Source organism: Melitaea cinxia, chromosome 2 (genome assembly GCF_905220565.1).
Source record: "Melitaea cinxia chromosome 2, ilMelCinx1.1, whole genome shotgun sequence".
NCBI lineage: Eukaryota > Metazoa > Arthropoda > Insecta > Lepidoptera > Nymphalidae > Melitaea > Melitaea cinxia.
In genome coordinates this window covers 15,085,304-15,301,348 of record NC_059395.1, presented here as the reverse complement: position 1 = coordinate 15,301,348, position 216,045 = coordinate 15,085,304, and the positions used below count along the sequence as shown (strand labels likewise).

Here is a 216,045-nt window from a genome sequence, read left to right as displayed (position 1 = left end):
AAATAAATTTAAATGGGACCAATTGACACACACCACCTTTCGATTAAAAAAAATTGTCGAAATCAGTCCACCCGGTCAAAAGTTCTGATGTAACATACATTTAAAAAAAATACAGTCGAATTGAGAACCTCCTCCTTTTTTGGAAGTCGGTTAAAAATATACAAATGTCGATATTAACACCTTCATATTTTATCCTTGGTTAACACGGCACGTAGAAAAGAGAAACCATACATAAAAGTTAACCGAATTGGAAAGAATAAGTAAGGCCTGAGATGATATCACGTGGAAAAATAGGCTTAATGTTTATTTTAACCGAGGTCGTAGATGTAATCCTAACAACAGGCAAGAGAACGAAAAAAGAGGTTGAAATATCATTCCAGCAAAGGATCATTCATCGTAACTAGACATATCATTTCTTTAAAAAAAAAACGAATTTTAACCAAAATTCGCTACACTACACTTATGACCTCTATGATCAAAGATGGGTCGAGGACACGATAAAATTAAATGTATTGACGAATTTTCAAGTTTTAAAATTGTTTAGAAACTCATCCGCCCATTTAGTAGAAAAACGAAAACATTAATAATTTACAAAATTATCTTGGTAGAAATTCGGAGACATAACTGACATTCCCAAATAGTGAAATTGAAAATAAACAGGCTATAATTGTGTATTTATTTATACAGTACAAATACAATACTGAATATTTTTACGAACTAACGATATATATCGTGTCAATAATTATAAAAATAAATATTCTTCTGCGGAATGCTTGAATAGCAACTTGCATTATTAATAAATATTTCATGACCATCACGCTACTCTGCTGCGGGTAAGCTGATGTGATAATGTCATAAATGGATGACTCAGAATTATTTACCACACAATATTTCCTTTCACTGCTGACCATGAGTATAATTTAAAACTAGAAGTTTATCCATCAACCCGCAAAGGCGCAGAGTGGCGCATAAAACTTCCACCCTTTCCTTTTTCCCTAAAGGAAAAGGAGCTGACATCCAGCTGTGGGATAGACACGATAAAAAAATAGCAATTTTGGAGGGTTTAATGGTCATGTAAATACACATTTTGATTGAAAAACAATCTACTGTTCGATCACAAAAAAGGTTTTATATTTATTTGAAATTGTTCAAAGATCAAATAATTTGTATCTTAGGTACCTATTATAAAATTTATAAGTTATTTCATCCCAAACAATGCGCTTGTCTTGCACAAATAAAATGCATGTCGTTTGTTTTGCGCTTACGTAAATCGCCCCAAATAACTCGCGTATGCAATCATATATTTAAATAGAAAACGATCAGCAAACATTTTATCAAAAATCATAACTATAGCCACTTACCACATTTATCTAACCAGCCTTCAGCGCGGCAAGGGTAGGAGATCACAACAGATATTTCATCACTCATCTTGAACACAATCACAACTCAAAAAAAAAAACATTTGCCAAAAACGCGCTCAGCGCTAACACATATCGCTAATTCTCCACTACATTTCACTATACTAGTTACTACAGCACTAGTCAGTAGTTACTGGCTATAACTAATCAGACGGCCAGTGGAATATACAAAGTGACTCTTCAAACGCCGCACCTCACTTTCACCGGCGACCGATAAAAAGACAACCACTTTGATCAATGGAAATTGATTGAATTAACTCAAATAATCACTGTAAATTTTTATTCAATATAAGTTTATTTACAAAAACTTGATTTGAAAAGAGGTACCTATATATTCTTTTTTGTAATAATCTCCGTGTTCCCAACTTCATAAATATTTAATTCAAAGGTTAGAAATAGAATTTAGGCAATAATCCATATTAAACAATCTATGATTCTATGCACGAAAGAGTATAAGTTTTAGTATTATTTTAGATATAATTTTTTTTCAGCATACTAATTTTTAATTAGAGTCAACACCGAGTATTTACTAAATTTAATTGTTTTAATTCAAAGTGAAAAAATATTTTACTGTTTTATTTTTACATAAATCCAGTTATTTTGAAACTTAAGTGTAGGCAGTGTAGAAATTACAAGACTAACGCAACATACACTTTTTTATATATATCGCACAATTTACGTACACGTGATTACAGTATTTAAAAATCTCGCGCGACATCCATCACTTACGCAAGCATATAAAAAACTAAATCGGCAAACAGGCGAAATAGCGAATACACTTCAACAATCGTATGATGGAATAAAATAGCAATATATTGTTTCTCCCTCTTCTGATATTGACCCAACTGTTGACTGTGCGCGCACGAAATATTGTTTTTTTTTTTAAATACGCTTTAATATAATATTAAACCTAAATAAATTGGGAAAACGATTTATTTTACTTATTAGATAAATATCCCGTTGCATAATATCACAAAACTATTTAATGAATTCTAAATTTTGCCAAAGACAAGATATTTTTTCTAAGTATGGATATATTAATATTGATATTCATTTACAAATTTTTGAAGTTATCAAATAAACGACCGACACAAGTTAACTATTCAATATGCTAATATAATGAAACTGAAATGATTTGATAAAATGATCTGATTTAAGCCTATCACAGTCCAACTCATGTGTTTTGCCCATAGTCACCACGCTTAGTAGGCGGGTTGGTGACCGCAGGGCTGGCTTTATAGCACCGAAGAGACTGCTGCCCGTCTTCGGCCTGAGTATTTCAAAGTCAGTACTTGGATATTTATTCCGCTATCTGTCGACTTTTTAAGTTCCAAGGTGGTAATGGAACTGTGTTATCCCTTAGTCGCCTCTTACGACACCCACGGGAAAAGAGGGAGTGGCTATATTCTTTACTGCCGTAACCACACAGCGTAAGAAAAAGAATACGTTAGAAACCTTGTCGTCAATTTACTTGTTAGACACTGAAGCGTTTTAATTTGCCGTTTATATCTTGGTCACTTGTCTACTAATTTATTAACTAAACAACTAAATTCCTTTGAATATTTTCCACCTTTTTTATACATATATCCTGCTGTGCCTTACCTCTCTTAACATTGGCAAAATTAGCTACGCTAATAACGCACTAATTTTAAAGAGCCATCAAGCTTGAAAGAAATTAGAAAAAATTATTGATTGATTGATTGATTAGTTCAATGGCTTTCAGTTGCGCCAGTGGGGCACGGTTGATTCCGCCAATGTCACTTAGAGTGGAGAACGTGTGGAGAACCAGAAGACACGCACGAAGGAGATTGGTTATAAAAAGTTGTACTCGCGAATCATCATCACATTTTCCATATTGGCAATGCAAAACTGTCAAGTGATTTTTCTCATCTTATAATACTTGTTCAATGTCAAAATACGACTCTATAATTTTTCACCATATTAGTTAGTCTATGGAACAAGATGGCACTAAAAGCACTTGTCGGTCAAAGTAAGTAAAAAAAATGTTAATTAAATACATTTAAAATGGTAGTTACTAGCTCCTAGATCCTAAATTTGTGTTTACTGTTATAAATCTGTAAATTATTTAACAATCGATCTTATTTGGAACTAATGACAAAACTAGTGGTACGAATAATTGTAATCTATTCAATGACTAATGTTTTTAAGTATTGACTTAGTACTGTTTTGTAAGCGCTCTGAGAAAATATAATAATTTTGAAATATACAAATAAAAGGTATCTTCGTTTAGATCTAAGGCTTTTTGTTCTGTGAAAATGTTTCGCAGTTGTAAAAATATTTATTGTAAACTATATTCTATAAACCATCTTATTACTAGGTTTATAGACTACAAATCGTTAATAAAACTGTCAGCTCTATTAAATAAGTGTTAATTCTTTGTTATAATAGCAAAAATTAGTTAGGTGTTTATTATTGATTTTCCTATGTCACTTGTGGGGTGGGGAGTTGTGAGCGAGTAGGCGATGTACGTCATACGATGCGGTCCAAATACTCCCCTTTTTACGAAATACATAATGAAAAAAGAAAAAGTAAATAAAACATTTTCAAGTAATGTATGTCCCTTCTCAAATCTTCTTTTCAGCCCTAAAACCTTTCGGTAAAATAAATTTAGGTTTAATACAACTTAATTTCTTCTAGATATAGAATTATAAAAACGTAAGAACAATATTATAAAATAATATAAATATAATATATGGAAGATCACTGTATATTAAAACTACACTACTCTTATTGAACAAATAAAACAATTTATTACAAATTTATATGTTTTGTAATTTGTAAACTGGAAATTCAGTTGCATCATACATTTTATGAAATATTGATGTAAGAATTTAAATCTATAGAATCTATTTTAAATACTATAAAAGCAATGATATTAAAAATTGTTTATAAAATTTATAGAGATTATGAATGAGGTGATCCGCTATCGCGGACCCAAAGGCAAGGAGTCACAGCGTATAGAATGGCGTATCCTCATAGTGGACCAGCTGTCCATGCGCATGGTCTCTGCATGCTGCAAAATGCACGACATTTCTGCAGAAGGCATAACATGTAAGTATGTTGATTAGATAAATAAACACCTTACACCCAATGGCCCCAAGTAGGAATTTCTCCTGGGGTTTGAAAACACAATACACAAGTAAAATGCCAAGACCGAGGTAAATATCTGTATGGCAAACATATGTTTTCTATGTGTAGGGATTAAAAACGTGACTGCTTACATAACAACCAGTGACATGTCTTATGACCGGTGTACCAACAGATGTATTTCATGATTTCAATTATTTCAGCCTCTTAAATACATAGAGTATGCTGGATTTCTTGATGTTCATGGTTATTTTTTTTTTAATAGATAATGGATATACATAGTATTATAACAAGTAATAATAAATCAAGAAACTTCTCATTGAACTTGTGTACTTCTCATGCAATGACATTTGAGCCGGGCCATGCCCACCTGTGCTATTTCCACTTGGTTAATATTAATTTTATGTTTAATACTATAAGTATTCATTCATTCATTACTTTGATATAATGGCTTTCAATAGTTCCAAGACAGCACAAATCAATGTTATTACAATTATAACACAGCATAAAATACATATTCTTTTTAACTGCCATGACTAGTCATTTTTTTCATGTATCAGACTCAGTGGCGTAGCTAGGGGGACAAGGGCCCTGGTGCATAGGGAAAGAATCGGGCCCTCCTCCCCTCTTTCCGCGTTGTTTGAACTTGTATTGGCCTTTAAAATTATTGATAGGAATAAGAATAGGAAGCAGTGAGTTGAACTTATCCCTAGTAGGCTAAATCCATACCCCGTCTCTATTAGAATATCCATGTGTTTAATAGAAGAAAAAGGGAATAAATAAACAACGACGCACATGACAATATAGAATATTTATTATACAGATGAGATTAAAATTAAAAAAATCTTGACTCGAGGCTCGAGCCTGCTCACAAGATTTTTTAAAAAAATCTTGACTCGAGGCTCGAGCCTGCTCATAAGATTTTTTTTTTAATTTATTTTATTTTATTATTTTTTTTTTTTCAAAGCTGAGGTTAGAGGGCCCCCTGAGCTCCGGGGCCCTGGTGCACTGCACCACCTGGCCCTATGATAGCTACGCCACTGATCAGACTGGCATTGTCAACAAAAATAAATAAGCTTAGTATGAATCATCTCTCATCTAAAAAATTAGAGTAATTATTGTATAAATGTGATATCAACTATACAATATTAAACATGTGCACTTTTGATTCTGCGGGACTTGCAACGATTAATTATCACTTTATAACTCCCATTATTTGACAATATAAATGACAAAATTCAGCTGATGTAGTACACAGCAGAAAATTTCCTTCTCAAAATATGGAACAGCATTACTGGGGTAGTATCTAGGCCTTACAGAAGTTCACACCTAAATAATACTGTTTTAAAGCAGTGTTGTGTTCCTGTTGGTGAGTAAGGTGACCAGAGCTCTTGGAGTGGAATTGTGAATGGGGTCAGCACTTGCAATGCTTCTGGTGTTGCAGACGTCTATAGGCTGTGGTAATCGATTACCATCCGTGTGAGCTGTACGCTTGTTTGCCGACCTAGTTATATAAAAAAAAACATAGAAATTAAAAGTGTTCATAGTTACAATAAAAGCTTAAAAACTTATAATAAACATGAAAATAATATTTTATTTTTAAGTGGTAGAAGACATCCACAAGAAACGTGAGCCGCTGTACACCATGGATGGCATTTACTTAATCACACCATCAGAGAAATCAGTTCATGCTTTGATCAATGATTTCTCTGTTGGTAACCGCATCATGTATAAAGCTGCACATGTGTTCTTTACTGAAGGTAAGAAAAATGACAATATATAATGTAATATATTTGTGGAAAACCATGATTGTATATTAAGTGGATTCCTTACATCCAAAGCTTAATCTAAAACATATTTACTAAAATTAAGGATAAAGATTATTTATTATTAACTATTGTATGTTCTTCTTTTAGTTAATAACCTTTCTAGTCTATGTTTTATTTTTGCTATCTATATGTATAAAAATGGATGTTTGTCTGTATGTTCTTTGTAGAATCACAAACTATGTAATTGATCATATCTTCAGCAAAGTGTTGTGAACAGGTACACAAAGGTTTCTGAGTTGGTACGACCAAAAAAAAAATTTATAAAAAGCGTAGCAACGCGCGCAGGGTACAGCTAGTTAATTATTCTTCCTTGTTATTATTAAACTTTGATATAATATGGCCATAGATATAAATCATGATTAGACCATAATTAATGAGCAAAATCATTAAAGTGTTAAAATTTGCAAAACTACAGCTTGTATAGCTAGCTGCAAATACATTACTTTTTTTTCTTCTTATTACACTTTTTTTTTTTTCATTTTATGCTTTGATATTTAGTTGCATTTATTTTTATTTTAAATTACAGCTTGTCCCGATGTACTCTTTGATGAATTATCACGTAGTCCCGTAGCTAAATATATTAAAACATTAAAGGAGATCAACATAGCTTTCATACCATACGAACAACAGGTTTGTCCTTTTGTGTAATACCTCTGTATAAGAAGAGACACTTATGTGGCTCTGTTTAAAAAAAAATTGTTAAGATGTAACATTACTTTGCACGCTGCTATAATAAGTGTGCCCTGAGGAATTATTCAATGAGCTCTGCAAATCTTCAGCTGCTAGAAAAATCAAAACTTTGAAGGAAATCAACATTGCCTTCTTGCCTTATGAGAGTCAGGTAATATACTTTCAGTAAGCTTACACAAGTCTGTCTAATTTACTATAGAATTATATGATAAAATTGCAAATAAATAATAAAGCATAATCATAACGTAGTGTCAACCGTTCTGTTTTGGTGGTGCTTGTAGTTGCCTAATAACTGGAGAATGTGGGTTTGATTCCTGGTTAGTTTGAGGTAGATGTTGTATTTATATAAGAATATTTTTTTCTGGTCTGTTTATGAATTTAGTTAAAATCAACAACACACTCAGCTTAACATACCTAACACAAAACGCTTACATGTTAAAAGCTCCTATATACAATGTCTCGCTATAGTTCAAGGTCAAGAGTTAGAGTGAATAGGCATTTTCTAGGCACGCTCACTGCAACTATTATAGGTCTTTTCTTTCCATCAAACAAGATTGTGAATAATGTTGAGCCGATTATGTATAAAATAATTTCCCTAGCAGACAGTAAGAACATGATCAGAATGAATGACATTATATAGACAAATTATAAGTTTTTTTTAAAATAAAGTTTAACTGATATATATCTTATTTATTGTAATATATAATTTTAGGTATTTTCTTTGGATTCGCCGGATACCTTCCAATGCATGTACAACCCGGCTCTCACGCAGACACGCAACGCCAATATGGAGCGCATTGCAGAGCAAATCGCAACTCTTTGCGCTACTCTTGGAGAGTACCCATCCGTTCGTTATCGCAGGTAATTCATATATATATATACATACATTATACACTAACTTGTAATAGCAAAATGTATGTGTGCTCATTTTACAAAAGTAAAAATTTCTTTCAAAACATTTATTTTAACAATATATAAATACTGTAACAAATAAAGACTAACAAGCTTTCACATTCACTATTAAGACCTTCATTAACGTTGCAATATTACTGGCGAAAAGCACTATTTATTTATTTTTTAATAATTCTTGCAGTGACTGGGAGCGCAATGTTGAACTGGCTCAGCTTATTCAGCAGAAACTAGATGCATATAAGGTACCGTTATGGTATTGTATTATCATTTGAAATTATTTTATAAATAATTATGATCTCGCAAATGAAAAAAATACCGACTTCGATTACATCGACAAGTAATACGACGCCGACGTAGGTAGGTAAAATAGTCAAATAAATACGCATTCTTAAAGATAACTCAAAAATTACTCGCCAGATCTCGTACAAATTTAAATGGGACTTCATGACAAACACCAGATTTAATTAAAAAAAGAATCATCTAAATTAGTCCACTTAGTTAAAAGTTATGAGGTAACATAAGAAAATACAGTCAAATTGAGAAACTCCGACGTTTTTTGTAGTCGGTTAAAAAGAAGTATGGCCAAACTGTCTTATTTTTCTGGATATAGGTACTACCACTTACTGTGTATTTGAAATAGCACCCATTGTGAATAACATAAGCAATTTGACCTATTTGTATTAGTTAAGTTCATAATTATCTAAACTAGGTTTGCAGAAACGAATATTTACGAAAAACAAATAAGCAAAGTAGTAGCCTCAAAAAAATTCAAATCATCAGTTTACTAAACACTATTTTTTCTAATTCTGTTAAGTATTTCGCTAAGAACTTTATTTACTGATATGCACATCAAAATCAAAAACAACTTTATTTAAATAGGCCCCATGAGCACTTTCGAATCATCATTTTACAAGTTAAAACTTTAAAAATGATTATTATTTTTTGTAAAAGAAAAGCTACCACAGATTTGGAATGTAAATTCTGCAGAGAAGAATCGGCAAGAAACTTCGCAGTTAGCATAATTTGATTGTAAACTGATTAACTTAATTTATTTGAGTGATACTTTCTGCTTATTAGCGATTGAGGAAACTGTATATTCTATTTTTAGAGCATATTATGGTCAGTCAGGTTGTTGGGCTTATGGTATCATATTTGATTTAAACTACACAATAAAATGTGTTCTACCTACTAATACTATATCTACATACTGCAGTAGAATTTAATTACTCGCACACCCAAAAATTAATGATAAATAACTAACTGAAACTAAGGAAAACCCTATAAAGATAGTTCTAACGATAGCTATATAAAAACACAGTGTTTTTTAAAGTGTAACTGCGAAGTTTCCTACCCATTCTTCTGTGAAGAATCTACATTCCGAATCGGTGGTAGGTTCACTTTTAACTAAACATAATTTTAAAAAATGTAAAATGCCGATTCGAAGGTCCTTTTGAAGCCTATTTGAATAAAAGTTTAATTTTCTGTAGGCCGACGAGCCAACTATGGGCGAGGGTCCTGAAAAAGCGCGCTCTCAGCTACTAGTATTAGACCGTGGATTCGACTGCGTGTCTCCTCTACTGCACGAGCTAACTCTGCAAGCCATGGCCTATGACTTACTCCCCATCGAAAATGACGTCTACAGGTAAATGGAAATGGTTACCTCTTTTTAGATTAGTATGGCTGGCTGGAACATTAACTTTTGAAACCTAAGACATTTGGATAGATTTGGGGTTTTTTTAAGAGCTTGCGCAAATATTATTACTCTTTCAACTTGGTTTTAAACATATTAAACATATTATAAACAATGTTTTTAGTACTGTAGACACATGCGACAAACTTGTGTGTGTGCTTTCTCCTCCGCGGGTTGTGATTTCGATTCCCGCCTGAGTCTGAGTGTAGTATTTGTATTTATAAATGTATTATTTTCGTGTATATTAAAAAAAATGTTTAGCCATATCAGCCAACTTATTACCTATAACACAAGCATTAAGCTGCTTATCTTAGGAACAGATGACTGTGTGTGAATATTATAAGATAATTATTTATTTATTTATACGAAATAGAAAACATAAAAAAACATACATAACCATCAATGAAAATAAGAGAATAGGTCCTCCATTAAAGAAATATTGCAACGCTTCTGTCTTTCACATGAAGTGAAATTTTGTGAGATAGAAATGCTGTCTGACTGATTACATGTTACGATTACATAAAATGACTTTTAAAAGTTTTTGTGTTGCTTACTGTTTTTAGTAATATCATTCTCTGATTTTCAGATATGAAGCATCGCAAGGACATATGAAGGAGGTACTTTTGGATGAAAATGATGAACTGTGGGTGGAGCTGCGACACCAGCACATCGCTGTCGTCTCTACTTCTGTAACCAAGAATCTCAAGAAGTTCACTGAATCAAAACGCATGGGAGGAGGTACGAAAAAAAAACATAAACTCAATTCTATTTCAAAGCAGTAGTTAACTATGAAAGGATTTATATTTGCTTTTTGAATGTAGAAATTTTTGCATCTATCATTCTAATTTTATCTTACAAAAGATACACATATGAGAGAAAGGAAATATGTTACATGGATTTGGTAGCAACTAACGAACCATATTCAACATTTCATATTATCTCTTTATCATATATTCTTGTGTCTAAAAATACATGTTTGAGTTCTTAAAGTAAGAGTTGAAGAAATAAATGTTTGCTTCTGTCTTTTAATCAGGTGATAAACAGTCCATGCGCGACTTATCGCAAATGATCAAAAAAATGCCACAGTACCAGAAGGAACTGTCAAAGTATGCCACACACCTGCGTCTCGCTGAGGACTGCATGAAGGCTTACCAGGGCTATGTAGACAAGCTTTGCAAAGTTGAACAGGTGAAAATATATAATTTTTCCTATATTGCTACTCTACTTAGTTTCTGACCGACATAAAAACAACAACCTTACTTGTGGCAACCTTAATTACATCTCTAGTACAAAGCTAGTTTGATACTAGAATAAGATGCTTATAAGTTTATGCCCCTTGTAGTTCTGTTTTAATAGTTTTGTAGTTAATGGGAAGTTATTATATGTGTCATAAGTACAACTGTCACAGCACTGGTTTGTGGCCGTGGCACTGGTAGTTGTGGATTCGATATCCGCACATGACAAACATTTGTATTTGCCATACGTATGTTTGCTGTGGTTTGGGTGTTTGTGCAGTCCTTGTGGGTCTACCCACATTGCCTCGGAGAGCATGTTTAGCCGTCGTTCCCGGTTGTTATCATGTACACCTGATAGCAATCGTTCGAAGCAGCATTCTGGATTAAGTTCTGATCCTTCTCCTACGTGGGGAAAGAGGCCTATGCCCAACAGTGGGATATTAAGGGCTGAAACGATCATAGTACATACATAATATAATTTCTATATGAAAAGTTTTCATAATGTAAATAATAATAATTATAAGTTCTGAAAACTAATGTTCATTTATGAATTAAACTAAATTTTATTTTCATTTTAGGATCTGGCTATGGGTACTGATGCTGAAGGCGAAAAAATCAAGGATCACATGAGAAGCATTGTTCCTGTGTTACTTGATCAGGTAAAATTAAGGTTTATTATTTTGCATTTTAAAATACATCTTATAATGATGATGATCTTTTGGTTTTAATACCGTATTTATTGTTTTAATTTTATGTTAAGTATATGTTGATAAAAATAATGTAAATCTATAAAATATTATAAAGCTGAAAAGTTTTGTTTGTTTGAATGCACTAATCTCAGGAACTAATGGTGTGAATTGAAAAATTCTTTTTGTGTTGGATAGCCCATTTACCCAGGAAGGCAAGAGGCTAAATAATATTGTAGCACGTTTTTTGTGTTAGTTATGTATATTTAGATACTTTCTGTTTAATTTTAACCCAGATGTACCATTTTTAACAAAAGGATCAACATTATTTACTGAAAATTGTGTGATAGTAATCATATTAGTATTTATGCTTGTAGTTTTACAGTTTATGCCTTTTTATTCCAGTCAATTAAAAACTACGACAAGATGCGTATAATAGCCTTGTACATAATGTCTAAGAACGGCATATCGGAGGAGAACCTCAACAAGCTGGTTACTCATGCTCAACTAGAGCCGTCCGACAAGCAGGCGCTGCTCAACCTCGCAAACCTCGGTCTCAACGTTGTCGTCGACGTTAGTATTACTTGTTATCTATTAATAAATAAATAAATTCCTCACACTTCATGGCTTCACGTATGATTTGTGTGGTCTGTAGAAAAGTTTGTCATGAGCGCGGATGGAACTGACGACTTACAGATAAACAGCCAGTGCTATGATTGTTATGCAAACACGTTGAATATTAAGTCTATGCACTACTTAGTCACATATTACTAGAAGTTCGCGTGGTTGCATCCGCTTTACAATTTGTTTATGATCACTGCTCCACTCTTCATCCCGAAACATATTTCCAATACCGCCATTTTTAAATACACGTCAGTTATCTGTTGGTCTGTTATATTGACAATTATGCTATTACTATGTTATGTTATAACTTTTAACAAAATCGGTTATTTTACAAGACTTGTGTACTCAAATAGTATTTGCATGCCCATTATATTTTAAAACCGATTTTCATTTAAAACTGAGTTAAGCAATATACAGACTGGAAAGTAGTAACAAAGAAATGTAATTAACATTTATTTTTACTTATAAATAAACTTCAATTATACAACTCATAATAAAATTGGTTTAACATTATCTCTTAATCTTCTTCATATTGTACAGGGTAACCGAAAAAAACAATACCAAGTACCACGGAAAGAAAGAATCACTGAACAGACTTATCAGATGTCCCGTTGGACACCAGTGATCAAGGTAACTTTTTTTAACAATATTAAATTTTTTCATCATCGTCATCATCATCATCATCATTTCATTAAATTTGATAAACAACTTTAATTAAAAATTTTGTAATCGTGCTCAACAAATAGGTTCTCCATGGGATTTTACCCTACAAAAGCCTATTTTAAAATGAATGAAATGAAATCAAATGAAAATGAATGAGCCTATTATTTTTTTTTTTTGAACTCCTAATTACATTATTATAATTTATGTATATATTGATATCAATTGATATTCAAGGACATAATTGAAGACTCAATTGATGACAAATTGGATCAACGTCACTTTCCCTTCCTCGCTGGACGTGCACAGACTTCTGGATATCAAGCTCCAACTAGGTACAAAAATTATTCTTTATCTATTGTTTTTACCTTATTTTACCTTTATCTTATCGGGATTTACCGCGATTACGATACCCGTGGATATCACAAACTATTATTATGAGTTTTAATTTGACTGTATTTATTTATTTGTAATTTGTTCTATTTTAGTGTACGATACGGTCATTGGCATAAAGATAAGGCGCAACAAACTATTAAAAATGTTCCGCGTCTGATTGTCTTTGTGGTTGGCGGTAAGTTATAAGTTCTTTAAATATAAAAAAAAAAGTTTTTATAATATTTTAATGTTCGTGAAATTTAGGAAACAAATAATTCTCTCGAGTATAGAAAGTCACAAAAGCACTTTGAAATAGTGATTTTATGAATAATGATTATAATCAATTAATTATGCTTAATATGAAGCTACTATCACTTCTGAATGTAAAATTCTGTTGAAAATCAACAAAAAATTCAGTTATTGCTCTTTACAGTCCAGTTCGATATTATGTCTTCTAATAATTTTTTTAGTAAGTCTTGATGTGTTAATTTTTTTTTTTGTCATATACTACTTACAAAAATTCAGTCAAAAACATGATTGGTATAATGGTATGTTTAATTTTTAATTATTTATATTTATTTTTTAGGCGTCTGCTTCTCCGAAATCCGTTGCGCCTACGAAGTGACGGCAGCTCTCAAGAACTGGGAAGTGATCATCGGCTCATCTCACATTCTCACTCCTGACAACTTCCTCTCCGACCTCAGCTCTCTCACCGCTTAAACAACATCGAACATGTCTTGATAATATAATAGTACTGATGTGTATTGCTATGATTTTTTTAGAAGTATTTTTTAGAAGTCACATGTCATTGTTGACGCAAAAAAGTCAGATCCCTCACTCCAAGAACCCAGTTGTTGAGTTTTCTAAATAGGCAACGCTAAGTCACATATTATTAAAACAATACTTGTAGCTAGATTGGATCCTAAAATTCCTAGCGACCCTCGTGAATAGTGACTCGGCATTTTTATGTGCTTTCGTCATAGGTTAGTACATGCTTCTAATTAAATACATTGCATTAAACTTCGAATTAAATTTTTAACAATTAAGGCTTTATATGGCATATATAAATTAATTTGACACGTTGCGGTTTTATGGAGAGCAATATGTTCACTTTAAAAGTTAAAATATATGCTTGAAGCATATTGTAACAGTTAGTTGTTGAGACGAATTTTTAACAAAATAAATCACATTTTGCTTTTAAAAATATTTAAATTAACTACTTAGTGTAATTGTGATATTGTTTGCAATGAATTGTGTTAACAATTCAATGTTTTGTTTATAGTTTTAGGTTACTATTTTGATCAAAATATTTATATTGTTGATGTTTTACAAGTTTTAATAATATAACATCTAATTATTAATGTTAACGTGGATTAAGTTATTATAATAGATTAGTATTAATTCCTTAACCCATTCTTAATGTAGCAGATATTGTAACAAGTTATCTCTGATGATAAACTGTAAAGTAACTACTATTATAGACTAAACTTTGGAAAGGAAGTAAAAGAGAATAGGGCCTTATTTATAAAGATAAGTTTATATGTGTTATTCGTTTATTATAAATAATAAGATTAGTCTCTTGTGGGAATACAATTTAATGCCAAAAGACATAATACATGTGGAGAAAGTAAAACACGAAATGTTCTTTATTACTTTTATTGTCTTTCAGGAACTATCGCGTTAATTGAAAATATATACAGTAGTAATACTAGATACGTTAGATGTTCTGAATATCGTCTCTGTAATCTTGTTAGTAATTTTCGCATATACATACGTGTGTTAGAAGTCGATGTTTTAGTTATCTCAACATTCCAATAATAAACATACAATTATTAGTATTAAAATAATATCATAGCATGACTGTCTAAATTATTAATTACAAATAAATCCGTACATAGTAGTTAATATATTTTGAGCTTTTGGTTCAGATGATAACAAAAGAACATGACTGCATAATGGTATCTAATATAAAATAGTCATTTACATATCGTAAAGATGTGGGTTTGGGATTGTTAGAATATTACATATAATGTTTTAATTTTTAATTCTTAGTTGATAGTCTATGCCCATGTTTGTGCAATTATGTAGGATATATGCATTTCATTTTACCTGTGTTAACTGTCAGTATTCAAGTGTTACATACAAATAAAATATTAATCATCCTATAAGCGCACTTTTAATATTTCCTACCAATAATGTGAAACCGTACAATTGATAGCAGTCCTCGTGCTGTGAAAAAAAATGTTATATTCGATCGGACTTGATAGGTACTGTGTTTGGCAGATCTACTTCGAATAGACTGTGTGTGATAACTCGGGACAGCAGATTTAGTTCGCGTTGTACAAGTGTATATTAAACCTACAGCATAAACTTGATATGGTTTGAATTGACATGTTCTTTAATGTTTTGGCTATGGACTACATAAAAAAATAATTGTGTTTGCTCACAAACGAAAAAAAAACCGACTTCAATTTCATCGACGAGTAATAAACGTAGATCGACGAAAAAATAGTCAAGTAACTACGCGTTATCAGAGATTACTCAAAAATTAGTTACCAGATCTCGATAAAATTTATATGTGACCACATGATAAACATCAGCTTTTGATTAAATTAAAAATTATCAAAATCAGTACACCCAGTAAAAAGTTATTGCAGATTTTCGAGAGTTTCCCTCGATTTCTCTGGGATCCCATCATCAGATCCTGGAAGGAATTATCATGGTCAAAATCGGTACATCCAATAGAAAGTTATGCGGTATAATACAACGTAGGTCGACGAAAAAAGCGTCAAGTAAAAACGCATTATTAGATATAACTCGAAAAGTAGTTGTTAGATCTCAAATAAATTTAAATGGGACCAATTGACACACACAACCTTTCGATTAAAAAAAAATTGTCGAAATCGGTCCACCCGGTCAAAAGTTCTGATGTAACATACATAAAAAAAATACAGTCGAATTGAGAACCTCCTCCTTTTTTGGAAGTCGGTTAAAAACCTTTGAAACCGTAGTAAACAAGTTTGTGGCAACAACTCCAGTAAAATAGCGTAGTGAATAACTTGTGTATGTACCTGTGAAAATTACAACCCGTTACATCATAGCACAACTTAGATTTTAATAGCTTCTTCACTTTGCTTTCATTATTAGTTTTAATTTTTCAGTAACAATATCTTTGCGTATCACGATAAATTCCATTCTATGTTTTTAAACAAAAGTAAACTAAATATAGCAGCAATCGTTATACGATTATCTAAATGTTAATTGACCCGTAAGGTTATCTAGAGAATATGTAATGAAGCAATATCATATATTCTTCAGTTTTAACTATACTCTTAATCTAGTTCATCGTGTTACTTGGCAAGATGGCAAAAGATCTTATTATTTTAGCGTATTCTGGTGGGCTAGATACCAGCTGCATTTTAAAATGGTAGGAACTTTGATACAATATTCTTTTCGTTATAATTATATGTTTTAATGTTGGAATATTAATTGTAAGTTTCAGTAGCTACCACATAAAATTAAGAATTATACACCCTTAAGTTTTACCATAAAAACATTTTCGTTTAAGGTTGATTCAAAAAAATTACGATGTTGTATGTTATATTGCTGATATTGGGCAAAATGAAGATTTTGATAGAGCAAGGGAAAAGGCAAAGCTTGTAGGTGCTAAAGATGTAGGTATTTTTAATTAGTATTGTTAATATTATTCTTTCTACTTATTGTTTTTTTTTTGCATGCTTACAGAAATAAAAATTCCTTCTGAATAACTTACCAACAAATATTTTTTTCTTTACGGTTTAGGTGATAGTTGAAGATTTACGCAAAGAATTTGTTACAAATTACATGCTACCGGGGATTCAAATGGGATTAGTTTACGAGAGCCGATATTATTTAGGCACCTCCCTAGCGCGCCCTTGCATCTCTGTTGGAATCGTTAACACTGCCAAAAGATTAGGCGCTAAGTAAGTTTCATTATAAAATATTAGAAGAAGAAAATAGTACATGTAAATTATAAAAATACGTACATATGTGTGGCCGTTAGAAATGTCAATGGAAATTTAAAAAAAAAAACGCGCATGAGATATTACGATATTGTTTTTTTTTTTTTATATATAACTAGGTCGGCAAACAAGCGTACGGCTCACGGTAATGGTAAGCGATTACCGTAGCTTATAGACAGACGTCTGCAACACCATAAGCATCGCAACGCGTTGCCGATCCTATCCCCAAATCCCGCAGAAGCTCTTCGAGCTAACTGTGTTATGTTCCTTTTATACTGATATTTGTTCTACATTGCAATACGGCTCTGTATTGAAAACTCGTATTACAATTTCATACTAAAAAGCTTATAAGACTATTGACCATGATACATTACGTTATCTTTAACAGTCAGTTACCAATGAATTTGCCTTCTTCTTCTTCTTCTTTTACTTTGACTCCCTGAAGGATTTGCTGAATTTGCCTTCTCTCTTTAGTTTAGTCTTTAGACGTCAATTTTTATTTAATTTGAGCAAGAAATTCTTTTGATGCTCCTATATTTTAATAAGTTATATTTAAAATATAATATATGTAATTTAATTTTATACACGCAGTCAAATTACTTTTCGATTAACTAAAAGAACAAAAAATATCGTAATAGTTTTATTTATCGTTTTTAATGTTATGTTATGAGTACGACAAGCTTTTTAATAATATAACGCACGCTTGACTTGGGGAGTAAACTGGTGGATGCGTGACGAGAGCGTTACGAATAGTGTGTTCGGGCGAGGCGAACGGAAGTTGAGAGGGAGATATAAATTAGTGAAGATAGACAGAGAGAGTTACTGCTGTCGTGTGGTCTAAAGCACACTCGTTTTATGTATTGGAGGCTTCTCAATTGAAGTTGGAGTGTGCACATCGATTATTTATCATAATTTTTTGTTCATCATTATCATCATTACAGCCTATACAGTCCACTGCTGGACATAGGCCTCCACAAGTTTACGCCAAAAATAACGTGAACTCATGTGTTTTGCCCATAGTCACCACGCTGGGCAGGCGAGTTGGTGATCGCAGTACTGGCTTTGTCGCACCGAAGACGCTGCTGCCCGTTTTCGGCCTGTGTATTTCAAAGCCAGCAGTTGGATGGTTATCCCGCCACCGGTCGGCTTTTTAAGTTCCAAGGTGGTAGTGAAACTGTGATAACCCTTAGTCGCCTCTTACGACACCCACGGGAAGAGAGGGGGTGCCTAAATTCTTTAGTACCGTAGCCACACAGTACACAATTTTTTGTTACTTATTTTTAATCAGGTCTTTGTATAGTTTCTACTCTTAATTTTTAGTTTTACCAAATTCTATAGACAGCTTAAATTTAGCGTGCGTCAACAACCTTCATATTTAATTATAAAATTCGTTCGTTTGTACGAACAATTACTTGTGTTTTTAAAATAAAATAATAATAAAGGTGTTTGCTTTTTTTACTTAAGATATATTTCACACGGAGCTACCGGCAAGGGAAATGATCAAGTCCGCTTTGAGCTCAATGTTTATTCATTATGGCCAGAGGGAAAGGTAAAAATAGGTATATCTTTATTCTAATGTATTAAAAATGAAATTACATTTAACGTAATATTACGCTTCAAAGGTGATAGCTCCATGGCGTCTGCCGGAGTTTTTTAACAGATTCCAAGGACGCAGCGATCTCATTGAATTTGCAAAACAACATCATATACCTGTTGCAGCAACACCTAAATCTCCATGGTCCACAGATGAAAATTTAATGCATATAAGGTACACTAACAAACCCATATTTTATGTACTTCAAATAAACGGTGTACTTAATCTAATTTTTTTAAATACTTTATGCATATATTTAGTTACGAATCGGGTGTGTTGGAAGATCCAGCTGTCGTACCTCCAAGCGGAATATATAAAATGACGCGTGACCTTACCGAAACGGACGATTACCCTTCCACAATTGATGTTTCTTTTGAAAAAGGTTTAGTATCAGAAAAACTAATTCCTAACATTATTAACTCTAACAAAATTAAAAGTGTAGGTATATTATTTGACTCGTTAAATAATGTGGATATAAAGATAGTCCAAATTTTTTTTTTTGTAGTTTGATATTTTTTCTGTATCACGATTCAGCCTGTAACATCCCACTGCTGGGCATAGGCCTCTTTCTCCATGTAGGAGAAGGATTCGAGCTTAATCCACCGCGCTGTTCCACTGCGGGCTGGTGGATTTTTCTGCATGCCAGTGAAAAAAGGATAAAATAAAAAAAGTCAAATTCGTTTCCAATTACCTCCTTTATATAGGTATATATATAAAGTTAGCTGTACCTTGCGGTTCTAGGGAATTAATGATCTTACCCAAATGTCCAGTAGATATAATAATAGCCTATGTTATTATTCTGATGATCTAATGTAACAATTTTTGTGTGTAAAAAAACAACCATTCAAACATTCACATTTAAAACATTAGTATGATAAAATAAATTTCAGGTGTACCAATTTCCATCAAAATTCCAAGTGGCCAAGATAAGGCTCTAGTTATTTCCGACCCGCTAGCTATGGTGCAGACGCTGAATAAAATTGGCGGTCAACACGGCGTCGGTCGCATTGATATAGTAGAAAATCGTTTTCTCGGCCTCAAGGTAAGTAAAACTTAAAAAATTTACTACACACTTCACTGAGGACTACTTCTAGTGACTACTACTTTTTATGAAGAAATCACAGCCGTGAACAAATCTTGTAACTAAGTTATGATGAATTCCTTTTAATGCATAATCAGGCCTAAAGGCTCATGTCTAAACAGACCGGTTTTGTATTATTTCTGGATCTGAACGCTTCAGGTCTGACCATGCATGAACAAGCATGGGCATACGCATGATCATATTTGACATCAGACTTGATCAGGTCTAATTTTAGGCCTGATCCATACATGGACAGGCATGGTCTGATCATTTTTTTTGATTTATTTTTTCTTCAGTCTCGAGGACTCTATGAAACTCCAGCAGGAACCATACTGCATGTTACTCATTTGGATTTAGAAGCTTATGCTCTCGACAAAGAGGTTTTAAGGTATGATAAATCTTCTAATATTTCGCCCAACTAATATTGATAACCATTATGTATATATTTTTTGAAATTAAGTAATTAAAGAAACAGGTAATTCATCTAAAGGTTTCTGATCAAAAATACATATTCTAAAAACAGGGTGCTTTGTTATTTTTGTAAATGTTACAGACTGAAAAAATATCTCCAAGATAAAATGGCCGATTTTGTGTACAATGGCTTTTGGTTTTCGCCTGAAGCTGCCTATACGAGAAAGTGCTTGGAATTGTCCGAGGAATCAGTTACTGGCATGGTAACTGTACAAATTTTCAAAGGAAATGGTAATATATCCACATATACTTATTATAAACATTATACAGAATTACAGAACAGTAAATAAATAAATAATAAATTATTTTATAATTTCTTAACCCGCCAAACTACGTGACAGTTTATCGGGCGGAATCAACATATATTTTATATATTTTACAATAGTATTTTTTGGTTTACTATAGATATATTATAAAATTTTATTTAGCATAATTATTATTTATTTTAAATAATTAAACAATTTTTGAAAGGAAAACTCAATTAAACTTACGAACTTAAAAATCAATACTTTTGGTGAACTTGGTAGGTAAGTAATTCAGCTACCAATTTAATTTTTTATAGTCGACTTGGCTGTCTATAGTGAGTTCTTTACAGAAACCCGTAACTATTCAATGTTTTATATTACAATGAAAATCTTTGATAGAAAACGACACCACGGTGCCACGGTTCCACGGTTCGCTTAAACCGAATATAAAATCATCATATCAAAAATTTCGATCTAACGGGTACATCGTTCCATAGCTTAATTGACTAGAGCACCGACACGGTCAGTTGGAGATGCAGGTTCGAACCCCGCTAGAACGGTCGATTTTTGATATGATAATAAAAAATGTTTAGAATTTCCTAACGTGTGGGTAACACAAAGATAAAATCGTACAAATTAAGTTATTGTTCAGTTCGCAGAGTTATAAAATAAATAAATTTCTAAAATAAAAGTAGCCTAAGTTACTCCTTACTACATCAGCTATCTGCTAGTGAAAGTCAAGCTAAAATCGGTCAAGCCATTTCAGAGATTAGCCGGAACAAATAGACAGACAACAAAAATTGTAAAAAATGTTATTTTAGTATATGAACCGTGTGTACATCCATACGCATTTAGTAAAAAGCGGTTATTTTAATATTACAAACAGACACTCCAATTTTATATATCTGTAAAGATTTGCGAGATTTTCCGTCTCATAAAAAAATTTAAATAGTGTAAGTATTATCATTAAAGTTAAAAAAATGCTATCCGTTTAAATTATTGATCTTTTGTTTCAGTTACTGTTTTGGCAAGAACAAGTAACAGAAGCTTGTATAATAAGGACTTAGTTTCAATGGAAATTGCGGGAGGATTTTCACCAGAAGACAGCACTGGTTTTATAAATATCAATGCAGTTAGACTTAAAGAATATGCACGATTCTCCGCTGCTACAAAATTTTAAAGTCTGCTTAGTATAAAAAATACATAGTTTAAGAGTTCTTCTTTATTTACCAAGGAATATAGATTTTTACAGCATTCTTTTTCAAACGTCGTTTCATTTGATAATAAATTGTTTCTAGATTTTTTCCTAAATTAGTATGGAGTGTAGATGAAAGGAGCACCGTGTTATATGAGGATTCAGCTAAAAAAGTATATTCTGATAAAGAATTAACGAAAATTTATTGTTCAAAATTCGACAGAAATGGCGCTAATGTCACCAAAAGTATGATGTGAAGTGCGCAATTACAAGAAACGTGAAATATGCTGAGTTCGAAAAAAATTTGGTATATATATGTTACTGTAAATGCACGAATTATGGTAAATCCTAAGATTTAAGAGTAAAACCTAAGATTTATCAAATCTTAATGGTAAAAGCCCGAACGATTTTGCGTTGCGCACTTTTACCACCATTCACTTGGTAAGTCTTAGGATTTACATTAAAGGCACAGTAAATGCTACATACAAACGCAACTCAAGAATATCCAATAACGAAAAAAATAGAAGCTGTGCAGGCAATAAGAACCAAAGCAAAATTTAATTTGGAACACCAAGCTGAAAAAATTAAAGCCGTATCGGCTGACAAATATCCAAATGCGAAAGTTGGCCAAAATCTAAAACTGAAAATACCTAACATTGACAGAGTTAAAACTGACCCTAAAAGCATTATTGCAGTAGATGTAAAAGACAGTGAGTTTTACCAATTGGGTACCAAAATTGCAGTAATAAAGAAGCTTTAAACACGGAGACAGTTTATCTCACGCTCTGAAGATTTTATAAAAATAGAAGAAGTTGTTAAAGAAAAGAGTCTTCGAGAAGTTGTTGGGAAATTGTAGTTGACTGGAGGACAATGATTCAAAAAATGTAACTGTCTCAAAAAATGCTCGTCGAAGAAATGCACTTACAAGTCATCAGGATTACTTTGTAATTCTAAATGCAACACTCCAATAGCACTCCGTGTCGTAACAAGTAAAATGTTTTTTTTTTAACCTAGCTATTAATTAATAATAATTATCTTTTGTTTTTTTTTCAATTTATTTGTTAAGTTACAAACTAATTTGCTTGTAACAAGTATATTTTACTACCTCTTAATAAATGCCAATAATATATAAAATAATAAACAATACTGATTCTGTTATGTTTGTGAGAAGGTTTTACTTGTTTTAATTTTAACTATTTAGGAAATAATTTAAAATGAGTGTTCCTTAAAAAAATCCAAATAAAAATAATAAAAGTTTTTGACTGAAATAAATTAAAAAATTATGTGGTGTCATGGGACACCAGGTAGGAACGAAAATCCCTTCGGATAGTATAGAAGCAACACAATTGAAAAAAAATGTTGAATTTTATAATTATATATTTTCTAGTTCTTGATTTTTTTTAATTTTATTGATTGGTTTTTATTAAGTACATAAACGTATTTAGAAAATTTAGTATTTTAGAAAATAACAAATACCGTAAAATAAAATAAATCAAACAAAATAATAATAATAATAATAATTCAAACTATTAAGTGAAATAAAAAAAAAATGTGTCTATTTATTTTTGTCGACAGTATAAAGTTACATAAGTAATTAAAAAAAAGTTTACTAGTAATATTTTAGTTTTACATACGTCATATTATATAGTCGTGTAACTGATATTAGGTCACTTCCATTATATATTTTTCTTACGGTTTTAGTCGCACATTTTTCTCAGTTCGGTCACCCAGCCAAATGTCAAGCGTGCCGTAAGGAACTTCGTTCCAATAAGAATTAATCCTTGTTTTATTCCCAAAACCAACTTTTACTAGCTGTCAGTGGTAAAACCTAGCATGTACTAAATTCTAATAGTAAAAGCCCGAAAAAAATGTTTCATTTTCAAAAATCCTTACATTTCCCAACTTATGTCGGTAAATCCTAAGACTTATAAACCATCCTCAACACCACACCAAAACGACTACTAAGTGTATTCAGAAATAAACAAAATTTCTAACCCACAATTGGGACGACGACGGAGACCTCTTCAAAATTACCCGATCGTCGTCACCGATCCTTTTTATATTACATATAATAATAAAAAAACACACTGAATCAGACTTCAACCCTAATAATATAAATAAGCGAACAAACACTAGTGTTGTTAGGAAAATCCAGACACACACAAGATTTGCTCAATCCCAATTTCAATATCTTGCATCCCACTTGTATAATAAATGTAACAATATCCTACAAATATACCCTTTAAATCTGCGCGAATGTAAGCAAAAAGTAACTGCGTGGCTTAAAACTCTAAGTTATGAAGATACAGAAGTTTTATTTGAGCATATTTTGTAAATAGGTTTGGATATCTAAATACTTAGTCTTTATACAAAAAAAACACACAAACACACACACACACACACACACACACAGGTTATTACTAACAATTTTCTTTTTTCTTTTATTTATTTGTATTATTTGTAAAGCTTAGTTTGCTTCGTCTTATAACTTTCTATTAAGTATGAGTGTGTTAAGGAAGAGTGACTCCTTCTGGCACGGGAGCTTATTGCACTCAAAAGAAGAATTCAACCTTTGTGTTATTATTGTAATGTGTTGGTTATTGATGAAATAAACATTTATTATTATTATTATTAATGGACGAATAACCCACCCGGGGTTTCGCATGCGGCGAAAGCCGTGACTAATTTTCTTTCAGACATCTGTAATCAAAGTAAAATGTTTTAAATATCTACATGTGATTTGAAACGTAATATACAATGTCTACGATTTTATTTTTGTGTTACCCACACATTAGGAATTCTAAGCATTTTTGACCGACACGGTCAGTCGGAGACGCGGGTTCGAACCCCGCTAGAAAGGTCAATTTTTGATATGCTATTCAAAAATGTAACATACAATGGCCTAATAATAATATATGGCAATATACGATGGCCACCCTTCGGCTTCATCATGATGACCTCGAAAACCATCGGTTTTCGAAACCACGATCAGAATCATCAGATCCGAAAACCACGATCAGAGTGCTCGTAAAGACAAATCGAACGAGCCTATGCTCGTTGGGTGACAAGGGTTTGACACATGATGCCAATGACCACCCTTCGGCTTCATCATGACGACTTTGAACACCAGTTAGTACCAAAAGTTGTAGCATATATTTTTAATAGCACAGTTATGCATTAGCGTTGCTATTTACTTTTTCTAGGCGACTGATTTAATTCTTTGGAATACCCTCGTATTGTATTACGTCGCGGTTCACCTTAGGGGGTAGTTGTGTCTCGACGCGCGGGTTTTGCTGTATATAAGCCTCAGGGCGAGTGTTTGCGGTCTTTTTGGGTTGGATTCTCTCGCCGTCTTAAGATCTGGGTGCAATTTATTGTGGGTGAGTCATTGTAGTTTCTTATGGTATAAGCTTTGCTTTAGTGTAAGTTGGTTTTGTGAGTTTTTGAAAAAGAAGATTAAGATTCTGTAGGATTATTTTTTACTCTCTCTCTCGTAGTCTCGTGTTGGGAATTGTGGGTGACTCTCTAACCCAACGAACAATTTTCTAACACGTAGCAAAGTATATACAGATAAACACTTATGAAGAAATGTTACACAGTAAAAAAAATATCATGTCGCGAACTTTACTTGTTGGGGTTGAATTCGCATCAACGGTAAACGTCGTGGTTTATAAGAAAACGTTAACCGGTTATTTTGAAACTTACACACGCATGAACAAATTTGAATATGTGTAAGTAAAAAAACGGCCATTTCTCATTTATTAAGAAAACCAAAATATTTACCGAATATATTTCCATAACAGTAACTAATACGTAATCTGAAATGATTTTACTTTTCAAAAATTACTTTTTTTTAATTAAGGTTTCAAGAAAAAAACAAAATATTGCACGTTAAAAATCTTGTAATAATAGAAGATCCGAACTTAAGTAAATCGATCTTCACCGAGCTGATAATATCATAATATAATGAAACGTACTAGATTTAATATATTAGATAATATTTTAACGATGGGTTGCCTAAAGAAATCCTGCACTGACAATTTTTAATTATTTTTTTAAAAATTATATTTAATTAGAAATTACTACATCAAGATAATAAGAATCTTAATCTGACTTGATAGTATGAAACGTATAGAATGTTCAGCCGTTGTATAGTATCCATATATCTAATATCTGATATTTTTGTTGGTTCTTGTGTGGAGGGAGTATAATTTGTAATTGGACTATAATTTTAAAGGATTTAATTTTAAATTTTTAAGGAAAATTCTTTTATGATGTTGTTATGTGCAGTTTTCCAACGTTTATAGGACGGGAAGATTTGGATAAAACTGTTTTCTTGTAAGATTTTTGTGGAGAATAAGAAGTTGGAGTATTAACATTTTGGAATGATAATTTTCTTTGAATAGGGTAAGGTGGAGTACAGTGTTTTTATTTATTTATTTATTCTTAATGTACACCAAAATACAGACACATACAAAGAAAGACACAACACAATATGTACAAAGGCGATCTTATCGCCAAACAGCGATTTCTTCCAGATAACCTTTGGGTACTGGACACGATACAGTAGCAGTGGTTAGAAGTGTGCACAAATTAAGGAGGAAAAATCAATAACAAATAGATAAAAACTACGATATGATAGACTTACATATATAGTATACTATATAATATACATATACACACACATAAACATACATACACACATACATACATATATAAAAATATATACATATACACACACACACACATAAATATATACATATATGTACACATAAAGTAAACTACAAATCCCGACAGTTATGACTTAATGAGCGACATATAATGCTTTTTAAGGCGTTGCTTGAAGCAAGCTTGTGTTGGAGCTTGTTTTATTGAAAGCGGAAGAGAGTTCCACAGACGGGCAGCATTAACAGTAAATGAATTTTAGTAGAAGGAGGTAGAATGGGGAGGAATTTTCAGAAGCAAATTGGATTCAGATCTAAGGGAGCGCTCATGGGAATCGCAAAGAAACGTAAACCGTTCTTTAACGTAATGAGGGGCATTAGGATTAAAAAGAACACAGCAGAGTAGAGTAAGTACATGGGTATTCCTGCGAAGGCGAATTGGGAGCCACTTGAGTTTACTGCAAAAATCGGAGACGTGGTCAACTTTCGAAGACCAAATATCAAACTTAAACAGAGATTTTGAAGGCGCTCAAGCTTATTTAGTTGCTCCTCTTTGAGATCCAGAAAACACGTATCTGCATAGTCAAAGGATTGGTAAAAGTAGTGATTGTGCCAGCGCAATTTTGGTAGGCAAGGGAAGAAAGTACTGGAGTCGACGAAGTGAACCGACGGCTGCAAACAATTTCCGGCTTAGCTCAGTTAATTAAGGTGACCAAGAGAGATGACGATCGAAAGTTATTCCTAGATTTTTCACTTTATCACTGACGTTCAAAACTACCTTGTTGAAGAGTACAGGAGGTAAAAGTAACCAATCAATGCTACTGACTAGTTTTGGACTACCCACGATAATCACTTGAGACTTAGCAGGATTAACTTTTAACCCGTACGCGTTACTCCATTTAAAAATAAGGTCCAAGTCATTATTTAGTTGGTGGATACTCGTGGGTAGATCAGCCAGCTTAGAGTGAGTGTATATTTGAAGATCATCTGCATACAGGTGATAGAGAGAAGATAAGTTGGTAGTCACTGAATTTATAAATAAAGAAAAAAGAAGAGGAGACAACACGCCACCTTGCGGTACGCCAGCAAATACGTTGGCCCAGTCAGAGAAAGTATCTTGAACTTGCAAACGCTGCCGACGCCCATACAAGTAACTTTGAAACCAGTCAATTACTGGTGGAGATATGTTAAAGGAACCTAACACACTGTTACACTGGGTACAGTGTTACAATGCACATATCTCCGTCCCTGTCCTTTACTTTTATGATGCTGGTATATACGTTTGTCAAGCTCACGAGCAGCCATCTTTAAACAATTGTCATCACGGCAGTTTGTACCGTATTTAAAAAATAATAAACAAAAAAGGTTTTTATGTGATAAAACGACGAAAAAATAATTTCAAAGTTTTTAATTTCTTTCCGGGGGTATTGTATTTAGGTAAGTGATAGTAATTTTCTTTTATTTAATGTATGTTTAGCTAAAAATTACTTGTAAGTAGTTTGTTGTAAACATAACCTAAAATACGCTACGAATTTTTTTATTTGGTTTACCTCTCTTGGGCACAGTTACGGGGCACTGCGTGACACTGCAACAATTAACATTTTTATACTATTTCAAGGTATTAAAAGAAAATGGTGCGAAATCGTAAGAGGAAGGCGGATTACGGTCTTCATAGTGAAAAAGATATCGCAGAAGCGATTATAATGGTTGAAAGTGGCGTGAGTCTTCGAAAAGCAGCAAATGCAAAGCATGTCAGACAGATTTCTATAAGTTCCCAAAGGATATTTTAAAGAAATTTAATATTTGTTACAACTTTTTCTTTTATTGTTAGTTTTTCTATTACTTTTTTAAATGTTGTAACATTGAGCCCCTGACGCTGTAACAGAATACCCCAGATACGGGGCTAAGTGTTACAATCGACTGATTTAAATAATGTGCAATTTAAATTAAGTAGTTGCTAATAATGTTAATGTTTGAGTTATTTTAATTAAATAGAGATTGTTAAAGGTTATTTCCTTGCCAAAAATATGCTGATTATTACAATATTTTTGACACTATCTTCTAGTTTATTTTTTTTGTAACACTGTACCCCACCTTACCCTACTGGACAAGACTTCAGCAAATGATTTATGAAGTGTAGGAAAAATTTTACTTGCTTTTTGATAAGAAAACTATTTTTGTAACATATACTCAAAATTAAAATCAAAAACAATTTTATTCAAATAGGCCCATGACATTTTACAAATTAAAACTTTAAAAATGATTATTATTTTTGTAAAAGTAAAGCTACCACCGATTCGGAATGTAGATTCTGCAGAGAAGAATCGGCAAGAAACTCCGCAGTTACTCTTTTAAAAATAATATATAAACTGTGTTTTAGTATAAAATTAGTAATATCTTGCATGAAATACAGCGTCTCTAAGTCCACACATCCTTATCAACAATGTAATCCTGCACTTTGCTTTTGCTTTTGCAAAAACTTTACATTTATGTTGAGACAATTCCAAAATTGTTTGTGGGATTTTATTATACATGCGAATACCATAAGAGCCCGGCCTTATGTCCACGGCACGGTGCCGTCGCCGTAACACGGCACAGCGCCGCCGCGTTTTACGGCGACGGCGTCGTGCCGTAACATTTTACGTCGTCGTAACGTAGCACGGTGCCGTGGACGGTGCGCAGCGCGCAACTTGACAGTTGATATTTCACAGTTTGTGTACAAAACAAAATAACAAGAACCGTGAAATGCTGTGGATATTTAACGAAATAATTTTCAGCCCTCTACATACCTAAATTCAAATTCCATCAACCCGTTGTAACAGAATTCAAATCCGAAATAATATTCAAAAATACTCTACAAATCTATACAAATAAATAAAATTAGACTCTGTTTGTAATATTAAAATAACCGCTTTTTATTATTATGGATATGGATGTATACACGATACATAATTATACCAAAATAACTTTTATACAATTTTTTACAATTTTTATCTGTCTGTCTGTTGGTCTGTTTGTTCCGGCTAATCTCTGAAACGGCTGGACCGATTTTGACGGGACTTTCACTGGCTGATGATGATGGTTGAACTGATGTAAAAAGGAGACATTTTACAATAATTATATTCAAAAAATTCAAATCTCTATCAGGCAAAACCCCAAATCATTTTGGTCATACATTAAATCTAACCACAATACCTCGAACTACCCCAAGGCAATGACTCTTAATGACAAGAAATATGAAGACGGTCAATCTATATGTGATGCATTCAACATACTTTTCCATAGTGTCTTCGGTGATCCACTCGTTGATTTTGTGGCTTCTTCGAAGGGTATCTCTACCCTGGATTCGGTCTCACCTGTGGGTGTCGAAAAGCACTGTTGAAAAATTACTTACACGACTAGACATTAATAAAGGGGCCGGTAGTGACGGGATACCACCACTATTTTGGCGTAACTGTGCTAAGTACTTGTCGAGTCCAATCACTTTAATTTTTAATATGTCTCTTAAAGAAGGAGTATTTCCTACTATATGGAAAAAAGCACATATAGTACCTACTCATAAAAATAATTCTAAAACTAAAATCGAAAATTATAGAGGTATATCTATTCTTAACACCCCTGGTAAAATACTGGAAAAATGCGTCTACGACGCAATTTATGTGTACGCTGTTATTATCAAGAGTTTACCAAATGAACAACACGGATTCCTTAAAAATCGCTCTACAATCACTAACCTCGCATACTTTTCCGACATATATTATCTAATATGGAGCATAGTGGTAAAGTTGATGTTATATACACAGACTTCGAGAAGGCTTTCGACCGAGTCGACCACTTAATACTCTTAAGTAAACTTCAACAATTGGGAATATACGGAGATCTGTTGATGATCTGATGGATAAAATCTCATTTAACAAATAGGTCCCAAGCAGTAGTCGTAGGTGGCTATAGATCTAACTACGTGAGCGTACCAACAGGCGTCCCACAGGGCTCCCACTTGGAGCCACTTCTCTACAATTCGTACTTATATGACATCAAAACCTGTTTCAAGCATGTTAATCACGTAATATATGCGGACGATAAAAAAGTATACTTAAAAATAAAAAACCTTGAAGACTTTAACTTGTTGCAGTCAGACCTTAACTCCCTTTATGCGTTCTATGCTCGAAACAAAAGAAATGTCAACGTTAAAAAATGTCAATGTATAACATTCACACGTAGGAGACATCCCATTAAGTTTTCTTATGAATGTGATGGTAATACGATAGCAAGGGTCAACATCGTTCGGGACCTTGGTGTATATTTTAATAACAAAATGACATTTTCCAATGTCAATACTTCGCGTACGTTCGCAGTGTTCTCGAATATGTAAGTCCTATCTGGTCACCAATGTATAATATTTATAAGGACCGACTTGAAGAGGTCCAAAAAAAGTTTTTAAATCGCTTTATCGCAGTCAACAGTTCTCCAAATCTTACATTGAAGATTGCCACCGAAATAACATATTATCTCTTGAGGAACGCCGCAATGTCTTAGATATGTGTTTTTTGTATGATATAGCTAATGGACACGTGGATTGCCCGGAGCTAGTAAGTACACTGCCATATTGTGCACCTAAACGTCGTACACGTCATACGCCTCTGTTGTCTGTTCCTTGTAGTAGCAGAAAATACTCTGCCAATTCTGCACTGACTAGATTACCACGTATCTTTAATAGATCATTCAACGATATAGATTTATTTGCATTCTCTAAAGCTAATTTTAGAAATAAACTAATCTTAAAAGTAAAAACTAAAAGTAAATAAATGTGCGCGACTTTCGCAAAATATTTTTGAATCTTTAGCTATCGAGATAATAAAAATTACTGCAAGCTAACGCTCCCTACTGGACATGTACTGATCCCAAGATATTGACATCGTAGGCCTAGGGCGTCAACTCCTAATCCACACAACACACTGTGTGATGACACACATAATATGTCTGCCTAATACCTATTTAATTAACTAATGATTATAATAAATATAATGATATTAAGATAACTTTTTATTAAATGATAAAAAACATTATTATATATTATACATATTGAAACATCGACAAACACGCTGTACTTTATATATAATACTCGTTGAATAATAAAAAAATCCATTTTGATCCATAGCTGTGACTATTGTAAGCGCGCCATCCCATCGGTCCAAATGCAACAATGTACTAATATACTAATAATACTTATAAATAATACTTATAAATATTATAAAGAAAACCTGTCATTGGCCTAATTTTTTTGTACTTTTGTGTTAAAGAAATACTCAACTTGCATTTATAATTGCTCAAGTATAATTAAAACTATAAATAAGTTAAACTATTTATATTTATTTAAAAATTAAGGAAAGTGGATCTGTTCCAAACTATACTTGAGCAATTATAAAAGCAACTTTAGCAGTTTTTTAACACTTTGAACAATTTAAAATATTGTATACATCAAAAGATATAGGAGTTTGAAAATATTGATAAATGAATTATTTTCAACGACTTTATTGATTTTTAATTAAATAGTTTAAGGTGAGCAATTTAAAAGGACAACGTAGTTGAATTGAGCCATTGAAAATCTATCGATAAGTATTTTTTTTTTTTAATTACGAATGTCATTATTTTATTTGTTCGAACTATTTATATTAATTTAAAAATGAAGGAAAGTGGAGCTGTTCCAAACTGTACTTGAGCAATTATAAAGGCAGCTTGAGCAGTTCTTTAACAGTTTAAGCAATTAAAAATATTGTATACATCAAAAGATATAGGATAAATGAATATTTGTCAACGAGTTTTTTGATTTATAATTACGTAATTAAAGGTGAGCAATTTAAAATGACAACGTAGTTGAATTGAGCTATTGAAAATTTATCGATTAGCCTCTTTTTTACTAAGAATATCCGCAATTTTTTTGCTTCGCATCAGTGTCTATGCTCATGCACAGCGCTCACCTGTCTTATGATATAAACGTTAAATTTGTTCAAACTATTTATATTTATTTAAAAATTAAGGAAACTGGATCTGTTTCAAACTATACTTGAGCAATTATAAATGCAACTTGAGCAGTTTTTAAACACTTTGAGCAATTTAAAATATTGTATACATCAAAAGATATCAGGAGTTTGAAAATATTCATAAATGATTTTTTTTAACAACTTTATTGATTTTTAATTAAATAGTTTAAGGTGAGCAATTTAAAAGGACAACAGCTATTGAAAATCTATCGATTAATATTTTTTTTTTTTAATTACAAACATCATTATTTTGCAGGCTGGGGTGGGGTAGGTCATTTTTAGTCCGTGGATGTAAATTTTTTAAATAAAAAAAATCCTGATATATATATATACAGCTTTATCTATTTTCCTGTTAAATAATAATTTGAAATTATAAATCTATATTCTACTTATCCTATCATATTAATACTACTAGACTGATCCTTTTCCAATTCCTTGAGTAATGTCCTTTTAAATCGTGATAAACGTTTCCCTGCTTTTGTCAGTGGCATATGCGCAAACGGCGTGATGCCAAATATCTAAAAAAAAAAAGGAAAAATAAAATAGATTATAGAATATTGGAAAAAAAGCGCGGGAACTTTGAAGTGAAAAGGCGGTCTTTTTTTTTTCAAAAATATTTTATTTATTTTATAATTCATTCACTGGAGTTTTTTATAAATAAATACTTATAAATTAATCAAGAGATGGGGAGAAGTAAGAAAAGGAAAAAGAAGGAGGAAGATAACGCTGAGGACGACTCGTTGAGCTCCGACTCCGAGTCCATAAAATCTGTTGAGCTAACAGACGCCGAAAGGTATGCCCCGTTTCGGGTAGCCGATTACGTGCGGCACTACCCTGAGAACGGGGGTAATTTTGACTATATTGTATTCCTGGAGAGTACAGAGGCTGACAAGCCAATCGGAACAAGAGACATGATGACACTCGCTAATAGCATAAAAAAATATAATAAAGGCGTGAAACAACTAAAACGCATTAATAAAAGTAAAGTTGGAGTTATCTTTGATAGACCTGCTTTTGCTAACGCGGTCTTAGGCAACAAAAAATATCTTGATGGGTACAAACTTAAAGCTTCCCTTCCGGCTGCCGCTACAGAGGTCACTGGGGTAATTTCTCATGTGCCTATAGAATTATCCAATAAAGAAATATATTCAGCTCTAACTAGCACGAAAAATATTATATCTATACGTAGATTTATGCGACGTGTAAGAGAAAATGGAGAAATAAAATTAATCCCCACAAAAACAATTTCTATAACCTTTTCCTGTCCCAATTTACCAGATAGTGTGGACCTCAACAGCTGGCGGTTCGAAGTACGGCAGTACATCCCGCCAGTAAAGCAGTGTCTAAAGTGTTTAAGATATGGTCATATTGCAAAATTCTGTAAAAATTCACAAAGATGCAGCATTTGTGGCGAAGGTCACAATTTTAAAGATTGTCAGACTCCTTATACTGCAGCCAGTTGCTGTCACTGCTCTGGCAATCACATTGCCATATCCCCTGCATGCCCTGTTAAAAAAGAAAAAATCCAGCTTAACAGAGATAAATTTCAGAAAAAAAGCTTTGTTGATGTTTTAAACAGCTCTCACTTTCCATCATTAAACAAAACTGATCAGTTCTTATCTCTTTTAAATTCCGAAATAATACTCAAATCTATTACAGAAGCTTTAGTAAAACTTATAACACTAAACAAAAATAATGAAATACCTATCTCTTCCCAAAATATTAAAAATGTCCTGCAAGATACATTAAAAAAGGTTACTAATAAATAATTTGTACTTTATGGATACTTTAAATATTGTGCAATGGAATGCTCAGAGTATTCTACACAATCAACATATTTTTAATTATTTCCTTTTGGACAAAAATATTCACATTGCGTTAATTTGTGAGACTTGGTTAAAGCCTTGTCAAAAATTTAAGATACGTCATTACAATGTAATTCGTCTTGATTCAGGAAACACCCACAATGGCGTAGCCATATTAATACATAGCTCTATTTCTTATTCTAAAATTGATACTTTTTATGATGACTCCATTCAAAATGTTGTTGTTCGTATAAAATACTCTAGCAACAAAGAACTTACTATCATAAGCTTTTACAGTCCAACTAATTGCAATCCTGCTTTTTCTAAATCTAAACTAGACAGGTTAATTAAAAGTTTACCAGAACCAATCTTCCTAGCAGGAGATTTTAATGGCCTAAACTCAGCCTGGGGCTGTTCTACTTCTAATTGTCGAGGCAAAGACATTTTAGAGTCTATCAATAACAATAATTTGGTTATACTTAATGACGGAAGTATGACCACTGTTGGTTCGCACATATGGAGACAGAATGCTCTTGACTTAACCATAGTATCACCTTCATTGGCTCTAGAGTGTGACTGGTCAGTACATGACGATCCCTTAGGCAGCTACCACTTTCCTGTAATCACAAAAATTTTACTTAATAACAATCATTACAATGCCACTCCTATTCCCAATAGTAGCTCACTACCCTGCTTCCCTAACCTGAACAACGTTGATTGGAACATTTATAATTTAAATGTCCAACTATTGCTCACTGAATTTTCTCTTGATACACAAGACCCCCTTCATAACTACACAAAATTTACAGATATTTTACACTCAGCACTGTGGAAATCATCTTCTATTTCTAAGCACTCTTTGGTTAATACAGCTTTATCTTCATGCTCTCCTTCTAACTTAAATAAAAAAAAAAAACTTCTTCCTTGGTGGAATTTCAATTGCACCAAAGCCGTATTAAATAGCAAAAACGCTTATTTGACTTTTAAATCTGATCCCACTGAGGCTAATTACATTAATTTTAAAAGACTACAAGCCACCAAAAAATATATTATCAGAAATGAGAGAAGAAACAGTTGGATAAAACTTTGTGAACAATTTAACAGATCGACTCCTATATCAGTCATTTGGACGTATATGCGAAAATTTAACAAAAGCTATTCTCCACCTTCCCATAACAACTCTGACTATTCTTGGATCTTTGATTTTCTCAAAAAATATACTCCAGATACTGTAGAGCCAGCCTTTAATCTTAATTCTTTCTGCCATATTCTTCCTAATCAAAATTTTATTATAAAATCTTTTACCATTGTCGAATTAAATTCTGCTATTTCATCCAGAAAAGACTCTACACCTGGCCTTGACTACATTTCATATAAAATGCTTAAACACCTGTCTTCTCAATCTAAACTAATTTTATTAAATATCCTGAATCTTCTTTGGGAGCATAATCTTATTCCTATGGATTGGAAGGTTGATTGTTTAGTACCTATCTTAAAACCCAACAAGGACAAGTTTAACTTTGATTCATATAGACCTATAGCATTGACTTCTTGCATGGGAAAAATATTTGAACAACTTTTAAAACAAAGATTGGAACATTTCATAGAGTCTAATCATATTTTACCTTCTAATCAGTTTGGTTTTAGAAGAGGCAGGTCTTCAAGGGAGAGCATTGCTCACTTACATCTTGATATTTATAATGCTATACAATCAAAGCAAGCTCTCGCTGGAGTTTTCTTCGATGTAGTTGGAGCCTTTAATAATGTTAACCATCATATTCTATCCACGGAATTAGCTGCGATTGGTTTACCTGTAAAAGTTATACAATGGATTTTTAATTTTTTGCACAGTAGGAAGGTATTTGTTAAGTATAATAATAGACTTATTGGTCCAAGGCTTTCTCATAAAGGTACATGTCAAGGTAGCATTTTGAGTCCATTGATTTTCACACTTTATATACATAGATTAAACTTAATTCTAGGCTCTCATATATACAATTTACAGTTTGCTGATGATTTGGTAGTCTATTGTTCTAGTAATAATATAACTACCCTAAATCTTAAGTTAAACGAAGCTTTAGTTAAATTAAATTCTTATTTTAATTATCTTGCATTGGACATTAGCTTTGAAAAGTCTAAAGTCATAGTTTTTAATAAAGTAGGGTCTGAAAGAATTAAAATAAACTATAATAATATATCTCTTCTTATCACAAATGAAGTTAAATTTTTAGGTGTTATATTCATGAATAACTTATCATGGAACAAATATGTAGACCACATAGTTGATAGAGCTCTTAAGGCTCTTAATATTTTAAAGTCTCTTGCAAAAACATATTGGGGTTCTGATCCAAAAATCCTTCTTACCCTATATAAATCTCTTGTACGCAGTCATTTTGAATATGGATTTCTATGTTTTTCTGCTAATGACAAGTTGGTTAACAAATTAAATATTATTCAAAATCACAGCCTGAGACTTATCACTGGCGCCATGAAAACAACCCCAATTAATTCGTTACAGGTCGAGTGCAACATTTCCCCTTTACACCTTAGATTTAAATATTTGAAATACTGTTTTTTGCTAAAACTGTTTTCCATTAGTAATCATCCTCTAATTAAAAAGCTTAATTACTTACATAGTGAATATCCTGTAAATGCTCCATTAACTTCTAATAACCCATTTATTCTCTTCGAATATTCATTCATGTTAAATCTAAATAACCAACACAAAATACACAGTTCTAGCAATTGGATGTGTTACGAAAAGGAGTTTGACTGTCTTATTAATCAAATCGATATTATTATTGACCATAAGCTAAAAGAGCGCCAGGAAGTTTACAACCTCATAGCACAATACTCTGATAAGTTCAAACAAGTTTACACAGATGGATCAAAAAATGATATAAATGTTTCCATGGCCTATTATGTACCTCATCTGAAGTTTGGCCAAGGCGTCAGATTGAAAAAGGAGATATCAATATTTACAGCTGAAGCTCTAGCAATTACTGCTGCCCTAGAATTCATTAAAAAACAAACTAATCAATATTGGCTGATCATTACTGACAGTATGAGCGTTCTAAAGGCTTTAGATAATTATCAATTCAGTGCTAATACAAACTTCATCATTTTAGAAATAAGACATCTCCTTTATCAACTATCCAGAAGAAACTACAACATCAAATTATTGTGGACACCTTCACATATAGGAGTAAGGGGAAATGAACATGTGGACTTTCTGGCACGTTCAATTGTTGACAGTGACAGCGGCAGCCCTGTTGATGAGAATGTTGCCGTACCATACGAGCAATTCTCAAAATAATGCTGAAAAATTTTTATTTTGACTTTAAAAAACAAAATGACAGTACCCTACTTATTAATGTTTCCAATTAATAAAGACATATTCAAATTTTATTATTTTTTATAAAGCTACCTTATTTATTTAATATTTCTTGGAAAAAAATATAAGTTTTTAAGACGATGGTCTAAAAATGTTCTTATTACGTTACCGAATAAAATTCGTTAAAAATGAAAACACGTAAAAGATTGCAAACCTTTTTAATACATTTTAAATATTTTAAATGAAAACACAGACAGATAACAAAAAACTTTAATTATCAGATCAATACTTTAGAAGAAATAGACAACATTTTGTCCATTTCGTTACCTTTGGAACACCTGCTTGGAAAATATTTTAAATTATTAAGTTCACAGGCAGAATCTCAGTCATTTTTTAATTAAAATTACAAAATAAATCAACAATCTATGCTCTAACATTCTTAATTATTATAAAAAATTGTTAAATTTTAAATAATAATAGCAAAATCAGTCATCTCTATCAGGACAATAACAAAGTAGGAACTTTGGTAACACAACAAGAACTTATAAGGCTGAGTATATACAATACACTTCAAAACAATGTTTTTATTTAACATAATTCGAACTTAAGATTGAGAATGATGTTAATCAGCTATATTAGAAATCACAAATTTTGTCCGAGCATAGTATTTTAAAAGAACTGTCGTTGAATACTGTACTATCAATCACATTTTACGTGAAAATTAATTATACTTATTCTAAAGTAAATAAATCAAAAATCCTTATAGGTAAGTATGTCTAAATCACAAATGGGATATCAAATAAACTTAAGTATTATTTACTTATGCTATTATATTAGCTATGAAATTATTATAAAAATTACGCATTGCAAATCTCACACTCGTCTGGAGTGTAATGATCATATAAGAAAAAATCACAATTAGGGCACCAAACATATATATCATCCAATAAACTCTTTATGGCTTCAGTATTCATTGATGATACAAAGTGAATTTGCATGATGATAAATGGTTTTGTCTGCCAATTACAATTAACACAGCTTGGCGATTTTATATAGTGTGTTTCGCTCCAAGGCCAAGGCAACTTGTTTCTTAGAAGAAAGCGGAAGTCAGACTTAGACAAAAACTTGTCAATGTTTATTAATACTCCCATTTCTAAAAACGGGGGACTGTACCTGAAACCAATAAATATGTTTAATATATCTGTTTCTTTATAAAATCTATCTGTATTTTATTTATAATACCTACCCACTAAAAGCTGTTCAAAATGAATTAAAACATGAGGCACAAATTATGAAGTCCGTATCTGTCTCTCCACCAATGCAACGCCGACAATAATATCTGTTACACGTCATACATCTTACTAGTTCATACATGCTCATACCCATCTTGCATCGTGTACAAGGAACTAGACGTCTTACTACGGTTCGTAAAGATTTTGTTTGCGAAAATATTGATTTGTCAGTTATTTGTAAAGTTGAAGGATTTGGCCCTCCTAAATTAAGCTGCACATTATGTAATTGTTTTTTGTCATTGTGTGTAATGTCTGATATATCTACAATATTTGTAATGAAATTTTGTTCAGTGTCTTGTTTTATACCTAATACTTGACTGTTAATATTTTCCTTAATCGATTCAATATCTTCATTACAAACAGTTATTTCTGTGGTTGCATTAGGTTCGGCATTATACTCTATGTCTAAAACTTGATCGTTAATATTTTCGTTAGTAAGTACGCTGACAATCTCTTCATTAACAACAGTTATTTTTGTGGCTAAACTATTTTCAGTATGTTGTTCCATATCTATAACTTGAGATACGCACTCAATTTCTTCATTTAAAGCTACATTTTCATCTAATAATAAATCCGTAACAGAAAACAAGTCATCGCAACATGAAATATCGGTGTTAGCAGGCGTTGAAGGATCCGTTGGCTTCTCAGTAAAAACTGTTTCGAATTGGTGCATTTTCATATCAAAACAATTGCAGATAAAACCGTTACAAAAACAAGTTAATGGACGATGATAAATTAATTTATCATTACTTTTCATGGCTATAACCTCATGGATACTCATAGTACCTGGAACAGCTTTCAGAGAAGTTGGTATTAATTTGCGAACTTCATCAATTTCTTTTTCACTGATGTAAATACATTTTATTGACGGTACAGCCTGTTCTAAAGACGAGTAGACGTCGGAGGCATTTTGAATATCTTTACCGTAGGATACTTCACGGTCTAAGGCTCTTTTGACAACACCGCCTATGGCATCAGCCACGCCTTTTCCGTGACCGCTTTCAAAAAAGGACCATGATATATCAATATTGTATAAAACGGCAAAATGTTTGATTAGGTAAAAGTTCTTTTTTTGCTTATATTGAGAACTTGGTCCATCAGATAAAATATATAATTTTTTAAGGTTAGGTATCAGTGTTTTGGTTACTTCGAGTATTGGTATTAAATGAGCCCATATAGCTTCTGGTTGATGAACATTGCTTGGTGAAATTGTACAAAATGATTGCTTTGTCTCTTTGCAATATATGACACCCGTATGCAATGTTACTTGTATTTTGGAGGCGCCAAAATGCATTGATTGTACTTCAGTACCCATCTTGCACACGTAGTTTTCCGAAAAGTCGCAATGTATGGCAGCTTCATTTTCATCTAAATGTTCTTTGCAATTTTTATATTCATCATTTTGATGCAAAAAATTAAAAACATGTGTTTTAAATTTAGAAATATCTGCTTCCAAAGCGTCAACTAAAAGTTGAACAGTTCCAGTTTTATTCCTTTTAGTAGTTTTTTTCGTTAACATAGATATATTTTTGTCTTTAGCTGTCTTCTTTTTGTAAGTATGCTGAACTGTCTCCCACATTTTCCATTCTATTGTCATCTCTGGGTCTTCTATATTATAATTAATTTTTTTACATTTGCACTGTAAACATTTGCCATACATGCAGTTATAATTTTTTATGTTGCATACATTGTCCTTTATCAGTTCGTAGGAATTGGGATATAAAATGATGTTGCGCCGTCTGAGTGCTACACATTTGAAATCAAAATTGCTGTGTGATTTACACAAACACGTTTCTCTTTTCTTTATTGATGGAGAAAGTATATAAAAAGGTTTAAATCTACAGAAAGTAGCAAAAGAAACGGATCCACCTTCCTTTTTAAAAATCTCATATATATTTTTTAAAGTATTATTTAGATATCTAATTTGTTTTTTGCATTTATTTTTGGTTACGCATTCTCTTTTCCCTGCTGTAGCTCTTGTAATATCATCTCTCAAAAAAAACTTCTCGACTTCTCTTTTTATTTTCACTATCTTCTTCTCCTTTTCTTTCTTCTTTTTGATACCTCCCTTAACGCCTAACATATTCAGCATATAAGTCTTTGCCTTTATTTGAGTCGTAGATTTCTGCACAGCAATCCTTTTAAGTACATTCCTTTCGTTGTTATGCTTACAGCTTTTATACGTATCTTTTAAAGCTTTTTCTAGAAATTCGTTCCTAGCCCGTAGTTTTAGTATATCTAAAATTTGTAGTGTGTCTATTGTTTCCCTTTGTTTCTTCTGGATGCGATACAGTTTTTTTCTCAAAGCTTCATTTTGGCGAAGTAAAGTAATAATGCGATTTTGAGATGCATTATATTTCTTTCGGTACATATTTCTAGATCTTTGAATACTTTTGACATTTGACATTGCAGTGATGTCGCTAGCAGTACTTGTTATTTCAGAACTGGTAGGTGTAACTGTTTCTATAGTGCTGTTCTCTTTTTTCTTCTGTCGCTTTTGTTCCCGCCATTTTCTTCTCACCTCCGATTTTTCTCTATCATTTAATTCACTAACTTTTTTATATTTATATTTAGATTTAATTCTCTCTAAATTTTTTTTTCTGTAGTATTCAAATTTTTCTGGATCTTGTTTAAGGCGCTCTTTATAGCGTCTCTGCTTTTCTGCATTTGTTAATGGCATTCTTGAATTTACTGCAAATAATTATTTTTACATTTAAAGCTAGCTAATAACGATGATTTTTAGTAATTACCTAACTACGTTTAAGTCGAAAAAATAAAGAAACAAAATCTCATCCTAAACGCATATACCTGCTTCATTCCGCCATGTGTAAAAACAGATTAATTAACAACATTAGTAAAATAATTTGCATATTTATTGAAAGGAACTACTGAATTATATATGAATAGACAGCTATATCTTGACAGACGTTGTCTTGTCCACCCTATTGGAAGCGCCTGGTACAATCTCAACCATTATAATTCAAACTTTCTTTAATATCATGAAGATTCCTAGGCAATCAGGTCAACTTAAAACAAAAATCTATTGTGACCTCAAAAACACAGCTCAGCTGAGAAGGAACTTAGCGAGGGTTTTTTATCAGGGGAATTCAGGAAACCACACTCAAAACCACAACAAAAAATCGTAAAATAGACTGTAACCCTAGAACCCGATTGAAGTGCCAAACCTACTTACTGGGTCTAATTGTTAATCTAAGCCACCTACAACCCACTTAAACACAAAAAAAAATCATTGGAAATCCGACAAAAGCTTATACTTTGAATAAATGTGCTACCCAATGGTGAAAACCCCATCCAAATAGCATCAGTAGTTTTTGAGAAAATCGCGGACAAGCATATATACGTACATACATACAAACATACAGGTCAAACTGAGAACCTCGAACTCGAGAAAAGAACTAAATAGTTATAGACATAAAGGCAAAAATAACCCTCCCTTATATTGTGCTATAGTTGGGTAAAAATGCAATGTAGACTCTGCCTTACGTTTTCCTATTTTGTTACTTCATATTCTTCTTATACATAACCAAACAAAAGTAACCAAAGAGGAAGTAACGAACACAGACCATAACTTTTATTTCATCTATTTCTACAATAAAATCTGATAAAATCGACTGTAGGTGATAAGATATCAAAAATGTAATAAACAATTATCAATTCTTAACACTATAAACATTAAAAATTATAAACTTACCCTTGTTAATACAGTTACAAAACAAGAAGAAAATTTTGAATCCGGCGAGGACCACACAATGAAACGATATTTTCAAATGAATCCGCCTAGTGAAGGCAATGCTAATTTTAGGTTTTCGTTCTTCTTAAATGTTGCCATTTCACAGAAAACCATAATCTACTAACTTGTTTTTATATATTTTCCATAAACCACGTAACAAAATAAGAAAACGCAAAAGGAACTTTTTAAAGACATGTTATAAAATATATTTATTTTTAAAATATGCAATGTTTTTCGCAAAATTGTATATTCGAGTGATAAATTGATAGTAACAGCGTAAAATAGCATCATAAAATTAAATGCCAGCCTATAATATTAAAAAAAAAACCTATAGAAAGTCATACACTGCTAAATGGGACACATCACTCTCCATACATTTGCACACTCAATAGTTTATCTTTTTTTGTTTTTTTTTCATAAATTATCAATTTGTCATAAGAATGAAAGCAAGAATGTAAACAGTAATTCAGTGATTTTATTTATTTAATTATTATCTTGAACATAATATTTTTCTACCATTTAAAAAAATTAAGTCAATTTATGGGACAGCAATACAATAATCATTCAGCATTATTTTGAGAATTGCTCATACACTGATCTATTAGTTGCTATTAAATCAAAAATCCTATCTGATTGGCGTGATCTTTGGCGACAAACCTTGTTAAGAAAAGGATCTTGGTATGCTCAGATAAATCAAGATATTGGAAAAAGTCCTTGGTTTACTAAATCGCATCAACATAGAAGCAGAAAATATTATACAATACTATGCCGCTTGAGATTTGGACATTGCAGATTTAATGCACATTTGAATCGTATGCGTATCATCTCATCGCCCGTTTGCCCACATTGCACCAACAACTCTACACAGTCTTTAGATCACATATTTTTTGAATGCTCCGCTTTTAATCTGGAACGCCTCTTATTTATAGCCAACTTGTTATCAACTTCTGGACCAAAAAATGTCCCGCGCAATACACAAGATTTATTGAGTAATTTGGATAACTATACTAGTATATTTGAATTTATTTGCAATACTATCAATGATATTTGAAACAGGATCAGGACCTTCATTCATCGGATGTGAAATTTTATTTTGATATTTCAGGCTTCGGCCTATTACAGACTTGGTTTCGACCTCGCCTATCACTTATAGACAAAGAAGAGTAGACGAAAATATGAAATTTCAGACTTGGTTTCGGCCTTACTCTACCAGTCATCGAATCAGAAGAACAATAAAGTTACTTCAGACTTGGCTCCGGCCTTTTGATATATCAGAACGAAACTTACAAATTCAGACTAGGCTGTATGGATTATAGTCCTTTGCCTTTCCCTATTGGGGATAAATTTTAAAACAACATTATAGAATATTGTTTTTGTTATTGTCTTGAGTTCTTGATTGTTTTAAGACACAGACATAAAAAAAGTTATTTATTGTTACAACAATTAAAGATAAACTTGAAATAATTTTTCTACACAACTGTGATTGGATTTTTGTTTAAATTGGACGTAACATTTTCTACTGTATAAGGCAACAGTGGTCAATAAATTTTTGAATAGGCACCAATTTTACATTTACGGCTCTTTAATTTACTATTAAGATGCATCGAAATTTACCACAGAACAAAGAGGCATTACTAAAATCTTACACGACGAGGCTTAAAGAAGACGTTAAAAGTATGCTAGAAAATTTTGAAGGTAAGTGATGCAAAAAGTTGATTATAACCTTAGTTGTAAGTCTTAAAGAAAACGTTAATTGGTTTATTTATTCTTGTATATTTTTTGTAACTTATTATAATCACTGTTTATATGAGGTGTATTTGTACCTTTAGATTTTGCTCATCTTTTCAACAGAATTCCATCATTCTGGATAATAAAAAAAAAATTGATTTTATTTACCACCAATAGTAAAACTCTTGAAAGTCGTATCACATAAATAATCTTACAGTTGTTAGATTTTTTTTTTTTTTTTATTTATTTATTCTTAATGTACACCGAAATACAGACACATATAAAGAAAGACACAATAGAAGATGTACAAAGGCGATCTTATCGCCAAATAGCGATCTCTTCCAGATAACCTTTGGGTACAGGACACGATACAATAGCAGCGGTTAAGGTGTGCACAAATTAAGGAGTAAAGATCAATTATAAATAGGTAAAAACTACGATATGATAAACTTACATAAGTATTAAAAAAAAGGAAAAAAAAAACATGTAAATAAGTAAATATTTTATTATATAATGTAAAACACATATATACATACATACATACATACATATAACATACACATACATAATTACACTGAGGCATACATATATTTACATAATAATATGCATAAAAAAATAATTAGATACATAAGATATACATTAACAATAATTATTTACAAATAATAATATATAAATATCATATAAATAAATGTTATTAACGATATGTAGATAGAAAATGTTTTTTAACACGTCGTTTAAAAATATCAATTGACTCTGCTTGGCGAATGTCTCGCGGGATTCCACAGTTTTACGGCCTTAACACAAAAAGATTTGCTGTAACATTGACTGTGCGATATAGGATGTTTAAGTCTGTTGTCACCCTGAGAACGAAGGCCCAACGTACTGGGCACGTCCGAGCCTAGAAAAGTAAAACATTTTTTTAGGTATGGGGGAGTAGTGGGATGGAAAAGGATAGAGTAGAGAAAAGATAGAAGATGTAAGTTGCGGCGTTCTCTTATTTTAAGCCAGTTAAGCTGTGCTCGATAATCTGAGATATGATCGTACTTTCTTAAACCAAATATGAATTTGATGATCATGTTTTGAAGGCGTTCAAGTTTATTAAGGAGAGTTTCGGACAGGTCAGACATCAGCGTAATCAAGAATAGGGAAAAGAAGTGTGTGGGCAAGTGATATCTTAGTTTTGATAGGCAAGAAATTTTTCCACTTTCTCAATGTGCCGATTGCAGCATATATTTTGCGACTGATCTCAGCAACTTGAGGTCTCCAAGAAAGTGTGCTGTCTAGAATAAGGCCTAGATTTTTGATAATATCATGAAATTCTAATTTCGAGCCACCAAAACAGACAGGAGGAAGATAGGAAACATCTACTTTGGATATCTGTATAGAATTACCTATTATGGAAATTTGCGACTTATTAGGATTTATCGACAGTCCATACGATTTACACCAAGAACATATAACTGCAAGTTCCTGGTTAACACGACCAATTGCTGTAGCCATATCGTCAACAGGAGTTGTCAGATAGATCTGCAAGTCATCAGCATATAAATGAAAAGGAAGAGAAAGAATATAAGTTAAAAAATTAATAAATATGGAGAACAGAAGAGGGAAAGAACACCACCCTGAGATACTCCAGCTCTGAGACGGCTGCATGAAGAGAGCTTGTCAATGGTTCGAATTCTTTGTGCGCGATCATAAAGATAGGAACGGAACCAATTAACAGCATCTGGTGAGAAATTTAAGTTTTCGAAAATTGCGAGGAGAATGTCATGGTCAACAGTGTTAAATGCGTTCGAAAAGTCTAATAGAACAATAATTGTGATCTGCTTATCAATCCCAAGCCTCATGTCGTCACATATTTTAGCAAGAGCCGAAACAGTGCTGTGCCCAGGGCGGAAACCAGACTGGAAAGGACTGAGGATATTATTGTCATGTAAGTAGTGCGTTAGTTGCTTATGAACGATTCTTTCAAGAACCTTGGACAAGAATGGTAGCACGGAAATCGGTCTATAATTAGTGTGTGAGGAGGGGTTGGAAAGCTTAGGAATAGGAATGACATGAGCAAGACGCCATAATTCAGGAAAAGTATTAGATGAAAGAGAATGATTGAAAATATTGCAAATGATAGGAAGAACTGTGTTTATAAATAGAGTGATCATTCGTCGGCTCACTCCATCACAACCAATGGCATCCGATTTAATAGCCTGGACATGCTTGTAGACATCCTCTATATCGACAGAATGAAAACGGAATGGAGTATTATTTATTTTTGACTGAAGAGAAATTTCAGCAATAGTATTGTCTCTAATACTAGAAGTCAAAACATCAACAGTGGTGAAATAGTTGTTGAGTGTGTCAAGATCAGTTGATTTACAAATATTATCACGTTGCCTCCCAATCCCTAATGTGTTCAGAAACTTCCAAACATCAGAAGTACTTTTGTTGTTTATGGAATTATTTATAAAATTGCATTGTGCATCTCTACAGAGTCTATTGCATCGGTTCCGTAGCTTTTTGTATTTAGTGAGATTATCTTCAGTAGGGTTAAGCTTAAATTTCGACTTGGATGTGTTGCGTTTAACCATAAGTGCCTTAATATCTTCGGTTAACCATGGTGCAGGGAGATGTTTAAGTTTGACTGGACGTAAAGGAGCATGAATATCAAATAATTGAGTATCAAATAGTTGTTAGATTTATAACATCAAACGAAATAAAATTAACTTGCATGTAACTGATTCAATGGTTCAAACTTGGGGGGGCCTATTTCCAGCAGTGGACTGCGATAGGCCGAAGTAAAAACCAATTCATGATAAATTAAACTGTTTAACAATTGAGAATTGTAAATTGTGACAAAAACTAAATTAACCTCTTCTCTTGTAAATCTTTACATATAATAAAATGGTAGGAAAGTCAAAACTGTACATTGAATATTTTTTTAAAAGAATACTTGGGGTGTGATCTACAATCGTTACCGAAGCCAAAAATATGGTTTTTAGAATTTTTGTCTGTTTGTCTGTATGTATGTCCGGGATAAACTCGAAAAGTACCGCATGGATTTACTTCAAATTTGGCACGAATATTATTAAGAAGTTAGGTCAACATATAGGCTACATATTATTACGCTACCACCTACAGGGAACGAGCAGAGAACCTTTATTTTTTCAAGGCATTCTGTAACAACGTGTAATCTAACGACGCATATTTGAATGTTGTTGTTATTATGTTAGTAACCATACTATATAAGCTAACTTCACACTATAAAAATCACGCAATATAAGTAACTAAGCCGATAAACATGATTAAATGAATATAAGTAGACAAGACAATCTTAAAGCAGCACCATCTATGAGATTTTTCTGTAGATATGAAATGTAAAGAAGAAACGGGTAAATGAATGTTATTTTAAAAGGTATAATCGTAGGTGTTTTTTGGTGCTGTATAGCATTCACGCAGACGATGTCACGGGCAGCACCTAGTGATTAAATTAATACATTTAACATTCACACAACGTCATCTGTTTCTAAGGTAGTAGTCATCTTAATGCCTGTGTTTTAGAATGGCTGATATATCTAGTTTTTTTTTTTTTTTTTTTTGTTAAAACTGCCAATACAATGACAATACTAATATGTAAAGGTCATTTCCAGAAATCATAAAGTTGGCTAAAGGTGAAAATGAATCCCAGCTGAATAGAATGACTCAAATTGAACAAGATACATTTGAAATGCAAGTTAGAGCAGCAAATATTGGTAAAATCTTCACATAGTGATCTATAATAATATATATATTGAAGTAATAATCAAATAAACAATCTTTCTTTCAGTTAGAGCAGGGGAGTCACTGATGAAGTTAGTTTCTGATATAAAACAGTATTTAATTTTGAACGATTTCCCATCAGTGAATGAAGCTATAACACAAAATTCCAAGTTATTCCGCACAAAACAGCAAGAGTGTGATCAAAAACTTATGTCACTTCGTGACGACATAGCTGCAGACCTTTATGATTTAGAAGATGAATATTTTACAAGTATTTATAAATAACTGTAAGTCATCAGACCACTAAAAGTATGTCTTAGCAATAATATCAATGCTTTTACATGAAGTACTTTATACATTTGCGAATATTTGAAATAATAAAATGTTATAACTTTATCTAGTTTTATTGCTTTTGTAATACTAAGTTCCTGGATACAATAAAATAATCGACAAAGAATAGATAGATACAATAAATATTAATTTTACAATTTAAAGGGTAAAAAGCATACTTAAATATATTTAGAAATAATTTCAAATTTATTGATAACATTTTATTTTTTAATTAATATTTAAAAACACTACATTGACAATCTTCCTCATTTTCCTACTTTTCGCTGAACAAGTAGTGGGGGCCATCACGTGGATATTGTTTAGCAGTGACTGGTCTGCCAATCTTATAGTCTTCCAAAAAGAAGTATAATAAGAAACAGCCTCCGACAGTTCCCAAAAACCAAGTCAGTTGTTCCCACACAGGAATTCTTGGCCTCATGCTTATATCATAACGATCTTCACCAATGATTTCTGCTTTGACATGAAACTAAAAATTATAAAAATAACCTCTTATAGTTGTGTTAATTTTGTATTGACTTTATTTAATATAAAAAACTGAACCTGTGTAAAATATGGAACATTAACTAACTTAACAACACAGGACACACCCACAGGTTTAAAAACTAAACAATAGTTTTTTCTTAGAAGTTTAAACCATAATTAACAAGAGTTCTATTTGCATTTAACTAAAAGATATGCAGTTCAGTTTGAAAGGTTCAAGGTTGATTATTGAAATTAACCCATATAAAAATTATTATATTTTGAATAATGATATTAGACAATACTCTTGATAATATCTTATATTTTTATTTTACATTATTAGTCTAAAATATCAAAGTGGGTAAATCCTAGTTAATGCAACGTTAATATACCAGTCTAATATTTACTCTAATTTGTGGCACTTTATTTGGATAATTTCTGTCACAGTTTTTAGCAATATTTATAAGTATCTTACTGGTTCGTTGAAATTTCGTTTCAAGTCTGGTATGTCGTATGGATAATGCGGATCTTTAGAATCGGTACCAATATCAGGCAGTTTTGGATAATCCCCATAACCCATATCTTCAGGATAAGGTTGATATTCTTCTACAAGTAACCCATATTTCTTTGCAGCAGCTGCTCGCTCTTCTTCAGTTCTAGGATATGGACCAGGTTTGTATTGATAGTTCCAATCTAGAAGTTTTATGACGTAACGAGCACATTAAAAAAGTGTATTTATTGAATAAAAAATCTTTCGTATCTTAAACTTACGGTTTCTTGAAACATTATAAAATATCCCTACAGTTTTACGCAAGGAATTGGGATTAGATAAAACGGCTTTTTTAATTAAAGCCAAAGCCATTTTTCCACCAATAATACAGGTAACTGGCAATTTGACATTGACACTTTTTTTCTTACAAGACAGACTAGGACCGCGTTCCACTAAGAACCGTCTTGTCTATCACTCAGATATTTTAAAGTTTAGAATACTTCAATTTTATTTTAAATAATTCCGTAGATTTACGGTAGTTCTTCTCTTCCTGTAACGTCCCCTAGTACGAATATTATAATTATTTAGCGCAGGGGTGAGCAACCTTTTTACTAGGAGGCCGCAAAATTTTGAAAAATTGATATTCAGGCCAAAAGCACAGAATGATGGAAAATAACAAGACTTGACTTGGTACAAGTATTGAATTTTGGTGTGCCTTATTATAATAAAATTGACAGTTTTGAAAATTTTAAACCTCTGGCGGGTCGCCCAAAATCTCTATTCGGGCCGCGAGTTGCTCACCCTTGATGTAGCGTGTTGACCAGGGTTGCCAAGATGTTCGGTATTCTGGGGTGCCAATTGTCGGTGACCTCCTCATGGTGCACTGTGGGCAACGGGACGGGCAGCAGTATCACAGACCGACTCGTGGGAATGCACTCTGGCGCTCTGATTATACCTAAGTTGTCCCGTGAGCGCATACAAGGGGGAAAACTCCCCCAGTGTACTGCGCGCCTTGTCACCACGGGGGATGGAGGGGTCCAGCTTGCGATCACCCTGCGCTTGGCCAGAGCGGGCAGGAATCCTCAGGTCGCTTATCGTCCTTTTCACATAATCCTGTTTCGTGCAGATGTCGTAAGTCATGTCTTGCGGCCACGTACGGGACCGAAGGTCTTGCCTTAAACGACCGGACTTACTAAGGTAGCACTGGCTGACGCCCGAGTCGGGTCACAACAGGCTTACCCTGGCACAGGAGGCACTGCTTCGGGTTCGATGGAGATTGTAGAGGGTCGCTAGGCGATAGGCCTGGATATAAGTGACGTCCGCACCGTCGACGTCCTGGGCGCACAGGTTGCGAAGGAGGTCGACCTTATCCTAAGCGTGACGACGAAGTCTTCAAATCTTAAGGCGACCTTCGTTAAGGCCCTGAAGGATGCGGTGGCTTCAATAACACCGGTTGTTGATGCGCTTAAGGAGCGCACCTCCTCCAGGACCAGGAGGAAAAAGAGGAGGAAGGCTGGGCTTCGGTACTGGCGTTGGTCAGACACATGCTTGATGCCCGCCTTGCTGGCATGGAAGTGAGGCTGCTGCCAGTAAAGACAGTTTGTCCACCGCAGGCAGCTGAGAAGCCCAAAACGGCCCCACGAAGGGCACTGGCTCCGAACATAACCGTGGAATCGGTGACCATCGCTGAGGTCGAGATAGCACCCGCTCCATCGCACGGTGACTGAAGACTGGTGAAGACCAAAGTGAAGAAGTGCGCGAAAGCTCCTCCATCGGATGCTGCCACAGCTGCGCCAGTAGTCTCTGGCAGAGGCCGGCAGACTCCTTGTCGGCTGGAGCTCCGTCAGAGTCAAACTGCAGCAGCGCCCACTCGCCCGACCTGTCGCTTGACGATAGACAGGAGTGGACTATGTTACCGGTGCGGTAAGGAGGGGCACATTGCCCGCAACTGCATTGAGGCTCCTTGCTATGCTGTGTGCACTAGCCCTGGAAAACCAGCGTCACACACAATTGGGCGAGATTGCCGTTTCCCAAATTTCTGGTGGACGATGGCGTGCATTCCCAGCAGTCGTAAAGCTGCGGAGTAGACTACGGTGATGTCACCGTAGCCTCCTTCCCAACTTCCCGATATTATAGAGCGCTCTCGGTGCTCGTGGGTGCTCTAGAAGCATAAGCAGCCGCACAGCACTTGTGGCCATCCGTCGGGGCGTCGCAGTTGTATGCTAACGTGACCCCGTGACTTCCTACTACGACTTCTGATATTTAGTGGGTTCTGTCCTGATTGCGCCGGAAGCCCCACACTCCCGTCGCCTAAGGGCGGTGGAGCTAGTGCGTAAAAGCATTTTCCAGCGTAAAAAAAAGGTGTTTGGTATTTTGAGTTTGGGTACGACCCCCACGGTCAAAACCAACAGAGAAAGGTGCGCTCAGGGTATTGTACCTTTGAGTGCACTGAAGTGCCGAGGCCTGTGGGTCGCGCCCCAGGGGTAGGCGCGAAAGCGCGTAAAAGTACCGAGGCCATTGGGTTACGCTCCACGGGTGTGTGGGTCTCTAGGCTGGCCCTGAACTGCTGGAGGGCAGGTCTGGTAAGCTCATCTCGTCGCGAATGAGTCGGTTTGGGGGAAGTAAGGCTGCGCTCCGGGTACTTCTCTGTTTTCAGAGTGGACTTGTGAGCGCACTGGAGAGACGGGGTGGGTGGGTTTACTCGCTGACCCTTTGGCACGAAGGCACGTGACGGCCGGGTCGCGCTGGGATCTTTGCTCGGTTCCTCGATGCGTTCCAGCGGCCGAGGACAGGCTCGACCTGACGGTCGCCTGACCTCAGACCGTGGAATGCTCCTGGACCTCGTCTTCCTTAAGGATTGACTTGACTTGGTAAAGGGTCCCTTCCAACGGGGCCGAAAGGCCATCGCCAGAGGGCGTCGTGGTAGAAGACAAAAGCGATCCAATGGCGTCCCCACTAAGGTGCCGGTGGAAAACAGATGGTGGTTTAAGTGGATAGTGTGTGGCAGTTTGGTGGGAGCTCCACACTTCCGTCACCATATATTACAAAAAAGGTGGCCGGTATTCTACCGAACCGTTCGGTATTTTAGCACCGTGTTCGGTGTTCGGTTTGACAAAAATATTGAAGTATGGGAGGTTCGGTAATTTTTTCTGATTAATTTTTCTTTCTAATAAACGAATCGTCTGTCAAATTTTACGTAATCGGCAATCGATGTTGCATAGTATACCTACTTAATTTATACGATGTTTCCGCTTCTTGCATGCGCTCACTGTTTTCATTCATTTCGCAAATTGCGAATCATGCATGACCTTTCCGTCTCTTTATTATGCGCGTATTGAGCGCTGCGCGACTGTAGGCCAGTAGCAGGGCTGCCAGGTGCACAAAAAGAGTGATCGTACGCCAACTACAAAAATAATCGTATTCCAAGGAAATTTTGAAATAAAAAGATCGTACAGCCCTTTAAGACTAAGTACTAATTTTTTATTATAAATTATCAAAATTCGTTTAGTTTTAGAAAATAAATGTAATAAAACTATTTGTTACACTCATACAAAATTTTCTGTGGTCATATTTTTTAATAAGAGAATCTGTTGGGTTAAACTTCGTAAAATTTTCGTTTCTTCTTAATTAATTGCTTAGCTAATAATTTGCCCTTACGTGTATTATTAGATAAACTGTTTCTAAGTTTTGATTAAATAAACTTCGCTGAATGCTCGTTCACAATCTGCACTGTAATGGGGAAAACATAACAAATTTAAAGCAAATTGAGCCAGTGTTTTATAATTTTCAAATTGCTTTTTATTTCAAAATGTGTTTTTTCTTTCAAGTCGCAATTATTACCGAAAGAGAAAATATCTATATTATATATGTAGTCTTTCGACTGAATAGGAAGCTTCTTTTCTATATTTGCAGGGCGCGGGCGTAGGTTATACTCGCACTCTTTACAATACTATGTAGGTAGTACTTAAAATGATTATAACAAAATTGTAATGCGATCCGATCCAATCTATCGTGTGGCATAGGGAGTAACTCAGAGCAGTGCCTAGGACTTGCGACCCAGGTGTAGGTTTAAGGAGATCTCCTTTGAGATACGTATCAACGCTCACCTTCACTGCTCGAGTTATTCGCCATAATATGTAACAATTAATTCGTATGCACAAATTAATTATCGAATGAGTCTAGGTTAAGCTACTAGCAGGATACAACAAATGTATCGTGCCAAGCCAGAGCCAAGACTGCCTTAGCGGCGGTTGCACTATTCGTTTTATACACGTCAGAATAACTCGAGTAATATAATAAATGAGGGTAGATGACTATCGAACGATGTGCTAGGTGGCGCGATCGTTGCATCTGTTGTTTATAAATTCCTTTCTAATTGCGTACGACAGTGCTATTGCTGACACGGCCAATCCTGACAATCGCACGACCTCGTGCGTCCATGTCGTGCATCCGCCAACTCGGCGTTACTACTCCCGACCTATACAACAGTAACGGGTAACATTAATAACTGTTCGGCTATTCCTGACCAAAACGCTGAGACCGTAATTCACTAGCGGGTCGGGCGTACTGGCTCCCTTCATCCCTTCCTAACATAGCGTGGCCCGGGCGTACGTGGCCCCTTCAACCAGCTTTCTAACTGTGGGTCGGGCGTACTAGGCCCCTTCATCCCTTCCTAACATAGCGTACCCCAGGCGTACATGGCCCCTTTAACGAGCTTACTAACCGATAAGAATACAACAGAACGACCGAAAAGAACTAAAATACCAATGTATCCACTAATAAAAGAAAATAAAACGATGATCGATGTACCCACTAATTACCACCAAATATTGCAACTAACTTGCACACTAGCTAAAAACAGATGTATCGTCAGGAGGTGGGCCTATAACTTCAGCTATTTTCTGAAATAGCTTCCATACCGGAAGCGAAGAGAGACATTTCTTCGTTCAATGTAACTAACTGAATTAGTTAAATTTTGAAAGTGGGGGTGGATCTTATCCCGCTTCTGATGTAGTCTTTCGACTGAATGGAAGCTTGTTTTCTATATTTGCAGGGCGCGGGCGTAGGTTATACTCGCACTCTTTACAATACTATGTAGGTAGTACTTAAAATGATTATAACAAAATTGTAATGCGATCCGATCCAATCTATCGTGTGGCATAGGGAGTAACTCAGAGCAGTGCCTAGGACTTGCGACCCAGGTGTAGGTTTAAGGAGATCTCCTTTGAGATACGTATCAACGCTCACCTTCACTGCTCGAGTTATTCGCCATAATATGTAACAATTAATTCGTATGCACAAATTAATTATCGAATGAGTCTAGGTTAAGCTACTAGCAGGATACAACAAATGTATCGTGCCAAGCCAGAGCCAAGACTGCCTTAGCGGCGGTTGCACTATTCGTTTTATACACGTCAGAATAACTCGAGTAATATAATAAATGAGGGTAGATGACTATCGAACGATGTGCTAGGTGGCGCGATCGTTGCATCTGTTGTTTATAAATTCCTTTCTAATTGCGTACGACAGTGCTATTGCTGACATATATATTAGTTTTGTTAGAAAGCAAACAAATACAGCTCTTATATGATTATTCAAAGAGACTTCATTCAAGTAAAAGATCTAGGCACGCGTTAGGTAGTTGGGGTAGTTCTCCTAAATTCATGCTTGCCGGTGGATGACGTTTTTTTAATTATGAAATGCTTCCAGGTAATAGGAACATAAAAATTGTACATTTTGTGTACGATCTTGATCTAGCGATCGTACATGAGTAAAATGCAAAAAAATCGTATGAGTACGATTAAAATCGTACATCTGGCAGGGCCAGTAGACTGTTACCTAGGCATTGTAAGTCATTCGTACTCTTAGTAGTGTTGTACTCGAACTCTCGAAGAGTAATTACAGTCGTTCATGATCGTTCAACGTGACTCCACAGCCACGCTGCACGCCAAGCGCATCAAATTTAATAATTACCTACATATAAAACAAGTGTTTCCTACAAGTTAAAATTATTTTTATTTTAGAATCTATTATCGGAATTTACTGTACTCTATGTGTTAGCAGTGTGTAACTGTGTTCTGAAGTAGTGAAAGTGAATATATAGTAATAATCGCATTGTAAACACGAAAAAGAATAACAAAATTTGTAACTCCAAATTTCCGACTGCGCAAAGTAAACGTCTCCTTTCTGGGTTATGGTATTCGCATGTATAATAAAATCCCACAACAATTTTGGAATTGTCTCAACTTAAATTTAAAGTTTTTATTAAAATAAAAATAATAGATAAAGCTTATTATTCGGTGCAGGATTACATAGTTGATAAAGATGTGTGGACTTAGTGACGCTGTATTTTATGCAACGTGTTACTAATTTTGTACTAAAACACAGTTTATATATTATTTTTCAAAAGAGTAACTGCGGAGTTTCTTGCCGATTCTTCTCTGCAGAATCTACATTCTGAATCTGTGGTAACCTTACTTTTACAAAAATAATAATTTATTTTTAAAGTTTTAATTTGTAAAATGACAATCTAAAGTGCTCTTGGGGTCTATTTGAATAAAGTTGTTTTTGATTTTGAAATAATATATTTTGTTTCATATGTATCTAACTAGGTACGAAAAGTATAACAGTGTTTTAATTGTTTCAGATTTTTGAAGTTCAGTACAGTCAACTTATATAGAAATATGGACTCTCCTCCAAGAAAAACGAAGCATCTTCACGGTACTTATATTTTTAAGAAAAAAATTGCTTAGTGGTGCAAGATTCTCTAGCTGGATCAGTCCATCAGATGATAAATGCCAGGCCAAGTGTAAGATTTGTTTGTCTACATTTCGTGTAAAGAATAATGGGGGAAAAGCTCTCATTTAAAACAGTAATGACAAAAAAAGATAAAAAAATTGGTGCAATCCAAAAATACAACGAGCATTATTGGTTACTTTCTTATACCACCAACTCAAAAATTTAAATAAAAAATGGCCGCTATAAACTTACTAAAACTTATCGCGCAGTCAAACATGGACATATTTACAATGCTCCCGACTTTGCACTTAACTAGATTCTTTAATTAACATTTTTTAATATCATATCAAAAATCGATCGTTTCAGTGGGGATCGAATCTGCATCTCCGACTCACCGTGTCGGTGCTCTAGCCAATTAAACTATATATCGCTTATTTATAGACGTGGCGCCTCGTACAACTACCATTTCCCCTCCTATTTACCTCTTGACTGCAATGAAGAACAAGAAAAAAAGTAAGGTCAAACAGCGGCTGCACCTCCTCTCTCTCAAAGTACACCTCACCAACATACAAGGATTGCACTCAAATCTCGTTGCAGTCCGCCATCACCTGGAGACTAAGAAGCCGCATTCACTTTTTCTTACGGAGACGCAAATCGGTAGTCCAGCAGACGTAGCGTACCTGCAGTTCCCTGGGTATTCGCTCGAGCATAACTTTAAATCTCACGCCAGCGTCTGTATGTATGCTCGTAATGATGTCTGCTGCCAGCGTCTGCGTAATTTGGAGATACCTAACCTTTCCATCATGTGGTGTTTATTGGACACGGGCATGGAGCAGATTGTGTATGCCTGTACCTATCGGTCGCACAGTGGTGATCGGGAGACAACTCGAATGTTTGACTATCTCAGTGAGACGGCTGATGTGGTCCAACGTCGGTATCCAGCTGCCCAAATGGTATTTCTGGGGGATTTTAACGCTCACCACCAGGACTGGCTATTCCCATACCAGAATACCGACCATGCCGGGAAAGAGGCGCTCAAATTTGCCCTGTCGCTAGATCTCACCCAGCTGGTCCAAGAAGCAACACGAGTACGCGACGTTGACGACCACGCACCTAATTGTTTTGACCTTCTGATGACAACTAACTGGATGTCAGTCCTACCGGAACCAGACGTGTGTGGCGATATAAGTCAGCAGATTGGGATGAGATGCGACACTTTTAAGTATCTTACCCTTGGCGGAGTACTTGCTTTTCTTCGTGTGATCTGTCGAGTTGCGAACAAGCAATATCGGGAGTGATACGACAGGCAATGGAGTACTTCATTCCATTTGCTGACGTATCATTTGATGTCAAGGTCCCTAGGTGGTACAATGTAGAATGTGCTGAAGTTCCCGTTGCAGCGCGTAAGGACTCAGCGCTTGCAGCATGGGCTGAAGCCTGTACTCTAAATCTCCGGACATCACTACGAAGAAAAAAGCTGTCAACTCTGCAGCTAAGTCCTACAAAAAGGTTCTCAAAAGGGCTCGTTTCAACCGCATTGGAGCCAAATTAGCTTCCTATTCGTGTGATAGTAAAGCTTTTTGGTCAATGTCTAAGTCGGTGGAAATGAACTTTTGCCGTCCCTCGCTGCCTCCTCTGCTGAAGCCAGATGGGTCGCTGGCCATTACTGCGACAGACGAGGCTAAACTTTTGGCGAACCTGTTTGCGGAAAATTCGCTCCTTGGTGCTTCTTGGTAGCGCCTCACCTCCTAGACGCATGCATTCACTAAACTGTAGTTTTGAGAGTACTCGACTACAATTTGGATACGAATAAGGCCAGTGGCCCTGACGGGATACCAGCTAAAGTTCTTAAAACATGTGCTCCTGAGGTATCTCCGGTTCTAACGCGCTTGTACCGCCTCTCTCTAAAATCAGCTCAAGTTCCTAAAGCTTGGAAGATTACCAAAGTACAACCTTTACCTAAAAAGGGTAGTCGTGCCGACCCGACCAACTATACCATCCTATCGCTATCACCTCCATACTGTGTAAAAGTTTGGAGCGTATACTGAACTATAAGCTCCTGGCATACCTCGAATTGAATGACTTCCTGTCGGACCAGCAATACGGTTTCCGCCGTAACAGGTCCACGGGGGATCTTTTAGTGTATGCCTTGCACATCTGGGGCGAAGCCTTGGATAAGCACGGAGAGGCGCTAGCCGTCTCACTTGATATCTCGAAGGCATTTGACCGGGTCTGGTATGAGAGCCTATTGAGTAAGGTTTTAGCTTACGGAATACCTAGCCTGTGTGGCTGGATATCAGATTTTCTGAGTGGGCGATCATTTCGGGTGGTCTTGGATGGCTCCTCGTCTGATTTGATGGCGGTTAATGCCGGTGTCCCTCAGGGATCAGTTCTCTCTGCAACCCTCTTCTTGCTATACATTAATGACCTCCTCAAGCCCGGTATCTTTGGATACACGGACGACACCACTGTTACGGAGAGATACATGTCCAGTCCCCGAGCTGGTGGGACTGAAACTCTTAAGCATAGAGAGGCTCTGGTTGGACGCATAAATTTGGCTTTGAAAGAGGTATCCGTTTGGAGTAACGCCAACCTAGTCAAATTTAATGCTCTCAAAACGCAAGCGTGTCTTTTCACCGCTAAACGGAGTCCATTCCCTTTAGCTCCGACTTTCCGGGGTGTATCTGTACCGATCACCGATACTATTGATCTTTTAGGCATAAATATTTCTTCTAATATGAACTTCGGACAATGCATAGAATCCAAGACAAAAATTGCTGGTTAGAAACTTGGTATCCTCAATAAAGTCAGGCAGTACTTCACACCGGAACAGCTTCTTACTCTGTACCAAGCACAAGTTCGATCGTGTATGGAGTACTGCAGTCACTTATGGGATGTCTCTGCCAAGTACCAGCTTGCTGCTTTGGATTCTGTGGATCAACGCGCCAGAATACTCATCGGTGACGAACCACTGGTTAACTCTAGACTACAAAGTCTTGAACATCGGCGAAAGGTTGCCTGTCTGTCTGTATTTTACAGAATATATTTCGGAGAGTGTGCTCAAGAGCTGCACAATTTGGTTCCACTATCACCATTCTTCCACCGAACAGCAAGACATCGCTTAAGTGTGAACCGCTACGTGGTTAAAATCCCACGATCTTGCACTAAGCGTTTTGGTTCCTCTTTCTTAATACGCACCCCAAAAATTTGGAATGCCTTTCCAGCCTCGGTTTTTCCAAATAATTATAACTTGGGTATCTTCAAATCAAGAGTGAATAGGCATCTTCTAGGCAAGCGCGCACTATCTTAGGCTGCATCTTCACTTACCATCAGGTGAGATCGCGGTCATGCGCTAGTCTATATATTTAAAAAAAAACTAAACGATTTTGAAAAAATTTAAAGATTAAAGCAGCAAGTTTTCTATTTCTATTGACGCATTCAACAAAGGTAACAGAAAAAATTTCCCCTCGTTGTAACCTTTTTTGATGACCAAGACAGTGTAGTCTACTACCTATTAGATTTTTATGAAGAACTTGATGAGACATCGCAGTCTATAATGAAGTCCTTGATCAAAGCCCTAGAAAACTTGAAACAGGAGATAACTGATATAGTTTTTTATATTACTGACAATGCATCAGTTAATTATGGCCGCATTTGTTCGGTTTTCCAAAAACTACAAAAGTTGAATCCAAAAATCGTCTAAACAAACTGCAAGTGTCATGTCCTGCATAAGGCTTTAAAACGTTGTACAAATTTATTATCCTACGACGTTGAAAACCTTGTGGTTAACGTTTTTGATGAATTTTCAATAAGTGCCAAAAGGGTGGAGGTGCTAAAAGAATGTTTTGTTTTTGTTAACCAAGACTATCGTGCTGTACTTCGCCATATAACAAGTTCGCGAGGCAACTTTGTTTTCAGCTGTGAAAAGGCTGTTGTTTGATTTGATTGCAATAAAAAGATATTTTCGTGAAGAGAGTGAAAATGAGTGCAATTAGGCTATTTACTCCTTCTTGGCTAATAAAAACGGTGGATTGCCAGAGTGCTACATTTATTTTGCGCACCATCTTTTAAATTTATTCATGAAATGTATTAAGATTCTTGAATCAGAGTAGGTACATCACTCCGCCAGAGTTTATGATATTATAGCATCAATTAAAGACGGTATAAAATCACGGAGGAATGATTGCTTTTTTGAAGAAATCAATAAAAAACCAAGCTTCTACATCCTATGTTTCGTGGAAGACTTTTCTAAAGGCAGTACCTACTTGAAAAAGATAATTAAAACGATAATGGCAGTACCGTGTAGTAATGCTTATGTGGAAATTAGAATTTAGCCATATGAACCATTTGTGATAGGACAGCCGTTATAAATTAAGTGTGGATATGGTGAAGCCTGAATTATGTATAAGATGTAATTCCAGCACATTACTTCCATTTCAGTCTGCAATGTCACGAAATGCATGGGGCACTTATAATAAGCCATTGCTTGAAGCATGCATCAGTGTGAAAAATATAATTTTTATAAGTTATTTTGTACTACGCCATATACTTTGTATTTTAAGTTAATAATATAAATAAATTATTAAAACTTTTTTTTTTTTGCTTACTGTTCGGTATTTTTCCCGGCAACCCTGGTGTTGACTGTTGAGTTGTTATGTGTCAAAATATTGATAGAATGTTGATACCAAGTTGATAGAGATAGTAAAATGTGAAATAGTGACAACTGACAACTTCTCCACTATTAAAAAATAAAAATTACGCATATAATTTTGTAATAAACTACTCATTTACATAAAATATAGATATTTAAATAAATTATTTACATTTTTCGCTTTAAGCTATTATATTAACATTTGTTAGAATGGATGTTAAAACATGTGTGTAATAAACTAAGAAGAAATGATATAGAATATTAACATAATTATCATATTTACATAATGGGAAACGATACTTCTCATTTAAACGGCTTAGAAATAGAAGAGAAGGCAATAGAAGTAACTGACTTCTGGTCACATTACCAGGCTACTATAAAAGACAGTTGTAGGTACTTTAGTTTGAAGAGTGATGGGTCAGTTTCCGTTTTTAAAGGAGAAATAGTATTAGGTCCATTATGGACAGTATCAACACCTTTAGAAAAATTTTCAAACGTGAGTATACTTCCCGTTCCTTAACTAAAATGTGGTTTCAATTACATATTATTGATATATTTTCAGAATCTTTTAAAATATCGGCATCCATGCATAGTGAGATATTTATCAAGTTGGCAACAAAGATCCACATTCCACTTGGCAACAGAATATGTCCAGCCTTTAGCACACATCTTGAATTCACAAACACCTCTTCAAATTTGTATAGGACTTAATAATATTTTGCAAGCTTTAGTTTTTCTTCATGAACAGGTGAATATTTTATAAATTATTTATGAAAAAAATTAAAAATGTATATCTAATGAGCATCAATTACTTATTTTGATTTGTTTTAATATGTGTATTTTTAGGCAGGAATGTCACACAATAATGTTGGTGTATCGTCTGTTTATGTATCTGGGGATGGACAATGGAAACTAGCCGGCTTACAATATTTGTGTACATTTAACGAGTTGAATGTTGCTTATTTAAAACATGCTAGAATACACAGGTATTTAACATCTTACTTTAAAGTTTAATTTGTTTTATTACACTTTACCTATATTTTGGATCTGTTCTTATCAAATTCTTATTTGGAACATACGTATGTATGGTATATTTAATTTACAAAAAAATTTGCATATAATACGTACTTACATTATTTATTTATTTATTGTTTAATATTGAACACCACATAAAAGTATAATTTCAATAAAACATAACAATAACAAGATAGAAAGTGATGATAATGGTCTTATTGCATTAAATAATTCTTACATTGTGCCTAGACAAATTATAAATTACAGTGCCTAGAAAAATAATAAATTTCATTGTTTATGTAATTTCAGGTATGACAAAGCTATAGACCCAAATGAAGATTCACAAGAAATAAGTTCAAAAGTAGATCAGTATGCCTTTGCAGTATTAGTCGAAGATGTCTTTAAAGGTCACAGTGATGGTAACTATATTACAAACTGTTAAAAACATTGAATTGTATATTAAGTAACAATTTTATTTTACTGCATACATTTTTTTTTTTCCAGATGAAGTACCTCACTTAAAAGAATTTAAAGCATACTGTAGAAGTTGTTTGCAAAATCCAAATCCTGAGAAAAGACCTAACTTATCAGAAGTATTAAAAGATAATTTTTTTAATCATGAATTTATTACCATTTATAAGTTTCTTAATTTCCTACCTTTAAAGAGTGAGGAAGAGAGAAATGAATTCTTCTCAAACATTTTGAGCCATCTCAAGGTTTATGACGAAGAAACTGTTGCAAAGCAACTTGGCGGGTTATTACTATCAAGACTTACTCTACTAGATCAAACAGCACGAAAAGATGTGCTACCATTCATTTTAAAACCTAAAAATGGTACATACATAGATAACATTATTTTTTCTATGATTATAGTAATTGTTATACAATAGTTATATTAATGTAATGTAATTATATTCTTACAGACAGATTACAATTTGGTGAATCCACTGGATTCTTTAGTCTTAGTATATTTAAAGAGCATCTAAAACCAAGACTACTCCAGTTGTTTAGTGTCAGAGATAGTCAAATTCGCATGCTTTTACTGTCTCATTTTACCAAATTTGTTCATGTATTTACACATGAAGAACTATCTCAGCAAATCTTACCAGAGGTACAATATTATTAAACATAAAATGATTTTTTTATTTGTCTCGTGTCTTATTACCATTATTCTATTTACCGTTTTCAGTTGCTTCTGGGTATAAAAGATACAGATGACAATCTAGTTGCATCTACCTTAATTTGCCTCAGTGAATTGGTACCAATACTAGGAGCTGACACAGTTGTTGGAGGGAAAAGATCAAAGCTATTTACAGATGGTAGACCAAAGGGGAATTTAACAAAATCTAACACAAAAATTGATCCTGATTTTTATTTAGCTAACAAAGTATTAAGAGATTTTCACTCTCCTCAAACAATATTCCCGGATGATGGAAGTACATCTACATTTGGATTTGAGCAAACTATAACACTTAATGAAAGACCTTCTCCTGTTGGGGGTGAAGCTATAGAAAATGATGTTATAACATCAGATACTCAGAGGAACTTTGCATTGCATTCAGAGGATGACTGGGATGATTGGGATAACTCTAACAAACAATTAGTGACTATAGATGACAAACCAATTATTAAAAATACTACAGATACAGTATTAATGGAGGAAAATTCACAGGACACCAAGTCGTTATCTAAACTTTTAACAACAGATAAAGAAACAGTGTCAACAAAAGCCACTTTACTGCAGAAAGCTGCTTTTGAAGCGAAAAAGAATATGGTAGATATATCTGAGCTAGACATCAAGAATCAAAAGATTGATATGAACAATAAAAAGGACGATTTTGACTTTTTTGCTGATATGATGCCAGTTATAGAAAAACAAAAAGTTGTTACGATTATTGAGAAGCCTGATAATTTTACTAAGTTGAATTTTATACCTGGTGATGAAGCAGATGAAAATGAAGGTTGGGGAGAAAATTGGAATGATTAAATTTCATTTGGGGCTGTAACCTGTTCTATCATACTTACAAACTGAAAATGTGTAAAAGTTAGACATTGTCACATTTATGCATAAAGGAATAATTGACTGAAAATGTCTAAATTGTACTCTCTGCCTTTCTTCTGGAGTATCGTAACTAATAATTCTAAAACTTATTAGTAAAATACACAACCCTAACTATAACTGCGAAAGAAATAAAATTATATTTGTCACAATCTTGATGGAAAGCCATATGTATCAAATAAAAAAATCATAAAATAATCTTTGTATCTTAACTATAGTCAAGGTTGTGTTATTAAATTAAATATTTATGTAATATAATCAGAAATTATACCATTAATAAATAAGACAATGTAAATATGCACAACCATGGGGAATAGCATTTTTCATAATATTTAATAATTTCGTATCATAAGGCTTTGTCATTTTTGATGCCCTATATCTGGCAAGTGTGTCTATATATAAGCAACTTCAAGATTAGTATAATTCCTGTTTCTTAGTAGTACCAGAATTTGTTTTTGATGTATTACTTATGCCACAAAAAAATAGTATGTTAAGGTATATTGTTGGCATAGCCAAATAAACATGACATTTTTGTGTTTAAATTTGTTTTTATTTAAGTTGCATTGAGTAATCAAAGGAATAATAATGAAATTACAATTCATTTTTTTATTAAATAATATACAACAATAACTTAGATTGTTATTTTTCTACATGACTAGCTTTTTTAAATAAATGCATAGATATATAAACAAATTTCATGATTATATATGGAAATAGAATATAACAAATATAAATATATATATAAGGTAGGTATCATTCTGACTAGAAATTAATAGACTAAATGTATTTTTAATGCAAACTTAACAATTTTAATATCTTTGGCAAAAATTCACACCTAGATTATATATTTTTTTGTATATGATATGGAGCAAATTATACTTTTATATACCTATTCTAGGTGTCGAATTAAGATTTCCTAGATAGCTATTTTCTTTTGTTTTACTAGATCCTTGGAACTTTCATTGAATACTTCAATCATCTGTTCACGAGCCATATCAGAAAGAGATTCCAAATCGTTTCTTGTCATTCCTTTTGTAGGTATAGGGGGCAAAGTAGTAATAACAACTTTTCCTGAAATAAGCATAAATTATAGTATACATAATTTTTATTAATTATTATACAAAAATTTGACCATGTAGTTTTTTTTTTCACCTGGTTCAAATGTTTTTGTTTCATTGTCAAGAAAATAGTACTGGCTAAACACAACAGGCATTATTGGTATTTGGGCATCAATTGCTAGATAAAATGCTCCTTTCTTGAAAGGCTGTATACTGCCTTTATTAAATCGCGCTCCCTCAGGAAAGATCCAAAGCTTGGTCTAAAAAATAATATTTTATGATTGATTCATTTTTTGATTTAATTATTTTTTAAAATTGAATGTATCTTTTTTTACCTTGTCCTGTATTACTCTTTTAGTAGCCTCTTTCATTAGTTGCCGAGCTTTTTCAGTTTTAAGACGGTCTATAAAAACTAAACCTGAAAGCCAAGCCCCAAAGCCAAATGCACCAGCAAACATTAAAGGTCTTTTCGCGACAACAGTACATCGTTTCATGCGAGGCCACATTTCAAACATACCTGTAAATTGTAAATACTTTTTATTATCGACATATTATTTCTAAAATAATGTTTTTAAATAAAAAAATACCTAAAATATCTAACGAGCTTTGATGATTAGAAATTACGATGTAGCATTGTTCATTATCCCAGTGTTCCATTCCCTTTAATTCCCACTCTATCCCAACGATATGAGAAGCATACCGGCAGAACCGAGATGCTACGCTGTAAAATATAAATTCAATTATATATTTTCAGTTTAAAAAGATAGCATAAAATAATCAATATCTTACATTAGATTTGTAACGTCGCGCGGATATAATAACACTACAGGCAGTAATATTGTACATGTTATTAGCACATAAACATAGTAAAGAAAAAACTTTAAATAATATCGAAAAACATTGCTTTTTTCGTATAAAAATGGCAAGGTAAATATAAAACCCGCCAAAAATAACTCAGGATATGAATAGGAGGAAGCCATAACGAACCATAGACAAAAAGAAAAAAGTGAAGCAAGCAGTGTTACTATACAATAACTATCCTGCCTTTAATAGTTTACATTTATATAATATAAGTAGGGTTTTTTAAACTCAAAAATAAAAAAAAGTACAACAAGTTATCATTTTTACAAATTAATGTAAATTTTGAAATTTAGATAATAAACTATCTCTCTCATGTATACGTTTCTTTTAAAAATATGGCATGTTTATATTATAAATTAGACATTACTACCTAACTTTCAAAATCTAAATACTGTATTTAAATATATTTTTAAATGAAAATAATCAAGTAAGGCACTTTGTAAATTAGGTACTTAACTATTTAATTTTGAATATCAATAAAAATAGCGAAATTGATTTAGTGGCAACATCATTTAGTATATTCTGTTCACTGTTGAGCTACTGTGTTAATTACTCTATGGTGATTTTAAAAAAGGTCCTTTCCTTTTCGTAGGTTACCGTCCGCGAAGTAACCCATTCCTGGATTGTTATTAAAATATTAAAATGGTGAGCCCAGTGTTTTAAATATTACCGAAAGTGCATTTTGTGTCAAAAATGTTTCTTACGTTATTAATGATTTTTAAGTTTTATGTTGAGATTGATGCTATAGATTTGGATAACACTGCTATGTCGTGTCTTCGGATAAACCTGTAGTTGTATTTTGTATATTTTAACGTATTGGTTTTATGTCTAATATCAACAAATTAACATTACATTAAAATAATCTAATGACTATGGAAAAAGATAAATATAAATACAATTAAAAGAGGAATAGATTTTCTTATAACCTACAAATTAAATGATGAGAAACTGACACATGCGCGTCATCTGATATTGCCGATGAGCATATTTGATAAGTTATACCATGTTTTATGCGTGTAACTATATTAGTGTGTTTTCAGGAGCAATAATTATGATTATAAAGTGTCTCTGATATATCTTCTTTTAATATTGACGTGAAGATTGCTTGTACAATTTTTTATAGTAAATTATTTTTTTATTAGGGCTTCGTGAAAGTCGTGAAAAATAAACAATACTTTAAGCGTTACCAAGTCAAGTTCAAGAGGCGCCGTGAAGGTAAAACTGACTATTATGCACGAAAACGCCTTGTCGTCCAGGTATGTAAGAATTTGCAAAGGTATTGTTGAATTATTTTGAGATAACTGACCAGCTTTCTCACATTTAAATGAACCTTTCAGGACAAGAATAAATACAATACACCCAAATATCGTCTTATAGTCCGTCTCTCAAACAAGGATGTGACATGCCAAGTTGCATACTCGCGGATTGAAGGGGACCACATTGTTTGTGCAGCTTACTCACATGAATTACCTCAGTATGGTATCAAAGTAAGTGACTTTGTTACTAATAATATAAAACTTTCAAATATTAAGACATTCTTCACATGATGATTTTGAACGGGCGGTCTGAAGCACTGTACAAATGCAATCTCCATGTTGTTATATGTTCAATACTGATAATCTACATTAAATAATATTAAAGTATTGGTTATTTGAACTTTTTTCTTACTGAATAAGACTTTTCTTTCAAGGTGGGCTTAACCAACTATGCAGCGGCATATTGCACTGGTCTCCTTCTTGCCAGGCGCTTGTTACAAAGACTAGGTCTGGACACCTTATATGCAGGAGCCACTGAAGTCACTGGCGATGAATTTAATGTGGAACCCGTAGACAATGGACCTGGTGCATTCAGGTAAAATCTGTTGTCAATAATTTTTATGAATGAGTAAAATTGCTCCAGCTTTGGTGTAGTCTTGTGTGTAGTCTCCTAAAACACCAATGTTTTATGGGTTAGATACAAATTAGATATTTGCATTTGTAAAATTATTTGTTTCTGGTTTAGATGTCAGTCCTTGTGAGTCTCCCCACTGTACCTTGGATAGCACATAAAGCAGTTGGTTGTTATTGGTCCCAGTTGTTATCATGTACTTTAGATAGCGATTGTTACTCATAGCATAGGGAATATATCTGCCAACCTGCATTGTAGCAGTTTGGTGGATTAAGCTCAGAAGCCTATACCCAGTAGTGGGATATTACAGGCTGAAGTGAAATATTTTTTTATCATCATTTCAGCCTATCGCAGTCCACTGCTGGACAAAAGCCTCTACAAGTTCGCGCCGAAAGTGGCGTGAACTCGTGTGTTGCCCATAGTCACCACGTTGGGTAGGCGGGTTAGTGACCACAGGGCTAGCTTTGTTGCACCAAAGACGCTGCTGTCCGTTTTTAGTCTGAGTATTTCAAAGCCAGCAGCAGTTGGATGGCTATCCCGCTGTTGGTTGGCTTTTTAAATTCCAAGGTGGTAGTGGAACTGTGTTATCCCTTAGTCGCCTCTACACACACGCGAAGGGACAGGGTGGCTATATTCTTTACTGCTGTAAACACACAGCATATTATAAAATTATATATCATCATATTATATACATATTTAAAATTTGGCATTAAATTACATATTTTAAATAAATCATATTGGACAATGAGAATTTTGCTTACTGCTTAGTGATTTTCTTAATTATTCATTTTTTTTTTTTTTTCATACTAGCAATACAATTTCATACTTTATCTGGTCTAAAACTTTGTATGTGAGAATAATAATTTTGTAGGTGAGAATGACTTGGTTATAATAATAATTAAACTCAGATTTTTGTAAAGTTGACTCACATTAAAGTTAAAAGAAAAGCAAATTAAATTAACTGTATGTTTAAATATGGCAGATAGAGAATGGCCTATTTTGTTTATACTTTATGATGATATATTACGGGCGGACAGATGGCACACCATAAGGGACAGTGCAGAATGTTGCAGTGTAATTTTCTGAAAATATTTAACTATAAGGTTATAATTATTGCACTGAAAAAAGTTTAACCTGAGTTGTTAATTTTTTAGATGTTACTTAGATGTTGGTCTGGCTCGCACAACAACTGGTGCCAGAGTGTTTGGAGCTATGAAGGGTGCTGTGGATGGTGGCCTCAATGTCCCTCATTCCATCAAGAGATTCCCTGGTTATGATGCAGAGGCAAAGAAATTCAATGCTGAAGTACACAGGTACCAATATATTTATATTTTCTCAAAAATTAAGCTCCATTCATCCTTCGGTAAATAGCATGTCTATTAATCGAACAGCCATAAAGGAGCAAAAATGTAATAGTAAAACTTTTGGTTGTCAAAAAAAAATTGCTTACACAATTTTTTTGAACCCGTATTTCTAACATTTGCATAAAAACAATGCATAAAAATTTTATCTTTAGTTTGTAAATATACATTTTTATCCTCATATAGGTATTAAATGTTAGTGCCTATGAACTAACCTAAAATCTTGATAAACACACAGCTTAAAACAAACATTGCTTAATTTTTACAAAATTTCAAATATCTCTACAGGGCTCACATCTTTGGTCTTCATGTAGCAGAGTACATGCGTAATCTAGAACAAGAGGATGAAGATTCTTTCAAGAGACAGTTCGGCAAATATATCAAACTTGGTGTTACTGCTGATTCTGTAAGTATACTTAATATTTCTTTAACGTCCAAACAAATTACTGCATGATATCTATATTAAAGCAGTGTCGAAGTTGGACAAAAATAATGCAAAACTGTTACAGTTCTTTAAAGTATATAATACTTTAAAGATATAAAACATTTAGCTACAAAAATAAAAATCTAGTAACAAAACTATTATGAGTATATATAATTGATTATTAAATGTTACCAATTTATTATTAATAAAAAAATATAATTAATATTCATATAAATTTAAAACTTTTATCTTGTTTTAAATCAATATTTATTTATTATGCTCATTATTTGCAATACATAATAAATTTATAGTATTGTTTTTTTTAGATTGAAGGTCTATACAAAAAAGCCCATGAAGCAATCCGTGCTGACCCATCCCACAAGAAGAAGGAAGCCAAGAAGGATCCAGCTAAACAGAAACGTTGGAACAAACGTAAGCTTACCCTGGCTGAGAGGAAGAACAGGATTAAGCAGAAAAAGGAGTCTTTCATCAAAAGATTACAAGCAGAAGCTTAAAGGCTTTCAAAAATAAAAGCCATTTATTTAAATAATAAGACTATTATTTAACCTAAATACATTATTTTACACTCATTTTTTATTTCTTCTATGTTTGATTAACTCTTCCATTTTGTCCATTTTCATAAAAGAAATTTTCCTACACAATATTAAAATCATCATAGCTTATTTGCAATAGGAAATTATTAGGTTACCACATATGACATCCAACGCGTACTGTCGCGAGAGCGAAATGTATGTATGAAGTATGCATGAAGTTTTGTGAGCGAGATGTATAATTGTTTGTATTTTTCTTTTTCAATTTTGTTTTTTTTTTTTTCTTTTTTGATTGCTATGTTTATGTTTTGTGTTTCTCTTAGTAATTAATGTAACTAGTGTAAACCGTTTTAATTATTATAATAAATAAATAATAAAAATATGAACATTAGTGACAACACAATTACTATTGTGAGATATTAGTACGATAGTGTCGTAACTATTCGTTCGCGTTAACGCCGCTGTACGTCACCGTTATCGATGGGTGCTAGTATGGAGCATAAAGAAAGTTAGTCGGGCTTCAAAGCGTATATAAGGTTAGGTTTTGATTCTTCCTTTAGCAAAACTGAATTGAAAAATGTTTTATGTCTCAGACTCTGCCCCTGTATATATTTACCCATATATTAGTGTATTATCTATGTATATATTACTCATTTATTTATTATCAGCTTAGTGATAATAGTTTGACAATATACCTAAAAATAATAAACATTATTTTACAGTCTGGCAATATCCATTTGAATGGAAATTTCAACTTATTATCCCTATATTAAAACAAGGATCCAATCCTCCTTCCATCCTCATATCGCCCCATAGCTCTTTCATCAGTCCTTTAAAAATAATTATACATTTAGTCAAAAATCGCCTTGAGTGGTTCGTAGAAAGTAACTCTTCTTTCTTCGTCCCAGTTTGGTTTTCGGCGAAATAAAAGCACGTACGACAATATAGGTATATATACTTTGGATATAAGATTAGCTTTTTCTGTAAATAAATTTGTGCTTTCAGCTTTCCTAGATCTGTCGAATGCCTATGATAATGTCATTGTATCAATACTAAGACAAAAATTATTGAGTCTTAAAATTCCCAGCAAAATTATTTCATCTATACATATAATAAAATGGTAGGAAAGTCAAAACTGTACATTGAATATTTTTTTTAAAGAATACTTGGGGTGTGATCTACAATCGATACCGAAGCCAAAAATATAGTTTTTAGAATTTTTGTCTGTATGTATGTCCGGGATAAACTCAAAAAGTACTGCATGGATTTACTTCAAATTTGGCACGAATATTATTAAGAAGACAGGTCAACATATAGGCTACATATTATCATGCTATCACCTACCGGGAACGAGCAGTGAACCTTTATTTCCTCAACGCATTCTGTAACAGCGTGTTATCCAAAGAGTAAAGTAACTTGCTTATACAAGTGTAATCTAACGACACTTAATTGAATGTTGTTGTTATTATGTTAATAACCATGCTATATAAGCTAGCTTCACACTATATAAATCACGCAATATAAGTAACTAAGCCGATAAACATAATTAAATGAATATAAGTAGACAAGACAATTTTAAAGCAGCGCCATCTATGAGATTTTCTGTAGATATGAAATGTAAAGAAGAAACGGGTAAATGAATGTTATTTTAAAGGGTATAATCGTAGGTATTTTTGGTGCTGTATAGCGTTCACGCAGACGACGTCGCGGCCAGCAGCTAGTTTATAATATATATGCTTACTGATAGATCAATTATTTTTTACAATAATAACAAAAAATATTTAAGAATCTTCACCAAAGGTTTACCTCAAGGGTCAGTTTTAAGCTCCTTGCTGTTCAATTTGTATACCTATGATTTAGATTTAGTAATTGACAAGAATGTTGATGTTTTGCAATATGCGGTTGACTTACTTTTATACATAAAAGGAAATAATATTGATGTTGAGTCTGCAAAATTAACAGAATCTCTGTATTATCTTAAACGGTGGTTAGATAATCATGGTCTCGATTTATCACCATCAAAAAGCTACGTCGTCCTTTTTCATCGAATGCGTAGAGTTCCATTACTTCATGTGACTTATGATAATAGTATTATACCGCAAAAAAACCACCATAAATTTTGAGGTATTATTTTAGACGAAAAACTTTCAGGATCTCCTCACTTTGATTTTATTATAAACAGATGTGAAAGAAACTTAAATATTATGAGATGCCTTGCAGGTGTATGGTGGGGTGCCCATCCTTTTTACCTAAAATTGATATATAATGATTTAATACGTAGCATATTAGAATATGGCACCTTTTTGCTAGAACCTGGGTCTATGTCGGGATTTAAAGCATTGCAAAATTCAAAGTAAATGTCTTATGATCATCTGTGGGGCCGTGAAAACTAGTCCTTTTAATGCTTTACAGGTTGAATGCTGTGACCCTCCTTTGCATTTACGTCGTCAATATTTGGCAGGCAAATACCTCTTTCGCTGCCTTCAACTCACTGATCATCCAATTATTGCAAAGCTTCAGCAACTTGTTTACTTTGTTTCTAATAGTTCGTATTGGACAAATAAACCAAACCCGTGTTTAGTTACAAGTTATTTTAAATTTAAATCTCTTTCAGCTCCAATTCAAAGCTCTTGCAATTTACCAATCTTGTTCATACAATGCCCTTACTTCTATTCTTAATGTTGTAAGCATTCACATAGAAAAAACAAATTCTTTTAGGGCTGATGAAAAATTTAAAAGAATAATTGAAACAATTTAGCGATTATCATTATATTTTCACAGATGCGTTAAAACATTTTGCCAATAGTAACGTCGGAGTAGGAGTTTTTATATAATATTTATTTAATATAATATTGTTCAAAAAATCAACCTCCCTCCTGAATGTACAGTATTCTCTGGGAAATGCTTAGGTATTTTTAAAGCTTTAGAATATATCACGTTAGCTAAACTTCAACAATCCATAGTTTTCACAGATTCATTAAGTTATATTCAAGCTCTTGTGAAGAATCCTTTTAAAATTAAACAACAGCATCCGTATATATTTGGTATTAGACAATTATTAACTGAGTGCACTGTGAAAGGTCTCTTAATAATGCTTGCTTAGATCCCTAGCCATTGTGGAATAGAGGGGAATGTCAGAGTAGATACTCTGGCTAGAGAAGCTACAATAAGTGGTAACCTTTTTCCATATAAAATTTCCTACCCAGATTTATTTACTTTGCCCAAACTTTATTTGGATAAGTCTTGGCAAGTTTCCTATGATCATAGAAGAAGGCAAAAAGGAACGTATTATTTTAGTATACAATTTGAAATTTTGGTAAAACCATGGTCTTATAATATGGATTTTAATAGAAAAGGCTGTAGCATTATATCGAGACTAAGGCTTGGTCACACTTGTTCTCCACACCATCTGGCTAAATTTAAAATTATTTCCAGTTCGTCCTGTTTTTGTGGTTATGAAATTGGGGATATTATCCTCTTTTATTCTCTTGTGCACTTTTCAACCGCTCCCGTTTCCTGGAGTCACTGATTGAGTATAAAATTCCTTTTCCTACATCTATAAATTGTTTATTGTCTTCTAGAAAGTATGATATATATAAAATTGTATTGGATTTGTATATTTCTTAATAATATAGACATTTAATATGTTATATATGTTTTTTATTTATTTTTTATTTTCTTTTTCATCATAAAATATATAACTTTATTTCTTCCTATCCTGTTCTGAATCTTGTCATAAATTCCTCTTGTCAGCTATCCACAATTTTTGAACATTTTCCTTAATTCCTGTTCGTCATTGGCAATGCATTAGCGTGCAGTCCATAAAATAAAAATCACTGGATTGTTAGTGATAAGTAACTCGTCATTTTAATTTGAGTATGAGGAAGCCCCTATTTTAGCTTTGAGGCGACTTGAGGTGAGGTATCGTACGAGGACAGCCGAACTCATCCGATTGTCGGAGAAAGCGGCAAGCGTGAGTCACGTATGCCTCACGAGTAGCTAACTTATAAACGATACACTACTTTTATTTTTTATAATTATCACTTTGCGTTTAATTCATAGAACGACGCGTTTTGATGATTAAACGTTACATATTATTTAACACTAAACCAAATATTTATTCATAAATAATGTTTTGTTTTAAATGATTTTTCAAATTGGAGTACCTGGGTTACCGAGCCTAGCTCGGTATTTTTAGTAAATCGTGTTTTCTTCGAAATCATATTTAAATAGGAATTACGTATTGATAAAAAATGAATAATATTTTTCAATTTTACCGACATAGTCATTATTTCATTGGGTACATAATATCAAAATCATAATGTGTGTACCTGTGTTTTCAAAATTTCGACTTCTCACCTTACTCATTCTCTAACTCGCAGTTCAATTCTGAAATAAGTACTTCCACCTCATCCTCAAAGAATCGTCCTCATTGAGGTGAGAATTAATCTTCCTCGTCGATTCCTCGTGAGTCGCGTCACTAATGTCAATGTGAGGACGCGTAAACGAGTGAGGTGGTTCAATATTGAAATTCGAGTAACTCTTTCAATTTGTGATCACGAGTACCTCAAATGAGGCACCTCATGAGTGAGAAACCCATCTCTAATGTTTGTTTATCTTCCATTTGTATTTTGTAATTTGTATGCGCATGTATTAATTCGAAATGAATTAAATTTATTTATAGGAATTGATTATAAAAATTGTCTTTTATAAAATTTTCCCGCTGTAGAAAGGAACCACCATGGACCTACTGAAGAAGAAATTTCATATTCAAATGGATGTTTTTAATTATTTATCGAAAAACGAAATCATAAATATATGTCGTATATGTTTAAAAAAAGCACATCATGTAAAAAATTTATTCTCTGAACAAGAAGAGTCGAAAAGTATATTAATCAAGATTCACACATGTTTCCAAATAATTTTAAACTTTGAAAAGTATTTTCCTTCAGTAATTTGTGAGAAGTGCTTAGATGAATTAAATATCGCATACGATTTTCGACAAAAGTGTGTAACCTTTGAAAAACGATTTTCTAATTTTTATAAACAATTATCTGGGAAATATAATGATAATAATGATAGTAATGAGGTTGAAGAAATTAAAACTGAGAAAGTTATTGAGGAGACATTGCCATCAGTGTCCGATAAACAAACAGATGTACCAGTAGCCAATCTTATACAAAATAAGTCTAGCGGTAACTATTTTTCTATCTAATAAGTACGATTTTATTTTTGTGTTACATTAGGAATTCTAAACATTTAATGAAACAACTTTTTTCGGATTTTATCGCGGTTTATTATTATCTTTTGATTCCCGACGTTTCAGATACTTTACAGCAACCATGGTCACGGGGGGACTCCCCCCGTGACCATGGTTGCTTCATTAAATGAGTAAAATTCGCGTAAACATTAGAAAACAATTCTAAACATTTTTGAATATCATATCAGATATCATATCAGAGCGCCGACACGGTCAGTCGGAGACGCGGGTTCGAATCCCGCTGGAGCAGTCAATTTTTGATATGATATTCAAAAATGTTTATTTTTCTATCTATTTAGTGCTTTTCTGCCTCTTAACAAGGTTTCATAAATCAAATTGTGTTATTTTAAATGGTATTTATTTCTGGCCCATAAAATGAGAAATAACATTTACACATATTATCCAATTAAATCATCTTTGTAAATACAGTGATCACTAAAATCTTTTATACCAATAGTTGTAGGTTTGATCACAAGGTAAACAAGCAAATATTTGTGAGTAATGTGGATGTTTGCCCTAATCTAATTGTTTGTGTTTTGTATTTTTTTTTATCCTTATTGCATTTTATAATTGTTTATATAATTAATTGCCTGTTTTAGAAAAAGCTAACCAAGATTCTAAAGTAAACATGGCTATTAACAAGCAAAAGCCATATATATGTACAATTTGCAACAAGGTACTAAAAACTCAGACATCATTAATAAAGCATAAATATTCTATGCATATAAGAAGAAAACACCTCGGTAAAGTAACAGGGTTTGGGGCAGATAGACGGTATCATTGTCCCAAGTGCTTGTATAGCACTCCTCACAGTCAAACTCTAGTAAATCATATGAGAAGGCATAATGGAGATCGTCCTTATCACTGTGAATGTGGTAAAAGTTTTACACAATCATCAAGTTTAACAGCACATCGTAAAACACATAGTGATACTACGAATTATACTTGTGCAATGTGTGGAAAACAATTTAAACATGCCTTTTCATTAAAAAAACATTTAGATGTTCATGGAACTGGAAAATATTCATGTGATCTCTGCCATAAACAGTTAAAATCTAGACAATCTTTACAAGACCATATGTATCGCCATTACAACATAAGAAATTATAATTGTGAAGATTGTGGTGATACATTTGTTACTTGTTCAGAACTAATAAATCATAAAAAAAAGCACAGCAATATAAAAAAGGTTGAATGTCATCTGTGTGGTTATAAAACACACACTAAAAAGAATCTAATTATTCACCTCAAAAGGTAAAGGATCTGTTTTTTAAATCCTTTGCTTATCCTATATTTATAATTATTGAAATTTTAATATGCTAAAGCATACTTTTGTAGTATATACGTGTGCCTGGAACTCATTAATATTGTAAAGATCTTCCTAATAAACAGGAATGTGAATTAAAATAGCGTTTCATGCTCAATATTTTCATTATTATAATGGTTCAATTTTGTTTCAGACATGCTGGTGATAAATCTTGTAAATGTGATAATTGTCACATGTCTTTCTTCACAAATGGTGATCTACAACGCCATAAACGTGTTCACACTAGGGAGAAGCCTTTTCCTTGCCCCACATGTGCCCAAAGGTTTACACACAGCACAAGTCTCAACAAGCACATGAAATCTGTACATGGTATAAATAGTAAGTGGGCAGATATTAAGTTCAAAGTACGAAAATAAAGACTGACTCTTTGAAATTGATGTCATTATATAAATATGTGAAGTTTTAATAAAAGAAATATATAGATATTAATTACTTTATTTACCAGATGTGTCTCCTCTACAGCTACATGATTCATTGGATGTCTATAGTTAAAAGATTGTTTACATAAATATCCCAATATTTTTTTTTCATTTATTTTGTATTTTTATGAATAGTGAAAACAGAATACTTAAACTTACATTCTAAATTACAATTATACATTAAAATTACAGTCGAATCAGATTTAAAGTCATCAGTTGCAGAGCAGCAGTCTGGTGAAGTTTCTAATAAAATTAATATTTGCATTAATTTGGATAACCTTAATGCGAAAATCTCCTAAATAAATGTTGCTGTTTACATAATCATTAACTTAAATAAGTAACCAGAAAAAAAGATATCGTTGCTATTTTGACAAAATTCTGTCTTATTTTTAACAATTATTTTAGCTATGTGCTAATTTCTAATAGGTCTAACAAAAAATTCTACAATGAAATATATATAAACATATAAGTATATAATTAATAGATGAATATTTATCTGGAAATATAGAAACTGATTCAACAGTTTTATTTGTAGTTCTTTATATGCTTAACAAGGGCTTATCTTCACTGTACGAGTACGAGCCATATCTAATCTTCTTCATAATCTTCATCGTCAGAGATATATTTCCGCTTGTTTCGTTTCCTCAACGGTGTGCTCTTACTTTTGTTTTTTAATTTGATCTTCATCTTCATAGAACGATTTGACTCTCCATCTGAATCTTCTTCATCTGTAAAAAAATTCTATATAAATAAAAATGCATCACCAAAATGTACTAACTAATCCATGGGCATAACTTCCGAACTTATACCAAATTGGATAATATTTTAATAAGGTTTCTGTAGAAGAAAATTGAAAAAAAATTGTTGACTGAATGCCAATTATTTATTTTCAAAAAAAATTTTGTATTTATTTTCAAACATTAATTAAGATTGAGTTAGAAAAGTAATGAAAATTGAGTCCCCTTTCTAAGATTCCATTAATTTTGGTTTTTTTTTTAATCAATATTGTTTTACCTTTATCAATGTCATCCGAATCATCTGAATTTTGTCCACTCTCGTAGCGACGTCTTATTTCGATAAAAACATTACGAAGGCGAACCGAATCTGCGTAAATTAAGGATGATTCCTCATTGTAGGTTTGAGCATTTGCACATAATGTGAAGAAATCACGTTCCAAATCAGAAATATCATTATACTGGAAAAGAATAAAATAGATTATTTAACGTTTTTTAACTAACAAAAGTTTTTAATATTATTATTTTATTTTAGGACAAAGGCGATGCCATTGTTTCCTAACCACAATATATGTGGTTATGTGCATTTATTTAGTAATAAGGTAAAAACATTTTAGAGTATGTCCTTTACCTTTCCATCTTCAATCCGGTTCATTATTTTCTTGATATCTAACGGTTTTTTGATAACATCGTAATAGTCCGGAAGTTCTCGCCGTGAAGGTAGTTTCATAAAAGGCTCTGATAACACTCTGCCATTTCTATAAAATGATATTTTTTTTTTATAATACTAAAACTTAGGAATATTAGGAGACATATCAGTTGCACTTTGAAAATAGTGTTAATTATTACTTTAAAAATGTATATTTTTAAGTTTTCTAATCAATACAATAAATTAAACATTAATATTTTGTGTCAAAATATTTAATAACTCAAAAAGAAAGTAGTTCTTTATTTTGACTAGGCTGTTGGCGCAGTTTGTAGTGACCCCGCTTTGTACTCCGGGGTTTGTAGGTTAAGGAACAGACGACCATGTGTGTTATAGATATTTATTATTATTCGTTTATTTAATCTTAAAATAATTAGTCAGTCTTAGTAGTAAAATATTACACATACTCATCTGAATAGTCGATAACTTTTTTCATAATATTTTTTAATCTTTTTTTAAGTTGGTTTATTTCTGTCTTGCTCTTCTTTTTTGAAGAACTTGGGATTTCCTCTTCATCAGAATCATCCTGATTACGACTAAAATTAAAATTAAAACAATATTTATTACTTATATATTGTTATGGTATACTTAACAATGAACTTAGATAATTATTTAATTATAAATTGTAGTATTTACACAAGTAAGATACTTGAAATTTTGCAAAGATTTTTAAGAATGAGCTAGTTGAAAGATAATTTCTATTAAATTTAGTAATTTTTTAAGCAAAACTATGTATAGTAGTAGTATAACTATGTACTGATAACATTGAATTTTAATCAGCGTTAGGTGTGAATACAGTAAGGAGGTTGTAGTGTGGTAGTACCGTCGCTTGCGGCCCCTCTTCCGCTTCTTGTCGAGCACCTCGTCGTCGTCGTCCTCCTCCTCGTCTTCCTCGAACTCCTCGTCGATGGCCTTCAGCCACTCCTTTTCCGTCAGCGAGTCCGTGTAGTCTACTTCTTTACGTTGACGGGAGCCACGCCCTAGTGTCTCATCTTCATCTAGGTAGTTCCAACCTTGACCCTGTTGTTTGTTATTATGTAATTATTACCTACTCACCCAGTGGTCGAAATTCGAGCATAATTCATTTTTATAAGTTTAAACATTATTAAGGTTCTCTTGTCAAAGACTTTACTTTTCTAATAATAAACAAAAGAGTATATGCGTGTGATTGTCAAATACATATTAGGGTGTGTAATGTTTTTTTTTATTGATTTAATGTACATGTAATACATAATTTTAAATAAATATTAGCATTCTGAACTCCTCTATATAAACTATCAGTGTGCGAAATTCCATACTCCATATACTTTCATACAGAGTTTTTGCATCACATTAATATATAAGAAGATACTATATTTCGACGGGTGCAAAGTAAAAAAAGTTAACTACAATTTTGAGTTTTTTTTTTTTATTGCAGTAACTAACTAAAAACTTTATATTTTACAACATGGCAAAATAAAAAATACAAATATCACCTCATTTCTTGTACTTTTGTCAAGTAAAAGAAGACAACTACTGCTGTTTTGTAAAATTACACGACGTACATGCGTTCAACTACCACCTGGCCGCTTTTACGCAGTCCGCACGGGGGGCGCACGTTCATTCCTATTGTGTCATCAGTCAGATGTCATATGCTTCGCCGGCCGGCAACAATGTTTGTTTGTTTTGGTTTTTTACGTATTAAGGTTTGTGTGAAAGTGTTATCATAATAATAAACCATTTGAATAGATCACAATAGACATGGAAAGACGTTTTTGGAAATTTTTGGAATTGGAAAAGTCATACTTATAAATATATGAAACATCTTTATTAAACCCAGATTTATTAATTCCTATGCAGAAACGACCAAGTGGTAGTTAACTCAGTTGTCATATTTTTAAGCACAATGTAGAGGCAGACAACTGCAATATCTCGTAAATTAAACATAATTAGATGAAATGAAATATACAATTGTTTGTCTTTCTAAAAAATATAGCAGTGATGAAAATTTCAACAAATTTGGTTTGAAATTGACAAAATGGGAGCACTTTTTCCTATTTTGCGAATTCCTGAAAAGTTGCTGTTTTGTATATAACTCTTTTTACTTTGCACCCGTCGATTTGTTAAATATGTCAAAAATAGTTAATTATCTAGGACAATAGAAAACAGCTAACGGAGGTTTACAACTCGCTTAATGTCACATAGTCACCACGTCGCAACCGCCGTCGTTCATTTCATCGTTGGATACTAATTGCAATAAAGCATCTATACAAATAATTAAAAAAAAAAACAAAAAACCCGCCTGCGTGAAGAACAACTAATAGAAAATCAACTGAAAAAGCTGGAACAAGATAAAAATTCAATATGCACACAAAGTCAGCGAAATAAATAGAAACAGTATCAAACATTTTGTGCTGTACATTTAAAATATATTAATACGGTAGTCCTTCGGAACTTTATGCAACGTCGTACATAACATGCAGTCGGAGACATGCACAAAGAGAGAATGATTTGACTTATCCTTCAATTTCATGCCTCCGACTGCATATTATCTATGACGTTGCATAAAGTTTCGAAGGACTACCTTATTAATATATTTTAAATGTACAGCAAAAAATGTTTGATACTGTTTCTATTTATTTCGCTGACTTTGTGTGCATATTGAATTTTTATCTTGTTCCAGCTTTTTCAGTTGATTTTCTATTAGTTGTTCTTCACGCAGGCGGGTTTTTTGTTTTTTTTTAAATTATTATTTTATTTATGTCTTTTTAGTCAGACAAATTACGCAATCGGTTCAATTAATTAAAACAGTTTACATCATGTGGTTGATTAAGTAAATTTTTAGGGTCAAGAGAACTGATAGCAAGCCCGGAGAAAGATCTCACTCTGCTCAAAGCAACGTAAGCCTGACCTTTAGCAAATAGGTGACTGCTTAAATCAACAACTATTAGTTTTAATATAATGAAATTATTATTAAAATTATTTGTTTGTATTTGGTATTATGTATTTGTTATTAATTTTATTAATGTAATTGTAAATTGGTGTGACATTTATTAATTTTTATTTGTAATTTTAATTGTATGTTTTTTTTAACCATTGTATTTTATTTGAAAGGCTACACCCCGAAGTTGATCGTCGCCTAGGAGGCGAGTTTGACATGGCATAGGCGTGCGAAAGAGCAAAGTCCACATTTTTTAAACTTTAATATTGTATTTCTGTCTTAGTATTACGGTAATAATAATCATGATATACCTTTTTAAAATCCTTGTATTGTGCCCTTCAATTTGATACCCATATTGTAGTATTCGAGAAAAAAAATTTTTTTTTCATTAAATACAATGGCTTCGCACAGCCGCCATGTTTGATTTTTTTTAATGTCACCTATCTAAGAACACTTGGGCAGCAAAGACGAACCTAACGATACCTCGGTTATGTAAATCCGTTTAGTGGTTCTGGAAATATGAGGTAGTAAAGAATATTACATACATACATACATACAAGATACGCGCGAAAAACATAACCCTTCCTTGGCAGTCGGGTAATAAATACAATTGGAGTGTCCTTTTGTAATATTAAAATAACAGTTTTTTACTAAATGCATATGGATGTATACACGTTACGTATACCAAAATAACATTTTTTACAATTTTTGTCTGTCTGTCTGTTTGTTCCGGCTAATGTCCGAAACGACTAGACCGATTTTGACGGACTTTTACTGGCAGCTAACTAATGTAATAAGGAGTAACTTAGGCTCTTATTTTAGAAATATTTATATTATACATGCGAATTGAACTATAACTTTTTTGTTAAATTCCACGCGGACGAAGTTGGGGGCACAGCTAGTAGATACACATAATACAGATAATATATAACAATATTTAATGTGCGAAACTATTCTTGGTAGCTTTCCAGCTTCTTATATGATATAAAACTTCTTATAGGCATTGTAATTTTTAAAATAGAAAATTTTTAAAATGATTTTTAAGAAATTTATGTTACACTAGCTTTGCCCCGTAGTTTATAACCCACGTTCATTTGAGAAAATAGGAACTATAATATTACATAGAAAAATTTTCAATTCGCTCTAGTAATTCCCGAGATTAGCGTGTTCAAACAAAGAATCAAGATCTTCAGCTTTATAGTATTAGTAAAGATATTAGATACAAATCCACCTACAACAACTTTTGACATAAAACTCGTTCGTAATAGCCTATTTTAAAAATAAGAATGTCATTAAAGTTGGTTTGAAAAGAATCAAATTTAGAGTTATTTGAAAAAATCTAACCACTTGAAAACGACCTCTTAATATCAAGCCAAGGATAAAAAGTTTCAACTGACTGACTCATTTTAAGTTAAGAGTGCTAAGGGCTCACCTTGTTGCAGACAACCTCGTCATCGTTCTTGACGAGCCAGTCGGGCAGCTCGGACTCGTCAATGAGGCGCGATTGCGTCTCGGTCTTCTTGCGCTCGAGGTCGATCTGCTTGAAGATCTCCAGCTCCTCCTCCGAACGGGCGATCATCTCGTTGATGAGGTCGTCGTCTGGTACCTCGTTCTCCTCCTAGTAACAAACATTTATAAAATATATACTGTGGCGCAAAAAAAAATTATTAAAAATAATAATTATTAATTGAATATACACAAAGTTGTCTGTTCCTTTGGTAGGAAAATTGATATTTGTGCTTAAGTAACGATGTATGGTAAAAATTTTTATCCTCTATAAATATTACATATCTCAGATTTTGAATACTTTAGATCTACATATGAAAATTTTTAAACAAATACACATAAAATTCATATTAACATATTTTACACTTTTCTATACTCAAGGCCATCTATACTATTGACATCTCGAGTATTGTGGCTTATATAAATTTAATTTGTTGATAGCTTTGAAAAATTGTGAATGATAGTTGTTAAAATGTATGCTTTGGCACCCGTAAAGTGTACTAAATTAAATATAATATTACCTCTTCATCATCTCCATCTTGATGTAAAATGCTTTGCAAAAACTGTTGCCGCTCAGAGCCCGTTGATTTTTGGTCGAACATACCAGCCTGAATAACTTTTTCGTCCATGTTAAGTTTATATCTGGATAGACAAATATTGACAAATTATTATATTATATCGTGCTGTGTGGTTGCGGCATTAAATAATATAGCCACCCCCTCTCTTCCCGTGAGTGTCTTAAGAGGCGATTAAGGGATTAACACAGTTCAACTACCACCTTGGAATTTAAAAAGCCGACAGATGGCGGAATAACTATCCAACTGCTGGCTTTGAAATACGGTGTGACAAAGCCAGCCCTGCGGTCACCAACCCACCTGCCCAGTGTGGTGACTTTGGGGAAAAAACATGACTTCATGCCATTTTTGGCGCGAACTTGTGGAGGCCTATGTCCAGCAGTTGACTACGATAGGCTGAAGTGAAGTGATTATATAGTTTATTTAATCTGAATAGGTAAACATTACTTATTGAGGACTATTAAATCATGAGTAACTATACTCATGATTTAATAGTATGGCTAAATTATTCAATTATATTTCAATCTGAAGCTTTGGAAAATACCAAACAATTGTAAGTTGTAAGAACATTTTTTGAGTATAGAATTTAGAAATTAATGTTGAGATTAAGTACAACAATTACTCAGACAAAAAAAAAAACTAATCTCTGTACAAAATTATATTTAATAACATTTTACTAGACGCTAGGAACGTTATACCCGTTTTTCTAGCAAGCTTCTTTAACAAAGTGTTTATTTCTATTAATGAGTTTCAGTTAATGACTATGAGTATTTTAATATTTTGCTGCAATTCACCTAGCGGCAGCTAAAATTCGTTCTTCAACTGAATTCACAGTCATCAGACGCAACACGCGTACTTCATTTCGTTGTCCGATACGATGCGCACGATCTTGAGCTTGCAGATCCTAAAAATACGACATAATATAAACAATTTATATATAACTAGCTGTGCCCGCGGCTTCGCCCGCGTTGAAATCAGTGTGTCACAAAGTTTTCCCGGCAAAGTTCCATTGAAACTCTCATCAAAATCGGCTTAGCCGTTGTTCCGTAAACCTTCCTCTTGAAGCCCTCTCTCTATTGGTGAAATCCGTTCAGTAGAGTTTGAGGGAATCGATCACATACACTTTTGCGGACTTTGGTTTATAAAACACTAACTGTTGCCCGCGACTACGTCCGCGTGAAGCACGCGTCGCGTCGAACAAAATGGTTCGTTGAATTCGTCGGAATTGTGATACGAAATAATGTAGTAATAATATAGTATTGTAGTGTAAATATGTTTAAAACATACTGCATGCAATTTAGTTTTTAATATGGTTCTACGTAACTATATGCCACGGAATAGCGTAACGCACGCTCCTCCGTAACTCCGTGACGACAGGGGTAAATAAAAGGTATTCTAGTAACGTAAAGGTTAGATATTGTAAAAAATATTTTTTTTTGTACTACTTATTGATCAATATAAATGTTTCTTGAACACATAGGGTTGCAACGCGGTTACTTTGCTTTAAATCGAACTTGCTGTATATGTTTCATACAAACTATCAACCCCTATTAAACCTCCTTAGCGGTGGAATATCGCAAAAATCCGTTCTTAGCGGACGTCTACTAATTATAATCTACCTCCCTGCCAAATTTCATCTTTGTCCATCCTCGATGAATGGACCATCCAGCAGTTCTCTATAGAGCATACATTTTAAATTTCAAGTCTCTTACTTCAAAAACATAAGACTTTCATAGAAACTTCCAACCCCCGTTTTATCCCCTTAGGTATCGAGTATCGTAAAATGCGTTCTCAGCGGATGTCTACACTCTATAAGAAACCTACCTGCCAAATTTCAAGTTTATAGCTGTTATAGTTTCGGAGATTTCGTGATGAGTGAGTCAACGTACCATCCCTCCGTTTTAACTCCAAAAGGGAGTTGATTTCTAAAGATACATTATTTGGTGACCTTCTCATCATCTATAGAGCATACATTTTAAATTTCAAGTCTCTTACTTCAAAAACATAGGGCTTTCATACAAACTTGCAACCCCCGTTTTACCCCCTTAGGGGTCGAGTTTCGTAAAATCCGTTCTTAGCGGATGCCTACGTCCTATAAGGAGCCTTCCTGCCAAATTTCAAGTTTGTAGGTGTTATAGTTTCGGAGATTTCGTGATGAGTGACCTTTCGCGTTTATATATATTATAGATTACAGATAACAACGTAAATATTTTGTGTGTGTGTGTGCGCGTGTGTGTGTGTGTGTGTGCGTGTGTGTGTGTGTGTGTGTGCGTGTGCGTGTGTGTGTGCGTGTGTGTGTTTGTGTGCGTGTGCGTGCGTGTGTGTGCGTGTGTGTGCGTGCGTATGCGTGTGTGTAAGTAGTGCGGCACCTGGTGCGGGTTCCAGTCGGAGTCGAATATGATGACGGTGTCCGCGCTCTGCAGGTTGAGGCCGAGCCCACCTGCGCGGGTCGACAGCAAGAAGATGAAGTAGTCCGAGTCCACGTCGTTGAACTTCTTCAGGAGCTCGCCGCGGTCTTCCGCCTTCGTCATACCGTCCAATCTATACACATGATATTTACCGATTATTTGTATACTTTAATGGCATATTTTTATGATCTTAACTAGCTGACTAAGATAAGATAAATTACGCGTCACGTTGTTTGTTCGCGATGGACTCCTAAACTACTTAACCGATTGTAATCAAATTTGCACACCGTCTGCAGTTTGATCCATTTTGAAAGGTAGGCTATATTTTATTTTGATATAATAATTATTATATTCACAAAAATAATAATAATAATAATGCGGTACAAGGTTCGTCAGACGAGGTAGTATTTTATAATATCTTTTATACTTTAGTGTTATTTTAGAAACAGTGCACTGTTCAACTGTTGATTGTTTTTACTGCACTGATTATCACATAAATGGTATTTTTGTTTCTGTAAATGAAATAAATAAATGATAGGAAAAACATACAATGAAAGTATATTAAAAAAACTTTGTTTTTTTTCAATAGCTCTATATTTCAATAACTTGATAGCGCTGTGGAGCGCGGCGTGGGTGGTGAAATATGCGTAAGTGTGCTTACCCGAATTAATAAGTTCTTTGCAGAGAAATACTGCACATAGCTCATTAAATTGTTTATACTTATGTGTCGTATTTGTTAAATAATTAGCCAAAGACACTTTTCCACGCGGACGAAGTCGCGTGCGCAGCTAGTAGCTTATAAATATTAATAATTAGATAACTACATTTTATAGTTTATAGTCGTAATGCATTGCAAATTTGCAAAGGAGTATATTTCGGATATTATAAAATTATTAAGAATAAAAAAAAACACTTGCCTCAAATACTGGAAAGCCCTCCATGAAAGGTAGTCTTCAATGATGGTCATACACTGTGTCATCTGACAAAACACGAGCACTCTATGGCCAGTTCTCTTCAGTTTGGGCAAGATGCGGTCCAGAAGCTCAAATTTACCAGACACTCGATACAAATCAGGCCTGTATGGAAAGAATTATTAAATTATTAGGGCGGATTTCGATAATATATTTGCGGTACTTACGCTTTCTTACGCAATTTGCAAGGAATTTATAAACAACAGATGCACCAAGCACGCCACCTAGCACATCGTTCGATATAATCACCTACCCTCACTCATTATATTACTAGTTATTCTAACGTGTATAAAACAATCGATGCAACCGCGGCTAAGGCAGTCTTGGCTCTGGCTTGGCTCGATGCACTTGTTGTATCCTGCTAATTAGCTTAACCTAGACTCATTCAATAATTAATTTGTGCAAACGAATTAATTTTACATATCGATCTATAATTTGGCTAGGCAGTGCGGACAACTCAGCAGCAGTGAGGGTGAGCGTTGATGTACATCTCAAAGGGGATCTCCTTAAACCTACACCTAGGTTGTAAGTCCTAGGCACTGCTCTGAGTTACTCCCTCTGCCACACGAAGGACTCGGCACCCGCATGGTGAATCCATCGAATGCTAAGAAGTTAGTCTCCGTCCCGTTAACTAATAACTATCTCGCGTTCCGTGCTGTGCACCTTTCTACTAAAATAACTACCTTTCTGCTAAGTCATTCCTGTGTTATAAGAAATTGGTGATATCATAAATTGTTCTCTTGTGTCAACATTGACCACTGAAGCCCACAGTAGTCAGAGTACTATGAGACGATGAGCGAGAGAAATCTACTTCATGTCTTCATCTGACATATTTATAACCAAAGATGATAGATAACACCTAATCCAATATATCTGTTATTTTCAAGTTTGAGTGATTGTGTGTTGCGTTACCTATAACACAAGCATTAACTTACTTTACTTTAGGAACCATCAACCCTGTGTGTGTTATAGATCTTTAAAAAAAATGATATTACAACTACTTTAGTAGTGGTAATTATATAGTGTTACCCCAAAAAAGCTCAAACATAGCTGCATTAAGTTTTGACCCTCTTCTTTATAACTATGAAGAGGGTCAAAGTTTAATAGAGATGTTTGCCCCAACCGTGGGAGGTATGAAGGCAGTACCGACCCAGTGACCACACCGCCGCCGGTGCCGATGTGGTCGCAGAACTTCTCCTCGATGTGCTGGAACATGAAGGGGTGGTTGCAGAGCTTGCGCAGCTGCACGATGGTGTTCATAAGCGCTTTCGCGCCGCCCTTGCCCTTGTTGCCCTTCTCCGAGCCATCCGTCAGCAGCACGCCCTTCGACTGCATGTGTCTGGATACAAGTTAAATTCGGTTTTATTACTTTTATAGTTATACCTAAACGGCACCCACTAGATCTCGGTTCGACAGATCCAACTTTTACGAGCTCCAATATACGAAATATATAAATTTTTAGCATAAGTTTAATCAATGATAACAAACAGGACCAACAGCTTAACGCGCTCTATAAGGCGGGGTGAGTGGGAGCGTTTAACTACAAACACCGCGACACGAAAATTTTATATATAATCAATACGCATTTTAAACAAATTTATCAGCTTCATCCTATGATTACACCTGCTTAGGCTCAATCTCGTGATAAATTTTAGTAAAAAGTATTTGTTACCTCAATTGTTATCAACTATCCAAATAAAAAAATTTAACAAAAAGGGTTATTAAACAATTTTAGCACGAAAGAGCAAAAATTACCTAATCTTCACAAGTTTTTCCAAGAATATAGAAAGCATAACATACTTGTATAGCACGCGTTGCAGGCCACTCATGTCGCACTTGATGATGTACTCCACTTTGTCAGGCAACTGGCTCTCCACCTCCTTCTTGAGTCGCCGCAGTAAGAATGGACGCAGGACTTTGTGCAGACGACGGATGATAAGGATCGTTTCTTCCTCGTTCAGTTCCACCTTAACGAAACATTACAATTATTTAAATTAAATTAATTATGTGCAGATCTAGGCGCCATGCATTTATTACGATGACTTAAGAAGGGGAGCAAGGTAGATATGGTCTTTTTCTTACAGCGATTGAGGAAATACTATATATAATTATATAATTTAGTAAGATCACAATAGTGCGCACAGTTGAGATTATATTTTTGAATCAAACACGGTGAAGAGATATTTTAGAAATAAATACGAAATAGGCACCACCCTATGAGAGCTCGGCAAAGTAGGAAATCGAGTACAAAAAATGTTCAGAATAGTTCAGTAGGGTACGGAGTACGTACCTTCTCGCCGGTGGTGGCGAAGGGCGCGTTGAACCACTGCTCGAAGGTGGAGCAGCTCTTGAAGATGGAGGGCAGCAGGAAGTTGAGCAGCGCCCACAGCTCGGGCAGCTTGTTCTGCAGCGGCGTGCCCGTGAGCAGCAGGCGGTGCGGCGCCACGTAGTGCGTGTTCAGCACCTGCGTCAGCTTGCAGTGGTGGTTCTTCATGCGGTGCCCCTCGTCGATAATCATGTACTTCCACTGCACCTGGGGGGGGGGGGTAGTTTATTACACTTACCTAAGTAGCTGAGTCTGGCTGAGCTAAGCCAACGTTTTTGAATAATAGATATAATAGTCATTTGATTAGTAGGTTTATTTGGTGGCTTAGCTTTACAGAAAATTTGATATATATTTGTTGCTCACGATTATATATTATTTTGATAGTGATTATAATGGGAACTTTATGCTTTTTTTTTAAATTTGCTGTACACCAACAGAATAAATATTTCAGTAAGTCTGATGTTTACAGCTAACCTACAAAAAGAGGTACACTAATGTAAAAAATATCAAAAACCGGAACTGAAGTCTAAAATACTAATCCCATAACAAAATAATCATCTTTCATTAAGGTTAAATACAAAATAACCAACATGTAGAAAGTTGCCTATGTCCACTAATGAGATGTTATAAGGCAATAAGGCAAGTCAATATAGATAGAGTACCTTGGCCAGCACGCCCTTGTCCTTGATGACGTACTCGTAGGTGGTGAGCAGCACGTTAAACTTGGTGGAACGCATCTGAGTCTGCACGAGGCGGCGCGACTGTGGCGAGCCCTTGTACGAAACCACTTGCACGGTGGGCGCCCACTTCTCGAACTCCAGGACCCAATTTGATAGGGTACTTGACAGGAATAAATTAAAGATTAGTAAAAACATTTTCCTCAAATATTATAGCCATTTAAATTATTTTTATTGAAATAAGTTTGATCATAAAGAGGTTACGAGGAGACATTAGTATCTTCGATATTCCTTGCACTCGGGTAAAGAAAACCTTGTATTACATAATCGCCTAAAATCTTATATTTATCATAATGCGTATCAATACATTATAAAGCTCAAAATGGTTCTAATAGTTTATACATGATACAATTAAGGATTTCGCATTCATAATATTATTAGAATAAACAAAACATCTACCTGAGAGGTACAATAATTAAGAATGGTCCATTAACTTTCTTTTTCTCCATCAGATAAGTAACTAATGCTATGGTTTGGATAGTCTTGCCGAGACCCATCTCGTCTGCCAAAATCCCATTGAGATTATTGTTGAACAGTGATACCAGCCACTCCAAACCCTTTAAAAAAAATAGTGAATATAAAATGCGGATCTGAAAAAAAATTCTTAGACAAGAAACAAGATGCAGAAGCTATGATTCATATGAGTAATTTGGTAAATATATAATGCAGGTGTACCAATACAGATGGTTGAGTATGTAAATAAAAATAATGAAATAACACAAACCTTAATTTGGTACTCTTTCAGTTTTCCATTAACCAGGATACTTGCTTGTTCAGTGACAGATTCGTGAACAGTGTGCGCAATACTAAGAAATAAAAATATATTTTTATGTTATATTTCTTAATATTATTTTTGTTTTGTTGTTATATTTATTGATAGTTTAAATATAAATTAATATATATTACTTATTATTTTTATATACATTGTTACGAGTTGTATTTAGAATTTGATGTCACTAAGACCGAGATCATAATTTATAGAATTTTAATAAAATGTAGAACAATTAATAAAAACTTTTTAACAAAAATTTAAACCGCCGAAAAAACTGAAAAGCAAAAAATAATAAACCTTTTTTATTTAACCTTAATAACTAACTTCTTAAAGTAATGACCAACTTCAGGGTATACTCTTTCCAATAAAAAAAGAATTATCAAAATCAGACTACTCTATAAAAAGTTATGTGTGGTCATACCTTACAGTCAGTGAGCGAACAATCAATCATCCCGTGTTTCCCTACCCTTAGGGTTGGATTTTCATTTTCAAATTTTAATGGTACCAACTTCGGAGTATACTCTTTCCAATAAAAAAAGAATTATCAAAATCGGACTACTCTGTAAAAAGTTATGCGTGGTCATACAAAAAAAATATATATGCGTGGACTCGAGAACCTCCTTCAATTTTTTTGTTGGTTAATTATATAGTTTTACACACAAACAGAACAAAGTATTAAATACATAAAATACAGTAAAATTATAATCGTATCTATAAATGAAATATTATTACCTATAGTAAGTCTGTTCCTCAGTCTTATACTCATCATCCTCGACCTTAGCTTTCTTGATCATGTCACGAGCTTTCTCTTCGTCTGTCTTTTCTTTGTCACTCTTCTCATGATGGTGCCTCTCCCTACGTTCTCTCTTTTCTGTAGAAGAAGTTTCTGAGTTAATATTTCCAAATTAATTTTATTAAATATTTTGGAGATACACTTGCATTACAGTTTTTATTTACTTTGAAATATTTATTACAGTAATATTTACTTTATTTAATCTTTAATACAGATGAAAAGTAATCAATAAGTTTTTTGGTTAATCATAGGAACAGCACAAGGTAATCTATACTTTATATACTACTAGCTTTTACCCGCGGCTTCATTCGAATTGTTTTTTTTTTTTAATTAAAAAGTATCCTTTTTTTTTTTTTTTTTTTATGTCACTAGGTCAACAAACAAGCGTACGGCTCACCTGATGGTAAGCGATTACCGTAGCTTATAGACGCCTGCAACACCAGAAGCGTCGCAAGCGCGTTGCCGACCCAATCCCCAATCCCCCCAGGAGCTCTGGTCACCTTACTCACCAACAGGAACACAATACTGCTTGAAAACAGTATTATTTTGCTGTGATCTTCTGTAAGGTCGAGGTACTACCCCAGTCGGGCTGCTCCATATTTTGAGCAGGAAATTCCTGCTGTGCCCTACCTCAGTTAGATCCTATGTTACTTCTAATACCTCCAAGAATATGTGTACAGTTTCATGATGAGCGGTTAAGTAGTTTTCGCGTGAAAGCGTAACAAACAAACTTACATTCACATTTATAATATTAGTAGGGATTAGTTGATTGATTAGGGGATATTGTGTAAAATATATACTATTTATTGAGAAATAATTTTTATCATTTCAACGTTATTTAAACAATAGCACTAACTACTACTAAAAATAGTAGTAACTAAAAGCTACTAAAAGCTGTGTGGTTACGGCAGTAAAGAACATGTCACCCCATATATGGGTGTCGTAACAGGCGACTAAGGGATAACACAGTTCCACTACCACCTTGGAACTTAAAAAACCGATCGATGGCGGGATAACCATCCAACTGCTGGCTTTGAAATACACAGGCTGATGACGGGCAGTAGCGTCTTCGGGGCGACAAAGTCAGCCCTGCGGTTACTAACTCGCCTGCCCAGCGTGGTGACTATGGGAAACACACATGAGTTCACGCCATTTTTCGCGCGAACTTGTGGAGGCTTATGTCCAGCAGTGGGCGGCTACACTGGACTGCAATAGGCTAAAGTAAGCGTGTGACTACTAAAACAATAAGTTATTACCGTCATCTTGGCTGTCATCACCGGAGTCGTCAGAGTCAGACAAAACCTCCCAACCAGGATGAGTATCCATCCAGTCCTTCAATTGAGACAACAAGGGGGCTTCTTCGCCTTTCAGTATCTATACAAAAGTTTCAAACAAATTATATTGCAATCAATGAAGTATGTTAAATCAAAAAACTGCTCGAAAATATAATAACAAAGATTTAAATGAACTTTTTACCTCGCCAGTCTTTGGGTCCATAACACTAACGCGAGAATCTGATGTTTGTGAACTATCATCAGTTGCATCGATTTCACCGCCCTCCAGGACCTTCTTCTTTCGGGATTTCTAAAAACCAAAAATATAACTTTTACTAAAAGCATCTTAGCGCTCAGCAAAGCTTCTGTTAGAATTATGTAAATACGAACAGAAAAATTAAATTATATAATTTAGGTTAGAAACCACTAATGCTCTGTAGTGATTCTACTACACTTAAAACAACTGATGAATTACTGTGCAACTAATTTTACATAATGAACATACATATTCCGAACAGACCATGTCTGTCTTTGTCTCTCCTAGACCAAGAAACTTTTTTTCCAAGGGTACCTAAATGTTGAATCTTAATATACAGAATAAAGAAGATCCAGTGCAAGTTAGAACACATTACAAATATTTCAGAATTTCTTCCCAAATATACAATTTCTTTACGATATCTACCTTAACCGCCAAATACAAATTAAGTTTTAAAGTCAAATTTAGCTATTAAAAATTGTCAAATTCTAACCAAACTCAAACACGCCCGTTTGGTGTTAACTGTCATGTTAAAAATATTGTGGCTGTTAGCAATATTGTGGTGAGAAAATAAATAAATCTTATTATTAAATAAATCTTATTACTGTCATGTTAAAAAACTTAAATCAACTATCCAATCCTACTATAATAATATTACAAATGCGAAAGTTTGTGAGGATGTATGTCTGTTTGTTACTCTTTTACGCAAAAACTATTGGATCGATTTTAATGAAACTTGGTATGTAGATAGCTGGAGATCCAGAATAACACATAGGCTACTTTTTACCCCAACATTCCCACGGGATCAAAAAGTACGCGGGTGAAACCGCGCGACGCAAATAGTATTACAATATTCGCCAATACTTAATCCTAAGGCACGGTGGAAAACTGCACTCCAATTTTTTTCATTAATCGCAGAAAAAGCGCAAGATCAACAGTAGGACATTATTTTTTTATACAACTATGTTGGCAAACAAGCCTACCTGCCACCAAGCCACCTGAGGTTAAGTGGTTACCATAGCCTATTGACCCCTGGAACATCAACCTTTCCAAAAGTTCTCGCCACCTTACACACCACAGGAACACACACACACATTACCTAAAAGCAGTTTTAACCATATCAATGTGACTGACCCTCTTCCGGCGTTCCTCTTCTTGTTGTTTCTTGCGCTGCTCTTGCTTGTGTTGTTTGACCATCTCCGTGAGGCTCGCGATGTACTCGTCGGTCTGGGACAGAAGGAACGCCAGACGCTTGTCTTTCTTCTGATCAATGAGCTTCCTGTACCCCTCTTCGTCTTCCGCCATCAAACTATCAAAATTTAATTGTTTACATTTTTATGTTCACATCTGAATGTATTTATCTTATCTTATATATAAAATTCTCATGTCACAATGTTAGTTATCATACTCCTCCGAAACGGCTGAACCGTTTTTATGAAATTCTGTGTGCATATCAGATAGGTCTGAGTTTCAATTCAATGATGAATGATGAATGTTAGTTATCATACACCTCCGAAACGGCTGAACCTATTTATATGAAATTTTGTGCGCATATCGAGTAGGTCTGAGAATCGGACAACATCTATTTTTCATACCCCTAAGTTATCAGGGGGGGGATTATGGGGGTTAGTATCATATATATATGGCAAAACAACGTTTACGGGATAAGCTAAGTATGTGTATAAAAATGAATCTCTATTTCACTTTTGTCTTGCCATAACTTGAGAACGACTTTACAGATTTCCTTCATTTTTTTATCAAAAAGTTTTCTAATACTTTGTTTTTACGAAATAAAAACTTAGAAAATTCACATAAAAATGGAAAATTACAAGAAAAGTTAACGAATATTTAAACTTCGCGCTTATTATAACAGTTCTTGTGGTTGACAATTTAAATACCTATTAATAGTTCAGACCAGACCGTTGTCTGGTCTTAGCTGTCAAGTCAGCTACTAATTAATAAAAAAAGTTAGGCAGACTCAGTAGTTCCAAATATAATGTTTTATAAATGTTAATTAACAATAGTTTAACTACCTACCGTCTCATACGCTCTTTTTCAATGCGCTCTTGTTCCTTCTTCTGCTCTCGCTCAGCATTGGCGTGGTAATTCATGATCGCTTTGTTCATGCGCGATAGCTTAGCGATATTATTGCGATGATACTCTTTGAAGTCTTTAGCTGTTTAAAGAATTATTTGGAACATTATATACATTTACCACAGAGTTGGAAACTATTTTTTTTTTTAAATAAAACTAGGTCGGCAATCAAGCGCTCTGGTCACCTTACTCACCAACAGGGACACAACACTGCTTGAAAACAGGATTATTTTGCTGTGATCTTCTGTAAGGTCCGAGGCTGCTGGAGCAAAATATGGATATTTTGAGCAGGAAATTTCCTGCTGTGCCCTACCTCATTTTAATTTAATAAAATTCATTTCATAATTTTAATCCAATTAAAATATTCATTGCATGACTTTTAGTTCTCATTATGATTCTATATGTACTAAAAACAGCTATTTAATAATGTGATTCCCGTCAGTATCGTTTCATATTCAAATTTAAATTTTTTTGTACAAGTATTTGCAATCAAAAATTCATGTAGGTACATTTCACGCGAAGTTGACACGGACTTCAATTTTACTTAATTATGTTAAGGATAAAAAAGAATGGAATACATTTTTTTATTTAAAATACGTACCATGTTGCAACACAGTTTGAAGGAATTCTTGGTGTTTCTGCCTGCGTTTTCTTTCAGCTTCGAGCTTTTGTTGTTTTTCAAGCTTCTCAGTAGCACGTGCTTCGCGTAGACCTTGCCTCTTCGTGCGCTTGTACGCTTTGATATTTACAGCCGTTTCTAGAGTAGTGTCGCGGCGAACTTGGCCAAGAATCTAATAAATAGGTATCGAAAACTATTATTTATTTGATACTAACTTATCTTTCTATTTTGTGATCCTTTCTCTCCAATGAATAGACACCAAGAAGATAATTTTGTCACATGTTCTGTCAGTACATATTAAAACAAGGATTGTACCTGTTGCGCTGGCGATTGCGTGTTCGATCCCCGCACATGACAAACATTTGTATTGGCCATACAGATGTTTGCCGTGGTCTGGGTGTTTGTGCAGACCTTGTGGGTCTCCCCACCGTGCCTCGGAGAGCACGTTAAGCTGTCGGTCCCGGTTGTTATCATGTACACCTGATAGCGAACGTTACTCACAGTAGGGAATGTATCCGCCAACCCGCATTGGAGCAGCGTGGTCGATTCAGCTCTGATCCTTCTCCTACGTGGGGAAAGAGGCCTATGCCCAGTAGTGGGATATTACAGGCTGAAGCGAAGGAACAATAACTAAATTTAAACTTTTTACTTGTATATGATATGTTTAAATAAAAAGTGTAACTTACTTCAGAACGTAGTTGCTTTTGGAAATTAAGGACACGGAGAGCACGCAGTTCTATTTGTGCTTGCAAACGGAGATCATCTGATATGTTGGCAGGCAAGTTTGATAGGATTTCCATGCGATGTGCGATTCTTGCTGCAATTCTACAAAAAAAAAAATTACAATATGCCCTTACTCACTGAAACATTACGCAATATTTCATTAATAATCCTGAAAATGTACCTATTTTCCCTCTCGTTAAGGATCTGTAAAGGATCAATCCCAACCGGTTTTGGTATAGAGGTGATACGATTTTGCTTTGCACCTGGAGTTGGGACACCCGGCTGGAAGAACACAATTTGCCATTGAATTATAACTCTATTGGAACTGTTCAACCAGTTTCTTTAGCTTCTCGGTTTTTTTTCGTTCTTAGTTCAGCAGATTAATCGTAAGACAATATTCTTCCCATTAAAAAATTTGTCCAATACTATTGATTTGCCATTTGTTAAAATATAATGCGTGAAATTGAATTTTACTAATTTGAGATATATGAATGTATGTTCGTGTATATGTAGATATTGTTTGAATGTATGTAGCAGAAAGACATAATTATGGATACAATGGAGAACTACTTTTTCTAAAAGTTGGTTGAAAAGTAACACAGCGGTTTTTGTTACATATAAAATTGGAGTGTCTGTTTGTAATATTAAAATACCGCTTTTTACTAAATGCATAATATGTATGTATACACGGTACATATACCAAATTTTTTTACAATTTTTTGTCTGTCTGTTTGTTCCGACTATTCTCTGAAACGGCTGGACCGATTTTGACGGGACTTTCACTGGCAGATAGCTGATGTACTAAAGAGTAACTTAGGCTAATTTTATTTTAGAAATTTATTTATTTTGTAACTCTGCGAATTGAACAATATTTTTTTTTAATTCCACACGGGCGAAGTCACGGGCACAGATAATAGTAATATAATATAATACCTGTTGAGTGGGGGGCCCTGTGGGAGGGCCCGGCCCGGGGCCTCGTGGTGGCGCAGGGCCTCGCAGTGCAGGTGCACCACCGACCATCGGCTGCAATTATATGCATCAACTTAGGAAAAACTATGACTTGTAAGAATAAACGATTGGCTTAATTGTATCACTGACATTAATAACCATTATTTCGATTGTCAATTTTTTTTTCAATAACTTTAGTAGGCCAATCGTAGACTTTTTTATAAAATATATTGTATATATATATATATATATATATATATATATATATATATACGTATATATATATATATATATATATATATATATATATATATATATATATATATATATACGTATATAATTTTTAAAATTAGAAAAAAATAGATCAAAAGACCTTTTATTCAAGCGCCAACCAAGTATGTAGTAGTCTATGGCAAAAATAAAATAGTTCGCACACGAAACTAATCGTAAACCCATATTAATAAAAAACGACCAACGTATTAATTTCTATAGACCAAAAAAGTATCGTCTAGATTTTTTTAAATATTAAAACATGTAGTAAAATGATAGATCGTACGGGATTGACCAATGGCGGAGTCGGTTGCGTAGGCGGAGCCATTTGCCCCGTCATAGGCAGCGGAGTGGGCGGCGCCCCGCCCCCGCCGCGCGCCGCGTCCACGCCGGTGGCGCCCTTGCCTCCCGACACCACTGCGCTCTGTCCACCTGCTTGGGATTGACTAGGGAAAAAAGAAAATCATATTTAAGCTTTTTTTAATTTTTTGGCTTGTCCGCAAGTAACAGTCTCTATAAATATTGCTATAACTTTTACAAAAACAGATATTACACATATTACTACAATAGTTACAAAAACAAATGATGCTAAGCTTAGATTCTTTTCTTTCGTTAAACAAAGTTTCGCGTTGCGGTTAGCGGTGCAAAGGGCATCGCGAGACCATGAGTTGAGTTTGTTAGGTCGGGCGATCGTGGTGGCCATAAAATAGGTCCCAAGCAAGCATGTTAAGTTGTCAGTTACGGTTGTTATCATAAACACCTATACCAAGAGTTACTCATCGTAACGAATGTTGCTACTTATCTACAGTGAAGCAGCTTAGTAGATTAAGTTCAACAAATGATTTTGTAGAAAAATACCCTTGACTGTAAGGCGAGGGCGGCTGCGCGGGCGGCGTCGGACACTCGGGCGGTGTGTCACCGGTGCGCTTGCCCGCAGCCATCATTGCAATTTGCTGTGTTATTGGCTGATTTCTTGCCAGGTTGCGATATGCAGCTATTTGAGCTCTACAAATAAAACAAATATTATATATAACTTGGATAAGCTAGATTAAAAAGAAAAGAGCAAGCTTGTTCACAAAAACAAGTAATATTTGGATTAAAATGAAACTCACTTCAATTGACTTAGTTGGTTGTTAGAAAAAAGTCCTTTGTTCGGATCTTGAGAATTTGTCCGTGCTCGAATCGCCAATAACTGTGAATATCGCGGGTCCTCTTGGAGACCCTTCTCTTCCATAGAATCGATAGCTCGCTGAAGAGCATTGAGATTGTCCGGTCCAGAAGCAGCAAGCGAGCTTTGCATCGGGGAAGAAGACGGCGCTCCATTTGCGGCGGATGTAGATGGCGGTGGAGCCGATCCATGGGGTGGAGTTTGTGCAGCGGGTGGTTGCTGAGGGGCTCCGGAAGGTGGTTGATTCGGAGGAGGAGCGCCGGGCGGAGTCGGCGCACCACCGGGAGATGGAACCGCGTGAGCGTAACCTCCTTGTGTCGACATCATACTGTGGTGTGGCGGCATAGGAGGCATGCCTTGCGCGTGGACGCCGTGCGGCGGGGGACCACCGAGAGGAAGTGGCCCTCCTGGGGGACCTGGAGGACCTTGAGGGCCGTTACCGGGAGGTGGACCGCCAGTCATTGCCATGGGGCCCTACAAAAAAAAATCAAATAAATCAAATCACATAACACAATAAATTTTTATCATGTTATGTGATTATTGATGTGAACGATATGCTTTGTATCAAAATGTATAAAGAAAAATTATAAAATAAAAACTTTTTTTTCAGAGCAACACATAATTTAATTTTTCGGTTCCAATTCTGAGTATTCTACAAGTGTCTTAATATATGTTTATATAAAAACTATTAATAAAAGTTAATATTAATATTTGTTATTGCATCATGACCAAATTGATATTTTAATAAATGTGTAAATGACAAATATGATGATAAAAATATTTTCAGTCTTTCTTTTAATATTTAATATTATGTTAACATCTTTACATTCCCTTAAAAACTATACACCATATGAAATAACAGCCTTTAATATGCATGAAAGAAATTTTCTTTATCACTTACATATTAAAAACCCAAAAATAATTTTTATGAATGGTGTGACAAATGAAGCAGCTATACCTATGGATGTGATAGTAAGAACTGATGAAGCGCTAATTTTTGAAGAAAAACTTCATTCATTTGACATACAATTTATACGAGTTTCACAAATTTCAAAGTAAGCCAATTAAAATTTGCATTCCGCTTTTGAAATAAAAATAATCATTACATGAAATTTTACAGAGAATCAATGATTAGTAAAAAAATATTATCTTCAGATTACCTTTCTAGTGCATTTTATGATTGGGAAAATATTTTAAGCTGGATAGATACTTATTCGAAAAAAACAAGTACATTTAAAAAAACTGTTATTGCAAAGACATTTGAAAAAAGAGATATTTTCATACTTAATTTATCGAAAGGTAAAAAGAAGCCTATTGTTTTTATTGTGGGAGGTGAAGATGGCAAGGATTGGATGTCCTCAGCGCTTGTTTTAAATTTGTTCACGAAACTTTTAGATCGCAAAAGTAATCTTAGCATGCTTTTAACAAATTTTGACTTCTATCTTTTACCAATATTAAATCCAGATGGATTTGCATTCAGTAAAAAAAAGGTTAGAAGTTAATACATATAGAAAATAAAATAATTATTTTGAAATGTTGTAACTGTTGTGTAGTTATAATTATATGATGTACTAGCGACCCGCCCCGGCTTCGCACGGGTGCAATGCTGATACTAAATATACAACAGAATGTCTTTATAGTGTGAAGCTAGCTTATGGTAGCTTAGCTAGCATGGTTATTAACATCATAACAACAACATTCAAATATTTGTTGTTAGATTACACATTGTTACAGAATGCGTTGAAGAAATAAAGGTTCACTGCTTGTTCCCCGTAGGTGATAGCGTGATAATTTGTAGCCTATATGTTGACCTGACTTCTTAATAATATTTGTGCCAAATTTGAAGTAAATCCGTGCAGTACTTTTTGAGTTTATCCCAGACATACTTACAGACAAACAGACAATATACAATGTACAGTTTTAACCTTCCTACCATTTTATTATATGTATAGATATGAATGAGGCTTAAAGTAACTGCTATATTTAATTAATATTTTAACTTATATTAACTTTATTGTAACTAAACATATTTATAGAGATTTAGGCAGATCTAATAAAATATAACACAAAAATTTCGTCTTTAGGATAGATTATGGTCCAAAAATAGAAGAGTCTCTAGTGCTCAGAGAAAATGCCAGGAAGGTCATTTAGCCGTTGGTGTTGACATTGCTAGAAATTGGTTTCTTCAAAAATCTTTAAAGAGTATGTGTTATAGTATTATGGAAATAAAATTAAAAACTAGTTTGCTCTACCACAATAATGTTTGAGAATAAAATTCATAGAAATAAATTTCAAGATTTCATTACATTATAAATATCACAAATAATGTTACAGTGATTGATGACGAGTGTAATTCGTTGTATATGGGACACAGTTCTCTTTCAGAGGAAGAAAGTCAAGCATTATCCTATGTTCTAAATAGTCTCGCAGTAAACATGATTGCTTTTATAAATGTTAAGGGATTCGGACAGTATATAACAATACCATATGGAAATGACGATATAAGCAATAACCATGACATTGTTGTAAGTATATTTTTAATTGACTGTATAAAGTGTAATTGTAATTTACTAAAAACTATTATAAGCAATTTATTGTTATTGTTAGATGGATATACTAAGATCGACACGTGCCAAAATTCTTGAAAAACATAATATATCATACTATATTGGTACAACTGCAAATTATTTATGTAAGTGCTTATTTAAACGATTATTTTTATTATTCATGGCATTTCATCGCAATATATTTATAACAATATTATGTATATTCACAAGAATATTCGTTGTTTTGAAATAAATAGTAATAATCGCAATGTAAACACGAGAAGGAATTACAAAATTGTAACTCCCAATTTCCAGCGGGGCAAAGTAAATGTCTCCTTTTTGGGTTATAATATTTGCATGTATAATAAAATCCTACGAACAATTTCGGAATTGACTAAACACAAATTTAAAATTTTTATTAAATAAAATTAATAGATAAAGTGTATTATTCGGTGCAAGATTACGTAGTTGATAAGTGATATTTCATGCAAGATATTTCTAATTTTGTACTAAAACACAGTTTATATATTATTTTCACAAGAGTAACTGCGGAGCTTCTTGCCGATTCTTCTCTGCAGAATCTACATTTTGAATCAGTGGCTGCTTTACTTTTACAAAAATAATAATCATTATTAAAGTTTTTGATTGAGTATTCAAGTCATATCCAAATTTAGATTTTTTGAACAAAAATTTTCCAATGCTTTTACTGAGTAATGAAACCAACCAAACAAGTCTTACATTTTTTCATATTTACTCAACATAATTTTCCATTACGTAAATGTAAAAAAATTTGTCCTTAATTTTAAAATAGACTGTATCACAAAAAAAAAAATATCTTTAATGTTGTCATATGTGAAATTGTAGTAAAATGGAGATAATTAGTCTATATAAGTAGAAATGAATCGTAGAACTCAACAATGGCTGCACCAATTTAGCTAATTTTTTCCTTGAAAATTTTAATAGTTCTTATAGCATCACAGCGGTCAGCGGTTCTTATAGCATGAAAAGTTGCAGAAATTAAACAATCAATTGGATTTTTTTTAAACTGATTTAATAGTTCATATGGCAGCACAAAAACTGTTGAATCGCTTTTTCTCAACATTTACACTAAATAAAAAAAGTTCATAACTCAGAAATAGTTATTAAAACAGATTCTTTATATTTTTTAGACAACTTTTCTGGTAACATGGCTGACTGGGTGAAAATAAAGTTAAACACACCTATTGTATACACTGCTTATGTAGAAGACGAACATACCATTTTACCACATTCAGCACAAATCCAAAACCTTACAACCCAGTTAATTATCATCTTAAATGAATCCTTGCTTCTATCACAGGATATATATGGACCTCTATTTAACTCTCAAGAAAACATGTTTCTGTGTTATATTAAAAAAATTTACATTGTAATTTTATTTATAATGATGTAGAAAATGAGTCTAAAGAAAAATATAAAACTTTATTTGGTTTTATTACTGATTACAAATAAGATTTCCTATATACTTCTTATTGCTTCGATTCAGCCTGTAATATCCCACGGCTGGGCATAGGTCTCTTTCCCCTTGTAGAAGGATCAGAGCTTAATCCATCACGCTGCTCCAATGCAGGTTGGAGGATATATTCCCTACTGTGAGTTACGATCACTATCAGGTGTACATGATAACAACCGGGACCAATGGCTTAACATGCTCTCCGAGGCACGGTGGGAAGATCCACAAGTACTGCACAAACCATGCCAAATATCTGTATGGCCAATACGAATGTTTGTCGTGTGCGGGTATCAAACCCACAACCACCAGGGCAACAGCCACAAACCAGTGCTGTGACCGTTACGCCAACGCGATGTCAACTCAATATACTCCATATAGTAAATATACTCCTTATTTGTGCTATTTACAATATTACAGTACAGATTTAATTAACCTAATTGTTGTATTTAGGTATTCGGGTAATTGAATAAAAAATAATGAAGAAAAGTTATGTACACATTATAGCACGAAATATCTTAGGTAATATTAGGAAAATAATAAAAAAAATCTCAACGTTTAATAAAAAATTACTAAGTTTCTTAAATAACTATAATACTGCACCCTTCATCAAATAATATATTTATGTACATACTAATTTAAATTGTTTAAAATAACCTCCGACAAGTCCTACTGAGAGCTGGCTAATAAAGTTTCTACAATATTAATTTTAAATATAAACTAAAATAGACTTAGTAGCCTTGTTACTTACTTGATTAGGAATATGTCCAATTTGATGTTGCATATATCCATGAGGTGGTCCTTGTCCTGGCATATTGGAATGCTGAGGGTTGTTAGGCATATTGCTGTGACCATTCGGGCCAGGTGGATGTGACCCAGAAGCACCCATTGGATGTCCAGGTGGACCAGGCATGTGAGGTCCAACCATATGAGGCGGAATTTGGTGACCGCTAGGTGGCATTCCAGGATGTTGCTGAGGCACTCCTGGTGGCCCATTCGTATTCGTAATCGCGTGAGGTGGGCCCGATGGGGGCATATGATTTTGCATTGGTGGTTGTCCAGAACCGGAAGGATGAGATGACGGTGGTCCATTCACGTGCTGTTGGTTATAAGGGCTGTGAGGCGATTGTGGCGGAGCTGGACTTTGCGTCGGTGGCCCCATTGGACTAGGCGCTTGTGGTGGAGGCATAGGGCTACTTTGTGGAGACGGACTGGCCATTTTTGATTGAGATAATTTATTTTACAACATATCAAAAACACGTATACATTAACATAGTACACAATCACAATTGCTTCATGGCGGAACGCAATCCGTATTATCGGTATTTCAAGATCATAAATGTAACAATTTCCTAGTTTCACTACTTTGCGAAAATCGTAAATAAAAATTTTAAAAACCACATCTGTAATACAGTGAAACTAAAGTATTTTTAAAACAGAAGACTATTAAAGTATGTATTTTAAACGCCGCAACAATTAGTACCTATTTAGTTCTCTCTAGACTAGACCATAGACAAAGAGTATATAAGTAAAGAGGTGTCACTCCATAGACACGGTCGAGCTCCGGGTTCAAGGTTTTGCTATACTTCAAGTACCAACTTTGTGGTTGAGCTCTATTTTTTTCGTTAAATTGGTAATAATGAAGCATAGTGTTGTTACTGTTATCCTACCGGAAATCGATAATAGTGCGGAAAAAGGTCGATAAATTAGTCGATAAAATTATCGATGCTTTTTGAGCACAGGGTTCATAATTTTATAAATTTTATTTAAAATAAAAGGTTTTTTTGTATATATATAATGTATATTTAAAACTTCTTGGTATATACTACACTACTACTAAATTTCTTGGTACTACTACACTTAACCAGCGAAAAAAAATCTACATTTTAAACAAAAATGAAGGTAAAGGCCGGCGCCCATTGCCGGCACGGCACGGTGCGTCATAGCAAAGGATTTTAACACTAATTAAGTTATTTTGAACCTTATTTCAATGAGTTTAGAATTTATGTTACTTTATTTTGGTACCACGATGCCGCAACGTGCCGCAGGATGCTGCGGCATGACACGACACGCCACAGAATGCGGCGGCATGACGTGTCTTGCTTTTTCATTCCACGGGATGACGCGGCGCGCCATTGCATCCCGCGAGACGTGTGGGTCACTTTGGGGTCGAGGAATTATGATTGCTAGATAGTTGAAATAAGGTTGAAACTTGTGCAGCATTTCGGTGGGGCGCAGTCCGGTCTGTGCGCGGGGGCAAGGGAGGGAGAAAACACACTGGCGCGCGCCATTTTATGTCTGTCTCTCACAACACTGACTGCGCATGAAAAGTGATTAGCACGTGCGTACGCGATATAATAATATTACTTTCACGTAAAATACGGAAAAATGGATGAAGAAAAGCTTATTAATCTGGTTCGTTCGCATGAGTGTATCTACAATGTGTCCTCCCGTTTCTACATGGATCAACATATGAAAAGGAACGCATGGCTGAAAATTGCAGAAGAAATGAATAAAACCCGTAAGTTATTTTTTACTTATTTATTGTCAAAAATAGAAGCTAACATCTATTAACAATTTTATTTTGCCAGTACACGTTACCAACATTAGAAAAATATTCCGTGAAACAATCTCTTACAACCATCCCTTCGAGATTGTTGAACACTGTATCATTGGTTCTATCGATTGCATTATTAGTATTAGAGCTAAGCGCCTCCATAGAATGACCATCAATGATAAAGTTATGCAAACACGTGCTTGCTAGTATGATGTTGTTAATGTACTTTGGTTGAACTTTTATACCTTTTTGAAATAATTCAAATCTTTCTTGTAACATCCCAAAAGCATTTTCTACAATACGCCGTGCTCTACTTAAGCGATAATTGAATATCCTTTTTTTTCATCATTTAAAAGATGTGAGGGGTATGGTCTCATAATATTTTCTGTTAGTGGAAAGGCTTCATCGGCGACAAATACGTGGGGTAATTTTTGAGTTGAATGTGGTAAAGCCTTTTCCGGTGGTATGCATAAAAACCCATTACGTAGTTTCGAACCAAATTTAGAGCTTTGGAGTATACCGCCATCGCTATTTCGACCATATGCTCCGACATCTACAATCACAAATTTGTATTTTGCATCCACGACAGCTAATAAAACGATGCTAAAAAAACTTCTTGTAGTTGATATACATACTTCCACTGTTATTAGGAGCTCTAATCTTGAAATGCTTACCATCTATTGCCCCAATGCAGTTAGGAAAATTCCAAAATTTATCAAAGTCGGTTGCAATTGACTGCCATTGTTGGCTCGTGGGTTTCGGCAATGCAGTCGACCTTAATACAGTAAATATTGCTTTACAGGTTTCGTGGACTATATTACGCACGGTAGTGAATCCCATACGATAGCTAAAAGCTAAAGACTTAAAAGAAGCTCCTGTAATTAAATACCTGTAACAAAACAAAAAAAAATCATTAAGCCGGGTCTAGACATGTATTATTTGCACGATCCGATCACCGTATCCGCGTATCATGATCGCATATGTGGACGGGTAAACGCGTCATTACCCGTCCACATATGCGATCATGATCATGATCATTACATACATACATATGCGATCATGATACGCATCGAGGATACGAATACGGTGATCGGATCGTGCAAATGATACATGTCTGGACCCGGCTTTAGTAAACGACTTAAAAGCGTGTGTTATTTGAAATACTTCATTCTTGTTACAGATGAAGAATGCCAGAAGGCGTGGAGCTGCCTTCGTAACAATTATAGAAAAGCCTTAAAAAACAGGGTGTACAAAAGCGGTGACGCTGCCAAAAAGAGACGACCAATTAAATTTGAAAAGGAACTTGAATTTCTGCAAAAGTTTTTTCAAGATAGACCTCAGCTCTCAAATTTAGACTCTTCTTCCGAAGATACACAGCTTTCCGAAGATACGCAGCATATTGAAAATACACAACCTCCCGAAACAGCATCAACTGTTCCTTTTCCTGGAGCACAATCACCTATATCTCCAATGTCGTTTTTATCACAGGCATCAGATTCTAGACCAGTTAGACATGATCGTCAGCGATCATACATGTCATCGGAAGCACAGCATACGGAAACAACAGCAGAAATATTAAAAAAATACATTGAAAACCAAAAAAAGGAACAACATCCTATGGAGATATTTTTTCAGGCAATGGCGGCAACAGCGAAGACTTTGTCACCAAAATTACAAGCTGAAATAAAACGCGATGTTTTACATATTGTTACTGATGCAGAAATAAAGCATTTGGAAAATGTGGAGTTAACTTCAGTTGTGCAGCCAAGTCGTCCTTCAACATCAAGTTCAGGATTCGATATTTCAAATGAATTACATTCATCTCAGCAATACGTACCAACTTCTGTTGCCAGAACCCATAATACAATAATCGAAAGATCAAATCCTTTACACAATTTTTGTTCATTTAGTAAGGCCGAACAACAATATAACACCGAACCAAACTATGGTGCTACACATATAGAATACATACCTACTGCTATATCCAGACGTCATAATAATAATGATATACATGACAATAACTCCAATAGTGAATTGGCGGACTATGAAAATTCATAAAATTTTATAATACTTTCATTTTTGTCATAATGTACTGTAGGTACACAACTGGATTGATGGTCAAGTGCCACCATGTAGCAGTTGTGGTAGATAGCTGATTATAAAAATAAATAATTACTAAATATATCAAGACTTTTAATTTAATATTAGTAAATGCTCCGTGGTGTCACCTGCCGCTCATGAGCGCATGTCTTGCTTCCATGAGCGCGAACACAGAATACCCTTATACAATTACCTTAATGACAAACAGCTATCCACATACCATAACTTAGATTGTAATATATAATAGCTAGAACAAGTTAGCTGGGAAGCTGTATGTATTACGCGTTGGTATATGAATCATTGTAATGTAATATATACTTACCTTAAACATACAGACAATCTCTCGGTAACAGGTATAGGCGATCGAAAATTAGTTTTGTTTTTCTTTATATGCGATTTTAGCAAATGACTTAACTTTTCAAATTTTTCATAGTCCATTCTGTAATAATCATAGAATTTTCGCATGTCGTATCTCAAATCATTAAACAAGTTGCTGAATTCACCATTTGTAGATCTTGTTCTCCATAAATTATGCACCCAGAATTGTCTTTTCGTCAAATTAGCACTTCTTATTTGTCTCTCTTCATCTTCAGCTAGAAGTGCTATTAAAACTAAATCCCAGTCAACCATAACGACACAACCAAAATCGAACACGCGCGGAGCAAAACTGATGGATGCCAGAGTGACTGGGCTTTCAGAAGGATGCCACGGCATGCCACGGAACGCCACGGGATGCCGCAGCACGCCGCGGGATGTTACAGCACGCCGCGGGTTGCCTCTGCACAACCTGCCGTGCCATGCCGTGCCACGCCGTCAGTGGGCGCCGGCCTTAATTGTTACAATTAAACATTACAAACATAATTATTATTTTGCCCTGATCACTAGTGTCTCGGTAGACATCACCTATCTATTATGTCATCGGCTTTATAAAATAAATATCACAACAAATTATTTAACCTAATGTTCCTAGTGTAGGCCGAGAGGAAAAAAAGCCGGACAAAACTCTCGGTAGTCTTTTCAAATTTAAAGTTGTTATACAAAAAAGTTACATTATTGAAGGCATGTCGATCACAACAGCTAACAAACAAATTTTATATTTTCGTAAACATACTGCGATACATCCCACAGCTCTCAGCACATTCTAGGCCTCTTTATTCAAGTAGGAGAAGGATCGGAGCTTAATCCACCATTACAAAACAAATTAAATAGTAATTATCAAACAATAACAAACACTTTTACAAAACAAATTAAATAATAACAACTATTAATTATCAAACAATAACAAACAAAATGATTTAAAACATAAAAACATGTTAACAAAACAAATTCTTAATTATTAAGATATTAATTAATATTTAATTATAACATAGATGATTTACAAACATAACATAAACTTCTTTATAAAACAAATTAAAATCAATAAATATAATATCTTATAACATAGATGATTTACAAGCATAAACTTATTTACAAAACAAATTAAAATAAATAAATATAATATCTTATAACATAGATGATTTACAAGCATAACATAAACTTATTTATAAAACAAATTAAAATCAATAAATATAATATCTTATAACATAGATGATTTACAAGCAAAAACTTATTTACAAAACAAATTAAAATAAATAAATATAATATCTTATAACATAGATGATTTACAAGCATAACATAAACTTATTTATAAAACAAATTAAAATCAATAAATATAATATCTTATAACATAGATGATTTACAAACATAACATAAACTTCTTTATAAAACAAATTAAAATAAATAAATATAAATAAATAAATATCTTTTTTTTTCTTTTTCTTTGATATGTATTATTTCTGTTTTTGGTGTACAATTAAGTGTATTATTATTATTATTATCTTATAACATACACACAGTCATATATTCCTATGTTAAGCAACTTAATGCTTGTGTTACAGGTAACAACTGACTGTACATTTTTTGAAATAAATAAACAGAAATAATATATATATATAAATATATAAATACACGTAGTACATTCAATCTCAGGCGGGAATCGAACCTGCAACCCGTGGAACAGTAAGTAACAATAACAAAAAAGATGATTTAAAAGCATAACAAACATTTACAAAACAAATTAAATAGTTTCTAATAGTAATTGTCAGCCAATAACAAAAAAGATGATTTTAAAGCATAAAAAAAATATTAACAAAACAACTTAAATAGTAACAAATAGTAATTATCAAAAATTAACAAACAACATGATTTAACACTTAACGTAGCATAGTCACAAAAAAATCAACTCTTAAAAAGTGATACAAATGAAATGATCTCGCAAAACAGTAATTATCAATCAATAACAACCAAGACGATGAATTTGACCCATAACATATTCACAAAAATCTAAAATTTTTAAACGTTACATATGTAACGATCCAACATACAGTAAATAACAAACAAACATAACATATATATACAGATATTATCTAAGTAAAAACAACTCTGAAAAGCGTTATATAATGATCCTAGGCATACAGATAAAAAACATAATGATTTACAAACATAATAAGAACATATTTAGAGTAATCTTCTAAATTCTTATTTTTGTATTATTAAATGTTTGTAGTAGGTAATTCCATAAAGTACTACCGATTTTAAAAATTCTTTCACGGGATGCTACAATTCCATGTACGCCATTTAATGGTATGTGGATAAACGAACAGCGGATTATGGGAGAAAACGAAATAGCGAAAATCGCGTAATCTATGTGAACGAAGCCACAGCGGAAATTTTTTTTTGTTTCTAAGCTAAAATATACACATTTAAAAACTTGGAAAACAAAAAACATTGCAAAGACATTAGATGTCAAGAAGAACTGCCAATATGTATGTTTTCTACAAACATTGTTTTATAGTACTGACAATATAAATATTCAACAAGAATCTTAAAAATTGTTATCTAAGCTTTGTCTTGATCACATTATTCTAATTGTATATTTTTGTCTTTACATGATTTTCTAATGAATAATAAACAAAGATTATGAATTAATTGATTTGTTTTTTTCTATAAAATGCTCATTACTTAATTGCAAACTAGTCTACTGCTTTATATTTTTAATTTGTAAGTCCTGAGATATAATAGCTTTGAAATGAATTTGGCTCTTGTTTACAAAATGACATAAAGGTTTAGAAGGAAAGCACAATGAGCTCGAATCTTTCCACCATTCTTTAAAACTAATATAATTGTTTAAGTTGTCTACTGGTTTATCAACTTTTAACGAATCTTTACATTTCTGACATTTCGTTCTATCTAATAATTTTGCAGCTAAATAACCACTAACATATACTATTGGCTGCTCCAAAAAGTTACATAAATCATTTTCATATAAAAAGAAATCGATTTCATTGGGCAAAGACAAAACAGGATAAACTATCTCATCAACAACTTGAATGTCATCATTATTATTTCTATTAGGCATGTCAGTGCGGACCCTGCTAATATCGTTATAAGCTACAAACAATTTATTAGTGTCTTCCTCACAGTTCGCATTTCGACTGCCAAACGCTTTAAGCTTAATTTAGTTTGAGTCAAATGACTCAGCAGGATCTTCTCACGTTCAGTTAATGTAGAATCTGAAATTTAAAAAAAAATCCTGTTATTATATATACATTTTTTTGTTGAAAGTATACAATATTATGTATAATGTGATCTTCCTTTAATTTCATAAATTTTTACTTAAATATAATATTATAAAATAATTTATTGCTTTTATTATATTAAGATACATTTATTATTTTTATTTCAATATTAAACAACGCTAATATTGATATATTTTATTAGTGATTGTTACAGTTTAATATGTATTTAATTTTGCTTTAAATAATAACACAAGTATACGAAAAAGGGATGCCCATTGCATGATACAATTGGAATCATTGAATGTAATTATTATTTTTTTCCCTTTTTCTTCAATTTACTTGAAATATTATAACAATAAAATATACGTATTTGATTACTAAGGAAAGAGCTATATCTAAATAAATTATTTTGTCATTCTATTTTTTAAACTATACTATACTTTAATAGTATAATATCGAAATATATATATATATAAATGTATAAAATATAGATAAATGAAACTGTTAAACATTAATGTTAATGCATATTTAACAAAACTAAGCAAACTTTTGATTTATAAAACGTAAATTATTGAAGCAGTATAATTAAAAATTGATTTGACTCTCATATGCTTGATATTAGTCAAATGTGTACCGGGCTATTCATAGGTATAATGAAATAAATAATTTTCCCATAGAAAGAGTGTGTGCTTCTATTAATAACTGGCCTCAACTTTTAAGTGCAGCCAATGCAGACCACTTCGGATTAGCTTTATTTTCATAGAATTATATTAATGTATTAAACTAACACACTGTAATAGTAATAAATGTTATGTGCAACAGAATAAATGTTTTTTTTTTTCTTTATAACAATATTCAGGACATATATAAATATATATTGGCATTATATATTGGCCTGCAGTGTATATATATATATATATTATGGATAGATAATAACTACTACTATTTACATAGTCTACCACATAACTACACTACATTAATAACTACCACAACTTAATCCCTTGTAGTTGAAGTTGTAAATTATGATTTGAAAATAATTTCAATAAAAATAATTTAAAAAGGAGTAGGCTACAAAGAACTATACTGAATTACGTTCTTTGCTACATTAAAAGATTGTTGAAAATTATACCTCTATTTCTATTAGGTTTTCCCACAATTCTTTCATAGTTGCGAACAGGAACTTTAACATTTTCTACTGATTCATTCTGGGAAACTGTAATTACATTGATAAAAGTGAACAATAATAAATAAATATCTTTAACACATACACACGGTTGTCTTTTCCTAAGGTAAGCAACTTAACACTTGTTTTATAGACAACAACCAACATGCATATATATATATATATATATATATATATATAAATTATAACATAATTATGTATAGTAATACACCCAGACTCAGGCAGGAATCGAACCTACAACCCCCGGAGCAGAAAATAGAACCAGCACAACTGGAATAACAGGCTACTCATCTAAATGTATAAAATTCAATTTTGAGACAAATAAACATTTAAAAAAAAAATTAATACATAAAAATGTTTTAGTTGCTTGTGTAGTAACATATACAGTTAGAGAAATATTTTATATAATAAAGTGAACTTGTGTCATAAAATTAAATGCTAATTAGCTATATGCTTATAGTAGACATGTTACTTGTTAATGTTTTATGTAATCAAAAATGTGAAATTTTCATTTGTTATTCTTACCTAGTGTTTTTTCAAAAGTAAGTCCTTGTGGTGGCTGCGAAGTAGAGGGCAAAGGGAGAAAGCTGTATTCAGCATCTGAAAAATAGTAGTACAATATCTAAATATATCTAGTATCTATTACTTGTTAATTTTTTTTTTACATTTTCCATTATTTACTCACACTTAAATTATCTGAATTTTATTTTCTACTAGCTTGTACCCGCAACTTTGTCCGCGTGAAATAGTTACTTTGGGCTAGCTGGGGAAGGTCTCAAAAGGAAAAAATCCGATTTTGAAACATTCTTCATTGGTGGTCCACTCTTATTGGTCTTTGCGTGATAATATATAGCCTATAGCCCTAGCCTTCCTTGATAAATGGGTTATCAAATACTGAAAAAAAATTCAAATTGGTCCAGTAAGTCCAGAGATTAGCGCATTCAAGAAAACAAACTCTTCAGCTTTATACTAATAGTATAGATTTGATATGAAATTATTTTTATTTTAAAATTAAAGTTAATGATTACTTATCTTGTTATATAGAAGATGAAAATGATTATTTTCCGAAGGTGTTATTCATAATCATTTTATAGAAAAATAAAACTAAAAATCTTATACTGCATTGGATCATTTGTATCATATGTTGTGAATCGTTGCATATATGTGTTAAAAGATATTAAAGATTCTCAGAAAGTGTTTTACATATATCTCTCATTTTATCAGCGATATGTATATCAATCAGCCTTAGATATCTGATATCTAAGGGCTAATATTATCTAGGTAAATGTATAAATAATAAATTAAATATATATCAGATGATTTTTTAGAACATTGACTAACAATAATCTATTATATGATATTTATTACAACTGAGATTGTACTGCCATTATTAGTACAAAATATATTTAAAATTTATCTTTTTCTATACAGTACAATTGTGAACATTTGTATGACTTTCATATAATCTCATCTTTATTTTTTATTTTTTAAATTTCCAGTACATACTTACAATTAGTAAGACAGAGTTTTTGAAACAAGACATTGTTTTCAAGAAAACTTTTTGTCATTTATTAAAAATGTATAAGACTTGCAACAGCAAGTTATTAAAATTATAAGTAAGTTCATTTAATTAATAATAAAAATCTTAATTTTATCCATCATTAAAAATATATTACATAACCAAACATGAACTAACAAGATGCTGTACCTCTTAAAAACACTTGTTACTTCTAACAACATAACATAAATAAATATAATATAATAAAGTAGTTTACTCACTTTTAGATAAAATATTTTCATTCCATTGCACATTCTTTGAATTTGTTATATCTTGAAAACTAGAAAATAAAAAAGAATTTATCATAAACATCAATTAGCATATTATGAACCAGAAATAAGGCTAGACAAATAGCTAAACAAGAACATCGAGAAAAAATAATTGTAATGTAATTTATAATTATCATAAAAATATAAAAAAAATTTGCACCTTTCAAGACTTGAGATTTTTCTTTTCCTTCACCATATAAAGGAAAATCTACCAAGAGACTGTCATCCAATGGTTGTGGCAAATTTAATTTTGGAATAGCATTTTTAATTAATCTATTGCCCTTTGTATTAAAATACTTTTTTTCAAAGTGATATCCACACAAATATTTAATTTCATGCAATTTTTTAACGGGTATGTAAGCAGTCTTCATTCCCAACTGCTTTGACCCAAGAACGACACCTGAGTAGAATTTTAATCGTCAATTTAAATTAAAAGTTTAAATTTTACATAGTCTACAACTAGTTTTCTAGTATACATAAGTATGTATAATACTTTAATGTTACTTTATTACTACAGTTAGCTATTTACTGTTATAAAAATTTTAAGTAGAATTTATTTAAATATTGTATTGTTCTATTGTTAACACCACAGAGCATAGTAATATTTACACTAACCGATCTGGATCAAGTGGAAACTTCTTCAAAAATACATTGGCTCCAGTCCAGGGGTCCTCTTTAGACCACAAATAGGACATTTTTGATATCTCACATTACGTTTCACTGTATTTTCTAAAGGAATGAAAACAGAAAAATATAGTATAAGTAATAAAAATATAGGTATAACTATAAAATACTGTTATTTTCTGTTGATATAGATATTAAGAACTTATTTTCAAAAGCAAAATTACTTCGTTCGACCAAAAAGACCAATGATTCAGGTTCAAATACAAACCCATGGTAAATCCCTAGAAGCGACGAATAATATTCTCACAATAAAGTATTAGGGCTCAGAAAATATATATGCAGAAAAAACTAAAAATCCAAAATTCCGGGCGTGGTTACTCGGTGGTTGCAATATAATATGGCGGTTAGGAAATAATTGTTCGAGTCAAAATTTGACAATTACGACGTTTCCGACGTTTAAATTTTTTCATTTTGACGTACAATTTTGCCAATTTATATAAAAATTCAAGTTTGGTATACAAAGTATAGCAAAAAAAGTGTCGCCCTACTGACCATAGAGTAGAATAAATATTAAAAGGAACTCTTAACTCTAGACGTTAAACGGTTAAACTGGGTTAAACTGAACGCGAAACTCGAAAGCGATAAGTACGACAGTACGAATATTGCAACTTAGAAAATTTTCTATTTTCATTATATAACCAAAACCAAATAATAACTGAATAACATAAAGGAGAATAGATATTTTTATCAATATACTATTAAACTTAATGCCTAATAGAAAGCTATGTACTGTGTGGCTACGGTACTAAAGAATATAGCCACCTCCTCTCTTCCCGTGGGTGTCGTAAGAGGCGACTAAGGGATAACACAGTTCCGCTACCACCTTGGAACTTAAAAAGCCGACCGGTGGCGGGATAACCATCCAACTGCTGGCTTTGAAATACACAGGCCGAAGACGGGCAGCAGCGTCTTCGGTGCGACAAAGCCAGTACTGCGGTCACCAACCCGCCTGCCCAGCGTGGTGACTATGGGCAAAACACATGAGTTCACGTTATTTTTGGCGTAAATTGTGGAGGCCTATGTCCAGCAGTGGACTGTATAGACTGTAATGATGAGAAAGCTCTTTCTGAACTCGTGCACTGGTTTAGTGTGAATAACTTACTTCTGAATAGTAAAAAAACTAATTGTATCAAATTTTCTGCTCCAAATGTAAAACAAATTGACATGCATCCAAAACTCAATAGTGATAAATTGAACTTAGTTAACTCAACCGTTTTTCTAGGAATCACCATTGATTCAAAGTTGCAGTGCAGACTAAGTTCTGCAGAGTACGTGGTTAAAAGAATAAGGTTATTAACAGATGTGGATACAGCTAGATTGGTTTACTTCAGCTACTTCCATAGTCTAATGTCCTATGGCATTTTGCTATGGGGCAATGCGGCTAATATTAATGTCATTTTTATTCTTCAGAAAAGGGCTATCAGTTATGTACGATTTTATTTTTGTGTTACCCACACATAAGGAATTCTAAACATTTTTGAATATCATATCAAAAATTGACCGCTCCAGCGGGGTTCGAACTCGCGTCTCCGACTGACCATGTCGGCGCTCTAGCCAATTAAGCTATGGAACGATGTCGGGTACATAGATCGAAATTTTTGATATGATGATTTTATTTTCGGTTTAAGCAAACCGTGGCGCCGTCTATAGTGAGTCCGACACGGTCAGTCGGAGACGCGGGTTCGTCTCATACGTCTCGGTGAGAACCACCACGTTGGACAAGACCCTACGGGTGCTCCGGTCCTTGAGCGGTAGATGCACCGTAAGCGCAAGCCCCTTACCTTCTTTTGACGCAGGTTCTCACCGGGTACGTAGCCAGGTGTAATTTTGATTGGCAGCCTCCCGTAACCCGGTGATTCTTAGCACCCTCTACCCCACCTTTACCGTGGCCACTGCCGTAGCCGCGAATAGTGGGGCTATCTGGAACTGAGTGCCGAAACTTTTGACGCGAACTCATAGGGGTTTTTGCCCATAATCACCACGCTGGGTTGGTAACGCTACTGCCCGTCTTCGGCCAACAATACTTAGGCGTTAACGTGAACGCTGAACTCGATCGCTTGTTAGTAGACGTAACTTTGAAACCTGAAATCCAATCTTTCATTCACAGAATGTAAACATTTCTGGCTGAACTTTGTACTCAGTTAAAGACACGTTTGCCACTGAACAATATTTTTAAAGACTTATAGTTTCTGGATCCACAGTATGTGGTTTACAAAGATTTTGCGTCAACTTTAAACGCCGCAAAAAAAATCCCTATCATAGTGGACGAAAAAATATTCAAAATTTAGAATACGAACTTCGACAAATTAAATTTGACACAAAAGTAAGAGATTTGTTAGAATCAGGTGGAAGTAGCACCACCAGCACAATTTTGAGTGTGGACAAATTTTGGGGAACAATTGGAAAAATGCTGGACGCGAAAGGGGCAGAAAAATATCCAAATATTGCAAATTTCGCTAAAGCCTTATTAATTTTGGCGATGTCAAAGGCTTGGTGCGTGAGAATATTCTCGCAAGTAAACTTAAAGAAAACCAAAATAAGGAATAGGTTCTTAAATAAACACGTGTCAGCTATAATTATCACAAAAGAGGGGATAAAGGAACACGGAGATTGCGTCTCCTTTAAACCAAATAAAAATATGTTAAAAAACATGTCGTTTAAATCTATGGACATGAAGAATGAAGACGAAAATTTGGAGGCAAATGTTGATACAAACCTGTGATACAAACTAATAGTACCTAACTACCTAGTATGTAGTAGATGTAATACTGATTTTCGAAATTGTAAAATTATTATTTTTTTTGTGTTGATTAAAGAAATTACGTTTTATTCGTTGTTTTTTTTTTTTACTTTCCATGGTGGCATATTTTTGGCGTTTTTGTCGTCAAGTGTGGCAGATTTGGCAGATTATTTACCCAGTCTGTGGCAGATTCGCCATTTTTGAGACGGTCACACTGGTGTTGTGTACCTTCTATCTTTTGATTTTGATCAATCTTTTGATCAATTCGTGATATTTTGAAATAATTGTTAAACAATTCGATGGGAAAGTAAATTATTTTACAAAAAAAAAAAAGAAGTAGTAAGAGATTTCATAGTTGGATATTTGTATAATTATATCCATTATTGTGTGAGATGTAATATATTTTATTCATAAGAAAGCTAGCGTATTAGCCGGTGTGTTAACATGGATGAAGAAGATGAATACATTGAAAATACATGGACTTATATTTCTTTGTGTGGTGAACCTACGCTATACGAAGGACTACGTTTCGCCAAGGATTTAATTATAGCAAATGTCTGTTTACGCCTTATTATTCAGTGCATCTCTATGCCCCACAATGTAAGACACAGTTTGTCTCTCGTCTTAGGTAGTTTTCTTCTTTATTACAACATCGGCTGGGCGCTTACTTGGATTTTTGGACTTACCATCGGAACGTATTTACTCATATTTTTGTTATCAATTTTTACGAAAAAATCAAGAGGTTTCTTTATATCTTTCTGTGTTATTGTTTTCTTACTATCATGTGAAATATATTTAATAAACCCAAAGACATGGCAGCAAATAAGGGGTATTCAGATGATTGTCGCCATGAAAGTTATTTCTGTAGCTATTGAATTGGACAGAAATTTGTATAAACAAATGTTAAATCCACTTGAATTTGGAGGGTACGTACTTTGTCCAGCTAATTGTATTCTTGGCCCGTGGATTTCATTTCACTCTTATGATCAATACCTTCATGTAAAATTTTTGACTAGGAGATGGATAAAAATAATATTTGTTAATCTTTTTATTTCTATGGTGTTTTTAGTTTTATCTAATTGTATTGTGCCTTGGTACATAGATGATAATGTAACTAAATGGTTAACTGCTTATCGAGATGCTCAAGCTTTCAGGATGTCTCATTATTTTGTCTCAAGTATGTCTATTGTATCTATGATAAGTGCTGGGTTTGGATTAACAAATGATTGCCATTCAGATATACAAGTGACCAAGCCACTCTATATTGAATTGCCACGGTCTCTTGTACAAGTTGTTATTTTTTGGAATATACCAATGCATCAGTGGTTAAAGAATTATGTGTTTAAAACATGCCAACCATACGGTCAATTTATTTCAATACTTACAACATATGCAGTATCATCTTTGTTACATGGTTTTAATTTTCAATTCTCTGCAGTACTGCTTAGCATTGGGACATTCTCTTATGTGGAGTACAACTTTCGTTACAAAGTTGCATTAGCTCTAGAGGTTTGCTGTTTAGCTAACCCTTGTGTAAAACAATGCGATCATAAGTATAAGAAAAACAGTTTCTTAGCAGTTTTTGTCAATACCTTATTTTCTATTCTAACCATTATACATCTTGCTTACCTTGGAGTTATGTTTGAAGCATCATTTTCTGTTCAAGAATCAGGGTATTCATTTTACCATACAGTCAACAAATGGGAAAATCTTAACTACTTTAGCCATGCCTTGGCAGCATTTATGTATTTAATTTATTTAATGATGTGATATTAATTATAATTAAGAATAATCTCAAATGATAATCTTAAATTGCTTATGATCTCTCTATTGGCTTAGATTAATGTGTGAATAATAATGTTATTGTTAGTTTTATTAACATGTAAGCTTAAATATTTTTTACAGATTAGAAATAAGGTTCAAATATCATGGTAGGTAAACTTAAATAGTAAACCTTATAAAATGAAAAGAATATTTTTGTTAAAATTTCTTTTACACAATGAAATAACTTTAAATATTTTAGAATTAGTAGGCAATAATTTTTCTTAACTCTTCAATGCACATTAAATATTAAAATATAGCGAGTACTCATATATAATTTAAAAAATTCTAATGTTCTCTGATACTATTGTAGAACTATTCCTTAATATGTCACAATTTAGCACAGTCGGAATAAATATTAAGTTTTTTAAGTAACATAGAAAATGTGAGAATATTTCACAAAAATTAAAGTAATTGGATTAATTACATAACTTGGTTATGTCTTTATCAACCTAGTTGAATTGATGAAAATATACTTATCAACACTTAACATGCACAAGCCTGGTATATTAAAATAAGATATAAATATGAAAATCTTGGCATTAAAATGTTATTGAATTTGAATTGAAGATAGAATTGTGTAATATTACTTTTTCACTTTACTTTAAAAAAAAAATTACTCTTGAGATTGTTTACATTTGTCTTATTTATAATTATCTATTAAACACTGCACAAAAAATAATAGTGGTACTAAGTTTCTTAAACAATTCTTTTTTCTAATATTTCTACCCTTTACTTATCTAATATATTCCCGACTGCCAAATAAAACTCCATTCTTATAAAAAAATATATTTTTCCTATAACCACACTATTTCATCATCAAGTATATTAAATTCTTTTTTAAATTGTCCATTGAATGTCCTAACATTAATGAAATTAGCATCCTTATCATTATAGACAATCTGTATTCTGTAATTGATTTGTTCTGATGCTGTGTGTTCACAGCAAGGTTTTAAGTTTTCAATGGATTCTTTACTAGTGCTGAAATATTCTGGTCTTCTGTATAGAACTGTTATTTTAAAATCTTTTACTACTTTTTGAATTATTCGGAGTAATTTTTTGATGTATGAATCCATTTTAGTAACTTTCTGTAAATTCTGTTCATCCCAATAAAAAGCTGTTAGTGTATCAAATATACAAAGTGATACATTAGGATTTTTAACTAAAAAAGACTCTAAATTTTGAATGCTAACATAGAATTGAGTTATATTATAAATTTCTAAAATAAACAAGTTTTCCAACATAGAACTCAGTAAAGTATTTATAACATTGTAGTCATGACATGGTTTATTTGTACTCTTCAAACGTTTTACCAATTTAGTTTTCGCTAAAGTTATAATATAATCCAATGTCAATTTACCATCAGTATTAAAAACTATAATGCTAGCTTGAGGTCCATTTAAATCATTAGGCATTAGAGATTCGCATATTAAATCTGCAAGGAGACAAGATGCACTTCCCTCACTGTATAATTCAATAACATCTCCTAGTTTTGGTCCATTTTCAAAAATGATTGGATAAAATCGTTCAATACTTGTTTTTTTTGATAACCGCGCTAATAATTGAATACCTGATTCCACTTTACACTTTGTAGACGCCATAACCTACAAATTTAACACGACATATATTATTTCATATAACGACAAAAACATGATCTATGTAATCTATTTTTTAAACACTAACAACTAGAATTGCTATATAAATGTATAGTTAAAACATTTTCGTAATCTTGATAAGTTGATATACAAGATTATAATTTGACTTCCTTATTAAATAATTATGAAAATTTAGGGATGATCCAATATGAGTAATATAAACTGATAATTTTATATTATTCTGTGATTTACTAACGAAATCGTTTCTGAAAATATGAATTTACAAGTTTTAACTGGTTTTAACTTTGCCGCTGTACCCAACAGGGCTGCCAGGTGCACAAAAAGCATAGAGAAAAGTAATATACTTAAAATAGAGAGCCCACTCTGCGATTATTTTTGCCAACACCACATTAACGCCATCTGTAAATCTTGACCCTACACTAACCCATCCCTTTTGATATCATGAAAATAGATTAAGTACATATTAAGTAGATTGATTTTAGATCTGTAAATATAGTGATGAAAATTCGTCGATTATTTGGAAAAATTACATTACTCAAAATTTGCTAAAAGTATAATTAATAATTATTACTGGAAAGTCTGTAACCAACATTATTTTTATATGGATAAAAAATCTTTATAAAATTGCCGAAATAAGTTCAAAGAATTGTTTTTAATTATATAGAACAATTACTTTTCTTGCTAGAAATGACCCCTTTTTATAATTAGGTTAAAATAAAAATGATAACTTGATCTTTATAACCTTTAAAATGCTATAATTATAACACTTACGTCTAGTATAACCATTATAAGGAAAATTAAGTTGAATAAAATAAAAACTTTAAATGTGTGTATTGCAAAATTTGCTATTTTTGAATAATGCCATTTTTCTATTTAACCAACGAATTATAATCTATTAATATGAAAATAATGAAAGCAAAAAAATATACTTAACATCACTGTATTTACAAATCTAAAAACAAACTACTTAAATTAGTAGTAGTCTAGTAGGGGTGATAATTATCGTTCTAAGTGACAAATAAATAAAAGAAAATGTTATTTTATACCTTTATTGTGTCTTTTCTTTTTATAATACAATTGTGCACTAATTTTGAAGAAATCGTCGCCATCATATGTAACTTTGCCACATAAAATTCGATTTATTGTCCGACACCAACTATAAATTAATAAATTTATGGAATTGTCATCAAAATATTCTTTTAATTTTTTTCTATGATTTTCACAAGTAAATATAGAGCAGTTTAATGTCTCATTTATTAATTTAATTGTTTTTCTAACATTTTTACCTTCCATGCCATCTTTTAACATCGTAGATGTTATGTTTTGTAGTTCTGCAAAATAATTATTTATATCTATTGAGGGATATACAAGCCACTGTCTGTTGTCATGTTCTTTTTCTAATATATATTGATTTTGAGTTAAATTTTCTTCATCAATTAATTGGCTTCGACAAGTTTTGCATGCTTTACATATATATTTTAAACATTTCCTCAACACCCAACCACATACATAACTTCTATGCAGCAGACCTTCTTGTGAGTTATAATTACTTAACAATGATTCATTTATAATTATTTCCTGAGGAAGATCTGCATTTGAACATTTCAAATTTGACTTTTCACTTTCTTTTAAGAGAAAGTCTAATGATTGGAAATATGATGCCATATCATCTTCACAGTTTGTTTTTACAGATTGTGCACAGCAAAAATTATTAAGTAATAGAGATTTATAGGCTCCTTCAAAATTTATAGAATTAGGCGACACATTTCTCACCCCTAGACTTCTAACATTTCCAAAAAAGTTTTCGATTGGATCTTGATTGAAATTCCTGGTAAGCATAGTGTCAAAGCCATATTTTTGATTTAAAATTTTCCACAGTGCTTGCATCCCTTCAATTGTTTTTATCAAATTATTTATAGATGGTACTTTACGCTCGATCAATCGAATTTTACTTTTTTCATGTTTAATTTCCACAAAATTCATATTTTTTAAAAATACAATCGCATCTTGCCAAAGTTTATGATGAGGAGAGTTCCATTTCACTCCTGCTCTATAAATTTTCCCGTTTAAAACATTAAATGTGTTGGAGTTCAAGGAATCAAAGAGTTTATCCATTAATAGCACGAAGGGTATTAATGCACGACATTCTGGATCTAATTTACCAGCATCACAAAGATGTTTAACAGCAACAGCAACACTATGGCTAAATAATTGGGCAGCTAGTTTCACTTTCATTTTATTTATTTTATCATGTATAACATGCTCTTCTGTGAATTTTTGGAGGATCTTAAGCTCGCCATATAATCTGTCACTTTGATATAGCTTAATAAAGTACTCCCATTTGATAATTTTTTCTTTTTTGTCATTTGGATCAATGTATTTAAGATTTTTAGACATTAAATTATTTCTAATGCCTTTAATAAGATGTGGGACATCATACAGTGGGATGACACTATGGTGGTCAATTACAAATATATTAGTTCTCCATGCTTTACCATTTCTTAAATATATCGCTTTTGTATCTTCAATTAAACTATCAATAGCACCGACATTAACAGCACTTTGGTCACATACTGTTGCAAGAACATGAAGTCCTGTATTATTAACAGCTTTTACGACAGTTTTAATTACACATTTAAGTTCATATTTTGTCATATTTTGACTAAAGTAAAATGCTACAGGTTGCTTAAATTGTTTTTTTACTCCACGCACCATAAATGTAAGCACATGATCAGCAATTTTTTTATTTCCAAAGGAATCAAATCCTTTTAGCGTGTCATTTTGAGCATCAAAATGGATTTGCGGATTTATATGCATTTCATCGAAAATTAAGGTGCACAATCGTTCATCATGAGACATTTTGCTGACGTTGATTTTCATGTTTTGAAAAACAGGTTTGTTAATGCCTGGACTTATTTTTATTTTTCCAAGTAGGTTCCTTAAAGTTTTTGCTGCAGGTAAAGCGAAACACTTAGATAGAAGTGAATATGACTTAGGGCTTCTTTTAAATATTGACAGCGATAGCACTTTTTCTGACATATGAAACCTGCGACCCTTGGGTTTTTTCTTACTCTCGCGGAACTGTATATTCGTAAATAATTTTGCTGGCAATCTCATTTTACTTGTCACTTTTTGCAAAGCTAGTGAGTTACTAAGTTTCTCTGCATTGTCCAATCGGGTTCTAAAATTGTGGCACCTTTTTCTTAATCGGATGATTTCTTGTTTCAACTTTCTTATATCTTTTTGGGTTTGGTTAAACACCAAACATTTCTGGACAAATCTTTTGGGACCTGTAATGAAAAATAATGTTCATGTAAGCACTTAATGAAAGTTTAAGTAATGCATAATATATCTATATACATATTAATACGTGAAGCAAAAACTTTGTACCTCTTTTTACAAAAATTGCACAGACGGAGGAGGAGTATGAAATTTTGCAACATTGAAAAGGAGACACTACCATGTATTTGACACACACACACACATATACATATACTATTTTGAATTTTCTTTATTGTTAAAGTATGTGTCATGTGTCAAATTGAAAATTTTAAAAAAGGTTTTACTATAATATTATTATATTATTTAAATTATTTTTTGGTTTCTTTACTTAAAATTTTAATTATGGTCGAATTTGGACCACTGGTCCATCACTAGTTACTTCAAAAGCCTATTTGTCTAGATTAGTATTGTGTTTTTACCTGATGGATGCGATATCCGAGATGTGGATGGTGATTGGTTAACATTCACCTGTTGACTGGCAGCAATCAATGTTTCTGGAAATAACAAAGTATAGCGTTTTATTAGAGTATAATTATAGGACTTTTCATTATTATATCCAATGATAGTGTGATGTGCAAACCCTTTATTTTATAGTCACACTAGATTTTGTCCGCACCTTAGCTCAAAACTGAATATGATTTATTTTGATTTTTGGTTCCAAGCTTCACAGCAATGATGGTCACGGGAGAGACTAAGATGTAAGAGGTCTCAAAGGCATTATATAGCTGTTACAGACAGTCCACCCACAAAATTTATAAATGAAATGCATATATAGCAAAAGTACCTTACAAATCTTGTTAATTTTAATTTTAAATAATTTTTATAAATTTAATAAAAATAAATTTTATATTTGAATAAAGAATTACTATTTATAATCTATATTTTATGTTTAGCATTTACTATGGGTCAATAATTGTCAACCAGATTGTCTTACCAGAAGGACACATTGACTTTGATGTGGATGGTGTTATATGAAGTTGATCCATCTCTATTTGTTTATCACCAACATGTGATATATCTGAAAATAGATACAAAAGATTTTTAATATTATTATGTTCATAAGAGTAGGTTGTGCTTGTGATATTGTATCACAAGTTTGGTTTGTGTTAAGCTACTTAGCTAAGCAGTGAGGTAGCTAGGTAAGAAAAGGCCCTGGGGCAAAATATAAACTAGACTAGATAAGTACCACCGCTTCACGGTGTGCAATATAAGGCTAGTTGCAATATCGCGCGACTGCGAAACCAGCTTAAAAATACAAGGGAGTTCTCCACTAATTTCAAAATAAAAATATTTAAGACTTGTTGAGAATTCCAAAACGGTCTAGCCCTCCGTTAGCTACGCCACTGTAGCTAAGATATAGATGAGGTTTTATTTGTATTTCAAATATATATTGCAGTAAGACTTACATAGAGAAGGTACTGCCAGGGCATTCAAGCGTTTGTTTCTGTTGCGGTCTTCATTTGTAAAGTGCACGTCACAAACTTTTTTCTTTTTATAAATTTCAGCATCTGAGATACCAGCCAATGGTGCACCTACTACATTGACCCACTGTCGAAATCGTTCTGGGAACTTAGATGGATTTGGAAAGTTGTGGATAGTAACTTCTGAAATGCAAAATATATATATTTATATATAATCACGCCTCTTTCCCACGGGGGTAGGCAGAGACCACTTCTTTCCACTTGCTACGATCCTTACATACTTGTTTTGCTTCATCCATTTTCATTATTTCCTTCATACATGCTCTTCCGTTTAGGGTACTCTTGACGTGGCCTTTTTTCAAGACATCCCTGATTTGGTCTTGAAACGTCCGCCTAGGTCTACCCCTTCCAACACTTCCATTCACACTCGCCTTATATACTTTTTTCGTCAATCGTTCTACATTCATTCTCTCGACATGGTCAAACCACCTCAGCATACCTTTCTCAATTTTTGTCACTATATCTTCTTTCAGACATAAAATCCATTACAGTTTCATATTATGTATAGATTTTACATAATATACAACTGTGTCTGTCTTATTACTATCTTTGGCAGTGAGATTTTGCCCGATGCACGGGGCACGGGGCACGGGCTCGTTTTGCCTGTTTTCGCACATGGACGTGATCTATTAACCTGGATTTGGCACATGCGCACAGGCGGGGTAATTCTTCCTCATTGTTGAAAATATTTCAATATGAGTTGATAAATTCACCACACATAGCACAAAACTAACATCTCAGTTTTACAGTTACGCGGCGTTTTCTGTTACATTTCAAGTAAATTATAAACAGGAGGAAAAGCTACAAGATAACAACGCTAAAAGCTACAAGATACACTTTTTCACTGTAAGAATAATGCATTACAATCTCATATTAATTTAGTTCAATAATACAAATTAACTTAGTTCTTTTCAATACAATCGATTTTTTTTTATTAAGGTTCTTTTTTAAATTATGTAATTAAGTTTTGTCTTTTTTGTGTATTTAGTATTTGGATACATAACGAAACTCTTCATAGAATGATTGCAAAGAATGGATCGAGCCTTAGTACCGCTGTGCCATATAATTACTTAGTAACTATTCCATATGTTTCTTAAAAATTGAAATACCAGATAACAATGGTGTTTACTGAAGTCTATTGTACGTCTCACACTACTTCTCAAAGTATAGGTTCAATTTTAGATTTGCCTTAAAAAGCTTGAATAAAAAGGGAATGTCACACCTGCCGCAAAAAGTTAATCAGCAGGGAGTAAATCATCAATAATAATTAAAGATAAAATAAATTCAAGACCTGTTACAAAAACATTTCACTAAAGAATGTGTTAAGTTTTAAATAAAAGATTTAAATTACACTCAAATTTATGTCCAAACCTATCCTACCTTTATATTATACCCAACTGAATTTATTTATAGATAATCTAGATTCCCAATATTCACAGAAATAAAACAATTACCGGAAACTGCATACTATTTCTGATAAGGATTAATACTGAACTAAAGAAAATAGCTTTGAAAATAACGTAATGTTTTTAATTAAAAATTTAAACATAAAACTGGTTATTGTAAGTCAACCGTAAGCTATAGAGATATGCAGTCGTGGACTTTTTTGTAGCATTTTTAGAGATTTTGAATTCGCTAGTACATTACTCAACTATATCTTTGCTAGTTTAAGCGGCGTTTGCGTGGAAAGCTCCCAGTTGGCGAAATTTTTTTGCGACCTCTTCAACATTTATCGCCGTATTTCTGCTAATTTACATAAAAGTATACTAAATTATATACATAAACCTTCCTCAAGAATCACTCTAGCTATTAAAACAAAACCGCATCAAAATCAGTTGCGTAGTTTTAAAGATTTAAGCGTACAAATGGACATAGGGACAGAGAAAGCGACTTTGTTTTATACTATGTAGTGACTTGAAATGTAACGGAAAACGCCGCGTAACTGTACAACTGAGATGTTAGTTGTGTGCTATGTGTGGTGAATTTATCAACTCATATTTGAATATTTTCAACAGCGAGAAAGAAACAGGCAAAACGAGCCCATGACCCGTGCATCGTGCGAAATCTCACAGCCATTATGTTTTTACGTCTCATCTGCTGGCTGAACAATGAAATATTGTTGAAAAACCTACATTTTCAGTTTTTCGTTAGAACCACTATGTAGTTGTATGTATGGTATAAAAATTGACTATTCTCATTGAGTTTTTGTACTTATGAGATGATTTTTAAAATATACCTAAAATAAAAGCTTACCTCTTGTCACACACCCAAAGACACAACGACTTAAGCTAGGCATAATTGCTTAGAAACTACACAACCGATCAATGAAAAAATTAAAAACTTAAACAGATATTCTACTTTTTTCTCTAAACAAGTTTAAATTTTAAAATGACGCGACTTGACGAATATGTAACAACTTTCACAGTGTTAGTGTTACCACATAGTGATCCAATTCACGCATTTGATTAAATTTATATATATATTTTTTTCGTCCTGTTTTATTATAAATTATAATGAAATATGTCGATTTAAATATTCATTTTGTTATTAAAAGCAAAAACAGGATCTTTTATTTGTGTGACGTTATGCTTTTTTTTTTAAATATAAATAGTGATTTTTGCATGCAAAGTTAATTGGTGTGCGTGTATTGGACTGTTGAATTGACGAGTGCATACGTAGCGACATCTTTTGATAAGACTTGTAGTCGCTAAGCAAAAGTTTCGGGTCAAGATTAATAGATGACATTGCAAATTTTTATCTGTGACCGATGTTCTAAGTTTCCAGCCTGTGACAAAAAGTGTGATCGTACTTATATACCTACTCTTTGTGATCGTACGTCAACTACAAAAAGTCGTATGCCAAGGAAATTTTGAAATAAAAAGATCGTACAGCCCTTTAAGACTAAGTACTAATTTTTTATTATAAATTATCAAAATTCGTTTAGTTTTAGAAAATAAATGTAATAAAATTATTTGTTACACTCATACAAAATTTTCTGTGGTCATATTTTTTAATAAAAGAATTTGTTGGGTTAAACTTCGTAAAATTTTCGTTTCTTCTTAATTGATTGCTTAGCTAATCATTTGCACTTACGTGTATCATTGGATAAACTGTTTCTAAGTTTTATTTTGATTAAATAAACTTCGCTGATTGCTCGTTCACAATCTGCACTGTAGTGGGGAAAACATAACAAATTTAAAGCAAATTGAGCCAGTGTTTTATAATTATTACCGAAAGAGAAAATATCTATATTATATATATTAGTTTTGTTAGAAAGCAAACAAATACAGCTCTTATATGATTATTCAAAGAGACTTCATTCAAGTAAAAGATCTAGGCACGCGTTCGGTAGTTGGGGTAGTTCTCCTAAATTCATGCTTGCCGGTGGATGACGTTTTTTTAATTATGAAATGCTTCCAGGTAATAGGAATATAAAAATCGTACATTTTGTGTACGATCTTGGTCTAGCGATCGTACATGAGTAAAAATGCAAAAAAAAAAAAACGTATGAGTACGATTAAAATCGTACATCTGGTAACCCTGGTACCATCTTGGTACCGAACCAAAATTATAAATTTATAATTCATAGATTATAAATGTATTTCAATGACATTCACATTACTTTTAAATAACTGTATTACGTCCATGGTATATAACCACTGAGTTTTAAAATAACGTTAATTAACATTAAGGTGTCGTTACTCCATAAATAACATGTCTGCCGAGGCCCGAGACAAATTAATTAATTAACGTTACCAAATATTTAATGGTATATTCCAATTTTCCAGCCCTGCCATTGTCAACAGTATTTTTGACAATTGAGAATTGTGAGTCTGTGACATCCGTGATAGCGAACAAATAATAGCGAATTTGGATTTGAGTAGTTAAATGTTTGTTTGTACTAGAACTTTTTAACATTTACTACCTAAATGGAAATACATGTCCTGAAAATATTTAGAACGTGAAACATGTGATTTGTTCTTAATAATAAAATACAAATTTTGGAATTAGTAAAAAGTTCATTTCTATTTTCTAGTGTTGTACGATCTTTTGTATTAGACAATCTGCAATTTAGCACTAGATTTAAAAAAAAATGTTATTAGAACTCGTGTTTGGAGCAGCTTTTTTAGGCGGAAGTTGGTTTAAATGGGACACAATTAAGTCAAATACAATTTGCCGATATACAGAATGTTGTGATGTAAATCATATTCCTTTTGACTTAGATAGTAAGTCTATAAATTTATTTATAATAGTGTAAAGGAATTGCGAAAAGTAATGATTTTAATTTAATTATTTTGTCCAGAACTTAGACTATCGTTTACGCAGAAGATGTTCGGCCAGCCCTTAGTAAATGAAATTTCAAATATTCTTGGTGCGCACAAATCATTATATGAGAATAACAAAGGAAGTAAAAAGGCTTTAGTTCTAAGTCTACATGGGTGGTCTGGCGTGGGAAAGAACTATGCGGCTACAATGATAGCAGAAGCTTTGTTTAAAAAAGGGATGCAAAGTAGATATGTTAAAATATTCATGGGAAAGAAAGATTTTGATTGTTCAGACATACAAAAAGCACAGGTTAGCTTACATTCTTCATTAAGGGGGTTGTAATTTATATTTAAAATATTTAATGAGGCAAATTTCACTAATAATAAATGTTTCAGAATGATTTAATAAATAAGATAAGTGAACTGGTAAGAAGTTGCCCCGTGTCCTTGATCATATTTGATGAAATTCATGATATGTGCCCATCTGTCTTGGATGCTATAAAGCCAATGCTTGATCACCATCATGCTGTGGATGGTGTTGATTATAGGTAATATTGAAATACATTGGTCTGTTATTTTTTTTTAATGTACACATCACAAGTGAAATATGAATTAAGTAGAAAACTTAGTGATTTTTGTATTAAATTGTAAGAAATAGTTTTAAAATAAAGTACATGAGTTCTATTCTTGTTTGAGAACTACTCAATCTTTGTTAGGTAACTAGTTTAACTAATTCATTATTCAAGGTTAAATTAATTTGTATCTACTTTTTTAAGTTTGCATTACACTGTCTTATTTTTCCATTTACAAAGCAAGTAACAAAACTAATATTAACAACAACAAAAATAGTACAGTTTAGAACATCCCTTTTTTAAAGTCAGTTTAATAGCATACATAGTGTTACAAAACCATATTAACTTAGAAATTATTAACAAAACATTAAACATTAAAATGATATATTTTACTTATTATAACTAGATAGTCTGTGTTTTTTGTGCACTTTTTAAGTAATTATACCAAAATTATTATAATAATATTACTTTTAATAAAAGGCATAGAATGGAAGAATTTATAATAAAATTAAACAATGCAAGATTTGGATATAATGATATTATTAGTTAAATGTTTTATTTATGTAAAAATTTTAAATTTTAAAATTACATGTTTACAAATATTGCAACACAACCAGATGCTACATTTCGAGTGCTACGAATTGTTTTATTTATTTATTAAAAGGCGATTAATTTCCAGGAACAGCATTTTTATATTTATATCAAATATTGGTGGAAAAGAAATTGCGAGCAATTTATTAGATTTATATGATCAAGGAGTAAAAAGAAATGAAGTTGATTTTCATAACTTTGAGCCTATCATAAGAAGGACAGCATACAGCACAGGTTTTATTTATTTGTTTTATAAATTCTTTATATAAAATTGTCATAATTGTCATTAAAACAATATAATTTGAGAGTATTTTCAATTGTTTGTAATTTCGTCACATATGTTCTTATTTATTTATTCGTAGGTGGTTTTGAGAAATCCTCAACTATTGCACAGCATTTAATTGACCACTATATACCTTTTCTACCTCTTGAACAGCATCATGTAGAGATGTGTGCATTAGCTGAGTTTAGAGCTCATGGTATTTATCATCCCACTGAAGAAATGATGGCGTAAGTACTTTAGACACTAAAATATTATCTTTAATTTATAAGTCCTACTTTTTATTACTTACATTTATATACATTCATATTTTTAGATATTACTTTTATTACAATCACATCATACATGTCATATTTTGATGATTTTTGTTTTCTTTTTTTCAGAGATGCTTTATCTGTTATTACGTATGGGCCGACTGAAGACCAACCCATTTTCGCAAATAATGGCTGCAAAAGGTTTACGAAACAAATACCTTATGTGATACAAAAACATAATCCTAAGACAGAATTGTGAACATTTTTATTTGTGCTTGTGAATAATCACATTTATGTTATAAATACATAATTATAAAAGCTTTATATCACAAATTAAACTATACGGAGGAACCTCAGATGTACCTGTTAACATTTTATTTGTATCCTCAAAGGACTTGTTTGTTATAATTTTAATGTACATTAGCAATGAGTATTTTTAGGTCTTTTTTATGTATGTAATGTTTGTATTTATTGATCAAGATCTTAATTTATAAAAGCCATAAATATAAGTAGCTTTCGGCTTAATGCCTTGGGGAACTAAAAAACATAATAATATAGGAATGTAGCGATTTTATTAATGGCTTATCATAAAGGTTGTAATATATTAAGGGCGTATATAACTGGTTGTTTATAAAGTTTATCTTGTATAAGATACTAGTAGAAATTTTATCAGCAGGAGAAAAACAGGCACTTTGAGCCTGTTTCACTTTAACTAATAAATTATATACCTTTAGATTCATAAGTTGTGAATAGAAATATCTGATAAAAAAGTTGACAAGTTGATGTTAAAAAAATAATAATGCCATGAGCATTTATTTGCTGGATACTGTTATTTTCGGGAGACTTATTAACAACCAGTGATACGGGCCCTAAGTATTTATTATATATTATTGCATTTGGTTAAGTTAATTTTTTCTCTGATATAATTTTAGCATAAGCAAATATGTAGAAAATTATCAGGGTAACTCATATGTTCTGAAAGCCATTGAAGTGGTGTGTCTGATGGGATGAGAATTCCATGTGTACGTAGTTTAACTGCAAAAAAACATTAAATTAATTTAAAGTTAATAAGACACTAACATAATAAATACAAAACAGACAGACATAAATTTAACTAACCATCAGGTTTATCTGGATATAATTCTGATAAGAGCTGTTGGATGACCTTTCTGCTGCCATCATTATTCTTAGGGCTTATTAATCTTTGACAGCAGATGCCCTCATCAGAATATATTCTAATTGGAATATATTTAAATCCTTCATTGTCCCCATGAGATTCCATTAATCTCCTGTTTATGGCCCAGAACTGGTCAAACTTGTCTGTTAAATAAATATTGCATTTTTTTTGTATAGATGTGCATGAAAAATAAAATGTAATGGAAAAGAAAATTTGTATGTATTATTATATAACATAACAAAATATTTATTGTTCAGTTTGCAGTTATAAAAAAAAAACTAAATTAAAATTAGCCTGTTACACCTTATTACATCAGCTATCTGCCAATGAAGGTCCCGTCAAAATCGATCGAACCGTTTTAGAGATTAACCGGAACAAACAGACGGACACAAAAATTATAAAAAATGACATTTTTATATATGTACTGTGTATACGTATAATTATATGAATTTAGTTAAAGGCGGTTATTTTAATATTACAAACGCACTACAATTTTATTTATTTGTATTGATATTCTGTAAGAGGAAGAATGCGTTATGACATTGCATGCTACTTCCATATTACCAAATTTTTCTAGAATGAAGTAATATAATTTTTTTTTTAAATTATTAAGCATGTAACATGAAATTGAGATAAACACTTGTGTACCATTTTGCAATCCTAACCATAATTGGTTATGGTCTTTCTTCTGCATTGTTGACATCACTTGCCCTCTATGTTTAAGTACATCAGCCTCTTTTACGGTAGACATGTAGTGAGCTTCAACAATTTCTCTAAAAAAATCACAAATAGTAATGATTTTACCAAGAAGTATATATATTGTAAATATATTGCAAAATTATTTATCTAAATATATATAAATTGAGCGTCACATTGTTTGTCGGCGATAGACTTGAACATATACAGTATAATATTGGCATTGATAATTCTCTACATACTTATATACTAAGAAATATTAGGTAATTAAAGAATTAATGAAGAAATACAAATCTGCTTACTATATATAAATTACGCATTATATTGTTTGTCCACTGTAGGCTCCCTAAACTACTAAACCGATTGATTCAACTTGAAAGATAGGCTTTACTTTATTTTGATGTTTGATATTAATATATTTATGAAAAAAAAAATAAGACAATATGAAGTTCGCCAGGTCAGCTAGTAAAATATATTACAAAAAAAGCAACAAAAGTAGTTCTATTGCTTAGAGGTACAATATATGTATTGCGAATTTAATTATAGAAAAAAGTGTACTTGTTAGGGCAGTGAAGTAGAATGTTTTCAGGAAATTTTGTAAAATGTACTGTTAAAGTCCATGGCAGTTGAGAGTCATTTCCACAATAGAGATCATAAAGAAAACCGATTGGATAGTGCCACTTTAATGGCTGACCATTGTAATCAAGCCACATTTCATTGTCAGCACTTTCTTGAGAAATGTAACGAAGAAAATGCCTTTTCATCTGTAATAGAAAAAAAATGCAAAAAATAGACACGCCAAATAAACAAAACATCTAAAATACAACACAACGTTTTTTTAGTAAAACCATTTTCTAGTCAATTTAAAGAGTTAATAACAAAATACCTTATCAGTAACCAGAGGAAAATAGCTTAATCGTGGCACCATGACGTAAAATGGGTCAGGCTGCTGAATGTCCATTAAATCGTCTTGATGCAATTGAAAGCATATTGGTAATTTCCCGTCCCATATTTCTCTTAAAACTTCTCTGTCGTTAGCCATGATTATCGATTCAAGTCTACTGGGGTATTGATAAAATAATAAGAAAAAAGGATTATTCACATTTACTCATAATTATATAGATTTTAATAATTTGTTAAACTGATACTTTATTACAAACATATAATATAAAGTATTGTTTTAATCTTTGATTGATGTACAATTGCTGTATATTTTAAGTACGTTTCGCTAAAAATGAACTGCATAAAAGCCAGCTGTGCTCCGTATTTTATTGATTGATTGATTGTTGTTGTTTTAAAATTTATCCCCAATAGGGAAAGGCAAAGGACTATAATCCATACAGCCTAGTCTGAATTTGTAAGTTTCGTTCTGATATATCAAAAGGCCGGAGCCAAGTCTGAAGTAACTTTATTGTTCTTCTGATTCGATGACTGGTAGAGTAAGGCCGAAACCAAGTCTGAAATTTCATATTTTCGTCTACTCTTCTTTGTCTATAAGTGATAGGCGAGGTCGAAACCAAGTCTGTAATAGGCCGAAGCCTGAAATATCAAAATAAAATTTCACATCCGATGAATGAAGGTCCTGATCCTGTTTCAAATATCATTGATAGTATTGCAAATAAATTCAAATATACTAGTATAGTTATCCAAATTAGTCAATAAATCTTGTGTATTGCGCGGGACATTTTTTGGTCCAGAAGTTGATAACAAGTTGGCTATAAATAAGAGGCGTTCCAGATTAAAAGCGGAGCATTCAAAAAATATGTGATCTAAAGACTGTGTAGAGTTGTTGGTGCAATGTGGGCAAACGGGCGATGAGATGATACGCATACGATTCAAATGTGCATTAAATCTGCAATGTCCAAATCTCAAGCGGCATAGTATTGTATAATATTTTCTGCTTCTATGTTGATGCGATTTAGTAAACCAAGGACTTTTTCCAATATCTTGATTTATCTGAGCATACCAAGATCCTTTTCTTAACAAGGTTTGTCGCCAAAGATCACGCCAATCAGATAGGATTTTTGATTTAATAGCAACTAATAGATCAGTGTATGGTACGGCAACATTCTCATCAACAGGGCTGCCGCTGTCACTGTCAACAATTGAACGTGCCAGAAAGTCCACATGTTCATTTCCCCTTACTCCTATATGTGAAGGTGTCCACAATAATTTGATGTTGTAGTTTCTTCTGGATAGTTGATAAAGGAGATGTCTTATTTCTAAAATGATGAAGTTTGTATTAGCACTGAATTGATAATTATCTAAAGCCTTTAGAACGCTCATACTGTCAGTAATGATCAGCCAATATTGATTAGTTTGTTTTTTAATGAATTCTAGGGCAGCAGTAATTGCTAGAGCTTCAGCTGTAAATATTGATATCTCCTTTTTCAATCTGACGCCTTGGCCAAACTTCAGATGAGGTACATAATAGGCCATGGAAACATTTATATCATTTTTTGATCCATCTGTGTAAACTTGTTTGAACTTATCAGAGTATTGTGCTATGAGGTTGTAAACTTCCTGGCGCTCTTTTAGCTTATGGTCAATAATAATATCGATTTGATTAATAAGACAGTCAAACTCCTTTTCGTAACACATCCAATTGCTAGAACTGTGTATTTTGTGTTGGTTATTTAGATTTAACATGAATGAATATTCGAAGAGAATAAATGGGTTATTAGAAGTTAATGGAGCATTTACAGGATATTTACTATGTAAGTAATTAAGCTTTTTAATTAGAGGATGATTACTAATGGAAAACAGTTTTAGCAAAAAACAGTATTTCAAATATTTAAATCTAAGGTGTAAAGGGGAAATGTTGCACTCGACCTGTAACGAATTAATTGGGGTTGTTTTCATGGCGCCAGTGATAAGTCTCAGGCTGTGATTTTGAATAATATTTAATTTGTTAACCAACTTGTCATTAGCAGAAAAACATAGAAATCCATATTCAAAATGACTGCGTACAAGAGATTTATATAGGGTAAGAAGGATTTTTGGATCAGAACCCCAATATGTTTTTGCAAGAGACTTTAAAATATTAAGAGCCTTAAGAGCTCTATCAACTATGTGGTCTACATATTTGTTCCATGATAAGTTATTCATGAATATAACACCTAAAAATTTAACTTCATTTGTGATAAGAAGAGATATATTATTATAGTTTATTTTAATTCTTTCAGACCCTACTTTATTAAAAACTATGACTTTAGACTTTTCAAAGCTAATGTCCAATGCAAGATAATTAAAATAAGAATTTAATTTAACTAAAGCTTCGTTTAACTTAAGATTTAGGGTAGTTATATTATTACTAGAACAATAGACTACCAAATCATCAGCAAACTGTAAATTGTATATATGAGAGCCTAGAATTAAGTTTAATCTATGTATATAAAGTGTGAAAATCAATGGACTCAAAATGCTACCTTGACATGTACCTTTATGAGAAAGCCTTGGACCAATAAGTCTATTATTATACTTAACAAATACCTTCCTACTGTGCAAAAAATTAAAAATCCATTGTATAACTTTTACAGGTAAACCAATCGCAGCTAATTCCGTGGATAGAATATGATGGTTAACATTATTAAAGGCTCCAACTACATCGAAGAAAACTCCAGCGAGAGCTTGCTTTGATTGTATAGCATTATAAATATCAAGATGTAAGTGAGCAATGCTCTCCCTTGAAGACCTGCCTCTTCTAAAACCAAACTGATTAGAAGGTAAAATATGATTAGACTCTATGAAATGTTCCAATCTTTGTTTTAAAAGTTGTTCAAATATTTTTCCCATGCAAGAAGTCAATGCTATAGGTCTATATGAATCAAAGTTAAACTTGTCCTTGTTGGGTTTTAAGATAGGTACTAAACAATCAACCTTCCAATCCATAGGAATAAGATTATGCTCCCAAAGAAGATTCAGGATATTTAATAAAATTAGTTTAGATTGAGAAGACAGGTGTTTAAGCATTTTATATGAAATGTAGTCAAGGCCAGGTGTAGAGTCTTTTCTGGATGAAATAGCAGAATTTAATTCGACAATGGTAAAAGATTTTATAATAAAATTTTGATTAGGAAGAATATGGCAGAAAGAATTAAGATTAAAGGCTGGCTCTACAGTATCTGGAGTATATTTTTTGAGAAAATCAAAGATCCAAGAATAGTCAGAGTTGTTATGGGAAGGTGGAGAATAGCTTTTGTTAAATTTTCGCATATACGTCCAAATGACTGATATAGGAGTCGATCTGTTAAATTGTTCACAAAGTTTTATCCAACTGTTTCTTCTCTCATTTCTGATAATATATTTTTTGGTGGCTTGTAGTCTTTTAAAATTAATGTAATTAGCCTCAGTGGGATCAGATTTAAAAGTCAAATAAGCGTTTTTGCTATTTAATACGGCTTTGGTGCAATTGAAATTCCACCAAGGAAGAAGTTTTTTTTTTTTATTTAAGTTAGAAGGAGAGCATGAAGATAAAGCTGTATTAACCAAAGAGTGCTTAGAAATAGAAGATGATTTCCACAGTGCTGAGTGTAAAATATCTGTAAATTTTGTGTAGTTATGAAGGGGGTCTTGTGTATCAAGAGAAAATTCAGTGAGCAATAGTTGGACATTTAAATTATAAATGTTCCAATCAACGTTGTTCAGGTTAGGGAAGCAGGGTAGTGAGCTACTATTGGGAATAGGAGTGGCATTGTAATGATTGTTATTAAGTAAAATTTTTGTGATTACAGGAAAGTGGTAGCTGCCTAAGGGATCGTCATGTACTGACCAGTCACACTCTAGAGCCAATGAAGGTGATACTATGGTTAAGTCAAGAGCATTCTGTCTCCATATGTGCGAACCAACAGTGGTCATACTTCCGTCATTAAGTATAACCAAATTATTGTTATTGATAGACTCTAGAATGTCTTTGCCTCGACAATTAGAAGTAGAACAGCCCCAGGCTGAGTTTAGGCCATTAAAATCTCCTGCTAGGAAGATTGGTTCTGGTAAACTTTTAATTAACCTGTCTAGTTTAGATTTAGAAAAAGCAGGATTGCAATTAGTTGGACTGTAAAAGCTTATGATAGTAAGTTCTTTGTTGCTAGAGTATTTTATACGAACAACAACATTTTGAATGGAGTCATCATAAAAAGTATCAATTTTAGAATAAGAAATAGAGCTATGTATTAATATGGCTACGCCATTGTGGGTGTTTCCTGAATCAAGACGAATTACATTGTAATGACGTATCTTAAATTTTTGACAAGGCTTTAACCAAGTCTCACAAATTAACGCAATGTGAATATTTTTGTCCAAAAGGAAATAATTAAAAATATGTTGATTGTGTAGAATACTCTGAGCATTCCATTGCACAATATTTAAAGTATCCATAAAGTACAAATTATTTATTAGTAACCTTTTTTAATGTATCTTGCAGGACATTTTTAATATTTTGGGAAGAGATAGGTATTTCATTATTTTTGTTTAGTGTTATAAGTTTTACTAAAGCTTCTGTAATAGATTTGAGTATTATTTCGGAATTTAAAAGAGATAAGAACTGATCAGTTTTGTTTAATGATGGAAAGTGAGAGCTGTTTAAAACATCAACAAAGCTTTTTTTCTGAAATTTATCTCTGTTAAGCTGGATTTTTTCTTTTTTAACAGGGCATGCAGGGGATATGGCAATGTGATTGCCAGAGCAGTGACAGCAACTGGCTGCAGTATAAGGAGTCTGACAATCTTTAAAATTGTGACCTTCGCCACAAATGCTGCATCTTTGTGAATTTTTACAGAATTTTGCAATATGACCATATCTTAAACACTTTAGACACTGCTTTACTGGCGGGATGTACTGCCGTACTTCGAACCGCCAGCTGTTGAGGTCCACACTATCTGGTAAATTGGGACAGGAAAAGGTTATAGAAATTGTTTTTGTGGGGATTAATTTTATTTCTCCATTTTCTCTTACACGTCGCATAAATCTACGTATAGATATAATATTTTTCGTGCTAGTTAGAGCTGAATATATTTCTTTATTGGATAATTCTATAGGCACATGAGAAATTACCCCAGTGACCTCTGTAGCGGCAGCCGGAAGGGAAGCTTTAAGTTTGTACCCATCAAGATATTTTTTGTTGCCTAAGACCGCGTTAGCAAAAGCAGGTCTATCAAAGATAACTCCAACTTTACTTTTATTAATGCGTTTTAGTTGTTTCACGCCTTTATTATATTTTTTTATGCTATTAGCGAGTGTCATCATGTCTCTTGTTCCGATTGGCTTGTCAGCCTCTGTACTCTCCAGGAATACAATATAGTCAAAATTACCCCCGTTCTCAGGGTAGTGCCGCACGTAATCGGCTACCCGAAACGGGGCATACCTTTCGGCGTCTGTTAGCTCAACAGATTTTATGGACTCGGAGTCGGAGCTCAACGAGTCGTCCTCAGCGTTATCTTCCTCCTTCTTTTTCCTTTTCTTACTTCTCCCCATCTCTTGATTAATTTATAAGTATTTATTTATAAAAAACTCCAGTGAATAAATTATAAAATAAATAAAATATTTTTGAAAAAAAAAAGACCGCCTTTTCACTTCAAAGTTCCCGCGCTTTCTCGATTGATTGATTGGTTTAATGGCTTTCAGTTGTGCCAGAGAAGCACCAAAGAGGATATAACCACTAGGTCTTAAAAGAGAAGCACGGTTGATTCCGATATATACTAATCTGTGCGTAGAGTGGAGAACACACACACGTAGGAGATTGATTGATCGGTGCAGTTGAGATAGCAGTCTCAATTTAATTTTGAAAACAGGCAAAATAGTCAGACTTTCATTGTTACACCTTAACCTAAAATAACACAAACATTTAATTTTAAACTAAGACTACCGCTGTTAGTAACTAAACTATTACAAACTAATTACACTGGGACAGACACTTCGTATTTTATTATTATAGTCAGTTCATTTGCTTAATGGCTTTTAGTTGTGTCAGTTTGACACATATCATTTCGCCAATGTCACGTGGGATGGAGAACACACGACGGAGATTGTTATTTTTTCGGTGGATTTGAGAATACAAGCTTAAAAACTTAGTTTTTTGAAAATACACGAAAATAGTATGTATTTATTCACAATACTCTCAACCTGGAAATGTAAAAAAATATAAAAATATTTATAAGTATATAACATTGTACTAAATAAATATATATATATATATATATATATATATATATATATATATATATATATATATATATATATATATATATATATTTAGTACAATGTTATATACTTATACAATATATATATATATATACATTGTAATATTTACAATTTAATTTTATTATATTTAATATATTTACATAAACACGAACACAGAGGCCTAAACACACCTACCCCACCCCAGCCTGCAAAATAATGATATTTGTAATAAAAAAAATACTAATTGATAGATTTTGAATAGCTCAATTCAACTACGTTGTCTTTTTAAATTGCTCACCTCAAATTATATAATTAAAAATCTTTTTTTTTTTTTTTAATCAAATATTTTCAAACTCCTATATCTTTCGATGTATACAGTATTTTAAATTGCTTAAAGTGTTAAAGAACTGCTCAAGTTGCATTTATAATTACTCAAGTACAGTTTGGAACAGATCCACTTCCCTTAATTTTTAAATAAATAGTACCTGGGTGACCGAGCTAAGCTCGGTATTTTTAGTAAATCGTGAAGGATTAGTACTAGAAGAGAGAGGTAAAATGATTCGCTGCCGGTTTGGATGAAGTGTGTTTAACCGACTTCAAAAAAGGAGGAGGTTACTCAATTCGGCTGAAGGAAACTCAATATAAGTATATCCCAACTTCGGTGCAACAAAGTCGCAATTCAGGACACTTTTTTTGTTATGTCTTTTATTAGGACTTTTTGATAATTTAATATAAGATTTTTAAACCATAGCAAAGAAAGTAAACTATTAATTTTATAAACATTTCAAACCTACTATAAGTAGTAATCCAGAAATGAGGAAGTAAAAGCGAAAAAAAAAAAAGTTAAAAGTCCTCTCCTGTAAAATTAAAAAATGAGCTGTTGTGACTTTGTTGCACCGAAGGTGCGAGATATATAGGTATATATCACTACATAGTATAAAACAAAGTCGCTTTCTCTGTCTCTATATCCCTATGTCCCTATGTATGCTTAAATCTTTAAAACTACGAAACAGATTTTGATGCGGTTTTTTAAATAGATAGAGTGATTGAAGAGGAAGGTTTATATGTATAATAACATGCATTAAATAGTGGAGAAATATTGTTATTTTTGAGGTTTCTAATGTGATGTCGTAGATAACAGAAAACGTTCTACAGAAAACTCCGCTATGGTATATGTCTATTATGGATATCCCACAATAACATTTTTTTGTCATTTACTTTTTACGACAAATAATGGCTAATTATCAAATTGATTTTAACCAATACAGCGTTAATCCTTATCTAATTAAATACCTTAAATGCATTGTTGATTTAATATTGATCTATATGGCCCTTTACAGCATATCATTTAAATGAATATTTTTGAAGATATTATATAGATTTAAAAATTGCGATACGTACCGTTTGCGGCGGTTCCGGCCGGCTTTTACTCTAAAGTTAATGCGTGCAGGCTACGGACAGTAATGAATAAATCAAAAATACTGGATCGATTTTAATCATTTTTCAGTGAATGACATAGGCTATAATTATATTTTACATCCGTGCGAAGCCGGAGCGGGTCGCTAGTATATATATATATTTTAATGTATGTTCGGGGATAACTTCGTCGTTTATGAAAAGATTTTGATAATTCTTTTTTTGGTGGAAAGGAGATATCCTGGTGTGGTAGCATGATAAGGAAACCAGGATCTGATGATGGGATCCTAGGGAAATCGAGGGAAACTCTCGAAAATCCGCATAACTTTACATTAACTACATAATACTTAACATACTACTGGGTGTAGCCGGTAAAGCCGATGTTTATCATGTGGTCATATTTCATCGAGATCTGATTACAACTTATGGAGTAATCTTTGTCAATGTGTATTTCTTGACTATTTTTTCATGTACTTACATTGTATTACTTGTCGATGTAGTATTTCTTGACTATTTTTTCATGTACCTACATTGTATTACTTGTCGATGTAATTGAAGTCGATTTTTTTTCGTTTGCCTGCAAGCAGCAATTATTAATAATGAATTAACGCAAAATAAAAATAAAAAATAAGGATAAATTAAAAATTGATACAAAATACACAATTACAAGATTGAGAGTAATTGCTTCTAAAAACTGATAGGCGCTCCAACAAATCGTGTTTTTTTTGAAAATTATATTTAAATACGAATTACATATTTATAAAATATGAATAATATTTTTTTTACTGACAATAATAAAAAATATAAATAAATATAAAAAATCAAAAATAAAAAATAATGAAAAAATAATAATGATAAAATATGAATAATATTTTTCGATTTTACCGACATAATAATAAAAAATAAGAACAGCTTTTAAATAAAAAATAGCGAGTGCAATTAGAAAAAGAAAAAATAATTGATCAGGGACATGTGGATTTGAACCATGTTCTTCTCGGTTGATCCCGACCGGCCGATTTTCCACCGAGCTATTGCAACTAAGTTGACAAATGCGAAATTTACCTTCGTATTCTAACGATATTTTTTTCACTCCCTAAAAACAGGGATAAAACGACATTTTCTGAAAATGAATCCTAGCTAGATAGAGTTATCTCCCTCGAAACCCCCTATATACTAAATTTTATGAAAATCGTTGGAGCCGTTTCCGAGATTCAGATTATATATATATATATATATATATACAAGAATTGCTCGTTTAATAGTATAAGATAAATAGTTTGAACAAATAAAATAATGATATTTATAAAAAAAAAAACTAATCGTTCAATTTTCAATAGCTCAATTCGACTACGTTGTCCTTTTAAATTGCTCACCTCAAATTATTTAATTAAAAATCAAAAAAGTCGTTGAAAAAAATTCACTTATCAATATTTTCAAACTCCCTATATCTTTTGATGTATACATTATTTTAAATTGCTCAACGTGTTAAAACCCTGCTCAAGTTGCATTTATAATATGCTCAAGTACAGATTTGAACAGCTCCACTTTCCTTAATTTTTAAATAAATATATAAAGTTGGAACAAATTTAACGTTAATATCGATAAACTCGATAAAGTGAGCGCTGCAGATGCGCATAGACAATGATGGGAAGCCAAAAAAATTGCGGATATTCGTAATAAAAAGATGCTAATCGTTCGATTTTCAATAGCTCAATTCAACTACGTTGGCCTTTTAAATTGCTCACTTCAAATTATTTAATTAAAAATCAAAAAAGTCGTTGAAAAAAATTCTTTTATCAATATTTTCAAACTCCTATATCTTTTGATGTATAACAATATTTTAAATTGCTCAAAGTGTTAAAAAACTGCTCAAATTGCATTTATAATTGCTCAAATACAGTTTTGAACAGCTCCACTTTCCTTAATTTTTAAATAAATATAAATAGTTTGAACAAATTTAAAGTTTATATCATAAGACAGGTGTACGATGCGCGTGCGCATAGACAATGATGCGAAGCCAAAAAATTGCGGATATTCTTAATAAAAAAGATACTAATCGATAGATTTTCAATAGCTCAATCCAACTACGTTGTCCTTTTAAATTGCTCGCCTCAAATTATTTAATTACAAACCAAAAAAGTCGTTGAAAAATATTCTTATATCTATTTTTTTTAAAATTAAGGTTCATCCATAAGTTCTTCTACTTTTTCGTTTGCAACAACTGATCGGGACGCAGACGTCCTATCCGTCGACGAAGATCCGGGCGTAGGGAAATCACCGTATTCCCGGAAATTATTCGAATTTTTCTCACCTTTTAAACCTTCCCTAGATCTCTACGAACATTTCAAGAGCAAGATAAGATAAATCCGTTCAGCCGTTCTCGAGTTTTAGCGAGACTTAAGAACAGCAATTGATTCTTATATATATAGATAATAGATAATAAGATTAAGGAAAGTGGAGCTGTTCAAAACTGTACTTGAGCAATTATAAATGCAACTTGAGCAGTTCCTTAACACGTTGAGCAATTTAAAATATTGTATACATCAAAAGATATAGGAGTTTGAAAATATTGATAAAAAAAATTTTTTCAACGACTTTTTTGATTTATAATTAAATAATTTGAGGTGAGCAATTTAAAAGGCCAACGTAGTTGAATCGAGCTATTGAAAATCGAACGATTAGCATCTTTTTATTACGAATATCCGCATTTTTTTGGCTTCCCATCATTGTCTATGCGCATCTGCAGCGCTCACTTTATCGATATCAAAGAGCAACACGTAGGGGAGTAGCCATGTACAGGCGTTCCCCTCTGTCAAGGTATAAGGCCAAATGGCCATATGCAAACAATAAAACTAGTTGCCGCCGCACTGATCACTAGACTAAATCTAGTTGTGCGATTGAATCAACGTCCTTCAAAAAATGCCAAATTGTTCTGTTTTTTACTGCAAAAAAAGATCTGCCACGTCAAATTTACTAAAACATGGCGTTACCTTTCATACGTAAGTATTTTTTAATCACATTATTACTTGTATACTTCTTTTAAACCTTTTTTAAACTTAAAAATTACAAATGTTATCGTTCGTGTTGACTCGATTTGTTTACCAACACAGGCCGCTCGCCCGCATACAATATGCGGATCAGTCGAGCGACTGATCGGAGTCTATTTCCGAGAAGTCGCTGTCGCCGAGCGATAGTGTTGTTACCGGTTTGTTTGTAGATGGTTATCGACAAAAATGGCAAAGGCAAAAGAGGAGACAGACATTTCTGAGATTTTGATTTATTTAAAATATTATATTGCTAGCTTTTTTTAATAAACATAGTTATATAATAAAATTGCATTAAATTAAATATAATACACGTATTATGAGTATTAATACATTTTACTAGAATTAATTAATGTGAACTTCCACCATAATGTCTTATATAAAAATTTGGCAGGTTTTCTAAAAATCCTAATTTAAGGGATACATGGAAAAAAATGGTAATAACAGATTGACCTGGACACCCACAAAAAATAGTGTAATTTGTTCAGATCATATCAATACCACTAACTTTTAAGTGTTGACGAACAATAGAAAGATTAGTCGAGGGCACCAAACCAACACTAACGCCACACTGTTTTTGTCCCGTAAGTTTTTTTTGATAGATATGGTACACCTTAGTCATAGTAGTGAAATGAAGCTTAGATTTATCAACTCTGAAAATGAACAATGTCCATCCTTTCAGAGTCATCAACAAATCATTCAATCTAGCTGATGACAAGCTATCATCTTATGATGCCATTAGTGTTACGCTCCCTATTCCCGATTCGTTGACATCACTGTGCACATCATCAACTCCTCAAAATGTATGTTAACTTTAAATCGTTTATTGTAGACTGGCATTGTTTGGCACAACAACGTTGCACCAAACGTATTGTGACATAATTATAATAGTTAGACATGTGCTGTTGCGACACTTTTTAACCGGCTTCCAAAAAGGAAGGAGGTTCTCAATTCGACTGTATTTTTTTATGTATGTTACTTCAGAACTTTTGACTGGATGAACCTATTTTGATGATTTTTAATTTAGCAGAAAGCTGATGTTTATCATGTGGTCGCGTTTAAATTTCATCGAGATCTGATAACAACTTTTTGAGTAACCTTTGATAACGCGTATATATTACGTATATTGTATTACTTGTCGATGTAATTGAAGTCAGTTTTGTTTTCGTTTGCGAGCAAATACAATTATTGTAGATAATGATGTGTTGTACAAAGTCTTACTACATTATATATTTCTATTATCATTAGTTGTTGCAGCGTACGCAATGTAAGGAATTTTTTAGGTTATTTTTTTTATCCCTTGAGTTACATTATTGGAGTTTTAGTAAGGATCCCTAATATTTTTGAAAATATAGTATAACCTATGTCGCTCAAGGATTATGTAGCTTCTCAACGGTGAAATATTTTTTTGAATCGGTCCAGTAGTTTCGGAGCCTATTCAATGCTAACAAACAAACAATCAAATCTTTACTCTTTATAATCGTTTATTTTACATGAAGATGTTTGATTTGTAGTATATAATAAATTAAGTCTATTTTTATAATAACATCTTACCTTTGTATCACTTTAAAAACCTTATTTTCCTAACCGAGTACTTGAATTTATCGATAATGGATATCGACAGTTGTTACAACCATGGCTGTAAGAAATTTCTCAGTGTAGTTGCGGCGTGTCATTATACTGTAATGACACAGAATGTATTTATGTGTGTGTGAAAAATGTAAGTGTGATTTTAATTTAGTATGTGTGAGTTTCGTAGTGACAGACGATTATTTTTGTGTGGGAATTAGATAAAGTGTGCATGTGTGTAATTTCCCCCCGCAAAAAATGACAGAAAATTTTGTATCGGTAGCAGACGCAATGGCTACTCCCCAACGTGTTGCTCTATGATCGATATAAACGTTAAATTTGTTCCAACTTTATATATTTATTTAAAAATTAATGAAAGTTGAGCTGTTCAAATCTGTACTTGAGCATATTATAAATGCAACTTGAGCAGGGTTTTAACACGTTGAGCAATTTAAAATAATGTATACAGCGAAAGATATAGGAGTTTGAAAATATTTGTTTTTTTTTTTTAATTTTGATTTTTAATTAAATAATTTGAGGTGAGCAATTTAAAAGGACAACGTAGTTGAATTGAGCTATTCAAAATCTATCAATTAGTATTTTTTTTATTACAAATATCATTATTTTGCAGGCTGGGGTGGGGTAGGTCCTAAACACAATATTATTATACTCTTTGCATTCCCTACTATTACAATGTAGTCAATGTACTCCGTGTCTTTGCAGCTGTCGCTGTCACTAGCTAGTTTAAGTGTATTATCTATGGCTTTTTTTTATAAATATATAAAGATTTTTTTTTATAAATATCATTTATTTTATTAGTTCAAAGTATTCATATTGTTTTTATTTAAAAATTAAGGAAAGTGGATCTGTTCCAAACAATACTTGAGCAATTGTTTAACACTTTGAGTAATTTAAAATATTCTATACATCAAAAGATATAGCAGGTTGAAAATATTAATAAATGAATTTTTTTCAACGATTTTTATTGATTTTTAATTAAATAGTTTAAGGTGAACAATTTAAAAGGACAACGTAGTTGAATTGAGCTATTGAAAGTCTATCGATTACTATTTTTTTAAATTACAAATATTATTTTGCAGGCTGGGGTGGGGTTAGGTGTACAATAAGGCTATAGATAATACACTTAAACTAGCTAAATAAGGCAACACTAATAAAGCCACCCACAAACTGCCAGACTCTTTTGAATAAAATAGAAATAATTTTTTTACAATCGTTTCGTAATCGTTCTTAATCTTTGTCTTAATCGCTCTTTTTGTACAAGCGCTACGTAAATGATGAAGCATGGTGCCTTCGGTTTGATTAGAAATTATATTAATTTACATTTTAGCACTACAGCCAGTTCATAGTGAATATAAGATTACATTATATCCCTATGTTGAAAACTCAAGTCCAAATAACAAAACATCTGTAAACTTGTAGTGTTAATTTACTTGATGATAAATTAATACCATCATCCTCAACAAGATGAATATAAATCAACATCGAAACTATTAAGTACTATTAACTATTAAGTACAATATTTCTTCTTACGTGTATAATTATCTTATAATATTCGTTTTTTCTTAATATCTTTATCTGATGACAGTAGCAGCACAAAAACATTTTGGCCATTGATCTATAAAAATCAATGATTTTGGCATTTATTTCTGTTCTACAATAACAATATACCTACTTGGATTCTGCTTTCAAGTGTCAAACGGGTTTGTTTGTTCTAGCAAACATCGTTTCTTTCTTGCCATTTTCTTGTGTTTACAGTTTGGATTTTTGGTTGTTTAGATTTACGTATATATTTTGTGTTGTCGCGGTATATTGGTGAGTGTTTATTTTTTGTTTCGTATGTTTTTTTTTCTTTTTAAATCATGGAGGATAACGATCCTCCTGACCAACCGGCTCCGCCGGACAAAAATGCCTCTGATTTTTCTTTTACCCCAATCCTATCCGCTCCACTATCATCTTTTACAGCAGTTAAAACGTAGTAGGCAAAAAACGCTCCCTTGAGTCTGTCAAAGATACAATAGATATCAAATAAGCAGGCTAAGCAAAGTGATTACAGAATCCACTATTCCAACATGGACAAGCCTCCTTATTTAGAACATGTGTCTCACAATCAAAGTGACCCAGCAGCTAACACTACTTTAAACCCTATAAAATTTGGTCAATTACTTAAAACCCACCGCTTTCCAGGTATAGCAAATGATGGCTTAAAACGAGTGGGCCGTAACAGAGTTTCTGTATCTTTCCATATCAAGATGCCAAGTCGTTTATGACCCATCCCTTAGCAATACAAAACGGATACAGTACTTCCATCCCCACCTACAACATCACTCGAATGGGTGTCATAAGAGAAATACTCGTAGACTGGTCCATAGACATCCATAAACGCCGCGTTGGCGCAACGGTTACAGCCATGGATTGTATCTACCTGTTGTGCTGGCGGTTGCAGGTTAGATTCCCGCACATGACAAACATTTGTATTGGCCATTCAGGTGTTTGCCGTGATCTAAGTGTTTGTGCAGTCCTTGTGGGTCTCCCCATCGTGCCTCGGAGAGCACGTTAAGCCGTTGGTCCCGGTTGTTATCATGTACACCTGATAGCGATCGTTACTCATAGTAGGAAATATATCCGCCAACCCGTATTGGAGCAGCGTGGTGGATTAAGCTACGATCTTTCTCCTTCATGGGGAAAGAGGCCTATGCCCAGTAGTGGGATATTTCAGGCTGAAGCGTGTGTAAGCGTGTGGTCCATAGAAGACATTGCAGTGAATCTGGAAGTCCCACAAGGATGTGGTAAAATTATAAAAGTGCGTAGGATCAACAGAAAGGTAACTAATAATGGCATTCCAGAATGGCAACCAACACAATCTGTGATTCTTACTTTTGACGGACAGACATTACCTACCCGAGTTCTCTGCTTCTATATGGCCCTAAAAGTTGAACGCAATTAATTAATTAAATTAAACAGTGATATCATCTTAAATATTAGAACTCTCCATTCAAAAGTTCAAGTAAAGGCCTAAACATTACTTTAGTTTGGATCCCAGGACACTTAGGTATTAGAGGTAATGAGGTAGCGGATTCTCTTGCGAAGCAGGCTACTTCCCATCAGGTGGACAATAAATACTCCAGGTATCAAACTTACGACATCCTCAATCTTCCCCAGAGACAAGCATACCAATCTTGGCAGAACGATTGGGATAAGACCAACAAAATAAAAGGAAGGTTTTATGCCTCATTCCAACCCATCATTCCAAGAAATCCATGGTTTTCAAAGTTCAAGAAATTGAATAAAAAAATCTGTCTCTATTTTATGTAGAATTCGGAATTGAATTTTTATCTACCCCCGCTGAAAAAGTGCACTTGTATTCTCGCGACGTGTTACGAAAAATATTGATAAATATTAGATAATTTGCTAGTTTCGAACTAAAAATATTGCGTTTGTGTATATTTTGCATCAAAACAACAGTGCACGTGTTATCTCGCAACGATTGATTTAATTATTTGTGTCAACCATCACCTTACCTAACCCTACAAGAATTTTACTTCTTTGTACATCAGGAATACGTATTTATATAATAAAATGGCCAACTGCATGAAGTGTAATAAAGACATATCTAAAGTTGATGATAAAAATCCAAAAATTAAGTGTCATGGTTGCGATAGGCAAATTTGTGTGAAATGTAGTGGGTTGCTAGCAACGGAGTGGAGAGTGGTAGTGCTGCAGTCTCGAGTTAAAATAAAAAAATATTTTAACGTTAAAATATTTATGCCCCGACTGTGAATTAGGTGTTAGGCAACTACCGGCGCTGAGAAATATGGTTTCTCAACCAAAAATTGAAGTTGAGAAACTTCAATCTAAGCAAAGCCAATCTACAAACATGGAAAGCATTCTCACCGAATTAGCGGAGAGGAAAAAGCGCAGTGCAAACATCATCATATTTGGTGTAACTGAATGTCAACTTGAAACGGGAGATGAGTCTCGAGATAAAGAGGTACGAAATCAATATGCTAAAACTCAGGTCCAGCAGGCATTGTCCAAAATTTCGGAATCTGAACCACCCGTCGCTGTCATGCGGCTCGGTAAGGCCCAGCAAGGCTCATCTCCTCGCCCGCTTAAAGTTGTCTTCTCACACAAAAAGGCCGCCTTAACTATACTGAAGAACAACAAAAAATTACCCGCCAATATAAAGGCTAAAAATGACCTTACGCCTTACCAACGTAACTACTTAAAAAGCTTACGTGAGGAACTGAGCCGTAGGACTGATAATGGTGAAACTAACTTGACCATCAAGTATGTAAATAGTATTCCTACTATTGTCAGTACAAAAACTAACGATATGTGGAAACACTTTTGTCGAATTTACCTTTTTCTATACAAACCTGGCATCGTTAGTGGCTAAAAGAGATTTGCTTATCGCTGAGAATGCTGAAATATGAGAAAATGTTGATAGCAAAACTGGAGCACTTTGGAATCCGAGGACAACTCCTCCAGTGGATATCAGACTTCTTGACAGATAGAAAATTCAGGGTTAGAGTTGGAGATACAATGTCAGAAACTCATAATGTTCACAGTGGCGTACCACAGGGATCTGTACTCGGACCAATCCTATTTGGAATTTTTATTACTGACCTAAAAAGTGTTGTCAAATCATGTCTGTCTATTTTTGCTGATGATACTAAAATAATGGGAAACCCTCTTATCAGTCACAATGTCATACAGCAAGACCTAGATCGCATTGTACAATGGACACAAGACTGGCTAATGTCACTAAATGCAGCAAAATGTACAGTTTTACACATAGGTAGCAACAACCCTAAAATGTCTTACAAAATAGGACATGTACACTTAAAACCCGTAAACTACCAAAAAGATCTTGGAGTGAACATTACACATAACCTAAAGTGGGACGTTCACATCACAAGTATAACAAAAAGGACTAATTCTATGCTCTATATAATAAGGAAAGCTTTTAACATTATTACAAAAGACTTGTTTATCAAAATTTATAAAACTTACATCCGTCCACTACTAGAATATGCTTTCCAAATCTGGAGTCCATACTTTAGGAAAGACATAGAAATGCTGGAAAAAGTACAACATAGAGCTACAAAAATGGTGACCTCACTAAGACATAAGACATATGAAGAACGACTTTCTGAACTTAAATTAAGTACATTGGAACAACGTAGACAGAGGTGAGATCTCATTGAAACATACAAAATTCTAACTGGACATTATAATGTCAAGAATTTTGAAGACATGTATATTATGAATCCAAATCCAAAATTAAGAGGACATTCTCAAAAACTTACAAGATCTCCTTGCCATATTAACCCCAGATGTCAGTTTTTGCCAAATCGCGTAGTTACCCAATGGAACAAGCTGCCAGAATCAGTGATTGGTGCACCATCAGTAAACACTTTTAAAAACAGACCGGATGAACATTTAAAAACTAAAGTAGAGAGAACATAAGTGCAGTGGTATGCACGCATCAGCTCCAAGAGCTGCTTGTGCATTATAAAATACTAATAATAATAATTTGTTTAGGCCATTGCTGTACCTCAGTCTTTCTGAATAAAATTAGAATAAGAGACTCCTCTCTGTGCGAGTGTGGTTTTGAAGACTATACGGCCCTCGACCATATTTTCTTCGCCTGTCGTAACAACACATTTACTATATACAATCTTCTTCCTGAATTGAACATCCCTCTTCCTACGAATGTTTCCTCTCTACTAAACTTTTACAACAATCCCGAATTGGTATTTCTCCTATCCAAATTTATTAATATTAATAACATTAAATTATAATTTTTATGAATTTGAGGCAAAGACTTTATGCTATTTATTGAAATAAATAATTATATTATATTACATAGTTAGATAAAATGTAGAGTAGAATTATGTTTAGACCCTACCCTAGATGTATAACTCCCTGATAATTATTAAAATCTTTGTTATATTTGCCTGCAGGTAACAAAACCCAAAAAATTGTCTTTTCTTGCATCAAAAACTAGTTTCCTCCGTAATTTACATAATCTCGTACTTGACATCAAATTAAAGAAGAAGAAGAAGATATATTGTATCTACTTAACCAATTAATTGTCTGTGGCTGTCGTTGACAACTTTACGTCAAGTATTTTTGTTTATGTATAAACTTCTTTATGTCTAATACACGTGGTTTAACCATGGTTTAACTAATAAGTGATGTTACAATAAATGTTTTGAGTTATAAAGACTAAACAAGTAAACAAACAATTTTAAATCACTTAAAGAAAAAAAACAAGAACCGAAGATAAACGTTTCTTCAAAACAATGGGCAAAAAAAGAAAACTTGCAACTAATAATGATGATTTTGAATTTGATCCAATTCCTCGGCATTTAGTTACGTCTCATATAAAGAAACAAGAAAAACGCCTAATAGTCATTTTAGAAAATGCCCAGCTAGAAACAGTGAAGGTAAGGATAATATTGTGTAAAGTGTAAATCACAATGTGTTTTTTATAACCCTTCATGCAGAACTATTGTATGGTATTTTTCGTTACTCTGTCAGTTTATCATTAATATTCTTACGTAGATTATACCTATACCAGTATTGTCGCTTTAATTGCATTCTTTTTTGCTCTGGCTGCAGTTTCATTACTGGGAGATTACCTATTAAAACTGATGGTCACCCAGTGGTTGATATTTGACCATAATCTATAATCTATTCTTAATTTGACTACAGATTTTAACAATATACAAAAGGGTATATATGCATTGTGTGTCAAATATATGGTAGTGTGTGTAATGTTTTTTTATTGGTTTATTGTATTTTTAAGCATAATTTAAAAATTATATTAGCATTCTGCACTCCTTCTCTAAATAAACTATAGATCTGTGAAATTTCATACTCCTTTGTCCACGCAATTTTCGTAAAAGGGGTACAAGTTTGTACTTCACATATTAATATATAGATAATCTTTACTTCATCAGTCCACCGCATAAGCCTTTCTTACAATAATAGATTTGGTAATATAGGCATATACAAAGGGAAAATACGCTGCCTTATATCATAAATAATAGCTACACACCAATGTGCCAAATCTATACTAGAGTTTGTATTTAGTAGTATTAAGTTAAGATCTAGTAATAATTTAGTATTCCAATTTAGTTTATTTAAAAATGTTAAAATTTTTAGTTTTATATAGATAAGTTAAGTATAGGACTGTCATGTACATATGTATAAAAGTCCCTAATAAAAAATTAAAAATAATAATAATAACAGCTGAAAATGCAGGTCCTATACTGTTGCTAATAGTATTGCCAACATCAATTGCAGTACATAAACTCTATAATATATACATGTGCAATGCAATTGTCAATCAAATCATTTTATCCTTTTATGTAGAATATTTAATTAATGAATATCTAATTGTTAATTGATTGATGCAAACCATAAATGTTTAACATAACTGTCTTATTACAACCATATGTTTATTTTAGTATTAAGTATTATATAATATATGCTTTTATTTACGGGTATTATTATCATTTTTACAGGCTGGAAATAGTTTTGAGCTGTTAAACTGTGATGACCACGCCAATATTTTAAGAAAAAATGACAGAGATCCAGGTTCCTGCCGACCTGACATAACACACCAGTCACTGCTAATGTTAATGGATTCACCTTTAAATCGGGCTGGCTTACTGCAAGTGTATATACATACAGAGAAAAATGTTTTAATTGAAATAAATCCACAGACAAGAATACCAAGAACATTCAAAAGATTTGCAGGTTTAATTGGTATGTTTAAAATATTTACTTTTGAATTTCTTTTGATCATATTGTTTTCGATTTAGCTAACATCGCTCTGTTGGGCATAGGCCTCTTTCTCAACGGAAAAAAAATATTTGTACAAATACAAATATCCATCCTGTGTGGGAATAAAATCTGCAAACTGTCAGTGTTTTAGGCAAATACACACATCACTGCACCAGAGCGGTTGTTAGTCATATTGTTTTTGTTTTACCCTATTTTATTAAAATGTGCATTATGAAAATATTTCTTAATCTTTTCTTAATTAATAGATTTTGATTTTCAGAGTAATTTTTTATAAATGTAGTGCATTAATGTTTAAACAACTATCATAAAACAATATATTTTATTTTTATTTTTAGTGCAACTGTTACATAAATTTTCAATACGAGCTTCTGATGGCCCAATGAAGTTACTTAAAGTAATCAAGAATCCAATTACATCACACTTACCTGTCGGAGCGAAGAAATTGACTATGTCTTTCAGCTCAAAAGTTGTTAAGAATTGCCGAAAACTAGTACCAAAAGATGAACCCATTGTATTAGTTATTGGTGCAATGGCTCATGGTACAGTTGAGACCGATTATTCTGAAGATACTATCTCCATCAGTAATTATCCCCTATCTGCTGCTTTGACATGTGCAAAGTTATGTACCGCCTTTGAAGAAGTTTGGGATGTTGTTTAGATGATTGTTGTATATATATTATAGAATAACAAATTTTTCTTAATAGGATATAATTTTTTATTTACATGTACATCATTGTTTTATTTTCATCCCTAATTTAGTCTAACTTTAAATTTCTCTTGCATAATATATAATACTTGACCCTGCTTTATGATCTAGGATTATCAATACAATATCTGGTAGGCTGACTCTGGTTATAATGTTTTTACATGTATTATTTATTTATTACTACTTTATTGGAAAAGGCTGACTCAATACATTAAATGTATTTAATGTATTGGGTCACCCTTATCAATTAGAGGAATGAAAAATAGATGTTGGCCGAAAAATTTCATAAAAATTGGTTCAGCCGTTTCGGAGCAGTTTGGTAACAAACACCACGACACGAGAATTTTATATAGCTTTAGCCTGTAATATCCCATTGTTGGGTATAGGCCTATTTCCCCATGTAGGAGAAGGATTTTAAATATTTGAATTTATTTCGTCATTATATAGGACTAGCAGCGCCCTCCTCGGCTTCGCACGGGTATTTGATAAAAAATTCAAACTGAAAAAAAAGAGTTTTATTGGTAACAAATAAAGGTACAATTCACACTTACAATTATGGTCTAAAGAAATGTATTTACAATTAAAGTGCATCTGTTATCTTAACTAGTTAGATAACTGTATCTCAGAATAACAGAAAATTATAATACACACATAAACCCTCCTATTTGCGTCAGGTTACTAAAAAATAAAATTATTAAGAAACGGCCCGTACCCCAGTGACCCCTAAATCGCATAAGGCTAACCGAGCAGGGTGAGCGGCGACCAAGCAACTTTTTTCTAAAACTTACATTTTTAAACTCATGATAATATATTTCGAATGGCGTGTCCGAATTGAAGAATTCAAAAATATTGAATATGAAGTAATTTATTTTGATAAGGATTAATACCAAGATACAAATAAAGAGCCTTTTCTAGCGGCGGTATTTCAATTAAATTTTTAAAATAAAAGAATACTTCATCATCATCATCACTTCAGCCTATCGCAGTCCACTGCTGGACATAGTACGTAATTTCGCGCCAAAAATGAACTCATTTGTTTTGCCCTTGTCACTACGCTGGGCAGCCGAGTTGATGACCACAGGGCTGGCTTTGTCGCACCGAAGACGCTGCTGCCCGTCTTTGATCTGTGTGTTTCAAAGCCAGCAGTTGGATGGTTATCGGTCATCCATCCCGCCATCGGTCGGCTATATAAGTGCCAAGGTAGTAGTGGAACTGTGTTATCCCATAGTCGCCTCTTACGACACCCACAGGAAGCAAAGGGGTGGCTATATTCTTTACTGCCGTAGCCACACAGTTAAAAAACACTTATTTTGGCATAACTATAACGGCTGTCCCGACACTTTTTGTAATAATGATTTGTTCTGCAATGTCGTAGACTCGTAGTACAATATTTTATTCTATCATCAATAGTATTCGTAGCGCACGCGATGTAAAGAATATTTTCAGTAATTTTTTTACACCTTAGGCGACATTGTTGGAGTTTCCCGACTAGAAAAAAGGGGTCAGTTAGTAAGGATCCCTAACTTTTTTGAAAATAAATATTATATAGCCTATGTCACCCGGGGATAGTGATTTATTTTTCTTATTTTCTGCAAAATCACTAAGACCATTTCCATATTCAAACTGATGTAATGCCTATAAAAAAATTATGATTTTTTGTTTTCACAAAACTTCTGGACTTTCGAACAAACTATTGTACTTCCTGTTGAAGTGTTGTTAGCAGTTTACATCTTCTACTAGATTAGATAGTTCATTGTTCAAATTCGCCATTACAAAAATAGAATCATATCAGTCTACTTACATTAAGAAAATCGAAACATTTAAGTGCTGTTGTAAAGTAAAGACGTTTTCATACCGGGGACAAATTAAATCATTATTATTAACGTTAATCAATTCTATATAATTAAAATTTTACATCATTTATTTATTTATTTTTTTGATGGCTGTAATTTGTTAGATTACAATATCATCTTTAAAAAAAAAATGGACTATAGAGAGTCTAAGGCAGTTTATAATGTAGTCTATAATCTGATAAATTCGGTAATTCGATATTGCTTTGGAAAACGTTTGTCAGATTAGATACCACCACTTCAGCCTGTAGCGGTCCACTGCTGGACCTTTTCCAAGCTCGCGTCAAACATCTCGGTTTTCCGCAATTCTCATCCAGCGTGAACTGGCAATCTGGCAAAATGTCTATTGGGCCGGAGGGTATCTCACACTAAGTTTTCTAATAACGCGGTCTCCAATCCAGGAAATGTTTGCTCCAGCGGGTATCGATTCTGCGACACAGGTGTCCAGCCTACTGCCACTTCAACTGGCTAATTCTATTTGTTATTTTAGTTTTCTCGCGGATAGTCTCATTTCTAATCATAAAAAAATAAATGTTATTTTGTTAAAATAACAAAGTTAACAATGAAAACACATGAGTTCACGTTATTTTTGGCGTAAACTTGTGGAGGCCTATGTCCAGCAGTGGACTGTATAGGCTGTAATGATGATGATGATGATGATGAACAAAGTTAAATACTATTTCGATAGATACGATAGTGTAAGTTGCAGCGTAATTTTCCATAAAATTTTGTTTTATTTAATTTAAATTAATCGTTTTAAGGTTGATAATGGTTAGTAAAAGTTACACAGCGGTAAATTCTATTTAAATTTGCCTTGTATACGCAAAAAAACATGGGTCCCCTTGCAGTAGCGGAAATGCCGCGACATCCGCCAAATTAGTAGCAGCCGCCTTCCTAATGATACTCTCAAGTCTCATGACGATACAAAATACCAATTAGTAAAAAAAATGGTTGCGTTTACTTTTAATATTTTTGTTTCCAAGAACTCGCGTAAGAATGTACGGTCTAAGAATGTTTTGAAGACATAAAAATAAATTTTTAGAAAGCATTTCTTGTCTTGTTTAAATGTTAAGTTTAAGGCCTACTACACTTACACCTTTTCGTTTTGAATGAGGTCTGTCATACAGATTATTTAATTATTTTTTCAAAAGGTTAAGAATGTAAATAAATAAGTAATTACAACTGCTATTAACAATGAAACGAGAAATAACTTGGTTGTTATGTTGTATGTTGGCCATCGAAATTGTACAAAGAGGAAAGTTGCTAATTTCCTGTGATACAATGGATTCTCTTTCTTTTTCTCGTTTGGTCTATAATTTTACGTGCTAAATAACATAAAGCATAAACTTCATATAACAAGCTAGATTCACTGGTAAAGAATGGTTTATATCGGTTATGAAAAGATCCCTTAAAAAAAAAAAAGAAAAACCAGGACCTGCAGTCATCAAGGACCAGTTGATAAAAACTAAGAAAATAAAAAGATACAAACTCTAACCCCGTAATAACTTAATACTAAATAGAACCGCGCGAATTAGTGTTGCAGGTACGCCAGATTGTCAGTGGACGGTACTGATGATTCTGCTTCCTCTGATGGCTGATATATTTACACACACACACACACATATATATATAGACAGTCCCCTCTGGAGACGCTGGGATGGTTCACACGTAGCTGCGAGGGAAGCATAAATAAATAAATTTTAATAGCTTTTATTTTATTTTTTTAACTAACATAGATAGTTGTTAAGAATTATTGTAACTGACATTTAATTTTAATTTTGATTTCAATTTCGATTTTTTGATTTTAATTCCAGTTTTGATTGAATTAATATTGCTTTTGCTTACATACATATATGTGTGTATATGTGTATATGTATGTGTATGTGTGTATGTATATATATGTATATTTGAGTATATATGTATAGATTTATCGAATTTATCATCTTTTCTTTTTTTACGTTTTTTTTCCTGTTCTTAGTAAATCTTCTTGCACTGTTTGCCTCGCTATATAAAACACTTACTCATGACCATGGGTTGACTGGAAGAAATCTCTTTCAGAGATAAGTCCACCTTTGCCATAAACATTATTATTATGTTGTTTTACATGTATTTTTTGAGTGCAATAAAGTATATATATTATATATATACTAGCTGAGCCCGCGACTTCGTCCGCGTGGAATTTAACTTAACTTTAATAGTTATTATTCAGTATAACTAAAATAAAAGTGGCCTAAGTTACTCCTTATTACACCAACTATCTGTCAGTGAATGTCTCGTCAAAATCGGTTCAGTCGTTTCAGAGATTAGCCGGAACAAACAGATAGACAGACAGACAGACAAAAACTATAAAAAATGCTTTTTTGGTATATGTACCGTGTAAATATATAAATTTAGTACAAAGCGGTTATTATAATATTACAAACAGACACTCCAATTTTATTTATATATGTATTTTATGATAAAAAATTTTTAACTTTCAAACCTGTAATATATAATGCATACCTAATTATTAATTATTAACCTCAATACACAATTTATTTATTGAAATATTGTACTTATTAGTTATGGTACAAATCATGTCTTTGTGGAATGGTGCCAAGAATATTGGCAGCATTTCCCCGTTGAATTGCTATTCCGATTCTCTGGGCAAAAAATGCACAAGCTCTTGTCACTTGTGGAAGCAATAAGGCGAGCAGTTACATTGAACTATTATTACTTACGTAGTTATCTATAAACATTTTTGAATATCATATCAAAAATTGACCGCTCCAGCGGGATTCGAACCCGCGTCTCCGACTGACCGTGTCGAAAATGTTTAAAATTCCTAATGTGTGGGTAACACAAAAATAAAATCGTACGTAGTTATCTATTTTTATTTTTTAGCACTGCTACAACAAGGTCGAAGTGTTTCGACTGCAAAAGGCAAAAAGATGTATAAATTAGTCATTTCAGCTGTTTCCCTGACATGAGACGGAGCAAGTGTGTCAACGCAGGCTGCGTCCCGCAAAAGTATCCGTCCCCTTTCCCAGAGAACCAACGTCAATCCATCAGGTCTCTTGCGATCATCGCGACTAGTTCCAGTAGGTTCAATAAGAGCAGGAACGTATATGGGAGCAACTTGCGGAGGCCTATGTCCAGCAGTGGACTGCAATAGGCTGAACTGTAACTGTGTGATAGAAAAAGAGGCAGAATGCTATTCTGTCTTCGTTACACAGCACACCCATCGATCCTCATGCCTCTGGCGGCCGTAAACCATTAAGCCGACGTACCCACTACTGTAGTTCTAAGACCGTGATTTGGACTGAATTTGACTTAAAGATGTCAGAACATAAACCCTTGATACTAAAGCAAGAAACGCAGGCAGAGTGACATTAAAAATTATTTAAATTTATTATTAATTACCTAAATTAGGTAGCAAGTATTAAAAGCCTCTTATGATTATTTATGTATGTTAAAGCCTTAGGCATTATTATCCTACCTAAGGTCTACTAATAAGTTTTTTTTAAATGTCTACCTATTCTTATTTTTGTTTACGAGGTAAGTTGCAATTTTTTTGTTTAAATTTGATAGTTCTTCATCTTAAGTATTTAGATATTACCATTCCAAAGATATAATTCTGAGACAGACCGACGGATTCTGGGACAGACCTTTCGTTGACATTATTTTGCTACGAAACCCTAAAAAAAGGTAAGTAGTAGAAATTTATAGATATTTTATGTTTAAACGAGATAAATAATCCTATTAAGTGTCTATATGAACCAGGAATGATTAACTGTTGATATAAGTAACGAACAGTGTAATGAAAGCGGATGCCGTCAGCCAACGAGAGCTCGTATAGCTCGGGTCTAGATTCATAACAACATGCCATAAATGGCTTATGGTCTTACTCTAAACCAATTAGTTCAACGTTATAATATAAACAACAAACAAAGACTTATGCACCACTGTACTTTTATATAAAATACCTACCTATTTTCCTTATTATTATTACAAGGGTGGTTACAAGTATTTTTACCCGACTGCAAAGGAAGGAATGTAATAATATTAAAAGATTTACATATTTTTGCTTTCATTAGAATATATAATAAAAGGAACTTCGTTCCAATTATTAAATCACTTTCGTTACAAAATAAGTAGTATTTTTTATTTTTATTTACTTAATTTATTCTATATTAATTGCTCCGTCTAGATTATAAACTACACTCAAGAAAAAATAATAATATATGTAAGCTTTATCTGGATAACATGGATATACAATCGAACAATATGCATAAATAGGTATGATGAATAGATATATTATAAACGTAGTTATAACCGTTACCGCTCATGTTTACTGATAATAATTAAAGATATACCTACGGTTCTATCTATGCTATAAAAATAACTCAGCCTACGTTAACGGAATACTTTCAAGTAGGTGGCGTGATGTATGACTAATAAGCAGGTACTTCAAAGCAACTGGTGTTTGAACACTTGATTGCATATTCAGCGGTGTTTTTATAGTTAATAGAGTAAATGTATAACAAGACAAGAAAAAAGATATTCCAATGTCTCCTACTCTATATTTAGGTATTTAAGTACAAGATTGGATCCACATTGCATCATAAAGTTTATTCGACGTATGTTGATGGGACATTTTGTATTATTCATAACTGGAATTAACGTTACGCCATTGAGGATGGTGGCTATAACGTAAAATATAATCTAGTCTTGGAAATGATCGTTGATGCTATAATATAACCCATATAAAATGAGAATTATGTTCAATGTTTAATATTAAAACATCAAGAAACTTGTTATTACGTAATATTTGGATTCCTAACTATAATTTACTTACCTATATTCATTCAGTAGCAGCGAAAGAAACAGTAGCGCTCGGTTAAATTGGGTACGTACCGGATTAATTTTGTAATCGGTTATCCGTAGTCAGAGGTGGCAAGGTTGGCGCCGGGCGGCTTGCACGAGATCATTGTATGCAGATAAAGACCACATACCTATATATTGCATTTCTACAAGGTACATAGGCCATATTGAAATTCACGAAATTTGTGAGGAAGAACGGTCGAAAATAATATCAAAGCGCGAACTTAAAGCATAAACAAATATATATTTCTCTTTGAGGGCGAGTGTGATATATAATATTAACAACGCACAAAGCATAAGAAAAGCCAGACGCGGCGGCGGCGGCCTCGTGCGCTGCGCCGCTCTGCCAGACCGTTCGGCGCCTGCGCTCACAAAGGGCTCATTGTATTCCTTACTGCCCGATTATAGAATAGGGTCCCTTAATTTTTTTTAAGAAATTCCCGATACCAGAACGACATCAAACAATGGGTTTCCGTCCTTTTATTGGCACCTTATTTTTTTGTAGACACTTAAATGGACCTGCCTAAGTTCCAATATAATATCAACCTGTTCTGACGCCTTTGTAGGTTTTGTATTTATTTTTTATCTCTAATATTGCATTGCCTTTTACGACAACTGTTTGAAATTACTATTATGTAAAACATTATTTTTTGATAGGTATAGTAATGTATATATATGTATTATATAGGTACCAGCTAGTATATATACTAGCTAGCTATATTTGATTAAATCGGTTTATTAGTTTAGGAGTCCACCGCGGACAAACAACGTGACGCGTAGTTTATATAATTATATTAAGAAGATTTATATTTCTTCATTCTTCGTACTAATAAAAATATTAGGTACATAACCTAATATTTTTTAGTATATAAGTATGTAGAGAATTAGCAATGCCAATATTAACCGTATATGTCGGAGATTAATTTAAAACGAATTGAAATAAAGGAACAATTGTTATCGTATATCATTACATTTTGTTAATAATTAAAACAATTAATGGCGTCTATTTTGTGAGTTCAAGTTCACATCGGTAATAAATCGTAACAATCTTTTCCACTCTTTTAATAAGTTCCACTTATTCCAGTGTTCCTGGATGAGGTTGACTTAACGTGTGAATGTAAGCTTTTGGGATAATATTATCGATGAGATTTGTGGCAGTGAAGTTAAGAGCTTGCAGAGGAGCAGTTGACTCACATCTTTGCATCAATCCTATCGTTTGCCTAATAATGTCGTACTGTCGTCTGTTAAATGGTGGCTAATGTGTGTAGTTAATTGTAAATCAAATCCACGTATAATGTCCACCGCTGTATCCACTATAATGCATAAATAATCAAAATTAAGATCACGCAGCCCACGATGAGGATAGACAGACAAAGACATCTATCGGTCATCATCCTCGTGCCGTCCGTCTCTCCGACATAGGTATATACCTACCTACATATTTTAATTTTTGTTCTTGTTGTAAATTTACTAAAGTATTTAATGTAACTTTAACAAAGTTCTCGTGAAATTTCAATTTTATGGTATACAAGTATGAAGTACACATACGTATCTCGACAAGCGAGTTCCGTGTGTTAGGCGCGGCAGGCGGCAGACGCCCACGGCCGGGCGCGGTCAAACAGGTTTCCTCTCACCACTGTTGCCCGCGCGCTGCTTGACCCAAACTTAAGTTTCGCCAGATAACCGCCCATACAAATTACCGACGACACTTGACTTGCGAAATTGCACCCAATACTTCGATATATGTTGTATTTCATTGATGAAATATATTTAATTCCAGAAATTTATGACATAGGTAATATCTATAACTACATGTCACTGTTGTTTAGGTATGTTATGGGAAAGAACGTAAGTGTTAAAAAATTGTCATATAAAAAAACGAAAATTAACTTATATATCCCTCTCATCTTTCGTTCGCCTCGCCCGATCACACTTTTTGTAACGCTCTCGTTTCCCATTAATCAGCCTACCTAGTCCCTAAGTCAAGCGTGTGTAAAAGAGTTTTACTTCAACAATCGTCTGTAATATATTATAAAATAATAACCAACTTTATTCTATCAGTAGGTAACGATATGTAACACTAACATAGAGCTAGGGTTCATCGTAGCGTATAATTCAATATCACTTTCATACATAAGGCAATCGGAATTTTCCCACGTTATAGGTCTACGTGTGCGCTTCATTTTGGACTGGAGTACTTTATTTGTATGATGTCAACGTAGCGTAATGTTATCTACATCCGCCCTGTGGCGTTGGGGTCTTGTACGATGACTCCGCTACTGTGTTATTCAATTTACGTATACGTATTATTTTGAAATCCGTGTAAAAATAAGAAATTCTTCGTATATCATATTCTATACTCATATTGATTAGATTAGATGCGATACACCGTGAAGGACATCGCTGATTTGTAATAAGTGAAAAGTATCAAAAGTCAACCGAATCTGATTCACGTTTAGCTGCACATATTAAACAATCTTACATCCAATTGAATATACTATAACATTAAAGCAGACCCGGCGGGTAGTAGTAAAACTCAAATAGACTGTTTTATAAATAAACGGCCGTGGTCCGCTGGCTAGGCGCCACCGGGCGCCCGTGCACTAGCTATTGCACAACGTATGGCAGCTCTACATGCACTTCTGATATATAATTCTGATTGAATAATATAATATATGTAGTTACTAAATTCAAATTAACTAATGGTTGAATATAAGCAAATAATTTGATTATCTCTACTATCTTACCGGATGAGTCTTAAATTAGTCGTTAACCAAGATTCAATCTTTGATACACCTAGAAAACATAAACTAAGAGAAAAGTTAAAAAAGCAGGAACTTTATTTAAAAAAAAAAAAAAATGTAAAAAAATTAAATCATTATAGCAAAGAGTTAGACGTCTTTAAAACAGGAACTTGCCCTTCAGAGGAATCATCAATTACTTAAAAACACAATTTTCATTGACACAGATTTATATAATTCATTAAATCAAAACATGGCTGCAATAGATTTATTTAACAATTTGAAGCAAAAAAGGAGTAAATATATTTAAAACTATAAACAAATTTTTAATTTCGCATACCCATTTTACCTATATTAAATTAATTGTGTTTAATCCCATTTAATAAAATTTTCAGGGACTTTTTTTAAAAAGTGTCAACACTTCACTCACTCACACATATTTAAAAAAGTGGCTTCACTTTTTTAAGTGCGTTATCTATTCTTTTTACTTGATCTATGTTAGTAACATGATATTAACTTGTAAACATTTTAACTGAAATATACTTATATTAAGTAATAGGTACATAATAATATATAGTTAAGCCTTCTTTTAAAGACATCTAATTTCTAAATATACTATATAAGTTCGGCTATTATAATAGAAATGTTACATTTGTGACAAAGGTTTGATATATTATAATTTTCGTATATTTGCCACCGTTGACTTTCTTAAAAGTTCGTAACAAAATGAAATATTGAGTAGTTGTCAACGCGCAAAACAGCACGTAGGCGCCGCCGTCCTTAACTCAATGAGATATGAAATCAGCCATACTGATACTGCACATACGCATAACTTGCGTACAGCATTATTTGTGCAAGTGACTGCCTATATTGTTTATTCATGAAACGTATGCGCACACGTGCGATCAACGAACTGTGATATAACAGAACACTATTACGCACACACACAAAAATATATCAAACGTGTGTTCTTATTACGCGTAAAAAGATTTAGGTAGGACTAGATAAACAGATACATTTGCAGATTTCTACTGTTTTTCAACTTTAGATTAATATAATAAATTACCAAAAATACAATTCACAGTATGCAAGTATACTGAATTGGATATCTGTAAGCAATAATGTAGCTCTACCTACCATACTATATTGAGAGATGATGCAATCACACGGCCCCACTTCGCCAATGTTTGATGATAAATAGTTATTTTAACATTAATTGATGTGTCTTTAATTTTTCAATATATTATTTTTTAGTCAAGTATAAATGCTCTATGGTATAATGGTCAGATAAAGTGGTTAAAGCTTATTTAATTGTAGGATTTTGTAATTAAAAATATGCTTATGTAATATAATAATTTTCAGAAGTATATTTCTACTAAATTTGATTTGAGGCTCAAAAGGTTTTAAACGCTGGATCTCGTTTAAAACTATTCCGATAATTAACTCGGCGTGGGTCCGGCTGCGTAGTTGAGTAACGGTTGTCGGGCGCCAGCAGCGACGATCGAGCTCTCTGTAGCTTGTCCCATACGCATACACGCGTACACGTAAGCAGTACTCGGATGCTCAAATCTTACGATAGCACTAACAGACTATTTAAATTTTATCTTTCTTATAAACATCTTATAAAAATTACATATCTTCAGGGAAAAGACAAAAAATAGGCATTAAATAAGCTCCCGCTCAATAAATACTCAGAAAGTAAAGTGAAAATTCTTTGTTACATTTTCTCAGGTGGTATAAGCCGTAGAAAGCTTAATTTGTTGAAGCGATTAAGGCGAGCCGTATCGCCGACATCCGAGAGTGGCAGTGGCAGGTGAGGCGAGATGACAAACCGGTTGTTTCGAGCCACGTGGACATAGCAATCTTTCGAAATCTAAGTTATTACATTTTCAATTTTTAAGCTAGTAGGTTGAGTAAATATATATATAGTTAAAACAGGTAATTTATAAACCATACAAAATAAATATACTTTATCGTACAACCAGAAACAATACATGTAGCATAATATATGCAAGAAAAATAACAATAAAAAAAGAAGTGTACAAAAGGCGGTCTTATCGCTAATACATACATAAGCATACATATGCATACATACATATACAATAATAAAAAAACAACATAGATACTATGACTGTAAATAAAACTTCTATACAGTGTGCTCTATTACACGTCATTACTTATTTGTATTAATTTACTAAATGTTATATTTTGTTAATATGCAACATAATAGTAAAATCATTATATATGATAAAACTAAGTTGTTAAATTGTGCGTGCCGATAAAACTTAAAAGGGAGTCCCGGCACGATAAAGGGATTTATATAGTGTGATAGCCCTTTATCCCCCCTCGAACAAGAAAGTTTCCGTTTTAACCTAAACGGCGTGTTTTTAAAGATATAAGGGCTTTTCCAACCCTTCAACTTGGAAACTAAGTGTAGTGGCGCCATCTGTTGTCGAGTATTTGAACTTCATTTAGAACAACAATTATTTGGGTTGCATTTCGAAAGGCGCTGCGAGCAATTGCAGCATGTGTAGTAATGGCGCGAAATTTAAAATTCCAATTTCAATAAAGTCTTAAATTAGATTTGTTACTATGATAAAGTTATTAAATTTTATGTATTTATACAGCAGTAGCTAACTTATATTTTGGAGTTAAACTGACATAATTTTAGTTATTCAAATTAGTTCTGTAAACGTTTTAAAATTTAAGTTTTTAAATTTCGCGCCTTTACTACGTATGCTACAGCTGCAGAACCTATTGTTACGGCGGACGATATTGTCGAGAACATTCTAGAAAGTGTGAGAAAGAAAATATTCTTAAACTTTTTCGAATATCCTAGAGCCTACTAGCTCTCTGAATATATAAGAGCCTGGTGTCGCCCGCCAGAGTTAGTTCGATTTAAACAGCGACACAAGCGATTTCGAAACGGAAAGGAAAGAAGTTATCTGTGAGCCTTTATTGTAAAATATCAAATCTGAGTATTTTTAATAGTGTGCTTAATTAATTCTAATGGTTCTTTTCTTTTCTTTTAATTGTAATTTCCTTAACCTTCGTAACGCGTCGCCCGACGTTGAATCAATGCCTTCTATATACTTTTGGCCGTAAACAAAATATCGCGCGACCGCTTGAAGGTCAAATAATTTTTTTCTTTGTCTCAACGTACCCCACGCTTACGTAACAATACAGGGTTACAGGAAAAGTCGTGCTAGATCCGTTAAAGGCGTGGAGTACCCATCATTTCCGACTTATTTTACTATGAAATACCCTACCCTAAACTTAACCCTTTTCGAGATATTCGACTTTTAATTTTTTTATTGAAAATTGCCGATTTTTAGGCTACTAAATTTAATTTTGTTTATTTTGTGTGTCTTATTATTATTGTTATTGCATTTTTACATCTCTAATAAGATGCTTTACGACGTCAATTATTAAAATAGTGCATAAGTTAATTGAATAGGCCGTAGTAGACAAGTGAAAGTTAAGAAATTAAAAAAAATATTATAAAGTTTATTTTTCTTTAAGGGATATCTAAAAAAAATATTATGGCAGTTGTTCGGCAGATGTGTTTTAAAATATCTACGTTTCATCAGCTATCTAACGAGGTATAACAATCTAGGGTTTTATTTAAATGCATTGAAAAAAACTTAGTTTCATAGGCGACAGTGGAGAAGAAAATTAATACTTAGCCCTAAAAAGTAAAATAAAACAATGGGTAAGCATGAAATGTCATTTATTAAATCAGGTTTTCACACAACTTTTTCTTACCTTTGTTATACCTCGTTAGATAGCTGATGAAACGTAGATATTTTAAAACACATCTGCCGAACAACTGCCATAATATTTTTTTTAGATATCCCTTAAAGAAAAATAAACTTTATAATATTTTTTTTAATTTCTTAACTTTCACTTGTCTACTACGGCCTATTCAATTAACTTATGCACTATTTTAATAATTGACGTCGTAAAGCATCTTATTAGAGATGTAAAAATGCAATAACAATAATAATAAGACACACAAAATAAACAAAATTAAATTTAGTAGCCTAAAAATCGGCAATTTTCAATAAAAAAATTAAAAGTCGAATATCTCGAAAAGGGTTAAGTTTAGGGTAGGGTATTTCATAGTGAAATAAGTCGGAAATGATAGGTACTCCACGCCCTTAACGGATCTAGCACGACTTTTCCTATAACCCTGTATATTTGGCTATAAAATGTTTATTTAATTTATATTTTACAGAATACAATGCCTAGACGTAAAAGAGCAGGAGATCTTGCCAGTTCTGCAGCGAAACGGCGGAAACAAAAAGAATATCGAAGAAATGAAACGGAAGAAGAGCACGAAGCACGTTTACAAAATCAACGAACCAGAATGAGCACCCCGAGAAGCAGAAAAAGCGAAGAAAGAAAAGAAAATACAAGTATTAAAGAATCGAGAATTTTAAAATTTACATATATATAATAAAATGAAAAATGTTGTTTATAAGCAAGTAGTGTAAATAATGAGAAAATGTTTTCAATATTTTTTTTACTTTTTACGTCATAATTTATTTTTTTATTTCAACTACTACGTAATCTCATATCAACTCCCGAGCGAAGCCGTGTATCATAGCTAGTTTTAAATAATTTAAAAAGTAGCATTCTTCTAGAAATAGGTTATTAGTGTTATTACAGTTAGTAATAATATCAACCAATTAGCTTGTCCGTAAGCGATTCTTTTGCTCGTTCAATTTAACACAATGTTTAAACGTTGAAGGTGAATAGTGGACACTTCGATAAATGTTAGTTTCTAAAAAAAAATTTAATTATTCATAACATGCACACACGGTTGACTGTTCCTAGGTAAGAAAGTAACGCTTATGTTAACACGTAACAGCCGAATAATATAGCCAGTGGCGTAGCTACAAAGGGCAAGGCGGGGCAGTGCCCCGGGGTCCCCAAGCTCAGGGGGCCTCTCGAACTCTGACTTTCAAACTATAAATTGAACTAATGAAAAATTTCTTCCACATTCGGAATATAAATAAACCAGATTCAATGAACGAAAATTTAATAATGTTAACTTATCTGAAAAAAACAGAGGAATTCCCAATAAATCTCGAACATCTTTGTTTGAAAGAAGGCTCTTTCCAAGAGGATACGGAAACTTATACGCCGAGACCTCCGCTTCTCAAATACGAGAGTGATTAAAACTCTTATTGACAGAATAGGGAGTAAAAAGTTTTCCAATGACCATTGCGGAGAAGCATTCTTGCGAAACTCAAAACAGTGGATGGCAGAACCGTTTGCTCTCACCCTCAGATCCGAGAAGAGGTCGAGACATTTTATGAACAGCTGTACTCGTCGAGCAATATGTCGAGGTACTGAAATGTATGTACGATCATATCCAAGACCAGAGAACAAGACGAATTTTCCTCTGGTGTGGGGTAAGTAAAACAAGGAAATGTTATATCACCCAAACTGTTTACCACTGCACTGGAGGACGTCGTTAAAACCTTCGATTGGGGGAACGAGGCGTCAACGTCAACGGCAAATTCATCTCTCACTTTCGTTTCGCCGACGATATTGTCATCTTTGTGGAGACGTTGGATGAACTTGGCCAAACGCTGGCTGGCCTAAACGAGTCCTTTCGACGAATCGGTTTTGGTATGAACTTGGACAAAAAGAAAGTAATGTTCAACAACCAAGTGATACCGAGATCGGTATCGGTCGATGGTAGATACCCTTCTTGAAGTTGTTCACGATTATGTTTACCTAAGCCATACAATCCAACTGGGCCGCAAAATCTTCAAAAAGGAGGCCTTTAGGAGGATTCCGTTGAGCTGGGCGGCATTTAGCAGGCTTCGTCGAGTCTTCACTTTGAAGATTCCGCAACTCCGATTCCGCAAAAAGCCAACCGATGGCGGGACAGCAATCCAACTGCTGGCTTTGAAATATACAGGTCGAAGACGGGCAGACGCGACTTCGGTGCGACAAAGCCAGCCCTACGCACACCAACCCGCCTACCCAGCGTAGTGCCTACGGGCAAAACACGTGACTTGTGGAGGCCTATCTCCAGCAGTGACTGCAATAGGCTGAACTAACTGACTGACTGAGTGACCAAACGGGTGCTCGACGGGATCATATTAATATACCTCCGCTGTCTGTGTGTCTGTTACAGGACTGTAATGTACTGTTTTGAACGGTAACAGGTATATATTCTCTTTTATTTTCATAAAATATTTTTAATTTGTTCACTAAAATAAGGTATAATTTGTATCTGGTTTTAAAGTTTATTACGGAGTCGACTGTATTACGACAATTCTGGATTATGTCGAATTCGGACTATGACGGATACGGAACAAACGATTTTAAATAGTTTAGTTGGGGTCCTCGTTTATATTTTGCCCCAGGGCCTTTGGTTACCTAGCTACGCCACTGAATATAGTTATTTTTTTTTCGATAAATACATAGAAATAATACTTATAAATAAATAAATACATATATTACACCCAGACTCGAGGTTGGAATCGAACCTTCAACTCCCGGATCAAGGAGCAGGGTTAGTCAATAGTAACTAAAATTTTTGTTTACGTGTGCATTATAAGTAGGTACACCGTGAGTCATGATGCCTAAAAACTATCGATATTACCCTTTATCATATTTGTTTTAAAATATACTAGTAGTTACCAAGTGGTCAAAAAATCGACCAAAGTTAAAAGTTTGAACATTATTAAGGTTTTCAACACTTTGGAATCATTGACCGAGAGTGATCCAAGAAAGCACTTCAATTTATGCTTCACACAACAATTTATGCTTCACTGCTATATAAAGTAAAAATGTGCTATATTTCATACTCCTCCGTCCGCGCAATTTTCGTAAAAAGGGGTTAAAAGTTTTTGCTTCACGTACCTATTAATATATACCTAAATAATATAGATTAAGCCTCTTATTACTTTGTTACGTTTTAGGGCCTGTTTCACCAGTTGTGGATAACGCTATTTCACGGGTGACGAAAGATAAACAGTTTTCGATGTATTATTCTTTTTCACAATCAAATTTTTCTGTACTTATTTATGGGATATTTCTATTCGCAAATATGAACCTAAAACTAGTAGTTTATTGATTGAGGTAAAATAGGCCCTAATGCCAAATTCTACCTCCTGCTGTTAAAGTCTAACCGTAACTTATTTGCAGAATAAACTTTATACGCAACTAGTGAAACAGACACTTAAAATGTTGACTTAAAAGATGAATAAAATATTTACTAGAAGGACATTTAGACTAAAAAAGCTAAGAAGTTTGGAATTTGAAACCGATGAAGGTTCGTTACATTTCCTAAGAAACTCATATCAATGCTATGATCTCACGAGATAAACGACTGAGTTGAAACTGGTACCCATTTGGGTGACGTTTAAACGCACGTGTGCTTCACACTTATCCTCCATCCATTCCTCTCCTGAGACTTGATCTTCGTACAATATTCAGTTTTATATACAGAGCATTAGAATGAAGTTCCCTTGTTTGATTCCTTCTAACCGTCATTATTGATATATGACAGTCAGAACTGAAGATACATATCTGTCTATAAAGCTCTTTCAATTTTAGAACTTATTCTGTAGTTTATAAGCATAATTTTTCAAGGTTAGTGGCTCGGACGTCATTCTGTATCCGCGTAAGCATCATTGGTATGGCGAGCAGGCAGCGGCGTCGATGTGTCTGTGGGACTTATTAGCTCATTTTACGATCGGCGGCCTCTTGTCTGATAAAAGGTTCACACACACACACACACACACAAACTTCTATGGAAGTTTTGAATACAGTTTAAAATGTAAGGTAAAAATTTGAAAATGTTACAATAGCAATCTCAAAGTGCATATAAATATTCTATATCATAACAATGCATCTAATGTCTTTTATTATGTAGGAATACTCGTAATGCCTAGCCTGTAGGTACAAAGTTTTGTTGACATGAATAGCGCTAGTAGCGTTCCAAGGATATCTCGTCAGCGCGAGCAATGTGCGAGACTCATGACGCAAATATTTGTAACTAACCATATAAGAACTTTCTTTATACAGTCATTGGTGCACATACCAGAACTGCATACTAAGTAGATTAGTATATATTACATAAACCTATATAAAATGCATTGTAGAAATATATTAGACTATTCTATATCATTTGAATAAAACCTTACAAATTCACGTCTACTTGAAATAACGATAAGTAAACTTATTCATTAAATATTAAAACTATTTGTAAATTATATTTATAGAATTAGTAACACGCGTATTATTTTGACGCATTGCCACGTACATAATAAAAATTTGTCGATCGCCTAGCTATGATCACCATGATCATGCGAACTATGCGGCAAAAACTATTGATATAAAGGCATGAAATATTTTTAAAACACCATGATGTCATGGCGAATTGAATTACCGAGTGCTATGACCTTGCTGTCACTTAATCATACTTTATACATTATTAATATTAACAATAATATTACAGAATTGTTTGATCTAATGACTACAAAGTTGTGGCAAATACATAATTATATTCTACGGCTAATAAATAATTGGTTCCATTTATAACAATAGTATACCAAATGAAATGTCTACAATGAGTGTTACACTTAGATTGAACATCCTGTTGAAAATTCCAAATAAAAAACGATGATTTATGGGAAGTTGTTGTAAACTATTGTGTGTTTGAAACAGGTGGCCTATATTTTATCTAATATGTTTTCCATGGAAAGAAAATCGTAGAATAGCGTAGCATAAGATTTCTTCTGAAGAACGGTTTTTAAAAACTGCAATAGAAACCGTTACAGATGATATCAAGCTAGGATGGTTTCTTAGTTCTTACCATTATTGCGTAAAACCTTTTTATGTGACTTGCAATATCTGATATTTAACGTAAGTTAAATAGAGAAGTAATTATTTATTGTATCTTTGTTACTTGTTGTAGACAAATATACTGACTATAAACCAAATACATTTAATATGAGTTTTCTTCTTTGAAGTCTTGATTTACACTGTTGCATATTTCATTTAAATTACACAAATCGATTAAGATAAAGAATTTGATTGTTTTGATCTCCTAATCGTGGGAGATGTAGAGTCGATTTTTTGTTTTGTTTTAGATGTTGTGAATATAAACTGATTTCAATGTACTCGACATTTAAATCACGTTACGATTTATAATAACTTAGCTATAAGCATAAATGTAAGTAATGACAAGTATATCGTGATTCGTGTGGTTGATGATCGAGCGAGTGAAACCGCAAAATGTCTAGTTGTATTCGAAACGTCAATATTTCACGAATTGTTTTTATAGACCATCGTATGTTAAAAAAAGTTCTAATATATATATTTTTATAGTACCTAATAGGATGTTGGACTTGTTTGTTGTTTGGAGCAGTGAAGGCCCCACATTAGGATGGATTAATTTTAATCAAGTGTTTTTAGTCAACTATAAGTTAATATATAAAAGCTACAAACATGTTAAACGATAGTTTTTAGAAATATAATTAATCTGCATTTATAAAATATGTTGTAATGAGAATAAGAAATTAACATATTGCAATAAACCTTTTTTTAAAAACCTCTCAATGTCGTAGAGACTTACTGCAGAGATGTTTACTGGGGTTTAGTTCATATAAGATTAACCTTACTATTCAGCTTTCAAAAGAGTAATAAAAAAAACTTCTCTAGAGAATAAAAAATAAATAAAATACGATACCTAAACAGCCTAAATCTCATATAAATAATCGTTTTTTTCGTAAAATACTTTAAAATGGACACTGCAGAAGAAGCCTTTTTTATACATTAAAATCGATAATTTAGGTGTCCATTGCGTACAAAAATACGTAACTTATAAATATATATACATAAATATAATAAAATATATGTCTGTCTGTCTGTTTGTTCCAGCTAATCTCTGAAACGGCTGGAGCGATTTTGACGGGATTTTCACTGGCAGATAGCTGATACAGTAAAGAGTAACTTAGGCTACTTTTATTTAAAAAATATATTTATTTTATCTCTGCGAACTGAACAATAACTTTTTTGTTAAATTCCACGCCGATGAAGTCGCGGGCACAGCTAGTATTAAATATACTCGTAATGTATATAATATTATTTTATTGAAACAAAACTGAATACTTATTGTTCTAACAAAAATATCCAGCGCTTTGGTTCAGTTATTTTTATATTAAAGTTTTTTAGTCCTTATAATAAAATAAAATAAAAATGTTTAAGTAAACCTAGAAAAAAAATTGTTTCTTTATGTGACAATGTGAACTGGACCGCACAAAAAAGGGTCGGTTAGAAAATATTCAATATCTTCAAAAGTACCTAGCTTTATGAAATAAAGAGTAAATTAAAGAATGATAATTTAAAATTGTTTTATAAATAAATTAATTTTTTATGTAACAAAATTACAACATAAATCTTTTTTAAATTCATAAACGTCTCTACTTAGCAATGAGGAAAATATCTTTTCTTTTTAATTATGACGCATTTTTGTATTCTAATCGGTATTCCCTTCATACAAATCTTAAGGTGGCCATTGACGGTCAGTTGAACTGATCAGTTTAACTGATCAGTTCAACTGATCAGTTCAACGGATAAGTTTTTCGCGTCAGTTGAAATATTTGCCCATTGACTGGCGTCACTCCGGCCCAGGGCTGCCAGATGTACGATTTAAATCGTACTCATACGATTTTTTTGCATTTTTACTCATGTACGATCGCTAGACCAAGATCGTACACAAAATGTACGATTTTTATATTCCTATAACCTGGAAGCATTTCGTAATTAAAAAAACGTCATCCACCGGCAAGCATGAATTTAGGAGAACTACCCCAACTACCTAACGCGTGCCTAGATCTTTTACTTGAATGAAGTCTCTTTGAATAATCATATAAGAGCTGTATTTGTTTGCTTTCTAACAAAACTAATATATATAATATAGATATTTTCTCTTTCGGTATTAATTGCGACTTGAAATAAAAAACAATTTGAAAATTATAAAACACTTGCTCAATTTGCTTTAAATTTGATATGTTTTCCCCACTACAGTGCAGATTGTGAACGAGTATTCAGCGAAGTTTATTTAATCAAAACAAAACTTAGAAACAGTTTATCCAATGATACACGTAAGTGCAAATTATTAGCTAAGCAATCAATTAAGAAGAAACGAAAATTTTACGAAGTTTAACCCAACAAATTCTTTTATTAAAAAATATGACCACAGAAAATTTTGTATGAGTGTAACAAATAGTTTTATTACATTTATTTTCTAAAACTAAACGAATTTTGATAATTTATAATAAAAAATTAGTACTTAGTCTTAAAGGGCTGTACGATCTTTTTATTTCAAAATTTCCTTGGCATACGATTTTTTTTGTAGTTGACGTACGATCACACTTTTTGTGCACCTGGCAGCCCTGCTCCGGCCCTTCAGTTTTCGTTCGACCGGGCTGTTTAAAGAACGTGTAGGTACTACCTATTTTTGTTGAGAAAAAAAAAATGGATTCTGATAAAGAAGAAGAAACATTAATTCTTAAACGGCTACTGTTTGTTGCCATATACTGGTCTACAATGATGAATTTGAATTTTATATGAAACGTATTTATTTTATTTTATTATTAGATGTACCTCATTTGTAATAAGTATGTCAATGGGCAATCGATCATGCACGGTGTCGTTAATGCCATTAATTATAAATGTATTTATTTATTTCTAAGTGTTATTTATATGTATTTATAAAAAAAGTATCTACATCAGCCGGCAGTTACCTATACCACAAGCATTATATTGATTACTGTAGGAAGAAACGACCGTGTGTATATGTTATAAATATGTATTAAAAAAAATAGTAGGTGTAAAATAAAACTTTTTTTTTTAAATGTTATAATTTTTGTCCGTTTTTCACAAACATTCTGAATTTTCATATTTTTCAATAAATTCTGTCGTTATGACTCGTCTAGGGGACACCGTCGCCGACGTTTTAAATACAAAAACTACACTAGTGCACTCTCAATCACCGCAAACGCTGCGAGCAAAATGACGCGATTGGTTGGAATGACGATTACACACACACACGGGCAGTTGGGCGTCGGGCTGTTGATATTTTTTAAAATATCGATATATCGATATTTTTTCGATTTGATTTAATCGCCTTTGTTTAAAAAAATAAATAAACATAAGTCGGCTCAAAAATAATTTACACAGTTAATAATTCAGTATATTTGTGAAACAAATTAAATTATAAGTGTATTAAAATGTAAGCTTCTAAGTAATTATTGTTTTATATGCGCAATTGTTTGACTATGACGATTATTAGACACTAAAAGATTGATTAAAGAAGTAATTCATTCAAATGCAATAGATGTAGCAAAAGAAATCGAATATTTAACAGCTTTATTTTTTGTTTTTTGATTAAATAATATTCAACAGCTATTTCCGATAGCACCAAAGTGAAATTTTTACTATCAATCCAAATTTTTAGTGCATTTAATGACTTTGAAATATTTGGTTGATCTAAATACTGCTTTAATTCAGCAGGTATGTAGGTAACAAAAATTGTGACAAAAAGTCATTAGACAAATTTTTCAAGAGTAATATCATATTTTCATGTCTGTCCCATGAGGATGAAGATTTTTCTTTTTCTCTGCGTGGAGAATCGCCTACGAAAATTACATTTCGTTTAAGGACAATTACTTCTTACATTATAAATGTGAATGTGTTTATTTGTTACTCTTTCACGCAAAAACTACTTAACTGATCATCATGAAACTTTGTATATATATTCTTGGAGGTATCAGAACAACATAGAATACTTTATAGAAAAATATATATATATTTTACGAAAAATAAGATCTCTCTACTTATTTAATGGCTTCAAAGCGAGCGAAACCGCAGGTAAAAGATAGTATATAAATAACTAAACTAAAAAAAATAATAGTACTTCCTCGCAAACGAAAAAAAAACCGACTTCAACTGCATCGACAAGTAATACAACGTAGGTAGACAAAAAAATAGTCAAGTAAATACGCGTGATCAAAGATAACTCCAAAAGTTGTAATCAGATCTCGACGAAATTTAAATATAACCGCATAATAAACACCAGCTTTCGATTAAATTAAAAATCATCAAAATCGGTACACGCAGTAAAAAGTTATGCGGTATAAATACAACGTAGGTCGATGAAAAAGTAGTCAAGTAAAAACGCATTATTAGATATAACTCCAAAAGCAGTTGTTAGATCTCAAATAAATTTTAGTGGGACCAAATGACACGCAACATCTTTCGATTAAAAAAAAAATTGTCGAAATCGGTCCCCCCAGTCAAAAGTTCCAATGTAACATACATATTAAAAAAAAATACAGTCGAATGCGAACCTCCTCTTTTTTTGGAAGTCGGTTAAAAAAATAATGTAGTGTAAATAAAGTTCTGTAGATTAGAAGAAGTAAGTGGATTAAATTAGAACATAATAAACTTATCATTATGTTCTAGTTTAAATAATTGACGAAAGAAAATAAAATAATAAAAATTTACTTAAAAAAAACGAAGCGTTACGAAACATAAGTCTGTCTCTCTTTCTACTTTCACTAACTAATGTGTCCCTCTCAACTTCCGTTTGCCTCGCCTGATCACACTTTTCGTAACACTCTCAGTACGTATTTACCAGCTTACTTCCCAAGTCAAGTGTGCGTAAAGAAGTTCAAAATATCGAGTGTCGATATTTAAATTTCAATATCGAACTATCGATATATCGTCCAAAAAAGTATTAGTAATAAATATCGATATTTCGATATATCGATATTTTATCAATAATCCTAGTTCGGCGCGACGCGCCAGGATGGATTTACGTGGCGCGCCGTCAGTTAAAACTCTGGAGCGATGGTTCTACACTCACGATCAAATTTCGGATAGCGCGCAAAACTTATCAGTTAAACTGATCAGTTGAACTGACCGTCAATGGCCCCCTTTAGATATAAAATTCTCGTGTCACAATGTTAGTTACCATACTCCTCCGAAACGACGGGACCGATTTTTATCAAATTTAATGTGCCTCTTATTTTTGCGGGGGGGAGGTTAATAACATATATGGTAAAACAACGTATGCGGGGGAGGTATTAAAGACAAATTGTTAATTTTTTACATTTTTTGCCTGTTAATAGGTAACTAGGTACAAAACAATAAAAACATTGTTCAATAACTTTGATGTATCTGTATTCTTTTCTCAAGTACTTAACGCCTATTTATTTTAAACACGTGGATATTATGAATATTATAACATGAGTACAAGGGGAATTGGATCGGTGTTTCATGGTCGTCGGATGCGAGGCAGGCATGGCAGGCGGCCGTCGCTCACACAAAAAATAAACAACTTTCCTCGAAACGGCGATGGCGCTAAGTCACCGCCGTAATATAAAACGTCGTAACTGAGCCAATGTAGTGCGCAACTTAAACTCTTTCGTGGACGTAAGTCTGAGCCGAAATAACTTGTTGATGTCCGATGCGGCAGCGCGGGTGTGAGCGGGCGGGCGCGGGTACAGAGGGGCCTAGCGCCGCTGAGCGACGGCCTGTCTACGGTGGCGAGCCGGCGACACCCTGTCTGCCACGGACGGCGGCGTTGTCGTTCCGTGCGCATTCTTGTCCGCCCGCGCCCCTTCCTCGCGTCCCACAACCTCATGAACCGCCCGCGCGCACAAATTGGCAACGTCGCATGCAAACTTGTTTCGTAAACGGATGTGGCTGCGGCCGAGGCAGCCCACTGAGACTATCTCGCTTCCTCCTGCAGAATAATATGCATGAAAACGAGATAGCAACAGTGGCGCTACATGCTATCGGCTCCCACTTGCGGCATTTTTTCACGCCGAGAATGAGGCGAGATTAAAACCTAAAGCTTTTTTCACAGTGACAGCGAATCAATTTTAAATATTATATATAAATATTAATTTTAGTAAATTAAAAGCATTATTTATAATAAAAATGCACATTAGAAATGATAAAATATTTTACAAAAATAAAAAAAACATCATGGACTTAGACGTCAAATAACAATGACCAATTGTTGATTTTATAAGATAATCTTTATCATAATAATTACAACACATATAATAAATATAAATAAAATAAATTATATAATAAAACACTTTATAGAATAAGATTTAATGAATACGTTTTCATTTCAATAGAAATATTGAAACTGATATATTATATGGAAATACATTATTTTAATTAACTCGCACTTCTTCAACTTTTTATGAATGGGATTACTAAAAGTAAATAGTGTGATCGGAAGCTAATGGATATACGCGGCTCGCTTCGCGCGCTCATGTCGGAGCGGTATGCGCTGCGGGCAGCGAGCGCGCCGCCAACATCCGCGCCGTACGAGCGAGCGACAGTCAGTTCGGCGCCGACAGCCATCACGCGCAGTCGTTTGTAATAAAATATGGCCGCTGCCCACACGCACTCGCCCCCTGCGCTCCCAGACCGTCGCTCAGAGGGCCGCACTGGCTCTCGTCGCATCTTCCCACCACAGTTTAAGTTACAAGTTCTCGATGCATATAGACGCGATGCACAATGTCGCGGCAATCAACGTGCAACAGCTAGAAAATTCGGTATCCATCGACGCCAAATACAAAAATGGCTTCAAGCTGAACCAGCCCTACGAGCGGCGCTTTTGAGGAGAGCACCCCAACCGGCACCTTCACCGCCGCCCTACTCTGTCGGCTCACCGGAGAGTGCTCGGTTACCATCACCACCACCTGCTGCGACTGCTCTACCGAGCGCTGTTCCAGTACACACTCCGTTGGCGGCACCGGTACCGGTGATGCCGCCTACAACAGAGCCTATAGACTTATCAGTGCGACGTCTAACACCTGCTGTGACTCCTGTTTCATCGTACGCATCACTCACTGTTCCGGAACGACCGCCACCACGCAAACCGTTCAAGTTATTCCGACCGTACCTTTTAGAAGACGACAACGAAAAGCGGCCAGCGCTAGCGTCGCTACCGGTCTCTAATGGAGTACATGTGTCCGCGTTCGTGCCCGTGCAGAGTGCGGCGGGCTGCGCACTTACCGCCTGCTCGGTGCCACGCTGGTGCACGTCCGCTCCCACCTTCTCAGCTCCGCTCAGATGAGAAGCAACCGCTGGGGCCTTACCCCTATCTTCCTGTGATCTAGTCGCCGACGCCCGCCTGGCGCCGCCCGGGGCGTAGCCCTCCATCACCGTGCCTTAACATACACGTCGTCATAGTACATTATGCCGTCATTGTGACAATCTATTTTTGTGTATAATTATAAGAATAAGAATGTATTTTTTTATGTGGGGTTTATAAAGCGTACCTACATTTATAAAGATTATTATAATATAACAATATTATTATTATTATATTAATAAAGAGAGTTGTTTACTAAGCTATATTTTCATTGTTTCTTATGGCGCTACGTTGCTCTGTATGAGTCAGGTAGCGCCGGCGGCAGTTAACTTCCCCTACCTGTTTAATCCCTTTGCCAGTTACGCATAAATGATAATGAAGATTGTTCATTTGCTCTTAAATACGTTTTTTTTTTTAATTTAAAACGAAAATAGGAAAAATATTAAGATAATATTTTGTAGAATAAATCAATAAGTATCTTTATACATCTCTATATTTTGATGACGATATCCAATTTTCTAATTTTTTAAATTTAAATTAGTTTTCACCATTACAAGCAAAAATCGAATTTAAATGTTTTGTATAAAATGTTAATATTACGTATTACATAAGCAATTGATAATTCATGTCTCAACTTGTAGATAGATTTGCTACTTATTCGTGATAATAAAGTATATATACCTACAACAAAATATGTGATAAAATATGAGTTCACAGTTATAAATTGTCTTCTTATTTATATAAATATACATCCCAATCTTTTAGAACAATTATATAAATATATCAAAGTACTAACACAGCCTGTATATGGTATATCTACTATAATTTAATAAAACAAAAGTAAAGAATTTTGAAATATTCCATTTCGTAAATAGTCTTCAAACTTTTTGTTACTGATCAATAGATGTTATAGCATAAGTACTAGACTTTATCAAATTTATATATATATCTTCTTTGAATTAAATGTAGTATCTTCTATATATTAATACGTGAAGCAAAAACTTTGTGCTCCTTTTTACGAAAATTGCGCCAACGGAGGAGTATGAAATTTCGTACAATTATCTTAATATATATAAATCTCGTGTCACAATGTTTGTCCTCAATGGACTCCTAAACTAATTAACCGATTTTAATCAAATTTGCACACCGTATGCTGTTTGATCTAACTTGAAAGATAGGCTATATTTTATTTCGATATATACTCAAGTAAAAAAAAAATAAGGCGGTACGAAGTTCGCCAGGTCGGCTAGTACTTTATATAGAAAGCAGTGCAGATTGCTAATTAATATATTTTTAAAATTATGCATAAAAATATATTAAGTCAATATAAAAAAAAACAGTACACACACTATCATTTATTTGACACACACACGCAGATATAATTTTTATTATTTTGTTAACTGTCAAAGTCTGTAGTCAAATTGATTTTTTTTTTAAAAGTCCTTTATATTTCTTTATTTTTTGGTTTCCTTTAATTTAAATTTTTAATAATGGTTTAATTTCGACATCTGGGCGACCACTAGTTATATAAAAAATATAATTATCAGTATAAAATGTCCAGCACACTCTGCAGTCAGCATTTCATATTGACCGTCATTTAGAGTTGACGTCTGAGAATGACGTACGCATACAAATGGAAAACGCTATCCGGTGGTCAATGGTTGGTCAGGACACACGTACGTCAGTTTCTAGTATTAGTAGATTAAATTAAAATGTCAATAAAACATTAATCCATCAATGTGCATTATTAATTTATTATAATGAAGGTATAAAATATAAATACCTCAACTATTTTAGATTGTAGAGTCGATTACGTAGTATCAATAGAATTAGTTGTTACATAAAAGTGTCGTGCGGCCGTAACTGAATCTAGTAGATTAGTAGAACTTAAAAACTTTTTTGTTTAGAAGATTTTCATACAATAACTTATTCTATCTTTCGGAAAAGCAAAATTGATAGAATAGAAAGATTCCTTTTTTAGGGTCAGTTATAGGTCTTCTTGAAGAAATCGTCACAAGCGGTTGGACGAATAGAGAATAAGGACAGATATCGTATGTATCGGATAGTCTACATTTTTTAATGTCCTATTTTATTTAAATGTTTAAAACAGTTTATGCATACCTATTCTAATTGTAAGTCTATGAGTTTATACCAGTCTACTTTATTGCGATAAGTAGAGTCATAGTACTTTGTAGCCATATATTAAGAGACTTGTACACTAGTTCAACAAAATCTACATATTTCATATTATTCTTCATTGCCTTCATATTTAGCTCACAGTTAACATAGTAGATGCATGCAACCACGCAGCATTTAAACCATCGGTAATATCAAATTTATATAATTACTTTCCTGTGACATATTGTGCCTATATCATTTATTTTCAAACGAATAATACAATAAATTTAAAAAATTAAAATAAAAAAGACCGTAAACTGTATAAAGTAATAAATGACATCACACTTAATACATAAAACATTTTATTAATAATAATTTATAATTGTAGTGAGCTCTATATTACTAAGCACTTGAGACTTGTAGGTACATAATAACTCGATAAGTATGCAATTGATAACAATTATTATTAATTGTTTTGTATATTGTGATTGTGCTTGCCAATCGAACCCAATTGCGCAATTGCGTCGTCGCGACATCTACTAGTTTAACATACAGCTTGGTTATAAACGGAAATTTTCATTCTATATTGTTATTCATAATTATAATATATACTAACTTAAAATAAATTCATGGAACTTTATAAAGGTCGTACAAACACAATAAAGCATGGTATAAAAGACGTGTATATTCTTGTGAGTTCGGTGCGTTGTATTCAATGCCGGCGACGCGCAGTCTGGCGCGGCGCAGGCAAACATACGACGCTAAGTCTGCTCAACACATTGTTGGATATTATGGATTATTATTGATCATGTATTAATAACTATTGATATGTTAAATTTTACCACGAATTATAAATAGCAATAAAATTGTTTTGTTTGTTTAAGCTAGCTATATAAGAATAGAAGGATACATACGAATAAACAAATCTTTATGTATATTGTTCTGAAGTCTGTTGTTCTGAGTTCTGTTTTGTATAGAAATTAAATACATTTTTTCTATTATTTTGTATATATGTATGTATTTATTTATGTTGCTTCAGGTATAATTCTTCAAATAAATTAATTTTAAAGAATAAAAGTTAGTATCATAATAGCCTCTTTAAAATAAACATGAGACAGAGTACCAGAACTTTCTCTTCTTCTAAATGCATAATCAACCAACTACCTGCACCGGTTTTAAAGTAGTCGTAACATCGCGATGAATTTAGTTTAATCTCTTTTCGGATTAATGCTTTATTTTGTAACATATATTATTAATTTATTAAGAAGAAGTGCGGAAGAGAGCCGTTGAACACCTACAAAAAATAAGTGTACTTTAGACCAAGCAACTGAAGTAAAACTTACGAAACGCAACTCTCTGCTTTCTATCTTTACTAACTTTTATCTGCCTCTCAACTTCCGTTCGCCTCGCCCAATCACACTTTTCGTAAAGCTCTCGTCACGCATTCACCAGCTTACTCTCCAAGTCAAGCGTGCATAAAAAAGTTTTATTTTCAAATAAACTTTAATTTGTATAGTATGAATAATTTTATAAATTAGTAGCTGACCCCGCAAACGCTGTTTTTCCATATAATTATGTTATTAACCCTCTTAATCTTAGGGTATGAAAAATAGATGTTGGCCGATTGTTAGACCTACCCGATATACACACAAATTTAAGTAAAACCGACCGCGCGAACTCATGTGTGGATTGATACAAAAAAAAAACAATATCATTCTGTAAAAATTAATCTGTTGGTGTGAATATAACTATTCCATTATTTGTATAGTCATGAAGGCAGTTAAACGAATTTGAAACTTGCACTCAACGTGGTATTTTAAAATGATGTATTTTAAGTTTATTTTATGTAGTTAGACGTAAGAGACATCTCGAACTTTCTGAACCTACGACAATACGAATTGCTCATATTCTCTTAATCGCTGCACTTGCAGATGCCTGCAGTGATATTTACGACGCTCAGCCAGCCGGGCGAATGTGATGGCTCATAAAGCCCAAGCTGTAGGCATAATACCAGCGGTGATGTCAAAAGTATTTTTGGCACGAACATCGAGGCGTCAGTCCTTCGTTATGGGTCATTAAAGACAGGCTATCACTCATCTATCTATAACTATGTATGTTTTATCTTTCTCTGTAGAATGTAAATAATCTAACTTTGTTGTCTTATTTAAATCATCAAATTATTTTGTATAATTGTGTTTTAACAAGTAACAAATTTTGTAAAATAGATTATAGATATTCAGAAATTATAATAAAACTAGCTGTACCCACGGCTTCAACCGCGTTGAAATCAGTGTGTCACAAAGTTTTCCCGGCAAACTTCCAGTGAAACTCTCATCAAAATCGGCTTAGCCGTTCCGTAAACCTTACTCTTGAAGCCCTCTCTCCATTGGTGAAACCGCATGAAAATCCGTTCAGTAGATTTTGAGGGAATCGATCACATACACTTTTAGGGACTTTGTTTTATACTAATTGTTGAACGCGACTACGTCCGAGTGAAGCGCGCGTCGCGTCGAACAAAATGGGTCGTTGATTTCGTCAGAATTTTGGCATGAAATAATGTAGTAATAATTAAATAATAGTATTGTAGTGTAAATATGTTTAAAATATACTGCATGCAATTTAGTTTTTAATATGGTTCTACGTGAATGGGAATGGGGTGTTAAAGAAAATAGGATTGCAGTGATCGCCTTACACAAAGTGGGTATGGAGCCGTCGATCATATTCCAAACACTTCAAAAGCTTGGTGTCAGCTGTATGTTCGTATATCGTACTATCAACAGACACAGCAACACATCGTCTGTTGAAGACCAGAAAAGATTATCAGAACGAAGAATGCTACAGGTTTCGCTTAGATATCTTCCATCTTCATTTTTAAACAGATACAGTAGCTATGTGATGATGATATGATGACTGCTAGAAAAGAGTTATAAGCATTGTTATTTAAATTAGAAATTAACATTCACGGGCTTAAAAATGTCCATGCCTTTTATTAACGTCATGATTATAATTTTGCTTATCCTACAGGCGATTTATTACTAAAACTACAGGGCGACAGGTCTGTGACTGCCTAGTAAAGTTAGGTTATGGTTCGACGCTATTAACCGACCAAACATTCTCCAATTCTCTCATTCCAAAGCTCCCTCTAATTTTTTTGATATTGGTAAAAACTGTTCATTTTGCGGACCGCTTTGACATTAAAATAAATAATGTTGTGGATTATTCAAAAAATCATAAAAGACGAAATTATAACTATGAGTTATAAGCAAAGCAATAGTCTTTGTAAAAGTAACACCGACACATCTTCTAGTTACCTGAGAGGACAAAGGCGTATTAAGTTGGATGGGTCCTTCAAGTGAGTTATTTCCTCGGGGCAAATAGAAAATAATTTACCGTGATGCCTTTGTTTGTTCATTTAAGATTCCTTTAGACATAAGTTTTGAACCGACAAAGACTATGAAATAAATCTCTTCTTAACGAAATTTTGGCTTTATTTATTATACATTTATCTGTATTACTTACTGAAATCGTATATTATTTAAATTGATACTTAGTATGTATTTAAAATAATTTATTGTTATTTAGATATATGCTTCAGTTGTGAGTAGATATAGACAGTGTATATGGATAACGTAATATAAGTTATGTTACGGTAAGTGTTTATGGAAAATGGTTATATTACCTATGTTACGGTAAGTGTTTATGGAAAATTTCATGTTATGTTGTCTGTTAATTATTTCAATTTTTTTTTACTACGGATAAAAGTAAATACATTTTAGTAGTATCGAGTATAGATAAATCTATGCTAAGTCACAGGTAAAACAGTACATTATTATACCAACACGTTGTGACTTTTATCATAAACATTTCCAGTATTTTAAAAAGTTCACACCAAAGTAATATAGAATACTTAAGAATACATCAGTTTCATCGGTAAAGTCAAATCGTATTACGTGAAAGTACTACGTACTAAGAAGTACTTCACTAATTTTTACTGAAATGCGTAGGTATATTAGTTTTACGACCAAACTTAATTATTAGGTACTGGGTACTACTTACTACAGGCTTGAGAACTCAGACAGTCTAAGGTTGAATAAGTTGTCTGTGTTATCCATGAGTGTAAAGTAAAATACTTATGAACAAGCGCCAAATTCGGACAATTTGAATATTTTACACCTTTTTACTATCAAAAAAAGCCCTCCTCACTCTTCCCCTGGGTATCGAAAGAGGCGACTAAGGGATAATACAGTTCCACTACCTTTTTGGAACTTAAAAAGCCGACCGATGGCGGGATAGCCATCCAACTGTTGGCTTTGAAATACACAGGCCGAATACGGGCAGCAGCGTCTTCGATGCGACAAAGCCCTGTAGTCACCAACCCGCCTGCGCAGCGTAGTGACTATGGGCAACACACATGAGTTTACGCCATTTTTGACGCGAACTTGTGGTGGCCTATATCCAGCAGTGGACTACGATAGGCTAAAGTGAAGTGGTTATTGAATAAATCAGTGGCATAGCGTGTTTTTTGCCACCCCTGCCAATTATATTTTTTTTTTTACCAAATTAATTTAACACATTCATTGCAAGCATTATTTTCATTATGTTCATTAACTGACTACATATATAAAGGAAGAGGTTCTCATTTCTACTGTATTTGTATGTGTGTTACATTGCGGACGCGATTAGAAATGTTTTTTTTTCTGTCAATAAAATCATGGTGATTTTGCCGCCCTTCTTTCGTGTGCCGCCCAGGATCATTGCCCCTCCCCCCTCGGCACTTTCCACGCTATGCCACTGGAATAATTCTTTAATTACTTTATCATATCAGATTATGACATTATGTTTTTAATTTTAAAATGACGCTATGGACAACTAGTATAAAAATGAATAAATGATGATACCTAAAAAGTCTGTTTTCCTGAATCACCGATATTATCTTTAAGGAACTGGTTATTTGGTAAATTGTCATAATGCCAGATATAAGGGTTAGCTACCGAAAGATTTTATGAGACTTCTTTACGCAAGAAGTTAGAAGTTATTTACATTTACTTTTGTGTAAACTACTTCACCAAATCACTAGCTATGACCCGCTTTTTACCCGCGTTAATTTGAGGAAGAAATCTACTAATATATTATATAACCTATAGCCTTCCCTGGAAAATGGACTATCCAAAACTAAAAGAATTTTTCAATTCAAACCAGTAGATCTTGAGATTAGCGCGTTCAAACAAACAAACTCTTCATCTTTATAATATCTATCTATACTAATAGATAAATTAATAAAATACGTAAAAAGTTTACATGTATTTTCTTACAGCATATGCTTTGATTGTTTTGTGGTGTTTACTCCTAAAGAATCGATTTTCATATAAGGCCCCCGGTATGAAAAAAATATGAGGAGTAAAATCTACTGAACGTCGTTACGTTTTTGTTAACGCTATCTATCGGAACCATATTGGGTTCTGATAGATGGCGTTATTTGATTAGTTTATTTACTATTTGATATGGTATTAATCTTTTTCTTAGACTAGTAAGCCTTTTTTGTGCCTATTTAGACAGTTGATCTAAAGGATTTAAATTTTTTTAATTTTATAATTTTTTTTTAACTTGACAACATAATTGTATTACACTTTAAGTTTTGACAAAAATTTGGTTAAAATAATGAGGTAGAAAAGTTGGAAATGCATAAGAGGTATTTCAGTTCTGAACATTCTAATACTACAATACGTACCAAAAATAACCTGATGCTATATAATATATATTATAAAACTAGCAAACTCTCTCCGTTCATTTTTCTACACGATAAGTAAACACAAACATATTAAAACTAGGTATACTAAAACCTTCTTCGAAACACCCTGCATCTAATGGTTATAAGTATTATTCCGATCGGTACAGTAGTTTTAGCAGTATAACCGAACAAAAAAAAACCCGCGTTCCATTTATTAGTATAGATGGATAGAAGATTAGAAGTATATCTCAGTATTCAGTTTATATGGTAACAGTCTTTGAACGTCCTAGGTACACCTGGGCTGTTATTACAGCGTTTATTTCAAAACATATGCAAGATATTTCTACAAATTAATTCTTGTTCATCCGATCTGAATTGATAATTACTGCCTTTACAGAGGAGCCATAAATGCGCTGATTTATAAAACTGATTCTATGACAAGAGCCACATAGAATCTACTTGCCAAGCATCTCTAAAACTATTAAAACAATCAAAGGATCAGGAATGAAAACTAGCAATAAGTAAAAAAGCGTTTAAAACTTTTATCTATTACTAAATGGGGTATTGTAGTAAGGGCAGTTCTATGTTATACGATAGGCAATCAAAACTGTTGATTCATATGCTACCTTGAACCTGGGATGTGTTGATAAGTGTGTTTAACGATAAAATGGCTGGATAATTATATTAAGATAAGCTATTAAGTAATTCAGACGCTATAACTTCAAAAGTGTACAACATTAGAATTTAATGAGAGAGAGAGAGTCGCCTCATATATATATTGTTTATACATCAGTTCAAAGCCAGTCGGTCCTCGGTAGCGTCATAAATAACTCGAGTCACAAGACAGACGTGGAGGCGCGGGTGTGGACCGGGGCGACGGCTCAGGGCGTTAGGACGCCCGTGACCGGTCGAGCGCTGCGATCGCCGATGGCGTGATGTGGCCACTCGCTTGGCGCCAACGCTGCGTGTTATTTCCGACACCATTACTCACGCTAGCTTCGACTAATTATAATACGCTGCAAACCCGCATCGCTCACGTCAGTGACCGTTCACATATCTCGTAAGCTTTCATTAAACTAAATCTACATAAACGTTCTCAGAATTATGTTAATAGGTATGATAATTAATCAGCTCCGTGGCGAATTCGTAACGTTCTGAATTCCGATTATCTTTAATGGACGCCGGCTCTTTTCTTTCATTTAGTACCGTCATGATTCGGTGAGATCAGAGCTGTCGGCGTCGATAAAACAAATGATTCCGTAAATATATAATATACGCGATAGAGCGGTAATCAGCGCGCCCTCTGACACGGTTAGCAATGTTTGTGGCGATAGCGCACCGTTTGGCGCAATATTTTCGCTCATGATTTTCATTTTGCTCATATTGCAAATATGTAAGTCAACTCTACTATGCCAATAACAATAATGTTCATAGAATTTAAGTTTCATTTATTATATAAATATTATTACATTATCTTCTATTTAACAGATGAATTACATTAAACTAAAAAAAAACCTTAAGTATATACATATCCATAATATAATAACTAAAAAATATTAATAAAAGGAGTCCCTTTAGGCAAGGTTCCGAAGATACTGGCAGCGTTCCCCCTTTGAATAGCTAGACTAATTCTTTGTCCAAAGTAGCTGCCAGCTCTTCGGTCTCCTGTGACGTCGACTAACCTTTTTGCTATTTCCTTAAATAGTGTTATAGCACTAGGACCCCACGGACCAAGGGTCTCGACACCGAATGGGACAAAATCATATTCGGAGCCTAGAAGCGGCTGAAAAAACAAAAGCAGACAAATACAGGGGGTATTTGTCTGCTTTTGTTTTTTTAGCCGCTTCACAAGCCGTACCAGCTCTGTTGTTGGTTCCATGTAGATGGGAAGGGGCTAGCGTGTCTGAACAGGTTGCATCCCATACCAGCACCCGGCCCATCTTCCATGGAATCAAACTCATACCGTCCGGTCTCTTGCCATCGTCTCTTACAATACCAGTCGGCTCAAGTAGACTTGGCACGTTGACGGTGGCAAGGGACCGGCGTATGATATCGTTAAGATCGGCATGTCTCGAGAAGCGGCCTGCACTTTTTAGGCATGACAGACCGTGATGTCCTAGCTTATCGACATCACTGCCACAGGGACATTTATGAGGAGCGCAGACCGGAACCCCAAGCTGTAGACAGGTTGCGATTCGGAGCGTGTCAGGCTCAAGAAATGTTCCTGTATTTGTTGAAGGGTACGCGTGAAGCCAGTAGCCGGCCTCATGCGTACCCACGGCCAAAAGCCTAGCACGCGCCGAGCCTGTACTACAGCTTAAAAGATTGTCATAAGTCAATTTGCAGTTTATGTCGTCCCAGCTCCTCTGTGAATTTGGAGAAACTGGAAAATTTTGACCTGGGCATGCAATTAAGAAAGCGTTTCTAGCTTCTTCCAAACCAGCAATCTCAAAGTTTGAAGGGGGTGCCCTTAAAATTTTACTTATGAGATTTGCTGAACTATAGACAGAAGATAGGAAGGCTGGTAAAGCGACACTGGAAATTTTGCGAATCCCTAAACCACCATAACGGATAGGTAGGGATGCTTGGATACAAGATTGCTCGTTCGTTTGCATATTAAGAATCGATTCTAAGCTAATTTTGATTAAGTCGTCTACTTGTGTTAAAATATCTGGGTGATTTCAAAAGGAGAAGCAACGGAGCGCATACGTAAATTTAGGGACGAAAAGACAACATTTTAAGATGGAAAGTGCATAATGTGGACTAATTTCGAGGAGTCTGTAAACTGAATTTTGAAATTTAGTGATTGAATTCTTAATATATTCAGAAATAGATTCATCAAAAATTGGAGAACCTAAAAGGTAAAGGGAATTACTGTTAACTATTTTAATATTTGGAGCCAAAATATTAAATTTTTGTTTTACGTCATTTAAATTTAAGTCGCAGTTATTTATAAAAAGTTCGCATTTGCTAAAATTAAGTTCCAAACTATACAATTTATTTTTGATTAAAAAAAGGTCCGAAAACACAGTATCCACATCACCTCCTAGGGTTCCGTCGTCCTAATACCAGACGTTGAATTTAGAATTTAGATTTTTAATTATCGGATTTATAGCTAAACTAAAAATTGCAGGCCCAAGGGGATCACCCTGTTGACAACCTACTTCCGAGGACAGTGCATTAGAACGATATAACAATTTTTTTGGGTCAGCGTAACTGAGAAGAAGATAATTGTATACTTCCGGTATATGCTGTTTTATTTCTGTCAGCAGAGTATCGCTATTTACCGAATTGAAAGCATTTTTGACGTCAATTTTGAGCAACACGTCAGGCTGGCCGTAAGTTAGGAAAGAGTGTAGGGCATGGACGGCTGCCTCACAGCCTCCTTTTACACCGAAGCCTAACTGTACGGGTTCAAATTCCGAATTTAATTTTGGTAAAATATGTCAAACAGCAATTTTGGAGGCCAGACTTCGAAGTGTTGATCCAACAGCAATTGGTCTCACCCCTCCGTCCTTTTTGGTGAGGGCGATGAGGTTCGCGCCGAAAAAAAATGGGAACAATTTCTGGATTGACATTACCGGAATACATAAAATTGATTAATTTAGTGATCGAATTTACAAGTTGCTCACCTGCATCACCCACGGAATGCGATGTTAAGTCTTTCAAATGTTGGGGTGAGATTCCATCCAAACCTGCAGCCGAACCTGGTTTAAAAGATAAATAAAAGTAGTTAATAAAATAAAGAATTAAGTTATTATTTTATTTTGTTTTACTAACCGATTTTAAAAAAGAAGGTTTCTCAAGTCGACGGTATATATTTTTTTATGTGTCTGTTTTTTATGTTTTTGTAATTGGCGGTTAACTTCGTCGTTTATGAACCGATTTTGTTGATTCTTTTTTCGTTGAAAAGGAGATATCCCAAGAGAGATATCCCATAAGGGAACCAGGATCTGATAATGGCATGCCAGAGGAATCGAGAGAAATCTTCAAAATCGATATCGTTTTTTTTTCGTCTGCTAGCAAATGCAATTATTTTATATTTGATTTATTGGATGCATGGCTAGGGGCAAGCCTAGTCGTTAGTGCCACACTGCCCTGGGACCGGGTGACCCAGAATTAGGCCAGCCTTACCCTGGCCAACGGGGCTCTGCTGGGGTGGACAAACCTTTCCCTCGCTATTTCGTGGGAACGCAATGGATAATCATAAAAATAATTTAATTAACCATAATGGCGGCGATGTGGTTCGCCACTCATCACGTCTCGTTTCTCGCGGGGGCGAAAAGCGGCTCAGGGAAAGCCAAGCAGCTACGTTGAATGTAAGAGGAGGAATGGATGGTAAGATGAAGTATGTCAGATGATGAATAGACGATGCATAGATATTCTGTGCGTGAACGAAACCAAGAGAAAGAGCACCACGGTTCATGGTCCCTACACGGCATACTGGTCGGGAGTCCCCTAAACAGGTCAGGTGTCAGGGAATTGGTGTGATTTTCTCCTCTCTGATAGTTGAATGCGTGATGGAGCATGAGTGTGTTATCCTTGGGGTCTATGTCCCGACGGAGCTGTGCGGAGGTGGGTCATTAAAAGCCCAACAAAAGAGAGAGGAATTTTGGGATAGCATGAGAGAGGTCTTGAATAAGTGCGGGGAAAATGATCGGATCGTGATGTTAGGGGACTTTAATGGGTGGGTTGGAGTAAAGCGTGATGGGTATGAAGGAGTTTTGTGTACGTTTGAGGACGAGAGAGTGAATGACAATGGGAGAAGCCTGCTTGAAGGATGCTTGGAATGGAATCTTTGCGTGGCCAACACAATATTTGACCACAAAAAGATCCATTTGTATACAAGAGATGGGATGAGTATAGCAGTATGATTGATTTTATAATTGTGGATGAAAGACTGAGGAAGAAAGTGCTAGACACTCGGGCATACAGCGGTGTAGGCCTCGACACAGACCACTTCCTGGTGGTGACACGGAGGGGCCGACCCTACGAGTGTTGTACAGAGTAAAAGTCAAAAACCTACAAGAAAAAGAAAAGAAAGACGAGTGTGTATAGAAACTGAAAGAAAGTTTTAAAGGCATAGAAGAGATAGATGTGATTGAAGATTTGTGGATACATTTTAGAAAGGGGTCGTGAATGTTGCTATTGAGGTATGTGGGGTGGCTAAAAGAAGGAAAGGAAGAAAGAACTATAATGTGTAGACGGATAAAGATCTACAAAAGGCTGTTCAAGAAAAGAAGAAAGCGTGGTTGGACGACAAAAGCTAACCAAAAAGTTCAAAAGTCAACGGATGACGAGATAAAGGAAACAAGAAGTATAAAAAGAATATAAAAGATTACGAAGTATAAAAGATTGAAATCAGTGGCGAAAGAAGTTGTGTCTAGAAAGAAAGAAGAACGAAAGGATGATTTTGAATGTGTGCTAAAGAGATGGAAAGAGTATTTTGAAAGTTTTTTTGAAAGAGAGGAAGTGCAAGTACAACATACGGCACCTTCCATGGAAGAGAGTATAAATGGTAATGAAAGTGAGATAAGCATGGATGAAATAGCGAAAGCGTTGAAAAGTATGAGATTAGGTAAGGCTGCAGGGTATGACAGGATTACCGTCGAAATGCTGAAGGCTGGACATGGCATAGTGGCTAGCCAGCTGTACCGCCTTTTCAATTTGTGCTGGCGAAATGGGCAAGTACCGGGAGACTGGTGCAAAGCCGTAATCGTCCCATTGTACAAGGGAAAAGGGTCACGACAGGCCTGCATAAATTACCTCCTCAGCGTTGTCGGTAAATTGTATGCAAAAGTATTGATTGAGAGGGTTGTGAATGAAACAGACGAAAAAGTATGGGATGCACAAGCGGGATTTAGAAAGCGAATGGGATCTACGGATCAGGTCTTTTCTTTGCGGTGCATAGCCGAAAAGTGTTTTGCCAAAAACAAAAGAGTCTATAGCGCGTTTGTGGATTTAGAAAAAGCCTATGACAGAGTCATGACGAATGAATAGTGGTCAGCATTGTCCATGAATGGTGTGAGTAGTGTCCTCATACGAGCATTGCAATCTCTGGGATTCTAGTGCCTGTGTGAGGATAAACGGGGCATACACTGAATGGTTTAATAGCGAAAAAGGTGTTAGCCAGGGATGTGTAGCGTCACTTTGGCTGTTTAATCTGTTCATGGACAATTGTTTGACAGATTTAAAAGAGAATGAAAGTGGGTTGAAATTGAATGAGTTACTCGTCAAATGTCTTCTCTATGCTGATGACCAAGTATTACTTGCGTCTTCGACCGAGGAGTTGCAGGAGATGATAATTGCTATGAATGGAGTTTTTGTAAGAAAGGGAATAAAGATGAATGTAAATAAGACGAAAGTGATGGTGTTTGAAAGATGTGAGACAGTGATAGACTGCAATATCGTGATTGGAGGTGAACAAATTGAACAGCTGAATGAGTTTGTGTATCTGAGTTCAAAGTTTACAAGAGATGGAAAGTGTGAGAGTGATACTGAAAGAAGAGTGAATGCAGGAAACAGGGTGAATGGAGCTTTGCACTCCTTTATGAGCAGTCGGAAGGTGTCTAACAAGGCTCGTTTGGCTGTGCATGAGGGGGTGTTGGTTCCGACACTCATGTACGGAAGTGAAAGTTGGGTATGGTAGAAGAAACATGAAAGCAGAATAAATGCAGTTGAGATGAGAGCGTTAAGAAGTATGATAGGAGTTAAAGTAAGTGACAGGATAAGAAATAGTGAGATAAGGAAACTTTGTGGTCTGAAAGTAGATGTAGTGAGTAGTGACTAAAATTGAGAAAGGTATGCTCAGATGGTTTGGCCATGTCGAGTGAGGGAGTGAAGAACGATTGACGAAAAAAGGGCTTCTTGAAAAAAGGCCAGGTTAAGATTACCCTAAATCGAAGAGCATGTCTAACAGAAATAATGAACGGAAGAAGCGAAACAAGTATGTAAGGATCGTAGCAAGTGGAAAGAAGTGGTCTCTGCTTAGCCCTACGGGAAAGAGGCGTGATTATATGTATGTGTGTATTTTTCTACTTTTACGAGGTATAGCGTGATGCTCTACGCCCCTACTTTTTGCCAATAAATGGATGAACTAACTCAAATATATTTTTTTTACCTTTGTGGGTTCATGCACAACACTTTGCTGAAAAGACCATGATATAATCAAATGCATATTTTACAATTCTATAAAGGACATACAGGCAAACATTCATTTATATATATATATATATATATATAGATAGAATATGAGGAGGTCATTTTCCTTTTTTACGACTAGGTCGGCAAACAAGCGTACGGCTCACTTGATGGTGAACGATTATCGTAGCCTGTTATTGATGTATGCAACACCAGAAGCATCGAAAGCGCATTATTGACTAGCCCGTTGGCGCAGTTTGTAGTGCTTTGCGTTTTGCGGGTTGCGTTCGATTCCCGCCTGAGTATTGGTGTAATATAATATTTGTATTTATATATGTATTATTTCTATGTATGTTTACTAAAAAAAGTTATAGCAGTCGCCTATTACCTGTAACACAAGCATTAAGTTACTTACTATAGGAACAGACGACTGTTTGTGTATGTTATATGATATTTATTTATTTATTATTAGGATTTATCTTCGACAGCCCCCGGGAGCTCTGATCACCGTGTTCGTTAAAGTCGGTTTTTTTTTTTCGTTTGCGAGCAAACACAATTATTTGTTTAATTTTGTTGATTGGTTTTTAATTAAGTACATAAAAGTATTTAGGAAATTTAGTATTTTCGAAAATAACAAATAACTACTTTTTGAGTAATCTTTGATAACGCGTAGTTACTTGACTATTTTTTCATCGATCTACGTTGTATTACTTGTCGATGTAATTAAAGTCGGTTTTTTTCGTTTGTCTGCAAACACAATTATTAAATATTGTTTTTCATTTCTTGAATGTTACGCAACGTTTGTGAGTTAATTGATCAAGTTGGCTCGAGATTGGTTTCATTTATGAGGTAAAGTTTAAATTCGATTTAAACTATTTCATTTGAAAATATTTTTTTATTACTTTTCACTTGGCATTTAGTATCGAAAAATATAGAAAGTTGTAATGTTGAAGTATGTAAGTATACTTTGGCAATAACTTTATCTATGTAAAGGCTGTTTTAGTCATAAAATTTGGAAATAATATTGTAAACCCACATTAGTTATATTAACAAAGTATAGGTAATTTGCAGAAAATATTTGTGTTTATTTAACGTTAAAGGTAACTTTTCGTTCTACATTCAATGTTGAAAAGAAATATTTAGTTCTATTTTTACCTCTATAGGACACAGTAAATTTTGTCTGTATTATTATTATTTTGTATTTGCATATTGTGGTGTTCAATAAATAAAATAAATAAATTTTCAAGAACGACGACCGTTAAATCTGTTTCTGGCAAAGAGAATAAGCGAAACTGTCCATCATTATCCCTGAAATCTGAATTAAGAAATTCGTTCACGCCTTTTGTTTTTCAACGAATATTTTAGGATGCCAAGTCAAAAATGCCGATAGTAACTACAAGTCCCAATGCTCTTGCATCACATGACCCTGATGAAGTTTTAAAGTGTACTTATAAATAAAATTATGTTTACATCAACACTCATTTTTTTTATAAATTACTTTTTCTATAATATCCTAAATTACACAGGGTTACACTTGTTAATGAAAAAATTCTCAACTATTAGACATATACAGTAAAATGGAGTTTTTAACCGACTTCCAAAAAAGGAGGAGGTTCTCAATTTGAATCTTCTTGTTCTCATTTGGTCCCACTTAAATTTATTTGAGCTCTAACAACTACTTTTCGAGCTATATCTAATAATGGGTTTTTACTTGACTATTTTTTCTTCGACCTACGTTGTATTATACCGCATAACTTTTTACTTGGTGTACCGATTTTGATGATTTTTCATTTAATCGAAAGCTGGTGTTTATCATGTGGTCACATTTAAATTTCATTGAGATCTGATAACAAATTTTTGAGTAATCTTTGATCATGCGTATTTAATAGTAATAATAATAAACATTTATTCATACTCACACACATACATCGATATACAGTAAAGACAAAAAAATAGAAATCACAACATAACAATTCTATTACAATATAACTCTATAGATATTATGACAAATAGCTAAATTGGAAACAATGAACACAATATACAGGGTTACAGGAAAAGTCGACCTAGATCCGTTAAGGGCGTGTAGTACACACCATTTCTGAATGATTTCACTATGGAACCCCCCATCCTAAACTTAACCGTTTTCGAGATATTCGAGTTTTAATTTTTTTTATGAAAATGCCCAATTTTTCGGCTATTGAATTGAATATTTTGAATTTTTTTGACTCTTATGATTATTTTTTTGGTTTTTTACATGAAGAATGAGATGCTTAATGACCTCAATGACTAAAATTGCACGTAAGTTAACTAAATAGGTCGTTGTAGACGATCGAAACTTAAGAAAATAAGTACAAATTATAAAAATATATTTTTCTTTTCTGGATATCTCAAAAAATTATTATGGCACTTGCTCTGCAGTTCCTGTAACCCTGTACAACCGAAATAAAAGACAATGAAATTAAAAACAATAATAATAGGTAAATACCCACATAAAATCAACAATAACAATAAAAAAAACAAAATAATGAAAAATAAGTAAAATGTATATAAAAAAAGAAAGAAAGCGGTAACCTGTATAGCGATGTACTGATGGGAGCATTGACATGGATGACGCTCGGCATTTGTTGGAGAATCAAGACTCCAACGCCGATTTTCAGCGTCACCCGTAAAGAGATAGGCGGAAAGCAGTTCTTATATAAAATATATCAATAAATCTATAATAATAATAAATTTTGAACATTGGTACACATATGATAAGATACTAAAATTATATACATATGATAAAGCAAAACAATTAATACGTCTTGACTTTAATGAATAAAAAAAGGATAAATAAATATAGAAAATTGGACTGGTTTATTAATTTTGTTATATAATAACACATAAAGTAACTCCTTAAACAATGACAATTCCAGTTGCGCATATTTCTGTTAGCTTGTGTATATATATTTTAATACTACCTTACATATTATCAATTTCTTGTCTCCACTATGAATTGCTTATATATTGTATTGCAATGTACCCTAACTTTTCATTTTTGTTTATTTTAGTTCTTGTAATTTCTCATGTAAGTGTTCTTGTGAGAAATAAGTGATCCTTACCCTTATATAGAAAAAAAAAATTACATAAGATTTAATATGAATATTTTTACATATTATAAGACTCGAAACACAAAATTGATTTCAATTCAATTAAAATCAATTGATTTGTAGTGAGCCCTTGCTCGTTGCTTATACATATACAAACACACACACACACATAAGTATATAAATATATGCACAAATACATACACACATACACATACATACACACATTATTACATATACATATACACATACATACAAATACATACACATACATACATTCATACATACATACCTATTTTTACACCATAATTATTAATTAATAATTATGGTGTAAAAACATATGGCATGTAAATGCTTTTTAAATTAGTAAGTATTCCCGTAACCAATATTTTAAAAGCAATAAAAATTAGCAGTGTAACGATTTGCACATCCAACAAGTGTTTTTTAAATTTAATTTTGAAAAAAAAAATATTTACTTGACTATTTTTTCGTCTACCTACGTTTTATTACTTGTCGATGTAATTGAAGTCGGTTTTTTTCGTTTGTGAACAAATACAATTATATGTTGTGCTTTTCAGGCAAGAAATAGTTTTTTTTTAATGACATACTCGTAGTGTGTACAAAATATTTTTGGGCATAAATATACAGATTTAAATATTTTAGTATTTAATAAATAGCGACATCTATTTACTTAACACGTCATCTTTTGAGTAAACGATTAGAGCTTTTTCTTTTGATTTTAGAGGAAAGACTATTATTATATAACAAAACAACAAGATGTTTTGATATAAGTTTTTTTTTAATTAGGTCGGCTAACAAGCGTACGGCTCACTTGATGGTTAGCGATTACCGTAGTTTATAGACGCCTGCATCACCAGAAGCATCGCAAGCGCGTTGCCAACCTTACCCCCAACCCACAGGAGCTCTTATCACCTTACTCACTACAGGAACACAACACTACTTAAAAGCAGTGTTATTTAGATGTGATCTTCTGTAAGGTCGGGGTACTTCCCCAGTCAGGTTGATCCAAATTTTGAGTAGGACTGCTGTGTTATAGAATATAGAACCTCAGTTATAGAATATAGAACACGCAAATTTCTATCGTGTACCTTTAATTAATTTAATTTCTTTCCAATTGTAGAAGTCTTTATAAAATTTGGTTTAACAATATTTAAGCTTTATTATGTCACTTCAAGACTTAGGTGATGACTCTTTTAATAACGACTTCGGGTGTTGACGTAAATAAATCCGTTGCCAAGGTAAGCAATAGTCACTCAACTAGTTTCCTATGAGTGTCCATTGGTAATAGGCACCTGCCTGTCTATATTACTTGCCAAGTCAGAAATACATGTTGTAAGATGCGACAATGTCTAATTTAATCTTGGGTGTGAGATGTTGTTTCAACTTGAGCTCATTATAGGTATCGAGTTTCCATGCGGTTTCGGTGGTTGGCCTCTTGATAAGCTCATCACGATTGTGGGCCACCCGAGTCTGTGGACCACCCGAGAGAGCCGTGTGTAATCGATGTCGTAAATAATCGTGACGCAATAAGATCATCCTCACCGTGCCACGCTAAGCTCTGATAAGCCCGAGATAATTCACAGCTTTGCACGACAAAAACCTTTTTAACTTTAATTAGTAATCTTTGATAGGCGTGATATTATCACTCTTTACTCAGGGGCCTACTTAAACTTTAAAAGATAGTTTATTACTTTGTTATACTGCAATACTTTTTATTACTCGCTTTAATTACAGATTTGTGTTATATTAGTTTAATTACTTGAATAATTAATATTATGTGGCGATATCGTCAGTTTGTTACACCAAGATATTATCAACAGTTGCTTAATTCTCATACAGTAAGTGACCGAATTTCGGGATATAGTGAGTCAGATCCTTAGGTATAGTTGCAGTGTATCTTCTGTTTATAAACGATATTTACGTATGTATGCATTTAATATTATGCAATGGAAGGTACCTGCGCAATATGATACTATTATTTACTTTGTATAGTTCGTACAAATGTGATTTATGTCGATTCAAGTGGTCAAGACATAAAATTAACAAAGATCAAGTAACAAAACACTCAAAGCATTCTTATATACATAAGTTTTCACACAATGAATAATTTGATATTTACTACGCATTTTTAACCGAGTTCAAAAAAGGAGGGGGTTACTCAATATATATATACTCCGTATATATAAAAAAAACATATATATATATATGTTTTTTTTTGTATGTTCGCGGATAACTTCGTCGTTTATGAACCGATTTTGATGATTATTTTTTGTTGGAAAGGAGGTATCCCAAGCGTGGTACCATGACAAGAAAACCAGGATCTGATGATGGCATCGCAAAGAAATCGAGAGGAACCTTCGAAGATCGTAGTGCCGACTAGTGTGTTTGTTATTTTTTTTTTCGTTTACCTACGTTGTATTACTTGTCGATGTAATTTAAGTCGGCATTTTTTTTTGTTTGCTAGCAAACACAATTGTGTCAATTTAAATTATTTTTGTTATTTACAATTACTTAGTACCTACTTTATTTATATGTATATGTAAAGTAATCTTTTATTTTTGCCTCATATCGCTGTGTTAAATATAACAACATTGTGTGATGAATTTTAAAGGACGTGATATGTAGTGTAAATGGTCAATATTTAAACATCTTTTTGCAACAGTTTGAAGAAAAAGAATGAATGAAACTAGGAAATAAAAAAGTTTTAAGGATATTTGGATGCTTAAAATTTAATTACTTATTTAGTTTGACCGTATATGTACATTTTACATGTATGAACCAACCCATGTCTGATTTAATACCTGGGTATAAATATACCGTTTGAACATTTGGTTACACGACGTAGGAAATTGTGACTTAAAATTGTTGTTATCATACAATAACTCATTATTTGAGTCTATTTATCCTATTCTTCTTTTGTTTTATTGTAATAATTTTCATAGTATACGTTGCCCGCCACCCGCCGGGTCTGATGGTCAATTGGTCAACTGGCTGTAAGGTCGGATTTTGGAGGACAATAAGTAAAAAATTAAAAATACTATCGACACTAATGCACGAAACATTATTAAATTATTTTATTAATTAATCGTAGATAGTATTAAAACTAGTTTGTGTGTACTGGTGTCAGCTGTAATGTTTTGTTGTAACTTGTAAGTTGTAGCATGGATTCAGCGACAAGTTGTCTGGCAGGGCCAGAGGCGCCCGTACCCGCGCCCACTACCTCCCCCCTCGAGATTATAATATTATGGGCTTGACGCCACCGCACCGCCGCCCCTCGTCCTCCACCTCTGCGCCCGCGCTGCCGCTTCTGAGAAAATGATACCACCAAGCGGCGATATTCTGACGCACACACTTGCGTTAAAATACGGACGGATATGTCGATATCACGAAGGGAATTTTATTTATGAATCGCTGTGAAACGATTTCTTCAAGTTTTAAAGCGATATTTAGTTATTTATCTATAAAATAAATTTGTAATAAATTACTATTTAACTTTGCTATCAAATTTATTTTACTGCCATTAAATAAATATTAAATAGGTACCTACATGTCTTAAAGTTAATAATAGTTTATTAATTTATTTTATATATTACAATGCCTCGAAACTAACTAGTATTTAAGCAGTCTACTAATCGGACAAATCGGGACAAAATCTAGCACATAATTATTATTTTTAATCTCAAGCTATTACCATTCTAAGTTCTAATTATCATCATATCAGTTATTCTATTAAAGTTCAGTAGTTTTTGTGTTAACATCTAATAAAATATATCCATACTACCGTTCATTGCAAATTTACATACCTTCATAATTATGACATAATGTGTCATTAAAATTAAGTAGTTAAGTAGTTGGGACTAGGATATATTATTTCTTGACACTGTTCTCTAAGGTCTCTAATAAGCTTGTGAATGAAGGGATTACTTTTGAAAATTTTATAATTTTCCTCACTCGACAAAGATATAAATTACATTTGTGGTTAATAATATTGTATGTGTAATGTTAATCTATTCTATGAATAATCACCCACAAAGGAAATAAGCGGCCGCGGTTCGTGAATCGTGAGCGTACAACACGTGCGTATGTGTACGCAAGTGGGTCCATTCGAATGAGTGTGAGGTCGTCAGCGAGCTAGTGTGCGTAGATAATTTATCGGCGAGTGTCGCTTAGCCGTTCTGTGGTGACTCGGCCGGTGAGGTGGGTCACACTTTATATGGAGACTTGTCTAATTCACTGAATAAATCTACTGGGTCTAAGTTTCTACTGAATAATGAGTGAACATCAAAATAATTAGCACAATGCGTGTTGCGTCGACACGCTTTCCTATGTAATATTATGCCAATATGTATTAACGACTTAAAAGAGTATAAACATTAATTTACCACAGACATATATTCATGATTACTTAAGTATATCGAACGTTAACAGGGTATTACGTTTCGTAGTGGTAGCTATTATTATTGGAACGAAGTTCCTTATGGGGCGTTGCAGAGGAGTAGAGCCGGCAAAAAACGTCCGTATCATTAAAAATAGCGTAAGATTTTTATGTATAGTCTACGTGATGTCTGTTACTATTATTGAAGTTTGCTATTATTATTATTATTATATCACTCGATAATTAGGTATTATTTATATTTTTATATAATTTTGTAAAGTACTTAGGTAGTTTTTTTGATTTTTATCGATAAAAAAAATCAAAATACAAAAATATACCCGAATAATTGTTTTCTTTATAACTCGAAAAGAACTTGAACTTAATACTTATTTTAAAATAAGGTACTTCGTTCCTTTCTGGTGTCTCATGACACTACATGCACACGGTTTTTTGATTTGGGTTCAGTATACGGTTAGATTATCGTCAAAAGTAGAGCAAATTGTTATTTTCAAAACAGTTACAATATCTACTTAAAAGGTGGTAAAATCAAATAAGTCACTTTGAAATGTTTTAATAAAACGATCATTTAAAATAAACAGATCTTTAACGCGTTACTTATTAATTCTACACAAGCCGTCGGTTTATCTGCAATGTAAAACATCTGACCTTGCCTCCTTAAGGGATAGGATGTACACAGCACACATTCCTATCTTAATTACATTTAAAGATAATACAATTTATATGTATGTAGTATGGACCTAAGTATCTACAATGTGTGCATATAGCAACTGTTAATATAGGTTGTTCCCATTCATACTTAAACCGGGGTGAAATGGAAACAAAAAAGGCGAAATAGAGAAAAATGTTGGAAAAATTTAAAACGATGTTTAGTAGATACGATAGTTTAATACAGTCTAATAATCTCCCTTCTTCATACATTTTTACTATAACGATGTTAGACAGATTTATAAGTAAATTAAAGTTTTTATTAATTTCATTGTATGAATTACCTGTGGTTACACTGTAAAACTCCAATGAAATGCAATATTTATAGCCTATATATGTGGTTATACTTCTTATACTGCTTCGTTTGTTATTTATAATTTCGGAGTGTAGATATTACTTAGTCTGAAACTAATAATTAACTATGTAACTAATATTACCTATGTATCTACCTAAAGAAATACTCATTAAAAGAAAATAAAAAGGCAGTCAAAATAAATCATTAATAATAATTACTAAATAATTAAAAGTGAAAACCCTGTCCCTGTTCAAACTTTACCGTTCCAAGTAGCGTCCCTCACACGTCCCTATTTACTTATCGTACCGTTTCACCTCGTATCAAATCGAAATTGAAATTTGCATGACTTTAAATATTAATGTTTATTAATAATTTATCATATAAATTGATAATATTAACGCTTAACTTTGGTGAGTATATACAGTAATAAAATACTTGTCACTGGAAACTAATTTTTAACCGACTTCCAAAAAAGGAGGAGGTTCTCAATTCGACTGTATTTTTTTTAATTTTTTTATGTATGTGACAATTTTTTTTAATCGAAAGGTGGTGAGTGTCAATTGGTCCCATTTAAATTTATTTGAGATTTAACAACCACTTTTCGAGTTATATCTAATAATGCGTTTTTACTTGACGCTTTTTTCGTCGACCTACGTTGTATTATACCGCATAACTTTCTACTGGATGTACCGATTTTGAAAATTCTTTTTTTGTTGGAAAGGGGATATCCTTAGTTTGGTACCATGATAAAGAAACCAGGATCTGATGATGGGATCCCAGAGAAATCGAGGGAAACTCTCGAAAATCTGCAATAACTTTTTACTGGGTGTACCGATTTTGACTATTTTTTCGTCGTTGTATTACTCGTCATGAAATTGAAGTCGGTTTTTTTTTCGTTTGTGAGCAAACACAATTATGTTAAGTAAATATTAACCAAGTTTTGAGAGTCAATAAAAACACAAATTCGAGGTATGTTATATACGTTCAATACGTTCACTATACCAATTTTTTGAAAATTCCTTATTGAATTTCCGATACTAAAGTCAAGATGTGATATTGTACTATACGTTAATACATATTTGTTATATGAATTTTAAAGGTTTTAATTTAATGAAAATCATTGGCGAAGTTATTTCCCGGTTTCGTCTCTATTGATACAGCAATTTCTAGTAACCCCGTCGCACGATACATTTTTCTCAAATCTGATAAATTTAACGTACCTACTTATTAAGTTTACCTTATAAAATTGTCATTCTTTCAGCCAAATATGAACCATCTAGTGTTTTGTTATTTACTGTGTATTATTTATTAAAGCCATGGTATTTCCGACAGTTGACACACTTGTGGTTTCTCTGCGACACGACGTTTTCGCCCCTGATGTCATAGTGAGATGAAGCATATTGTTATTTTATGTAATTGTATAATGTCAAAACAATTGCATATTAACTCGCATTAATTTACAAGCAACACATTACAATACTTTTTACAATTTTTATTTGTAGGGTAAAAGTTTATCTTGGATTTTCCAAATAAGTATTATCAAAATGTCACAATTGCAAGCGGTGAGTATAAGAAAGGTTTGAATTAAGCTGAACCCTTTTAGGGATATTGAATACTGAATAAGTATTTTAAATTGTTATATCCATTTAAGACCGCAACATTTAAAGCTTCGGTAAAGTTTTATAGGTCTGAATTGATTCTGTACGTTCGATGTTTAGTTCCTTAAACAACGCATTATGAAAGACCGTGATGCGAGCGATTAGAATATTAAAATATATACAGACCAAAGAAGTCACAAGTTTAGTGACAGCGGACAACATTACTATTAAAAAAGCTTTATTAGCTGTGTAGATTAGATGATGGTCATCTCGTCCAGATGACCGACAACTTGGTGAAGACGGTGTGCACATTGGGTTGAAGACACTTTCCAACGACAAAATCAGTGAAGCAGTCAAAACTTTCTCCCAAAATCTTGTATCTGATGAGGTGGAGGCGCGAGATCCTTGCTGATCAAGTAGCGTCGCCAGAAGAGAAGGCTCTTTCCAAGAGGGTAAGCAAAACTCATACAGAGAAACCTCGGCTGTTCTAATACAAGAGATATTACAACTCGTATAGAACAGAATAGGGGGTCGAAATTATTACTAAGACCTCTGGGAAGAAGTCTTCTTGAGAAGCTTAAAACAGCGGATGGCAGAACCGTTTGCTCTCGTCCTCAGATCCGAAAAGAGGTCGAGAAATTTTATGGACAGATGTACTCGTCGAGCACACGCAAGCCTGAGACTTCGGAGACTGAAGATCCACGAGCACACTTTTTCGGCGGGCGTCCCGGATACCGAAGTGGAGAAGATTAGTGCGGCACTCGAATGGTTTAAAAACGGAAGGCTCCCCGGGGGATGAAAGAATTACCACTGAGCTCCTTAAGGCCAGATGGTGACCTGACCTAAAAGCCTTGGTGAGACTCTTTAACGCCGCATTCCACCGAGATACCTCGCTGGAGTCGTGGTTCAGGAGTGAGGTAAGTCTCTGTTACACAATTACCAACCGATCTCATTTCTGAGCCATGTCTATAAGCTTTTTTGAGCTTTTTTTGCTTAATATTTGTTAATAATAAAAAATCTTCCAGTCGTATACAACTCTAGACTTCGCGGCGGTAAGTTGGGCCACCCGCTTACCTTGAATTATGTCCATTCACTTCGCGCAGAAAATCTTTAAAATAAATATCAAGTGTCTTATACTACTCATGTGATACGTCGACAAACTACACTTTGTTTTAATTTATACAATAAACAGGTAAAATTTTTGTAACATGTTTTTCTAAGAAACACGTATCTTTAAATATTCATAAGTCGTAGTTTCAAGTTCAATAAATATTGAAGGTAATTTATACAAAAATAACCAGAGTGAATGAAAATCAAAAAATCAAAAAATGAAACGATAACTTATTGAATTTTCAACCATAATTTTTTAGCTATCTTTATTTACATGACCGTGTTCAGTGGAAGATCATATGTGGTCATGATCCTTAGCAATGAGTAAACGACGAAGAAGAAGACTTACTTACATGATTATTATTTCAATTCATTTTAAATGTGGGACCCTTCATTACGCATACAAAGACGCATTATTTTCCTTAAAGTGCTTTTTACACCACTTGTTCGTAAAGTTTGCTTGATTTGTTCAGCAGCATTAATAATGCAAGTTTTCAATATTTTAATGTTCGGAACAGGTGACACATCATACACTATATTCTTCGTGTGGCCCCAAACGTAATAGTCCATAGGAGTGAGGTCTGGACTCCTCGCTGGCCATGGTATAGGGCCCCCCTCGGCCGATCCAGCGTTCGGTAAATTCCAGATCTGACCATTCTCTCACTGATCGCCTAAAGTGAGCGGGACAGCCGTCGTGCATAAATATCATCTCTTGTATGTATCTTAAAGAAACATCTTCTAAAAGATCTAATCAATCTCTTAAAAAAAATCATAGTTTTCCTCGGCTAGGCTATAAAACATCACGCTACGACCAATAAGGTAAGCATTCACAAGAAATGTTACGAAAACGAAAAAAAAAAATTCTTTTATGAGAGTTTCCGGTGCGTACGCTGCGTTAACAGATAACGCTTCAGCCTGTAATATACCACTACTGGGCATAGCCCTCTTTCCCCATGTAGGAGAAGGATCAGAGCGTAATCCACCACGCTGCTCCAATGCGGGTTGGCGGATATATTCCCTACTATGAGTAACGATCGCTATCAGGTGTATATGATAACAACCGGGACCGACGCACTATGGGAAAGGCCCATACAAAGCCGTCTCAAAACCGTTTCACGAGAAAGTCGTTGTTATGGAATAAAAATAATAAATTAATATAATCTAATAAATAAGCTCTCTTTATCCTATTCTTTTTTTTATTGTTATAATGTATATACTATATAAATAGGCTTCAAAGCTAACTCATAGCTATTCAATAACGTAATTTTGACGCAATGCGTTACTATAATTCAACGCAACATTACTCGAAAGTTTTTGATATAAATGGATAAGTATTATACATTTTTTAAATGCTTATAATCTGCTCTTCACGTTTCGTAATTAGTATTATATATATTAGTTTGATAAAATAAAATTAACCAATATAGTTTAATATGGTATGTTTTTAGGGTTAATTTTTTTTAACGAGACGTTTACCCATTACCGCTGCTTGCCGCTGTCGAGATATTTGTTGTATTAAGATCTTTATATATTAGCTAACGCAAGGAGAAACAAAAACATTGCACATATTTTGTCACGGTGTCAAAACATATCGCGACGTAAAAATCATTATTTTTTCAATTTCTTTTTACTTCTCATAAAATCATTTGTTATCTATTAAGGTCAAATTGATAAAAAGTTCATTACAGTGATGAGTACTATTAATAGTTTTTTCTGGTTTTGATACAGTTTTGACCACCTTAAATAAATAAATATGGTCACTTATCTATTAGGGTCGAATTAAAAACAGGTTGATTATGGGAAGAGTGCAAATTATTATTTTCTTATCTTTTTGCACATAGCACTATTTCATTGGCCTATAAAAGGAATGCGAGCTCTGTAAAATTCACAGTTGTTGGTCAGACATTCAGTTGCCCTAAAAAGCAGTTAATACCTATTTTCAAATATTCCCAAAAGTTAACGGATTGATGATTGATGGTAAAGTGGCACAAATTTTTAACTGAGACTCGTTCGAGCGCTTCTTGTACAGTTTGTGGTTCTACTCCTCGGCAAATGAATAACTTAGAGGCAGCTAGGACACGAGATGTGAACAAAAGTTCATTTCAATGCGAACTGTCAACACTACATGCTTGGATTAGGAGTATGGAGATGATTTTACACATCTATTACACCTGAAAATAAAAAAAAAACAAAGACGAAAAGAAAAAGCTGGTACAAAAGCGGTTTAGGGAGGAAATGGGACTGCATGTCGATAAACCTCGACAAGGCACTTGAAATAGTAATGACGGAAACACAGCTCGGAGATTTTTTCAGAATTACTCTTGCTCTGCAGACATTACAGGTGTAGACGTAGAATTTATAAAACGAATGTACATAATACTACAAACTATGTCATCTGGAATGGCTATTAATTCAAAAAAGTTCGGTGAATACGCATATAGTACAGCCCAACTGTACGTAAATATTTATAATTGGTATTATATGCCTTCGTCCGTGCATAAAATACTTATTAACGGAGAAAAAATCATTGAGTACTATGCTATTTTACCTATCGGACAATTGTCCGAAGACGCGCAAGATCCCCGAAATAAGGATTACAAAAAGTTTAGACTTCATCATTCTAGAAAGTGTTCAAGAGTTGCTACCAATGAAGACGTGTTCCATACCTTATTTTACACTTCTGATCCATACATATCAAGTTTGAGAAACACCTCAGAAACAATATCGAAAGAACTTTTAGATGAAGCCAAGGCCCTTCTTGCTATCAACGAAAATCTGTAGGAGCTTCCTGAATTTTGTACATATTTTTTTTCTCGATTGTTACTATTCCATTTTATGTAAATTACAAAAAAAAACGACAAATTTTGTTTATTTTTCAATATGAATGAATGAATATGATATGAATGCATGTATTTTTTTAAGTTTTATTTCTTAAATTAATTAATAAACAGAATTTTCAAAATCAAAATTATTTCCATTAAACTTTCTACATACAAGTATATGTGTGCAAAATTACAGCTCATTTAGTTTTGAAACAACTGAGATACGGAGTTTCGAGACAAAACATACGCGATTTTCCCATAGTGCGACGGCTTAACGTGCTCTCTGAGGCACGGTGGGGAGACCCACAAGGACTGCACAAACACCCAGACCACGGCAAACACCTGTATGGCCAATACAAATGTTTGTCATGTGCGGGGATCGAACTCACAACCGCAAGCGCAACAGGTACAATCCATGGCTGTAACCGTTGCGCCAACGCGGCGTCAACAGATAAACCCTGGTGGAAATATTTGTTTGAAAAAATCTTAAAAAAATCTTCATAAGTCTTAATTTTAAAAGAATAAGTTTGGACTCCGAAATAAGGCCCGAAATTTCAGAGAATATTTGATCTTTTCAGAGTTTTACAGAGTTATAAGGACATAATTTTAAAAGTCTCATTAAGAGTTATGAAGATTTTTTAAGGTTTTTTGTAAAGTTATGAACACTTTAGATTTTTTAACATTTTTCCAAATAAATATTTTCACCAAGGAACCCAAAAACTATGCACGACAGAATTGACCGCTATTAAGAGTTCTAAAAAAAGTCCGCGACAGTAATTGTCTACCTCTTAGGGTTAATTCGTTATAATCTTTTTTACGGTAATCAAGTTTGTTCTAAAATAATGCACTATTTGCGAATGTGTTTTTATAAACATTATGTAAATCCTTATCCCAATAAATATGTTATTCATCACCAGTATTTATTTTTGAACAAGTGTCTTTAATATCATTTGATTTCAATGTATACATAATTATGATATATATAAAATGCAATGAATTAATGATCATAAAAATGAAAAGATGACTTTATTGCATTATTATAAGCCCGGTATATAAATCCTTATGAATAAAAAATACTTCAAAAATACTTCATCAACAAGGCAATTTTATGAACATAAATGTCTTTTACAGCGTTTCATTTGATCGTATAATTTAGGAAATAATGTAGAAATAATGTTTAAAAAGATTTTAGTAAGTTTTTTTCCTCAAATTAACGCGGGTGTTGTTTGCTCCAGATTTTGAGCAGGATATTTCCTGCTTTGCTGTTCCCTACACTTGACTATACATTTTTAAATTACTGGTTGCTTAATGAAAACCGTCATCCACCGAGATACCACGCCGGTGGTCCAGGAGTGTAGTGGTGCTGTTGTTTAAGAGAGGCGATTGGTCTCTGTTGAAGAATTACAGTCTCACTTCTGAGCCACGTCTATAAGCTGTTTTCGAGGGTTGTTACGAATCGTCTCATCAAAAGACAATCACCAGAGCAGGCTGGGTTTCGAAATAGCTACAGCACCGTAAACCACATCCATACTGTTCGGCAGATTATTCAAAAGACAGAAGAATATAGTCAGCCACAGTGTATGGCATTTGCGGACTACGAGAAAGCCTTCGACTCTGTCGAGACCTGGGCTGTCCTGGACTCTCTGCAGAGATGTTATATCGACTGGCGATACATCGAGGTATTGAGATGTATGTACGACGCGGCGACGATGACCGTTCATATCCAGGACCAGAAAACAAGACCCATATTCCTCCGGCGTGGGGTAAGATAAGAAGATGTAATATCACCAAAATTGTTTACCACTGCGGTGGAGGATGTCTTTAAGACCTTGGATTGGAGGTAACGAGGCATCAACGTCAACGGCGAATACATCTCTCACCTTCGTTTGGCAGACGATATCGTCATCTTTGCGGAGACGTTGGATGAGCTACGCTAAATGCTGGCCGGCCTGAACGAGCCCTCTCGACGTGTCGGTCTGGGTATGAACTTGGACAAAACGAAAGTTATGTTTAACAACCAAGCCATACCGAGACCGGTATCGGTCGATAGTACCCTTCTCAAAGTTGTTCAGGATACTACCTACTACCCATTTCACTATTTACTTATAAAAGAAAGGGAAATAATTGTGTTTGCTCGCAAACGAAAAAAAAACCGACTTCAATTACATCGACGAGTAATACAACGTAGATCGACGAAAAAATAGTCAAGTAACTACGCGTTATCAAAGATTACTCAAAAAGTAGTTATCAGATCTCAATAAAATTTATATGTGACCACATGACAAACATCAGCTATCGATTAAATTAAAAATTATCAAAATCGGTACACCCAGTAAAAAGTTATTGCGGATTTTCAAAAGTTTCCCTCGATTTCTCTGGGATCCCATCATCAGATCCTGGTTTCTTTATCATGGTACTAAATTTGAGATATCTCCTTTCCAACAAAAAAAGAATTATCAAAATCGGTACACCCAATAGAAAGTTATGCGGTATAATACAACGTAAGTCGACGAAAAAAGCGTCAAGTAAAAACGCATTATTAGATATAACTCGAAAAGTAGTTGTTAGATCTCAAATAAATTTAAATGGGACCAATTGGCACACACCACCTTTCGATTAAAACAAAATTTGTCGAAATCAGTCTACCTGGTCAAAAGTTCTGATGTAACATACATAAAAAAAATAAAAAAAAATACAGTCGAATTGAGAACCTCCTCCTTTTTTGGAAGTCGGTTAAAAAACTTGGTTATTATTCCCTCACACCTAGACTGAGTAGGCTTGACATAGAATTTACAGATAAAAATGAATCATTAGACATCTTTGCAGCCAACCTAACAATATTTAAGAAGAAACTGTTAAAGTCATTTGATTTCTCAATTCAAAAGCTATGTAACACTAATATTAATTTATGATAGTAATAGTTGTTTAGTTTTTTATTTTGTATTTATTTTTTTGTTTAAATCCTGAACGGTCAAAATTTTTAGAATAGGTAAAGCGCATGCTGTAACTATCTTTAAGAGGAATTATATTATGTATATTTAATACCTTGGCATATAAATGAATGTAATTTTTTAAACATGTAATTCTCTTCATGGTTCTTATTAAATGAATATATAAATAAATCTATTCTTGTAATCAACATACACAACCATTAAGAGATAAGCATTCAAAAAACGTACCAATCCTGGTAATAAAATTATAACTTACTCTGACTATTGTGGTGAATCTATAAAAGAATTCATTGCAATTTAAACAGTAAAATTGTTTCGTGCTTGGCAATCAAAAATATTGTGGAACCTGTTCTCTCTAAAAGTCTAGCCTGTCTCTAGTAAACATCTAGATACTCCAATTAATAGGGGATTAAGCGTAGCGGTGTGGTTACGGCATTAAGAATATAGCCACCCCTCTCTTTTTGTGGGTGTCGTAAGAGGCAACTAAGGGATAACACAGTTCCACTACAACCTTGGAACTTAAAAAGCCGACCGATGGCGGGATAACCATCCAACTGCTGGCTTTGAAATACACAGGTCGAAGACGGGCAGCAGCGTCTTCGGCGCGACAAAGCCAGCCCTGCGGTCACCCACCCGCCTGCTCAGCGTGGTGACTACGAGCAAACACATGAGTTCACTCCATTTTTGGTGCGAACTTGTGGAGGCCTATGTCCAGCAGTGGACTCTAATAGGCTGAAATGATGATGATGATGATGTAGCGTGGCCGATAATATCAAGTCTTAATGCTTAGGAGAGAGCTTTAGCCAATAGTCAAACTTACGGATTGTTACAACTACAATATATTTTATAATAAATACTCAACTGATTAAATAGAGCCACTCCGATGATGATCTTTACGTATTACGCGAATCACACATACACACACACGCACATATAAATATATAATATTTTAAGAATAGTTATTTGGTGTACCACAGGGTTTTGAGTCCGATACGATTTTGATTCACGTATGTATTTTTAGGTAAAAAGAAATAATTATGTCTCTTGTCCGGATTTCTAACTACATACTTACATAATTTTATTATAAATTTTTTTGAAAATTCAATTTAAAAGAATGTAAGTGTCAAATATTCATTTATTACCTATTTTTAACCGACTTCCAAAAAAGGAGGAGGTTCTCAATTCGACTGTATTTTTTTTTATTTTTTATTTATTTTTATTTTTTTATTTTTATGTGTGTTACATCAGAACTTTTGACCATGTGGACCGATTTCGACAAATTTTATTTTAATCGAAAGGTGGTGTGTGCCAATTGGTCCCTTTTAAATTTATTTGAGACCTAAAAACTACTTTTCGAGTTATATCTAATAATGCGTTTTTACTTGACGCTTTTTTCGTCGATCTACGTTGTTTTATACCGCATAACTTTCTACTGGATGTACTGATTTTGATAATTCTTTTTTTGTTGGAAAGGGGATATCCCTAGTTTGGTACCATGATAAGGAAACCAGGATCTGATGATGGGATCCTAGAGAAATCGAGGGAAACTCTCGAAAATCCGTAATAGCTTTTCACTGGGTGTACCGATTTTGATAATTTTTAATTTAATCGAAAGCTGATGTTTATCATGTGGTCACATATGAATTTTATCGAGATCTGATAACTACTTTTTGAGTAATCTTTGATAACGCGTAGTTACTTGACTATTTTTTCGTCGATCTACGTTGTATTACTCGTCGATGTAATTGAAGTCGGTTTTTTTTCGTTTGCGAGCAAACACAATTATTTAGGACCATTCCCATTTGAAGGAACGCAGTTAGGAGTCGAACGCTTTATATATTTACACAAACTTTCAATTACCTGATATTCAGACAGATGCATACTTTAGGATTATTAAAACCAATATATACATGTTATGTTCTGTTTATCAAATTAAGACTGGTAGGTATATAAAGAAGAAATAATCTATACATTTAAGCAATACAAAACTATATCTGTCATTGGCTAAATGTGGTTGTAGGTTGTTTGCTGACATGTACATTGTACACCCACGTTAGTGTACAGCCTACGTGTCTGCTACGCAAATGCGTCTACGCGTCGTAAATTACAAAATGAATATTAAATCGTAAGTGCTATACTAATTATTTGGTGAACTTTTAATAAATATATCATTTCGAAATATTGTAATTACAAGCACAGCAGAAAAATAATACCTAAGTAATTTTCATTGGAATGTGCCAAATTATGGCAAACAAAACAGATTATGACATTTTTTTTTTTCGTAACGTGTTTATTGAGGAAGGAAGGCTATAAATAAACATTTACGTACATTTCAAAGACATTGAGCGTAAGTTAGTATATAAGAAATACATTCAATGTTTCTTTCTTACGAGTACCTATTGTTAATTGGCTTAAGGAATTTCTGCAAGCAGTCTCTATAGTCTTTCGTCGTTTCTTCTTTCTAAAATCTTTTACTTATCATTATTTTTTTCATATCAACAACGGGTATAAATAAACTGATAATGAATTAACATACTGCTGTGTGGTTACGGCAGTAAACAATGTAGCCACCCCTTCTCTTCCCGTGGATGTCGTAAGAGGCGACTAAGGGATAACACAGTTCCACTATCACCTTGGAACTTATAAAGCCGACCTGTGGCGGGATAACCATCCAACTGAATGTTGGCTTATAACAACATAATGCACGTCTTGAAAGAAAATTAAGTTTAAGTTTATTATTATAATATAGTTTATATTATAAAATTATAACATTAAATTGTAGGTAAGTATATATATCTACTAAAAATGTTAAAATTATTCTAATACAAAGAAGAAACTACAGATCTTTAACATTATAAGAACTACTTAATCATTCTAAGAAAAAGCGAACATTAGGTGAGATAAAACAACATATTACATTCTAAAATACTGAGAACTTATGATATAAAAAGAAATGTATAAGTTATTTGTTAACGAGACCTATTTTCAACATGACGGTTTTATTATGCTTGTTGGATGACGCAACATCCTGACCATACCCTTGATGT

General features: G+C 33.4%; 17 protein-coding genes and 2 long non-coding RNA genes across 19 annotated transcripts; 11 read left to right on the top strand and 8 right to left on the bottom strand.

Annotated features, from left to right (window-relative positions):
- The first annotated feature begins 3,364 nt into the window (after window positions 1–3,364).
- On the top strand, window positions 3,365–15,392 carry LOC123665756 (protein ROP). Its single transcript, XM_045600020.1, has 15 exons — window positions 3,365–3,408; window positions 4,341–4,490; window positions 6,131–6,286; window positions 6,882–6,985; window positions 7,758–7,906; window positions 8,139–8,199; window positions 9,445–9,599; window positions 10,234–10,385; window positions 10,681–10,835; window positions 11,461–11,541; window positions 11,974–12,141; window positions 12,733–12,822; window positions 13,090–13,187; window positions 13,341–13,423; window positions 13,814–15,392. The coding sequence occupies exons 1-15, from the start codon at window positions 3,381–3,383 to the stop codon at window positions 13,945–13,947; spliced, it is 1,764 nt and encodes a 587-aa protein (XP_045455976.1). The 5' UTR covers window positions 3,365–3,380; the 3' UTR covers window positions 13,948–15,392.
- A 1,157-nt stretch (window positions 15,393–16,549) lies between these two features.
- Window positions 16,550–21,885, top strand: LOC123660985 (argininosuccinate synthase). The gene is made up of 10 exons (XM_045596003.1): window positions 16,550–16,654; window positions 16,796–16,901; window positions 17,029–17,189; window positions 18,693–18,777; window positions 18,851–18,996; window positions 19,083–19,204; window positions 19,713–19,864; window positions 20,200–20,291; window positions 20,457–20,605; window positions 21,636–21,885. The coding sequence occupies exons 1-10, from the start codon at window positions 16,590–16,592 to the stop codon at window positions 21,797–21,799; spliced, it is 1,242 nt and encodes a 413-aa protein (XP_045451959.1). The 5' UTR covers window positions 16,550–16,589; the 3' UTR covers window positions 21,800–21,885.
- Window positions 21,886–44,063: 22,178 nt separating this feature from the next.
- On the top strand, window positions 44,064–48,578 carry LOC123665747 (mediator of RNA polymerase II transcription subunit 22). Its single transcript, XM_045600011.1, has 3 exons — window positions 44,064–44,396; window positions 48,074–48,175; window positions 48,250–48,578. Exons 1-3 carry the CDS (start codon window positions 44,300–44,302, stop codon window positions 48,465–48,467), a joined length of 417 nt encoding a protein of 138 aa, XP_045455967.1. The 5' UTR covers window positions 44,064–44,299; the 3' UTR covers window positions 48,468–48,578.
- Window positions 48,571–49,930, bottom strand: LOC123665738 (NADH dehydrogenase [ubiquinone] 1 beta subcomplex subunit 8, mitochondrial). Its single transcript, XM_045600003.1, has 3 exons — window positions 49,764–49,930; window positions 49,468–49,685; window positions 48,571–48,999 (listed from the first exon to the last, which is right to left on the bottom strand). Exons 1-3 carry the CDS (start codon window positions 49,852–49,854, stop codon window positions 48,787–48,789), a joined length of 522 nt encoding a protein of 173 aa, XP_045455959.1. The 5' UTR covers window positions 49,855–49,930; the 3' UTR covers window positions 48,571–48,786.
- Window positions 49,931–57,529: 7,599 nt separating this feature from the next.
- Window positions 57,530–58,268, top strand: LOC123662029. Its single transcript, XM_045596921.1, has 2 exons — window positions 57,530–57,659; window positions 57,997–58,268. Exons 1-2 carry the CDS (start codon window positions 57,530–57,532, stop codon window positions 58,266–58,268), a joined length of 402 nt encoding a protein of 133 aa, XP_045452877.1.
- Window positions 58,269–61,101: 2,833 nt separating this feature from the next.
- LOC123665720 (protein-associating with the carboxyl-terminal domain of ezrin) lies at window positions 61,102–64,486 on the top strand. Its single transcript, XM_045599984.1, has 7 exons — window positions 61,102–61,367; window positions 61,434–61,619; window positions 61,718–61,857; window positions 62,195–62,304; window positions 62,390–62,719; window positions 62,809–62,996; window positions 63,075–64,486. The coding sequence occupies exons 1-7, from the start codon at window positions 61,158–61,160 to the stop codon at window positions 63,870–63,872; spliced, it is 1,962 nt and encodes a 653-aa protein (XP_045455940.1). The 5' UTR covers window positions 61,102–61,157; the 3' UTR covers window positions 63,873–64,486.
- Window positions 64,487–64,535: 49 nt separating this feature from the next.
- LOC123665731 (1-acyl-sn-glycerol-3-phosphate acyltransferase alpha) lies at window positions 64,536–66,002 on the bottom strand. The gene is made up of 5 exons (XM_045599994.1): window positions 65,792–66,002; window positions 65,590–65,723; window positions 65,338–65,519; window positions 65,097–65,262; window positions 64,536–65,015 (listed from the first exon to the last, which is right to left on the bottom strand). Exons 1-5 carry the CDS (start codon window positions 65,980–65,982, stop codon window positions 64,861–64,863), a joined length of 828 nt encoding a protein of 275 aa, XP_045455950.1. The 5' UTR covers window positions 65,983–66,002; the 3' UTR covers window positions 64,536–64,860.
- A 393-nt stretch (window positions 66,003–66,395) lies between these two features.
- On the top strand, window positions 66,396–70,085 carry LOC123665697 (60S ribosomal protein L5). The gene is made up of 7 exons (XM_045599962.1): window positions 66,396–66,508; window positions 67,006–67,119; window positions 67,201–67,350; window positions 67,554–67,714; window positions 68,905–69,063; window positions 69,400–69,517; window positions 69,862–70,085. Exons 1-7 carry the CDS (start codon window positions 66,506–66,508, stop codon window positions 70,048–70,050), a joined length of 894 nt encoding a protein of 297 aa, XP_045455918.1. The 5' UTR covers window positions 66,396–66,505; the 3' UTR covers window positions 70,051–70,085.
- A 4,664-nt stretch (window positions 70,086–74,749) lies between these two features.
- LOC123665709 (zinc finger protein with KRAB and SCAN domains 7-like) lies at window positions 74,750–77,098 on the top strand. The gene is made up of 3 exons (XM_045599973.1): window positions 74,750–75,279; window positions 76,004–76,600; window positions 76,807–77,098. The coding sequence occupies exons 1-3, from the start codon at window positions 74,828–74,830 to the stop codon at window positions 77,027–77,029; spliced, it is 1,272 nt and encodes a 423-aa protein (XP_045455929.1). The 5' UTR covers window positions 74,750–74,827; the 3' UTR covers window positions 77,030–77,098.
- On the bottom strand, window positions 77,093–104,146 carry LOC123665685 (ATP-dependent helicase brm). Its single transcript, XM_045599951.1, has 29 exons — window positions 103,679–104,146; window positions 98,837–99,366; window positions 98,583–98,729; window positions 98,011–98,170; window positions 97,440–97,529; window positions 96,688–96,788; window positions 96,470–96,608; window positions 95,766–95,955; window positions 95,108–95,246; window positions 94,205–94,379; window positions 93,017–93,124; window positions 92,797–92,914; window positions 91,480–91,609; window positions 90,700–90,781; window positions 90,375–90,532; window positions 89,901–90,078; window positions 89,203–89,445; window positions 88,713–88,879; window positions 88,063–88,251; window positions 86,859–87,017; window positions 85,903–86,074; window positions 84,328–84,437; window positions 83,480–83,600; window positions 82,885–83,070; window positions 79,356–79,552; window positions 78,940–79,068; window positions 78,458–78,584; window positions 78,107–78,287; window positions 77,093–77,820 (listed from the first exon to the last, which is right to left on the bottom strand). Exons 1-29 carry the CDS (start codon window positions 104,144–104,146, stop codon window positions 77,681–77,683), a joined length of 5,034 nt encoding a protein of 1,677 aa, XP_045455907.1. The 3' UTR covers window positions 77,093–77,680.
- Window positions 104,147–105,453: 1,307 nt separating this feature from the next.
- On the bottom strand, window positions 105,454–106,484 carry LOC123665673. The gene is made up of 2 exons (XM_045599942.1): window positions 106,159–106,484; window positions 105,454–106,037 (listed from the first exon to the last, which is right to left on the bottom strand). Exons 1-2 carry the CDS (start codon window positions 106,322–106,324, stop codon window positions 105,799–105,801), a joined length of 405 nt encoding a protein of 134 aa, XP_045455898.1. The 5' UTR covers window positions 106,325–106,484; the 3' UTR covers window positions 105,454–105,798.
- Window positions 106,485–110,390: 3,906 nt separating this feature from the next.
- LOC123665666 lies at window positions 110,391–114,198 on the bottom strand. Its single transcript, XR_006745097.1, has 4 exons — window positions 114,164–114,198; window positions 112,910–112,984; window positions 112,331–112,414; window positions 110,391–111,195 (listed from the first exon to the last, which is right to left on the bottom strand). It is a non-coding gene; the product is annotated as an uncharacterized LOC123665666 (long non-coding RNA).
- A 119-nt stretch (window positions 114,199–114,317) lies between these two features.
- Window positions 114,318–115,381, bottom strand: LOC123665657. The gene is made up of 3 exons (XR_006745092.1): window positions 115,104–115,381; window positions 114,827–114,940; window positions 114,318–114,611 (listed from the first exon to the last, which is right to left on the bottom strand). It is a non-coding gene; the product is annotated as an uncharacterized LOC123665657 (long non-coding RNA).
- A 2,632-nt stretch (window positions 115,382–118,013) lies between these two features.
- Window positions 118,014–120,089, top strand: LOC123665635 (protein-serine O-palmitoleoyltransferase porcupine). Its single transcript, XM_045599913.1, has one exon. The coding sequence runs from the start codon at window positions 118,080–118,082 to the stop codon at window positions 119,403–119,405; it is 1,326 nt and encodes a 441-aa protein (XP_045455869.1). The 5' UTR covers window positions 118,014–118,079; the 3' UTR covers window positions 119,406–120,089.
- A 140-nt stretch (window positions 120,090–120,229) lies between these two features.
- LOC123665646 (DNA repair protein XRCC2-like) lies at window positions 120,230–121,397 on the bottom strand. Its single transcript, XM_045599923.1, has 2 exons — window positions 121,308–121,397; window positions 120,230–121,060 (listed from the first exon to the last, which is right to left on the bottom strand). The coding sequence occupies exon 2, from the start codon at window positions 121,055–121,057 to the stop codon at window positions 120,254–120,256; it is 804 nt and encodes a 267-aa protein (XP_045455879.1). The 5' UTR covers window positions 121,058–121,060; window positions 121,308–121,397; the 3' UTR covers window positions 120,230–120,253.
- An 8,279-nt stretch (window positions 121,398–129,676) lies between these two features.
- Window positions 129,677–132,159, top strand: LOC123665612 (torsin-1B). The gene is made up of 6 exons (XM_045599893.1): window positions 129,677–130,061; window positions 130,139–130,410; window positions 130,497–130,648; window positions 131,352–131,497; window positions 131,626–131,773; window positions 131,927–132,159. The coding sequence occupies exons 1-6, from the start codon at window positions 129,929–129,931 to the stop codon at window positions 132,054–132,056; spliced, it is 981 nt and encodes a 326-aa protein (XP_045455849.1). The 5' UTR covers window positions 129,677–129,928; the 3' UTR covers window positions 132,057–132,159.
- Window positions 132,160–132,347: 188 nt separating this feature from the next.
- LOC123665624 (autophagy protein 5) lies at window positions 132,348–134,944 on the bottom strand. Its single transcript, XM_045599902.1, has 5 exons — window positions 134,557–134,944; window positions 134,229–134,434; window positions 133,623–133,747; window positions 132,917–133,117; window positions 132,348–132,832 (listed from the first exon to the last, which is right to left on the bottom strand). Exons 1-5 carry the CDS (start codon window positions 134,710–134,712, stop codon window positions 132,726–132,728), a joined length of 795 nt encoding a protein of 264 aa, XP_045455858.1. The 5' UTR covers window positions 134,713–134,944; the 3' UTR covers window positions 132,348–132,725.
- Window positions 134,945–152,926: 17,982 nt separating this feature from the next.
- Window positions 152,927–155,443, top strand: LOC123660978 (ribosomal RNA small subunit methyltransferase NEP1). The gene is made up of 3 exons (XM_045595996.1): window positions 152,927–153,349; window positions 154,433–154,676; window positions 155,051–155,443. Exons 1-3 carry the CDS (start codon window positions 153,206–153,208, stop codon window positions 155,371–155,373), a joined length of 711 nt encoding a protein of 236 aa, XP_045451952.1. The 5' UTR covers window positions 152,927–153,205; the 3' UTR covers window positions 155,374–155,443.
- A 24,811-nt stretch (window positions 155,444–180,254) lies between these two features.
- LOC123660967 (cyclin-dependent kinase inhibitor 1C-like) lies at window positions 180,255–181,293 on the top strand. Its single transcript, XM_045595988.1, has one exon. It carries the CDS (start codon window positions 180,318–180,320, stop codon window positions 181,008–181,010), a length of 693 nt encoding a protein of 230 aa, XP_045451944.1. The 5' UTR covers window positions 180,255–180,317; the 3' UTR covers window positions 181,011–181,293.
- Window positions 181,294–216,045: the final 34,752 nt, after the last annotated feature.

Coding starts and splice junctions, on each gene's coding strand:
- LOC123665685 (XM_045599951.1), bottom strand. CDS start 104,146: ATGGCCAGTCCGTCTCCACAAAGTAGCCCTATGCCTCCACCACAAGCG. Junction 94,380..95,107: donor GAAAAAGAGCGTATGAGACG/GTAGGTAGTTAA, acceptor AAATTTTGATAG/TTTGATGGCGGAAGACGAAG. Junction 78,288..78,457: donor ACCGGATTGAAGATGGAAAG/GTAAAGGACATA, acceptor ATTCTTTTCCAG/TATAATGATATTTCTGATTT.
- LOC123665635 (XM_045599913.1), top strand. CDS start 118,080: ATGGATGAAGAAGATGAATACATTGAAAATACATGGACTTATATTTCT.
- LOC123665756 (XM_045600020.1), top strand. CDS start 3,381: ATGGCACTAAAAGCACTTGTCGGTCAAA. Junction 6,986..7,757: donor TCATACCATACGAACAACAG/GTTTGTCCTTTT, acceptor ATATAATTTTAG/GTATTTTCTTTGGATTCGCC. Junction 11,542..11,973: donor TTCCTGTGTTACTTGATCAG/GTAAAATTAAGG, acceptor TTTTTATTCCAG/TCAATTAAAAACTACGACAA.
- LOC123662029 (XM_045596921.1), top strand. CDS start 57,530: ATGGAGTACTTCATTCCATTTGCTGACGTATCATTTGATGTCAAGGTC. Junction 57,660..57,996: donor TGCAGCATGGGCTGAAGCCT/GTACTCTAAATC, acceptor ACTAAACTGTAG/TTTTGAGAGTACTCGACTAC.
- LOC123665624 (XM_045599902.1), bottom strand. CDS start 134,712: ATGGCTAACGACAGAGAAGTTTTAAGAGAAATATGGGACGGGAAATTA. Junction 134,435..134,556: donor TTCCTCTGGTTACTGATAAG/GTATTTTGTTAT, acceptor TTTCTATTACAG/ATGAAAAGGCATTTTCTTCG. Junction 133,748..134,228: donor CTACTTCACTGCCCTAACAA/GTACACTTTTTT, acceptor TGATTTTTTTAG/AGAAATTGTTGAAGCTCACT.
- LOC123660978 (XM_045595996.1), top strand. CDS start 153,206: ATGGGCAAAAAAAGAAAACTTGCAACTAATAATGATGATTTTGAATTT. Junction 153,350..154,432: donor CCCAGCTAGAAACAGTGAAG/GTAAGGATAATA, acceptor TCATTTTTACAG/GCTGGAAATAGTTTTGAGCT. Junction 154,677..155,050: donor AAGATTTGCAGGTTTAATTG/GTATGTTTAAAA, acceptor TTTTATTTTTAG/TGCAACTGTTACATAAATTT.
- LOC123665738 (XM_045600003.1), bottom strand. CDS start 49,854: ATGGCTTTGGCTTTAATTAAAAAAGCCGTTTTATCTAATCCCAATTCC. Junction 49,686..49,763: donor TTATAATGTTTCAAGAAACC/GTAAGTTTAAGA, acceptor TAAAACTTCTAG/ATTGGAACTATCAATACAAA. Junction 49,000..49,467: donor AACGAAATTTCAACGAACCA/GTAAGATACTTA, acceptor TATAATTTTTAG/TTTCATGTCAAAGCAGAAAT.
- LOC123665673 (XM_045599942.1), bottom strand. CDS start 106,324: ATGGGATTCACTACCGTGCGTAATATAGTCCACGAAACCTGTAAAGCA. Junction 106,038..106,158: donor CTGCATTGGGGCAATAGATG/GTAAGCATTTCA, acceptor TTGTGATTGTAG/ATGTCGGAGCATATGGTCGA.
- LOC123665747 (XM_045600011.1), top strand. CDS start 44,300: ATGCATCGAAATTTACCACAGAACAAAGAGGCATTACTAAAATCTTAC. Junction 44,397..48,073: donor TATGCTAGAAAATTTTGAAG/GTAAGTGATGCA, acceptor GGTCATTTCCAG/AAATCATAAAGTTGGCTAAA. Junction 48,176..48,249: donor AGTTAGAGCAGCAAATATTG/GTAAAATCTTCA, acceptor TCTTTCTTTCAG/TTAGAGCAGGGGAGTCACTG.
- LOC123665720 (XM_045599984.1), top strand. CDS start 61,158: ATGGGAAACGATACTTCTCATTTAAACGGCTTAGAAATAGAAGAGAAG. Junction 61,368..61,433: donor CTTTAGAAAAATTTTCAAAC/GTGAGTATACTT, acceptor ATATATTTTCAG/AATCTTTTAAAATATCGGCA. Junction 61,858..62,194: donor AAACATGCTAGAATACACAG/GTATTTAACATC, acceptor ATGTAATTTCAG/GTATGACAAAGCTATAGACC.
- LOC123660985 (XM_045596003.1), top strand. CDS start 16,590: ATGGCAAAAGATCTTATTATTTTAGCGTATTCTGGTGGGCTAGATACC. Junction 16,902..17,028: donor AGCTTGTAGGTGCTAAAGAT/GTAGGTATTTTT, acceptor TTTACGGTTTAG/GTGATAGTTGAAGATTTACG. Junction 19,205..19,712: donor TGATGTTTCTTTTGAAAAAG/GTTTAGTATCAG, acceptor AATAAATTTCAG/GTGTACCAATTTCCATCAAA.
- LOC123665709 (XM_045599973.1), top strand. CDS start 74,828: ATGGACCTACTGAAGAAGAAATTTCATATTCAAATGGATGTTTTTAAT. Junction 75,280..76,003: donor CTTATACAAAATAAGTCTAG/CGGTAACTATTT, acceptor AAAGCCATATAT/ATGTACAATTTGCAACAAGG. Junction 76,601..76,806: donor CTAATTATTCACCTCAAAAG/GTAAAGGATCTG, acceptor ATTTTGTTTCAG/ACATGCTGGTGATAAATCTT.
- LOC123665612 (XM_045599893.1), top strand. CDS start 129,929: ATGTTATTAGAACTCGTGTTTGGAGCAGCTTTTTTAGGCGGAAGTTGG. Junction 130,062..130,138: donor TATTCCTTTTGACTTAGATA/GTAAGTCTATAA, acceptor TATTTTGTCCAG/AACTTAGACTATCGTTTACG. Junction 130,649..131,351: donor GTGGATGGTGTTGATTATAG/GTAATATTGAAA, acceptor ATTAATTTCCAG/GAACAGCATTTTTATATTTA.
- LOC123665731 (XM_045599994.1), bottom strand. CDS start 65,982: ATGGCTTCCTCCTATTCATATCCTGAGTTATTTTTGGCGGGTTTTATA. Junction 65,520..65,589: donor AAGCTCGTTAGATATTTTAG/GTATTTTTTTAT, acceptor TACAATTTACAG/GTATGTTTGAAATGTGGCCT. Junction 65,263..65,337: donor AAAGAGTAATACAGGACAAG/GTAAAAAAAGAT, acceptor ATTATTTTTTAG/ACCAAGCTTTGGATCTTTCC.
- LOC123660967 (XM_045595988.1), top strand. CDS start 180,318: ATGGCCGCTGCCCACACGCACTCGCCCCCTGCGCTCCCAGACCGTCGC.
- LOC123665646 (XM_045599923.1), bottom strand. CDS start 121,057: ATGGCGTCTACAAAGTGTAAAGTGGAATCAGGTATTCAATTATTAGCG.
- LOC123665697 (XM_045599962.1), top strand. Junction 67,351..67,553: donor TACCTCAGTATGGTATCAAA/GTAAGTGACTTT, acceptor TTTTCTTTCAAG/GTGGGCTTAACCAACTATGC. Junction 67,715..68,904: donor AATGGACCTGGTGCATTCAG/GTAAAATCTGTT, acceptor TTAATTTTTTAG/ATGTTACTTAGATGTTGGTC.